Source organism: Mytilus edulis, chromosome 10 (genome assembly GCF_963676685.1).
Source record: "Mytilus edulis chromosome 10, xbMytEdul2.2, whole genome shotgun sequence".
Taxonomy (NCBI): domain Eukaryota; kingdom Metazoa; phylum Mollusca; class Bivalvia; order Mytilida; family Mytilidae; genus Mytilus; species Mytilus edulis.
The window spans coordinates 26,352,902-26,596,775 of NC_092353.1; the positions used below are offsets into that span (position 1 = coordinate 26,352,902).

The following is a 243,874-nucleotide window of genomic DNA, read 5'->3' on the forward strand; positions in this document are numbered from 1 at the left end:
TCATGTTATATAAGTTACCAGTATTACATATTTGTTAGTAGCCCATTCCATTTTTCTCCACCTGTACACTCGGACCAGTTTAAGAATTGAGTTTTTTCTATTCAAATTGCTTGTAAGCTCTGCAGATTGCTTTCAGTTTCAAACGTGAACGTAAAAATCAAACATTGAATTAAGCTAAACAAAACCATCAGAATCACGGGTGTCATTCGGTTTATCGAGAATATCTAACGGCGGTTAAGTATTGAGAGACGATCGTGAAAGTTCTGATAACGGATCGTGAAAGACATTTAATGTACATTCTAGTTCAGAATCTTTGAAAAAAATCGCTTAATTTTCAAAACGCGGAACAAATCCGAATAAAAAATATGTCTGTCAAAATGGTTTAACTTCCTCAACATAACTGTGAAAGAAGATAAAGAAAATATGAAGTACTTTTTGAAAAAACACAAAAGGCGCTATGCGTGTCTATGAAATCAATTACAAATAACACGCTTTTTGTACCTATAATTGTCATATTTCAGAATATCATGATATATTTGAAATTTAATCTTAGGTGTATCTGATAGTACAGTAAAATTAAAGTATGGTCTTCCATTAAAAGCGTTAATTTGTTTATGAAGACCTTGAATTTGTTGAATTTCCATCAAACTTGATCGTGAAAGATCAGGCAACGTATTATTTCGATCGTGAAAGAAAATGCGTGACCAGACTTAATACTAGTAATCAGAAATCAGTATTTCTTTTACCATTTGATAAATCTGCAAGTGGTTGAAGCCTGTAACTATTTTGATAAGGATGAACATTAAAGCTATTATCTTTTTTTCTATTCAACACTTTACCTCGAAAGTTAAAAAAAACAACAACTAATAACGTGTCTAAATAAGTGAGAAAGATTCAGCTCTGTGAATCAGTCTAGTGCACTTCAGGCAGATCGACTCTAGTTAGCCAATAATATGGATATGCAACGTTTAAACCAAAATGTTATCCATCAAACAAAAAATCATAGCAAAAACAGCACATTTCATGTGTAATTTAAGATAGAACGATAACCAACATTTTGTGCAACAGAACTTTTTAAGTTCTTTATAAACAACGCAGATAAGGATTGATTTAACTATAGAGTACATACTATAGAATACCAAAGCGCAAATGCTGTAATGTCTTGATTGCTTTACTTATGATAGTATATTCGTTGAACGTCTATAATATAAGGGTTTTACTAGTAGTGTCAAACGCGCTTAAGATTATCAATGTTTAATAAAAAAAAAGGTCAAGGTTAGATGAACCATGCCATATAGATCTCTACAAATATCCCGTACACCAAATAAATGTGTTCCGATCCTTACAGTGCCTTAGAAACTGATACATGTAAAAGTTATGCTTGGCCAATTAATTCGGAACATAAGGTCAAAAGTATATGAACTCTGACCGACAGCCAGACATAGACATCTTACTATCATTCAATAAATCAAACACAATTGAAGTCATCATGGTCATATATGAAACATGCAGACATACATGTACACCATACACGAAACACGTTGTCGCTATAGCATACAGGTATATATTCAAAAGGCCAACCAACTTAAAATAAACAATGCCGAATGATGCATGATAATGAGTTCAATGTTAGTTGAAACCTTGCAGAAAAGTCGAAATTGTACACCTTACAATCATAACAACAGACAGTTATCATAAAGCTTAACGAATCCTCGATACGGACTTGACCACTAAAATGAATCTTCATCCATGAAATGAGGCAAATTCAGGGTCAGGTGAATCCTGTCTGACGGACATGTAGTTTATAGGATCCAATATACAAAATGTGGGTATCCTATAACTCGTGATAAGTGAGTACTTCACATGACAATAAAAAGCTTCATCCTACAATCATACATCTATTTTACAAACAACATGTTCACAAATGCCCAAATAATAATTGTAATGTATTTGCGCGTCTGGCGCACTAAATTATTATCCTAGTACCTTTGATAACTATTAAAACCACTGGTTCGATGCCATTGCTGGTGGACGTTTTCGTCCCCGATGGTATCACCAGCCCAGTAGTCAACACCGAAATGAATATCAATAATGAGGTCATTTGATACAAATTTCCTGTTTACAAAACTTTGAATTTTTCGAAAAACTAAAGATTACCGTAGTCGTATTTGGTACAACTTTTTGGAATTTTGGATCCTCCATGCTCTTCCACTATTTTACTTGTTTGGCTTAATAAATATTGATATGAGCGTCACTGATGAGTCTTATGTAGACGAAAAGTGCGTCTGGCGTAATAAATTATAATTCTGGTACCTTTGATAACTATTTGTACTTGTACAAATAAAAATTTCCTGTTACCCCGCTTATATCTCGAGAAAGCGATGATATGGATTGTCTTTATGCGTCGCAGTTCATTTTAGCTCCTCTTTGAGATCCATGTTTAAACAAAAGTTTCAAGTTACGGGTGTAACAACTTGCAGTATACAATACACATACATTGGTGGATAATATACAATTTACTTTTTTGGCGACTGCACTACGTTCTACAGTGACATTGGAAGTTGCGTGGCATCAAATCAACATTACAGGTAAGATTTATAAATCCATTATCTGTTTATATGTTACAGTGAATTTATATAATCAGTGATTATGTAGAATCCCTGAAATTTTCAGGGATTATGTAGACTCACTGGCCAGTTTAGGGATTATATATAATCACCAAAATTTTCAGGGATTATGTATAATCACTAGAAAAAAAGTCAGGGATTATACATAATAACTGAAATGAAGAGATAGTTTTAATTTATAAAGAAAATAAATAAAAGTCAAATAATTTATGCTATAAATGATCATAATAAAACAGCATTACACTGTATAAACTGTACACTGTAAAATGTTAAGCACAAAATATCAAAATGATAACCCAATTTTTTAAAAATGTTAGGCACAATATATTAAAATGTTTAACACAATATATTAAAATAAATGCCTCTCATCTGTTATTACCACAATATCCACATTTTAGATAGATATAGGAAGATGTGGTGTGAGTGCCAATGAGACAACTCTCCATACAAATAACAATTTAAAAAGTAAACCATTATAGGTTAAAGTACGTCCTTCAACACGGAGCCTTGGCTCACACCGAACAACAAGCTATGAATATATTTTAGAATATTTTACTTTCATTTTTCACTTTATCACTAGATTAGACTATATCCACTGCATTAATTCAACATTTTATTTCATTTCCAAGATCCCATTGGAGTACGGCCTTCAACACGGAGCCTTGGCTCACACCGAACAACAAGCTATAAAGGGCCCCAAAATTACTAGTGTAAAACCATTCAAACGGGAAAACCAACGATCTAATAAACCATTTTCATTCACATATCGAATCAGATTTTATGACCCGCTTACGAGAAATAAAGTGTTCAGTAAAACATCTGTATAGGTACCCCCCAATAAGGGAATTAGCAACACCGATGTGGTTCGAGCAAGAAACCATGTTTTTTGGCCAGTCGATATCCTTTTTCAGACTTTTGGTGAACAATTATCATTAAGTGTTTTGGTATCCCCTTTCCTTTTTTACCCTGTGGAATCATGCGAAGAGAATATTACACCAAATGCCAGCTTCCTCTAAACTTTTGTTCTAATTGTCAATCCTTAATTTTTCTATACATTTAGATGCGTAAGTTCTCTCTGTTTAAATTTCTTGTTCATTTGAACAACAACAAAACAAAAGAAAAAAAAACAAAAAAAACAGATGTTCCATAATCGTCTTCACCATTTGTTTTCCATGTACCACAAATAACATGCTCTGTGGATTTACAAATAGAACATGAATATCCATTGGACTCTGGCTTTTAATAAACGAACAATACATGTAAAGTTATCGCTTTAAAGTGAATCTTGATAATATTAATTTTGAACGTGTTCAACTTTATCTCTAAACCTTCAGTTGGTTGTATCTTTAAGATCATCCTCTGTGTTAATAAGCAAAATTATTTCATCTACAAGGAATATGAAAGTATGGTTTACTTGTGTCTAATCCATTTTGCTTTAATTCAGCAAATAAAATATGTTTAAACTAAACTATGAAAGTAAAAAATGATGATTAGTCTATATGTATTATTCTTTTTTTTTTTTTATCAAACAAAGGATCCTTAAATTATTCATAATCCCTGAAAAAAATATTAGGAAATTTGTAGAATAATTATTAAAATGTTTTATCAGGGATTATATATTAATTACTAATGATTTTAGTGATTCTACATATTCCCTGAAAAATCAGGGATTCTACATAATCCCTGATTATACAAATTCACTGTAACATATACATGGTTTGAAGTTGATCCTGTTTAAGTTTTAGTGGTATTTCTTCGTATCCAAGTAAATCGACGTCACCAGAATCAGTTGTCAAACCTGGTGCCAATTTCTTCCCATCAAATGTTAGTGCAAAAGAATTGGATGGATTCGTTGAAAAACTTTCTTTGCCATGAAATAAAATTTACCGGGTCCTTTAATATCGGGTAAATTCAGATCTGTGTTAAAAGTCTCAATATGAATATGGCTGGGAACGGCAAAATTGATGAGAGCGTTGTCGGGATCATAAAATCCGTTGCTTGTATGACATGATTGGCCAGTGTTTTTATATTCAGTCATAAACCTTTGAAAACGTCCATGAAATAGAATTTTACCAATGTACCAGAACTGTTTGGTTTCTTTAAACGGATACCGCATTTATATTGTTGTGGGTGTACTCCAAAACCTTAAAATGTCACAAAACAATAAAAAGCAAATATTTAAAAAGTCGAATTTCTTATTTGCTATTAGATTGAACAACATTAAAAGATACTGTAGGAATCCAAACCTTGCTATTTCTTTGATAACAATTGGTAATAACTTAACTATCTCATTAATTTCCACATCATCTTCACAATATTAGTGTGTTGCTTCTGTAACGTTATCTGCATCTTCAACCTCTTTCATTGGCTCAACTTCACTGGGTTGTTTTTTTCGGCGTTTTGTCACCCTTTGTCTTTTCTTATTGCCGTAGTTGTTATTTCTTTTTCTTTTCATTTTCTGAAAATATTAATACTTTGAAATGCTTAAACCTATTGAGGATGTTGACCTATCTAGCCTTTCTCAATACCAATAACAAATATCAATTGTCATATAATTGAATAATTTGAACGTCTTCGTAGCATCAGATCTTTCACGATTCTTTTCACGATCTTCAAAAATGCGGTACGTGATCTTTCACGATCCAAAAAATCAATTTTGTGTAAATAGTTCTTTATTTACCAAGTTTCAGATTATATTTATACAAAATAACTATGAGAACCGTTTAATTAATTCAAATACAATGCCCTTATTCTGATAAAAGTAGTCTATCTAGTCAAATTTGTGAAAACATCGTGTTTGTTTACATTTTTTATGTCATTGAAATGTCGAGAAGCAATCTGCCGTTTGTCGTTTTGTAATAACTATGTACTTTTGAAACTGGATATTCTGACATACTGATCATAAGGTTGAACCATTTTGACAGACAGTTATATTTTGTCGTAAATGTGTCTGTGTAATTATTTAAATTATAATATTTACTGACCTTTCATATGTCTTCTCGATTAAATGTCTTTCACGATCCGTTACCAGAACTTTCACGATCGTCTCGCAATACTTGACCGCCGTAAGATATTCTTTCACGATCATTTCTCTCGACAAACCGAATGACACCCGTGAGAATGGAACTCTCTTGAGTTGGAATTATCTTCTATTGTTTAAAATAATTTTTTTTATATCACCGATAGATGCATACGCCATGCAAAACAATTTCTGATACAAGTTTTCTCGACACCTATGATACAATACATACACATCACATTGTAACTTGAATGTCCGAGTATACATTATTATTCAATCAATTGGTATGTGCAAATTGTGCATGTATACTATATACAGTTTTCACCTCACTACACTATGTTGCTTAAACGAAAAGAATAAATGGATTTCATGCAATCATAACCCCAAAACTTTTATTACAACATTGATACTTGTAATAAGACGGTTTCAACTATGAAGCAGCAACTACTTACCAATGCAGATAGCATGAAGCCAAACTGGTTTCAGCAGTTTTTCTGTTGACTTGTTTTTCTGATCGCAATTATTTGTCATGAGATTGCCCTTCTTTTAAAGAAAGTGGTTGCCCACATTACAGCTTTTCAATTTTTGTGTGTTTGTTACTTTGGTGTAATGAAAGGTTTACTATCAAGTAATGTTTTTGTACAAGTTGTGGTTTCTTGCTTTGGAAGGGTTCACATCGTACAAAAGTGTAAGCATATATAAAGTTACTATTAGTATACTGTTATTTATTTTTGTGGGTATCAATTTTCGTGGATTGAGGGAAACTTCCATTTTCGTGGATATTTGAATTCGTAGATTTGCTTTAGGCAGCGTATATTTCTATGGAACATTTGTAATTCGTTGAACATTTAAATTCATGATTTCCTTGTACCCACAAAATCCACAAAAATGGTATCCAACGAATAATGAATAAACTCATCGTAGTGACGCTCGAATCCGAAAAAGTTAAAAAGGCCAAATAAAGTACGAAGTTGAATAGCATTGAGAACCAAAATCCCTAAAAGTTTTGCCAAATACAGCTAAGGTAATCTATGCCTGAGGTAGAAAAGCCTTAGTATTTCAAAAAATTCAAAAAATTGTAAACAGTAAATTTATAAATATAACCCATATCAATGGCAATTCATGTCAGCACAAAAAGTGAATCCACAGCATGTATGTCTCGTACAACTTCCAAATTTATCTCATGTCAAAATAATTCAATGGTATTGGCTCTGATAGCATTATAATTGTACTTACATTGAACAGTTCTTAAATCTAATATACTTTTAGGTACGAGTAATGATAAGATCCCCTTAACCTTTCAATTCGATTTGATTTAATTTTATCTTAATATGAATTTGAGGTCTTTACTACATGCCTTTTGCTGCAGTTAAGGTACATATGTAACCATCTGATAATGTAAAATGTATTGTATTGTAGCCTAATTGTATATTTGTATGGCATTGTGGTCTTCCTTTACAATTTTACAACCCAATATGATGTCAGTGTATCTTAAAGTTGTTGCTGTATTAAGTTTAATATGATTACTGCTGATATTTACATCCCCTAGATTACCAAATAAATTGTCATCTTATCGTACTAGATCGTACAAGTGGAAAAGATTCTGAGCAAGATGCCTAGACATAGTTTGACACAATGAAGTGGAATTTTCAAAACAATTGATATAACACACATATTTTGAAATATAAACAAACGTTTATGCATCCAATGAAGAGAGATTATTACAGAATGACCAATTTGTTATGGTTCTGTATGAATAAGAAAGGCAGGTTTCTTTTCATGTGATTATCACACTAGTGAAAGGTTTAGCTAGTTTTACAACCAGGATTTATTCATCATTTCCTACATAAGAAAATGCCTGTACCAAGTCAGGAATGTAACTGTTGTTATCCATTCATTTGATGAGTTTGAGCTTTTGATATGCCATTTGATAAGGGACTTTCCTTTTTGATTTTCACCGAGTTAAGGATTTTTGAGATTTACCTTTTTTCATCAGTCGTCTGTCTGGCTGGTTTTTTTTTTGTCAATTGAGTCATTATGTTGACTGATACATATATCTACAGCTTTTCTAGACTTGATTTATACTTTGTTTGTAGGCAGGGCCCTTTTTATCCAAAAAATGCTGAAAGTGACCTTTAGATATTATTTTGTTTGTCTACAGTATTGTCGTAGTTCCTAACCTCACACCTTTGTTGTTCTTAATGAATAAACACAAACTAATCAATTAATCAAAGTCCTTGTAAGCACTAAGGTACAGATTGTCTCAACTTGTCAGAGGGGAGTAAAACGAAATATTGCATTGGTTGTATTTGATTTAACAGCAATTCTAGACAAAGGAAGATAACTTCAAATTTTAAAGATGACCTTTAACAATGACATCATTCCTATTTTTAGAACAGATATTGGATTCCTGCACTTTGCAAAAGTTTTGTAATTTTCTTGACAAGTGTAACATCATTTTGTGCCTTTAATATATGAGTGTATATTACATCAATAAATTTCTGGAAATGTTCATGAATAGATGTATATAATGTTATGATCAATGCACTATATTTTGTGTATCCTAAAGGAAGGGATAAACCTTGGAAGATTAAGATATCAAGTCAGTCACATTAGGTTTTGATTGCACTTCATACAATCTTTACCTAAAAAAACAACAACTCCAGATAATTTCTTTAATTGATATATATCGACACCAGTTGAATATAGTAATTTTACTATTTTGATATTGTTAAAGACACTATATAATATCTCCATTTTGATTTTAATCATACTATATCCTCTGGTTAAAAAATAATCGGCAATATAAATAATCAGTAACCACCTTCAAATAGATGAAAAATCTAGAGCCTCGAAAAATTTAAATGCCATGATGTCCGGATCTGAGAATACCGAACTCCAAGGAAAATTCAAATCATAAAGTCCCTTATCAAATGAAAAAAAATAAATAATTAAACACACTTAGTGAAAGGAAAACAACTGTCAAATTCCTGACTTGGTACACACATTTATAAGATATCTGTGTTGTATCCAACACTTGAGCTCACATTTTGGAAAGTGTGTTTGAAAAAGGCTGAATTATGAAGCAACTCTATCATCTCGTCATTGTGTTATTGTGCTATGGTATTTTTTTGTATTCTTGTTTTTCGTTTTTTAAGGTATGATTTGTCAAATGCCTTTTTTTTCTTTTTCTTTTTTTAGTGATTAAGATTAATAGTAGGCGTGATGTGGTTTTATGAGAATACCAAACAAGTGAGAGGTTTAGCTAGATATGAAATCTAGATATAAAACCAGGTTTATTTCCATACTTTGTAATTTACTTTTTTTCTGTTACAGATGTGTAAAAATTTAAACAAACCGGTTGGATAATTGAAGATCACAAGAAAAAAAAAGGTTAAGACAAGTAAAAGTTAAAAAATGTTCAGACAAGTTAATGACAAAAATTACTGGAGGGCAGGGTATAGAAAAAGTAAATGGCAGATTGAAAGATTTAGATATAATCCGAATTTGATCCACACAACAAAAAAACAACTACCAACTTAGATACAAATATCATATTTAAGAAAGGGACCAACTATATCTTCAAACAAACCACTCTTATATACAAGTTCCCCCCCCCCCCCCCCCCCAATTTTCAGTGTATTTTCCTCTGAGGGTCTCTACTGGCTTAACATAAAATAACCCCACTGCCTTGTGGAGCTCAGGACTTATTAAATACCAAAGGCCACGGAGGAAAACAATACAGAAAATAATGCTGATGCTGTCTTAAGTTAAATATGATTCCTGCTGATATTTACATCCCCTAGATGTCACCTTATCGTACTAGTGATAAAGATTCTGAGCAAGATGCCTAGACATAGTTTGACATAATGAAGTGAAATTAACCAAAAAAAAAATAATGTAAAAACACCCATATTTTGAAATACAAACAAAAAACAAATATTAAACCAATGAAGAGATAATGAAAGTATGACCAAATGATTATGTGTCTTTATGAATAAGAAAGGCAGGTATCTTTTTATAAGGCTTTTCTACTTCAGGAATAAAATACCTTAGCTGCATTTGACAAAGATTTTTGGAATTTTTGGTAGTTCCTCAATGGTCTTTAACTTTGTACTTTATTTGGTCTTTTTAACTTTTTTTTATTCAAGTGTTACTGATGAGTCTTTTCTAGATGAAATGCGCGTCTGGCGCAAATACAAAATTTCTAGTCGGTATCTATAATGAGTTTATTTATTCATCAGTCGCCTGCCTGGCTTTTTTTTGTCCATTTAGTTGTTTGGTTGGCTGAAACATATATCTTCAGTTTGTCTAGATTTGATTTATAATTTGTAGGTAGTCTGGACCCTTTTCTTTCACAAAATACTAGAAGTGACCTTTAGATATTATTTTGTTTCTCTACAGTATTGTCAAACTTCCTTACCCAACACCTTCGTTGTCCCTAATGAAAAACGCAAAATAATCACATTAAAAAACAACAACTCCAGATAATTTCTTAAATATATTTATTTGCTTCTTTGCATTGTATAAATCTATATTTTTATGTATTGTAAAGCTTGACTAATTTTGAAGTATGAATAACATACAACTATGTTGTAAATAATTATACATGTGCTCACAATATGTCAGAGTATCGATACATGTATTAAACAGAGTATCAGTACATGTTTTAAACAAACAGATTTCTGTAGGTCACTGGTATGTGGTTATTGTCAGACCTTGTTTTCCAAAGGTTTCGAAATTCTTATCAATTCTTATCATTTTAACACATCAATTGATCAGAGAAATGCCTTTTCTTTAAAATTAATTAATGCAATCAAATATCCATATCAACAGAATTATAAATTCTTTTTCAAAATCCTAAGCTAGAACTCTGGTCTATTTATAAAAAAGATAATGAATATTGAAAGCAGTTGCTTGAGATTAATTTGAAGAAAAAAAAAATAAAAAGTTGTAACTGTGTACAACCTTGTTGATAAAACAAAACTTAAACATTGAAAAAAGAGATATAATTAACAAAATAATCAAAGTATAATAAGGATAAATAATTAAAATGAAAAAAAGCACAACCATTTCATGAATTTACAAATTATTTTCTTATTCAAGAACATATATAATTATGGACAAATGTTATAATTTCAACTGATGAATGAACAAATAATATAATGACATGAACAACAAATCTTGACTCATAGCACCATTAACAAAATATACAAGTTATATGAACAAATGTAGTCAACTTAAAATGGATATAATAAATAGCTGAACACAGTACTTTTAATTATGTGTTGTTTGGATTTTTCGCAACTGAAACCATATATAGTAACCTATTTTCTCACAACTGAATTTCATGTAGATATCTAATAAGATATCTCATTTTGACGTAAGTATTGTTTCCATGCAGATGACAATAACTCAGTTTAACGCCAGTTCAACACTAGCATAAGTTTCTATACCCGATATTTTTAAACAGGTCTTGCTAAAATTAGCATAAAAATGACCACTTGCAAGAAAATTGGTTCTCACATATAACATTTCAGTTTTGAAAAGACAAGTTAATGAATAAATAAAATGCCAATTAGTTTACCCTCACTGCTGATGTTAAGAGATTAAAATGAAGGTAATTGGGAATGATATGAAGTTGATACATATATAATTACTTAAGGTTTTATTAAGCATTCTATTTCTCCTAGAACTCATCTTATATCATTACAGCAATATTGAGTTATTTGATGAGGGACACTTTTTTTTTACAATTCTTGACAGATTGTATAATTTTCAATAAAAAAAATTAACAATACAAATTAAAATTTTCCTTCCTCACATTAAAACATAACAATTCAGCCACTGACAGATAAGAACTAGTGTTTATTCAGAACACAGTAGTATCAGTCCTCAGGTTAAAATAGTTATGTTTGTAACATGTAAGCTTTTGCAGACACAATCTTGACATAAAGTATTGAACAGACAATAACAATGTAATTGTTTGTGAAGACATTTCATTACCATAAGCAACTGTATGTAGACATTTTAATGACAGTTTCTCATGACATGTTTATGAAATAATAGATTGTAACTGATAATTTGACATTACAGAATTAAGCAGTGTCAATCTTGTGTAATTGTTTGTAACCACAGTCAAAATATGGACTATACTAATATTGTCCAAAGGACTAAAACTTATGATGTGTCAACAAATTATCAACTTCAGTCATAACTGGCTTAAAAAAATGTGGATGAAATAAAACAATGTTGGATCCAATTTGTGTACGTGATTTGTTTTATACATTTTCTGTATACATCTAATTGATGTTTTTATTCTATTGTTTATATTCATGATCAATTTTCAATTCTTCTATTCTAATAACTGAAGCTAAAACCTAAACTGAATACTAAATGCACTTCAAAACTAGGAAAACTAATTTAAGAGTCTTTAACTGAAATTGAGGTAGTGAGTAAATTTTCCGACATGTTGGCAATAAAACATCATGTCATATGGGATAATTTAAAATTCATATTAAGATAAAATAAGGGCTGTCTGTAAAAGATGTTAACCTTATAGATATCTTTTTTTTTATACTTTCAAAACAAACTCTTGTCATATGGCAACGTAAAATAAACAATAACATAAATTTAAATTCTAACAAATAAATTTTACTTCTGCTAATAAAAACGCTTGCATTATTATCTATTTCAAGTTCATAAAATTTCTGCTTTTGAAAGATATTTGTTTATAGCGACACAGTTCAGGAACAGTAACCCTAGATTGACAAAAGTCATCTTAATAGCATCAGTGGGATCATAGAACTGTCCAAGACCTAGATCAGGAAATGGCATAGTCATCAAGATCTGTACTTTGGTTCAGAAGATTGTCTCATTGAGTGGTCAGATGTACTTTTAATGTTTGACATCATCTTCAGCACTGTCGTCTGTCATCACTGTCACCAATGTCTCCAATTCTTTACCTATCTCACCTGCTGACTGGAATAGGCTACCAACATTGTTGCTTTTACCTGCAAAAGTTAAATTTATAATAAAATTTATAATAAAATTGTAAATAAGCATTTCATGGTTAAAAAAAACTTAAAATCTATACATCATGGCCTAAAGGAAAGAACTAAATAAACTACTATGTATCATTTCATAAAATATTCAATTTAAATTCTGACTATTGATCTCTAGATTAAAGGTTAAATTGTTATTGTGTGCTTACACTGCTTAGGTACTCTTTTTGCACAGACCTCCTATTGTTAAAAAATAGTATAGCATTTTACATGTAATGGCTTAGAGAGGTAACAATAACTATAACTTAAAGTTAAAATAAAAAATAAGTATAATTCCCTTGTTAGCCCACATCTTTTGTTTTACTGTTTCTCACTTATTTAATAAATTTTTTTCTATTCTTGACAACCTTTGCTTAATAATATATTAACCATATTTAATTTTTATTTGAGCTCAATCTTATTCCTATAAGTGGCTGTATAATGAGTCATAAAGTCACGTCATATTTTGTTAAAATTGCAATACTATTAAAACAACTTCAGGTAACAAAATTTTAAAGATAACAGACATAACTGATGTGTTTGTGTGATAACACTCACATTGAAAACCATATAATTATTTTACATGTATTTCAGACAACAATGGATGGAATTACTTTAGTGTTATTACAGTCCAACTTCGCTAGTTTTAAAGAGATAGTACACAAAGCAGTTTAATATGCATCTTAATTTGAAATATAACGCATCCCTCCTGAGGGTAAAACCATAAGAATTTATATTACCATACCTTTAGGTGTGTTATAACTGCTGTTTGATACAATTTCACTGAGATCAGATGCATCTTCTCTATAATCTGAAATATTAATAATATTTAATTAAATTTTAGAGTAAGGCACAATCAAATCTGTGTTCACATCTTTTCTATTTTTTAAAAGTTCTTTATATGAATTTGCCTTTCAATACATTTAGCCATGAGCATCTTTTAAGATCTGACTTTAAATATTGTCTGTTTCAAAGAAATTAATAATAAATAATCCTTCTGAAATTCAAGAAAGGACTTGAAAATTGTTAATTTCAGATACATTTAACAAAGATGAAACAAGGGAGACAACACACATACAGAACTTTCAAACAAGGGAGACAATACATATAAAGAAGGCTTTCAAACAAGGGAGATAACACACATGTAATATTTGAAAGTCTTACCTGAACTATGACCATTCATCTGTGGTGTGGATTCTAACTGTGGAGAGAATCTAAAGTTGGTCTGCCCCTGGGTGGAGCTCTGTGATGAGGGTGTGGTTGGCATTGATGACCCCACAGACATACTTTGTTCAACAGCAGGCTGTAACAGATAATATGAATGTCAAGTCACTTTGAAATGTTTGCCTTATGATTCAGGTGCTAGTTTATGAAAATGTAAAACAATAAAGTTCCCATACACATGTCAATGCAAAACAATTTGCAAAAAATAACATGTCATTAAGGTTGAAAATAAAAACAATGTCTTTATAATTGAGGTTAAGCCATTTCAATGAATATTTTATACTGTGTCTTTTTATAATGTAATGTTACAATACTGTCTCAGGTTGAAGTGAAGGTTGGTGCCTGTTAAAACGCATTCATACCACATTTTGTTATGTATATACACTTTACCTTATGTTTTGGTTATTTTAACAAAAAAAGAAACTAGAGGCTCTCAAGAGCCTGTATCGCTCACCTGACTGTACTTTGGTTTTTGAAATCATATAAAAAAAGATAAAATTTGGTTTAATATTGCATGACATTCTGTGGTTTTTTAAAAGAAGACATTTGTATGTATTTCTCCTGGAGCCCTTTGTTAAACTAAATCCCCCGCTGGCAGCCATCTTGGATAGTGGATCGAGTACAAAGTTTCAACCACTTGGTCAGTATATCATAAGGAACATTCATGCTATGTTTGGTTTCATTCCATTTAGTAGTTCTCTAGAAGAAGACTTTTTAATGCATTTCCCTTAGTGTCCTATGTTAAACTAAGTCCCTTGCTGGTGGCCATTTTGGATGATAGATCAGCTACAAAGTAACAACACTTTTTCAGCGTCTCATAAGGAACATTCATGCTATGTTTGGTTTCATTCCATTCCGTGGTTCTCTAAAAGAAGACATTTGTATATATTTCCCATAGGGTCCTATGTTAAACTAAGTCCCTCGCTGGCGGCCATCTTTGATGATTGATCGGCTACAAAGTAACAACACTTGGTCAGCACCTCATAAGGAACATTCATACCATGATGGGTTTCATTCCATTCAGTGGTTCTCTTAAAGAAGACATTTGGATGTATTTCCCATAGGGTCCTATGTTAAACTAAGTCCCTTACTGGCGGCCATCTTGGATGATTGATCGGCTACAAAGTAACAACACTTGGTCAGCACCTCATAAGGAACATTCATACCATGTTTGGTTTCATTCCATTCAGTGGTTCTCTAAAAGAAGTCATTTGTATGCATTTCTAATAGGGTCCTATGTTAAACTAAGATCCCCGCCGGCGGCCATCTTGCATGATTGATCGGCTACAAAGTAACAACACTTGGTCAGCACTTCATAAGGAACATTCATACCATGTTTGGTTTCATTCCATTCAGTGGTTCTCTAAAAGAAGTCATTTGTATGCATTTCTAATAGGGTCCTATGTTAAACTAAGATCCCCGCTGGCGGCCATCTTGCATGATTGATCGGCTACAAAGTAACAACACTTGGTCAGCACCTCGTAAGGAACATTCACGCCATGTTTGATTTTATTCCATTCAGTGGTTCTCTAGAAGAAGTTCAAAATGTAAAAAGTTAACGACAACGGGCCAGGTGAGCTAAAAAAGAAAAAAAAAAGAGAAGAAAAATGACCCCTTTACCTGTTCTAAAAGTTGTCGTAACCGTAACAACTGTGCCTCTAGCTGTTTATTATGGTCCTCCAGAATTTTCATTCTTGATTCTAAACGACTTTTATGCTGCCGTAACAATTTAGCCTCTGCAATCATTTCTGCATCCCTGTTAATTGATGATTCAGTATCATCATTATCACTACTGTACCCAGAATGTCCGTTCACTTGGTTTTCCTTGTCCTGTTTTAATCTATCGTATTCTTTTTGCAGTGACCGATTTTCATCTTCCAGATCTTTAATCATGGCTTCAAGTTCAGATTTCTGATCAGAATCAACAACCATCATAATCTGCATGGGACTTTTTAACTGTAAGAAAAAAAAAGTCATAAAAATAAATAATATATGTATTAATCTAAAAGAATTTCAAAAAGAGGAAAAATATATTGAAATAGATTAGGATTATGTTTCTAAATTCAGGGGGAAAATCTGAATCTTCTGCAATAAGCTGTTTTCCTTTTTACAGGAGAATTTTTCTGCAATCAATAGAATCTAGGAACTAAGCTTACTTCAAAACAGGACTATTTATCAAGTGGTAATATTTCTTGATTAAGGGGAGGTAATACTTACAGCATGACTTGATAAATCACCATTTAAACTTTGACAATACTGTGCTATAAGTTGATGTTCATCTTCTCTGAAATAGAAAATTCATAAACATAAATTAAATAAAAGGGCCATCACAACCTAAATGAAAATTGATTTTTTGCATGATAAAATAGTGATTAATTTTGGTGGTATTTTGAGCCTTCAAGCAATTTAATATTAACTACATCAAAAAGAAATAAATCAAATGCAATAGTTCTAGCCCCTCGTATATGTTTTCAGAGATGTGACAAGTAAAAATAGTTTTAAGAATAATTAATCATTTCCTAGACTTCAGTATACAAGTCTACATTAGACAATCTCTTTTATATAACAATGGTTTTCCTATCCGACTTAAAAAGAAATGAAAATTTTATTGTGTCAAAAGAAAAATATTATTTGCACATTGCGAATATTCACTTCTATTTGGATTGTGTCTGATTTGAAAATATTTACTATTATTTCGTCTGGTTTAATTCATTAGGATTGTATCTGGTTTAAATTTGAAAGCAGCATGCAATATCCATTGAATTCTAATAGGTTATTTCAACAATTAAATTTACAATTTACCCAAACTGAATATCGATTGTACAAGAACTGACACTCTACACAATCATGTCTAGAATGGTAATGTTATAACTAAACAAGTACTAATGTTAACAATTAAGATGCTTATCTCATAAGAAAAATATTACCTTTGGTTACAACGTTTTTAGTACTAATCAATATTTTTTTCTCAAATTAGCATTTGAACCAAATTCAAGATTTAAAGAAACAAGGATAGTCTGCATTCATTTACTTTCTGAGATTGAGGGAAAATTTAACATATCAGTGACATAACCAATCATATAACATTAGCAGAAATAGACATTAAAGGAAGACATAGCATCTTGTCTTGACAGTAAAGAGACGATCTTCAAAGACAAGATCAACAATTACTGCTAAGTGTATATGTTTATTCTTTATCTTGTGTTCATAGGTTGCTGTCTCAACAATGTGTATAATCAATAAGAAAGATCTTTGTTATCCTAGAACATTGTTATTTTTGTTTTTACTAGAAATTTTAGCTTTCATTTATATTGAATTAGTTAAATTGTGGTTGAAACTGCCTCAATATTTATAAATATTTTCAAAACATTGTGTGAGTAAATATAGAGATAAAACTTACGACTCAGGTGTAGTTGATGCTTGCCTTTGTTCTACTTCAGCTAATCTGAAAAATATAGAGTACAGAATGTAAACTACCTATATATGTTACATAATGTATGTAAAACAAACTCCTAATGATGTTATACAGAACTATTGGTAACATATGGTCATTATTATCAATAATTAATAGTTTTTAGCTCTGTAGTGATACGGATACACAGATACAAAATAACTTTTCTGGTTTTATTGTGATTTATAGTTGATATCTAATGGAATTATATTTCGCATTTCTGTATTTACAATTCAATCCTTTTTTTCATTGCACTTTCTACAAGGAAATTCTTCAATCAATCAGACTTCAGTTATTTTACATTTAAAAATAAAATTGTTTTGGTTTTAAATTCATAGGCACTTAAAGGATTATAAATTAAAGGTGATCAAACCTACAAGAATTAGAAACAAACAGAGCAGGGGTTATTTTTCGACTTGCAAATATTTGAAAAAGAGGGAATAAATTCATTCTGATAGAAAAAACCTACAAACATACCTACATTTGTTAATTTCTGTGTCATTTTGGTCTCTTGTGGAGAGTTGTCTCATTGGCAATTATACCACATCTTCTTTTTTTTATATTATAGATACAATTCTTCTTATGCTATACTTACCGACTTGCATAAAGTTCTAAGCGGGAATGCATATCTTGTGATGAAATACTATGTTGGGGTGATGGTGATGGGCTAAAAGAAAATAAAAACTTAATAAAAATATCTTGTACAGAACAGTACATATCACCCATTACTCTGATATAAGATGATGAGTTTCATTACTCCCCTACTAATTTCAAAGTTCAAAGATTAGAAAATGAAGTATCTACCTAGCTTAGATTTAATTGTACAGTAGCATGTTTGCCCGACAATAATATCCTGTTGTATTTGATAAGACTAACCCGACAATGTAATGAATAGGGACAAAACAAAATGTAAATCATTGTGGTTAAATCAATAAATTCTATTAACTCTAAGCTGCATAACAAGCATTGTTTTCTGAAGCGCAGCTGACTGTCATAATAGTTAACAAAGAGACTATTTTAGCCAGACAACAACTAAGGAATGACGTATATCTACTTCAAATTACACAGAGTTTAGTATGGAGTCTTGGATCTTTTTGAATGTAATATTCACGTCCTTGGCATTACATTGATTGTTGTTGGTGTTTTAACGCCACTTTAGGGCTATTTCCTGAGTGGCCAGAGACAATCACAGACTTACGATAGTCAATTAGGATTGGAGTTGAGTACACCTGCACGAGCAAGGTTCCAACTCACAACCTCAGTGTTGAGTGGCTAGTGATAACAGTAGTAGAACTATTTAGAACACTTGGCCTTTGAAGCCCCACCTAAACATGACTACATGTAGTGTACCATAAATATATCTAAACTAGAGGCTCTTGGTCTATGTGCATATTAAACAAAGGAAACAGATGGATTCATGACAAAATTGTGTTTTGGTGATGGTGATGTGTTTGTAGATCATATACATTACTGATCATTCTTGCTATTAACAATTTTCTCTATCTGTAATAAATTTGGGGCTTTAGTTACAGAGGAAAACGTTTTGTAAAAACTTAAAAAATTTTACCAAATTAATGAAAATTGTTAAAAATTTACTATAAAGGGCAATAACCCCTTAAGGGGTCAACTGACCATTTTGGTCATGTTGACTTATTTTTAGATCTTAATTTGCTGAACATTATTGCTGTTTACGGTTTAACTCTATCTATAATAGTATTCAGGAAAATGACCAAAAACAGCAAAATTTCCTTAAAAATTACCTATTGGGGGCAGCAACCCAATAACCTGTTGTCCAATTAATCTTAAAATTTCAGGGCAGATAGATATTTACTTGATAAACAAGTTAACCCCTTGCAAGATTTGCTTTAAATGCTTTGGTTTCAGAGTTATATGCCAAAATCTACATTTTACCCCCATGTTCTATTTTTAGCCATGGCGGCCATCTAGGTTGGTTGGCTGGGTCACCCCATGCATCTTTTAAACTGTATACCCTAATAAGGATTGTGGCTAAGTTTGGTTATATTTGGTCCAGTAGTTTCAGAGGAGAAGATTTTTGTAAAGGTTTACAAAATTTACGAAAAAATTGGTAAAAAATGACTATAAAGGGCAATAACTCCTAAAGGGGTCAACTGACCATTTTGGTTATGTTGACTTATTTGTAGATCTTACTTTGCTGAACATTATTGCTGTTTACAGTTTATCTCTATCTATAATAATTTTCAAGATAATAACCGAAAACGGAAAAAAATCCTTAAAATTACCAAGTAACGGGCAGCAATTCCGATTCATCTGACAATTTGAGGGCAGATAGATCTTGAATTGAAAAACATTTTTACCCCCATGTCAGATTTGCTCTAAATGCTTTGGTTTCAGAGTTATAAGCCAAAATATACATTTTACCCCTAAGAAGGCATGAACTTATATTCTGCTTGTTAAACAAGTGTATTGATGCTAATGAAAATATAACAAATATCAATGGTCTATTATGATAACAGAAATGGACCTCCTAATATAACAAATATCAATGGTCTATTATGATAACAGAAATGAACCTCCTAATATAACAAATATCAATGGTCTATTATGATAACAGAAATGGACCTCCTAATATAACAAATATCAATGGTCTATTATGATAACAGAAATGGACCTCCAAATATAACAAATATCAATGGTCTATTATGATAACAGAAATGGACCTCCAAATATAACAAATATCAATGGTCTATTATGATAACAGAAATGGACCTCCAAATATAACAAATATCAATGGTCTATTATGATAACAGAAATGGACCTCCAAATATAACAAATATCAATGGTCTATTATGATAACAGAAATGGACCTCACCAATGTAGACTTTGTAAAAAGCCCTTTCATAAGAAATATGAGAAAATATTTGTACAAAAAGATACAATTAATGTAATTTGAATATTCAACACAAGCCATGCTAATTCATTTAACTTAAATACATTCAACCTTAAAAAAAGTACTAAATATTAGTTAGCATCAATGTAAGATTTCATGACAGCACAAAACTGCAGAAAAATTGCAGGTAAATAGAAGTTTTTGTCATCAAGTCTTAGATAGATGCTGACTTACAAATATTCAATAGATAATAAAATTAAACTTATCTAAAATGAAGTTTAATAAAATGATTAAATGTAAATTACCAAAATGGTGTACAGTAATAGCAACTTAAAATACAATCCATAGTTTATGTTATATAATCCTGAATATATTAGCCAAGTGAGTCAAGACTACAATTTCCTTAGCTTTTTACACAATACCAAAATTGGTAGCTACCGGTAATGGTCACTAAACCTGCTTTTAAAAGTAAATTTCCTGATACTTTAAATGTCAACTAATGGTACTTGAATATAGTTTGAATATCTTCGTAATATTGACTTAGAAAATGCATATCCATTGATTATATGACAAAGATAGATGAGTTAGTAAATGTAGAAAAAAAGACTGATATTTCAAATGGAATGAATATGTTTTGACTTTTAGACGGTGATCTCATATTGTGGCTGGATGATTCACTTTTGTCTGGCAGCGGAGTGTTAAATGTACAATTACCGATTATACAATTCCAGTTAGAACTTATAAATACAGCATGTTTATTGATGATAACCATATTACCCCCTGTATCGGATTAAGTTATAGATCTAGGAAAGAAATCACTGTAGCTGTCTTAACCCAGTGGACTAAGACAAGCTTATGTGTCAGTGCTTGCTCAAGGACTATCATTATATATACATAAACTAACATGTTTGTCTACTAATGAACTGTCATTATAGCTGCTTAATGGAAAAATCTTTGGAAATTGTGAAATCAAACTTGTTGTTGATCGTAATTGAGAACAGGAATTGTTTTATAAAACTTGTTTGGATTCCCATTTAGAAATATTTTCAAGAAAGATCTGAATTTGGCCCTAAAATTGCCTGATAGTAAAATGTATCAGATCTATTTTTAATAGTCTTCAAATTTTAATAAAACCAACATACCATTCAATTTTTAAATCTAGCCATTTTTTCCAATAAAGAGATTTCATCAACTTACTCTACTATAAAATCTGAAAATCTATTTTGTGTTCTCTTAAACTACTAATTAAGGTGACAAATACCAAATCTTTTGGCTTGAAATAATGAAAGTTGATTGATTCCAAAAACAAAAGTACTATAAAAGCATATTTCAGATTATGCCTCTCAACAATAATGAATTGCTTTAAACAAATTATGACAACAGAAATGAACATATCATATAACAGGGATACAGCAGCCAAGATTCCACCCCTTGTTTTCAGTCATAAAATTACCTGTAATTTTGTGTAACTAATCCCATCTCTTTAATCCAATCCACCTTTAATCAACACTCAATCCAAGAGTAAAACTTGATAGAAGCCAACAGATTAAATTTTGTAAAAGAATGTAGATCAATAATTGACTAGCAACCTTTCTACAACCTGTAGATTATAATTCTTCTGCAGGAACGCAGAGTTTCCACCTCAGAGTACCTAGCCATTGATTTTCTCTCATTAAACTGATGACTTTATCCATGGCTCTCCATTGCTTTACAATGTAGTAACAACAATAATTCTATTGTACAATCTGTTTATGCTTACTGCATAATCAAATAATCAAAAAGTGACAAAACAAGTGCTTGTTATCCAATAGCTTAAGGACAATTTGAGGTCAGTGATCAATATGCCAACAGAAAAAAAGCCAAGTTTTAATAACATTGAGTTTCCTTTAGATAATTATAAGAAAAGGTTAGGAAAGCTAGCTTTAACATAAATTGATCTTTAATATTAGTTCCTTGAAAAAGTAAATGGTATTTTCCAAGTCAATTATATACTTTGTCTTTTTTCTGAAATCTACATAAAGAAATGAAACCAACACATTATAAATTTCATGAGTTGGAAGTGCTCTTTAAGAATTTACCTTCACCAGGATTGCTCGAAGCTGAATATTTAAAAGAGAAGGATAAACCCAGTTTATCAAATAATGTGCTGTCTTAGGAGACTTTGTCCTTCATGCTAATTCAATTGTTTGAAAAATACTTAATTTTCCAACTTATTAATGAAAAAAATCTATCTGAATAAAACTCATATTAGACACCAGGCTAATAATTTGTCAGCTGTACACATGTTTGGTTTACAAGAGATTCATTAATGATGCTCAAATAAATAAATAAAAAGCCAAATATTCACAGATCACTTAGTTTCTCTTTTTCTATCCCTTTCACAACAGGAACTACCGCCAAAACTGAACTGTAAAAAGAACATTGGATTCTAAGTAATATATATAATGTCATAATGACCTTACATCACAATATGAGGACATCATAATTAAGGTCTTTCCTTTTACTAAAGGGAAAGACCTTACTGTATTTCTTCTGATTATTATTCTTCTTGTTCCGCCAAACTTTGACAAAATTTCCCTCCATAACCGTAAGACGTGTCGCTTTCATGTTCACACTTTGTATCGGTGTCATGAATACCTATCCGGAACTCACCCTGTGAGTCGAAATATTTTGTCGGTTCGGAGTAATCCCTCCGAAACCCAAAAACCTTGTTATCGTTCCAACACCGTAACCGTAATAGGTAGAAAAAAAATGAAGGGTGAAATTTGTTCAGGACCAGACCCCGGTTCTTCGTTACATTTGGATCGAAAAGATTCAACAACTCATTGGTAGGGTTATGCCCCTATGAAAATTAACCGGTGTCGGTTGGCCACCAAAACTCAGAAACCGTAAGTCGTAGACACATAGGATCTTCACCAATCATCATCATTTCATGTATCTTTAAAAAATACCTCAAGGTCAAATTTGTATGTTGACCTTGACCTTTGACCTAACACCTTGTTATGGGATAATCTCAGAAACCATTATACTTACAGAAGTTTTGAATAGTGGAAAATGTTTGGGTCAGTATGGCGCAACTTTATTACATTTTGACCAAAAAGATTTGACCTTTTTTTAAGGGGCATAACCTCTGTTTTAGGTTTCTGGAAAGACAAAATCATCTTTTACTATATAACCAAAGGTCCTAGACCCATGGGGTCTTCAGCAATGACATTGGGGAATAATGACCTTGACAAAGGTCAAAAGGTCAAAGGTCAAGGTCATGTCCCATATAGCAAATTATGTGTTTTTGACCTTATTTAAAGGATTTTCAGTGTGTTTTAAAGCTTTTCAATACATTTTACGTCTATAGAAACATGTATTTTATATTATAAAAGGAAAGACCTCTCAATTGTTCAAGAACAATTGACAGTTTAATATTCTTTCTATGAATGTTAATAAAAGAGTTCTATTAATTAGCTAATTTCAAACTGAAATTACTAATGGCCCAAAGTTAAAAAAAGGTGTTTTTAGCATACATAATAAATCATCCTGAACATGCATGAAGTATTTGCAATCTGACGTTAAGCAACAAACAATCAATAATTGTTTTTGTCATCATTATGTAATACATGAAGTTTCCTTTTAAATTCTTAGAGAACAAAAGTTTTGTTTTCAATTTCCATATTATGAAAAACCCAATCAATACAACATTAGCAGAGAATATAAATCATTGTTTGATTTCGTGCAAATCTGTTCAATTATGGAAATGAATTAATACAGCTATCTAATCAATCCTGTCAGAGAATAGCAAAGTCAATATAACTGATGTAGTCGCTGATTATTTTAGTACAGGTAACTATAATTAGGACAAATCTTCTTCAAATCTCGTAATTACTAGGGTTTTCCAGGTAGAAATTACGATTAATGAGAACCTGCACCATTAATCACCAAAAAAAAGCCTGCTATGAATAATAAAAGAACAATGTTTTGATTGCTATCATACTCTTTTAATGAAGTAGTATATCACCTTCAATTGGTAACATATATTGTTTCCCAGACAGGTCAATTTGTAATTTTTTAACATCTTAAGACAATTTTTGACCAATCAGAGGATGATTGATTGATTGATTTTTGGTGTTTTAACACCACTTATAAGCACCGCTTTTGGGATTTTTTGTGGTGGCCATATTTTATTGACGGAGGTAGCAGGAATGCCCAGAGAAAACCTACAGCCTTTAATAGAAAAACTGACAATCCTAGTCTATTAAAAGGATAATTCGCGATTTTTCACTTTTCATCTTATTATGTTCATAATACCATAAAAAACATATTCACCAAGTTTTATTTTGATATGAAATCTAATAAAGAAGAAAATTGGGAATTATTAATTTTATTTCTTGAAGCTTCCTGACTTATGTGACGTAGTTTAAGTCTTTGATGCATGCCGGGAGTGAAAATATCTCATTTAAGTCTTGTTCGTTAACAATCTATTTACGCGATTTAAAGCGCATCGAGGACTTTTGGTGTAGCTATTAACCAACGAAAAATAAGTGATAGCCACGCAACTTTTAAAATTAGATCGTGTGGATATTTTAAAACGAATTTTAATAATAAAATTAATTCATACATAGAACATTTTTATGATTTGTTTTGTACAAATACTTTAAACAAACATATGAAATTGACATGATCAATAGTGTATTAAAAATACATGTTTGTATTCTGACGTTTTTGCTTCATTACAGCAAACATTTTCACTTGCTTGTACGGTGGAAATAAAATGTGTATTGTTTTGTGACACCTAAAGAATGTTGAATGCGGAGGTTAACTCAAGGTAATTAAAAGATTAGCATTATGTAATTCTAATCCTTTGATCCTCATTCAGTGAAATCTAGGCGTCACGGTTCACTGGCATTCAGGTGTGAACAACATAATTGTAAACGGGACTCCGACAAAATTTCAGACACATGAATGTAAAAAAAAAAATTAAAATTAATTAACGGGAATAATAAGATCGCACAATAACTGTATAGCTGTTGTATATTTTTATATTTTGCATAAGATCACTTTTTAATGAATTATGACTTTTGATTACTTTAGTAACGATAAAACACTGAATTATTTTAATTGAAGAATTTATAAATAAAAATAGCCTTCTAAACACGAGTTTATGAACTAAAAATTGAACTATTTCAAATACGGATCGGCAGCCTTAAATATTTCAAACAGATCATTAACAATTGCAATTATATATTTTAGTCCATCCAAAGTGATCTTTAATTACCTATTTAGAAATTAATGTGCTCATCAAAATATTTTAAATCTGACAACACATGAAGACTTCAGATATTTGAAAAGAAAAATGTTTAAAAAAATTGACAGGAAATTAAAGGATCCAATTGGAATGGAATCGACAAATTACGAACAGATATGCTTTTCAAGTGTGAAAAACATCAACAAAATTTATACATAATCGGGAATATGTCCTTCTTAAAATACTCTTCGTCTCACACCGTAACTATATATAATACTTTAGCTATTTGACCAACGATGTATAAAAAAAGACAACGAATTTAATGTCATCCTTCCCTATTTTTTAATGTTATTATAAGTCTGTTTCAACTGGCAAGAATACCACTAAAGCGGACAAGCAGTTTCTTTAAATTGCTGTCATTGAATATCTAGAGAGAAAATAAATCCCGAAATTGATTTGAAACTTTGATACTCTATAGTTTTCCCGGAAAATATTCACATCCCTCGGTATAAGTGTACTTCCAGTGGCGTATATATTACATGCATTTTGGAACAATTGTGACGAAGACGAATTTCGTCCTTTTTTCGAGAACAATCTAATTGAATTATAAATGTCCATAACTTCGATGAGCCAAATAAAGTTATATATCGACCTGTGTTTAAATCTCTTCTTCTTCTCCTTCTTCGTTTGGTATACAATAATCTATCGACATTTGATGATTACTTACTGTTGGCATACGTGGACTTTTCATTTTACAAAACTTTTACCCCAATTTTCGAAAAATATATTATTCTTTCTTATGTTCTATGTATAAATGTATATATTTTAATTTGCGCTATAGTTCCGTAACTTATAATCCAGGCGTATATGAGAATGGTCGACAAGTGCGTACCTTTTTTTAAATCAATATATTTCTGGTATGTTCCAATCTGTCCTTCACCATTGACAACGAGTATATATTACATTTTACCAAATTTACTCTTGGATTTTTTTTTTTCTTTCATCAGATCTGTTGTTTTTTTTGGTATTATTTATATTTTTATAAATAATTTTCTTTTAACCAGAAATGTTATTCATAAACAAGCGTATATGTTTAGTAATGACTATATATTATATCACTTTCAGACACGCAAGATAGAGATGTATATTATACACCTAATAGTTCAAAATGGAAAGTTATAAGTTATCGGCCGTGTACACTTATCAATACACTAAGAAGTGAAACGATGCATGAATTTGCAAACTCGACAGGAAATCGCTTGAATACCTGGACGTGTCACCTCACACCCCCTACAATACCTTTGGGAGTAATACCTTTAGCCATGCGGGTGATCAGTGGAGCGAAGATCCTAATTTATTTGAATAAAGTTTATTACATAAAAGAATTATGAACTAATTAAATTGCCGAAAACAATTCAAGTTTCACGGAAGACTTATTTATGATTTGAAATTTTGACTTTTTCACTAATTCCTATATTATCAGTCTTTAAAATAACAGATCATGGTTATTAAAAAAAAAAGAAAATTTTCCGTATCAAGTTAACTAGTCGGATAAAACAACCGTACGATTGACGAGATATCGACACGCAATTACGACTACATCCGGTTACTGTAGTTCTGGTCCTTAGACATATCGCGACTGCAAATCGGACAAGGTGACAAAATGGCCGACCGGAGAGAATTGATACTCTAAATTTAAAATCGATGGTGATCTCTTATCTAGCAGAATAAAACTTTAATACCTATCAATTTGAGCATTTTTATACAGAATAAACATAATATCAATTTTTGATTTTTTTGCGAAGTTTCCCTTTAAGATTGGAGTTGAGTACACCTACACGAGCAGGGTTCGAACTCACAACCTCAGTGTTGACTCGCTGTGATTACAGTAGTAACTACTTGGCCACTGGGTATAGAGGATTGTTACTGTCAGAAGGATCTTTACAACAGTTGCTGGAAGAAATTAGTACTTTCAAAAAGTAGGACAAATATACCACTGGTTTATTTGTTAGATAAGGTTGACAGGCAAAGTGCTATACCTAATGACTTTTGAATCCTAGGTTGAAGTAGACCTGAGTGCCTCATTTAAACTGCACTACTTCACCTAGAAAAATCATTGCTCTTGTCATATACAACAATGAAATGATTGCGTAATATCTATTCTTGGCATTAATTGTTTGATAGTTGACTCATAGGAATTTTCCCACTTTAAACAAATCTTTAGCGGAAATGGATGCATTGTACACATTTATTAAATAAAAGCTGATTTGGTAAAAAAATAATTCCATTGTGGTAGTAATTATTGGACATAATTGTTGCATCTTAGAGTAAATATTATAAAAAAAATAAGTTGGAATTGAGCAGATATCTAAACATAGGATTATGGCATTTCAAATAGTTTTATAATGCTTTGAATGTGTTACCCAACAAAATACACACAAGATCAAAGAGAAATTGTCAGTGATATCATATTCATATAAAATTTTCACACGATTTCAATAACTAAAAGTAAAATTCGTGCAATTCTATGTGAGCAAGTAGTGCCTATAAAATAAGGTAGAATGTACTTGGGAAATGAAAAATAGATTTTATGTTAAGGATTAAGGAAGTAAATAAGTAATCTGAAATAGTCGTGTGATGCAAACATATATGTCTTGCTGATGATTGGATATCTTCACAACTCTTCCCCCTTTCAATACCTTAAATAATATTAAAGCCTACATTTCTGGCCTATTTAATGTTACATCACAATAAAGCATTCTAAATAAAAAAGAGAAAAGCGTTTTAAAATTTCCCTCTCCTATTAAGGCATGAGATAAAGTTCTTCAAGTCAAAATAAGTTATCACACTTTACTCCTAACTAAAAGCAATAATTCCCACTTTGCCACTATATAATAGAAAATGTGTGTAAAAAACAATTATGAAACAACCAAAATAAATCTTTCCTTTACATTATATTATGTTTGGTTTATCTACTTAGGTGATATTTATGAAGCTAAGTACGGTAAAGATGGGAAAAGCTACATGCCTGGATGCTGTTTATTGTACAAGCTTTTGATTATATTTTTAAATGGATTTATAAAAAATTTGGAAAGTTGAAAAAATTACCATTGCACTGAAGTTGATGTTGTCTCGGATGGTTTTGTACTTCATAAAAGAAAAACAGTTTGATTTATATTGAATCATAAAAAATATTTCTTTCTACATGCAATTGATCATACAAGATTATCATTTTATCAATATAATTCTGAATAAAAATAATGTATGAGTTAGTTCAATAATATCAGATTTAAAAAAATATATGGTAAAAAAAATGACTTATGAAAAAAAACATACTAAACATTACACAAACACAAAATTTCTTAACTGGCAAAACAGGAAACAAAACAAAAAAAAAAACATAGATTGTATATTTCACTGTGTATTTTTCTTACCTTTCTAAGGCATCTCCTTCTAAAACAGTTTGAACAGGAAGGAAACCAAGCCTTGGATGTTTCTTAAAATGTCTTTTTGTTTTAAATTTATTTTTGAGAACTTTTGTAAAATCTCGTACATCTTCTCCTGAGGTTGTCTGCAATGATAAATAAAAAGAAATACAGTTAAAGGTGAAGAGAAAACAAACCAAAATTGTTATAAGCTTTAAAGCCAACAAACATTAATATTCTTTTGTAGCAACTTTGTCTATTTTCTTATTTCATCACACACAGATTATCTCCCTTGCGAATGGTAATTTGTGAATGGCTTTAGGAAGGTTTTTGAATTTATGATTTTGATATATTTTAGTCTATTGACTCTTTACTTATTTTATCCATGGACAAATATTGTAAAACAAAAGCACAACAGGGCTTATTTTGTTAACTTTTCAAATCAAAATAAGTTCAATTTCTATATGCCAGTAATATGTTAATTGTTCCAATAAAAGATAATGTTAGATTTGAATAGTGAATAAAATTGGTTTAAATTATTAAAATAAAGTTAAAATTATTAAAAATATATTTTTGATATCAATAGAACATGGTTTATAAGATACTGTTTATAACTCATGTTCTTTTACTTCAAGGAACATCTCTTTCTTATTGTCTGACACTATTTTAAATTTTTTTGGGGTGATTTTATGAACAGAATAATATACTTACAGCGGTACAGTATTCTTGCATAGGATGAGTGAGTTTATGATTTTTGGATTTCCTTCCGGAGAAAAAACAATTTTGGCAAATATCAAAATTAAAGCACCGTAAACAGCGATATCTGGAAATATAAAAATATAATCGTTAGTCAATATGATTACATGCCTCACTTCTCAAACAAATTTAACATTAGTTAACATTCTTTTGAAGAATATTTAGAATTACCAATATTTAAAAATTTTACAACTAACTTTGCATTTTTGATATAAATTGTTGAATTTAACAAATATTAAATATCAATTACTTACCGAAAGCCAACAATAGGGAATTCTTTACATATATTACATTTAGCCTGGTGTTTGGCAGTTTCTGCGGCTGCTAATCTATGTAATACTGGTACCCAAACTAATGACTGAGGTTCTAATCGTAACCAGTCAAGAAAATGGGAAACCTGGATTTCTGGCCGACCATTTGCCTGAAAATTAAATAACTTCTATTTAACCATACATGTATAAAACCTGATCAAAGTGAATCAAAAGTAATCAGTTCATTTAAGTCCAATTAATTATATTTCTAAACCACTTTTAAGAACATAACATGATTGATATCAGAGCTTATGTAAACAATCTTTGTAATTCGATTAGTTTCTTGTGACTGTCATGTATTTCAGTTTATCCTTTAAAAGATAAATAGGAGCTTTCAACTTCAGTGGTTCACATTAGATGCTGTCTGCCATTTTTGATTTTAATTTTTTGATTTAGCATAAATCCAGCAATAAATATTCTTGTTTGACATTTTTGAATGTCATGGTCTTTTATAGGCTACGATACAGTATGGATTTTGTTCATTGATGAAAACCTTTTGGAGACCTATAGTTGCTTGCATCTCTTGCAGATAGTTTTCTGATTGGCAATCATATTACATCTCCTTATTCTTATATAAATAATGATTTTAAACATCTGATTTTCTCAGAGAAATTATAAGAAAATTCAAAAAAAGATATATTTTTTTATTAGTGGCCACCGTTGGCCAGTGTATTAACTCTTTAAATACTGTAATGACAAGATGATCTAGTCAATTCAAACACAAGTAGTTAAATTTTAAATGATTGATAAATGGCTTACATCTTTTCAGGTCAATTATATCATAAAGGAAATGTATTCTTACCTTTTCAAAGCAACTTCGAACACTGGGTTCAATATTACTGCCACCAAAGGAAGCCACTTCACCCAGCTGCCGAGGTATTTGTAAACAATCGTGTAATAATAAACCTAACTTTCTTTGGTCTGTATAACCATTAGTGTTGGCTATTAATCGAAACAAAACTGAAACCACAAAATACATCATGGTTAAATAAACATATTGAAAGGTATATAATAGTATCGATAAATTCATTATAGGTATATTATGTTTGACTACAAATAGAAGCCATTTCAAATTGGTCCATTTACAGTGGTGGATCCAGAATTTTTCATAAGTGGGGGGACCAATGACTGCTGAAGAGGGGGGCTTCTCCAGTCATGTTTCAGTGATTCTCTATATAATCAACCATTTTTTACCTGGCCTCCGCTAAATCAGCCTCTTATCAAAACTGACAATATGTTTATAATCTGGTTAAGTTCAGGTCAAAGATTGTTTTTGATGTAACCTAAAAACTTAAAGAGACAGACTTTTTAATGAAAAAATAAAAACTGGTGCTACCAGTAACTTTATTATGCGAGACCCTTTTTATAATACAAAATTACATGTTTCAGGGATGTTGTTTATTGTCTTTCACAACTTTTTCTTGGTACAATACATACAACTTTCAACTTTTTAAACCTTTGAATGACCTTCTACATAGAATTTCATGTTTATTTTGCTTTGCTAGACAAATGTGGAAAACGTTCTCATCAAATACAAAATCATATTTCTTTATCACATCTACCATATTTTTAACTCAAAGGGAGTATTCTGTTAGAAAAAGACATTATCTCTTTATACATTTCAGTTTATTTTATATAAACTTAGATCAGCATGTCAGAAATAAAGAGAAGCATTGCTGATTTTGATACTATATGTTTAACATAGACATTAAGTATACTTACATTTATATTTCTCATCTAAATGACCATTACACAATAATATTAATCCTACTTTGAAAGACAAAACTCTTATTTTTCCACTTCTTGCTCTGTAAATAAAAAAAAACATTTTTTTAATACTACTTGATCATATCACTGGCAATACATAGTAAGGGAAATAACTCAATTTGTCATCATCATAAGGCCTAAGACCACGATTAATGAACCTGCTTTTCGTTGTCCAAGAATATAGTTCCCTTAATTATATTGTACTTTTTCTATATTTTTGTTCTTTCCCTTTCTCATACATTTCTTAGTTTTTCTGTGGTGGAAATGAGAGAAGAGAGCTGAAATAAACTTTTGGATGTTTTATTCTAACTGATTTTGATATGGAAAGAGTGATTAGGCCAGGTGCAAAAAGGTGATATTTACAGTTTTTGGAACATCTCTTGACTTGTCAAATGGGGTATGGATGTGTATTGGCCAAATTTGTAAAATACAGCAGAGCATTCTTTCTGAATGTTGGATATATTTTTGGACTAGAACTGTACTTAACACACTGACACACAAAAAATTTGACAAAAAGATTTGGTGCATTTTTTTTAATGAAACAAAACTAAAGAACTAATAGAGAATTAAAACTTGTGGTTTGTGGACATAAAGATAAGTTTTATGATCCTATTTTTGAATATTTTTTAAACAAGTAAAGAGAATTTTTTTTATGAATCTACAGTTGATTTCTAAAATGTTTGATTCATTCATTCATGCAGGGTTTCCGCTGGCGGTCGCCATTTTCGCAATTTGCGAAAAAATAATAATTGTGGCGATTAAAATTCGTCATTGGCGAAAGAATTTGGCGAAAGAAATATATAAAACGATTTATTTTCAGCCATCTTGTTTGTTTACTTCTTTCGGGTTTCTCTGACTTAACCGATCAGACAATACTCGGAATTCACCTTGAACTCGTTAAAATTTTGACAGAAAATCAATAATCAGCTGATTGCATTCATAGCTATCAACATCAAAGGACTAATTAATAAAGGTGTTGATTGTATGATATGACAAAATGAAATGGTTAAATGGCTTCTGTCACATGTCACAAAAGGGATTTATTAACCACTTTGCGACGCACGTGTTTGAAGCAAAATTTTTACGCTTCCTCTCCTTCTTTTAATGATAGTCCAGAAAAGAAAATTGTTGTTATGACGAAAAATGTTCTAAAGCAAGAAAAATCTCTGATTTAAAACTTTATCATTTAACTTTCATATAGATCATTGATTTGAGTGGGTACTTCAAAGTCGTTTCAGTTACACACGCGTTACAAGCATATAGTTTTACTTATTTACGATGGTCTAGAAAAGAAAACTGTCGTTATGAAGAAATCAATTCAAAAGGTTGGCATGACAGTAACTCTTCAATATAATGACTACACCTTACACGAGGGATCAATTCCAAGTGATAAGATGCTTCGATTTGTTGTAAAAACACTTCTTATTTAGGGGGGGGCTGGAAAAAAAGGAAAATTTTAAAAGAAAAATATATTTGTGTTACTTGGCGAAAAAAATAATAAAGTGGCGAAAAATATATTGTTTTGGCGAAAGAGGTTGAATTGACCCAGGGGAAACCCTGTTCATGGTAATCTTATTTCTGGTGAAAGTGAATACCAAATTTCTATTATCAAAACTTCAATTATAAACACAAAGGTTGCAATCTCTAGATATGTTTTGGTTAGTTAATGGTGGTATACTTTCTCATTGATGTAAACAGAAAATCTTTTTTTATTCATAAACCAAAAATACAGGAAAAACTTTTTAACACAAAAATTAAACAAACATGTGACTTTTCTTCTACCTATAAATAATACTGTGGATTCATTATTATTTGTTGGATACCAATTTTCGTAGTTTTCTACGTGCAGATGAACCACCAATTTAAATGTTTAACGAATTACAAATTTTGTAATAGGTTGTATGCAGACTTTGGCAAAACCACGAAATCAAATATCCACGAAAAGATAAGTTTTCTGCCATCCACGAAAATTGGAACCCACGAAAATAGATGAATCCACAGTAAATAAGATCTACACAATAAAGCTGACACGATGACTAGTTCATAAACGACTTACACATCATATATATTGAGTATCCAGTTAAGAACGAGGTCCACACACAGTGGAACATTGACTAGATCTTGATGACTTTGAGCAGCTATTTCATACATTGTAGATAAACAGTTTATAATTTGAATAATATCCATTAAATCATCATTCTGACCACGAAGATGGTGCTGTTCAAATGATTGGGTAGCTATATTCATTTCCATTAAATCCACTAAAAAATAGAATTCTAGTTTACATATTTGCTTCAAGATTGAGACAAAAGTATACAAAGAATAAATACAAAATTCATTCTAACCACTTGTTAAACTATAGACCACCTTAGTGTTAATATACCTAAGATGACATAGTTAACCATTCGTGTATTGTCCAAGCAAAACAAAATATATAAGCAGTCGAAACAAAAGCATTGAAGTTGTCTCACTGGCAATTAAACCACAAACAAGCTATTATTTGAACTTGGAATCATTCTTAATTATGGAATTTGCATAATTTCTTGTGCTTGAAATTTTTTAATAAATTCCATGTTTATTTGGTATTATAATGTTTCGAGCGGATCATAACACTTTCCATACAATGTATTTTGTATAGATAGTGTTGTGCACAGCACAGTGCATTCTATTGAAAATGTACTATCTTTTTTGTAAAAGAAAGTGTTGTGCACAGCACAGAACATTAGTGTACAAAATAAACATGGAATTTATTAAAGATTACAGCAAATTCCATAATGAAAAATAATTCCAAGTTTAAATAATAGCCTGTTCACATTTCCTTATTTTTAAAAGGAAATTCTAAGATGAGGTAAAGTCTGCTTCAAATCTCTTTATTACTTTTTTCATTTGAGTATTTGTTCATTATATAAAATTATGAATAAAATTTTTCATAATTGAAAATTAATGTTCAACAATGCTGGTATTTTATTGAACAAAACATTAAATACTATATAAGCAGTTTACATTTAAACAAAATATCTAATAACATAAAAGCAACTTACATCTAAGTTTTTTCTGTAACATTCTAATCTTCATAGCAGTTCTGTACGCTGAGAATCGGACATTATTTAATTCATCTGTAATAATAAAAAGAAACATTGCAATGAAGGTGAACATTTTATAATGAGGTGTTTACAAATATATTCAGCTTTGTAATCCCTGTCTGAAACATTTTTATATGAGTAATGTAAAACATCGGAAAATCTATTCATTGCTTAATTTTTAAACCCCCACAATGGTCTAGTGGTTGTGTCCTTGCCTCTTGTGTTGGAGGTCTTGGGTTTAATTTGTAATTCAGCTCAACCCAAGACGAAAAATATGTATTTGATTTTTGTTCACTTAGCAAGGGGCGTTTAGGAGTATGAGTAAGGCTTGGTCAGAACAATGTGTCTAGGTGTATAGTGACTCTTGTTGATACAGACTGTGAAATAATGCTGTATAAAACAGGCTCACATTGTCAGTCTTGTACAAAGCAAGAACCATATCCTATCCTTTTTTTTGGGTCATAATTAGAATGTTATATTTGTCACTGGACATTGAAACAATAATCAATTATCATCATTTCAGTTTTGATGTTAGCGTCTACTTAAAAGTGGTCTAACCCTAAAACATTTTGTGTCTTTACCAAGTCAGGCTGATATCTGTTGTTGTATGTCTTTCATTGTAAAGCTGGTTTTTTTTTCTCTCGTGTTTGTGTGTTGGTGGTAGGTGTGGTGTTTTGTACTATTCAGTATTTAAGGTGCCTTTCTATTATCCTTCAACATAGGACATCTTAAAACAATAAGAATGTAAACCAGGAATGTGTCAAAGAGACAACAACCTGGTCAAAGAGCAGATAATAGCCAAATGAGCACACATGAGTCTTAAAATCAGCAGAAAAATCATGCACCTTGGGGAGGGCTTCAGCTTTCATCTAAACAATAATGTATGCTGTATTGGTGGGGTTTCTAGTTACTCAGTCTTCTATGTTGTGTCTTGTGAACTTTTGTTTGTTTCTTGGTATTTTTCTTTTTTAGCCACGACGTTGTCAGTTTGTTATCGAATTATGAGTTTGAATGTCTCCCTGGTTTGTCTGGTATCTTTGCCTCTCTTTTAAAACAGGTAAGAAGAAGTATAACAGTTTGAATCAGTTATCATTTTGAATTTACTGTTGCTTGACAATACAGGCTATGTGAATGATCCTATCAACAGAATTCATATAATTATCATTGAAGATGAGATGTCAACAATGCTTGAAAAAGAAGATTAACTGTCAGGAGTATTAATATCTTGATATTGTTTTAATTCATTCAATTTGACCATATATGTGTTCAGACTTACTTAAGGCCTCCATTAAAGCTGCCATTTCTGGGTGGTCCCAGTGTGTAGTTTCTGATGTATGACTGAAATATATAGTACAATTATTAGTTCCCAAACTTTAAATATATAAGGTACATAAGGCAAAGATTTAACATTCTATAATTGTTTGTATTTACCGGTAGTATAAAGACAGTATTGAACTATTAAAATGACATTTTGGACTTAAAAGTGCAAGTGATATTTCTATTTGACTTTATAACAAATCAGATGACCTCCTTCAAATTAAAGTTCGGTTTTCAAATTTATTTGATATATGCTTACTTTTGAGTGCTTACAATATTATGAATAGTTCTATTACTTACTTAATATAATAAGGCACTTTATTTCCAGAAACAGATCTCTCCCAAGGATGATCCACCGATCCTGAAAATAAATAAAATGTTCTTAAAGTAAAATCAACACAGGAGATATAATATTTATGTGGAAAAAAGTAAAATCATCACCAATTTACCTGTTACCACAGCTGGAAATAACTGTCTTTTAGCATTGGGTGAGAATGACACTTCCTTTTTTCCAACCATGTTTAGAAAATGAACCTATTAAAATGGCTCCTCACTGAATTCCTTAATCTAACTAGGAGAAAACTGATATAACAGGAATACTAGGTCACTGAAAACAGTGTTAAATTGTGTGATAAAATGAAAGTAAAATATAGTATCAGTTTACATGACGATTATTTTGACAGTTCATTTATTTTTATCCAATACAAATTTATCATACCATGTAATTTGTTGGCTTCAGGGATGAAACCTGATGTTCAAGTTACTGTACATGTACTTTAACACTGATCAATATTTTGTTGTCATTTGTAGACATCATAACTTTACATTTAAAAAATGTAACAAAACCTCAAGGCAAAAAGGAGCTTCATAAATATTAAATTTGATTTTATATCTAGCTGATAAAATCAATTGAGACATCTGAGGACATTACTTTAGTGGGAGGTCTATATTAACATATATTTGGAGAGTTAATTCTCTTATCAAGTTAGGATCATGATTTGACGATTTTCCATCTCATTAACTTTTGATTTTATCAAGAAATATAACTGTGACAAATTAGGTGAAGTACATTGTGTTCCTTTACATATACATGTAGTAAAGTGCATGTCAAATTTTCAAACCAACTATGTAATAATAAAATAAATATAGGTTCGAACAATGACATAAACAGTTTAAGATGTGATGGTGATTAAAATTGTGGTTCTTTTGTAGAATCTATGTTTTTCCATTTGAAAAAAAATTTCTGCAGCTATTGGCTAAAGTAATGTGAATTCAGTGAAATAATGCACAGTCAACGCACATAATTTTTTCGGCCAAGTATGAGCAGCATTTTTCTCTTATGTAGTGTGGACACAGTAAAATGTGGTCTCCCATGTTTAAGGTATATCACTATATGCTTTTATGTATTTTAAAAATGAGAAGCATTTGTGTAGAAGAGAATATCTCATGATTATTTTCTTCTTCAAACATTAATTTAGGGGGAGTTAACTAAGTCAGTTTTAAAATCGCTCATTCAGCCCAGAAATTTCCATAATCAATTATCTTGATGTTTATAAATGTTGCCTGTAAATGATACTGTTGTATCATAGTGATAGCAGGCAACAAATGACAGCATCTTTAGAAGGGCCTTACTAGTCATATAAAAGTTATTTAGAACTTCAGCAAATGCACTGTAAACGAACATTCATATTGTTATCAATGCAAAGTATAAGTCTTTAGCTTACTATTAAAGCCCTGTCAGAAAATTTCAAGAAAGATAGCTTAAAAGCATTTCTCCTTTGATCTTGAGAGTGTTGTTGATGTATATCAACTCGTAACTTCTATACATAGGATGGTGACAAAAAAGAATGTAGTTGAAAAGTTGTCCTTTATTTGCCCTGACATTAAATGAACAACAAAACTGATTTAAGAAAGGAAAAAAAATAATGCTGATAGGTTTTAATGACTACAAAAACAACTGTTGACTATTTAATAAAACTGTCATGCCATTAAAGTCTAAGATGCTTAAGCAAGTACGACTTCAGTTATACATGTAAATTCTTTATTCTACCATTAAAACTGAGAAATGCAAAGTGCACAATGTGCTTTAAAAATGAGTCAATGAGTTTTTAGGGTCTCAAATAAATTTAACAAGCAAGTTATATCGAACTTAAAATTATGGCCTTGTTTTTTTTTTATGTCAATATTCATCTTATATCAATATCAATTGACCTTTAATGACCCTTCAGTAGCTCTTATTTGATAATTTTGTCTGTAGATAAGATTAAAGTTGACTTCACCTGTCTGAAGGTATATACAAGTCTGATAATATATCTTTAATTCTCCTTCAAAAAATTTACCTAATTCAAAATGAAATCAAAACAACATCAACAGTTTTGTGTGGCAAATATGAAAGGTGCAGTCAAATTTCTTTCTGTTATTTGTTGTAAGTGCATGTACTATAAAATTCATCAAAATTGACTCTCATGGCAACACATATCTAAATCAAACATGTTTTTTGTTTTAATTAATGCAAATCCTTTTATGTATATTTTTTGACAGTTTTTATGTGACAATTTTCCTCTTCGCTGCATCTAAATTGTTTTCAAAGAAGGTTAATGATATGCAAAATAATAATTCATTGTACTACTTAATATTGCATGCATCATAATTATGACTTCATAACAATGTACAAAAAAAATCTACAAAGTTATGCTTACTTTTGACTAATTCTGCTTCAGATTGTTGACTTTTAGTCTATTACAATATATATTTCAAGAATATTTTCAGCCTGCCAATATTTAAAAAAAAAAAAATTTGACATTTTTATTTAAGATGGAAAAAAAAACAAGGCAAAAAGATAAACAATTTAGATTTAAAAAAGTTAACAAGAAAGACAACAAACCTTCCCTCGATCTCCTTTTCCAAATATCAACATAAGGAATCCTAGCCATTGCTTTCTGTGCACTTAACCTGCATAGTCAGCTGTGAAGCACTTGTAGATATTACCTATGTTTACCTGTATGAGGCTCCATAAAGGTTCCTTGACTTTTTGATAGTTATTTTAAATCAAATTTTAAATGCAGACATATCAATCATTACAACCTTGATCTGAAAGATCACCTGTTGTTTTATGTGCAATAAAATCTTACTCTTCTTTGAGGAAAGACCCACATCAAGTACACAAGTCTGACTTTTCATATGCACAAACATTTTTGTAAAATCTTGAGTAGAGATTTTTCCATTAATTTTTGATTAATTCATTTAATCTACAAAGATTTAGCAAATTATTTCACATTTAATAGGTTTTGATACCAATACACATGAAAGAACATGCCATTATTTTACACCAAGTATTTTTTCATGAATTCATGATCTGTTGTACATGTTTTAAAAAAATATCTCCATTTGAACTATATACTTAAACTCATGTTAGTTTATTACCCTTTATACAAACATAATTCTGCATATCTTTACTATTTACAATATAAATGCATTTAAACTTCCATTTCAAAACTTATCACAGGAATATAAACCATGATATATAATATACTTTTATTCAGGGGAGATTACTTTGTCTTTTGAAGCATATAAAGTCACTTGTAAAGTTTTAGCACACTAAAACATACTCTTACATTCTAGAACAACCTGAAACGCCTACTGGGCATAGAAAACCATTTAGAGATGCAATACACATTTGATATTATTTTCTGACATTAAAAAACATCTGATACATTGCAAATTATGTAATCCTTGTGATGTTATCACCTACCGTAACTTTTTAAACAGGTAAACATCCAATTATATCATGATTTAAATACAATTAAGTTATATTGTTATAACAGTGTAGTTTTTGTTTACTGATTTGCGTTTTAAAAAAACATGAAGCTATACAATACAAATCTTGGAATTAACTAAGATCTAAAATCTTTACCATCTCAATAAATAATATTCTATACCTCCATTTTAATCTCCTTTATGCACCTCAAAGAAGATAAACAACACCAAGATGACCATCAAAACCCATATTATATACATATCTGGACAAAATACTATGTGGTAGCAGTAATAAGAACGTATGATTATTCAGTGATACTAAAGGACATACAAACTGATGAAGACTTGCATATCAATTTATAGTTTATCTTTTCTAATCAATTACAGTATAGAATAAAATACCCCAAAACAAAAAAAAATTTTTTTTTCCAAATGTCAGCTGACGGACAGCTACTAGTATATGGGAGAGATTTCAATATGGTTTACTTTATTTAAAAAAAGTCTTTGTCACAGTTTAACTCTGATCTGAATATGTCTCTTCTAATAAACTGCTAAAGAGTGCTTTACTTACTGGATAAGAAATGTTGAGAATCTGGACCAAACTCTCGGATAGCTTCCTGTAAGTTTTTTAATCTATCCTCCAAGGAGATCTGTAATTCTTTCCACCTGTAAAGATAAAAAATATTAGTCCAATGAGTAAATACTCAAATCAAAATCATATCTTTATAGCAAAGACTAATTGAGCAGAAAAAATATCTGTATCTATAAAATGCAGTCTTATGGATATCTTTTCCTATTTATTTAATAGAAATTTATCTTTTATAAAAAACATGAATATGTTCCCATTTGACACCTTTTCCAGATTGCACAATCGCATTTTCACACAAGGGTCTACTAAATCTTGGTCTTAACCACAACCATAAATTCATGCAAAATAACATTACACCAAATCTTATACCTAATTGGTGAACCATGAGATCTGTGTTGAAACCTTAAATTGGAAATACATTTTAAAAAGTAATAATGAATATTCTTAACAAGTTTCAAGTTGATGAGACCCCAAATTCATTGTAAACTACATTAATCTGAAATTTAAATATGATACTGAATCTACTTGGACAAAAATGGCCCTCCTATAGATGGGGTTTTGATGGGGGTTTATAGAATGATAATAATTGGCAAAAAATAATGAACAATGGCTTGAAAACAAATAAAAATACAGAAATGATACCCCCATTCAGATCCTCTATTATTGTCAGCAACCCCTGATGCTTTGTATCATATTTGGTAAAAAATGTCTTTCAGAGAATTCCAAATTGATATGAGCCTTACAAGACATTTTTTTTCTTCAAAATAAAAACAGAATTTGTACATACCTGGTATTATAATCTTCTAATTTATGAACATTAGTATGTGACAATACAACATTCAAATTCTGGAGTTCATTAGCTTCATCATTTACACTGTCTACAAGGCTGTGGATTGGTGTTATAGCTTGCTGGTATTTCTAAAAATATAGAAAGGGAGATAACTCTAGATGAAAATTATGTTTCAGGTTCTCAAGCTGAATGATAAACTTGCTGATACTTTCAGTGGGATATAGATCCAAAATACTCTTAAGGTTATGAAGGTGTTTACCTTAAATGTGTCATTATTCCTAATGCATCTCAAAGTGAAGAACAATATTCTAATATTTAAACAGATATCTGTGCAATTATATTGGACATGATGCTATATTTAAACTAAAACTGTTGAGGTTATCATATGTTTAAAAACTACTGAATTTTCACAAATATATAATAAAAAATAGCTATTATTCTTCATGAGAAGCTGCATCAAAGAGATTCCTACCAATTCTGCTGCACATGGTGGATGTAAATATAAAATCATACCTTAATTTCATCGATCTCCCCTTGTAGATGGTCAATCAGAATATCTGAAATCGCACACCATGTAGATTTTGTTTGCTCTGCTTCTAATAACTTCTCATTTAATACATCTAAACCTTTTTCTAATGTTGTTACTTTCTGTAATGAAATTAATTTTATGAAGCATATCTTTCATGATCTTAAATATTATTTAATCTGCTGACAAAGCTTTTCCTTTGAAAATGAAGCAAAATTTTCAAATAATCTTATGTAACAGTGTTTTGATGAAGAATCTTGACTTTTGCTGCAATAAATTGTTTTTATAAAACCAAACAATCTGATTTTTCTTTAAAACAGCCAAAGCATAATAAAGAAAAACTCCTGATATATATTCCCATAGAAGATATTGCAAGTGCATAGCAATTAATTCAACTAAGAACACAAAGAGTTATCTACCTTTGACACAGTCTCTATTCGTGATTGCCATTCGTTACAGCCCTGATTGACCTCGGTCCACTTTCGGTTGAGAAGTCGCACCTGCCTTCTTATCTTTTTAATTAAATGCTGAGCTTCCTTATCATGTGAAGATTCGGCTGCCATTTCCTCTGAAAATACAAAATAGGACAATAAGTGTTCTGATGGAACTTATATTACATAACATCAACACTTTAGTGAAGTCAATGATCATATTCCTCAGTTATAGCATCTTCTGAACAATATGAGGGGTTTTGGAAAGAGCGATATCCGTAAATGGAAATAAAACAGAAATCTAATAAAAATATGCAAATTTATAAAAGAAAAACCTGACCTTTTGATATTTTAGAACTAATTTCCTAATGCTTGTAAAGTAAGACTTTAGTTGGGTTGCTTGCTTTGTTTGTATAAAAGTTTGCTTAAGGATTGTAATTAAGATTGACATCTGCAAACAATTTAGATAGGCATAGATGAACCAGTTTATATCATATTCAAATTTGATTGGACATCATCCCAAATACAATTGTACAATATACAAACAGAGCAACCATACCTAGGAAACCAAAGTCTTTCTCTACATGCATTATGAAATAAGCTCTAATCAGATGAAGAATTACTTTAACAATGGAAAGATCTTCAGTGTCTTATTTCAAACAAAGTTGATCTGAACTAAGCCTTGCTGAGGACAACAATAATAAAATATGTACTGCTGTTTTTATAATTACAATACAATCTAAAATAACAGAATTCACACTTGTATGGAAATAAACACTCCTTCAGTCAATGATCTTAACCTTATATCAAAGAAAACAAAACAGTAGGAAAGGCTTCTTTTAGAAAAATATTTTATTTATGATATTTCCTTAGGATGTTCAATTAAAAGGTTTCATCGACTAGGAAACTGTTTTATAGAAATATAACCCATAATGCAGTTTATTATGGTTTCTGTTTTTTCCTAGAATTACTACAAAAATGTCACAACAGTGAATATTATTTCCTGTCACATACATGCATCTATACTGAATAAACACTGAACTATCTTTTCAAGTCAGTTAAAATCAATAAACATTGCAAAGCTGTTCATTGTTATTTAATAAGAATTCTTAAACCTGCTGGTCCTAGGTCATTACCCAAACAAAAAACTTTAAATGCTGAAGCAAAGGCAGCAAGAAAGTCAAAATGATTAAAATGTTCAAGATTTGAGAGTACAAATTCGGAAGCACAACCAAACAGACAATAAGTAATCCCTCAGAATCATAATTTTTCGTAACTCAATTTGTCTTACTCTGATAAATTTCTCTTTTCAAAATCAAAGCTAAAGACAAATATAAGTTTTACTTCTTTCAATTTTAATCCAAACTAATTCAAAATAAACAAATTATTCCAACCATTTCACAACTTAAACAGGATAAATCTGTCTACTCTAAGCCCTGAAGAAATACTACAGTTTAATGGTTGAAGAAATATTACATTTTAATGATAGAATAAAGCATACTGATGACAGAGAGCAATATTTATGATGCAATCATGAGATTAGTGGATTTTTACAACAACTGTTCCTGGATAAGAAAGATGAATGCTTGTCAGTTTTCTTATCAACCATGTGGTTATATATGCATTGTGGAAATGTAAACAAATTTGTCAAAGTTATTGAAATCTTAGTGTTTATTTTGATTGATTGTTGGGTGTATTTACACCACTTTCGGGCTATTTCATGGCGGCCAGTATTGGTGAAGGAAGCTGCAGTGTCCGGAGAATACCACTGACCTTCGATAGGAATACTGACAATCCTAGTCAATTAAGATTGTTTATTTTGATTTTAATTACCTAAAACTGTTATTATTATTGTCTGACTATTAGAACTGGTTCTAACAGCAATTGTAAATGTAAGATTTTTCTCTCTCACTGATTAATTGAATGAACTGTTAACCTGATGGAAATTTTTTTGTACATTAGAACTGGTCAAACTTTGTGTCAATGTTGAGACAGATATCAATGTCTGTATTCTGATTGGATTATTCATTGGTGAAAGACAGATATGAATCAATGTCTGTATTCTGATTGGTTGATTCAAAGGTGAAAGGCAGATATGAATCAATGTCTGTATTCTGATTGGATAATTGAACAGTGAAAGACAGATCGGAATCAAATGTCTGTATTCTGATTGGATGATTCAATGGTGAAAGACAGATATCAATCAATGTCTGTATTCTGATTGGGTGATTGACTGGTGAAAGACAGATATAAATCAAATGTTTTGCACTCTGATTGGATGATTCAATAGTGAAAGACGCATATGAATCAAATATCTGTATTCTGATTGGATAATTCAATGGTGAAAGACAGATATGAATCAAATATATGTACTCTGCTTGGATGATCAACTTACCATGATCATTACTATCATTACTACTGTTACTCAGTCTAGAATCTTCTCCTTCTTCCCTGAGGTAGAAACGACCAGCTTCTAAACTCTGTTCTATAATTGGTCTCTTGGTGTCTAATTGACTTCTCAGTCTCTGTAGTAATAATAATAATTTGAATGAATTGTATTATAATTTACATGAATTATTTCTCCATTTTAATATTTCTGAATTCAATATATTAATCACAAACATGATGAGTTAAGTTTCACTCCTACAAAACAGAACTTTAATGAAAGATGAAGTTCAAGCAATAGAAAAATAATGAGCAGCCAAATTAATGTAAGGATGTTAGTTGAGACAAATTCAGACCACCTAAAAACTAATGTTATATTTGAGATATATCCCTATAATTTTAAAGAAAAAAACAATATATTACTCCTGGTTTTTTGGAAGAGTTTATGTGCTCAATTTCTAGATTCCTGTGTAGTGTTTATCAACTATTTTCTTCTTTTTTTTTTTTTACCTTGACCTTTATCTGTTTTTTTTTTGACATATGGTTTTTAATTGCTTTTTCATAGCTTAATTTTCCTTCTTTTCAAAAGTAAGCCAATACTAAGGTATAATGCCACAGTGTTGATAGGCAGACAAAATGATTTAGCAAAGATTCCAAATAGTAGTCTTATACTGTGGATCCATTTATTTTTGTGGGTACCAATTTTCGTGAATTATGGGAAACTTGCATGTTTGTGGATATTTAATTTCATGGTTTTGACATAGTATGTATACAAGCCTATCGGAATTTTTTTATTCTTTGAATATTTAATTTTGTGGTTCATTTGCACCCACGAAATCCATGAAAATTGGTATCCAACGAATAATACTGAATCCACAGTATTATGGAGTGATTTCAAACCTTATTTTCATCATTTTGTTGCCCTAACGTTGTGGTGTCACCACCAATTGGTCTCTGTTTATGGAGTGATTCCTTACCTTATTTTCATCATTTTGTTGGCCTAACGTTGGGGTGTCACCACCAATTGGTCTCTGTTTATGGAGTGATTCCTTACCTTATTTTCATCATTTTGTTGGCCTAACGTTGTGGTGTCACCACCAATTGGTCTCTGTTTATGGAGTGATTCCTCACCTTATTTACATCATTCTGTTGGCCTAACGTTGGGGTGTCACCACCAATTGGTCTCTGTTTATGGAGTGATTCCTCACCTTATTTACATCATTCTGTTGGCCTAACGTTGGGGTGTCACCACCAATTGGTCTCTGTTTATGGAGTGATTCCTTACCTTATTTTCATCATTTTGTTGGCCTAACGTTGGGGTGTCACCACCAATTGGTCTCTGTTTATGGAGTGATTCCTCACCTTATTTACATCATTTTGTTGGCCTAACGTTGGGGTGTCACCACCAATTGGTCTCTGTTTATGGAGTGATTCCTTACCTTATTTTCATCATTTTGTTGGCCTAACGTTGGGGTGTCACCACCAATTGGTCTCTGTTTATAGAGTGATTCCTTACTTTATTTACATCATTCTGTTGGCCTAACGTTGGGGTGTCACCACCAATTGGTCTCTGTTTATGGAGTGATTCCTTACCTTATTTACATCATTCTGTTGGCCTAACGTTGGGGTGTCACCACCAATTGGTCTCTGTTTATGGAGTGATTCCTTACCTTATTTTCATCATTCTGTTGCCCTAACGTTGGGGTGTCACCACCAATTGGTCTCTGTTTATGGAGTGATTCCTTACCTTATTTTCATCATTCTGTTGGCCTAACGTTGGGGTGTCACCACCAATTGGTCTCTGTTTATGGAGTGATTCCTTACCTTATTTTCATCATTTTGTTGGCCTAACGTTGGGTTGTCACCACCAATTGGTCTCTGTTTGTGGAGTTCTTGTTGCTTTGTCATCAACCAACTGATTAGTTCTTGTAAGGTATTCACTAGATGGAGCCACTGTTCAGCATTGCTTTCTAGACGACCCCTGTTGAGAAAAATATCATCATTTATTCAATATATACAAATGTAATGTAATGATATCCAATATTATAGTCTATGAACATGGAGAGATTGCATACCTCATTTTCAACATTCAAGATAACTTCTTGCAAAAATCTAAAATGCCATAGGTTTTAATACATGTGAAATTGAGGGTGAATTACGAAATTTAATAATCATTTTCTTTTTCTAAAGTAATGTAAATGTGTTGTCATATATATTTGATATATTTTATTAATGAAGAGTTTTTTGTACAGCCTAATCAATCAATGACTGATTTTTTACAGGAACTGAATTCCAAAGAGAACAATTGTATTTATTCAATTCATTGATTGTTGGTTGCTTAACATCCAGTGGCAAATATTTCATGCATGTTCAGGACGATGTTTACATTCAAAGAGACAGATCACGTTGCAAACATAAATGGTCAGGTAAACACCAACTGATTCAGGGGAAAGGTTTTATTTCCTTAGCTAAAAAACCGTCATAATCAAAGAGAGGTAGCTAAAACGTCCACAGAAGAACACAGCAAGTAAATACTAATGACAGAAAAAAACACTAACAGTGTAAAATAAATGGGAAATCTACTTTTATGCACTTCCTTGACAAATATGTCCAAATAAAATGTTGAGGAAATTGTATAATATTGTTTTATAGACAGAAAGGATTATTATATGAACGAGTCCACTTTAACTGACCAAACTTATTTATCAGTTAATGTGGGTACACAGAAAAAAACTAGCAAATACCTTCTAGTGAAAAGAAACTCATACCAAATAACCTTAGGACGAACACTTTATAGTTATATGGATATTTTCTATTAGCATCTCTCAATAAATTGAAGTAAAATTCTTTGTATAAAAGATCTAACAAAAACAGACTATTTTAACAGGAAATAATTTCATCGACAAATCAATTTGCAGGGTTGGGGTAAAACAATAAACCTATATCTTTAAGCAAATAAACAAATTATCAGGCTACATAATTTTTCAGATGATTAAACAGATGAATTTCATCTATATGTTTTTATTCAATAAATCAATTGAAATCCTTATTGTTTTCACAAATATCCTGTGGTCAAAATAATGGAACTTTAGAAATCGGAGATATATTATAATTGACTAGGCTAACAAGATCAAGGTACAGAACATTCAATTAATGACAAATATCCAGTTCGTCTGAATACCCACAATCTATATAAGGCTGCATATCTCCATTATAGATTCTGAACCTGTCTGCCGATAATTGATACAAGGAAATTAAATAAGCTTTGAACATCTAATTGATTTTACTTAATTTTCATGCCAAGAGTATAAGCCTAGACAGCTAAACATATGCATTTAAAACAATATGCAAGTATTTCAGAAAATGTTTGACATATCTACTCAGCAGATACACAGGTAGATTATCAATCAAATATAATCAGCAGATATATCATTTATATAGACAATAACTGTTCAAATTTAGATACAAGGAATAAATTTCAGTTCATTGGTCACCACTGTATAAAATTTTGCAAAATAAATCTCTCAAAATTTGTAAACAAATCATGTCTGGCTTCATGTGAAATTTTTGTACCTGGACTCTATTAACTTAACCTATTCATTCAGCTAACTTTGTGTATCTTCAACAGAAAAAAACTCTCAGACTTTGGAAACATAACCAATTTTTGTAACATTACCAATGTACTCTCTTCTTCTTTTTCTTAGGAGGTAAACTATAACTCCTATTTAAATGTTCAGTACTTCTAGTTCTATATTGACCCACAACAGCAACAAACAATTCTGGTTCAGACAAAGTTCTCTGATGACTATAGACATTGATAAAATCAGGTTCACCATATAATTCACAGGAATCGTTGGAACATTTTAGGTTTCTTTCACAATCAACACAATTTCTTTTTCCTTCTTTACAATTGTTGCATTCCAAAGTTTCAGTCTCCTGTTCTGACTTTTGACCAACAAGAGCAATCACACGCATTTTGAATTCTAAATTACTACACTTGGCGTACAAATGCTACTATAACTTATAAGTAATATAATTGGTCTTTCTGTCAGAATTGACACTTAAATTTGTCCTCCATTTACAAAATTTTTAAAACATCTAAACATAAATCCATTTCCAATCGCACAAGTTGAAAAAGCTTATTAACTGGTTCAATACACCAAATCATCAACCAACAATTTCTTAACTTGGTGTGGGTTCAACGTTCCCAAATTTGGCCAATTTATCTTATCATGTGTCTAGGATTATAATTAACGATGTAGGTGACACCTTGATAATGACCCCCTAATTAATGCATGAACAGGAAGATCGTTTGATCGTCTCTAATCTGTGTACATATTACATGACTTTACTAAACAGATAAAAGCAAATATCAGTTCTTTTTCTTGGTCTAGTATATTTAAAAGAGGATAAAAATAATTGGTTCCCCAAAAACAAATATGTATTTAGTATACACTGTATGTTAGTTCAACACTTAACAGGCTATTAACATTTTGGTGTAAGATTTAAAGAACATACTCTGCATGTTATAAATACCTGGTATATCTCAAAGTAGATTTTGAAAATAGTCTATTTATACATAAAGTGTCCCATTTCATTTATAAATAAGATTGGCCTCAAATGACATAAAACACTGGAAGTTATTTTTCATAACTACATTCAGTGTGACTTGACTATTATTTAGCAAGCTTGAGGTTCTATATAGTCTGTGATTACTGTCCTATCATCTAAAGCCCCCAAATCCATTACTTGTTTTCTTCTGACAATATCATAACAGTAATAGTACGGGAATAGTACCTTATTTCCATAGATTTGGTCATTAGATTGATCCATCGTTGGTTCATTTCCTCCAATCGTCTTTGTAGTCGCTGTGCATCGGCAGCCACCATGGTTCTCGTCAGCTGATTGCCGGCAGTATTCAATGAATCGTATGTTCCTTTATTAGCATCAACTTCTGCTTGTAAATCCTGAAAGTAAAAGAAATATCTACTATAGGGGTGATGTTTAATTACATATAAAATACTGTTTAAATGAATGGTCACCAGTTAGGATCAATGAAAATATATTTCTGGACTCGAAACTACTAAATGCTATAGCATTCAATACCTACATCATAAATTTGAAAAAGTCTGGTTATAACCAAAATTGTCTGATGCAAGCCAAGGTAATATTTTAGTTTGCCTTATGGTCTTCAATGACAAATATGTGAGAAATAAAGGCAATACATTTACCAAATTGAGCTATTTACTAGTTATAAAGGCTTTGCTCATTGTTGAAGGCCGTACGGTGACCTATAGTTGTTAATGTCTGTGTCATTTTGGTCTTTTGTGGATAGTTGTCTCATTGGCAATCATACCACATCTTCTTTTTTATAAGGTATATTCTTTATAAAGATCATCAATTGTTTAGTTGCCTTATGACCTATGAACTTTAAGTTTTGAATTTTTTGGGCAGTCTATTTATTATCACTTCTTCACAAAACTAAAAGTTACTTTGTTAGCTCAAGTGTGCTTATTATTCAATTTACCCAAGATATAGCCTTTTTTTGCTGATGCAGCTATAAGCAATCGCACAAATCAATTAATCAGTTTCAAATATGGAATTTGAACTCATTACACTTTTAGACATGAATTGTTATTAAATATCTGTTAAAACACCTTCAAAGTTGCCTGAATATAAATTCTAGACATGATCCTATAGTTACTGATCAACAGCTTTTAGAACTCTATTGTCAAACCATCATCAAGCTATAAATTAACCATTTACTTTTTTATAACCTTTAGATCAAAAGTTCCAACTTCTACTTTTTTCTGAATATGGAAAGTTACTGAGTTCTATGTTCTTAATAACACACGTTTCACCTTCAAGCAAATGATAAAATTTGTAATTATAATACTTTATCAGTGATAATTATACCTCAAGTGTTAATTACCTGGTCTGCTTCAATCCATAACTAGTTTTATCTACTAATAAATAACTGTCCAATTCAATAAGCACATTTAAAGTCAACTCTTGACAATCATGTATGGACCATTTATATTTATAAAATACATTTTTGCTTTTTTTTTCTAAATAAATATTCCATTAATTTGATGTGAACTTAATTTAAAAACATGAACTGAAAAACCTCAGAACAAATGAGTTCTCCCAAATTCTTACATAAGAAGAATTTCTCATAAACTAGACAAACAAAACACCAATAAGAATTAACTTTTTTTTCTCACAAAGCAAGAATCTAAAAATTAAGCAATCTTTTGATGGCTTTCCCACCAATAAAACCAATGATTTTCCAGTAAAGCATGAATTCAAAAATCCAGAAACCAATGATTTTCCAGTGAAAAATATCTACAACATGGATACAAAACCTATCAACCAATGACAATCCATGATTTCAAAAAGATTTCCCAGTGAACAAGTTCAAAAGAAGATCATACATGGAGTGGCCCCTAATAACCACAAAATTAAAATAAATAAGTTATATCATTGTGATGAGAATTATATTTAGTAGAATAGCACTTATATGGTGAAGTCAATAACAAATGTACTTCAATCTGAATTCTTTGGGGTTGATGAATAAGTGACAAAAAAAATGTAAATTTTTTTTCTTTTTTTGCGAATACAGTAATCCTAAAAAGATCAATCTGGCTTTTTTGCACTACAGAAAAAGCATTGTGTTTTGAAGTGCATGTGCAGTTAACGAGGTAAATTAAGCATTTCACCGTCACCCAACTTACACAAATATTGACAATGGGCTACTTTAATCCATGCAATTAACACAATGATGCATGTTTCAACAGATTCTGTGTGAAATTAACGTCTGTGTATGACATGCATGTCAATTATTTATGAAATATATCCTATTATAGTAAGATATGTCACTGAGAAATATTTAAAAGTCATTTCTGGGACTACACAGCCAAATTAATCATTTATCTAAATATTTAGGTTGCTAGGACAAGATCAGTTTTCTTACAATACAAATTAGTTTTCTCGTTCAGTCTGTAGATACCTTAATAGCTAATTGACTAATTCTGTAATCTGTGTGACCATGCATCATTTACTACCAGATAATTTGATTTTTTACAGTTGTGCATTGAAGGAGTTTCTGTAAAAATTTCCGTTTTCTTGAAAAGTGATGTTAAATTGCACAAATTTGGACAAAAGATGACTTTGATCACTTTTTTCCTAGGTCTTAGGCTTCTAAAGTTGCTGAATAATTCTCAGTTCTGTATTCTTTGGGAAATTTTAGGTGTAGCAAGTTGTTTGAACAAATCAAAAATATTGAGTTCAAAGGCAAACTTGTCATTTTGATGCACAAATTTACAACCTTCAACAGGAGAAGAGTCAAATAATTTCTTCTTTCAAACTCAGTTTGGTTGTAAGCAATTCAAATACATTACATATATCTACTTAATTACCAAGAAAATTACTTTGTTACAAAGCCAGTATAGAAATAACAACAGATAAGTTTTTTCTTTGTTTAAAACACTCATAAAACTTTTTTCTGCACCAGCTTTTATCTTTATTTCTCATTCATTAAAGATTTATCTTCTCATCAAAGGCAACAGATGAGAAGAAATAATCAAATCTATCATAACCTTGATATGACCTACAGCCATTTTTTTGTAGTCACTATAGTATAGATGCACATTAGTGATTTCAGGCCACCCATCACCTTAAAAAACATTCAATCTCAAAAAGGGAATCTAATTTTTAACACTTATTACCTATTTCACACCCTATTACTGATATTAATAGCACAGATACAACATAATCTGTATTCCCAGTTGCCATTTAATACAATTGTTTTTGAAATTTTTGTCGGCAATTTTGCCATCTTGTATACCTGATTTTGATCTGTGTTACTTCATTAAATATGCAATACCGAATAACTGGTAATCAAAAGGTTGTATGTTTGAGCAATAGCAAAGGTTGTTGGCTGTTTAATGAAGTTTTTTTTATATAATAGTTATCATGATAGTATGCTTAAATATATAATGATTCTCAAAGCTTTTAGGGTGACTAATTTTCTAAATTAGCACCTTGTGCTGTTAACATGCATTTATACACAAACAAATACTGATTCATCAATGAAAACAAACATTTTCCAGATTAAAGACAAAAACAAATAGAAGACATAAATCTAGGTGATGTTTGTGTCTTAGAAATGCCATTGCAAGTTGATGAAATGATCAATTAAAACCAGGTCTGTTTTGTAAATGTGAAAGAAGAACAAGGAATACACCTTAATCAATAGAAGACACAAAACATATGGCAGGGGGATTATCTGATGCCAAGAAAACATTTTAAACATTTGCCTTCTTACTCATGAAATATAACATTGTCTTAAGGTTACATTTTCTTATTAATAATAATTTCTGATCATTTTAGTTTTCCAGGCAAACTAGTTTAAACTTTGCTTTCTTTCTATTTCTCATGATGAAACTATTTTTTTTAAAAGTATTGTTATATGTTTTCAAAAAAGGCGCATATTTTTTCCTCGTCTATAATTTTCAACTTCTCCTTAATTTCCATAGAAGAGAATATGCTAAAACTATAAATATAAAAAAAAAGATGTGGTATGCCTGCCAATGAGACAACTCTCCACAATAGACCAAATGACACAGAAATTAACAAGTAAAGGTAACCCTACAGCCCCTTTATCACCTTTATTTTAAACTTTGGACCATGATATGATAATAGTGAATGAAAAGTTATAAATACCAGTTTTATTCTAAACATTCATGGTTTATTCACCTCAGTTTTACACTTTTACCAAGAAGTCATAGAAATGTACAATAATACTGCCTTAAGAAAAGATTTATTTCCACAGAAACAATATTCATTTGGATTTATGGATAAAATCAATAATGGTTTAATCATATATGTTCATTTCTGGGTCCTCAACATAGAGGTCATGTTGGCAGAAAGGTCAATTAATATTCTGAAGGTCATCTGAACATTGATGACCTTTGCACTTTTAGGTCAGGATGTAAACATTTTCATTTTTGAATGAACCAAAGATCAAACCTTTTGCCTGAGAGTATTTAATATTCTTTACTTTTATATGCAAACATTTATTGTTAAGATTAATTGATCTGAAAGGTCTCATGTACTTTTTGTTACATATCAAACCACCCACTTTTTCAAATATCTAAGTTTATGTATTATTTCAAGGTACACAGTGCAAAATTGTGATTTTAAATTATCAACTGCTTTTATTTCATATATATAAATATCAACAACCAACATCTTTTCTGCATATTACATTGATCAATGGCTATGTGGCTTACTAAATACTACAAACTTCAAAGCACAGATCAGCACCCTGAAAGGTCTAACCACAAACCAAACTGGATACCACTAACTACATAGGATCTCCAGGTTAGGGTCTAATCACAAACCACAAAACTGTTTTTGATGGTGGAAGAAAACTCTACATAAATACCAAAAACCACAAGTTGTCACTGGATAGAGCTACTAAAAATGTTATTCTGAACACTATGTAAAGATAACAATCCAGTTTCACAAGATATTCAAAGTGTCTGCTTTATTACAAGAGATTTTAATTATATCTCCCAAAAATAACTGCTCAACCAATAATCTCTTAGCAAAATAAGCCATTTATGCAATTCATGGTAATTTGTAAGCCATATAAATCAAAATACCTGTTACTTGTGTTGTCCAGGTGTGAAAGTAATTTCTGTTTATATTTGTCCCAAGTTTGCAATTGATTAGCAAATAAATGGGAGAAAGAAATGTCACATTAGCCTTGTGACTTAACATCAAAAGGAATATTTTACTCACAACAATATGACAGAAATAAAAATGTCATTTACTCAAGAAACTATAGCAAAATACTAAAACTAATGCTTCTGTAGCTCTAATTATCATGGAAGTACCTGGCATGCTTCAAACAATTTGTTTTTAATGACAGTGATTATGCATATAAGCAAAGTACAGACATTATAATGAAGGCTTATGTGATGTACTTTAAAAAAATGGAATTATATATGTGCCAGATAAGAAACAGGCTATAATTTCTGTGTCTGAGAAAGAGTACAAATTTCAATCATTTGTTCAAAAATCAAATGAACAAAGAATAAGAATAGCAAAGGCAACACATAACTAAACTTAGTTCAAGTGTTACACTGAGCTGGATCTGATTTTTTGTCTCCCCCCCTTTTTTGTTTATATAAGAGATGGAATATGGAAAAACCTTCAATCCCCTTTGAATTTGCAATCCTGATGTATTTTTTATGCATAAATTTTGTATCTGGACAGAGTATAGATAAATAGTGTATTGACAGGGGGAGGGGAGATATTCTCAATATATTTCTTATAAACTGGGTTCTGCTAGTGAGTGTCCCTTTTTCGCCTTTTAAAAATGATGCATCCAATGCCATTCCTGTTTGAAAACATTAACAAAAGATGGAGACCCAGATACAGTAATTCCATCAGGATCGGAAACTATTTTACAATTTAAAACTTCATATTTTCTATTCACATTTATAATTAGTGGACCACATAGAGGCACAATCACTATGTAAAAATAATGAATGAATTACGGATAAACAGGGTAATTTTCTATTATAAGATTATTAATGGATGGATTATGTCTGATAATTAACTGAGTTTATGGTCATCTTACTTCTCTGGGCTAATATAATCTTTACACATTCATATCTTAATAGAACAGTAAATTATCCTATGAGATATGGACTTGCTAACCTAGGTGTTTTGGGAGGAATTGACACAAGGTTAAAATAAAAATAAAATACATATAAATGCAAAGTCTTTCTGAACCAATTCAGGAATATGACAGTTCTTGTCCATTCATTTTTGATGCGTTTTATTATTTGATTTTGCCATGTGATTATGGACTTTCCGAATTGATTTTTCTCTGAGTTCAGTATTTTTGTGATTTTACTTTTTACATAGGTCTACAAATAAAAGAAAAAACAAGAATAGGTCCATAGTACCGGATGCCGCAATCCCACTATCATTTTCCAAGTTCAGTGGGCTGTGAAATTAGGGTCAAAACACTATTTTGGCATTAAAATCAGAAAGATCATATCATGAGGAACATGTGTACTAAGTTTCAAGTTGATAGGATTTCAACGTCATACAAAACTACCTTGACCAAAAAATTTAACCTGAAGCTGGACAGACCGTTGGACGAATGAACAGATGAACAGAGGCAGTGACCAGAAAACATAATGCCTATAAATAGGGGCATAAAACACAGATGTGTGAGAGCCAATAGTTGAATCTTCCAATAGACTATAGAGAAATTTAACCCTGGAGTTGTAAAAGTATAGCTTAATGAATTGAAGGTTAGATGCAATTATGCTGTGTTTAGCTCTTTTGCACTTCAAAACTATAATAACTTTTATAGAATTTTTACATATCAAAATCCCATATTAGAGTTATCTCCTATGCTTTCATGCAAGACAGATGATATAAAGGACAGATAAGCAAAGATATATGAAAGACATGTAACATGTAAAGTCTAAACAAAAATACTTTATCTGAACTGGCATGAACAAACTTGGAAAAGCTACACATACAATTTTGAAATAAAGAACATAGAAAAATAACCAGTGGTCCTTGCTATTTTTTTTTAATATTTACAAACATTTTGTGGCAATAATAAATCTGTCTTATCCGGTTTTTTTCAATGAAACAGAATTGAGGAGATATGAATGAAGAAATTTTATATAATGTTTAACAATGTCACGGGTAAAAAATTCTGAGTAAAAAAAATATGCATACATGTATATAATTCAAATTTTAAAATGGAGCATTTTCTTACCTTTTCAAATCGATTAAGAAGGTTTCGGAGGTTTGAACACACATCCAACATCTGAGGAGAATACTCTACCGAAATCTTCTTGGTACCGGCCAGAATTAAAGATTGGTGTACAATTTATCAATGAAAAATTAAAGCAAAATGAATCTAAAATCTCTTCTTGGCAAAAGATAAATCCCCTTGAAAACATTTCAATTATATACAAAAATAAGTATTTTTCACATTCAAACTTAATTAAAGGTTAATCCAAGTAAAACTATGAATACTTTTTTTTCCTGTTTACTTCGGCATGCCTCATTAGAAAATAAACCTGAAGGTAAATACACAGAATACCTACAAGGTGAATCTAATTAACCTATGTTTTGACAGTTGTAAAAAAAACTAGATCATTTCATTGAGAAAATGTACATTACTACTCTGTAGTAAAATGTGGGTCGTACCATGTCATTGATATAGGGGTGATCAGGTGTACATCCAAATGCTTTGATATCTAAGTAAATTTTAATTTGTTTGGCTTTTTATCAAACAAGATTTGTAATTCCTCCTATTATTTAGAATAGATTCAAAACAATTTACATGCCAATACACATTTTGGACAATGCCAAGATAAATTACACATAAAATCACAAAGCAACTCAATTAAAAATTTCTACTTGAAACAATAGTTAAGTGCTATAAATAAGAGAAACAAAGCATGCACAGATATCATAAACAATCACATGTTATTTTCAGAAAAGTACAAACGAAAAAGGAATGAAATGAAGGTTTTTTATTTAAACAGTGATGTATTTTTTAAAATCTTCTTTTAAATGTAAAGCCAAAACATTTTTTTTATCAAAAAATCAATGACAAGACATGATATGCTTAAAAGCACTGAAGAGTTAATTACTGTAGTCACCTTATTATCTAGTTAAACCAATATCTATCATTGAAAACAAGAAAAAAATACATTGAGTAATTATAATTATTCAATTAAACAAAACTGTTGTGAAATATAAATTTATAAAACCATCAATATCCTTTAAAATCTCAGATACATCATCCATGTATCACTCAAATGACTCATCAAAGAAAAAAACAAGCTCATCAACAAAAAAATTATAACATGCATTTAGACAATTCAAAATAATTTACAGATTGCAATTATTAAATCAGCATTAAACTCAAAAAGGAAAACAAAAGCCACCAAACCAAAACTACTGGACTGTACAACACTACACAAATACCTAATTTCTCTGAAAAAATACTCTTTTCTACATGCTTATAATGAACCTCAAAGAAATGCTACTAATTCTGGACAATTAACTATTGTCATACTTATTTTATTTTCAACATATGTCCAAGGCATAAACATGTCCTAGACTTTTGTTTCTGGTATATGTTTGTCATAATGGAATCTGCTCTTTGATCATATTAATCATTGTTTATTGTGATGACCTTTGTTTGAACTTGCAATTAGGATTCATTATGCTTATCTACTTCAACAAGATGTAAAGTAAATATATACATGTATATGTCCCCCCTCACCACTACCATCATTAAAATTCTAAAGATGTGCTCTCATTTTACAAAATTATGCCAGAAAACTAAAATCGTTGATAATAGGATTCTCAGGCACTTGGTTTTCTTGACTGGCAGTTAGCAGTGGCAGATCCAGAAACTTTTATAAGAGGAGGCCCACTGACTGCCTAAGAGGGGGCCCTCTCCAGTAATGCTTCAGTGATTCCCAATATAATCAACCAAATTTTACCCACAAAAAAGGGGGGGGGGCTGGGCCCCATGGCATCTCCCCCCCATAAATCTGCCACTGGTTTTTTTTATCTTGTTTGAAGAGATTCACATTTTGTGATGGTGGGAATCTTACTATAAGACACGGCCCTCACTCATAACTGAAAGCTGTATAATATCCAATAGGTGCTTGCTTAATGTAAAGTCATGGACAATGTCTTCACAACACTCATTGTTCTAATATGTCAGAGTAATGAAATTATCAATTTATTTCACATGTAAAAGTATCAGGTAAATCAAGATATCTCCAATGCAACCCATGTAATAATTTCAGTTATCTCCTGAAACATAACAGGGGATGAAGATAATTTACAATAAATTAAATGTTTTCACACATGCTGATTTTCCCACTTCAAAATAAACAGAAATCGGGCAGAATCTCCCATCTAAACATTAAATCACTCCTAATTAGAACCCACAGGTTGGCAGTTTATCTATATATGTACCTAGGTAAATCTAATTACAGGTATTATAATAATTTCCTAAGTTGGTTGTGTAACAGCCTATCATTAGAAAACCCATTAGAAGCTGTAACCTCTCAGCCTAACTAACCATTCACATTTCTACCTATTAATAAAGTATCAAGTAGGAATTTCTTTTAATAAAAGGGATAAAATGTGTTACATAAAATAGAATAATTCCAGAATGGCCCTTGACCACTTGACCATTGGTGATAAGAATGGTCAATCCTTTAATGGCTTTTCCTCAATAAAAATCTGTGAGTCTGTAAAAAGTCAATAATTCTCGACTTTCATGCATTACATAATACTTAATGACAAAATCTATTGATAATATCTTTGTCAGATCTCAATCAGTTTGTTTAGGGGAATTAAATCTCAATTTGTAATTGTTTGTTTTGGAGAACTTGGAATGTTTGCTCAACAGAAATATTTCTGAAGACAATCAGATTACAGATGCATCTAAAACTATTGGTATTTCTAACATTTCAAATACCAATACTGACATGTCTAAAAAAATATTAACAGCAGGTGTTTTCTTTAATATCATATTATTCTTTTCTAAAATTCTTTTATACTGTTACAAAAAGAAGCAATATTTATTAACTTATACAATGATAAGCACAACCGGAATGTCTGTTCTTCTTACATATATAAATTAGTACTATTTTTAATTTTAAGAACCAATACTTATGTGAACAATATAAACATACAAATATATGAATCAACAACCTGGAAAAATATGACCATTCTAACTTTGGTCACGTTATTTTGCATACTGCATAGTTTTTTTATATAAGGATAAAGCGAAACTTGGAAAAGAAGTGAAAGTTAAAGGCAGTATTTCATATTTAGAGTTATTAAACACCATCATCAATCCAATTCAGTTATACTTTTCATTCAAAATGAAGGTCTTGAAATTGACAAAATGTATACATAGATTCTAGGGTTAAAGATAGAGGTTTTTCCTTTCATCTACACTTCAATTGCAACAGCCAACAATTGAGAAACAAATCATATTTGTAGCCTTCCATGAATTGTATTCTTTAATTGTGGACTTCTTATTAAGAATAGAACTAAACATTTACCCTAGAATTAGTTTCTGTAGACTCTGTAATGAAAACATGCCAATTATAAGTTTAATCTGTCAAAAAGTAGAAGGGCATCTACAAAGGCAGGGTCTTACAAGAGAATAAATAAAGTGTTTCACCTGCATAAAATCAGTACAATTAAAATTATGGTTTTTTCTCTCTATATCCTACAGAAAGAAGATTACAAACAAAGTGCCAATACATGGTATAAAACAACAAAACTCTTTACATTTAAGCTGCTAAGTTCAAATGTTTGACAGTTTACAAATGGAGAAGAAATTTGTCTTGGCAACCTAATTGTTTTTCTCTTCAACAAATTAGCTTGGCCAAAGCTCAAATCCTTTTCTTTATAACCCCCACACAGTGCTTAACCTCATTAACTAGAATTAAGAAAGTTTTTTGATTTATTAGACTCAACATAGGCAATTCTAGGCTAGAAGTCTTGTCGCCACCATTAGTAAACGAAAGAATATTATGGTTTGCAAGGGAAATAAATACAATAAACAGAATATTTATTTCTCAAAGAAATCACTTTGTTATATGCATGGACATCGACTTAACCAATAATATGCAGTCTTGTGGAATATTCTTGAAAAAACTTTTACAATCACTGTATGTAAAGAGCTGTAAATATCTTAGGATTAAAAGATACACTTAGTAGTGTGAATCATATCTAAAAGAAAATTAAAACATATTTACTAAACAAAAAGTAAAATAACAAAAATGCTGAACTCAGAGGAAATTCAAAACGGAAAGTCCCTAATCAAATAGCAATATCAAAAAATAAAACACATCAAAAGAATGGATAACAACTGTCATATTCCTGACTTGGTACAGACATTTTCTTGGTTTTATAGCGCTCAACCTCTCACTTGTATTGGACAGTCGCATCAAATTCCAATTCCACTGGTGTGTACCTTTCTCACTCTGCTGCTCTTCACCTTGAAAGCTAAAAGTCTTTAAACAAAAGACCAGTATTCCTTACTTTAATTTCAGCAAAATCCTCCACTTTGATATTAACTGACGTCTTTTTCTTTCTCTTAGAATGTCAAATTGTATTTATATTGCTTTTTCTTTGAGAAAAACATAAACGATCTGTCATTATTAGTACCATTTTTCTACTGAATCTTCTAAAATCAATCTGTAGCTGTCAATTTCAGTCAATTATCTTGTTCACCTTCCAATATAAGGTATAACTAAAGACCAGCTATCACAATAATGTAACAAAAACTCAATAAACTGTTTAAACAAAAAGACCAGTCAATAATGACTAGCTTGAAGATTTAGATGTTGTATTTGCAGAGGGAGGTAAGTGTAATATCATTAGAAATAATGTAGCAAGCAATTCTGTAATGGGTTTAAACAATAAAATGTTATTACGGGAAAAATCTCATTAATATGTTTAACATTGCAGTGTTTCAGAGTACCAAAATTGCCTTTGGCTTAATGCAGACTTTTTAGGTATGATAATAGTGAATAAATTGAGATTAGCAATAAACATATGTCCACAAAACAATAACCCAGCAGCAAAAAACAAACCCCAAGAGATGTTTAAAGGTCAAAATATATATATGTCTTTAACAAAGATAGTTGCCATTCTTAAAAGTAATTAACCGATGCATTATTTTTATGAACAATTTGAGATTAGCAATATATATATGTCAACAAGACAGCAAAAGCAAACAAATCCCAAGAGAAGTTTAGAGGTCAACATGAATGTCTTTATTGAAGGACAGATGTCTATTCTTCATACTAATTATCCCATGTATATTTATAGTGAACAAATTGAAATTTGCAATATGCATAACTTTTATGTCAACAAGACAGCAACCTAACAGCAAAAACAAACAAATCCAAAGAGTAGCTTAGAGGTCAACATAAATGTCTTTATCAAGAGACAGACCTCTATTCTTCATACTGTAGTTATTATCCCATGTCTAGAAAAGTAGTTTTTGGTTTTTAGTTAATCTAAAATTACCCACACAGTGTTTATATATGTATTACAACTCAGAGAAACCATAAGTAATACTTTGTCTTATTTTTTGACTTGGTAATATTCTCCAATGGATAAATGTTTGTTTTTTCCACAAATAAAGTAACACAATCCATCACTTCAAAATGTACAGTCAGTTTGTTCCAGACACGTTCCTAGTATTTCCTTCTTTATTACTAACTCAATAATCTGAAGGAAATTGACAATAATTGGAAATATTGATAAACTAAACTGTTTTCTGTAGGGCACAGTGCTAAAGATGGTCAAACTGGTGTAAACGATAATTGTTGTCTTGTCCGAGACACAATTTGGTTGTCTGACATTGTATAAATGATGGCGAGGGATTGATAATTGAAGACCAATCTTCTAATGATATCCCACTGGTCCTGTCCTTCTGTGATATGATTAAATCTCTTTCTATTAATTATTACATTTGATGGATCGGAAATAAATTCTTTACTGAAGTATAAAGCTTTTTCATTTAATAATCATTTTTGTTTCAATGGAAAATAATTTTCTTGCTATTCTAATTATTCTTTCTTTTTTGAGTCAGATTGTTAAATTAATATATAGAATCCTATGCTGTAATCAGATCAATTAAATTTAGACTCTAACAAGGCCAATGCACTTTACACTCTAACCAGACCAATGTACTTTACACTGTTAAAAGATTAATACACTTTACACTGTAATCAGATCACTACACTTTACACTCTAACCAGACCAATACATTTTAACCAGATTAATGTACTTTACACAGTAACCAGACCAATGTACTTTACACTCTAACAAGACCAATGCACTTTGCATTCTAACCAGACCAATACTTGTTTACACTGTAACCAGACCAATACACTTTACACTCTTACCAGACCAATGCATTTTGTATTCTAAACAGACCAATACTTTACACTGTAAACAGACCAATGTACTTTGCACTGTAACCAGACTAATGCATTGTTCACTGTAACCAGATCAATGCACTTTACACTGTAACCAGACCAATCATTTACACTTTAACCAGACCAATGTACTTTACACTGTAACCAGACCAATGTACTTTACACTCAAATCAGACCAAACGTACTTGACACTGTAACCAGACCAATGAACTTTACACTGTAACCAGACCAATAATCTTTACATTGTAATCTGACCAATGTACTTTAAACTGTAACTAGACTAATGTACTTTACACTTTAACCAGACCAATGTACTTTACACTCTAACCAGACAAATGCACTGACCACTTAAACCAGACCAATACTTTACACTGTAACCAGATCAATACATTTTACACTGTAACCAGATCAATGTACTTTACACTATAACCAGACCAATGAACTTTACACTGTAACCATACCAATGTACTTTACACTCTAACCAGATCAATGAACTTTACTCTGTAACCAGACCAATGTACTTTATACTTTAACCAGATCAATGTACTTTACACTCTAGCCAGACCAATGACCTTTACACTGTAACCAGACCAATACACTTTACACTGTAACTGTCAACTACATTCTACTGCAATACCTTTCTAAACTGAAGTTTGTCTAAATTTAACAACTATTTACATACTAAATCATTTAACATAATATTTATAATCTTTATAAATCAATCTATCCTATCTAATCCATGTTTGCTTTTTATTAATATATTAATAAGTTTTCAATATCCCGTTTTGATAGTCTGTTGAAATAAACGTTCTTGTGAATCAATTTCTAATCAATTACAAATCTACTGAGAATTATATTGAATGAATTATCGTAATGAACATGCCATTTATTAAATTTTTCGGTACAGGAAACCATTTGAGATTAACGGAAGTAATCTAGGCCTTGAAATTGAGAATTGCAATTTCAAATGATAGGTTGAATGATTTGGTCCTTAATGGATACATTTTTTTTGCCTTTCAAACATTTTTGATAATTTGCCTGCATCAAAGATCACTGAAATTGCTTCATTTATTGTTATAATGAGGTGACTCCTACTCTAGGCAAAACACATATGAGGTCACTACGATCTTATTATTTCACTAAATTTTGCCATGATAAATATATATATTTTTTGCATCTTTTATATCAAATCATCTATCGATTTAATTGAATTGTAATAAATTACACCAATAACTGAATAAAATAATTTTGAAAGGAATTTGTAATGTTGGGTAATTATTTCCATTCCTTCTTTTATGGAAATACATTTGTAAATGACAAACTAAAGACTTAAAAAGGATTAAAAAAAATTTCAGAAAAGGAAAACCAAATCACAACACAATATCCACCAAAACAAATCATTGTTAAATTTTTTTCTTCAGTAAGACTTGTCTATTTTGATGTATTTGATAGTACAAATTGTCTTTTAAGGCATAACAACATATAATGATTTGCTAAGATTAAGGATTCCTCACAATACACTGATGGTAGTTTGTCCAACCTTAATGATGACAAATTTACATCTCTTATCTGTAATTTGCTTGAGGGATTAAAAGATGTTACTTTTTTATTTCTGGAAAAAAAATCTGTGAGTTGACATAAAGAGGTTCTTCTGAGCTTGTAAGGGATTTTTTGCTCAAGTGTTTGAAAAATTAAAGATCTTTCCTTCAAAGAAATAATTATACTTAGTCAGCATGACAGAAACATAAATGTACAGTTGGGTGCAGACCAAGCATTACATTAAGTAAACGCAAGTTAACGCGGCGTGCACATATTTCGTTAGTTAACTTTATATTTCGCGTTTACTAGTAAACGCCCGTTTACTTCATTTACGTTAACGCGGTCAAAATGGAAATATCTAATGTCTACTCGAGTAAACGCGCGTTTACCCTGTGTCGGTTTAGTCAGTAGTAAACGGGCGTTTACTACAGATTTCTCCACTGTATTTTTCGTGCACTTGAAAGTAAACGTGCGTTTACTTTTCGCGTTAACTAATTGTGTATATTATAACAAAATCGTTGTGTGCATTTGTACATTTATTTATGTTGTTAACATGACTTAATATTTTACGTATATGTGTTTTAAACCTTAACATTATAAAACACTTTTTATTAGAAGTATAAACATTTATTAATTGCAAAAAAAAAAAATCAGTTCCAAAAACTTTCAACAACGGATTTTCTATCTTTTCTGTTCAAAATTTACATGTACAAATATCGACTCACCAACCGGCATATTTGAAAAAAAATATGCCAAAATTAAATATTGCAAAACTATGTGTACATGTAAAACATATAAAATTATGTTGTTAAAGCAATTTGTCAACATTCTTTACAGCAGATTCAACTAGGTTATGATTCAAGAAATAAAATAAATGACATATTGTACAAAACTTTGGTTCTATTATCTTTAAATCTAAAATTTGATTATTGTATCAATTTATATACAGATACAGTAACAGGTAGGCCTGTGTAGTTTATAATAAGTAAAACTCCAAGCAGCTTTGATTTTGAAATAATGTACCATCAAACTGAAATATAAGTCTAATTTTAAAACTAGAAAATATCTTTCAATAGGAACAAATGAATGCACGACGCTCATTCAAGTTTTTTTTTTGTTTTATTGTATTCATTCCGTTCCTTCAAACATATTCAATAAATTAATTAAAGAGGTTTCATTTCATTAAATACAATCGTCAATATGTTGATCGAAAATGGACAAATGGATATTTTGATGTGATATATTAGGTCAGTGTATCCAGGATACGAGGACAATCTGCGTTAACGCGCGTTTACTTTTTTTTACAAAAATAGAAGACACACCTTTTTCGCGTAAACGCGAAAGTAAACGCCCGTTTACTCTTTACAAAATTAGAAGACGCGCGGTTTTTGCGTTAACACGGAGGTAAACTAGAAAGTAAACGCCCGTTTACTATTTATGTCTACTAAAATTTCGGAGTTAACGCAGAGTTAACGCGGCGTTTACATGAAGTGCACGTGAGTAAACACCGCGTTAACTTTTTAGGCCCGTTTACATGTAATGCTTGGTCTGCACCCAACTGTATGTTGACAATCTTGAAACCTATTCCAGAAGATTTACAGAAAATGGACATCAAGAAAAATATGTGACAGCTTTGCTTATCCTCAAACATATCTGCATTGACTATGTTTAACTGAATGGCAAACAATTAAAACTACTATAGAATTATATCATCATTCATGCACATTTTCAGATATGCTACCACTCTAGTACGAAGTTTTGTTTTGGGTCGAAAATGTTATTTTTTTTTTAGAAGTTTCTAATAAGTTTGACATGAAAATCCATCTCTTATTTTTATTTTTTGGGGTCCTGCACTCTGCATCTATAAAGAAAAATTTTATATAATTTTTTTATCATTAACTTGTCCTGTCACCTCAGCTACTCTCAACCTTCCTATAAAAATCTCTTAAACAAACATCTTCATAAATATTTATAACTCATTTATACCAAAGCAATCATTAAAAGATCTGCTTTAAAATCTGACCAGATTTTGCTTCCATCAAAGGTTACAATTCCATTTGTTATATATTTTGATATAATTTCACCATTGCTTTAGCCATGTGACAGGAAATACAGAGTTTTCAATATAAAGGTGCAATTTTCTGACAACAGTTTTACATTATCTTTACTTAATCAATAACAAACCTGAAAATAGACACGGCGCTTTGGTTTATTAATCCTCGGTGACAAAGACCTAGGTGAACTCTTTGGCGACATTGGTCTTCTTGAATTTTTTGGAGACATAAAATACTGGCTCCCGCAAGGATATCTTTCATCCATTTTCCATCAATGAACAAGAACATATCATAAATAATGCCAACAAAGTAATCCTTATATGTCACACAAAGTCTATGTTCCAAGTCACAGATTCCAATATAGGCATACTCTCACAGATTTTTTTATATCTGTCGGATGAAAAAATTAATGACACAAATTTCCTTTTTGTATTTAACCTAAATCGACTTTCAATAAATCCAATAAAAAAGACGACAGCAATATTTTTCAGATCATTTTTAGAAAACTTTCTCTGCAGGCTAGTAGAAACATCGTTTTCCTGTTATAGAAGTGGTATGTCCATCATGTAGAGAAATTAATTATTATCTGTCGTAATTACAACATGAAGAGACCGGAGTAACTATGATATTCGTCTTTGTATTATTTCTGGATTAAGACGTATTCTTTTTTCTAAATAAAGCTATAGGTAATGATCATATCCATTGATTTCTATGGAAACATTCTTGTTCATTTGAAGATATTTAATAAACGAGTTTATTCCGACAGTTTTATACCACTCTCACCAGCGACAATCGAGTAATGACTATATGTAGTGTTCACCAAGAAATTTTCTAGTCATTTTAATCCTAATTTACTCATTTCTCCGTGCAAATTTTTTCTTGGAGTAAATCAATATTTCAATTACAAACAAATCTAAACTTCATTTATCTAATTAAATACATGGACAGTATTTATAGTTCAAAATGACAATCAGTTATCATTACCAACTTAATATTTTTTCAATCAGATTTAGTGAGAAAATATTAATTTTATTGAACTTTGGTTAAAATCAATTACTAAGATTACCATAAAATATGAAGAATAAAAGTTCTTTGATTGAGGCTACTTTAGCATCCAGTGGCAGATATTTCATTATTATACAGAATGACAAATTATTTTATAAACAAATTTAAGTGTTTCATCTATAATTGTAGATCTTATAAATCCTAAACAGAGTAATTTCTGTACATTTTTAAGGAACATTGGTATTCTCCCAAATTGTGTATAAGCAAATATTCAAAAAAATATACATGATTTTAAGGGGTAGGAGGGGTCATCCTGAATTTCTGGAAAAATATCCAGCATCCTGAACAAATAATCATTTATTCCTTTATTAGTCCTGATTAGTGTTAAGATCTGAATTCAAGTAAATATTAAAACCAAATCTACACACCAGGTAAAAAAAATTACAATTATCAGTACCCCTTCCGTTAGTCTAAGTCTCTTCTTAGGCAGGGAAAAAAGGAGAGAAAGCCGCATATTTTTTTCGATTTTCAGATACAATTCAACAAGTCAAAGGTGTAGGCAAAAGTTTAAGAAAATCTGTGACATAGCCCATTTATCATAACTTGAACTTAAGATATAACAGGGTTTTAAATTGATTTGAGAATTCAATATGAACAATATATAATTTGAATTAACAAACTATTTTCAAAATTAATAATTGATAGTCATATCTATTATGAAAATACCAATAAAGTATAGTCATTTATAATTTAATATATATGAATTATTATTTTTACCGGAGATTACCTGTAAAATGAATGCGCGCAAATGTAATCAAAAGCTGCGCGCAAACGTAAAATATTTTAATCCCCAAATGCGTGCAAACGTAGTGCGCCCTTAAGATTGCTGCAATTAGTTGTTTTTTTTAGTTCAAAGTATTTTTTTTTACCCTAATCAAAAATTGTCATATATGCCCTACTGTATACTTTATGTATTAAGGATAGGCAACTATTAAGTGTAAAGATATACTATATCTGTCTCTTGTTTAAATTTAGAAACCAATGCTTATCATTATTAGACAACAACCAATGCTTAAGAATTTTAGACAGAAACCAATTCAATCACAAGGATATCACCTAATATTACAATGAAGGAACTTGCAAGAAAAAATGTGGGCAAATCACCTACAACTAGATCTCTAATGACAATCATGCATGCTTGCAGACCATAAAATCCCCAACTTGTGAGAAAACACTTGATTGCTTTTACAAATTGCATGTATAAATTTCACTTTAACACATTTCATAAATGCAAATATTGATATAAAACTTTGAAGCCTCATAACAAATCTCATTTTTAGAGATTAAATTCAATATCTTTTCCAATATGTATTTATTATGATGTAAAGCTGCCATTAACAGATAAACCTATTACTGTGTCTTTAGAAATAGTCAAAGAAGACAAATTTACACAGTTATCCATTCTAAAGAAATAAGGTTACATTAGACTAATATCCCAGGGAATTCAATTCATTTCGTAATACTGACTTATATAGCTTTAATTTTCATTTATTCTAGGCAATTCCAGCTGAGTGTCGCTGATTATGCAGAGGCAACACAGACATACACACAGACCAGATATTTCATATAAATATTGTGACAAATATGTCTACATACCACCAGATTTAAACGTCTGCATGGTTTAGTGTCAACAAGAAATATGAATAAGTTGAGATGTAAGATATATATATCAAATGAACCAGCAACCCAAATACACAAATAAACAATTGGCATATAAAGGTCAACCAAGAACATAAACAACCAATAACAAAAAAGTACTTGAAAATTTTGAATGAATACATATTTATCTGGCTCTATGTTATGGAAAAGTTTAATTTGTGCTGAAGTTAGGCAAGGATGACTCTTGACAGTTTGAACTTTTCTATTTACATTGTAGGTCCTTTTGATTTTTTGCTATTATCAATCTTTTATATTTTCCACTTCAAACACTTTTGGTCACTAGCATACTTGAAGATTACTGTGGATAAATTATTATTCATGGGAAATCTATGTATGTGGATTTTGTGTTTTGCCCACAGAAACCTATATTTTATTTTACAAGATGCTTGTAAAATAATTTAATTAAAAAAGTGTTTAGATTGATGAATTTAAGCTTTTTCTATAATTACCATATGTATTATTGAAACAGAACTCATTACCATATTTTTTCACAATAAATTTTCAGACAATATGTTGATGATTTAAGCTAAAATACATTCTGTAAACATGTTAGTCAAATTGACTTGTATTAAGAAATTCTATATAGTAAAACAGACGATCAGACTATTGTTTTCATGTCTGACAAGAATATTGTCTAAAACGTGAGGGCAAGCGTTCTGCAACTGTAGCCAATCAGAATGAGGCATTGACTCTTTAAATCTTTTGATCTTTTGAGCAGATATTTTCTCTCAGAAGCAGACACCCAACCACCCTTATATTATTTATACAAATGTCTACCAGTGCAACATAAACAAAATTTATCAATAATTTAAGACAAATACTTCAAAAAATAAATTTCCAAAAATTAGTCATAAGTACTAAATCAGTTAGTAAATCATGAAAGAGTTAAAAAAAAAAAACACCTTCGTAAATAGAAAAAGATCTATAACAGAACAAATACCTCAAACAATTGAACTTCTTCCCAGTAAATCTCTTCTAGTATGTTTAAATCCATACTCCAATCTCGACCGTCTATGTAGGGCAGAATTCATCACAATCGTTCATTTCCTGACATGCAACTAGGTTCTTAGTATTAAAATTTCATCATTAGGACCCGATTTCCAAATGGAATTGCAAATATAAGATTTTTTTCCTGTTTATGTAATATAGGCATTGAGTAAATACGATTCACTGATCTAGGCACAATCATTATCATTTGTCAATTTCAAACTTTAAAATTTACACTATAATTGGGATTCAGCTTTAAGCCAATTTATATCCATTGGTTTTACGAAATTAATAATTCACAATTTCTTATCCTCACATTGATAAATTTCAAACTGAATTTTAAAGAACACATTATAACTAAGAAAATGCTGTCCTCTTCTCAACCTTATATACATTTCTCATCTATGAATATGTCTATATCAAGCCTTAATTACATATCCAGCCATTTTTCATGGTAACTATGATTCCAAGACTATATAACATATTAATTATCACCTTGATGCAAATTATCGCCCTGACCATCAAATGATTTAACAGTATTTTGTACAAGTAGCATTTACAAAGTCCTCAAGTTCTATTCAGACATTAGCAACTCTCTTATGGTTTCAAATTTCTTGGAAAAAGACAGATAGATATTATGAATAAATCTATTATTATATCACATAATTGAGAGCAACAGGATATCGGCCTACAAAACAAAACGAGCAATTACTTTTGTGTCCAAACCACTCCGTATAATGCATAATAATCAGTCCAAGATTACTTTCAAACCGTGTAGAAATATAACGATGATTTCCGTCTCGTCATAAAAGTTATTATGTGACATCTGCTTTGCTATCACATCCCTGCGGTTTCTTCCGAAGACTGTCAAGTATTTCTAAATTACAGAATCAAATCAGAAAATTCAGAAAAACATGACAATTGTATTGTTTTAAGTTATTATTTGATTCAAGATATTAAAATCCATACTTATAAAAATATTGTATAAAGCTGAGTGATTTTTAGTGACTAATTGAACCCATTAGTTACGTTAAATGAATTATTTCTAGCTTGTTAATCAAACAATTTATTGTAAAAGAAATACTTGATGCTTCAGGTAAAAGCTTAATGCAATGCCAAACAATCAAGGTCAAATGTATTTGCTCTAGTAGACCTTTTCTTGGAATATTTTTTGTTTCTGCAAATTTAACATGCTGCATCAGCATAAATCACTATGGCTTTGATCAAGTCATTGATTATCAATAAAATATCACAGTCCATTGTAGAAATCATATACCCACTTAGATGAAGGTTTTACTAGTAAATAGATTTAAAGTTTGTTTTTAAAATTTTCTAATGTTCACTATTCGTTCAAAGTTAATCTTGCAGTCTCCTCACACTTAAAAAGACTTCAATTATGATGATATATATGACAGCAACAGTTATATGCAGTAAAAGGTTCCCTTTCCCTGGAAATTGAACACAATCTTTTATAACCATTTGCCAATCATCTTTACAATTTAAACTGTCTAACGCCCAGTTTTTTATAAGTAAAGTATACTTCTTTTCAAAGGTAAAATGTTTAGAGTGATACAACTTAATTTTTCTCTCTCACAGGATTAGGTTCCACCAAGTATTTCTACCACGAGGAATAGAATGACATTAAGCAACTAATCAAATTTGTCAACCTATTGAATGACATCACCGTTTTCAAAAACATAAAATAGCCATAATTCTCAAATGTTGTTACATCAGTTACTGGGATTTTGTTGAATAGAAGAAAATGTCATATGCATTTGTTGTATAGAAAATTGACTATCTAGCAATCAATATTGATTTTGTGGTTAATAGGTATGCAATGCTGTAATAATTGTCGTGTTTTATGAAATTATTACCACATATGGAAAAAGGGGATGGGACGAGGGTAATAATATAAGATAGAATAAGATTTGCTTTCAATCTTTGCTTTTTATCATGGAGTAAAAGAAATAAAATGTTCTTCAAAGAAACTTACTCGTTCTTAAATAAGATGGAAAAAAAATGTGCAAAATTTACACGTAACAATTTTCAATTTGTTAGTTTTACAGAAATCTTTCAAAGGATCTTCTAAAGCCATAAATCGTGATTAATTCCACCATTTCTGCTTGATTAACAAAAAATAAATCTCATGCAATATTGATAGAAAACCGACACATTAAAATTTGAAGAGAATAATTACTAATTTCTGTAATTAGTAAATTGAAATAGCGGTATAAAAACGTTACAAGTGACTTCCTGATTAGGGAGCAGCTGTTTTTACATGACAAGATTAAAGCTACGTGAATGTCCTAAAACACTTTTTACACTGATATAAAACACATCCTTTTTGATGTCTCGTTAAATTCTTAGTCATTTAGATTCTTATATGTTGTACTTTCAAATTATCTTTGAAATAAAAAAAGACAGGAAAAGAAACACACTTCCTTAGTTTTATTTCGGGTACTTTATAATGCTTCATTTAACTTTGTTTAAACACAAAGAGTTTTCATTTCATTGAAGTCTTTGAGTTTTAGAACCTTAATATATTGAGAAAAAAACCCAGATATGTGGTATTATAAATGGAAATGCATCAAAACATCAAAGTAAATTTAAAGGACATCTAGAGGTAAACGTACAGTCTTCAACAATAGACAAGTGGCTATGCAGTATGTCACAACTCTAAAATCACTCAAAGCCTAGAAACAGTTGGGCATAAATTAAACAATAACTATTAACAACAAATTTCCTTTAGAATGTTGTTAATATGATAAAAATGTATAAAATTTATATAAATATGTATGACTTTCAAGAAGAAAAGATATCAAATGGTGGTCTTTGCACTAATTCTATGATAAGTAGACCAACAGTAAAACATGACTTCAATATAAAAATTTAATATGCATTTTCTTATTTTGCCTGTGGAAAAGGTCATAAAACTTCTAAAGAAATTGATGATGCAAAAGCAGTTAGGCCTAGAATACAATGATCATAAAGTTTACAATACATAGGTTTCATAAATTACCCTTCTTAATGACCATTCATCTTGAATGGCTTGTTATTTGAACATAGTCTATTGTGTTGATTAAAAGGTGAATTGGTATTTCTGTTAGACAACCCTGAAATGACACACAGTTTTACACATTTCAAATGGTTAAAATATCAGATGGTCATAATATACTTCAGGATAGACCATATACTGTAAATTCAGAAATTATTGCGTGCAATTATTATTGCTATTTCTTTGTTTTAGACCAAAATGAGATTTTAATTTTTGAGATATTGAGAGATCCTGTTTAATTCATATAAAAAATTTCAAACTGAGAGTATAAATTATTGCAATTATATAAACCTGTTGCATTTTTAGCAATAATAAAACCCTGACATTTTTTCTTAATACACTACATACTACACACAGCAATGTTCACCACATACCTTAAACTGTATCAGATACTCTTTACAAAGGTCGTCATTCTCCCTGACTTCAGGTTTATTGGTTTCTGAGACCAATCTTGTGAAGCTATTCTCTAGGCCCTTCATCCAGCCTATGTAACCATCTAATGTAGTTTCCACCTGTTGTAGGGAGTTTCTATTGGTCTGTAAGACTTTTATGTTGTATGCCAATCTAGAGAGGAAGAAAAATATCAACTTTCGTTTCAATTATGCTTGTTTTCTATGTGACTGATTGGTTGTGTTTAGCGCTGTTTTCAATATATTTGTCCAATTTCAGCTATCTTGCCTTTGTAGGTACACGTAGTAGAACTCTCTTAAGTGCCCAATAGATAAATAATCTGTATTTGATCAGTAAATGAAAAAACAAATCTGTGATATACTAGTAGATCAGCACATGTTGCATTCTTTGTAAAAGAACAGACTGACTACTGAGCTTATACAGTGGGTATTAGACAACTTATTAACTAGATCTTTATTCCACACAGGTTCCATTTTTTTTTTGTGATCTTTTATGCGTTTCATTGCCTAAGAATAAAATTGAGAATGGAAATGGGGAATGTGCCAAAGAGACAACAACCCGACCATAGAAAAAAACAAAAACAGAAGGTCACCAACAGGTCTTCAATGTAGCGGGAAATTACCGCACCCGGAGGCGTCCTTCAACTGGCCCCTAAACAAATATATACTAGTTCAGTGATAATGAACGCCATACTAATTTCCAAATTGTACACAAGAAACTAAAATTAAAATAATACAAGACTAACAAAGGCCAGAGGCTCCTGACTTGGGACAGGCGCAAAAATGCGGCGGGGTTAAACATGTTTGTGAGATCTCAACCCTCCCCCTATACCTCTAGCCAATGTAGAAAAGTAAACCCATAACAATACGCACATTAAAATTCAGTTCAAGAGAAGTCCGAGTCTGATGTCAGAAGATGTAACCAAAGAAAATAAACAAAATGACAATAATGCATTTAAATGAACAGTAAAATGTTTGTGTAGGGTAATTTTTGTGGTAAAATGTAACTGTGATGATAGTTAAAATAAGACACTATAAAATTTTATTAACTATAGACTATTTATTCCTTATTTTAAATAGCTGCACTAACCCCATGAATGGACCATCTGTTCATAGAAGTCTTTAGCTTCAAATAAACCACACATAACATACTAGCAATGTAATTCAGCTGTTCATATAACTTTTCCCAATTACAGCTTTGGGACTGGTGTTAACCATTATAACTATGTTGACCATCTGATCATAGCTTCCTGTAACTATACAAACTGGTACCTACCTGTGTAATAATGTTGACCATCTATTCATCGCTTTCTCTAGGTGAAGCTTCACATGACTTGTATCTTCTTGGCTGTATTCATCTATAAGTTTACTTGCTAACTTCTTCAAACTGTCTATCATCTTTTGTCTCTCATCAACTTCTGTTTGTAATCGCTGGAAATAGTAAATGGAAAATTATTTTAAAATTAATTTAACCTGGACTAATTAACTTAAATTTTTATAAACTGAACCTAGACTAATTAACTTAAATTTTTACTTCAAAATAGCTCAGAATAACGATTTATACATGACTCACACTGGAAATTACAATTCTCAATACAACTCTTTTATTATCAATATTTGCACTTTTATTTTATAATCAGACAGTTTGGAACTCCACATATTTTATAGACACTTGTCTTTTGTTTAGAACAGTATACATTGGCCTCTAGATCATAATCAAGAGATGCTGTTGGTTTTTGCATTCTTTGTTGCTGCATCATTGACATCACCTTATATATCAATGAATCACACTACAATTTATTACAAAGTACTTTTGACAATAGCACAGAGAATCTGATAGACTTAATTCTAAGTAAAGAAAGACAATAGCTACACACAAAAAGTTCTAAGAAACAAGACAATTAGAAATGAAAATTCATGAGGGCAAGTAAAAAGCCTAAGATAGATGGATTTAACCAACAGGAAACTTCTTTTTGGCATTGAGCAGATATAGCCGCAATTGATTTCAGGCAACATAGTATAGTACTATTCCACAGAAAATCAGGCTATATCTGTTTTGATGGTTAAATATGCACCTAGGATTTGATGGTCATTTCTCACCTTCTGTTTAGCTATCTGTTTATCAATGTCTTCAGCTTTCGGATCAATTTTACCAGAGTCTAGCTCGTCTTCCACCTGTAAAATCCAACGGTCAAACTCTGCATACATTTCATCAAACTGACGGCACTCCAACAACATATCATCTAATTGGTTCTTTCTTTGGTTTACTTTAGCATAAGCCTGTTCCCAGTGCTCTCGTAGTTTCTCAACTGAAAAAAAATATCCATTAAAAATACCCTACTTATTGGACAGACTTGCTATTTAAATATATTTTTATGAGGCTCATAATTGAGAAAAATTGTTCTTTCTAAGTAGAAATAATACCAAAAGCAAATTTAGCTACATAACACTTTTAAGTAAATTTTTATGTTGCTCTGACATTATGCAATAATTTACAATATAGTCACATTGACCTAATGGCTGTCAATTCTGATCAATGTCTTGACACATTTTTGATTCATAGGAAATAATAGTGTTAAGTATGACACAGATCTAAAAGGCCAGTAAAAATATCAGGCCAATCAATTATTAAATACATTTAATGGGTGTTATCTTGAATGATTGATTTTTGTGGTTTAAATCAAGTGGCAAATATTTCATCCATAATAAGGATAAGAAATCAAATAATGAGATCTAAATACTGTAAATTCAGAAATTATTGCTTGCATTTATTATTACTATTTTGTCATTTTAGACTAAAATGTGATAATTTGTGCAATATTGAGAAAAATCCTGTTTAATTCATATAAAATATTTCAAAATGCGAGTTTAAATTATTGCGATTATAACCCTGTTACATATTTCACAATAACAAAAACATTACATTAATTTCTGAATTTACAGTACTTTGAAGACTAGAAGACTTGGCATATCATCTTATAAGCCACTAAAAAATGATGGCATATTGGGTAGAGTATTTTTCTTTCTGCTTGAACCAGACCACCAATAGACTCTTATGCAGAGAACAGAGTCAGACCCTTCTGAAGAGTATTGCACATGTTTTCTAACATGTAGGGAATATAACCCCTACATACATGTCTTAGATCAAATGTTCTCAGATTAAACTGGTTATGTGTGCATATTTAAACATCCCACACAATAAAAAAACCACCTGTCACCCCTATATATGTACTATAAGCTTTACATCTGAAGATATTGCAACGGTAAAGTGCATCAAAACGCTAACTTGAAAAGTATTTTTCCCTTGATTTATATCTAAAATAAGATCTGAAGACAATTGAGAAAACTATTCTTTTCATTTTCAAAGGTGCATAAGATCCTGCCTACCTTTTGAAAACTATATATCCTGCCTACCTTTTGAAAACTATATATACAACATAAGTTCATTGTAAACTTTAAATAGTGCAGTGTAGTGCTTTATTTTGAACAAGAATGTGTCCTAGTACACAGATGCCCTACTCGCATATTTTCTATGTTCAATGGCCTGCAAATTGGGGTCAGAACTCATATTTGGCATTAGAATTAGAAAGATCATATTGTTGAGGATTGCAGGAACATATCATAGGGAACATGTGTACTAAGTTTCAAGTTGATTAAAGATAAACTTCTTAAAAAAAAACTTGACCAAAAACTTTAAATTGAAGACAGAAGAATGAACTGATGCACAGACTGAAAAACATAATGCCCATAAATGGGGCACACAAAAACACCAGTTCCACAATCAAAAAGGTAATATATTAAAGCTTTATAAGGCCCAAGAATTTTTTACGACATATTTCTACAACAGCAAATAGTAAACGAAAATCATAATTGATCAGTGGTCTATTGGTATAATTACCCTTTTCTTTAAGCATCTGTTTATCACTCTCACTTGTACTGTGTTTCTGGAGGTCTTCTGCTGTACTCAGTACATCCTCTAACTGGGTCCGTTTCGTAGCCATGTCTTGTAGAACAGACTGGAAAAAAAATCATGTCAAAAATGCACTCAAATCAATAAAGCACCTGTTACTGTGAAAATGTATAAAACTATTATAACATTTTCCTTTCATTTAATTTGATGTTTCGTTTAAATAAAGCTGTATTCATATGACAAATTTTTACCTACGATTTATGCAATGACTTTTCAATAGAAAAGAATTCAATGCATATTGTAAGATAGGAATTGATGAGGCATGCTTATAACATGAAATGTATTGATACAGTATTTCACAGGTTGGTAATTTAAGAAATTTATAGAAATGATATTTCTCTTATAAATAATTTGAGTGATATCTGACAAAATCATGAAAATAGTCTTCGATATCTCATTTCAGAATAAGTTTAATTAAGTCCTTGTAGAAATTAATTTTGTTTTTGATATTTATGATTGTTCAAGAACATTTTCTGCATGAATGAATTGTTATTATTGAGGGGGTTTAAGAATGTTAGGTCTTTAATTGCTACATTGATATTAACAGTCAGGGTTCCATTACATTGAACAATGACTCAGATAGAAATATCACAAGGATGTTATGATGAAAATGAAAGCTCTACAAGCAAAATTTTATGGTAATAATTCCAGTGCTATCAATCTATAACATAGAGCTAAAAGTGATAAATGTTTTACTTCTCAAACACTATTATATAAAGCTGTTTGATCATTAATAAAACAAATGTTTCTTGACAGAGGATAAATAATTGATTGAATGGGAAAACTCCACTCTCCACAGATCCATTTAACCTCAATGCTACAAGAAATCAGTTACAGAAATTGCAAAGTTGCTTATTTATAAAGTACAATGTCACAACTCCATCTTATATGTAATTCAATCTCGTCCGGTGAGTTGTCTCATTGGCAATTATACCACATCTTCTTATTTGTAAACTATATTTGTTTGGTGTTAAATGCCACTTTCAGGGATATTGGATAACATTTGGGCCAAGCCAGTGCTTCAAATAAAATCTTACAAATAAATTGTTCTTGGTGTACTTAAAATTGCTATAGACTTCAATGTTAGTCGTAAGATCTGTTTGAAATGCAGGCCATTTATAAAAGGATGAATTCTGAGTATCCAGAAAGAACCAATACCAACTTATGAATGTCCAATCATAAATTTGAATATTTTTGTTGAAAGTATATCTAACTATAATCCCAACATTGATTCTACCCCACAATCAATTAATCTGTCTTTATAAACTATGTCCATCAAATGTTATAATGCCATTGTGTTTCAACTGACTCTGTAACCCAGAAAGAACAAGATACCAGGATGTCAACTGACTCTGTAACCCAGAAAGAACAAGATACCAGGATGTCAACTGACTCTGTAACCCAGAAAGAACAAGATACCAGGATGTCAACTGACTCTGTAACCCAGAAAGAACAAGATACCAGGATGTCAACTGACTCTGTAACCCAGAAAGAACAAGATACCAGGATGTCAACTGACTCTGTAACCCAGAAAGAACAAGATACCAGGATGTCAACTGACTCTGTAACCCAGAAAGAACAAGATACCAGGATGTCAACTGACTCTGTAACCCAGAAAGAACAAGATACCAGGATGTCAACTGAAGAAGACACAATAAATTATACAACAATACATTATACAGCTGGTATAACACCAAAATATTTTCAAAAGTTTCTTGACAGATGGAATTTAATAACACTTTATTAATATTTTCATAAACTAAACTTTGATTTTTTTGTGCAATAATTTTCAATATCAAGCTACTCAACTGTAAATGGGTTTTCTAAATCAAGTACTGTTAGAACACAATGACGTCATATACTTACGTCATTGACTTAGCTTAGGCAAAGTGATAGAGGAATTATCTGATGGTCTTTCAACTCAAGACTCTCTCTTGCTTTCAAAACCATAGTGATCTATAATTCTATAAAATCTGACTATGTCATGGACATGGGTTCGATTAGTTTTGATAATGGATTATCTCAAGGTATAATCACTGATTTAAGGTGGATAGCAGCTTTGCATGCATTAGTAATGTCAAAGTTTTACCTGTTTTCCACAAAACTTTAATGACAGATTAACAGAATGATATACAAATATTTCAAGCATATCTTGTGCATGAGAACATGAATGTTAATTATTGATGAGTAAACATGTTTAAATTTAGTAGAATTGTATAACATTGGTAACTGTAGGATTATTCATACACTCAGACTTTTATGACATACAGTCATTTAATACAGGTACATGTATAACATCACTATTTCAAGTTTAGGTAGTAGTTTGACATGAAATGGATGTTACTTTATTTAAAATTAAGACATTCTCAATATGAATGAATTTAAAAAGAAAAGCAATAAGTCCAAGAATTAGTATAGCACCTCCTATAATGTGGAAAGACAAATATCAAGCCACCCTTGAAATTTTAGACGAATAGAGCCGTATAACTAGCCCATTGAGGAACTTTGAATAAATGACAAATTATGATAAGTTTACAAATGCCAGTGGTGGATCCAGTGGGAGGGTTCTGGGGGTTGGTTGGAAGTTGGAACCCCCTTTCTTGAACAATCAATGCATTTGAATCGGGACATATAGTTGGAACCCCCTCCTTTATCCTGGTTTATCCAAAGTATTTCCCAAATACCAGAATTCAACTTCACACTATGCAAATGTAACTTTTCATTCATTGTTCTATTGTGTATTTACATTGCATCTACTACATGTATGTGTTAAGAACTTTTCACAGAGGATAACATTTACATAGCGTTAACTTACAAGAAACAATAAGTTGGTAATACAACTGTAAGTGTAAAAAGTATGGAATATGTAAAAGGATGCTGGGAAAGAAAATGATGAGAGAAAAAAACAACAGTAATACAAGAAGCAAGGAGGAATGTTAGTATAAGCTACAACAATACACCATTGTCAGACTTGCTTGTTTAACAAACTATATTCAGGTCAGTTAAGATTGGTACATTATTGGCAATATTTTGTTGAAAATATAATTCAAATGAAAGAAAATTTATGAATTTCCTATATAACAATAATAACTCCTAAACTAATTTCATAATTTCTTTCAGCTTGTCAGTTTATCTTAACTATATAAGAATTCCCATCAAGCTGGCTATCTTCATTTCAAAATTAATTTGTTGTAACAACTTTTCACTAGATCAAAATTGAACTGACCTACTACAAAAATAAATAAATACAGGAGCTTTTCACAAATTAAAAATTATAAATTAAGACAGACTTTTCAAATTGTCTAAGCATGTAAATCTAATAAATAACTATGGAATAAAAGCATTCAAGGAATTTTAAGATGTAAAATGTAAAAACAAATTGAACCCAACACCAAATTTGACAGCAGTTCTGTTATCATGCAAAAAAGTAACAAGAATTCATTAATTTGAGTTGATTTATCCTAACACCAGAACTTTGTTGGTTTTTCATGCTAAGGGAGATAACTCAAATTCTACAAAGATTTTTTTCAGCAAGTCTGACAATGTAAGAAACACACCTGGAGTTGAATAAGCTGATTGTTAATATCACAGATGAGAGCTTGAGCATCATCGAAATCAAGGGAAGTAATCTCATGCTCAGTGACAGTAAATGGAGTTGTCTCCTCCTGCTAGCAAAGAAAATGCACACGCATGTAACAGCAAAGCAATACTTTGTTATATTTTTTAAATCATTCTGATTAAAACACACTTTTAAAACATTTAGCATTACCATAAATTAAATATAATTTCATGCATTTTGTATTTAATGAAGAAGTGTTAATTAATAAAATGAAAAAAGTGCAATTGAGCATACATAAAGATTAATGTAAATGAAATGATTTCATTATCAAAAACACATAAATTACAAAAAGTATTAAAATTAAAAAAAAATTAAAACGGACACATTCAAATATCTCATTGATGAATAACTATAAATACCTTTTCTTTTTGTATCATTTGTTCAATATCCTTGATATCTCCCACTGTGACCCTCTGAGACTTAAGCATTCTTTCCAACAAAGTTAACCAATCACGAAGCTCTGCTGTGGACTTTTCGAAATCAGGCCACTGAGAAGATTTGGAGCCACCTGATTGATGTGATTCAACTATCACCTTTTGAATTCCCATTTGTAAAGCTTCAGCTTTCACTATGATACAAAATAAAACAAATCTCTTTTATCATCACATCTAAAGGCAAAGTATATTGCTTTATTGTGAGAGCAAAGAGTCTAAAATGTGTTCTTGACATTCAAGTTTTACTAAAAAAATAATGCTTTTTTTAATAATTAAACATGTATGCTGTGTCAAAAGTAAATCATTTAAAATGTAAAAAGAGAATAATTATTTTTCAGATAAAAATCCAACCAAAGAAAAAAGCCCAAATAGTTGAGACAAACACACAGTTAAATGTTGACTTTTTGTTTAGGGGCCAGCTGAAGAATGCCTCTGGTTGCGGCATATTCTCGTTGTTTTGAAGACCCATTGGTGGCCTTCGGCTGTCTTCTGCTCTTTGGTTGGGTTGTTGTCTCTTTGACATATTCCCCATTTCCATTCTCAATTTTATCAAAATATTTGTACCTTGTGTTATAACCTCCATCTTCTCTTCTGAAACTGGTTTCATTTCTGCTGCTAATTTTTGGATTATTTCCCAATCAGAATTTAGATTGTTTATTTGCTGCTGAACTGAATCTGGGATGATTACTTCCTGTTCTGCACATTCTTCCATTATCATTCCATATTCACTGTTGACAGATTCAACATTTGATCTCCTTGCTTCAATAGCCTGTTTAGTTGTCTGAAAGTGAATGAAAAAAATAACTTTGAAACAGAAATCCAAGACAAATGAATAATTTACTTGTAACTGGAGAGCAAGACTCCCAGTGGAATATCATTTTGTCTCCTGTAGGACTCAAATCTGGGAAATCAGCGCCTTATTTGACTGAGTGAAAGAATTACTCCCCTAGCTCATCCACTAACAGCTGGCTAACTATCTACTACTCTAGGGAAGCAATCCCCTCACACAATCAAAGAAAAAGCTCAATAAATAAATATTCTTTTCATTAAAAAAAAAAATCAAGCATACCTTTTTTCTGTCAAATACTCTTAATTTTTTCAATGGGTGTTTTTTTTAAAAATCAAATCAGAGATCTCCATCTTCATAATCAGATGTTCAAAATTTACTATAGATGCAGACCCTATTAATCAAAATATACACCCGCAGATTTTTGTTTATGTTATTCTAAATTTCAGCAGCAGACATCGATAATAGATATAAGAAGATGTGGTAAGAGTGCAAATGAGACAACACTTAATCCAAGTCACAAGTTGAAAAAGTAAATCATCATAGGTCAAAGCACAGTCTTCAACAAAGAGCCTTGGCTCCCACCGAACAACAAGTTTTTTTCAGTCTGCTTTTTTGTGTGTGTATAAATCAAGTTTTCAATATATACCTGAGGATCAACAACAAATGAATCGTTGCCGTCTACTGACGTAGCTGAACCAGGAGTATTCTGTGTCTCTAACACCAGTTTTGTAGAGGATAACCAAGACTGCAGTTCGTCTATCTCTAGTTGGAATGTTCGGAACTTATGTAATCGACTTTCTGTCATGCCTATGTTTGTTCGAATATCCTTTGCTACCTAAAAATTAAAAAAAAACATATTCTTTTAATCATAAATTTGCAAACAAATCATTTATATTCTGAATGAATCATTTTTAACTAAATGAGGCTGGATGAAGACAACCAAGAGCGCATAGAAATAAAATATTGTGGATTCATTATTATTCATTCAATACCAATTTTCATGCATTTTGTGGATACAGTTGAACCATAAAATTAAAACGAATGACAAATTTTCTTAAGACTTGTATGCAGACTTCGCCAAAAAACACGAAATTAAATATCCATGAACATGAAAGTTTTCAAGTAAATTGGTACCCAAGAAAAATAAATGGATCCAGAGTAGAACAGAAATACAAGTCACATACCTTATAAAACCTAGACTGTAAATTCTCCAGATCTTTTTTGATGTTATCCTTATCATCTGGAGAGACATCTTGCTTTAGCATGGTCTGCCCGTTCCGTAAAACAGCGTTTAATGTCTGCTGTCTGGCCTCAACATCATCATCACGGTCCTGTTGAAAGTTGGGTAAAAATAAATGTAAATATGGTAATATAAATACAACTCAACGTTGCTCCTTTCAATTATTTGTATGTATAGCCAGAGAAAGGGATGGTACATGTAAGAATATCAGTATCTGATAGTTTCAAGGTCATTCAATAAAATCAAACATTATCCTTTAATCAAACACATGCAATTTCCATTTACTTATCAATATCAGTTTGGTTGAAAACTAAAAGATTCAATTACTCATAATCAAAGCTATTTTAAGATGGAATTCTGGTTTTGAAAATTGTACTTGGAATAATCTCTTACTAATTTTTTTTCAAAACATGTCTACCTCATCATAAGATGGTAATAAATCTAATCGGTTTAAATTTTCCAGCAAATTTGAAATCATTATTAATCTACATGATAACATCAAGTTAAATATAAATGAAGGCAATGGAGACCATATTCCAATGAGTCAACAACCCAACAACTTAGAACAAAAAAAGACAGCAACAGTGGCATAGCCAGAAATTTTTGTTAAGTGGGGGTCCACGGACTGCCTAAGAGGGGACCTGCTCCGGTCATGTTTCAGTGATTTCCTATATAATCAACCAAATTTTTCACAGAAAATGCCCCCTCCCCCCTAAATCCACTTCTGCAGCAAGATGTCAAAATACTGTCTGAAACAACAGAAATCGTTTTCCAGGTAAGGGAACACCTGGATTTTCTTGTAAGTCTATCCACTAAATCTATCATCTGCTATGCATTCTTAATGTTGATTATTAATGGGGTGTTTATAATTAAGATTACATAACTGTTGTAATAATTGCACTTCTTCGTTAAAAAATACTCCTAATTGCTAATCTGTTGCAGGTTTGATGCCTTTTAACATCCTTCCAAAAAACATTTACACCTTGAAGTTTCAATGAAATACAGAGTATATCAAGATTATAAAGTCAATTTGGACAGCTCTGATGACAAGCTAGACAGGGATGGTGAAATAATTGAGAGTTAAAGATGACAGCTAGAACATGCATCAAAAACTGCACTCATTACATATTAGCAGACCCTTCAAACGAACATTTCTTATGAACATTTTTTTCCAACCAAGACTTTCTCTTTTAGATTAATGAATGACATTCATATATGCCTGATCAAAAGAGCATTCTCATTTTATACATCAAATACACCAATCTTAGACCTTTTGAAAAATGAGTGCATGTTTCTTGAAAGATCAATAAAGTTGAAAATTTCTTGATAAATCAACCTAACATTTTCAGTTCAGCCAATAAAGCTTGATATGTCTCTTAGCAAGATAAAGATGTTATACTTTGTACATAAGAAATCTTACTTTTCTATATCCAACATCTCAAGCAAAAGTTCCGAGATAATACTTTAAGCATTTTCTTTTACCCTAAACTATACAATGCCAGTCCACAATATGGCAGTCAAACAATAGATACAATCTCTCCCATATTTTTTTTGCAATTCTTCCATTGATCATATGTCCTAAATACTGACCTTCAGTTTTTCTAGTAATTCTTCAAGAGCATCCTCCTCTAAAGTAACGAAAGTTGAGAGAATGTTCTCAGTCTCATCTATCCAGAAAAACAACTCATCCATATCCTCTGTAAACTCACTGGTCCGTACACTGCTAATGTCACTGTCCAACCTAAAATAGAAATCATAGATATCATGGATATTGTCATTAAACTCACTGGTCCCTACACTATTAATGTCACTGTCTAACCTAAAATAGAAATCATAGATATCATGGATATTGTCATTAAACTCGCTGGTCCGTACACTACTAATGTCACTGTCTAACCTAAAATAGAAATCATAGATATCATGGATATTGTCATTAAACTCACTGGTCCGTACACTACTAATGTCACTGTCTAAACTAAAATAGAAATCATAGATATCATGGATATTGTCATTAAACTCACTGGTCCGTACACTACTAATGTCACTGTCCAACCTAAAATAGAAATCATAGATATCATGGATATTGTCATTAAACTCGCTGGTCCGTACACTACTAATGTCACTGTCTAACCTAAAATAGAAATCATAGATATCATGGATATTGTCATCAAACTCGCTGGTCCGTACACTACTAATGTCACTGTCCAACCGAAAATAGAAATCATAGATATCATGGATATTGTCATTAAACTCACTGGTCCGTAAACTATTAATGTCACTGTCCAACCTAAAATAGAAATCATAGATATCATGGATATTGTCATTAAACTCGCTGGTCCGTACACTACTAATGTCACTGTCCAACCTAAAATAGAAATCATAGATATCATGGATATTGTCATTAAACTCGCTGGTCCGTACACTATTAATGTCACTGTCCAACCTAAAATAGAAATCATAGATATCATGGATATTGTCAGTAAACTCACTGGTCCGTACACTACTAATGTCACTGTCCAACCTAAAATAGAAATCATAGATATCATGGATATTGTCAGTAAACTCGCTGGTCTGTACATAGCTATATCACTGTCCAACCTAAAATAGAGTGCATTATTGATTAATGTTTTTTTTAACACCGCTTTCATCACGACAGCTATTTCTTGACAGCCTCTTTTTAGGTGGAGACAGCCATAGTGCCAAAGGATTAGAAAATTCACTGGTACTCATATATATAATTTTATTGTAAAGCCAGCAACAGAAAACAATCTGACATATCCTTAGTAACTCACTGGTTCTCACAGTGCTTATGTCACTGTCAAACTTGGAAAACAAAACAAATTATCTTTGTCCTTAATAAACTCAGAGGTCCATACAATATAATAGCAAGATTACATTCAAAATACTCAATTCAATGTTTAATGACCAATAGATGAAGTGACAATGTTAACAGTGAAATGGTCAAGTTACAATTGCAAAAATTGATAGATAATTCAATCTGCATTGTAGCTACACGAACACTGAGTAACATTTGTTTCAAACATATCTGAGTTGTATTTTTTTTCTTTTGGCTAAACAAGATATCTATAAATAGAAATATTATGTAAACAAGATATCTATAATTAGAAACATTATGAAACTGTCTGTAACATTTAAATGACTGTCACTATAGGATATAAAGAACTAAATGGTGGCCCCATTGCCGGCAATGCTATTTTTAGCAATTATCTCCTTAAAAGGCGCTTTTAATAAACTAATTATGGAAAAACTGCTGTTGTCTAATTGAAGCTCGATATCTATTTGCGATTTTACCGCACTCAAATATATATGGTCCCATGGCTTTTCTTGGTGAATTTTGGGGTTTTTCACGATACCTGACGATTTCACAGAAAAATTTCCCTAATTTTGAGCAACATAAAAAAAATATTTCCGGCCCTTCATACTATACATTTAAGGACAAATTTGTGCTTGCATGAAACTTCATTCATAATGCTTTCCAGAAGAAAAATATATAAAAGATATAACAACCAATCACAGAGAGCCATCTATTTTTATCTCTATGTCATGTTCCCTTCATAAAATGGCTGCGCCCATGTTATTTTATTTGGTACATTGTAACCTATACGGTAATAAACAATTTTTGAAATTTGATTTTTTTTGCCGCATTAGTTACTTGAACATTGCTTGACTTTATTCTACTATGCAAAATATCTCATTGAAAACTGTATAATACACAGGAATTAATTTCTGGAGCCTACCCCTGTTTAAAAATTGGTAAAAAGTTACACTGATTTTTATAGACATTACGGTACTGTTTGTTGCAGGTGTAATATTTTGTCTCTTTGTTAGTATTGCCTTTTCGAAGTAATCATGTGCTTCTGATATTGATCAACAGAAATTTTAATTTGAGTGACGCTGTGCCGAAAACCAAATTAAAAATTCGGACCAGTTCAATATGAAATAAATTCACTATTTTGAAACGGACTATAGCTTTATAAATCGGATACATGTGTACACTTTATCTTCTTTTCGTAAAAAACAGCTTCTGGTGGTCTATATTAGCTATACAAGTAGTCTGGTAAATGTTTTGAATGATTCGAAATCGTTAAGCGTATGCATATACCCTTTGATCCGTTTTTACCAAAAAAGGGGGAGGGTTAAATCCGAAGATTTCTTTGTCATGTGATGTGACAAGATCTAACAAGTATCACCAAAAGTTAGGCCTATGTATGGCTATCAAGCCTGTAAGACAACTTTTGGATAAAAACAGAAAAGACACATCAAGGCGATGTAATCCTGTACTTACTCGTATTTTGAATGCAAATAAGAAACAGACTATAGCATGGAAACGGAATTATTCACACATATCACAACACTAGTAAAGTGTTTTTGATGTCTAAATCTTTCTTTAAATACATTTTTTGACATATTTTGAGACCATTATAGGATATAAAGAACTAAATGGTGGCCCCATTGCCGGCAATGCTATTTTTAGCAATTATCTCCTTAAAAGGCGCTTTTAATAAACTAATTATGGAAAAGCTGCTGTTGTCTAATTGAAGCTCGATATCTATTTGCGATTTTACCGCACTCAAATATATATGGTCCCATGGCTTTTCTTGGTGAATTTTGGGGTTTTTCACGATACCTGACGATTTCACAGAAAAATTTCCCTAATTTTGAGCAACATAAAAAAAATATTTCCGGCCCTTCATACTATACATTTAAGGACAAATTTGTGCTTGCATGAAACTTCATTCATAATGCTTTCCAGAAGAAAAATATATAAAAGATATAACAACCAATCACAGAGAGCCATCTATTTTTATCTCTATGTCATGTTCCCTTCATAAAATGGCTGCGCCCATGTTATTTTATTTGGTACATTGTAACCTATACTTCCTTTCCATCCTATTTAAGTTATATTACACAGTATTCTTGTTCAAAGTAAAGTTTCTCAGCAGCTATTCTAAATAGTTGATCGTAAAATTGACCAAATAGATTTCAAATTTTAACGTTATTCAATGGCGTTAAATGTTATCCCAATCAAAAAGTTAAAGCAATTTACCTGTGTTTGGACAATGAAGATTTGAAGACATTCCTTGAAGAAGAATAAAAAGACGTTGATTAATTTACAGAATTATGCAGTAGAGGGCTTAATTATACAATATACATTCTGTAACAAATGTATCACCATCAGAGAGAATCAATAAACAATTTCCTCAAAACATTACAACAGAGACATCTGACGCCTGACCAAACAACAGTAACATACAGTTTTATTTACCAGTACAGCACAAGATGGAATGCAAGAAAAATATTTTCAGCAATCTCCCTCATCTTTTCTTACAATCCAAGAGTCTGAAGTTTCAACCATCATTAATGGAAATCCAAATTGTTAATTGATTAATAATTCTGGGTGCAATTGGTAATTATGAATTCCAATTTGACTAATTCTAAAACAGGTCCTATGCCTCTAATAACATCTCAGACATTCAAAAATTTTACCAGTTATGACCTTGACCTTGAACAATGACCTAAGGTCAAATATAAGTTAGTAGATGTGGTGTGAATGCTATGAAACGACTCTTCAAACGAGACCAAATAACACAGAAGTTAACAACGATAGGTCACCATACAGCCTTCTACAATGAACAAAGTTCTGACATATGATTAATGGGCAACCAGTATATGAAGTTTGACATGGAAACAAGTAGGACTTCAGTTTCAGTTGAACCTGTGGACAAGGCAATCCTTATGTAAGCCCTACTTTTTGTGTCAACAAATATAAGAATGAAATGTTTTACCTACTTTTACCACGACCTTTAGATAACTGTCAACCTAAAGAGCAATAATAAAAGAACTTTTCCTGTGATATAACAGTAGCTTCTTGTGTTTGATCATTTTCTTCTCTCTGGAACCTACCCTTTCCAACTTTTCCCCCTATTCTGAAGTGGTTAAGATAAAATTGTCTTGCTATGGCATACAATATACAAACAAGAAAACTTTGATGATCTTTGGTAATACTGCGTAGACAATTTATATCCTGCAAGTTATTCTCTAGTGTACAGTTATTGGCTTCAGATTTAGCTTTACCTAATTACTCAAAGTGTTCTATATACTATGAGGCAGCTGGTTAATTTAATTTTGCTCATCAAGGTATAACTGTCTCAGTCTTACGGATACAAATTCAAATATGACCATAAATGGATATACAAGTTATTTAATTTAGATGTAAACTTCAAACTAACATTATATACATATAATACTGTGGATTCATTTATTTTCTCGGGTAATTGATTTTGTGGCTTTCCAAAAGTCTGCATTTAATCAAACAGCAAATTTGCAATTAGTTATACATTTAAATTCATGGTTTCCATGTACCCACGAAATCTAAGAAAAAAAGAAAAAAAGCGATATTGAATAATAATGAATCCACAACAGTAGATTTAAAAAATTGTATGCAACAAACCTGTCATGTCTGTCCACGACTGTAGAACAAACCACCTTCCATCTCTCATTTAACACCTCTATTTTCTCCTGAAGAACCGAAGCATCTATGGCTGCAGAATGGCGTACTATTTCCTTCCCTGAAGCATTTAGACTGTTAACCTTTCCTTGGTTTTTCTTTATACCAGTTTCTAACACCTAAATACAGATCAGTACCTAATCTATTTAATTTTGTGTCTAATTAAAACAAAATCTTCTGGTGATGAGGGTCAATGAAGGAGTGAATGGACTGGCTGTACTAAGGTAGTGTATAAAAACATCCGTCCAGAGCAATGATTAAATTTTACATCATTTTAGTTAATTAATGATTTATTAAATTTCGTGACTGAATAATTTTGAAATAAGAATCATTGTTAGTCAAATTATTAGATTTTTTATAATCTAAAAAGGTTAATGTTGGGTCAAGGTGAGATTAACTGGATTAACTAGAAAATAACTTTATAAACAAGACTGTCAAAAAAGGTGCTATAAGCCTAATTCAATCTTTAACATATATGATCCACAATTAATAGTACTACAGGCGAAAGACGCTTAAAAATTATTGAAGGGATATTGTTACAAGCTGTACATATGATAGACCATAAAGTACTTATTTATATTTTTTTGTTTGTTTCCTTTAAAAAACTCTACCCATTTAATGTAGGTATGATCATAATGTCAAATGGATTGCTAAGAACAATTAACTTAGGATTAAAGTGGTTCCTAACCACAAGACATTAAGAATTTTAGACATTATGAAATTACTGCCACCCCCTTTTCATGCACATTTCCAAAACCTTAGTAATCAGTAAAATGAATTAAATGGCAAATGCATTGCATGAAACCAATTTATAAGATAAAGCAATTCATATAACATGGTGTGTATAATTCAATAATAATCCTATTTTCTTTGTGAAATAATTCAATATAGAATCTACTACCATAGCACATCATATCATATTTATATCAATTATTAATAATTTCTGTGGAAAACATGTTGATCTTGAGGATAAAGATATGAATATGGGAGAATGCATATAAATCAAACTTATCATGTACCCCTGAAGGTCTGAATATTACATATAATTTAATAATATTGCATACCTGGTGGCATGATATTACGGTGCCATGATTTATTGTTGTTGCTATTTAGGCTTTTACATGCATAGATTTATAAATGAGTACAAAATAAACTAGACAGCAAACCAACAATACAATGAAATAATTGTCTAGTTCTCTCAAATCATTTGTTAACATTGTAGTCTCATTTTCTCAATTTTTTTAGTCAAAGTGATTTTGATTTTCAATTCTGGATTCTGGATAAGGAGAATGAGTAAAGGCTGGTCAGCATGGAGTAAGAATAATGTGTCCAGGTATAGTGCCATCTCCTCATGTGGCTTGTTACCTTATGTACAAGCTTGTTAAAAATCTGGTGCAGCCTGTTTGACAAGTAAAAAACAGGGTTATATTCCTATTGCATTAACATGTTTTTGTCCTTAAAATGCAATTAATTTGCCGCTTGCCATGTAACAGCTATCAATCATTGTTCTAAATTCTAACCTGACAATATTCTACCTTATAAACTGCATCCGAGTCAGGACTGTCGGTGATGGTTTTAAGTTTGTACTCAGCTTCATCTAACCATGATGACAAGGATTTCAAATCACTATGGAATTGTTGCCACTGTTCTGCAGCTTTTGTCCATCTCCTTCAATGTAAACAGTTCACAATATAAGGAATGTTTCAATTGTAAAACCATCATATCAGAATATTATATACCGACTGATTAAATCCACATTTTTCAGTCTATACATTAGGTAAATAAACAAGTCATTGTGACCAAACCATCTCACCTGAGAACTGAGAGCAAAGACCAAACTCTTGGCAGCAGGTGAACATAAATATTCTTTAAGAAACACCCCCTACCCCCAACCAACCAACCAACATATACCAAATGGTTGTTCTCTATAACACTCACATGAGAAATATGTACTCATGGAAGATGTAGTTTTAAACCGCACCAGCATGAGAAATCAAGAACCATTAGGGAAAATTTCTATATTTTCATGCATTAGGGACAACCTTTTCCAGTCTTAACATTTATGAGAAATACAAAGACATTATAGACCACATCATCTTTTTTTTAAAATTGGTATTTAAAACTTACAAAACAAGAAGGAATTCATTAGGGAACACAATCCTCAACTATCATTTAACACTTGCATAAGAAGCAATGATTACAATTCTCATAGGTAATTTTACTCTAACATGAGAAATGCAAGGCAATAAGAGACCAAATCTCAGGTGCAGTTTTTAAACTTACAGGAGAAATACAAGGCCATTAGTGACCCCACTTCTCACTGTAATATTCAACATTTACATGAGAAATAAAAGACATATAGTAGGATCATATGTTTTCGTGCTATGCATGCTTTTTCAATGGAAATCATAATGCATTCTTAATATAAGGAAAACCCATGAGAGGATGACATTCATTTGTAATTTTACACTTACATGAGAAGCACTGGATCGTTAGGGACAACAATTATACTCAGCTGTAACTTAACACTTACATGAGAAGCACTGGATCGTTAGGGACCACAATTATACTCAGCTGTAACTTAACACTTACATGAGAAGCACTGGATCGTTAGGGACCACAATTATACTCAGCTGTAACTTAACACTAACATGAGAAGCACTGGATCGTTAGGGACCACAATTATACTCAGCTGTAACTTAACACTTACATGAGAAGCACTGGATCGTTAGGGACCACAATTGTACTCAGCTGTAACTTAACACTTACATGAGAAGCACTGGATCGTTAGGGACCACAATTATACTCAGCTGTAACTTAACACTTACATGAGAAGCACTGGATCGTTAGGGACCACAATTATACTCAGCTGTAACTTAACACTTACATGAGAAGCACTGGATCGTTAGGGACCACAATTATACTCAGCTGTAACTTAACACTTACATGAGAAGCACTGGATCGTTAGGGACCACAATTATACTCAGCTGTAACTTAACACTTACATGAGAAGCACTGGCTCGTTAGGGACCACAATTATACTCAGCTGTAACTTAACACTTACATGAGAAGCACTGGATCGTTAGGGAGCACAATTATACTCAGCTGTAACTTAACACTTACATGAGAAGCACTGGATCGTTAGGGACCACAATTATACTCAGCTGTAACTTAACACTTACGTGAGAAGCACTGGATCGTTAGGGACCACAATTATACTCAGCTGTAACTTAACACTTACGTGAGAAGCACTGGATCGTTAGGGACCACAATTATACTCAGCTGTAACTTAACACTTACGTGAGAAGCACTGGATCGTTAGGGACCACAATTATACTCAGCTGTAACTTAACACTTACATGAGAAGCACTGGATCATTAGGGACCACAATTCTTCCATGTAATATCTTAGCCATAATTCTACATTTCTATCATTCTTACAATGATTATTAGGATGTTAATAATATACACCTAATTATTGTAAACAAACATGTAAACAAAAAATCCACTTGTAGTAATTATTTCTGGCAGATCAGGGCGCATGTTACAATGTAGTAATAAAAACTGGCAGATTGGTGCATGTAACAAATTCTTTCTCTGAATCAAAAGTTTATGTGCTGTCCAATATTCATAACGCCAATCAACAATAAGACATGCCACATTTTCATAACACACCGAAATCTTTCAGCACAAATATAAATCTGAAGTTATTAGAAGATCTCAATAGTAACATGATATATCCATCTATTGAATAAATGCATTTGAGTTATAGTTGTAGTAAATATTCATATCTTCTATATAAAAATAAATCCAAATTATGTCAATTCATCCACATTGATCTGTTCCCATGTTATAAATGATCATGTCAGTTTTAGATCAGAATATGATGTTATTTCCATAAAAGGCTATCAATATATGAGGAAATATCTGTCCAAATGTTAACAAACATGTCAATACAAATGTTTATTATCTGTCAATTCCGTAGATCAAGTTTCCACAGCCTCATGCAAAATTAATAAAAAGATATGTGTGAAACAATAAAATACTGTCCGATCTTTATGAAGTTTTGTTATTAAATCTTCAAACAACTTTTAAAAATAAATTTACATCTTGGTGCGGCATTGATAAAAGGTTCTCTCAAATCACATGTTAACTAAATCCATTTTTATGTCCTTTCAGTATTAAATATCAATGGTCCTTTATAAATGTCTTTTTCTGCTTTTTTACCATTTTGCTTAGCTTTCACACATAAAAATGAAAACTTGACCTATTTTCAGGTGAAAAAATCTATAAATCTATATTTAGCATGAACAAGTTCCATTCATCAAACTAGCCTAGAAAGTCCCAAAAGATTTGGAAATTGAATTGTGACAATTTATGTATTATAAAATGTCCAATATTTCAGACTTGCTGAATACTCCCAAAAATCTATAGCACATAAATATTATATAATACACTATAAGAGATTTCTACAAAAATTTTCTAATCCGAAATATTGTGTTCTGTTGATTTTTCTTTTAGAAATCAAACTGTCACTTTTGTATAATTTGTCCAGAATACAAATTTATGTCCTCACTCTGCAGAGCTAACAATACAAAATGTCTTTTCTTCCTATAGTAGAATTTGTTCAATAAAGACAATTTCTGAGGAGAAACAATTCAAATTAATTCCATGTTTTTAACTTTGGAATCTATACGATTCCAATATTGCTTATCAAGCATTCCATTATATCAAAGTTGTCTTGATGTCTAGATGTGTAAATGGATAACTATCAACGTTCCTATATATAATATCTCAATGTATTGTATGTCATTAAAATTAATTGTTTGTATAAGAGATGTTCATATATCCAAAATAAAGTAATATATCTGTTGAATATTTGTAAAATCCTTCATTTAACAGATTAAAAATTATCAATAAACAAATATTTTTATCATTGAACAACTGACACAAACTGATGACCCATTCAAAAACTAATACATGTACAAGGGTATCTAATATCATCTATACAGGTATTTATGAATGAAGGAAATGAAGCGATTGCTAAGTGTCGTCTGTGTCCCGCCCAACTTGTGACCGAGATCATAATTACGATTCACAATATGCAACTTGTTCATTATATAGAAAATCAAGCAAAAATAGTATTGAGGAAAAGATAAGATGACATGAACAATGCCCCAGGGCGATGGAAAAACTGAATGAATAATTTTGGATTAAAGTAGTGATTAGCTTGCCATTTACAACCTCTAAGCTATGTCAAATTCATTAAAAATCAAGATGCATTTAATTATAATCTTTAAATGAAATGAGATTTATGTGCCAATAAATAACCTTTTTTCACTTAAAATTTTTAATTTGTGAATACATTTTCAATATTAAAAAATGTTTACAAGTAATAAAATCCATTCAAGTAATTAGGAAGACTTATTGAATTATGGAGATTAAAACATAAAACTGTTAAAATTATCTTGTGATATATTTGTAACTTCAGAAAAAAAATCTTAAATATTGTAAATTATTTACATTAGTTTCTTATTTCATCCCTACCTCCTATGATTAAAACATTATGATTATGATAATATGGTTTCAGAACATCGTACTCAGTTACCAAGAAAGAAGATAGTGAAAATAGAGAAAGGGACCCAAGTCTTTGAAACAAACCACTGACTTTTTAATCCTTTTTGGCTGAAACTATTGAGCTGCCAATAATTTGGCTGAAATTGCACCTTACTGCAGTGGCTGATCCACTGGGAGGGTTCTGGGAGTTTTAACCATATTTAATGTTGGATGATTAATGCATTTAAATGAGGAAATAGAGTTGGAACCCCCCTTTCTCCTGGGTTGGGAGCCCCCCTTTTTTAAAAATGTTCCAGGGTTCCACCTCTGCTAGTACATTTTTAAACAATTTTTTTTATCAAATATGAAAAAATGTTAACAAAGAAGTATTTTATATAAAAAATATAAACATGTTATACCATGTAATTCTACTGAATAAATCGTATGATAAAGAAGATCTGTTAACTAATTGATCTCTGTGGGTCTCTATCTAAATACTGTATACATATGACAAGGGGTTCAGTGGAGTTATGATGGATATGTTAATTTTAACAACTTTTCAATGGAGCAGAAATATTTATAATCATCTGCCTTTAAAAACAGATAAAAGATGTCTTTTAACATTTTCCACATTAAAAAGGTGAATATTTTAAAATAAAAATGTGTAAATTACTTTTATGATTTCAATGCATGTGTTTTTGCTGACAGTAGGCATAAATTAAGGTTCTTAACCCACATACAGGTATTGTGAATTAAAACTTGACTTGGATTATCATAAAATCAGTGGTACATGTAGTATTATACTGTTACAGAAAAAACAACAATAGAAAAATAAAAATAAAACCTGTGTAATCAATGATAAGCCATTGTGTCTGTTGTGAGTAGAATACACACAAAACAAAATCTTTTTTATGCATGAAAATGTTGTTATTTATAAACAGATACAGAGAAGCTCAGAGGAACCCCTCCCTCCTCATTCCTACCCCTTGCCATTATATTTATCTCCCTCCTCATTCCTACCCCATGCCAATCTATTTACCTCCTTCATCATTCCTACTCTTGCCATTCTATTTACCTCCTTTATCATTCCTACCCCTTGCCATTCTATTTAGTGTAAATTGTTTTTTTCCTGGATTCAAAGTTATCAAACTTAAAGAGACACTAGAACAGTCCACCCTAATTAGATCATACCATTACACTTTTTGAGACTAAGACAGCATTTGTGGATTGAATTCTTCCCAAACTTTTGTTTGTAGCAATGGGATGCAGTTATCAACATTTGTTTACATACCTTAAACTAATGTCGTAGTCATCGTTAACCTGTCGTAGATCAGCGTTAAGTTGTTCTAGACTTATTCGTATTTGTCTCCCCTCATCTACCGTACATTGTGGCAGCACTTCCAATCTCAATTCTTCTATCCTGTCCACTCTGTTGTTTAATTTCTGTAGATCAGACTTGACTCTCTGTAAATATAAGTCTTAGTTAAATTACACAGCCTCTAGTGGTTCAGTACAATGAGAAAATCAATGCATTCCTTATAGCATGTATTCTGCTGCTTGGAAACTAACAGTAGTGATATTACTTTAAAATCATAAAATTGGGAAACATTCAATATAAATAATGTTTTCATTGGGATAATGAGTACTGCAGGACAACTTTGTAACCTTTTGGCAGAAAACAGTAAAGTCTGTAAAATTGTTCAAAAGAAAAAATCTCAATGTTTTAAAATTGGCATGTTTTTGTCCATAGCTTATTTTATGATTAACATGCATAAAATTTGTTGTACCAAATGATATCACCTGGGTAGTGCCATTTTTTAACCATAAGAAATGGTATGATATAAACAAGGTTTTATAGTATTTATAAATAGATAAAACACCTGGTAATTACTGACATGAAATACAATCAATAATATTGTTTCGAACACAACATGCACAAGAACTTGAGATAACCACTGTTTCACAGTTTACTTAAACACCCAGAGGAAAGTATATCCACTGATACCCTTCTGAAATTATAGTGCTATATAGTCTTTTCATATCAAAAGTATTAATTAAATTTCCTTTTGGGGGAGAGGAGGTTTATTCAGTCTACCTCTTCATAATCCACACCAGGGGCAGATCCAGCCATTTAAAAAAAGGGGGGGGGGTCCCAACACAGGATAAAGGGGTGTGTGTTTCAACTATATGTTCCCATTCAAATGCATTGATCGGCCAAAAAAAAAAGGGGGGTTCCAACCCACTCCCCCTCCCCCTGGATCCGCCACTGCACACCTGTTGAATACCATAGTGGTGTATAATTGGGCTCATATTTTTAATATGAAAAGACTATATAGCACTAATTTCAGAAAGGTATCAGTTAATATACTTCTTAAAGGTAACAACTTGATGAAAAATATAATTGAAAATATTTTATACCATTTGTCTTATGTTCATTTCAAATATTAACTCAAAGAAATATCCTTGGTAGAACAACTGAAAGTCAATGATCAAATATCTGACATCTCTTTTTATAAAATAAGGTTTCATCTTTATTATTGACAAGGTTCTGGACATCCAAACAATATCTTGGTACAACAGATCATAATCTTTACAAGCATTCTCTCCATGTATAACAAGATATACTAGTGGACAATAAAGAACACTTATACAACAGTAACATATATTATCATAAATGCCAAAAGTGTCAGCGGCAGACATTACAAGATGTACATTCTTGGATTAGGACCAACAAAAAACTTGACACAGCTTGTTTTCATTTTTTACACAGGCAGCTGTCCTTTCAATATGAAAGTATAATTGATTTAATCAAGATAACGATGATAGCTTAATTTGTTCCCAAAATGTTTCAAAGGAATGCACATCTTTAATTATGTTAATAGACACCATACTGCTAATGAAAGCAACACTTCACTGTAACTCTCTACATAAAATAATAATGATGATTGGGTAATTTTGTTCAGACAGTTTCAGCCAAAAATAATGTAGCATATATATGTTCAATACACATCTGAATTGTAAACATCACAAACTTCTATTCAATTAGATGTTTTTCTTGCTTTAAACTTTCTGTTTGTGATTTTTGCAATTTTTTAAAGTTTCATATTTTGAAGTGTTTCCTTTACACAAACCACAGAAAAAAGGAGGTAAAACCCAGCTCATGCCAGTTGTGTTCTCCACCTAAAATGCAAGTTTTCCTGTGTTATTTGTTTTCTTCCCTATGCATTCTGGCTCCTGTCACTAATAAGCATTGGCCTCCATGTCAAAGTCAAATTAAATCTTTACAAACAACATATCAGTTAAACACCCACAATGCTAGAAATACAAAACAAACCTTTAATATGGCATCTTGTTGAGACAAATCTTGAAATTCCTTTCCATGTAATTCTGGTGATCTCAAAGTATTTTGAATATGTGAAATTTCATCCAATAAATTTTGTAAATCCAACATAAATCTTGATGGTGAAGAAGTTGAATCCTTTCGAGACGGTGATAATGATGTAGGCCGAGACGCCCATACAGGACTGGCCTTGTCGGAAACACTGACATCACGAACAGGAGATCGGTAGGAAATTATTTTATTGTCCACTTCATTCCAACGTCTGCTTATATTATGAAGTTCTGGTTCAGTAATTTCACTAGCACCTTCTAAACAGAGTTGTTCCCCTTTCCTTGTAATAGCACTAAAGTTTGTCTGTCTCTTTCTCAGTTCATCTTCAAAAGCCTGTGAAAAAGAATTATTAGGAAATTAAAATATATTTTCTTCTGTTAATTTCTTTCATTTGATAATTCAAAATTAATTGATAAAGTATTTTCCTGGACTTTGGTAAGAAAATCTAAGGCAGTACCAGCAAAACTCAATTAAGTACATGTATAAGCCACCTGTTTCTGCAAAATTTTGTCTAAAGCTGCTGTTCACTGTGGATTCATTTATTTTTGTGGGAACAATTTGCTCTGGATTGAGGAAAAAGATGTTTTCCTTTGATATTTGAATTCTTGGTTTTGACAAAGTCCAAATACAAGCTGGCAGAACATTTGCCCATTGCTAAACATTACAATTTGTGGTTACATCTCATGGTATACAGGAAAATTGATATCCACACCAATAGTGAATTCATGGTAAAATACTAAAAGGTGTACTGAACAAAACTGCTTTTTGATTCATTCTTGAAATGATCTGAATATCCATCAATTGTTTAACAACCAGTCAATCTAAATAGAAAGATGAGGATCACTTCAGACGTCAGAGGAGAGATGTAAAATAGCATTTTTTTGTTTTTAAAAAACAAGTCATTCATTTGTATACAAATATAAAGACAAAACAAATCTGGATCTGCAAGAATCCAGAGCACTAGGCTGATGTGCTAAGAAAACCCCTTCATTGTACTTGTTATTAAAATTACCAGATAACAAAAAGAAGGTCTGATGTCGGACAGATTCAATAAGTAGTTCCATGAAAATCAAGGGCCCAATTAGGAAGATTGATGGTTGCTAAATGTCCAGTGGCAAATATTTCATGCATGTTCAGAACAATTAACTAAGGTAGAAAAGTTTTTGTCTGCCATGTTATCAAAATGTGCAGAAAGCCTGAATAAAACTGAAATTTGGTAACATGGCAACCATAAAAACTGAAATTTGCCATACCTGACCCTACCACCTGCAGTTCAGATATCAGTGCAATAAAGTTACCAAGAATATCATGTAAATGATCTTATTAACAAAGAATATGAAATAAATAATTAACGATGCAATCAGGCTGAGTCAGAGATATCCGAGATACTTAATAACTGGTATAATAATTTACACTTCCAAGATAGAGCAAAAAATGGCAACGTGGGAAAAAGAAGAGATAGAAGATGGCTTTACCACTTTACAATGTTACTAATGAACCATAGGTTCCTATAAGTCTGTGTACATGCCGAAGAGTTATACTGTTAAAAGATTTGCACTGTGCCCTGAAAATTACTGGTATTTCTGGTCTCATAATGGCATTCATCATGTGCATCAATGACATTAGCATCTGAGAAAATCATTTCAATGTTTGTGCATATGTAAAAATAGACCACAAAAATCTACTTAAAAGATAAGAAGAAGGGCTAGCCAGCTCTTCAGTTATCATGCATTCACCTATCTCTTTGAATATTTTTGCATTTTTGTCATCAAGTGGAATAATTAATATAAAAATAAGAAGAAAAATGAGGTATGATTGCCAATCACTAGAAACCAAATGATCTGGAAGGTTAACTCTCTGGCTATATCAACATAACTTAATCTCAATGGTCTGGAAGGTTAACTCTCTGGCTATATCAACATAACTTAATCTCAATGATCTGGAAGGTTAACTCTCTGGCTACATCAACATAACTTAATCTCAATGATCTGGAAGGTTAACTCTCTGGCTACATCAACATAACTTAATCTCAATGATCTGGAAGGTTAACTCTCTGGCTACATCAACATAACTTAATCTCAATGATCTGGAAGGTTAACTCTCTGGCTACATCAACATAACTTAATCTCAATGATCTGGAAGGTTAACTCTCTGGCTATATCAACATAACTTAATCTCAATGATCTGGAAGGTTAACTCTCTGGCTATATCAACATAACTTAATCTCAATGATCTGGAAGGTTAACTCTCTGGCTATATCAACATAACTTAATCTCAATGATCTGGAAGGTTAACTCTCTGGCTATATCAACATAACTTAATCTCAATGATCTGGAAGGTTAACTCTCTGGCTATATCAACATAACTTAATCTCAATGGTCTGGAAGGTTAACTCTCTGGCTATATCAACATAACTTAATCTCAATGATCTGGAAGGTTAACTCTCTGGCTATATCAACATAACTTAATCTCAGTGATCTGGAAGGTTAACTCTCTGGCTATATCAACATAACTTAATCTCAATGGTCTGGAAGGTTAACTCTCTGGCTATATCAACATAACTTAATCTCAATGGTCTGGAAGGTTAACTCTCTGGCTATATCAACATAACTTAATCTCAATGATCTGGAAGGTTAACTCTCTGGCTACATCAACATAACTTAATCTCAATGATCTGGAAGGTTAACTCTCTGGCTACATCAACATAACTTAATCTCAATGATCTGGAAGGTTAACTCTCTGGCTACATCAACATAACTTAATCTCAATGATCTGGAAGGTTAACTCTCTGGCTACATCAACATAACTTAATCTCAATGATCTGGAAGGTTAACTCTCTGGCTACATCAACATAACTTAATCTCAATGATCTGGAAGGTTAACTCTCTGGCTACATCAACATAACTTAATCTCAATGATCTGGAAGGTTAACTCTCTGGCTACATCAACATAACTTAATCTCAATGATCTGGAAGGTTAACTCTCTGGCTACATCAACATAACTTAATCTCAATGATCTGGAAGTTTAACTCTCTGGCTATATCAACATAACTTAATCTCAATGATCTGGAAGGTTAACTCTCTGGCTATATCAACATAACTTAATCTCAATGGTCTGGAAGGTTAACTCTCTGGCTATATCAACATAACTTAATCTCAATGATCTGGAAGGTTAACTCTCTGGCTATATCAACATAACTTAATCTCAGTGATCTGGAAGGTTAACTCTCTGGCTATATCAACATAACTTAATCTCAATGATCTGGAAGGTTAACTCTCTGGCTATATCAACATAACTTAATCTCAATGATCTGGAAGGTTAACTCTCTGGCTATATCAACATAACTTAATCTCAATAACTAAATGAAAACTGAAACTGAAAACACTGAACATGCCTTTTCTTATATTCAATAAAATAGTTTCAAATGAGAACACTTTCAAATGGGTTTTTAAGGATATTCTACCTGAACTTGTTATAAAAGGGTAAAAAGTTAACTAAAAGCCATTTGCTGTAGTTATGACACCACCCTTTAAAAAAGAAAAGAAAAACTACAGCAATCAGTATTTTCTGTTAGTAAGCTTCTGTTCTGTGGTTGGGTTGTTGTCTCTTTGACACATTCCCCATTTCCATTCTCAATCTAATTTATACAATATGGATATATATGAAGTGATTATGTCTCTCATTACTTACAAAAAACATGTGAAAAATCTATTAACCGATAAATCTTAAGAGAAAACATTTCAATTTCCATTATTCCACACTTAATGCAACATTTCCAATTTTTCTAAATCATTACCTGCAAAGTTACAATATTCAGATCAATTTTCATGCAGACAAAACACTATAATATAAAATTGAGAATGGAAATTGGGAATGTGTCAAAGCGACAACAACCCGACCATAGAGCAGACAATAATGTGAATATTTAAAGATAAACCATATTCATATGATCAAATTAATGCCAATTTGTATTTAAAATATCTTTCATCAATTATGGTTCATATTTTAAGTAAGTTACCTTTAAGACTTTAAATGAATACTCAAGGCAAGAAATAGTGATTAAGACAAAAAATTAAAGGAAAAAAACCTTATACATCAATACTTTTTTGTTTAGAATGAGTGTTTTAATTGATCAGTGGATTGGTTGATTGATTGGTGTTTAATACCATATTAAGTTCTATAGTGTTATTTTGTGGCCGAAGCCTGAGAACCCAGAGAGAACCAGACCTTCCATAGGAAAACAGCACAAATGCCACCTTCACAATTCCAACTCACAACCACAGAGTTGACAGGCTTGTGAATTAGACTAATCCGCCACCAAGGTCCATCTTTTAGTGGGAAATGTATAACTAAGTTCTGTATATAGACTGATCGTTCTAAGGCCCATCTCTCAGTTGGAAATGCACAATGAAGTTCTTCTTTTTTTGTTTATATTTTGTTGTTCTTAATTGACTTTTGTATTTTGTTCCTTCATACTGTATAAAAACAGCAACAGATACATCATATTGATGAACAATTAAATCAGTGCCATATGTATGATACATAGTCAACAGTAATTATCATTAAGATCTGTCGCACATATCTCACGCACATTCACCTATTTCTTGTATTCAAACTTGTATTGACAGCAATGCCCCCCCTTTTATTTACATAGATATCGTCTGTTGGTTAAACAAGAATGGTACTGTCCATTGGACAAAATGCCTTGCTAACACTTATACATTTCCATGTTATGTGAACCAAGGATATGGCCAGATTCCTTATAATCATTGAACAATTATACTTTATAATGAAAATGTATACTATGTTTGAAGTACAATATGAATACCTACATTTTTTAGAAGCCAAGCACCAAGACCAATTCCTACGGTCAATAAGCACATAAGTAGTAATGTCATAAGAATAACTACAGCCGTTAGAAGAGTCACCAAGTCACTCATTGCTTTAATGGCAATTTTTAATTGGAATATTTTCCACAAATATTTTCAAACTGGATTACTATTCCAAATCAAGTAAAATGAATACATCAACTCTTAAACTATCAGATAAAATAAATTATTTGAAAACAATATTGCTTATCCTCTAGCAACTTCTGTAATTCCATTTTTGCACTTTTTCTAGCAGGAATATTAATGTGAAAAACGAATAATAATCACTTGTAATAAAATATAATTTCCAAGTAAAGGATTAATCTCCGTTTGAAATAAATGTGCATGATTTTATTATTAAAACGTGCATTTCATCCATTCATATATTCTTAAATCTATTTCCTCTTGATGATGCACTTTGATATCTTTTGAAGTTATGAGAACATCATTTTTTCCTAAAATCATAACTTTTATATGATGTATATTTTACGATAATTAAAACTGTTTTCAGTTATCACAAAAAACACTTTTTTTATGAAGCAAAGTTCAATATCAAGGTCATAACTGTAATTTCTGGATAATTTTCAAACATTTTAATAACTTTGAAATCTGTATCTTATACTATCTTTGATTCCTAATGAAAAAGCTGAATTCTTACAAAATTGCATAACTGCTTCTTCATTCAATGTTAAAACCCTTCATATTCCAATGATTTTAACCACTTTTTTTTCTAATGAATAGAACACACCTGAGATATCATTCAGATAAAGCACAGAATTCTCGTTCAGTGTAAACGGTTTGGTTCGTTTCTCCTTTCTGTAATATTATTTTGCTGATATTGACAAGAATAAGCAACAATCACCTGCCCTGTTATTCACAAGGTGTCTACGATCTTGTTTTCCAACAGATAAAAAATAAATGTTCTTATTTCTGGATAGAAGATGAGTTTAACAGACTTCTTGCTATTGCTTCTCTCATTTCCCTTTTTTAAATAAAATGTATGTGTTATGCCACATTCAAAGTTGAATAAGATGTAAACAATAAGGTATAAAGTCTTTACTATTATAACAGGTGAGCTGCTGGTTCATCTTCTCTTTAAAATACTATACTGTTTTCTGATGTCCCTTTTTCTTATCCTTCAATACTGAATTTAAGTACCATATCAATTTAATACTGAACACAGAATCAATCACATTCTTTAATGTATATACTATGATTTCAACCAGCAGAACTTGATTTTCTAAATATATATGATAGCTTGTTTAAACTAGTGAAAAATCTTCAATCCAAGTTTATAAAGTCTAAAAACGAAAGAAACTACAGTGGCTATAGATTTTACGAAATAATGCACTAACAAAAACTATTCCATGAAGTGCTACCCACTCCCGAAAATCCACTTAAATAAAATTACTATAGCTACACTGAATAAACGAAAAAAGATCGACCATTACAACAGAAGACATTGAAGATAAAACACGACTGCCAAATTCTGGCAGATGACGAAGTTGTAAGTGATCATCTAGGTAATAATTATATAGTAATGATGACCTCGCGTAATTACACAGGTGGAGGAGATACAATAAAAACAATAAATACTCATTATTATCATATGTTCAAAATTAACAAAATTCTGGATAATTAATTACATTATCTTTTCCATTAAATTTTAATGCTGAAAACAAATAAGATATTTCTTCAGTTTTTTCTACTTTAAATGTCAAATTTCATAACCTCCATGAAATTATTTTTTTTACATACGTAAAATGCTGAAAATATGCTAACTTTAATGGAATATTAACAGCACCTTAAGTAGACCAGTAATACATTTGAAATTTCATATGATATTAGATACAAAATTTATAAAGTCTAATACAAACTTTTATTAGGCAACATGTTTCAACTAGGGTACTACACAAAGGCATCATTATGGAGTATAGGGGGTGGGGTCAAAAGGTGTCATTATGGAGTATAGGGGGTGGGGTCAAAAGGTGTCATTATGGAGTATAGGGGGTGGGGTCAAAAGGCGTCATTATGGAGTATAGGGGGTGGGGTTAAAAGGCGTCATTATGGAGTATAGGGGGTGGGGTCAAAAGGCGTCATTATGGAGTATAGGGGGTGGGGTCAAAAGGCGTCATTATGGAGGAAAGGATTACAATTTCTAAAGAATATTATCAAGTTTAAACTTTCAATCAGTAATGTAAATTTAATGTGCATAAAGTTATTCTTAGTCAGAATAGCACACATAATTTTTTCTTCTAATTGGAACCGCCTAAATAAATGGCAAGCTTAAAACACCTAAAACTGATCTTAGCACACATCTTCAAAAACAGTACTACTTTTTCTTTAAGTTTACAAATGGCAAGAATACTGAGAAAGAAATAAGTAAAAAATGATAGTTGTCTGGTGTTAAAAAAAAAATATCCCATCAATACATTAGGTGTATATAAGCAAAATAACATCTGGTCTATACATCTGCAAGTAAGCTTATCTCAGATAAAATATAAACTAATATCAAGTTCCTAAGAGAGATAGATAAATAATAATATAAAAGATACAGAAATATCTAACAATACACAGGGTGGTGCTATAAAACATGCATGATGCATATAAAAATGTCAAAACTCAGTGTGTTCAGTAACACATCTTCAAGTCAATATGAGTTGAACCTTTACAGACTCTGAGGTATATGCTGTAGTACTATAAATAATCACAAACTGCAGATGGTGGCCATTTTGAATTTTGATATCTATTTGTTTGGAGAAATTGTAAAATGAAGACATATGTGGACAAAATTTGAGCAATGAAAGAAAGATCTTGTTTTGAAATGGATCTAATACCCAGGATAACTTATCATTGAGTGTCTATAACTAGTGTGAAAACACAAATGGCGCAATTAGTAAACAATCAAGACAAAAACTGATAAACTTTTGAAAAAAAATAATGATTTAATCAATTATTTTTTTTATGCCTTGTTCACACATACATTTAATTCGAATTGAATTTGAATGGAATGCGAATCAAATTCGCAAATCGCGTTCACACACTCTTCTTTTTTACTTCGAAATTAATTCGAATTCGCTAATTCGAATTATCTAATTTGCATTAGAAAAACGCTTTTGTTAAAAAAGAAATGAAAGGTTAACATTGTTTGGACAGTAAAGCGAATTTGACTCGCATTGTAATTCGAATTAGAATTGACGTTAGGACATAAAACGTTTCGAATGCGAATTAAACTAATTCAAATTAGTTAATGCAAATCTAATTTCGAATTACGTGTGACCTCAGCATAAGTTTGTTCAATGTTTCTTCAAATGAACTTTAATTTACAATACCAGAATCTCTGACTTTTTGTGATTTGAAGGAAGTTTATTTTATTTTTTAAAACTTGATGCACAACAAATGGCGTTTAGTGATAATGTGAAGTTGCATTGTCATCTTAAGCATACCTCTAATTGTAATTCAAAATACGGAAAAAAGGGAGAACAGGTCTGAAAAACACTCAAATCTTCCAAATTATCTATGTCAAGCTGCTGACCAAATATACGTCAGTCTGTTCAGTAGTTCCCGACGAAAACTATTTTTTGGTTGAATGGACAAAAGGTCAAGGTGAGTTGAACATAGCTCCGTTTTAAGAGAAGGGGGGAGCAGTTTAATCAATGCTAAAACTGGAGCTTTAACCCAAGTAAGTCAACAGAAATTATAGCAATCTGTTTGTATGCAAATAAAAGCATATCTTTAGGTTAGTATTTTCCGACCATCTCAATAGTCTCTCCTGATCATAAACAACTATTTTTATACTTTCAAGGTTGCTATCTGCACCGCTATATCTCTTACTCTATCTTGCAATGCATGACAAAAACAAGTCAGTTCTGCATTAAAATACTTCATATTCTGGTAATAAAATCCAGGGTTAGATTAAAACCACTTTTGACTCAATTTCTAAAAATCTGTAATCAATTAACAAACTGCACGATTCTGCAGCGATTCAACATGTGAAAGTGTACCTCTATTTAATACCTGAACGGTTAACGACATTTGTATACTATTAATTACTTTACCCTTCCATAATGTAGTCTATCATATCACGGAGCAGTGACTTTGAAGTTGTAATTAGTATCTCAGTTTGAAGGAAAGACTACACAAATGGTTTACGGTATTATTATCAATATCATTAGAGTTAATTAATTCATGGACAAAAATCTCTGAATAATGGCTTCTTGTCAGTGATAGTTTGATGTATTTAAAGTATGTTCGCATCATAAAATCTGTTTAGTATTTAAAAACAAGTGTTGCTTTTGTTGTAAACACAAGTTACTGAGTTTAAAGTGCATGAGTAACTGCTAACAATTAATACCACTGCTCTTGCTTTTTAGTGAACAATAATACACATACCAACAAATTTATTTAATAGACAAGAATGTAGATGAGCACACAGTTAGGCTTACCATTATCAAACTTTAAGACGCTATGTTTTTTTTTTTATATTGAGAACATCAAGTATGAAGATTATCATATGGAAAATAATAGGCTAATATAAAACTTGCTTACATTGCTTCAACTCAACATTATCAAGCTCCAGACTATATATAAAATAGTTTCTTTTTAATAGAAGCTAAAAACAGATTAATTAGAATTTTCCTTGTACAATAAGTGTTGTTAAATTCAAAATTATTTGGAAATTTTTATTTCGATAAAAATGATTAATTACTGAGAAAGAAATTTATATTTTTGCTAGAGTTATTATTTTTCTGTTCCTAAGGAATTTATTTATTTAAATGCTATATTCTTTTCGTCATACTGAATTTGTTATAACTTTTTTTTATTGGTTTGTTAGTTGAATTCTACTCACTTTCGTTTACCTGTTAAATTACATACCTCACTCAAAGATTTGCTTTCACACGGTAAACACTTAGTTCTTATTATATATTATTTTTGAAATTTGAGTTGAAGCGTCGATCAACACATTTTGGTAGTTTTGAGAACATTTTTAAAAATTATTCCCTTTCATAGAAGCCAAGTAAAGTTTGACAAATGTTTTTTAACCATTGAACATCTTTCAAATGGAAGGACACAGTTGAACAGTTAGAAGACCTACTTTCCTCATTGCTGACACAAGTCAAAAGTAAGTAGATGTAACAGTTCTGTCATGCATGGTATCTTGTAATTCATTTACCTTGACTTTCTGAGAATCTGCTGACTGAAGTTGGTGATCTATGTTGTCTAACCAAGCAAGGATTTCCTGGAGATCTTCATTAAAATGAACCCATTTAGGTGTGACAACTCTCATTGTATGCTTCTTGTTCTCAGAACTAGTCTTTACACTATTCCACTTGGTCTAGAATAAATTTGAAATGTATTTATTTCTGTCGTGATTTAATTTTCTATTGGGTCAGATTTGTCAAAATATCTGCATTCTATTCGTTTTTAGAGTATTAGCTTTGTAAATCCCTCCCACACACAAAAATAAAAAGAAAGAGAAAACGGGGGAAATATATTAAACATTAATGTTGTCAGACATAATAGTATTGTTTAACTTCTGCTTTAGAGGGATATAAAACATATAAATGAGTAATTATTATTGTGCTATTCAGACAAACCATGACTTAATATTCAAATAAATTGACGACAAATAGAACCCTTCCCCCTTATTAGCATTGAGGTGTATTTAAGACATGGCTATACCTTTGTGCTTCACCTATACCAAAAAAATTTTGCACCAAACACATTCAATTTATAGTATTTCAAAATCTCACCTTTAAATCTTCCACTTGTCTGTAGATACGGATAGCTTTATCATGATCTGACAAGTCAATACTGTGTGAGAGTTGTCTGCCCTTGTCAGATACATCACTCACTGATATCTGTAATTGTCTTTCTTCATCTTCCATATTCTGCAAAATGGTTAGAGTTGATACTGTCTTGATTATTGTACTACACTTTTTATCTTAAAATATTTATACCCTTCAGGTCATGTAATGCTCTTTGATTTACTAATTAAGAACATTAAAATCAACTATCTTTTAAGAATAAATGAAAATTACAAAAAAAACAACTACACAAAAACATGATATAAAGTATAAGTTTTACATTAAATTATTTGGTTCATTATATGTTATAAAAGTCACAAAATAAAAGTACAATACATTAGTCTTTGTCATAGCATTAATATATAAAATTAGGGAAAAAATACAAATATTGGTAAAAATAACCACTTGTAACTTAATAACATTGGTTATTTATCTGTATAAGGGAAACTGAAAATATAAATTATCTCCCCTTGATAAGATGGCAATGTAATTTTCTCACATTTGATAAACATAAGCTGGTAACTCAACATATATCTAATAATTGTAAGTATTTGGAAGATTTGATAGCTGATATAACTAAATCACATACCTGAATCATATGTTCAACATTTCCTGTAGCTTCAGCTTTAGTTAACTCCCCTTTATTGACTAGGCTATGATCAAACACAACAATGTCTTTCAACACTTTATCATAAAGTTCTTGAAATTCTTCATCAGTAATATCACAGTATGGTGTACTAAATGATGGTGAAGTGGTGATTCGTGATGGTGACATGGGTGAAGTCGGTGAGACAGAACTACGAGGTGTTGATGATGCAGACGTTCGTCTGGGTGGTGTGGGTGCTTTCTCCGGAGATTCAGATGAACGATCTGGTGAAAAGCGAGATCTGTCTGGAGTTCTGGATTTACGTTCGGGAGATGAGTTACGAAGTGGTGATGATGACACATGAGCAACAGTTACACGTTTGATTTCTGTTATTTCTGGTATCACAGTCATAGCTTTCTGTTTATCCTGAAATATACAATTTTTTATCATCCAAACACTGTAGATTCTGTATTATCAATTGTATGAAGATAAACATTTTAATGGAATGAAATATCCTGACTAATTTGATTGGTTTCCTTAACAGGGTATATAAGGCCTAAAACGAATATCAGAATGGTAATTAATGTAGAAATTAGGACAATCAAGTATAATATAATTGCTATTTTAGCTTCACATGGGTTTAAGCCCATATTCGCTGTTTGTACTCTATATCCCCTTCACCTGGCAGCTCAGGAGATAATAGATATTAAAACACTGATAGTTAAAATGAGCTCATACCACTTGTGAAGATTCAGAATAACAAATAATGAACAAGATATTAAGGCAAACCATAAAAAGAAGCTTTAAACCCTGTGTAAATTTGGTACATCTTTCAACCTTTATTACTTATTTCTAATAAATTACACAACATCTAAAAGGTGGGAGAGAAAGGATATAGCATATCAATTCTTGACATTAAATCACTAAGCACAAACCCAACACCAAAACCATAACTAACAGCAAAGAAAAAGAACTTTAATGCTTTTGATCATCTCAAAGTTTAAGTAAGGTCCTAACATAATGAAAAACTCATGTTAAGATTTTTCAATACCTATACACTTTTTGCAATGATATTTACTAAAAAATTGTTAGTGCCTTTTTTTTTTATTTGAAAACTTACTATTTAAGTTATAAAAATTGAGACAACATTGCTTTTTTATCTCAGAGATAAGCAAGTCTGTGTAATTTTGTAGGGTACCTCTACCCAATTTTAATTAAAGCATGTTAGTTTTCACCCTCTTAACCACCTCCACTGATGTTACGTTTGTTAGTTCTACCTTGATTTTTTGGGATACCTCTTCCCATCTTTGGTTAAGGTGAGTCAGTTCTGGTTCCACCATTTTATGGTATCTATCACTACGATTCATTATATTTATTGCCGTTTCACGGACTTCATCTACCTGGCTGCCTAATTCATTCATTTCCATCTGCAGTCTCTACAATATTAAATAAAAACACAGATGCAAACTATTAATGATATTCAAACAGTTGAAAACATTTAAAATTAAGAATTTAAAGGCAGAGTTTATGCATCAATAAACCTTACAAATAAAGAACTGCTGAACTGACATCTCATTAATTTTGAGTTGGTAGAAGCCTATAATATGTCACTAAATGTGTTTTTATATGGTTCACAAATACTGTTGTTTGAGTTTACAGTTTCTATAGATGTTTATTAATTAATTGATTAGATTATTGTCAGTAATTAGTACATGTAGCAAATGAGCTATTAATTATGGTATACAATTCCTGGGACTATAACCTAGTCATATGTAACCTGAATAATTAAGTCCCTCCCCATAATCGATCTCTCCTACTTGCGAGGGCCTGAATTCCTTACACGATAAAAACTCTTCACGAATCCTGGATTTTGATTGGTGCCCTGTAGAAGAGGTGACCAATCAGCAATTAGCTGAATTTTATCGAGATAGGTAAATCCAGAGCTAATTCCGAATGGTTGATTTAAGATTTTTCATTGTCTATGCATTCAGCAGTTAATGTAGTAAGCGGGATATAACGACTGAATTATTCGGGTTAAGTCATATGTAATAGTATTGAGGGTTTTACGTCTATATTTTTAATGGGTATAAGTTTGTGTTTCCAGTTTGTAGATGTTTTTCGGAGTGAGTACTAGAGTATTGCTCGTAAAAACTTACGAGTACTCGTCTAGTAAATCTTCACCGAGTTGACACCCCTAGTAAAAATTGATTTCTCATAGCTTGCTTTACTTACCCTAAATTGATCTTTCTGTGCATCTGAGAACTGACTGTGACCTGGTATTTGAGTGGTCAGTATATTCTCAGCTTTAGCTAACCATTCCTTTACATTCATTATGGCGGTTTGGAAAGTAATAAACAGTTTTTCTAAAGCTGCTACTTCTGCCTACAAACAAAATGTTGAAAGTTGTTCTACGCTAAATTTCCATTTTAATTACTTTGTCTAATAAACAAGAAACAAAGATGTAAAAAAAAAAGGTCTTATTTTATTTAAGAATTGAATGCTTCTTTTTGTAACTTCATTAGGGTGTAAAAGTGTTGACTGAAGTACATTTTGTATTCCCAGCTTCATACTAAAAATATGCGCACGGTCAACGCTTTTACAACCCTATGAAGTTACCAAAAGAAGCATTCAATACTTATAATTACATTTTTTTTAGCTATGATCATGAAAACTCGAATTTTATTATTGTTTAATTTAATTCACCTGTGCACTTTATTGTGGGACCACGTGTTAATGAAAAGTTTTATTGAGCAATGCAATTGCTTACAGAATAACACGTGATATGCAGTTAGCCAATCAGAATAAAGTATCATAATGAAACATACATCTAATGTAATTATTACCAAATGAAAACTTTATGAACAATATAAAAGGAGACTTTTATCTCATGTTATTTTTTTTCTTTTCTTAGTTTCACTTTGAATCCACCTTATGTATTTCGAAATTGGTACAGTTAAGTTTAGTCTTAAATTTTTCAATATTAAATGTTTTCAGTAAGGGCTTTACCATTAAAATGTATGTGGAACGAAGTTTAATTATTGTACATGGATTATGGGTCTTTTTTCAGTATGCGTCTATTATCATTACGCAAAATTATCTAAACAATGGTTCTTGGTTGTAGGGATATTTTGAGAGTCCCTTCCTACCCTCCCACATACATTTTAATGTAACAGCCCTAAGATCATGTATCACATACCTGTATCTGCCCCTGTCTGTAAACTAGTCTTTCAGCTAGTACAGCCCATCGTTCAGACAGATTTTCTACAGTTTGTCTAGCTTCAGATAATTCCTCATCTTCTGCTAGTTCCTGTAACTGGAATACGAGATCTCTGGTGTTCGGGAGTTTAGACTGACTCTTTGTCATTTCTTCCTGAACAGACTGAAATAAACAAGCATTCTATGAGTATTGCGTGGCAATACATAGTGCCCTACCAGTTAAAAATTCATTGTATAGGAGCAAATTGCTAAGGTGTAATGGTGTACCTGGTAAACTGATTATTTGAGTGAATTTGACCATAACTCTGCACAAAATCATCAGACTGGAACAACATTCAAACTTGAACTGTAACTTGTCATGATAAAACTATATGCCAATTATCAAATCACTATCTTTAAGAATGATACAAACAGTGCAGAAAACTGATTATTCAAGTGAATTTTCTAAGTCCAAGGACCATAACTCTGCACAAAATCATCAGACATGAACAAAATTTGAACTTGATCTGTAACTTGACATGATAAAACAATACCACAAATATTAAATCCATATCTGCAGACAGACAGACAAAGTGCAAATCTAAAGTCCCCTTTGACTTTGCCGGCAGGGAACTTAAAATCATTTGAGTGTGAATAAATGATCATGGAGTAATTGTGGAATAACTATTTAATTTCAATACTTGCCGACGTCAATCATTGATTTTATTGTCACAAATTGAGTTCTCATGCTACATAGAAGAGAGTTGGAAAATGGATATTATGACTGTAAAATCTAAGACTAACCTTGGTAAGTATAGAAATACATTATAGTTATTCCTATTCTTATGCAGTTGCTTAACTCTGTATCTAAACTGAATTTTGAGAAAAAACTTCGGTTGCACATTCAAAAAGGTAAAGTGATCGATTTTACAACCTCAAAATATAATCAAAATCACTTTTACAGACTAAAAGCATGTTGCACATTATAAAAGGTAAAATGGTGGATTTGACTACCGGTACCTCAAAATATATGATGTCAATAAATCAAACTCACTCTTACAAACAAATAGCATTGAAATACATTCATCTTCCCATGCTTTTTTCTGGGAGATTACAAAAGAAATTAAATTTTCAAAATATACCAAGAAAATTTAACTAAAATAATAATAATCCAAGTATAGATTTAATTAAATCCAATCTAATATGTATCATAATAAAACTTTTTTGAGCAGATGTAATTTAAATCTCTGATAATAGTAAACACACTTTGCACAAGAAACATATGGCCCAATAGACACAACAAACATTAACCTTACTTAACCACCTGTTAACAGTACATTATTTTGCTTGTAAGCAAAAGCAAATACACACATCAATTTTCTTTTAAGAGTGTATTCCTACGACCTACTAAATACTTACAATTATGTAGGACAAGGTAGCTTCAGAATTCTTAGCAATGGGAGTTTTGTCCCTTGTATCTAACTCTTCATTCACTGTGTTTATAAATTTCTGTATAGAATTTACTTCTTTGTGTAACTTTTTAGCAATCTTTAAGGCTTTGTCCAAGGTATTCTTTCCTTTTGTAACCTACATAAAAACAAAATTTACAACAGATTTAATTATCATATTTCTTCTATTATTATGAATATTTTCCTAAAATAATTATGCACTTTTAATTCTCAAAAACTTTATGCCAAGATAAACAGCATATGATTTTTTTTAAATAAAAATTCAAATTCGGAAACACAAAAGTTGTTTAAGTTCTTCATTTTGTACCTGTAAAAAAGTTATGAAATTCAGAAAAATCTACTTATGATGCTTAAAAATAATACCCTGCAAATTTGTGAAATATCCTGCTCTGAGTTCTGAAATACATCAGAAAGGTTCATAAAAAATAAATCCTTTCTATTATGCTTCAATGTACCCACCTGTATCCCTAGTTTATTGTACAGCTGTTTGATAGCATCCAACTGTTTACTAAGTTTGTCGGGAAAGTCAACTTGTTTCTTCTCAACAATCTGTCTGCCTGTCTTTATCACATGTTCTACTTCAGTCTTCAACTCACTCATAGTTTTGTAGAATTTCTAAAAAAAATATATTAATATGTTTTTACAATTCAATATATACAGTAATTGGAAATAAATATATTCTTCTATACAATTGATTAGGAAAAAGTCTTATTGCACCATTTTAAAAACACCAAAAATGCCAAGACTGCAAATATTTTATTTGTTTTGTCACCAATACATTACTTATTTACTATATGGTCCATTCTTTTATGATCAAAATATGTTACCATTTTTTTAACAGTGGATTATATAAGAAAAAATTTTAAACCAATTTTTGCATATGTGCTAAAAATGCATTGCAGAATTCCCAGCGAGTAGGTACAAGTTTATTAAAACTGTGTTCACATTTCTGCTTATCCATAAATATGAAAAAGAAGTTATTTCCTGTATAGAAAAAGTCAAAATAATTGAAAAAAACAATTCATTAACACAATCATTTACACAGCTGTTGAAATTTGAGGACCCAAAATTAAATACATGTGCCCAAAACCCCAAAAGCTATTACTAACCATACAGTGATCATGAGTACTCTGTAATGCCTCCGGGTCATCTGTCCTAATATCCAGTAAATGTAATCTCTCCTCAATATTACTTAATTCTCGTTGGACAAGACCTAATTTAGGATCGAAATCTGTTGGTCTTTGAAACTTGTTGAATTTTAACATCACTTCCTCGAAATTTTTCTGCAAAAATAAATAACAGTTTTTGTGTCTTCTTATTCAGAGCATTTAGATGAATTTAAAAACAAACAATGCTTAAAATTGACATTTAATTGTTAAATTGTACAGTGTGCAATGTGCAGTAAATGAATTTTACAGATAAGACACTTCTCTTTCAATCATTTACTATAGTCAAAGGGAGATAATCCTATATTTACATAAATTGTTCATGCTTTTAAATTTGAATGAACTGCACAAAAATTCTGTTCTGACAATTAATACACTTTTTCTACAGCTGACATGGTCTTATAATTAATATTTTGTTGTATTTTATAGCCACTTAAAGAAATTTAAGAGTACAATATATATTTAGTTTATAGCATAGATATAATGACAATATCAAACTTTCTAATTTCGGTAATTTTATCAATTTTTATATTTTTTTAATTTCCGGAAGGACATTAGGGCTGTCAAAGTTGTATAACAACATATTTCAGAAAAGAATTATGAGTCGTACATTTTAAACAGAACAGCAGCTGTATAAGCCAGCAACAGAAAAAAAAAAAAACAATTTTAAAAAGTATAGACTGCCCTAGAAAAAAAGCTAGTTTAAATACTCATACAGATTGTACTAAATGAATAGAATGAATTGAGAACAAAAACCTACAAAATAATCTGTAACTTATACTTTATAGATAACATACATTGAGAAGACTAATCTGGTTTTCCAATCTTTCGTATCCCTCAACATTTCCTTGTGCCTTGTAATCTTTTGATACTTTCTCCAACTCTTTTAATAAATCTTCTTGTTGTTTTACTTCTTCATTTAAAGACTGAAATAGAAACAGTTTGGATTTAATGACATGATGCTGCTTTTAATTATCATAGCTTTTTTCTTTTATTTGTCTTTTTATATGAATAAAAAAAGATCAAGGGTATATATCAATTAGAAATCAACTCCTCCACCTCAAAACAAAAAAACAACAAAAAAGGTGAAACATCATATAGAATCAATGTATTTAACAGAGTCCCCCGCTGGTGGCCATCTTTGATGATGGATCGGCTACAAAGTAACAACACTTGGTCAGCATCTCCGCTACATTGAATCCCCATTGGTGGCCTTTGGCTGTTGTCTGCTCTATGGTCGGGTTGTTGTTGCTTTGACACATTCCTCATTTCCTTTCTCAATTTTATCTCATAAGGAGCAATCATGCTATGTTTGGTTTCATTCTATTCCGTGGTTCTCTAAAAGAAGACATTTGTATGTATTTCCTATAGGGTCCCATGTTTTACTAAGTCCCCCCTGGCGGCCATCTTGGATGATGGATCGGCTACAAAGTAACAACACTTGGTCACCATCTCATAAGGAACATTCATGCTATGTTTGGTTTCAATCCATTCAGTGGTTCTCTAAAAGAAGACATTTGTATGTATTTCCCATTGGGTCCCATGTTAAACTAAGTCCCCTGCTGGCGGCCATCTTGGATAGTGGATCGGCTACAAAGTAACAACACTTGGTCAGCATCTCATAAGGAGCATTCATGCTATGTTTGGTTTCGTTCCATTCAGTGTTTCTCTAAAAGAGGACATTTGTATGTACTTCCCATAGGGTCCTATGTTAAACTAAGTCCCCCGCTGGCGGCCATCTTGGATAATGGATCGGCTACAAAGTAACAACACTTGGTCAGGACCTCATAAGGAACATTCATGCCATGTTTGGTTTTGTTTCATTCAGTGGTTCTCTAGAAGAAGTTCAAAATGTTAAAAGTTTATGACGATGACAACGGACGACAACGGACGACGACGGACGCAAAGTGATTAAAAAAACTCACTTGGCCATTTGGGCCAGGTGAGCTAAAAAAATGATGCATATGTTTTTTATAACTAAATGGATAGTTTTCATTATAAAACTTGTGTACATATACTTTTTCTTGAAGAAAATTCTTTAATTAGTCCACATTTAGAAGAAGTTTACTTTTTTATAATTGCTTGCTTCCAGGAAGCAATTTGCCTAAGTATTTTGCATAAGCAAGTGACCTTAGCGTGACCCTTCTTGTAAAAATCCGGTGATCACAATACGCATGGATCTGTCATTGGAATCACCTATTATCTGATTGTACATGTTATACACATTCTCATTATCCATGCTTCTTTATTGATTGTTTACTATAAGGTGACAATCGTTAAACTACGGCTTCAAAACACGCAATTAATGAGATGCCATATTTGTTAACTCGTACAGACAGAGACAAAAAGATAAATTGACAATTATATGATATTTTTGCGTAAGAAACGATAAAATCATGCACGGAAGACTAAGTTTTTGATATATACATGAATTAGTGAGTTGGATAAACATTATTTTTCACCAGTCACTCATTTCTGTATTCATATGACATAAGTTGAAATTTGTTAATATAGGTGCCAACTAATTATAGTATAACTAATCGCCGTATTTGAATATCAAAAATAAGACAACGCGTGACCGAACGACGCATGGATTAAACGAGTGCGCAGCACGAGTTTAATCCATAGCGGCGTTCGGTCACAAGTTGTCTTATTTTTGATATTCAAATACGGCGATTAGTTATTCTTTTTATTACATTGGTAAATGGCTTTTTTTGTGTGAAATTAATGTAGAAAATGTAAGGAACTATATCTTTTTCCTACGCATTGACAATTTGTTTTGATCCGACGTTATCGACGTCTTGACAACGCCTATTGTTGTATGACGTCAGAGAGTGAAATAACCACGTTTATTTCACATGTGAAATTATCGGTTTTTATCTAACTGGGAAATCAATGTAATTCATTGCAACCAATGTAATAAGTCCTTATAATTAACCTGACAATTTTCAATTGTTTATATATTTACCTGATATTCCTCAGGAACATCACCAGCAAGTACATCTGCATCTAGCCTCTGTTGTAACATGTCTCTAACATCAGACATCCAACTGGACATCTCTAAAATCTGTTTCTCTATTGATTGGGATTTGTTTATTGACTGTTCTAAGTCCTGAATTCTCTCCCTTGCCTGAAATGTCATATGAAGAAGCTATTCCTTTCATTTAGTTTTTTTTTAATCAGTTCAATTTCATTTGTGCAAAATAATTCTTTTTTATGGTGCTTTTATTCTTAAATTCTCAATGATATGATAGTTTTTTAATTAACACATTTTGTGCAAAACAAAATCTTTTCAATTGCAGAAACTTATTTATCAATTCAAATTATCAAGAAACAAACTTAAAATAATTTGTGTTTGGGCTTAAGAAAGCATTTTCAGTATGACTGAATGATATAGGTTAACAATTAAAATCTTTGCTAACCCTAGAATAATTTTATGTATAAAAGTAATGGCAACTAACCAATAGATAGTTACATTTATCTTTATAACATAATAACATGGAAGGCATTATCAAATTGTTATATATATAATCTTCATGACTTATATATCATGTACTGTATTATAATGCCAGATTAAAACTGACGAGGAAAGGTAACACCCGCCGTCCGCCACGGAAAGCTTTATTTTTTGTGAAGCCCAGGTGGTGGAGCCCGTCAGATACAGTGCTGGTGATTTGGTGTCACGGTATTTCAGTAGCATTAGTTCAAATCCCGGCAAGAGAACAAAAAATTTGCAAAAGCAACTTTACAGATCTAACATTGTTGGGCTGATGTTTAGACAAGTTGTATATATAGAATGTACACAGCCATGTATCACCATCACTGCTAGTGATCCGATGGATAAATCTGTTGTAGAGTTGTCACTGGTTCAGACGTACTTATAATATGATATAATTAAAGAACCTTAGTGAGCACGCTCACATACCCCATGTCCCCACATTGTCATTGGAGAAATTAAATAAGTATAAGAAAAAAAAATTGTATAAGAAAAAATACTGAATAATAATTTCCTGTCAATATACACATCTACATAGTATGTCCTTATTATCTACAAAATTTCATGAAATTCTGTTGTGTGTTTTCAGAGGAGTTGAGATGACAAACTGTTGCAGAAGTACATTGAAGCAAATAAGTTCAAAGGAGCATAACTCCTAGAAAAAAAATTGAATCGCAATTTCCCGTCGATATGCACAACTACATAGTATGTCCTTATTATCTGAAAAGGTTTCATGAAATTCTGTTGTGTGGTTTGAGAGGAGTTGCGATGACAAACTGTTGCACTAGTACATTAAAGTAAATAAGTTCAAAGGGGCGTAACTCCTAGAAAAAAAATTGAATCGCAACTTCCTTTTGATATGCACAACTACATAGTATGTCCTTATTATCTGAAAAGGTTTTGTGAAATTCTGTTGTGTGGTTTGAGAGGAGTTGCGATGACAAGAAACAGGACTGACGGACGGACTGACAGACGGACGGGTCAAAAACATTATACCCTTCGCAACTTCGTTGCGTGGGGTATAATTACATATAGAGGCCCATTTAAAATATACCATTTCAATATGATACAATATGATGACAATAATCATCAAAACTGTTACCTGAAAGTCCAAAGAATTCCACTGATTGGAGTGATCCTCTAGTTCTTTTTTGATGACTTCAGTCATGATTGAGTTAGCCATCAGATCTTGTCCTAACTGACACAGGGCAGTCTTCTTCTCTAATGTATGGTCCCTCAAGCTGGTTTCAATATCCTAAACAACAAAAAATATCAAGCTATTTCATTAGCTTATTTAATCTTTTAGTCAAATGTGTTCCAATATGTTGTACAATTTTCTGTCAAAAACCTGCTTACTGTTGTCCGGCACAACTGAAAAGGCTTTGAAAGGTATATCAAACCAACTTTTAGCCTTTTAATGCACAGACTTTTTTGTCATTCACTTTCAATATACTTAAATTTTTCTTTTGGTTATCCACAAATTATAAATTCCAGGATATGCTTATACAATACTTTTTAACCTTGAAGTGCACAGACGTTTTTATATTCACTTTTGAAATATTTAGAAATTTTCTTTTTGTTATCCATCGTTTAAATTCCAGGACGGAAGCTTAGACTGAAATATCTTCATCCAACTAGGACTATTTATATTATCATTCCATTCAGAATTGTCTCACTGTAGCTGCATGTGGCAGACAACACACAATGAGTTTTATTACACACGACATAGTTACATAATATATATAAAATATTTCATCAAATCAAAGTACATTCTGTCATTTGATTTTAAATTTAGCTTAAAGGTTATGGAAATGAAATTAACCTATGTCAGACCTTGAAAACTGACACAGTGCTAAAAAGTCAAATTCTATGTAAATCATAAGGCCAAAGTAATTGAATTTTCTGTTCCAAATTCAGTGTAAATAGTAAGGTCAAAATGATTGAATTTTCTGGTCCAAATTCAGTGTAAATAGTAAGGCCAAATTGATTAAATTTTCATGTCCTAAAGGACATGGATGCAAACTTGGGAAAAAATGATTTGTTGATATTACTAATACTTACAGAAATCAAATGAGCAAATGCAAAATATTGGGAAAGAAACACATATTATTATCTGGAGACAAAAACTTTTTATAATATGTAGAAAGAACTTAGAATTTGAATCTTGTAAAATTGACTCAACGTGTTAATCTTATAAATATTGTCTCAAAAATTTGGTCAGACAATAAGTGGGTTTTTCCCTTACTTACATCAAGTTCCTCTGAAATGTCTTCAGCATCAGAACTAAATCCCCGGGATTTCTTCACTTTACGTTCAAAAGTACCCAAATGTCTCTTCTCTTCATCCAACATACCTATAAATTAGAATACGACTCAACAGTTTTCAAGTGGTTACAGATGATACCATTTTGTTTTTTGTTATATTGTATTGTAAACCTTTGCATTTCATTTGATGGTACATTTTTTTCTTTGATGTCACCTTTTTCTTTTTAACTCTATATATGCAACTTCTAGAAAATTTATAGAAAATCTATGTATGTAGGCTAAATATACAATTTTAACAAGAAATGCATTCACATCACAGTACATAAAATCAATTGATATTTTATACTATATAAAATCATTCATTAATTCTGTTAAAATATCCTATTTGAAGAGACTCAGTTAACCATCAATATTATGAAAAATAATGAAAAAAATCATTTTGAAGACATGCCAGATGATAATGTGGATTTGTTAAATTTTACATCGATTGACAAAACAATGTATTTTCAGGGATATTTTGTTTTATTTTTTGTGATTGGTTTTGCCATAATCTGCATACAAGACTATACTTTTTTGACTTCAGTAACAATTAAATTCATGATTTACCAACAAAATCTGTTAAAATTGGTATAAGACCATTCAAAATGATTATACTTGTATGCTAACCTTTCCATTTTTTCCACTGAGTTTCAGAGGAAGAGAAGAGTTGTGAGTAATGATCCACCCTATTGTAAACATCCGTCCACAGAGCATTGAGTCTCATCAGAGCTCGAGCTAGTTCCTGTAACGAGCCTGATGGAGCACAGTTTAACATTTCATTGGCTTCTTCATTCACTTTGTTTACTTCATCCTCTTTAGAGGTCACTTCTGTCTTCAAAATCTGAAAAATATATATCATTCTTTTAATTTCCAAAAACAAGAATGTGTGCATAGTACATGGATGCTCCACTCACACTACCATTTACCATGTTCAATGGACTGTGAAATTGGGGTCAAAACTCTAATTTGACATTCAAATTAGAAAAATCATAACATAGGGAACATGTGTACTACGAATATAGTTTATTGAACTTAACCTTCATCAAAGACTACCTTGACCAAAAACTTTAACCTGAGGTTGGACAGACAGATAGCCAAATGGACACACAGACCAAAATACATAATGCCCCTAAGTGGGGCATAAAAACACATAGTGTTAAGTTTTTGTATGCAGAGATTGGCAAAAACCATTAAATCAAATACATTGTATCCACCAAATTGCAGGTTTTCCTCAATCCATGAAAATTGTTACCCATGAAAATGACTGAATCTACAGTTCTTATTTTCGCTCAATACTCATGTCTGAAATTCAGGTAGATATAAATGTATAGCTAGTTCATCACTTTTAATTCAAAATTTCAAACCGAAACTGTTCTTTAGTCTTGAAATAAATATTTTTAAAGTTTTTTTTTTTTTTTATTATTGTAAAGTATTTGTTCTTATCATTTTCCTAATGAATGACAGTATTTGTAGAAAGCAATAATATATTGTGATATATAAACCAAACGATATTAAATTCTACATTATTAAAAGGATATTATGTGAATAAAAAGATATCTCTTGAGTAATGTTTATCATATAAACCAACAGATATCTCATTAGGTATGGATATCATAGATATCACTAGGTCTTAATGCAAATATAAATACTGACCTTGAACTTTTTATTTTTGACATTCAAGTCATTAGGATTTTCCACAGAATAGTCCTTATTAGAAATGTCTTCTTTGATTGGTTCAAGCCACTCGTTTAATTCCTTAATTCTGTTATAAACTGATTCACTAGTTTTTAATGCCATTTTTAAACGTGTATTTTGTTCCTGAGCAAGTTTTACAGTTTGTGCCCACTTTTCGTTCAAACTATTTATTTCTGTCACCAGACGTTCACCGAAATTAGGCTCTGCCTCCACCAGAAGTTGTTTGCATAAGTCGTTGATGTTGTTGACATTCTGTTGTAGAGTTTTAATATCCTCTTGAACACCCTGTAAGAAATAAAGAATTATTTAATGACAGATTATTTATAGATTCTAAGGTCAAACCTATTATGAGAAAAATTAAGTTTAGTGAGTTTTTATCAAAGTGATGCTTAATTAATTAAAAATACTATTTTTAAAACTGTTTTAGTCATGCTTCTAGATTCATAATTAAGTCTTTGAACAGACTAAAGCTTGCATTATTTTTTTCCCATTTTAGTTACAGTACTTATTGTGAATGCCATTTTTGTTGATTCCTGATACAATAATAGTGCTACATGGATTCCTAAATCAGCCTACTTCTTGGTTCATGCTTGGAAAATAAATAATAGAATAGACAAGAGTTTAAAACTTATAATATAAGAATAAGAATAAGAATAAGAATATTTATTATTCCAATGAAGGCCCTTCATGTACGCATAAAACAATTCATTATGATTTGTAACAGAAAAACATTTTTATATATTAAAATGAAACATTAAAAAGTTCAGACAGATGTTATTATCTTCATTCTATAAAAATCACATAATTTAATTCCAGGCAGGATCAAAACTATAAAATCATTACAATTATCATTGGTATTACATACATTAATTAAAATTTCTCCTAACATCTAGACATGTAATAATATAGCTCCCGAAATATTTAAGTACAGACAAATTTTCATTAGAAAATAACCAAACAAATTTTGTCTCATTTGAGAGATATATAAAATTAGGACAGATACAGTTTATCTCCTTGAAAAATATCTCCCTATCATTTTTGTATGCTGGACAACTAGTTATAAAATGTTGTTCATCTTCAACCTGATTTAAAGTACATTTTTTACAAAGCCTTTGGTCTCTATCTATATATAAAGTTTTATACCTGTCTCTTTCTATTTTGAGATCATGTACACTGATTCTGATTTTACATATGGCACTTCTCAATTGAAAATTGTTTAAAGATAGATACATTTTTTTCGAAAATAAATAAGAGGCAAGAGAAATTACAATGCAATGGCACCAAAAAATCATGTTGAGGACAAACAACAGTTTGCAAAACAATACAGAAAAAAATCAGAACTCAAAACATAAACCCCTCCAATAACTGGGTGTGATCTCAGGTGCTCTGGAAGGGTTTATCCAATTGGATAAAAATAAATAAACAAAAAATTAAAGTTGAAAACTGTATGTTGCTGCCCTAGAGTCTTTTTAAGTTTTATCATGTCTCTTTGATGTTTAGGATGTATGCCTATTTATTCAAACATGCTTGTTTGATCAGTTATATGTATACCATACCAAATAAAATCTTACATTTCTTTAAAAACTAATTTCATTTAAATTTGTACTTGAACAGGAAAGCAAACAAAATAAAATTACCTTTTGACCTTGCAGACTACACGGAAAGACAATATTTATATTTTAGTCTCTATTTCCAATGTTAAAAGTCACAAAATATTATGACTCACAAAAATGTCTGACTTAAGCTTTTGAACAATTTAATAATCATATCTTTAGGCAAAAACCATATTCATAATCCGTTTTATTGAAGTTTAAACAAATAACTGGCATATTATTATGATCTGTGGTGACTGTAGGTTAGATGGAATTCATGCAATGTACATGTATGTACAAAATAAGGTCTAAAACATTTAAGGCTAAACAATTCTCAATTTTATTGACACACAAAGATGTTTCAGAGGTGTAAACTTCAAGGAGACAGCAAACAAACAAGAAACAAACCGAGTAAAGATATCTAGAGGTCAACCAACATTAAATTGTTTGCCTTAACATATCAATGTCTTATCATGCATGTCTTCTAATTCCAGGCATGAATAGGTAGCGTGTCTGCATGTAAAGCTTGATATAGTTTTTGTTTGTATATTAAAGTGTTCAACAAAACAATTTGACTTTAAAACTTTTTTTTTATCTGAACTGTTTTGACAACATTTATAGCCATTTCAAACGAAACTATGAAATCTGGGAATTAATTAAGCAATTTAAGTAAAATCAACATTAAACGGGAGAAAACCATTTCCTTAACGGCAAGCTAGTTTCAAATACTAATCTACAGATTTCAGTTAAACGATCAAAGACTATACAAATTGACTTTAATCCGTGAATACTATCAATCTGATGGAAGCTTGACAATAACTTTATTCAACCAATTTTAACAAACATTGAGATGATTCTGATAAGTAATTTGTGCATTTAAATTTTAACTTAAGATCATGATAATCATACAAATTATGTAATCAATTATAGATACTGTGTGTAAGCTGAATTATGGTGGTCTAATACACGACTATAGAAATATCTATAGAAAAGAACCTGTTTAAGTAAGTTTAAAGACCTGGCTAATATACACAAGTAGTAAAAACAATCAACACTACCAAAAGGTAATTCTTTGTGAAAATAAACTTAATAAAATAGATGTCTATTCCATGAATGAATGGGATCTCCTAAATTCTTTTGATTTTAAAACTAGAATAGAACAAATAGTTCTTGAAATCGGGTTTGCATTAGGAAATAATAAGAAATTAAGGATAGGACTTATGCAAATAATCTATCTTAAATTTTTCAATTTTGTCTTCCTCGACTCTATGAGGATCAAGCAACAAACCTGACTGGTGACAAGTTATACTGTTTTATAAGTACACATTTGTTCTCATTTTATAAAATTACTTGACTTTGAAGAATTTCCTTTTTGCATTTATATCACGATTTATGAATGATTGTAAATTTTTTGACTTTGACTAACCTTTTTATTTCTGTCCTTAATTTGACGGAACTCAAAACTAACCTAGCCATCTAAATAAAGGTTTAGTCAATACTACAGTGTCATAAAATTTTCATTAGAAATATTTTCACTTGTCTATAGTGTTTGAACAATGTCTGCTTGTATTGGTTGTTAAATATTGGATTTAAAAATTATCAGTATAATTAACATGGCTTTTTTTTTTTATCTACCTGTATTTTCTATCATGTTTTGCAAAAATTTCATGACCTCCAAAAAACTTTTAATTCAAACAGGATATATGTTTGACAGTTTATCCCCTAACTAAAAATGATATCAGAGAATATTCTCAAAAGTTATATGCACTTGTAACTTCAAAAGACTTTGTACAACTTACTAATACATGTACAAGATTTTACATACATGTACTTAACCTTTCAGGCTTTGACAGCAAAATAATGCTGAAGATTAATCTATGGTTTTAAACAAAGGCATTATCATTTGAGGCAAAAGTTGCAGGGTTTGGTAACCAAACAATACAAATAGTATAAAAAAGAAGATGTGGTATGATTGCCAATGAGACAACTATCCACAAAAGACCAAAATGACACAGACATTAACAACTATAGGTCACCGTACGGCCTTCAAAAATGAGAAAAGCAAATAGTGCCCATTCTTACATTCAGTCAACATTTGAATGGTATTAATTTGGGTGCCAATAAAGTTTATAGAGTTTTAGAATAATACTTCCTTAAAACCTTATAATAGCATTTTTTTTTACATTGAAGTAAACTGGTTCCAGAGGCAGATTTAGAGCTGGCCCCCTTTTCTGACAAAAATTTGGTTGATTATATAGGAAATCACTGAAGCATGATCAGAGCTGGACCCCTCTTTGGCAGTCAGTTGGCCCCTACTTATGAAAATTTCTGGATCCACCACTGGGTACTCTCATTGTTCATCATCAATGACCTTGGTTAGATGGGGAAAGAAAACTAATACAATTTGTTATATATATAGAGGGAGGGAAGGAAAAATGTCATCACTATCAAGCATTCTCTCCTGAATTTATCATTACTCCAGGAGTCACAATAAAGGTTAATTCCTAATTCCTGCAAAATAATAAAGCCCAATCACAACGACCTGAAAAGGGTCCTTCTGTTTATCTTTAAAGAATGCAATTTTTTAGATAATTTGACATATAATCTATACTGTTACAAAGGAATATCATTTGATAAAATTTGTAGTGCAGACCTAGGTTATTAGGAATATATGACGACAGATATTTAATCCTCTTTCAGTTGGAAAATATGAAATTTTTGAACAACTTTGACACTACTGTGTAGAAGATAATTTAAGAGTATCTTCCCTTGATTTGCATCTTTATTGCATCAAATTTATACATAAATCAGATCTTAATTTAAGTTTTATGCAAATATTATTTTACAACATTACTGACACTAAGGCATTCAAGTTCAGATAGAATAGGTTGAAAATGAAACTTTAATAAATATATATGGCAGTAAATAATGTACCAATCCTAATTGTGCCTAAAAATTAAAATGATTTGGAAAATGTACTTACCCTTGAATTAAAAATTATGGTTTTTAAAAAGATGACTTCTTGCATACTTATGTATTAAAACAGGGTGCAGCATATGCACCTGAATATTTTTATGACTGCAGACGATATATCAAAAACTATTGCATTAAATCCTACCTGTCATATTCTTTGGTTAACTACACAGCCTACATGTTGTTTACCTAACTAATAATGCAGATTTTGTAAACAAGCACCTTGCATGACTGTCATACATGTAACCCCATGAGATAACATAACTACTCTTACATTGCTCTCATTCAACTGTGCATTTAATGTTGGTAGGTCCCCATTGGTGGGGTCGTCAGCATGTAGGAACACATCCATTTCTTCGATCCATTGATTTAAACCACTTGTCTGACTCTGTAAATTGTAAAAATATACATTAAATTCATTTTCATGCTGGAATTGTACCTCATCCGACATTTAATCAATGTTTATATCTGAAAATGAAAGTAGGTCAAGAAGCTGTCATCCCTTGTATGGAAAGTGGATTGTCCCACAGGAAGTTTGTTATATTTAGCAGACTATACTTTTTTACTTCATTCATAAAATTTAAATGAAAACAAATGAAGTGTGTCATTTGTGCATTGATTAAACTTAAAGACATTAATCATGTGTATCTATTTTTATGTTTTAGGTGACAAAAGCTATACTTAGTTTTAAACTATCTTATTAAATTTTTATGATTAAATTACTCTTAATGACTATAGTATGCACAATGAACAAAATTAAAAGGCATTTTTATTGTGAACTACATGCAACTTTAATAAAGTTATATTAAAGTTAAGTATGGACACAGAAAAATGTATAACCTATTCTACAACAGGGACTCTGTTGAAAAAAACACAATCAAAACTGGATGACATGAAAAGTCTACAAAGCATGATAAAACGAGATTAAATTTCTACTACTAAAGTTTGTTATTTTTTCAAAACTGTGAAAGCTTTTATGAATCTGTTTGAAACAGTAACGTGTGCACTTTCATGATGAATTTGAATCACAATTGGCTACAGCATAATTTAGTTACAGAATGTATATGTGTTATTCCATTCTAACAAAAAAAATCCCACCTCCATTTTGGATTGATTGATTGATTGTTGTTTTATGCAACTTTCAGCACTCTTGCAGTTTCTACCAACTTTTCATGAAGCAAATGTGCGAGATTTGACCAAAATTAAAACGATCTAAGAGAGAAAACAATAGATCGAAGGAAAATGCCGCCAAAAAGTAATGAACATGTGTGAGTCTCACACTAAATGCCTGAGACTTGGCAGCCCTGCTCTTGGATTTTATATCATGGTGACCAAATTTTATGGGGTGAGACTTGAGAGGAAGCCTGAGTTCTTAAAGTGAACCACCCACCTTAAGCAGGAACACTAGAAATTCCAATCTATACAAGACTGCAACCCACAACCTCAGTGTTGATAGGCTTGATATCATTGAAGATAAACTACCTAAACTTATCAGCCTTCCAGACCCCACTCAAAATAGGATGAAACCTTTATTATCTCTTTACCATACAAAATAGGGATTTTCAAAACCTTTGTCCCTTCATAGCATTGAAATACAGGTTAGAGCATGATTCTGATAAATATGCAGGGAAGAATTTTCATACCAATATCAAAGAAGAAAAAAATTCAAAATCAAAACCTACCGGAAATTTTTATTTACAAATTAATAGAGGAGGAACCAGGGTTTGGGGAAAGGGGGATAATTGTCAATTATGTTTATAATGGCACTAAGGGTAGAGAAATGAAATTAGTTTTCTGATCAAAGGACACATTCTACAACACTCAAGTTTATGTGATTCTGAATTTACTTTTAAGTGGTCTTAAAACCACAAGATTACAACCTGTATGCACTCCCAGTACAGGAGACAATCATGTTATTCAGGTCTTTATAAAACGAACATAGATCCTCATACAAACATTCCTAATCTTGATCTACTTTCTAACTACTTAAACATGTTTAACGCTGTGAACAAACACCCTTAGTTTACATAAAGACACAAAATTTGTCAACATATCTAAAGTTAAATGTATGCTAGTGACAAATTAACTTCAGTTTCAAAGACTTGTAAAATTATTCATAAAAACACTCCAATCTAATTTACATTTACAAAACTACAAAACGTTTATAAATCCACTGTTCAAACAAACACTATATGTGACAAATTTCAAATTAATTTTGTACTTCAGAATTTTAAATCTGCATGTACATGAGATAAAGGGCACCCAAGTCAATCTGAATACTGCTGTTGGACAGGTTTTTAGATATTATTGGATTAAGATTACATTAAATTAAGTCTCATATGATTAAACCTTTCTTTGGCTGCAAACAATCCATAAGCTCTTTTTAACACTATTTAAATGGGTGTTAAAAGTTATACCCATTGAATGTTGAATTGCTTTACAAAGATTTTCTGCACAACATGCATTTATTTATTATCACTATATATTTTGCAATATTGTGAAGTATTTATTTTCATATTAAATGGAAAGGAGATGTGGTATGATTGCCAATGTCAGAGACAACTCTCCACAAGAGACAAAATGACACAGAAATCAATAACTACGGGTCACTGTACGGCCTTCAACAATGAGCAAAGCCAATACTGCATAGTCAGCATAAAAGGCCTGAAAATGACAAACGTAACCCTTACCATGCTGTGGTCCTCATATGGTGGTATACCCAAACCACCGTTATTTGGCTCCAATGGCATTTTATACTGTTAGAACTCAATTTTTACGGACTTGGAAAATTGACTTCGGATGAAACACAATTTTCTGGAGGGGTGGGGTTTCCATCGATATCTTACACAGTAAGTTCAGAGATAGTGCAAACTCACGGGCATATAACTACTAATCGTAGTCATATAACTACTAATCATAGTTTTTGTTGAAATACGCATAGGAAACGACTACTTCCTGTTGCAGGTCCATTTGTAGTCAAAAATCGGAATAAATAGTGAAATTCCATATTTTTGGTCCAAATGACCGTCTTAAGGAAGCTGGCTTGTCATGTTTTGGATTTTTTGTCAGATTTTCGGAATCCTCTGGTTTTATCCATTTGAATGCCTTGAAAAAATTTTCCCCGGTGACCCCTATTTTTCTTTTTGTAAATCTTTTACATGTATAAGGATAAGCCATCTGTAAAAGTCTTATAAAATTTTAATTACTTTTTAACAGTTTTTGAGAACTTCAACCTGTCATTGATAAAGCTATGAAAAGTCAAGAGAGAATATTTTCCCGCCAAAATTTCAATGGCTTATATCTCGAAAACAAGCACGGTGACCTATATATATTTTTTCCTCTTTTGATTCCTTTATTAATTCCCTATTATTATAAACTAGTGTTTTGAAAAGTTAATTACTTTGAAACCGAGAAGCGAACTCCCTTAACACTGCTAAACCAAGATCAGATTCACTCCCACCTAATAACTGTTGGAGTCAATTTGTTAACTGGGGTTCACTCTACATGCAGACTACAACTGGATACATATACCAGCATCCCTGTGTCTTCGGGGTCAAGAAAAAGGATGAAAAACATCAAAATTGACACATTTTGCACCTGATGATCAACTTTTTAGGCAATTATTTTTGTTTTTTAACTTTGCCTTTGAAGTTATTTTTTGGATGTAGGGAAGGAATTGATTTGTGCACCATGCAGATGTGTGCATGACTTTCCATATGCAAGCTCTGTGGATTTACAATTCTTTCAGAGGTCCTCATCTTGAATTAAATTAACAATTTTGACAAGACTCCATACAAGAATAAGAAATACCTATTAAACATAGGGAGTAGCCCATCATCAAAATAAATATTATAATAAGATGCATAGTCTGATAAAAGATAGCATAAAGATAACAAACAAAAACTTTGTAGTCAATATCTAATATTAACACAGGGAAGTACTGAATGCACCTCTAAGTAAATAGTACCAAAGTACTGTAATAAATAGGATGGGTACAAGGAAATTAATGTCAATAAAATATTATCTAATATGTTAATAATCAAATATACAACATGGGTGTGTACCCTTACTGAAGAAAATTGAACAATGTACTACAAATATATTCTGACAGTAAATATGTAAACTGTTCAAAATTTATCTACAAATTTGTTCAGTCTTTACATATGAGTTTTGTTTACGGAACTTAACAAAGTGATAATATATGTCTTTTGTCAACTTATTTAAGAAACTAAACAAACAGAAAATGTAAACATGCTCTACTCTCCTCCTTAACAAAGACAATCAAAACTTTTGCTTCCCATGCCTTTACAGGTACCGTAAATCTGTTTGACAATGTAAACAATTTAAGTAATAATATTAAATCACTGAACATGTGAATCAGTGAACGGTGATATTAATGAACAATGTGAATCATTCAAAACAATGTTAATAAATAAAGTGAATCACTAAAATGAAGAGAAGCAAATTAATGACACAAAGCAAACCAGACAAATAAAGTGAATTGATAATCCCAACATGAATCGGGTGTAAGTAAAGTGATTCAATAAAACAAAGTGATTCAATCATTTTAGAGATGTGAATTGTGTAGATAAAATGAATCAATGATACAAAGTGAATCATGTAAGTAAAATGAATCAAAGCCTTAAAGGCTGTAAAAGCAATTGCTGTCATGTTAATGTTTGGGGACTTTTATTTTTCATCCACATATATATAATAATTAAACCTGACATGAGTGTTGTCTAGTTAGAAGTAAGAAGGTTTTAACTTTATATAAATAAAAGACTTTAGCAGAAAGTCATTTTTAATATGTTTTATATTTCACAAGGAGACAACACGTTTACCAGGCTAAAGTTGGGGTCAAATATACATGTGCTGAAACATATAACTCAAAAAGAAATCATCATGGATTATCCCCTGGTAGTGTTTGTAACTGGGCAATAATTTCCTTTATTGATTTAATTTTAACAATTTTCATTATTAATTTATATTTAACCATTAACACAAATGATTAAGTTAAAACATTTCAACTTTCCAGACGCAAATGTTAAAAAACGTGAAAGAAATAAAATATCTTACAAGACATAAACATGTAAAGAATAAATATATATTTCAGCTTAATAAAAATATTTTCATAATGGTACTTTGTCATCATTTTTAAAACTAAGTTCCAAACATTATTGCTCAGTTGATATACATGTCCTTCTGATGCGGTACGAGCACAGGCACTTGTTTCTATCCAAAATAGTTTTATATGGATAGCCGACCTTCCTATGGATAGAGTGCATGTGGGTACGAGATAACTATAATTCTCATGCAATCCCGAAAAGGGGGGGGGGGTCATCACAGACAAACATGACATTAAATCGTTATCACTGATGTATTGTTTAGGGCCAGTTGAAGGACGCATCCGGGTGCGGGAATTTTTCGCTGCATTAAAGACCTGTTGGTGACCTTCTGCTGTTGTATGTTTTTCTATCGTCGGGTTGTTGTCTCTTTGACACATTCCCCATTTCCATTTTCAATTTTATTATACGAACAAGAACAAACAGCTCTACGTTGCTTTGACATTTATCAATTTTCAGGAAACATTGCGAAAAATGATCTTCAATATTTCGAAAACATGCATGTGAAATAAAATTGCTAACACGGTGGACCGTCGAGTGTCAACAAACGTAGTAGACTTGTTCACTGAAAAGACGAGGATAATGGTTTCATCTGACATTTGTTATGCATTCCCAGTTTTGATCATGATATTTAAAAAGACGTACTTTTTTCAATCTATGTATTAACTAGAAAATTCCAAATTGAAATATCTCTTCATCTGGACCGACTTGGCATCTACTACGTATGGACGGGTCCATTTCATTAGTAAGGTGATCGATAAATATTACGGAGTTTGACAGAAAAGGAAAACGAACTTATTGTTATGTGTTTTCAACAAGGGTTTCGTTCCGCTAAATTATTTGCGCAAACAAAGTTTGTCTATTTTTAGATTACAGGTAATCATTTGACACTACGCATTAACCTGTGTAGTGATTTTGATTTTACGATAAATGTATGAATGAACGATAATTTTATGAATGAACAAGAGCACCTGACCTCTTAAAGAAACACAAATTAAACATAAAAAACCGTATTTAATAGGAGATAATTCAGTTAAATTTTCAATACTAAATCAACAACTGAATGAGTCCATATTTTGTTGAAACATCGTACGAACGGCGGAAAACGGAATCGCAGTTATAAAAATGTACTTTTTTACACTCGGACTTCTATGTTATTTGATAGTCAAACGGTTGACCCTTTAAATACAAAAATACATCTACAAGAATATATTCTGAAACTTCTTAAATCCACTAACGTTTTTTTTAAGTTTCAAGCTATGTATTGCATTAGAAAACATACATAGGTGTTAAAGAATGACACACCAGGAGCCTGTTTAACAAAATACTATGGCTTGATATGGGCGGAGTCTCTGATCTGGGTCACAAAGATGGCCATACGCGATAGCATAAAAGCAATTGCTTTAAAAAATGACAGAAAGTATAAAAGGAAAGACAAGTGAATCTATGAAAAAAAAATGATGTGATTAGTTAAGTGAATCAAGGACAGATGGTGAATCAGATAAGAAAGGTGAACCAATGACACAAAGGGAATCAGATTGGAAAGTGAATCAATGACACACAGTGAATCAGATTAGAAAGGTGAATCAATGACACAAAGAAAGTAAGTCAATGACACAAAGAAAGGTGACACAAAGAAAGGTGAATCGATGACACAAAGAGGATCAGATTAGAAAGGTGAATCAATGACACAAAGAGGATCAGATTAGAAAGGTGAATCGATGACACAAAGAGGATCAGATTAGAAAGGTGAATCAATGACACAAAGAGGATCAGATTAGAAAGGTGAATCAATGACACAAAGAGGATCAGATTAGAAAGGTGAATCGATGACACAAAGAGGATCAGATTAGAAAGGTGAATCGATGACACAAAGAGGATCAGATTAGAAAGGTGAATCAATGACACAAAGAGGATCAGATTAGAAAGGTGAATCAATGACACAAAGAGGATCAGATTAGAAAGGTGAATCAATGACACAAAGAGGATCAGATTAGAAAGTTGAATCGATGACACAAAGAGGATCAGATTAGAAAGGTGAATCGATGACACAAAGAGGATCAGATTAGAAAGGTGAATCGATGACACAAAGAGGATCAGATTAGAAAGGTGAATCAATGACACAAAGAGGATCAGATTAGAAAGGTGAATCAATGACACAAAGAGGATCAGATTAGAAAGGTGAATCAATGACACAAAGAGGATCAGATTAGAAATGTGAATCAATGACCAAGAGGATCAGATTAGAAAGGTGAATCAATGACACAGAGTGAATCAGATTAGAAAAGTGAATGGATGACACAAAGTAAATCATATAAGTGAAATGAATCAAAAGATATGTAAAGTGAATCGATGAAGGCAAACTGAATGGGGCAAGTACAATGAAACAATTAAAACAAGGTCAATCGGTCAAGTCCATTGAATCAAAGACACACAGTAAATCAATAAAGCAAAGATAATAATTAAGCAACAAACCAATAAAACATTGTAAATAAATGTGATTTGAAATTGACAGCATGTTGATTAAAAGCACTGTGCTTTAAATGTACCTGTTATATACATATTCTTTAATTACTATAATATACAATCCCTACCTTATACTTTTTTAGTTGACCAATAGCTTTTTCAATTTTGTCTAGCCTTTCGTCAATGACAACAGACACCTGGCTCCACCTAGTGTTTAGGTCATTGAGGTCAGTCTTGAGTTTCGATGCTCTGTCCTCAGTTGCTGCCTTCCCTATTAAGTTAGTGCCTGTCTTGTTAATGTAGTCCAGGCTTCCATTGTGCTCTTGTAAATCTGATTGCAAATTCTGTACAAATATAAATGTATTTTGAACAATAGTTTTTAAGAAGTAAAGTCTAATGTATATTTTCAAAATAGTCTTGATCTTTCTTTTTAATTTCAAAATAAGTATCAAATTGGGTGCAGAAAATCCTGTTGGCATTAAACTTTTAAAAGTGAAACACCTCCTATGCTTTTGTTTTATTTTTGAGTTGACATAAATAACTCTATCTTGCCAAATGTACAAAATTTACTTATTTTCCATCATTTTTTTTTAGTAAAGCATTTCAGAGTGGGTTAATAGATGAACTGATTGGAAGAACACTATGACTTTTACAAATTTAGTGTTTTAAGTAGGGATCAATTATCAATGTAATTAAGTCAAACTTTATTCTTAGATGTTTTTTGTGAAACTTTTCAATCAAATATAAAATATTTCTCTTTGTCAAAATGCCACATAAAAATGAAGATTCTACTGTAAAAGCTAATTATTCTTTTCTTCAAAAATTAGATGATTTTATTCCAATCTTACATATGTTTTGCCAACCTTGATCTGTTAATTATCATAGATAAAGTCAGTTATCTCCCCTTACACTTTATAAAACTGACAGATTTGATGACTTAATGAAAATATCTACTTAAAATAACAGCTGATTCTGACATATCAACATGTTTAAGTGTCAAAACAAATGCTCACTTAAAACCTTCAACTTTCAAATATCCATTAAATCTTAATTTTTTTGTACATTCTGAAGATTTCAACTCTCAATAAAGATTTTTTCTTAAAAAAAAGAAATAGTTATCTTGGAGCACAAATTCCTCATGGAAAAAGACAGCCAAACAAGATTGTGAAGACAATAAAACTAGAGATATTTTGATAGAATGTGTTTTCTTTCTCTTATTCAAAAAGTCTGTATGAGTTTACCCAACATGCATTATGCATAAAACATGTGCTACTTATTTCATGTATGCACTGGTAATATTTACTCAACCTTTGGTATTCAGAGTATGATGGGGAACCACACAGAAACACAATTTTCTGTGGCAGCCATTTTTTTTGTCAAATCAAATTAAAATGATAAAATTTAAACAAGAATGTGTCCATAGTACACAGATGCCCAATCACACTATCATTTTCTATTTTCAGTGGACCGTAAAATTAGGGTCAAAACTCTATTTTAGCATTAAAATTAGAAAGATCATATCATAATCATATCATAGGGACTATGTTTAGAGTTGATTGGATTTCAACTTCATCAAAAAATACATTGACCAAAAACTTAAACCTGAAACAGAACACAGACAGACTGACGAACAAGCACATAAGGCCCCTAGGTGTGGCATAAAAAGCACCTTTTAATTATATCATACATTATTGACATGGTTAGTTTAATTTGAACAAGTACTCTGAAGTTTCCGAAAAGTTGTCAGTGAGCTAAAAACGTTTGTGACAGACAGACAGACTATGAACACAACTAATGACAACAGTTCTTTTTGCCCTGTGAGCCAGCTAAGCTAGCTCCAAACACATTACCGTTTCTAATTGCATGTGTGTGAAATTGTTAAGTAGATAAAAACTTATCTAATGTCCCTTTTTCTACAAATGTTATTACATAATTTACTGTCTGTATATCAAAGTAAAACTGATGATGTAAATATTGATAGAAGAAGCTACTTCAGTGATTACTTATCTTGGCGTATGGTGATACCACCGGTACATCAATAGAAATCAATCTGTTTCTGTACATTACCAGTGTAACAGTCTGTCAGGGGGACAGTGTAATAACTAACTTAACACTTGACAAATTTCCTAAAAATAGTCTAATTGTTCTTCACCTTTGAATGTCATATAACCAAAGATGTGTTTCCGATTGACACCATAAAGCATGGACCCACCAAAATGATAAACTACTTTGTCAATATACATCGCATACAAAAATGTTTTTTACATAAAAATTTAATAATATGAATATCAGTCCATATGATATCATGCCCTGCTTACACTGTCACATTTCTATGATCAATGAATCCTGATATCTGGGTCAAAACCTAAATCCAACATTCAATTTTTAACCTTGAGCTTTGAAATTAAAGCCATACATTCCTGCCAACAAATATTTTGTCTGGTTTAAATGCTAGTACATTCATGAATGAAGGTTCAAGTAAATAGAACATAAACCTTACACCCAACTATTTTAACCTGAATGATAACCTCAATCTTCACCTGCCACTACATTGTGATCAATGAACCATAGTATTGAGGTCATCTCATCCTTTTGACATAGATTTTATATAGTTTATAGGTTATTCTGTCACAGTAGGAAAAATTTTGAAAAAAGGTTTACAAATATTTAAAACAAAAATGTTAACATTGATAGTTATCTATCTTAATTTTTCAGGATTCTGTATTTACATTGTAAGAATATAACCTGGTTTGAGCCTTGTAATGTTAAACAAGAATAACATCATGTATGGGAAAAGTTTAGTCTATGGACTAACCTCGAGCTAATATGTATCAAAAATTAAAAAATATATACTTAGCAGTTGTGATACATATAAATTTTTGCTATATTTATCAATGTACCAAATATAGTTTAAATCATGTGTATTTGAATTATGATATACTTCCAAATTTCTAAAATAACCCTTGCTGCCTTATAGCTTTTTAGTGCTGATGCAGCATAAAGCAAACACCAATCAATTCTAAAATAAGCATATTTAAATAAAGTTTTAATCAATAATGAAATATTTAAATTTCTATGATATATAATGAAAATTTGAGATTTATTCAATTCTTTCTCATGTTTAACAGGGAAGTGACGGATCCAGGGGAGGGTTCCAGGGGTTGAAACCCCCCTTTTTTTGGATGATCAATGCATTTGAATGGGGACATATAGTTGGAACCCTCCCTTTGTCAGTGGTTGAGAACCCCTCCTTTTTAAAATGGCTGGATCCGCCCCTGCAGAGAGTTCAACTTTATTTTTCAACAATAATAATCTAGTATTTATCATAAACTTAGATACAAGGCATATAAAGGCTGGTATCTAAATCTATAGCTTCTATGAAATTTGCCAAAAAGGTTTGAGCTGACCACCAAAGATAAGAGCTGATCTGACATAAGAAAGCATATTTTATTTGGCAGTATTGAATATAAAAAAGTTTTGAAAAATCATATACCCTTCAAAAATAAAAATAGAAATTCCACTTACCCTATACTGTTGTAATTGTTCTTCCATAGTTTCTATATCACAGACCATATATTTTTCTGTCAAAAGTACAGACTCCATGTCACTTATCCACTTCAACGTGGCTCCGACAGCCTCAACGTAAGATTTGGGAGGTACTTTATCCAAGGCCTCAGACAACAACCTTTGTCTTTTACCTAGAATGAAAATAACAATCAATCCACAGTTACCATGTTTATCATTTTTTAATCAACCTGAGAAATCTTCATATATCATTTTATGATAGATGTATCAAATTTTCCAGATTGTTTGATAATCTAAGATGCTTTTTAATCCATTAAAACAAAAATCACTTGGCAAGATTTTAACACTAGAGGCTCTCAAGAGCCTGTATCGCTCACCTGATTCTACTTGGGTTTTTGAAATCATATAAAAAAATATAAAATTTGGCTAAAAGTGACAACACAACCTCATTTATAAGGAAAGGAACATGTTTAATTTCATTCAAAAGTCCCCCACTGGCGGCCATCTTGGATGACGGATCGGCTACAAAGTAACAACACTTGGTCAGCACCTCATAAGGAACATTCATGCTATGTTTGGTTTTATTCCATTCAGTGGTTCTCTAAAAGAAGTCATTTGTATGCATTTCCCATAGGGTCCTATGTTAAACTAAGTCCCCTGCTGGCGGCCATCTTGGATGATGGATCGGCTACAAAGTAACAACACTTGGTCAGCACCTCATAAGGAACATCCATGCAATGTTTGGTTTTATTCCATTCAGTGGTTCTCTAAAAGAAGTCATTTGTATGCATTTCCCATAGGGTCCTATGTTAAACTAAGTCCCCCGCTGGCGGCAATCTTGGATAATGGATCGGCTACAAAGTAACAACACTTGGTCAGCACCACATTAGGAACATTCATGCCATGTTTGATTTCATTCCATTCAGTGGTTCTCTAAAAGAAGTCATTTGTATGCATTTCCCATAGAGTCCTATGTTAAACTAAGTCCCACGCTGGCGGCCATCTTGGATGATGGATCGGCTACAAAGTAACAACACTTGGTCAGCACCACATAAGGAACATTCATGCCATGTTTGGTTTCATTCCATTTAGTGGTTCACTAGAAGAAGTGATTTGTATGCATTTCCAATAGGGTCCTATGTTAAACTAAGTCCCCTGCTGGCGGCCATCTTGGATAATGGATCAGCTACAAAGTAACAACACTTGGTCAGCACTCCATAAGGAACATTCATGCTATGTTTGGTTTCATTCCATTTAGTGGTTCTCTAGAAGAAGTCATTTGTATGCATTTCCCATAGGGTCATATGTTAAACTAAGTCCCCCGCTGGGGGCCATCTTGGATGATGGATTGGCTACAAAGTAACAACACTTGGTCAGCACCCCATAGGGATAATTCATGCTATGTTTGGTTTCATTCCATTCAGTGGTTCTCTAAAAGAAGTCATTTGTATGCATTTCCCATAGGGTCCTATGTTAAACTAAGTCCCCGGCTGGTGGCCATCTTGGATGATGGATCGGCAACAAAGTAACAACACTTGGTCAGCACCTCATAAGGAACATTCATGCCATGTTTGGTTTCATTCCATTCAGTGGTTCTCTAAAAGAAGTCATTTGTATGCATTTCCCATAGCGTCCTATGTTAAACTAAGTCCCCCGCTGGCGGCCATCTTGGATGATGGATCGGCTACAAAGTAACAACACTTGGTCAGCACCTCATAAGGAACATTCATGCCATGTTTGGTTCCATTCCATTCAGTGGTTCTCTAGAAGAAGTTCAAAATGTAAATTGTTAACGACGACGACGACGGACGACGACGGACGCCGGACGACGACGACGGACGACGGACGCCAAGTGGTGAGAAAAGCTCACTTGGCCCTTCGGGCCAGGTGAGCTAAAAAAGTAATTCCATTGTAATACAAAATCAACTTTCTGTAGGGCTTTCACTTCAGTCTCCGCCAAAAAAATAGAATGTCTTATGGGAATATACTGCATAATTTGATCTTTAGAAAAATTCTAAAACAAACTTAAAATCCAGCAATTTATAGGAATAAAATCACATTTATCATGTTCGAGACTGAAAACATTGTATTATGAAAATAGTGAAAAAATTCGTCAAATTTTACATGACTATGACCTTGACTGTCACACACTGTCCTTCAGTGACACAAGATCTCTCTCGGCACATCTGTTCCCCTCTATTGTCATAAACAACTTTTAGGTGATGATGTAATAATAATACAATAGTGTAAAATGAGAAGATTCTGTGGACGGTAACAAACTGTTTTAAAGCTAAATATTTTGCTTGTATATAAATCATTTATGTGAAGAGTTCATAGGACTAAAAATACTAGAGAATCAAAGATAAAATTGATAGGAAAACAAGTTGATTCACACTGTTCTATCTTTACCACACCATTAAGATCAAAAGTACTGATACCAACTATAGCTGTGGAATGGTTTCAGATCGGCTCTTAATGCAATGCTGAAAACTATCACCTGCCATCCAGATGAGACAGAAAGTTTGAGATTTTTCATCATTTGGAATACAAATGATAGTTCAAGATGAAGGGGAAAGATAATTGTCAGAATGACACTCTATTTCTCCACTAATTTGGTTTTTTTTAAAGTCCTTAATTTTATCAGTCATATCTATAACAGATCATACCATGCAGGTTAATGTGTATTTATAAATCCTATATAAAATATATCATATATGTATACAGATTCATGTACCAATATATAGTCATAAATGATATATGCACCAAATTAGTACACATAGCCCTAGTTGGTATCTATCATCCTTCCTTTTGCTTATATTACCCTGCTATCATCCTTCCTTTTGCTTATATTACCCTGCTATCATCCTTCCTTTTGCTTATATTACCCTGCTATAATCCCTCCTTTTGCTTATATTACCCTGCTATCATCCTTCCTTTAGCTTATATTACCCTGCTATCATTCTTCCTTTAGCTTATATTACCCTGCTATCATTCTTCCTTTAGCTTATATTACCCTGCTATCATCCTTCCTTTAGCTTATATTACCCTGTTACCATCCTTCCTTTAGCCTATATTACCCTGCTATCATCCTTCCTTTAGCTTATATTACCCTGCTATCATCCTTCCTTTAGCTTATATTACCCTACTCTCATCCTTCCTTTAGCTTATGTTACCCTGTTCAGTCATTCAGTAACCCCCCCCCCCCCCCCCCCCCCCATTCCGGTATTGAGGCTAGAGTAGACATCATCATTGACGTCACAATATTTGATGAGAAGTTTTCAGCCATGTCACAATGAGTAAGAAGGCATTATCAAATGTACTTTTGTCAAGTGGAAAACTGTCTAGGAGAGGATGAAAAGACCAGTTATAGAATGATATACAGATTGTAAGGTTTTCAAAGTACATGTATATATATTATATATATATATATATATAGAAAGAAATCAGCCTCTCAACACAATGAATAATTTTTAGTTCATTTACTTTATATTTTTTTTAAATAAATACAAGTTAGTTTGAACAAAAAAAAAAAAAAAAACACAAAAAAAATTGTAAAAAGTAAATTTTGCATACCTGTTGTATTTCAATTTGAATACTGGTCCATACTACAATTTACTTATTGTATTATCAAAACAAAATAGTTTTTTGTGGGTGGATCTAGGAGTGTTATTTTTATTTTAATTTCCAATTATACTTACATAAAGTGATTGATCTCTATTTTTTATTGCTTCAGAAAACCGTTGAGATCCTTATTTAGTTCCTCTTATTGATATATTACTGCACATCTTTTCTCAATTTCAAAAAATCAAACAAGCATGGCTAAAGAATGAAGTTTATATATCAGAAAACCTTTTTGCTATACAAATCAATGGCTTTTAATCACCGAAAAAACATTGAAGAAGATAGGAAAGAAATTAAATTGTTTTATGATCTTATTTTTTACATAATGAATCATTCTTTTTCTGATTTCAAATTGTTTACTAAAACAGAAACTGTCTGCTTATTGGTTAGGCTTCCAGCTATGAAATCTTTCCATTACCCTTGAAAACCAGAAGCAACATGTGGTTAAAAGGAGGATTGCATCTCAGGTGTTTAATATTGAGTAATTTATTAATTAAATCTAACTAAACAATAATTGTTGATGGATTCTAATGCACTAGAATTTGTTTACTATCAAGAAACAGTAATTTTTTTTTAAAAGCTTGTTGCTGCAAGGGTTTAAGTGATCATTTTTGGCAAAATGTGTTTACTGATAGTCACTCAAAATTGTTTTGTAATTTTTTGTGTACCATCCCAGCTTTGAGTGATGTGAGCTTTTTGAAATTGGCCCACTCTGATTCAAATCAAGTAAGATATCTGCGATAATTAAGAGAGGTCAATGGTCCAGTTTTAACAAGAGTGCACATGCTGAAATGTCTTGCCTTCTTTACTAATCATTGATTCCTGAATATAAAGCTTTATTACAACTGTCACAGAAACTTAACATAAACCAAGAAAACTAAACATTGACCAATGAAACATGTTAATGAGGTCAACGTCAAATGAACTATGCCAGGCAGGCATGTACAGCTAACAATTCTTCCATACAACAAATAGTTGACCTATTGCTTATAGTTTAAGAAAAACAGACCAAAACACAAACACTTTTAACATGGAACAATGAACCATGAAAATGAGGTCAAGATTCAATAAAACCTACATGACTGACATAAAGATAATAAAACACTTCCATACACCATATATAGTTGACCTATTGCATATATTATTAGAAAAAAAGACCTAAACTCAAAATGTTAACTTTGACCACTGAACCATGAAAATGAGGTCAAGGTCAGATGACACCTGCCAGTTGGAGATGTACACCTTACAGTCCTTCCATACACTGAATATACTAGACCTATTGCTTATAGTAACTGAGATATGGACTTGACCACCAAAACTTAACATTGTTCACTGATCCATGAAATGAGGTCGAGGTCAAGTGAAAACTGTCTGACGGGCATGAGGACCTTGCAAGGGAACGCACATACCAAATATAGTTATCCTATTACTTATAATAAGAGAGAATATAACATTAAAATTTTTTTTTTTTTCAAGTAGTCACTGAACCATGACAATGAGGTCAAGGACATTGAACATGTGACTGACGGAAACTTTGTAACATGAGGCATCTATATACAAAGAATAAAGCATCCAGGTCTTCCACCTTCTTAAATATAATGCTTTTTAAGAAGTTAAAGACTAAGCTTATGCCGCCCCTGCCGGATCACTATCCTTATGTCGAGCTTTCTGCGACAAAAGTGGCAGGCTCGACAAAAATCATGGAACAAGCAACATTGGCTTTGCCTTCCTCAGGTGCAGCTATTTTTCTACAGTGCGAAAACTTAATCACCATGAACCCTAATCCTTAACTTCATGACAACTCAAATGACCAAAAGACACTGTGCCATGCTCCAACACTTTCACATTTCCATATTCAGTGAAGCATGAAATTTTTGCCAAACCCTATGTTGGCATACATATTAATCAAGTTTAGTTCACTAAAAAACGAACATATGTTCTAACTTTCAAGTTGATAGATTTTTAAAGCAATGACTTTAACCTGTCAGGTTTTTTTGTGTTTGGTGAAGTGTGAAATCTTGGTCAAAACTCTAATTAAGCATTTATATCAAACAGTTCACTTCAAAATGAGCATGTGTACTACTGTGAATTCCTTATTTTTCAGAGGATACCAATTTTTGTGAATTTAGTGGTTACCCAGAAACTACAAAATCAAACATCCGCGAAAGTGCAAGTTTCCTTAATCCATGAAAATTGATACCCACAAAAATAAAGGAGTTTGCAGTAAGTTCCTTACTGATTTGACTACAAACTATCCTTAACTTATTTTTTTAAAGCTCTTTAAACCAAAAGTTTAACCTGCCTTTAACCAAAACTTTAACCTGTCTTTAATCAAAACTTTAACCTGATATGTGATAATTGGGCTAATTGAGGAGCGTATAGACGGATAAATAATACTTTTCTACTATAGTCAGCAAAAAGACGAGGGACTGTAAGTCATCATATGTGAAAAAACTGTCTTCAACATGTGGAAAGTAATGAAAATTCTTGGTTACAAAAAACAATCATTCCTTCCATTGAAGTATATATGGTAAAGACGATCTCTGTCAAGCATTATTATTAATATGGCAGTTTTATTAATGGAGCACAGTGAGGTTACACCTTCTCTCCCAACAAATATGATACCAATTACACAACTTCGTCAAAAAATTATGTAAGACCCCAGTACTTTTATCAAGTAACAAAAATATCACCAACAAAATAACAAGTTCTATTATCAAAACAAAAATATTATAGTAGATATCTGTTAGATAAACATAAAAGAGATCGGTAGCAATTATTCTATAAATGTTCTAAACGCCATCTTCAACAGATGGTAATAATTTTGTAAATGATTTTATTTAATGATTGTAGTTTATATTTATAAAAAATAAAGTAAACAGATATTTCATAAAGAGCAACAACCTTCCTATCAAAGACTTGTAATGAAGTGAGCAATATATGAATTCAAGAGACTCCTATGTATAAAGTGCACATGTACTGATTAGATACATGCTTTATTCCTCAGCTCTGAAAATAAAGACCTTCCTGTTGAAGTTGTTGCAAAATATTGTTCCAAGTCACAAATTCTATTACTGATAGATGATTGTAATCTGATCTACATAAGATTTTCTTGGGTTGCTTTGCAGAAATTGGGTAAAGAAATGCTGTCAAAGTGTTTTTGAAATTACCCAGGTATCAGAGGGCATGGCAATGGATTGTGTTAGCCAGAACATTATATATCAAATATTCCCGCAATTTATGGCTGAGTTCAAATATTTCACAAGGCCAATAAAAATCAGTGGACATAAGTCTTTTATTGAATATAAAATGTAAATCAAACCATTATTTTATATTAACTATTTTTAACAAGAATGCTGTCAGTTATGAACTCAGAAATACATAGATACATTCACATGCAGCTTACAGACAACACATAAGTTTTACATGATATGAAACTATAAGGTCTTTATGACAATCACAAAGGTTAGAGTTCATCCATAATATCTCAAAAATGTCAGTCAGTGACATTAATATTAAAATATCATGCTGCTAGCCTTTTCCCAGATGTGCTGAAAACTCAGCTTCTTTACATTATAAAACAATATGGTACAGATTGCTGACTTTTACATCATTTTGTCTCTGGTTGAGAGTTGTCTCAAAGGCTCTGGGGGTTGGAAGATCAATGCTCTTGAATTGGGGACATATGGTTTTAAAAAAGAATGGAACTGCCCCTGTTGGTATGTTGTAAAAGTTGTTATTATGATAAAATGTTTATCCTTTTTCTTTGAGAGCCTATGAACTGTTAATAAATTTTATATACTATGTCTCACTCCATTGATATATATACATACATAAAGTATATATTGATTACGTTCACAATCTGTACATTAAAACAACAAATACATATATATACACTAAGTTTACATGCTCACATGCAATACAGTGAGTCACAACACGGAGTGAATTTACTCACTTTCACAACAAGCTGTAAAAGCAAAAATCAAACAGGTATTAACTCAGATAACTATGAGTAAAAATGAAATGTTTCACACCAATGATATGGAGCCTATATCTTTCATACGAGATACAGCAGTAATTTCTCTCACTAAAATCATATTTATTCTTGCAAGGAGATTTTTTAATTACAATATAAAAAAGAAGATGTGGTATGATTGCCAATGAGACAACTATCCACAAAAGACCAAAATGACACAGACATTAACAAGTATAGGTCACCGTACGGCCTTCAACAATGAGCAACGCCCATACCGCATAGTCAGCTATAAAAGGCCCTGATAAGACAATGTAAAACAATTCAAACGAGAAAACTTACAATACCTACCGATAATTTTAAATAATTAAACATAAGAAAACATAAACATATGTGAAAGGACTTTTTTTCCCTATGTATGTAAGCAACAAATTTAGTTAGGCCACAATTACAAAAGAGTAAAGAGTTGTCACCCTTCCAGTAGAAATAAAATGTTTAACAAACTAATGTTTTAATTACTCGTTCCCAATAATGGGCTGAACTAAGTAAAATCTTTTCCCTTTAGGTTGAGTTTTCACATTTTTTAACCTAACTATAAAATTCATACATGTATTAGGTTAAATAAAAAGATCTACTATTATTTCAGGTCTTTAAATGGCTTTTTCATTAATATTCTGCAATGTGTCCAGTGGAAAAGTTAAACTAACCTTTCTCATGATTAATTCCTTCTTAAAAATCAACATGTGTCCCTAACTCAACTATATTATCATACAAAGAACTACAACTAGGTCAAACACCATGAAAACACCTTTGTATATAAGATTGAGATTTTTTGGCATTAAAACTATAGATCATCCAATATCAGTAATTGGCAGACATATGTAATGAAAACAGATGAGATATTTGTAGAATTTAGCCCATCTATAAATCAGGTGAACTGGTCACCGACTGGGTGATAATAGGACAATAACGTCATTGGCAAATACATTCATTGCTTGCATTCCAACAGGTTGGCTTATGTCATAGTATTACTGCAAGGGAGACATAAAAGGTACACTAGATGTTCCTTATATAAGAGGTTCCTTTCAAATATCTCTATTAGGAAAATATTGTGATCTAAAAAAAAATTACGATTTAAATATTGTTTTCAAAATTATACATGTTTCTAATACAGATGAATAGGGGTAGTCATCAATTTTCATCAATTTTTATAAGAAGCTATAATTAAAACTATATATAATCTATTCTTGTGTAAAATTCCCAAAGGGATTATGTTTTATAGTATAAAAATCATGTTTCAAGTCTTTCAGCCACTGGCCTTCCTCGTTTTGTATAAACTCTCTCAAATAAACTGTAAAATCACCTTTCACCTTTCACAAAACACTAAAAAAACGCTTGTAGTTGAAAAAGAAAGAACAGTAGCCGAACAGTCTAGTTTTTACCCCACAATAATAACTAATATGTAAAAGTATCTTGAAGACAGAGATATATTTTTGCGAGATTAGAGAATTCAAAGCAAGATTTTTCATTAAGAGAATTACAAGAAGTTCAATGTTTGATTTCTCATGTGAGAATACCTACACTTACAAAGCAAATTATTTCAAAAAAATTCGTAAGGGTTCCACGGAACCCAGTGTCTCGCCTACTTTTGCTGTTAATCGCAGACTTAACAAAAATGAGGAAAAACATCAATAAAAATTTCCCTCTCGATACTGTCTTTTGATTGAAAGAAGTTTCCAAGTTTGGTAAAAAATCCAGGATAGTTTATGAATCTAATAAATGTTTTATAAACTTTAACTGCAGACTGTATGTAATGTTAACTGGAAGAAAAACTAAGTCCATTTATAAGTAAAATACGGAAAAAGTGAATTTTTTTTTTACAAAATTTACTTCTGAATAATATCTTATGATCATAAACAAGCTTCTGTCCAAGTTTGGTACAAATCAAGGATAGTTTATTAAAGTTATTAAAATTTTAAAAACTTTAACCACAGAGTGAATGTAATGTTTCCTCGCAGAAAAACTAAGTCCATTTATAAGTAAAATACGGAAAAAATGGAATTTTATTTTTACAAAATTTACTTCTGGATACTTTCTTATGATCATAAACAAGCTTCTGTCTAAGTTTGGTAGAAATTCAGTATAGTTTAAGAAAGTTATTAAAATTTCAAAAACTTTAACCACAGAGTGAATATTTGTGGACGCCGCCGCCGACGACGGAATGAAGGATCGCTTAGTCTCGCTTTTTCGACTAAAGTCGAAGGCTCGACAATAAAATCAATCATTTAAACAAAAATAGTACATAATCTGAAATAAAAAGATTGACAATCAATGGGCAGAGTTTAGAGGTAATACCTAAAGAAAAAGTAGTTCAGGTTTCAAGCTTTATGTAAGCTAATTTTACAGGATTTAAAAAATATATAAGTCAAGATGACATATGAATGATGAAAAATAATAAAATATGAGGGCTGGGATGTAATCCAAAATTGTGCAAGCTGTGAAATCATGCAAACACACCAAAATCAAGACTTACTTATTTTGTCGAAAGTTGTCTCCCATCTTTCTGTAAAGGTTTTTATTTCTGATCTTATTTTATCAGACGATGGCGATCTTTTGACCAGTTTTGCTGCCTGGCTGTTAATTCTTTCAACTCGATCTTCATTGGATTTCATAGCTTTTAATTTTACCTAAAATACAGAATATATCCAATATAAACTCACATTATCCTTATTATAACATCTTCTTATTTTATATTACATAGCATAACATTCTTTTAACATAATAATTTTGAGTATTTTCAGTTTAATACAAGATGATGAGACTTGGCTCTTAAATGTTAAAGTAACAATAAAGGGAGGTAATTACTCCAAAATTTTAGTGCAACACAGCAAGATCATTGTTTTTATTAACAAATATAAAGTAAATTTTGATGATTTTATTATTTCAGTCTAACTATAATCAGTATCTACATTTCCGAAAATTGAAAAAAAAAAGTTTAGAAAACAACCAAAAATTCTAACTAGTTCAAAATTTTGAGTAGTAATTAAAGTATACAATTAATTGTAAAATTATCAATTTTGAAGGCAATCCATTCACATGGTTAGTAAAATGTGTTTTTTTTATAATAAAATGCCACCACTTATAATTTTTTTATGTACTAATTTTCATGTTAGGTAAAGGAACTAACGTCAAAAACAATTACCATTACAGTAAAATAACTTACTCTGCATTGATCTATCTGTTTGGATATTTCTACAGCTTCCTCTGCCACAGATTCCACTGTATTTGCCCACTTTTCATAACTCTGAATTAATTCTTTCAGGGTATTCAACTCATTATAAAGTTTCTTTGTTTCTATATTTAAATCCACTTTGTTCTGTGTATCAGATAGCAGGTGATGTAAACGTTCCCATCTATTCTCCAGATCTGTGATCACCTTCGTAAAATTTGCATAGGACTCCCCAGCTGAAAAATATATCCAAATGTTTAAACAAGAGTGCACACGCTGAAATGTCTCGCCTTCTTTACTAATCATTGATATTATGTTGATAGCCCTAAGTATAAAGCTTTATTACAACTGTCTCATAAACTTAACATTAACCAAGATAACTAAACAAAGACCAATGAACCATGAAAATGAGGTCAAGGTCAGATGAACCATGCCAGGCAGACATGTACAGCTAACAATGCTTCTATACAATATATATAGTTGACCTATTACTTATAGTTTAAGAAAAATATAACAAAACACAAAAAATTAACACTGTGCAATGAACCGTGAAAATGAGGTCATGGTCAAAAGAAACCTGCGCTACTGACATAAAGATCATAAAATATTTCCATACACCAAATATAGTTGACCTATGGCATATAGTATTAGATAAATAGACCAAAACTCAAAAACTTAACTTTGACCACTGAACCATGAAAATGAGGTCAAGGTCACATGACATCTGCCCGCTAGACATGTACACCTTACAATCATTCCATACAACAAATATAGTAGACCTATTGCATATAGTATGAAAAAAAACAGACCAAAACAAAAAAATTTAACTATAACCACTGAACCATGAAAATGAGGTCAAGGTCACATGACATCTGCCCGCTAGACATGTACACCTTACAATCATTCCATACAACAAATACAGTAGACCTATTGCATACAAGAGTGCACACGCTGAAATGTCTCGCCTTCTATACTAATCATTGATATTATGTTGATAGTCCTAAGTATAAAGCTAAGCTTTAATACAACTGTCACATAAACTTAACATTAACCAAGATAACTAAACAAAGACCAATGATCCTTGAAAATGAAGTCAACGTCAGATGAACCATGCCAGGCAGACATGTACAGCTAACAATGCTTCTATACAACATATATAGTTGACCTATTACTTATAGTTTAAGAAAAATAGACCAAAACACAGAAACTTAACACTGTGCAATGAACCGTGAAAATGAGGTCACAGTCAAATAAAACCTGCGCGACTGACATAAAGATCATAAAATATTTCCATACACCAAATATAGATGACCTATGGCATATAGTATTAGATAAAAAGACCAAAACTCAAAAACTTAACTTTGACCACTGAACCATGAAAATGAGGTCAAGGTCACATGACATCTGCCCGCTAGATAGGTACACCTTACAATCATTCCATACAACAAATATAGTAGACCTATTGCATATAGTATGAGAAAAACAGACCAAAACACAAAAATTTAACTATAACCACTGAACCATGAAAATGAGGTCAAGGTCAGATGACACCTGCCAGTTGGACATGTACACCTTACAGTCCTTCCATACACCGAATATACTAGCCCTATTGTTTGTAGTATCTGAGATATGGACTTGACCACCAAAACTTAACCTTGTTCACTGATCCATGAAATGAGGTCGAGGTCAAGTGAAAACTGTCTGACAGACATGAGGACCTTTCAAGGTACGCACATATCAAATATAGTTATCCTATTACTTATAATAAGAGAGAATTCAACATTACAAAAAATCTGAACTTTTTTTTCAAGTGGTCACTGAACCATGAAAATGAGGTCAAGGACATTGGACATGTGACTGACGGAAACTTTGTAACATGAGGTATCTATATACAAAGTATGAAGCATCCAGGTCTTCCACCTTCTAAAATATAAAGCTTTTAAGAAGTTAGCTAACACCGCCGCCGTAGCCGCCGCCGCCGCCGCCGTAGCCGCCGCCGCCGCCGGATCACTATCCCTATGTCGAGCTTTCTGCAACAAAAGTTGCAGGCTCGACAAAAATTGTATTGCTAAAATAAATACTTACAAGTTAAATATTTTAAATATTGTTCATTACCTAGTTTAAAAATGCTTGTTCCTTTTTTTTTATTGAAATTAAAAATCTATAGTTGATATCAAAATTATACATATCTCACAAGTTTTTCAACTTAGTTCTCTTTTGGAAAATATTATCCCTACAATATTCAACTTTCGAGTTCCATGCATTTCTGTCAAAAACTCTGGTTTTAGTGAACACCATTTGTGCGTTTAGGGCGTTGTCACTTCCATTCCAATGTTGAGCGAGTGGTTGGAAAACTATAATTTTATATTATACTAATTATTCGGCAAATTGAATTCTCAAAATTGACAATCAGCATTGCTGTCATTAGTGAATTGTCATTAAGTACCTACAGAACAACTATTATTTCTAGTTTCTCCTGCACAATGACCATCACTAAGAAGCTTGATGAACGTAAATAGTGCAGGGATACAGGTGACCCCCTCTATCTGGTAAATGACGTCATAAAGGCGCATATAATTGAAGAGTTTTTTCCGGTGTCGAAAGTGGTCTATTGCAATATACAGTTAATATGGAGTTCTTATTGCCAGCATCATTGTCATTAGTAACCACTTACCAACTTTAAGTTCTGATATAACTGTCTTCCCCAACCTCACTGTTTTATTGTAGTCCATTTTGTGTGTTCTTATATCATTCTCTGTATCCTTAAAATAAAATTAAAATATGAATAAGATTTTTAATTCTTAGGAATTTTCAGATCTGCTTTATACACATCTAGACTTAAGATAGCATGTAAATAAATTCACACCAATTCCACTAATTAATTTTTTTTTGGCATAATATTTTTTGGTTGTTCTGTAAGCCTCAAGTTTTGAATTAATAATGAGTGTGTATAGTATATTTGTATCTATAACAATACTTTTAGCTGTCAATAACGAGAGATGTGGGGAAAATGTCAATTAGACAAGTGAGCAGCACAAGTTTACCAGTTATATTTAGCTAGAAGGCCTTGCAACGTTATCACTTCACAGAAATCCTTCCCATTTTATTTTCAGAATGCAATATATGTAATTTTTAATTCTCAAGCTTGAAATAGACTCAATTTTCAAACATGAAATTTGCAGGTAATGAGTAAGAAGAGTATTTAAAGTGGAGGAAAAATGTAAGTTTAAACCATAAATCTGTTGACACACTTCTTATTTCTAGTTATGAACAGAAAGTTTCTCTCTTTACCTGAACAAGAACAAGTTGTTCCTCTTCAGTGAACTGGTCCTGGGGAGATACATCATCAGCAATGAGCATTTGGAGAGAAGATTCTGTCTTATCAAACCATTCTAGTAGTTTTTTAAGTTCATTTTCAAACTCTGTCTTGTTGATACTGTCTATTTTTCTTTTCTTTGCAGAAGAACTTGTTGGTGATCTTAATTTACCTTCATCAGAGAACTCAGTTATCATTTCTTTGGATATCTTACTAAATTCTATCCCTGATTCAGAAATCTGAAAATAAATATCAAACAATGTGAAACTGTAAAGAGTTAAATTTTGTGATGAATAGGACATATGTTTGCTTTTTTCCTATCAATCATACTGTTGTTCCTCAAACTAAATTTTAATAAAAAAGATATGTTAATTAATCTTGATCATAAAAACAGAAAAATGCTATTTTAATAGTATAAACAGTGTAATGAGTTCAATGAACAGATGGCATCTTAACTGCAATGTAGAATATTGCTATATGGTACCAAATTGCTCGAGACAATTGCATCCTTCAGTTTAAAAGTTTATATGCATTCAGCCATTAATGAAAAATTGTTGGTGGTGCAAGCATTTACTTTTAATCTAAATCAAAGGGAGATAACTCTGTACTGACCTTTTTACTTAATTTTTCCATCAGCTGTACAATTGCTTCCCATCTTTCCTGAAAACTCTCTAATTGGGAGGTAATTTTCTGTACTGCTTCGTCATTGTCTACACACTGTACAATATCCTGACCACATTCTGTCAGTTCATCAAATCTTCTTACTTGTTCTACCATATCAGTTTCTATTTGCTGTCAAATAAAAAAACATTTTTTTGTTATTTCTTTATTATGGTAAAGCTTTATCTAGAAGAAATCGTTTCAACGAGATCAGTTAGAATTTGCATTCTGTAAATCAACCATTTTCAAACATGTCTGGCAATTTGAAAGGATAATGATCTTTAAATCTAGATGTCTCTACCTAGAACACAACATGCCAATAGGAACTTTATAAGTTTGGTGACATATAATAAATAAGTCAGTAAAAAGTTAAAGAATGAACAGGAACTGCTATCAATTCGCCTTTTCAGAATCTAATGGACTTTGGTAATCCCATTGTTCGTACACCAAAATGAAAATAAAGTTGCGTCATTGGTTGAATTTCAATTTCCGTTTTGGTATTATTCAGACCCATTAGATTCTGAAACAGTGAAATTCTGGTATACCTGATATTGACGTAGATAAAAGAGGATGGAGAAAATAAACCAGAACAACATTCCAATAACGCGGAAAAACTAAAAGACATCTTCAGTAACAAGATAGCAGGATTGGTTTTGATTTGTAAAATTGTGTTCCTGATAATTGTTAAAGGTTTCATCTAGTGAATATGCTGCTATTTTATTCAGAACAGCAGTAAAGATACGTCCTGTGATTTGTATAGATATTAATACTAAATAAATGATTTAAGTGATTCTTTCAATTAAGTTTCATGCCATGCTCTATGCTCATTTTAGCATGGGTACGCAGAATAGTTGTCATAATCTTTATACCAAGCATGAGCCTTTTACCTTCAAATCTTTAACTTGTGTTATCATCATATCTGAATCAGATAAATCATACTGCTGAAACTTCTGTAAGATAGCCTCTTTCTGAGATAACCAATCAGAGAACTTTGTTTGTTCATCAGAGAAATGTTGTAGTTTGAGCAGAACATCCTGCAGGAGGAGCCACTGTTGTTCTGTCCATGTACAAATTGATGCCCATCTCTTGCCTAAATGTTGAAGTTGTGTTTCCATTGCTTCACAAGCTAAAAAATGCAAGAAAAAAATTGAAAATCATAGTACATGTATTAAGTTTCAAAGACACACTTTATCCAATGGCAAACATTGTAATCCAGGAAACTAAGGGAATACAAAGTATTTCTCTGCTTACTTTCAGTTATAAATTCAAACATGTCAACTTTTCAATATCTCCATAATTCATCTATTCAAAATGTTATAAGTGGTTTGTAAAAATTCTAATTAACTATGGTCTTAAATGAGTAAATATGATCTGAAATATCGTTTTAACTCCTTTAAATGCATCTTTTGAATTTTAGTACATGTATTCAGTTTATCAAGAGGATTATTTCAAAAGTCAGGCCAGCATCTAACATTAGGTAATCCTAATAAGTTGGCAGATATGGATTATGTTTCACCAAAATTTCTCCACAGTCGAGTTGTTCTATCTAATTTATACTAACATAAACTAAAGGAAAGCCACTGACATGCTAAATTAAATGTAGTATAGTAAAACGTCAAACTGGTTTTTTTTTTAAATTTGAATCCACCTATATTATAGGATTACTTATAGATTGATAAATGCCCCATGCAAGCACTTAATAGCTGTGCAATGTAGAATAAAATTGAGAAAGGAAATGGTGAATATGTCAAAGCGACAACCACCCGACCATAGAGCAAACAACAGCCGAAGGCAACCAATGGGTCTTCAATGTAGCGAGAATTCCCGCACCCGTAGGTGTCCTTCAGCTGGCCCCTAAAATATGCATAATAGTACAGTGATAATGGACGTCATACTAAACTCCGAATTATACACAAGAAACTAAAATTTATAAACAAGAAATTTATAAACGTCATACTAAACTCCGAATTATAAACAAGAAACTAAAAGTATACTAAGAAGTATACTTTTGTTCTGATCTGTAATAAATTGATTGATTGATTGATGAACATAAATTGGCTTATGTTAGCACATATTGGCTGTGCCATGTCAAAGGTATATAGGAGCCAGTAATTCAGTGGTTTATATATTGCTGTGTATCATTTTTGTTTTTCGTTTGCTTTGTACGTAAATCTAGCCATTAGATTTCTCTTTTGAATTCTTTTACATTTCATTTACATTTTTCCTTTCTATGCCTTATATAACTTTCTACACTGTTTGGGCTCATTGTTAAAGGCCATACAATGACATATAGTTTCTAACGTTCTGTGTCATTTTGGACTTTGTTGGAGACTCTCATTGGTAATCATACCACATCTTCTTTTTATATATACTAATTGTTTTGGATCTTCAATACAATTACTGACCTGATTCTGTATTATTGTCATCTACAATGACCACCATGTCATGTAAACTGTCAACTTTCTGCTGCTGCACATCTAATTCTTCTTGTAAATTCTGAAAAACAAGGGAGATAATTTGTGGTTAACATTAAATTCATGAGATGATTAATAAATTTAAATTTAAAATAGTTTATGTTAGTCAAATTCAAATTTTGTTATTAATTCTTAAAGCTTTTGGTGTGAAAATTACACAGTTTACTATATTTAATTGATATTAATGGGTCAGCTATAACACTTATTGTACTGAATGTTCTTATAAAATCTAAACTGACAAAATAAAAATATGACTGTTTATACAATTTCTTATTCAATTCATAGTTGGGAACTTCACAGTTTTCCTATGCTGTTATTAAAACTTAACTATACTTGAGTGGGTCTTTTTCTTTTTTTGAGATAAACAATCTATGGTTTTCCTTGTGTCTTGTGTAACATGTAGCAATATTTTATTGACTTCTCTTTAATTTTCATTTTGTGTTGTCAAACTCAAATCCTAGTACAATGCTTTTGGTTTTCCAGCAGTATTGTCTCAATTTAAAATGCGAGTTTAAATTACAACCCTGTCACATTTTTCACAATAATAAAAACATCGCAATAATTTCTGAATTTACATTGCGATTTTTTACAGGATTTGTTTATTTGTCTATCTGAACCCATCTGACCTTGTGACTAATTTTATGGTCGTCAGTATTTGATCACCTCTTTAGCTTTTCTTGCTGTTAGTCTTCCAACTACTTACCTTATGTTTTTCGATTTGTTGTTTAATTTCTGGCAGATCAGATCCCATAGGACCTTGAGTTTGAATTTGGTCCTCCATATTGGTCATCCATTCTGCAAGTTCATCAAGCTGCTTTTGTTGTAAGGTCATAAGAAGTTTCTGTAAACTAAAAAAATATAAGACGAAGGTAGTACAAAATGTATTACAGGGTTATTGGTCATCTTACTTTACTTAGTACTCTGAGTACAAAATTTGTGCTAGAAACACCAAATCTACAGTTTTGATTGGTTGATTTATGAGTCTCATTATAATAATCATACACAAAATTATTATGACGGCAAAGCTAGGTTCGTTTACAAATAAAACTAGAGGTAAGGTGGGATAACTTACTGTGGATTCATTTATTTTCGTGGATACAAATTTTCATGGTTTGAGGAAAACGTGCATGTTAGTGGATATTTAATTTCATGGTTTTGGCAAAGTCTGCATACATTCCTTTAAAAAAATTTGCAATTCGTTGAACATTTAAATTTGTGGTTCCCATATACCCACGAAATCCACGAAAATTGATATCCAACGAATATTAATGAATCCACAGTACTATGAAAAAAAGTTGCCAAATTAACGAAAACATCAAAGTTTATTCAAATTATTTATAGTATACCACAGTTTTATATTTAAGGTAAGAAAAAAGGGACTAAACCGAAATTCAACAACAATTAATCCATTAACTATTAGCATTAAAAATATATAGATGTCACTAAAAGATGACAATAGATGATATCCTCTAAAGGTATTTTTATGTATGATTTATCTGTAAAAATTGAACTTCAATGTCAAACTGTTTGAGTTCAGCTTTAATTGGTGTTAAATGAGGATAATGTTAATAAAGGCATAGCAAAAAATCTCAACAATATATGAAAGCGGATTTAACTGTAATAATAACAGGATTAACTGGTTATATGAACCATAAATCTACAAAGATTATCTCTTAATCTTCCGTAATTCTTTTCTTCAATGATTACAAAAACATCTCATTCATCATATTTGCACCTTGGCACTTGAATGGCAAATTTAATAATAGCAAAAAATAAACTATATCTGATTGATTAGCGATACTGTATTACACCTGTTTAATTGAGTTATAAATCTATTTATAGGGTCAATAGCTGTCTACCAGGTCTGTAATTTGTTTCCCATTATTAAAAGGTTTATAATAGAAATCAATTTTTGGCATAATAACATATTAGTTTACGCAATACAAAGTCACGTTTTTTTATGAGAAATGTCAACTACTAATCTATCATTTAACTTTTCAAAGTTGTAATTAAGTTTTCATTTATAGCATCTAAGATATCTAATAAGGCATCCATCCTTTATAAGGAGCTAATATTACTAGATATATTGCATTTCTCTATGTTGAAATCATGTCTTAAAATTAGACCAATGTAGGAAGTGGAAATCAGATAAACCACACACAAAGTAAGGGCCCTGATGGCTCATTTGTCTAGGCAGTTGGTCTATTTATATGCCAAATCATTCTTGTAGTGAGGGGTCTAAAACTTTCTCATCATTCTGCAATATGGAAGGGACCATTTGTCCTCAAACAGGGGCAGATCCAGGATTTTAGGTTATGGTGGCGCAAACTTAATTTTCGCTGAGTTGAGCAAGGCGAAAAAAAATTTCAGGTAAAATTTTCAAAATATTTTCTACAAAATTGTAGATTGGGTGCAATGTAGATATCTCACTGGAGACAACCCATGCTTTGCAAACTTTAGAGGCACATGCCAACCACGCCTGGCCTGAATCAGCCCCTCTCAAACCAACCAAATTTTAGACTTATTCTTGAAGACATAACAGCCATCTTACCTGGGGTTGTTTCGTATAGAGGGAATTTTCCATAAATATTTCCATCCTACTATTCCTTCACCAACAAAATGGAGTTTTATATTATTTAGATTTATATTGTGTGATTCCAGGGATTTAAAAAATATGTCTAAAACTTTTTTCAGTGAAGAATTTGTAGCCATATTTTAGAAACAACTTTGACATTGAAGAAAAAGGAATTATTCATTGCATGTAAATATTTATGTTCATGTGTATGACCTCTTATCATTAGTATTACGTGACAACTTTCAGTATTCAAACTTGGATCTATTTTTAGAATATGTGTAATAACAGCATACATTAAAGGCAAATTCAAATTAATTCATTTCAATCTTAACATGGAAACGAGAATAAAGTTTTTTTGCAAGAATAGCACAACAATTATTCCTTAACTTTTTGTTATTGTTCATGTAACAGTACTTTTGTCACATAGCATATTGTACAAAACATTTATAAAGGATGACATTTTCTCAACAACTAGTACATTAAAGATTATAGAGAATAGAGGGAGAGCAATCCTGGATCCAGGGGGAAGGAGCCCCCCTTTTTTTGGCCAATCAATGCATTTGAACAGGGACATATTGTTGGAAACCCCCCCCCCCCCCCCCTTTTTTTTTTAAATTGGTTGGACACGCCCCTGCAGAGGTATACTTAACTTGAGAATTTTGTAATGAAATTTTTCTCAACAAACTTGTAAAGTAGTATATTAAGGATTTACTTTATACATTTTGCTTTATGTATTTTATGTGTCTGAGTGTTTCATCTTATCTTATCTCATAGTATAGTCCAATTTGGAACATGGCACTACCTGCTTTGTCTCTCAATAGTTTTTTGTCTTAAGTCTTCCCATCTATTCCTCAGTAGTCCCATCTGTATTTGGATTTCCTTTTCTTCATCCTCTGTGACCTTCTTTTCACTGATGAGGTCATTGCCTTCCTTGACAACATGGACAATGCTTTCTTGATGCTGGGTTAGTTCTAACATAAACTCCTGCAAAAAATATGCAAATATAACAAAATCTATTATCACAAGGTTTGTGCTTACATGTGTAACCCAATGGGTGCCACATGTGGAGCATGATCTGCTTACCCTTTTCATGAATCTGAGATCCCTCCCAGCTTTTGGTGCAGTTTGTGTTGCCAAATATATTTAGTTTTGTATGTTGTGTATTGTGCATTGTTGTTTGTGTTTTGTATGTTGTGTATTGTGTACTGTTGTTTGTGTTTTGTATGTTGTGTATTGTGTACTGTTGTTTGTGTGTTCTATGTTGTGTATTGCAAACTGTTGTTTGTGTTTTGTATGTTGTGTATTGTGTACTGTTGTTTGTGTTTTGTATGTTGTGTATTGTGTACTGTTGTTTGTGTGTTCTATGTTGTGTATTGCAAACTGTTGTTTGTGTTTTGTATGTTGTGTATTGTGTACTGTTGTTTGTGTTTTCTATGTTGTGTATTGTGTACTGTTGTTTGTGTTTTGTATGTTGTGTATTGTGTACTGTTGTTTGTGTTTTGTATGTTGTGTATTGCAAACTGTTGTTTGTGTTTTGTATGTTGTGTATTGTGTACTGTTGTTTGTGTTTTGTATGTTGTGTATTGTGTACTGTTGTTTGTGTTTTGTATGTTGTGTATTGTGTACTGTTGTTTGTGTTTTGTATGTTGTGTATTGTGTACTGTTGTTTGTGTTTTGTATGTTGTGTATTGTGTACTGTTGTTTGTGTGTTCTATGTTGTGTATTGTGTACTGTTGTTTGTGTTTTGTATGTTGTGTATTGTGTACTGTTGTTTGTGTTTTGTATGTTGTGTATTGTGTACTGTTGTTTGTGTGTTCTATGTTGTGTATTGTGTACTGTTGTTTGTGTTTTGTATGTTGTGTATTGTGTACTGTTGTTTGTGTTTTGTATGTTGTGTATTGTGTACTGTTGTTTGTGTGTTCTATGTTGTGTATTGCAAACTGTTGTTTGTGTTTTGTATGTTGTGTATTGTGTACTGTTGTTTGTGTTTTGTATGTTGTGTATTGTGTACTGTTGTTTGTGTTTTGTATGTTGTGTATTGTGTACTGTTGTTTGTGTGTTCTATGTTGTGTATTGTGTACTGTTGTTTGTGTGTTCTATGTTGTGTATTGCAAACTGTTGTTTGTTTTGTATATTGTGTACTGTTGTTTGTGTTTTCTATGTTGTGTATTGTGTACTGTTGTTTGTGTTTTCTATATTGTGTATTGTGTACTGTTGTTTGTGTATTGCATACTGTTGTTTGTGTTTTCTATGTTGTGTATTGCGTACTGTTGTTTGTGTTTTCTATGTTGTGTATTGTGTACTGTTGTGCATGTTTTCTATGTTGTGTATTGTGTACTGTTGTTTGTGTTTGCTATGTTGTGTATTGTGTACTGTTGTTTGTGTTTGCTATGTTGTGTATTGTGTACTGTTGTTTGTGTTTTCTATGTTGTGTATTGCGTACTGTTGTTTGTGTTTTCTATGTTGTGTATTGTGTACTGTTGTTTGTGTTTTCTATGTTGCATATGTTGTGCATTGTGTACTGTTGTTTGTGTTTTCTATGTTGTGTATTGTGTACTGTTGTTTGTGTTTTCTATGTTGTGTATTGCGTACTGTTGTTTATGTTTTCTATGTTGTGTATTGTGTACTGTTGTTTGTGTTTTCTATGTTGCGTATGTTGTGCATTGTGTACTGTTGTTTGTGTTTTCTATGTTGTGTATTGCGTACTGTTGTTTGTGTTTTGTATGTTGTGTATTATGTACTGTTGTTTGTGTTTTGTATGTTGTGTATTGTGTACTGTTGTTTGTGTGTTCTATGTTGTGTATTGCAAACTGTTGTTTGTTTTGTATATTGTGTACTGTTGTTTGTGTTTTCTATGTTGTGTATTGTGTACTGTTGTTTGTGTTTTCTATATTGTGTATTGTGTACTGTTGTTTGTGTATTGCATACTGTTGTTTGTGTTTTCTATGTTGTGTATTGCGTACTGTTGTTTGTGTTTTCTATGTTGTGTATTGTGTACTGTTGTGCATGTTTTCTATGTTGTGTATTGTTGTTTGTGTTTGCTATGTTGTGTATTGTGTACTGTTGTTTGTGTTTGCTATGTTGTGTATTGTGTACTGTTGTTTGTGTTTTCTATGTTGTGTATTGCGTACTGTTGTTTGTGTTTTCTATGTTGTGTATTGTGTACTGTTGTTTGTGTTTTCTATGTTGCATATGTTGTGCATTGTGTACTGTTGTTTGTGTTTTCTATGTTGTGTATTGTGTACTGTTGTTTGTGTTTTCTATGTTGTGTATTGCGTACTGTTGTTTATGTTTTCTATGTTGTGTATTGTGTACTGTTGTTTGTGTTTTCTATGTTGCGTATGTTGTGCATTGTGTACTGTTGTTTGTGTTTTCTATGTTGTGTATTGCGTACTGTTGTTTGTGTTTTGTATGTTGTGTATTATGTACTGTTGTTTGTGTTTTGTATGTTGTGTAATGTGTACTGTTGTTTGTGTTTTCTGTGTTGTGTATTGCGTACTGTTGTTTGTGTTTTCTATGTTGTGTATTGTGTACTGTTGTTTGTGTTTTGTATGTTGTGTATTATGTACTATTGTTTGTGTTTTGTATGTTGTGTAATGTGTACTGTTGTTTGTATTTTCTATGTTGTGTATTGTGTACTGTTGTTTGTGTTTTCTATGTTGTGTATTGCAGGTGAAGAACTTGAATATATGAAATGTAAACCTTTTGTTTGTAAAAGTTTTTGATATGTAAAACAAATAAGTAAAGAAAATTGAAACAATATGAGCACAACAGCATTTAGGCATGCTGTCCCCTCACATTTCAATTGTAAACTAGAAGCTGCATTTAATAAATGTATACCACTAAATGTATAAATGACAAAGTCCATGTTTTGTTATGATCCTTATAATATTGAATTGGAATAAAAATGTTTAAAGATTCTTCAAAGTTTCACATGTATGAGTGCCATAATATGGCTACAACAAACTCAATATGAGACAAGTGATACTCATTGCTTTGGCACAGGTGAAAAATTATATAGACAAATGCAGTGACCTACTAACTGGGTTTATAACAAGTATATTCATCCTATTATATAACCAGGATTAATATCTTTTCGCTTTAATTTTTTCACTTCGCACCCTTTGACATAAATAAATATGATATACGACAATGTCTTTAGTTTTTGTATTTGGTATCCTCTAAATAGAACATTTATCATTCTAAAATTGAAGTTTAAGTATCTCCTATTTAACCAAATTCTATTGAAATTTAAAGATCTAGAATTGCTCAAAGAAAGATATATGTAAATGATATCATTACTGACAAAAAAAAATAAAAAAAAAGAGAAAAGAAAAAAAAATTGTGTTACCAGTTTACTGTCAAAATTTATAAAAGTTCATAAATAATGATTGTGATGCAGTTGTATTTTTACTGAGAAAATAATAAGTTTAAATTAAGTTGCATGTCTACAATATTACATATAACATATCAATACATCCACTTTTTGAGTAAAATATACATTTCAGGTCTAACTGTGAATTTTAGATTAAGGACAGCAATGCAAGCCCTGTTCCTTTACATTTTTGTTTGGTTTTTTTTTTTGCCGTGCATGTACTCATTTTTGTGTGATGGATGGATACCTCATATCCTTTATTGTTCAATTGCTTGCTCATACATATATTTAACAATCATTTTATTTTAATATCAGTCATCAATATAGGTGGAGATTATAGGGTGATATTGCTAATCCTTCAACTACCACTGTGGTTTTTGATTTGCTTTTGCAACCATTGAAAGAAAGATACCCTTGAACTTTTTTTATCATATTTATCAATTATAGACAGACAGACAGATAAACACTTGTATAAGCATACCTCATGCTGATTAAACTGTTCCTTGACCTTTGATACATTGTGTCCCAGTGCTTCCTGTTTTTCCATGGATTCTTCAGAAAATAACAACCAAGTCAGGACATTTTCAAGGTCATCCTGGTAAGTTGAAAGGTCAACTGAGTTTGTACTTGAACTCATCGTGCTGGTGTTTGAGGAACTACTCATTGACATAGCAGTCTGGAATAAAGAAAAAAAGTAATTTAAAAAAATTGCATTCATTAAAATAAAAAAAAGGGGTGGCAGATATCAAAATTGACATTAAAAATTCATAAGTATATGAAAAACTGGGTCACAAAGCCATGACAAAATGTTTAGATCTCAAAATAAATAGATTGGAAAAAGGCAAAAACAAAGCCAACAAAAAACAGTCAATTAGTGGCAACAACCTAGGGCTTTCTAAAAGGTCCTAGTTTGAGTCCATTGTGAATATGTTTTTCTGTATTAAGACATGTAATTATTGATTTTTTTTATTCATATTGTTTAAATCAGACCAATACTTTATTGGGAAGATCCACTTTTAATCCAGTCCCTAAAAGTTGCTGAATGTATGTTTTTCACAAATTTTTCCAATGCAATTTTTCAGTCAGGCTTTAAATTCAGTATTTTTACAAAAATCAGATACAATTTTTAAATGCAAATGAAATAGGTAAAGTAAGTTTTTCTTTTTCTTTGAAATGGGTGTAATGGACAAACAATCCTTATACTTTTAGTACATTTAAACTTAATATAATTTATAGCAGGAACTATATGTAGTAATATTTAATTTTATTTTTAATATAATTTCATTATCTGAACTCTAATCCCTTGACTAACAAATTTATCAGGTACGTGTACATGGTATTTGGGGTTTAGGTGATAAAACAAAAAACTGCTGGACAGGTGTAAGGTGTCATTGACCAACTTGTTACCTCTTGAAAGGGAAACAAACTTGAGGCCCACCTGACTCTGTGCTGCTTGTTGAAATCAAGTCAAGGAAATGTATGCATACACTTAAAGACTTGATTAAATATTTTTATTAGTGTTTCTTTTTTGACAAATGTAGAATTGGGTTGGAAAGCAGTGCTATATATTGTGGATTCATTATTATTTGTGGGATACCAATTTTCATGTATTTTGAAGGTATATGGAAACCACAAATTTAAATGTTCAACTATTAAAGTACAAAGTTTTACTGATTCATATACAGACTCTGGAAAAACCACAAAATCAAAAATCCTGGGAAATACAAATTTCCTTAATCCACAAAAATAAATGAATCAAATGCATTTTGATTTAATAAAACTTTTTGGTTAATTTATTTTATGTGAAACGTCATTACTATGGGAAAATATCCTAAAAATGTAAAAATTACTGATCTAACAATATCAAATGGCTGCAAAGTAATATGTTGGTTAATACTGTTGTTGGCCTTCATTTCTTATACATCAGAAAATAAATGAAGTGTGCTTTATTATTACAGCTTTCATTAAGTAAAAAACAAAAGTCTAATTTGTTTAGAATATTACCAAGTCATGGAAAATAAATAAAATTGTCTTAAAGGCAATTATGTCTGAGAATATATTTGTTTCTTATAGAAAAAAAGCTTGATATTTTTGGCATTCAGACAAGGATAAAGTAGAATTTCTGTTGTAAAACACATGTAGAATATAATTTTCAGAAGACAAGGATAAAAGAAATGAGGCTTTGTAATCAATGAAGTGTAATGAAAATAACAGCTGATGAAATGAATGTTGTACATATCTAAGGAGTGTTAGGGATATTAACTTTCTATTTGAAACTCAACATTTTAATTTTAGAATACATGTTATTTTAGAATCTTCTCATCAATTCTCTTGTAAGTACCAATGTTCTAAATTCTACATGAGAAATCTGTTTAAAAGTGCAAAATTCTATTTGGCTTGTGAGTGGACCATTTTTAAACGTGCATAATTCAATTTTGTTTGCATGCAGACCCTTTTAAAAGTGCATTATTATATTCAGCTTGTATGATGACCCTTTTTAAAGTACTCAATTCTATTTAGCTTGCAAGATGACCCTTTTTAAAGTGCTCAATTATATTTGGCTTGTAAGAGGACCCTTTAAATCCATCAATTTGAGCATAATATTGTTATGTATGAAAAAGACAGATATTGAAAATCAATAACAGCATCATTCCCAAATCTGGAGCCTAATATTCTGACAGTGGTTGTTTCTGGTTGCTGTCTGCTTTATTTGATATTTATATATTGTTTCAGCTGAAATGAGGCTGATGGTTTTCTCTTTTGTATTGATTCACAATTTGTCATGCCAGGGCATCTATAACTTTTACTCATTGTTGACTGAACAGTGACCTGCGGTTGTTTGAAACCTTGTCCTTTGGTCTCTTGTAGATAGTTGCCTCAATGGCAATTATACCGTATCTACTTATTTTCATATATTGGTCCCGGTTGTATAATAAAATTGAGAATGGAAATGGGGAATTTATTATGCATGTATTCTCTATTATATACATGCTCATTATAATTGGCTATTTGTCTGTACAAATCAGTTCTGATGAAAACCAGAACATTGCTTTAATTCCTTCAATAAAATTACATTGATAAAACCCCAGACACCAATAATATTTTTATGTAATTAATAAATAATCTTCTGATATCTACAGTCTTTAAACTTCCAATGATTCTTAGCTTACATAATTTATTTCTGGAAAAGCAATTATATTCTCAATAAAAGTGTTTGCAGTTTACTAAGATTATTAGATTTTAGATTTAATAAGCACTACATCTTCTGATAATGAAATTAACACTTATAAACAGGAAGTTTAATGCACTCAAATGCACATTTTACGTAACATCAACATGCATTTTATTATCCTAGAAAATGATGACACTTGAGATGTATATGTTTGCACTTCTTCAAGGAAATAAAATTAACAACTGTTTTACCTGTTTTAAGGTGTAAATTTATGCACACCTTGCATATAAAATGCAGATTCACATTCCTGCCTTAATGCAAAATTAATTACTTTTACCTATATGAAGTTAAAAGGTAAAACAGACGATCAAAAGTCAGTGCCAGAAATCAAGCTTTGAAGTAAAGAGATGAAACTTCATTCATATTCTTTGCTCTAAAGTTTTCTACTTTTCACAAAAAATTATGTTCAATTATGAAAGAGTTCAAAGAAGTAAACCAGTCATAAACAAAAAACATCCTATGAAATATCTTACACTTTTGGGGAAATTTCATATACAAGTAATTAGAAACTTAAGTTAAAAATGTGCAAAACTAAATGAATCTTAAAGAAGAGAGCTAATGTCTTATTTGAATGCTAATTTTCAAATAAATTCTAAGTTTTTTCTTGTAAACTTTATTTGCCATCTTTATCAAAGATTTCTCCATCATTATGCTTGCCAAGTTTGATTCAGGCCTCACACTTGTTGAAAATATTTCTTGCATGATTCCATGCATGGCTATCGTTTTGACACATAATCTCTGATTTTCCTGCCTCATTATGATCCCAAATAAGAAGTTGCAAAAGTATCCAAGTAATTATCAATCAAATTTCATGACAATTATAAAAGTTTCGAAGGTTTTTTTTGGGTAAATAGTTAAAGAATAACCGCCATTCAAAGCAAAGAAATGGTTGTGAACACTGATTATTAGGGAAATAAGACTTTTAACATGATTTTGGAAGGGGATAAATAATGGGGTGCATAGTATAATAACTTGAAATATAATTATCGTGTTGACCTATATTTCAGCTATATTTACAACTAATATACCTTGATTGCAATGAGAGGGTATTGAAGTAGGGTTTGTTTTAATAGTATTCATCGTGTCCTTTATATAAGGCAGCAACCATTTGATTTTCTGGGGGGGGCTATGGTTTTTTTTGGAAAAAAAAGTTTGTTTCCAGTTTTTGGAGAAAAAAATAATTTGTTTTTGATTCTGAGAAAAAAAAATTGTTTGTTTCACCCTCAGCTGCCACTATATGTAATGCTAAAATTGAAAGAAAAAAATTGCTTTCGACTTGTCGTGAAAAAAATAGATTGTTTTTCGCCGCAGGCGAAAAAAAAATTTGTCCAGAAAAAAAAACCATAGCCCCCCCCAGAAAATCAAATGGTTGCTGCCTAACTGAAAATGAGTGGCCATTTAAGACAAAAGGTCAGGTCAAAAAGATCAAATAACTGATTTTTTTTCTGAATTATGCTAAAATGGCAAACCCATGTCACATGTTCAATCAGGCTAGGAATACAAGTCAAAACTATAATTGACTTGTCTAGTCTAGGCAATACAAATGTTTTTGAACCCCTGGTGCATACTATACATGGTCAAATACGGTAATGCTTGACTGCTGTATAGACTTGTCTAAATAAGAAGATGAAAAAGCAGAAAGTCAATGTGAGAATACTATATAATAACAGGTAATAAACTTTTACTTTGACCTCAGAACAAAGAATAAAGAGTCAAAATATATCACTTATAGTTTTATTCAAATGAAGTTTACAATATAAATTTAAAGATAAGTAGGCAGTGTTTGTAGAGGTCACACTGACTCTGAAGAACTTTATACCAAATATTTACCCAATGTTACAAGAGTTTGTCAAACTTTCGTGACATTATAAAGATCAGACTAGGGAAATCTCTTTGTTTTTGTTTCTACAGAATAAAACAAAGACAAGGGACTAAGTGACTTTTCTATTGCATTAAACTAACCATGATGTTGTTATATGTGTATGCTGTTTAGGTTTACCAAACATAGGTTTTAAATGATTACTGATGTAGCTGAGAATGGGGTAAAATAATGACTTGCATTTTAAGTATTATGAGACATGTAACAATTTCAGGGCAAGGGCACTAAGTATCATTATGGGTCTATTGTGAATAAGTTTCTAAAAATAAAATAAGCCAGTCTGTTGTCTTGGTTTTCATATGATATGAGGGAATGGAAAAGAGGAGATATTGGATATGATTTCAAGACACAATATCCTTGCACACAAACTTCAGAAAACCGACATCGAAGCACAACTCTTATAACAATATTTTCTTGTATCTAAAATTCCATATGGGCCTTTTTTACATGGAACAAACCCTAACATCTCACTGCAAGTTCATGTGTTAATAACTGAAATGATCTTTCCATATTCTTGTCCAGTTGTTTAGTAAATATTGCAAGAAGTCTCTAAGTACATGATTTTTTTAACAGACTTCGATGGCAACCTTGAAATGCCATCAAAATTATCCAATTTACCATCAATTTAATATTTTGAAAACATATCTATTGTTTTATAATAACCTCAGAAAAGAAATATCAAAACTGAAATAAAATTATATTATAAGTGTGTATAAAGTTTGCAAAAAAGAAAGGAATAATATTTTTATTGTTAAATACAGCTTGAAGCACATTTAAAAAATTAGATGTGGAATTATTGCCAATGATACAACTCTCCACCTCTGATCTAATGACATATAGAAGCTGAACAACTACAGGTTATTGTAGTCTTCAACAATGACCAAAACCCATACCACACAGTTAATGCTATAAAAGGCCCCGAAAATGGCAAAGGAATAAAGTTAGTCAAGTAAGCCAAAAGGAATATAATGTCTTTTGTACATAAGGTTTTAATTTTCACACTGAACTTGAGAGATCTTGGCATAAAGAGACAAACTGACAATATCTGTAACATTTTCAATCTCTCTCTCAGCTGGTTATCCATCAAGAGTGTTATTTCATCTGGTAAAAAGAGAATCAATTTATAAGCATGTTATATTAATGATCAAAACCCATTACATCTTATTCACCTCTATTTTAAAATTTTCTAAACTTACACAATATGTAATTGATCTTTACATTTTCAATTAATTTTATTGGTTTTATACAGTGTTGTACATGTAATAATGTATTTGTGGAATCCAGTAGACCCATCCAAACCAAGTGCAAACTGCTGAGATATGAATGTGGTAAAAGACTTTCTAAAGTGCATTACAAAAAACATGAAAGTTGAAATTAGTTTAATCTCATTATATACTTTTTACCTGCTATCTTTACAAACAATCAAACTGACATCTAAGTAAATACTAGGGCATTATCCTTTAAATTATGTGGGTTTAATTACATAATCATACTTCAATTACTTTTTGGAATATTAAGTCTGTTATATTCTTTTTAATTTATGGGTATTTTGGTTCAAACAATTTGTCAACTAACTAAAATTTAGCTACCAGACACTTGCAAATTCTTCTAACTTTTACTAAAAATAGTTGCAAAATTACTCTACTATGCACATGAGTTAAACTAAAAGCTGCTAGACACTTTCAAATTCTTCCTACTTTTACTGAAAAAGTTGCAAAAAAAATTCTTCAATGCTCATGTAATTCATTTACAAATAACCTTAATTTTCTTGGTTTATATAATAAAGTTCATATTTCAATTGATAGACTTAAAGATGGATGTAGAGTTGTCTCATTGGCACTCAAACCACATCTTCCTATACCTATTAAAGGTTTATCTCCACCAGTGTTAACTATTTTATGTTTTGTTTTGTCTTTAGCAGAGGTACAGTACAACAGAAGTGCTCACTACATGTGTTTACAGCTTTAATGGTTGGTGAACAAATTATGTGTTACTTAACTGCTTGGTAAATAAGAGATAATATCCAACAACCTTTCATTCTGCACATTTTTCTGTTTTACAAGATTTCATATCTTGTAGCCATTATAAAGAATTGACCTGTATCTTAATTATGGTCAATAGAACTTTGGTAAAAACATTATTACTTTTTCATTTGAAAACCATCATTGCCTATAACTTGACAGAGATGGCAAAGTTTCAGAAAATTGGCAACTTGTTCAGGAGCAAGACAATTATATGAGAAATAACTTTATCAAGATCATCCAGTGGTAGATCCAGAACTTTTCCTAAGGGGGGGCCCACTGACTGACCTAGGTGGGGGGGGCGCTCCAGTCATGCTTCAATGATTCCCTATACAATCAACCAAATTTTTCCCAAGAAAGGGGGGCCCAGGCCCCACAGGGCCCCCTGGATCTGCCTATGTCATGTCTTCTTGTTAAGCTTTTAGAAAATTGTTCTTGTTAAGCTTTTAGAAAATTGTTCTTGTTAAGCTTTTAGAAAATTGTTCTATAAAATCTTCAATAAAGTATTAACCTCATTTCTCATCCAAAAAATGTAAGTGTCCTAGTATTGACTCCTCACAAACAAATGAATATATGATATGTATGACGAGTTAATGTAAGATCAAAGACATCTAACATGGAATAATGTTAAAAGATTTACCTTTAATCACAACTACAAGGAGAGTGCTGAGGAGCATATCATAAATATTCTGCCTCTGACAAAAAGGGTGTAAGACTACCATGATACAGGAACTAAATGGCTTGACTATTGAAAAGGTAAAGAACGTTGATTATATGTTGATATTATACATTGTAACATGTATAATATCAACATATAATTTGTACCAAATCACTAAAAAGACCATCATAATACAAGAACTAAATTTCTTGACTTGCAAAACATTGGCATACTGTACTGGCAAACAAACAATACTTATAAACAGATTGCAGTATAGCATGTATAATCTGATCATATAAACAGAATTGATAATATTGTAATGTGTTCAAAATCAGTAAAAAGACCACCAAGATACCAGAACTAAATTTATACTTTGGAAACATAAGAATAGGCGAACAGCACTTATGAACTGATTGCAGCACAATATGTGTAACTTCAACATATAAGAAGAACTGGTCGCTTCAGAATCTTAAGACTACGGGTAATTTTATTATTGGTACCCAAAATTGAAAAAAAGGTCATGTCATTGTTATGAATTCCCATCGTTGAGACTGTGTTTACCTAATCACACCGTTTTGGGGTACTGTATTTTTGGAAAATATTACCCAGAATACATTAAATTCTGAAACAGCGAATTGATAGTAAGGTATGACTATCAGAAATAACAGGTCAAAGATTTACTCTATTTAGAACCTCAACTGTTTTATAACTGGTCAAATAAATTTAAAGTCAGCTACAGAAGATCTTATCAAAATTTTGTCTGATATTGAAAAATAATTCCTCAGATGATAATTTTTGGTCCCAATGCTCTTAAGATTCTAGAGAATGGAGTTCAATCTCAGCTGCTTTTTGCAATTAATGCTTTGTTTGACAGTGTTATGTAACTTTTAATAAGATCAAAATAGAATTGAAAACTTGAGAGAAAAATGAGACACTGATTTTTGAAATTTTGGCAACAGAACATTTTTAGAATTCAATTTCCAGCTGACGTGAAAAAATTCAGTTTTACCAATAGGTTTTCTATATTAATAGCTTGTTTGTAAATGAATTAAAGCATGCACAGGGAGAGTGTGAAGTATTTACAAACTAGTTTTTCCTGCCAAATGTTTTTGTTCCCGTCCCAAATCAAAAACTTTAAAAATTAAGTTGTCAGAATCATTTTTGTCATTCAGGAATTTTAAGTTTTGATGTCACTGTATTTATGGATTTGGATATATAAAGCAAGTAAAATCCTCACACATGAAATGTTGCTTTTCCATAATTTTCTGTATTTTGATTTTTTTTATTTAAATGTCATTTTTGGTTGCTTTGTGTTGCTTGTTTGTTGTCTCACTGACACTTGCAAACATCTATCTTTTTTCGAGCCACTCTAAGAAAGAGTTCAACCCAGACTTGCCAGAACCTGACAAGACTTAGTAATCACAAGTCTCATAGATGTGTTAGAGATTTGATGCTAATTCTGAACCCTCCCCAGTCTGTTTATTACAAGATAGATGTATTAGATTGTGTTTGTTTATAGTTATTATAAAGTCATATTGCAGGGTTAATCAGATTAATGAACAGTAAATATGCCACCATAATAATATAAAGGTTTCAGATCTGAAGTTCATTTATCTTCTGAAGAGTGCAATTAGTAACAACATTATTGCTTAGTGACAGTTTAGATTGTGTCTAGGTTAACTTTTGCACATGGCTTTAATTTCTGGAAAAAAATATTTCAGCAAAAAGCAGTTGTAGAAGAAATCACAATTAAAAAATCAGAAGTCAGTGTTTGTTTTTATTCACTCTGTTGTTTCATTGTTTTCCTCTTATAGTTGATGTGTTTCCCTCATTTTTAATCTGTAATCAGGATATGTTTTTGTATCAATTGATTTATGACTTTCGAACAGTGTATACTTATTAAATGTTGCCTTAATTTAACCTACTTAACCTATTAAGAATGAAACTGACATCTAACAAAAATATCAACATAAAAGACAATGACTTTAAATAATATTTGGCTGAAACTAAATTAAATCATAACACGTTCAATTTAAATATTCATTATGCAACAAATATTAAACCTTCAAGTAATATAACAAAGCCTTGGTCACTACAAATCAGATCTTAAATACAATCTCTGTTTATCTGGCATTAGTCCACAGGATTAACAAGGTTGTAACAATATTTATACTAATTTGTGCTAATATTTACTATTAAACCTTAATAAACAAAAACATGAGTACATTATTCCCAATTTCTTTTCAGATTCAAGGAATTTCTTCCAAACAGAGAACACTCTAAACTGTGTAATAATTGTCATTTTATAAAGTAACTTCAAATTGTTTCAGCAAAAGAAGAATCTGAACTAAAGATATTTGTATAATAGAGAGCAAACAACATGATCCAACTGCCTATTCAAGAAGGTCACGCTCACGAAAAAAAACCTTAACAAGATGAAAACTGATGTAGAAGATCTTAAACTCTTTGATAATTTCTATGCCCTTCACTGGTAATGTGATGCAGTTTTTTAAACTTTTTTATTGTACATGTATCAAATTTAATAGTATAATTTGATGATTGATCTCAATGCTCTTCAACTTCGTACTTTATTTGGCTTTATTTTTTTTTTAACTTTTTTGGATTCGAGCATCACTGATGAGTCTTTTGTAGACGAAACGCGCGTCTGGCGTAAATATAAAATTTAGTCCTGGTATCTATGATGAGTTTATTGATGATTGACAGTATATATCTTCATGTAAGTTGATAGAATTATCTAGGCATAAAAGGTTATAAATTAACGATCTATAAATGTGAAAAGTTGTTTTGATCATGTATTTATAAAATGGAGGTCCTGAATATCATTGTTAAACAATCAAAAATGAAAATCTTTAATATATATATTGGACTGACTTAGTAGATGTGGTTTCATTTTCAGATAATTATTTAGAAAAATTCAAATCCTCAGTAGTGTGAAAATTACATAAACTAAAAGAATCCATGTCCTAAATGCTTAGCTTATCTTTTTCAATAAAAGAATTGGTTGCACTCCATTTGAAAGACTTCTACTCAGCTATTTAGCTATCTTTCAATCCAAATTTTAAAAGAATTACACCATATGAAAATGTATAAACCTATTAAACTAGCAATGGGTAATTTTCCCAACAGGATAGAGTGAATATTTGATTTCAATAAATGTTGCATTTATATGCAACCTTACACTCAAGCATTGTCAAGCTAGGTCTAAATTAGGGTAATATATCAACCTATCTTGTCATTTAATATGACATTAAACAACTGAAATATTTACTGATGGTTTTAAAGCTTTGATGTGCAGCATTGTATGGTTGGCTTTGAAAGAAAGAAAGAAAAGAAGAGATTTTGAAGAAAACAAATCTTTGGTATCCTATCCTAAATTGGAAACCTAATCCTGGACAGTAGCTTATTCTGAAAGCAAATGTTGGGACAGTGTCACATTCTAAAGCTCTGCTCATTTCAAGGGCAAATTCAGCCATTCATAAAAGAGGGTGTTCCAACCCTATGTCCTCATTAAAAAAAAAACATTAATCATGAAAAATTGGGGAGGGTTCCAACCCCAGGAACCCCCCTCTTGGATCGGCCACTGCATTTGTCACCCTGAACAACAAGTCTTGTTATGGGGTGTGGCAAATTTCTTTAACAGACTAAACCTCAGAATGGTCAGTTTTACTGTTTTCAATGGCCATCAAATTAGTCTATCCTTTATTCCAATAAAACACTTTTCGGTTATCTTATTGTATCTTACTAGTTCTGATCCTATAACTTGTATTGCCTTAGTTTAGTGGTAAATATTCCTATCAATAAAATCTATATGATATCACAGATAGAAGGTCAATAATTAGGATGTAAGGTTTAAGACTTTTTCATTATTCTGTATAGTAAAATTTAATCACATGCAAATGCTTCTGCATAAATTTTCTAACTGAGGCCCATTACGTTTTTTTTGTGTCCTAGATAATTTTGGGCTACCGGTACTTGACCTAATCACTTCTGTTGAATGTCTATATAAATTTTCAGTGATGACAAGCACCTAAGAATAGAAAGTCTTTTGGTAAAATTTTTATTGAAGTATTGAATCGGCAGTTAAACATAGTGTTGAACAAATATAAGAAATATAAAGTTTAAACATCCAGCTGTGAGGTAACAATCAACAGTTTTAGAACATCCAGCTACCTAACTTAAAATATTTCTTCTAAATATGGCAAAAACAGATTCCGATTAATGTTTTATAATAAATAAATTTTGAAAAGATAAAAATGAATATTTCATTTATCACAATTTTGACAGAATTACTTGCACATTGTTCATCTTTAGACATGAAAGCTTAAATATGACATTCGAAGAATTTTGATGGAATTTTTTTTTATTAGTGCTGCATTATCATAACTTTCTATTTTCATATTTTTTCACTTTTCTCTCTGCATTTATTTAAAACATTTGGTTGCTTGGTAGCAGCAGTACATTAAATGAAGCTAAATATCTCCAGATAACATTGGTAAACTTAATTATCTCTAGACCTACCTGTAATTGTATATAAATATTCAACTCCCTATTTCTCCCGAAAAATGTAGAAAATATCGGTAAATCCTTCAAGTCTAAGGATTTAGGTTAATTAATATCACCTCACACATTTGTTTTACACATTGTTATTTACAACAGCAATACACACAAGTAGGAAATCCAAATTCATCTTGCCCCAATCTAAATGAGGCATAGCAACATGAAGAACTTAGCAAAGTTATTGTTAACTCCAAAAATATTCAATATTGATATCTTATATATGTATTTATAAATAATGGCTATCCACCATTCCTGAGAAACGAAGGTACGATTAAGTGCCCAGCTGATAGACACATGAATGGTCGATGTTTACATATCAGAAGTTATACAGGTGAGACAGGTAACAGTGTGACGATTATTACCGAAAATTAGGCGACACAATTATTCAATCATAGGTAGATTATTACATTGTGTTGACATAACATATTAGTGTCTTTTTTTCACACAATACTTATTATAGTAAAATTATTCATTCAAGCATTTCCGTCTTTTCTTTACTATCTAAATGAGGACATATAACAATTATCTCGTTACATATATCTGATAAAAAATTATTGCTATATTTATTTATTCATTTAATATTTTTTTTGCTATATTTTTTTGGCTAAAAAAAAATATTTATTTTAATTGCATTTTTTTAAAAACTTTTTGTTTTCCAGATTTTCGGTGTATAAAATGTGTAAAAATGTCGGAATCATGGGTTTTAATCTTTGGTATTGTTTACATTAACAGTTTGATCACTGATAACGCACCCATACTATAGGTCTGATCTAGTAACGTACTACAGGTGATCCCTGGACTACCCTTTCTCCCACGCCTAACACCAAGGTATGATCAGGAACAATGGGCCTATTTATGTAAACATTGTTTCTTTTCTTCATATCCATTCAAGGCCCTACACTTGAATATAGATAAGATATAACTTATAAAAGAGCAACAAGGACCAAGTCAAAGAATGTTATTGTTAAAATATAATCAAGCTATACCATGTAGTGATAGACCCACTGGAAATAAAGCTAATTTTGTAAAACTGATAATTCAGGATACAAAAATAGCCACTTCAATAAATTGTATTATGTAATTGATCCTTAAAAAACTTCCTTCAAACTAATAGCCTATCCTTATATGTCCACTGATTATAACGTTTAAATCATTTATCTTTTTTAGAATTCATTTCAATTTATGCTTGTAAATATATCTAATTAAAAAGTATTGATTTTTTTTTACCAGCAAATTACGATAGCCTTTCCAAATATAACATTAAATTTTTTTAAACTCGTTAAATTTTTCCATTTTTGTTCCATATAAATGTTTTGCGTAAGGTTATAAATAGAAGTTGCTTCACCCACTGACATTTATATAATGGAGATAATACAATTGGAAGTCAACCAAAGCATGTGCAGCACACTAACATATATGGCAGATGCAATGCCATACAAGAACTTTGTGCACTTTTCTCATTATTGAAGGCAATACAATTATCTATAGTTGCTTATATCCACATGTTTTGAATTGTCAAATTAGCAGCTTTACACATCTCCTTATTTTCATATCCTCATGGCATGATAGATTGTTGGTTAGTTTAAACATAGTTGATTGGGAAACAAGTTATAGCAACTTACATTAATCCCTCTCCACTTTGCGGGTGCTGTCTTGTAGCGGCATTAGCCAACTCTTTTTCAAAATCTACAAGGGTGACTATTACGTGCGAGAGATACGGCTCTCTCTTAACATGGGTCAGCCATTTATCATTTGTTGCTTGCATTATGTAATTTTGCAAAATTTCATGCATATTCAGGACTGGAGCAAAATGACAATAAATCTACTAGGTAAGTTCTTCAAATTGTTTGACTGGGAAAAAGTGCTGACAATTGTTTCCTAAGCACAAGACAACAATGACCAGTAATACTTCATGTAAAAGAAACACCAATGGGTGCAGTGGCGGATCCAGAATTTTTCATAAGTGGGGGCTTACTGACTGACCTAAGAGGGGGCCCGCTCCAGTCACGCTTCAGTGATTCCCTATATAAGCAACCAATTTTTTTCCCAAAAAGGGGGGCCCGGGCCCCCTGGGCCCCCCTAAATCCGCCTCTGAGGTGCAATACATTGATTGATTTTAGTTGCTTAATGTCCAGTGGCAAATATTTCATGAAGGATTATTGGGTGTATCTGATTTACACAATGACATTGTTAATGCAAACTGCTTTTAAAAATCTGTGAAAGATGTTTCAGTGATTTAACTATGTTTTATGGAAGAGCATGACAACAAAGCATGAGACAACATCACTATAATTAACAAGCAAATCTCATACAGTAAATTTATAATATAACAAATGATATGTCAGGGCATATAATATAAGCAATGATCACAGATTCAAAGAACAGTTCTGCTTTTTTCTTCATCTTCAAACCATGTAAGTATTTGAGGAGTAAATATGAACTAAATACTTAAATTGTTGATTAAATGGTGTTAACCACACTTTCAATACTTTTGAGCTATTTGTGGAAGACAATTTTTATTGGTGGAGGAACCAGACCTTCGTTAGGGAAACTGAAAATCCTAGTCAATTAAGATTGGAGTCAGGTGCACCTTCCCCATGCTGGATTCCAATTCAGTGGCGGATCCAAAAATTTTCATAAGTGGGGGCCCACTGACTGACCTAAGAGGGGGCCCGCTCCAGTCACGCTTCAGTGATTCCCTATATAAGCAACCAATTTTTTTCCCAAAAAGGGGGGCCCGGGCCCCCTGGGCCCCCCTAAATCCGCCTCTGAGGTGCAATACATTGATTGATTTTAGTTGCTTAATGTCCAGTGGCAAATATTTCATGAAGGATTATTGGGTGTATCTGATTTACACAATGACATTGTTAATGCAAACTGCTTTTAAAAATCTGTGAAAGATGTTTCAGTGATTTAACTATGTTTTATGGAAGAGCATGACAACAAAGCATGAGACAACATCACTATAATTAACAAGCAAATCTCATACAGTAAATTTATAATATAACAAATGATATGTCAGGGCATATAATATAAGCAATGATCACAGATTCAAAGAACAGTTCTGCTTTTTTCTTCATCTTCAAACCATGTAAGTATTTGAGGAGTAAATATGAACTAAATACTTAAATTGTTGATTAAATGGTGTTAACCACACTTTCAATACTTTTGAGCTATTTGTGGAAGACAATTTTTATTGGTGGAGGAACCAGACCTTCGTTAGGGAAACTGAAAATCCTAGTCAATTAAGATTGGAGTCAGGTGCACCTTCCCCATGCTGGATTCCAATTCAGTGGCGGATCCAAAAATTTTCATAAGTGGGGGCCCACTGACTGACCTAAGAGGGGGCCCGCTCCAGTCACGCTTCAATGATTCCCTATATAAGCAACCAATTTTTTTCAAAATCTGCCTCTGCAATTGACACAACCACAGTGTTGACTGACTAGGGCATATAGTAGTTTGACTTCTACGACCACTCGGCCACCAAGGCCCTTCTCAATATTCAAAAGTAAAATAAACCTAACCTAAGCCAGTTTTGTTCTATAGATAAGCTGTAAACACAGCTACATCCTTTTGTTGGTTATTGCCAAAAATCATAAACATCACAAATATATTTGTTTTCTTTCTCTTATGTATCTAAGTTTCAATATCGACATGTTGGCAACCAAACATAATATTTTCATTAATAACAATAATAATAAATGTCTCCTACATAAAGATATCATGTATATTTAAATAATCATGTATGTCTTTATTGCACATTTATAACCTATTTGTTTTTGCATATGATACATCACAATAATAAAATAAATACATTTTTCATTGTTTTCATTTCGGTGAATTGTTATCGGATTTTATTTTGGTTTGTCTATAATTAAAACTCAATTTGTTAAAATGTTTTTGTAATAGAATATAAATAATGTTTATTTTGAATGAGCTTATTTTAAGATATTTGGATGTCTACATGAGAACTGATAGGATGGTTCATTGTTTTATTATCTCTTTTAGTGCAATGAAACTCAAACTGCAAATATTAGTTTTTTTGCCCACCTTGCCTTCCCTGGCTCCTTATAAATCAACAATTGACATAAATAGAACTGACCAGCCATTAAATACTAAAAGAATAACCCCTCCCATTGAAGATTAAGTGAGCCCAATATTAAGTTTGAGGTGGCTCAAACCATTGAAATACTTAACCTTAATATCAGTGTGACGACCTTGACATAAAATCATGACACAACTTTGGTAAAGTAGGTCAACTGTAGTGTTGTAACACTTGATGACGTAATGCAGAATGACAGAATGACAGAATAAAGAACAAGGGTAAAACTATACAGCACCGACAACTCTGTTGCAGAATGACAGAATAAAGGACAAGGGTAAAACTATACAGCACCGACAACTCTGTTGCAGAATGACAGAATAAAGGACAAGGGTAAAACTATACAGCACCGACAACTCTGTTGCGCCACCATAATAAAATGTGTTGATGTCTAGATTATCAATGAAATACAGGCTCAATTTAAGTCTAGCAATGAAAGGGCATTGTATAAGTTGTGGTTGGTTTCATTGTCATATAATCTAAGGTTTCCATTTTGTGCCCAACACTAGCTTTTTACTCCTTTCATGCAGTGAACTAGTCCATGATATAAACATATTCTACTTGATATGCAAAGTTTTGTGTCACTATGTCCACTATAGTAAGATTTGTATCCCTTCTATCTACAGATTGAAGTGCTTCCTATTCTACCCTGTGAAAACTGTTTGTGCAACAATACTTCAAACTTTTCTAGTTCTTCTATCCTGATATCAAAACATAGGAATGGCAAATTAATAAAATACATTACACATTTACCTCTGATTTCTTGACATGTTCAGCAAAATGGAATTTTTCAGTTGGTGTTGGTATTAAGGCAGATTGTGGTGTAGGTGGAGGTAACTCTATGTCACATGTTTCTGATATGTTTGAATGTGGCAAAACTTGGAAGAAACACATCAAGTACATCATAACTGACTTTTTATCTGGGTTATCTACATTCACATCTGAAAAAATTACAATAATTAAAAACACAATTCTTATTTTTTTTGGTACTTTTATTTATGACAAAAAAAAAGTCTTCATGGAGTTCATCTCCTTTTTCTTAACACATGCAATTTGTAATTTGCTACACTGTTACTGCAGAATTTTACCATATCAATTTCTAATAATACTATTACTAAAAAATATCATTTGAATAATTAGAACTTCAGTCAGAGAAAATATGGCATTGCACATAGAAACCAAGTCCTCATTGAAGAGGGTCATATGGGGGTACCATCATGACGAATAACGGTAAAAATTCTTGCCAAATGAGGTTAACGGTGATTTTTGGTGTTTGAGGATGAAATGTACACTTTCTTCTAGACGATAACAACATATACTGATTTTGACAAATCACATTATTTTTTTTCCAAAAATGACGGTACCGGTAATGATAATTATTTGAGACCTCTGACGAATCAAGATAAGTGTATATTTAGACGATTCATGGTAAAATTTTAACCAATTTGATGCTAACGGTAGCCAAAAATGACGGTTTGACACCTGATGTTAAAGGGCATTACTACCCTCATTGAACAATATATAGTAATGCCATTAATCAGAATGAATTAATCATTTAGAATGTCTAAATTTGTACATTTTTGGAAAGAAATAATTTCTATGAATAGTATTGAATAAAGGTAGAGAACACTCAAATATTAAACCCATCAGCTGAAAATTGGAATCATTTTTAAGGGCAATAACTCTCAAGCAAACTTTACACTTACAGGTCAAATGCAATTTGTAAGTTTTACATTTTTATGTACATATAATTTGTATACATACAATATATGTTTTATCTTATAGTGTAAGATTTTTGAGCTTCACAATAATAACCAACCTTTTATGAAAACATTTCATGAACCTATTATTATTGCCCTATCATGTATTACTGAGTAGCATGCTTTATCCTGAAACATTCAGCTTGACCACTGGACTGTTGTACTAAGGTCAAGGTCATATAACAGGTCCATTTACTTTGGTACGGGCACTTATAAACTTATATGGTAGGTTTAAACAGGTTTTATAGCAGGCCAAACCTCTAAATGTACAACAATCAATCAAAATTTCCAAAATTGTAACAAAGTGGCAACACAAAAGTGTGTATCATTTTTTTTTATATAATTTTCAAAAGGAGAGGAGATTCACCTTTTTAATAGATAAGTATAGTGTTATTTCATTAGTTCAATACAATGACTTTAAAACAAACATTTTAAGACTATTAATCTATATCTTACAATTCTAAAACATGAAAAACCCATCATGAGAGCATCATAACTGTCATTGATCTAAACCCCAAAACTGTTGATTCTATTTTCCTAAAAGGATTGTGATGTCAAATCTTTACTTTTACAAACAATTCAATATATTGATAACTATATAAACCCACCAGGGGCATTTCAAACAAATATTAATCTATTATCATATTGTTATAAATTAGGTCAAAATTACTTTTCTGTCAATTAACCTTTAAATATATCGGCATTTTACCTCTAAATTCAGGTTAATGTCTTATACTCATGACATAATTAACATAGTTATTTCAAACAAATAATTATGATTGTCATTTTGTAATTAATATGTTATAAAAACTGTGTTTTCTGCCATTAACCTATAAAACAGACCCAGAAAATCAACATCTATTCTTGAAGATGAATCTGTCAATCAACAGATATTGTATGTAACCATGGTGAAATGGAAGGAGAATTACTCTTACTTTGTATAATGGCTATAATGGCTTTATCAAACAAACTTATTTAACAGATTTTTGAAGTGCTTCTTCACTGTTTTGAGTTTAAGGTTAATTTAAAGTATGTATTATGTTGAGACTTTAGCCCAACTTCTTAATAAACCCATGTACTTTCTTTAACCAGATCATGTTTTGAGGAAAAAATTTAAAGTTATTTTGTCTATAAATCTTCTCTATGTTATTTTATTATGTTTGATCCTTGCATATTTTACATGATACATTATTATAATTTCATTTTCATCGTTTTTTGATGAAGTTTGAAGAGAAGTTAGAACAACGGTTAAAAATTTCTTCCAGTAGAATCCCCATGAGGACTGCTTGCTTTATCTGCCTAGTTCTTTCTTGTTTTTGGTGCTCTTTATTACTGTCTTATAGTAATTTTTCAAACTTTTTGGAATAAGCCTAATTATCTTCCTCTGGAATCATGGATATATACACAAAAATTGATCTTGCTTTTTGCCAAAGATAAAAGCTGATGACTTTCCAAAGAATTTACATAGATTCAGTGTAATTAATTGCATGTATTTATTGTAACATTTCTTAGAAATGCAGTTATAATTTCCAGCATCAAATACATGTCTGATAGCAATAAAATAACTTTTATTTGTTGGAAGCCTTTTCTTTTATTCCTGGCGAGTGGGCAACTCCTTCTACATTGAGATAACTTTTTAATGAAAACCTGTCTCATCAAAATAAATAATGGAATTCCTTTACCTGTGTAATTACTATTTCATGTGTGATTTCCATTAAAAACATAAAAAAACGAGGTGTATTTCAATTCCAGAAATTTATTCTAGATATTTTACATGTATTTTATGCTGATTGGAAAATACAAATGATAGTTATTTATAGATGTCTGAAGGTCAAATAAAGGAACGAATTCATGACACATCTTTGAATGCTAAGTTATCTGGATTTGAACATGAATACCTTCAAATGAAAGACAAAAAAAGGATATAAAACTGCTTTTATTCAAATAACACTTTCATAAATATTATTAGTAGAACATTTTGGTTAAACTAATTTTTATCAATCATTGTAAATGAAGTTTTATTTCTAAGTTTAAGTATTCCAATAGGCTTTAATTTTGAAAAAAAATATATATAAGGAATTGACTTCATATGAAATTTTTCCTTTCTGATTCAATTCATTCAAGATAAAATATTTTTTTTAACAGATTTATATATCTATATATATATATATCTTTTTAAAACTGAAACGCTCAGTTGTTTTGCAAATTTTGTCCTTTTATATATTCTAGTTAAAATTAACATTAAATTTCACTGACTTTTTTCATTCAGGATTTCATAGGCATTCAGTTTTATTTCTTTTTAAGAAATCCAAAATAATAAACATAATTTTATAGTGGTTCAAAGAAATTAGGCTGAAAGGTACTAGTAAAGATGTCATAGAATCATATTATTTGCTGACCAGCATCACTTGGTCCCCACTCAGTGAGATATAACACAATATATTCCCATACTTAGTTTTGATGACTGAAATATATGGTACGAATATGTTTCGTAAAACTGTATAAATATGTTTTTGTTTTTGCAGGAATATGAAACTATTTGCAAGAAAGGATAGAGCAATATGATTATTACCTTCAGCATCCAACAGTCTATCAATTTCCAGTGATTTCTCAGCCACATTGAAAGCATGGTTAAGTCTTGTCTCGTTGTCCATATTCAACACATCCTCATAAATAAATAAGTCTGGTCTGAAAAAAGTCATTATATCATTAAATTGAATACTTTACAGATTCGTTCAACTAAAGAGATATAAGAACGGTATGAGTGCCAATGACAACTCTCCGTCCAAAGTAAACCGTTTTAGTTCAAAGTACGGTCTTCAACATGGACCCTTGGCTCACACCAAGCAGCAAGCTATGAAGGGCCCCAAAAAATGACTAAAGGTCTGTGTTTCAAATATTCCAAAAATCTACTGGGTCAAAATATAAAACAAGAAATACATCATTTAAATTTTTACTTTTCAAATTCTATTTTGTACTCTCAAGTTTAATATTTTTGGTTTTCCAAAGTTCTGTATGACTACTATATTGTAGTATTTCAGATGACAAGCTTTTCAGAAAAAGCATGTTTTAGCCACATAACATGTCATACTTTGATTATTTAGTCAATATCTGTAAATATTTGTTCAATTACTTCACAGTTTAAAATTATCTAACTAGCACTTGCATATCCTAAAATACCATTATTAAATTTTTGATAAACATGAGTGCAAAAGCTGAAATGTCTAGCCAGCTTTATTGATTATGACTGAATTTTATGCAGAAGATCTAAGTTTTACTACAGGTATTCACAACTTAATTTTGAGGTAGATCAAGGGTCTTGTACAATCTTGGATTATAAAATAGCAGAAACATTCTAGACTTTCAATTGAAAGTAAAAATTTTGAGACCAGAATGCAATTTACCTTTAAATGCCTAAAATCATGTTGTTTATCTTGTTATTACAACTGTTTTTCTTTTTAAATACACACTATTTTTGTTGGATTGCACTTATTTTAGTTTGCCGATATTAGGGAGAGAAGTCAAATAATTTAATTTTATAACAAACATCTACCTATTTTGTTTGAGAGCAAGAAAATAAGTCCAGTGATCCAAATTTCATTGTATTTCTACAAGGAACAGGCTATTTTTTGAACTTGGAATTATTTTTAACTATGGAATTTGCTTGATTTCTTGTTATTGAAATTTATAATAAATTCCATGTTTATTCTGTACTGAAATGTTCTGTGCTGCGCACAACACTTTCTATTACAAAGAAAATAGTATATTTCAATAGAATGTACTGTGCCGCGTACAACACTATCTAACCAAAATACATTGTATGGAAAGTGTTATTAACCGCTCAAAAGATCATAATACCAAATCATTGCAAATAAACATGGAATTCATTAAAAAATTTAAACACAAGAAATTATGCAAAATCCATAATTAAAAATAATTCCAAGTTCAAATAATAGCCTGTTAAGGACACTATAAGACCTTTCTTTGCTTATTTTATTTTAAAATTATATCATCTAGGTTTTTTTTCTATTCACACAAAAACATTTTTTAATATAATTTAACATAAACCTGTAACTTGAAATATAGCTCTATTACCCATACTTTTAACTTATATTTATGATAATATAAAAATATTATGACATAAACTTCAATTATTTAGTGTTAAAAAATTCTTTTGTTTTAAAATTTGACCAACAATGAACATCAACCTACACAATGCAAATATACACATAAATGTATAGTGGAACTCTTAATACCATGTATTTTTACCTAAAGTGATGCAAGAGGGCATTAAATCCAAGTCCATCTCTCCAACTATTTGTAAAGTTTCTAATATCTACATCATGATACCTGAAATTTAAAAAAAAAAAAAAAAATGAACACTTGTATTCTAGGGGAGATAACTCAATTATTTTTTCTTGAATTAAAAATCTTAAAATTCTTATGTTAAAAAGTGCAGTATGTCTAATATCTACAGCCTTGATATCTGAGATTGAAAAAAAATATGGAACATATTCTAGGGGAGATAACTCAATTATTTTTTCTTGAACCAAAATATAATGGGATTCTTGAGTTAAAAAAATTTCAGTATATTGTAAACCAACTTATTTTCGCAAGGAGAAAAACAAAGCAAATATAAATCATTGTGAATAAGTAAATCTTTAGTAATCTACATCAAATAAATAAGAAATCGTGAATATTAAAAGCCGCCAAATGGACTAGAATTGGTATAACGCGAAATAAAGTATCTGTGAAAGATAAGTTGTTCTACAGTATCACACATGCTTCAATAACTGTATCTAATGCTACAGGAAACCAGGTGCTCCGCAGGGCGCAGCTTTATACGACCGCAGAGGTCGAACCCTGAACAGTTGGGGCAAGTATGGACAAAACATTCAAGCATGATACAGCTCTGAATTTGGATTGTGATCAAATTTTTGACATTACATGGTTTTTTTTTACACAAAACAAATGCCAAGATTTTACAAATCAATTAAAGATTTCTTCTTCAAACTTTTTAAATCTAAAATTAAATAGTTGACACAGCATAGGTTTCTGACACAGAATGAATGTGGTCTAATGAACTTGAAAGGTTTTTTTTGCCTTTGAGCAAATCACTATGCTGTTGAATATTAATCCTCTCAAAAAAATGTTTGAAGAAATTTTCTTTTTATTTATGAAATCTGAAATGAGAAAAATTTAACCCCCCCCCCCTTTTTTTTCACATCCCCGTTTCCCTTTTTCAAAACTGATATTAATTCAAATTTCTAATGGAGTTTGCAACAATAACTACTCATTTAAATACATCATAAAATATTAAGATGTAAAAAAACTGCTTGTTATCACTGAATGGTAAAGATTATTTAAATTTATCAGTTGGTAGTAAAAAGTGTATATACATTGTATATTGTATATAACAAAGATTTAAGTTGATTCTGGACAAAGAAAGATAACTCCAATTAAAAAAAATTCTTGCTATTGCACAAATAGGATATTTCTTGCTTACTATTCTGGACAAAGAAAGATAACTCTAATTAAAAAAAAATTTGCTATTTCACAATATTGTGCAATTAGATATTTCTTGCCATTGCACAATACTGTGCAATTGAAAAGACTTGCTATTGCACAATACTTAATATAATAATTTTAGATCCTGATTTGGACCAACTTGAAAACTGGGCCCATAATCAAAAATCTAAGTACATGTTTAGATTCAGCATATCAAAGAGGCCCAAGAATTCAATTTTTGTTAAAATCAAACTTAGTTTAATTTTGGACCCTTTGGACTTTAATGTAGAATTTGAAATTTGAAAACAGGACCAAAAATGAAGAATCTACATACACAGTTAGATTTGGCATATCAAAGAACCCCAAGGATTCAATTTTTGATGAAATCAAACAAAGTTTAATTTTGGACCCTTTGGACCTTAATGTAGACCAATTTGAAAACTGGACCAAAAAAACTTCAATAATCAAGAATCTAAGTACATTTTTAGATTCAACATATCAAAGAACCCAACCGATTCATTTTTTGTCAAAATCAAACTAAGTTTAATTTTGGACCCTTTGGACCTTAATGTAGACCAATTTGAAAACGGGACCAAAAGTTGAGAATCTACATATACAGTTAGATTCGGCATATCAAAGAACCCCAATTATTCAATTTTGATGAAATCAAACAAAGTTTAATTTTGGACCCTTTGGGCCCCTTTTTCCTAAACTGTTGGGACCAAAACTCCCAAAATCAATACCAACCTTCCTTTTATGGTCATAAGCCTTGTGTTTAAATTTCATAGATTTGTATTTACTTATACTAACATTATAGTGCGAAAACCAAGAAAAATGCTTATTTGGGTCCCTTTTTGGCCCCTAATTCCTAATCTGTTGGGTCCTAAACTCCCAAAATAAATACCAACCTTCCTTTTGTGGTCATAAACATTGTGTTTAAATTTCATAGATTTCCATTTACTTAACCTAAGGTTATTGTGCAAAAACCAAGAAAAATGCTTATTTGGGCCCTTTATTGGCCCCTTATTCCTAAACTATTGAAACCAAAACTCCCAAAATCAATCCCAATCTTTCTTTTGTGGTCATAAACCTTGTGTCAAAATTTCATAGATTTCTATTAACTTAAACTAAAGTTATGGTGCGAAAACCAAGAAAATGCTTATTTGGGCCCTTTTTGGCCCCTTATTCCTAAAATGTTGGGACCAAAACTCCCAAAATCAATACCAACCTTCCTTTTATGGTCATAAACCTTGTGTTAAAATTTCATAGATTTCTATTCACTTTTACTAAAGTTAGAGTGCGAAAACTAAAAGTATTCGGACGCCGGACGACGACGACGACGACGACGACGACGACGACGACGCAGACGCCAACGTGATAGCAATATACGACGAAAATTTTTTCAAAATTTGCGGTCGTATAAAAATAGGAACAAAATAAGAACAAGTTATAAAAAAGCTGATTTCTCTTATTCATAAACAACGCACCTCTCTGTAGTCTGTCGACACCAGTTTAACAAGGTTCTCTCTAGATTTGTTTGTCGTAAGTCCTCCATTAAATCTTTCATTACATCCTTCACCTTAAAATATAAAGTTTGTTAGTTTAAGATTCTAGAAAAAACAAAAATAAATGAATAAAAAGATTGATTGATATTTTGTTTTGTTTAACACTACTATTAGTACTTTTGGCAAATTCACGGCTACAACCTTTTATTGATCTTTGTAACATAACAATATTGCCTAGGTGAGTATAAAGAGATATTAAAAGGTTCATAACTTGCTGTTTGGTGTGAACCAATGCTCCATGTTGGAGAAGAGACCTTACTTTGAGCTATAAGGGTTTTTCTTTTACAAATTGTGACTAGGATGGAGAGTTGTCTCATTGGCACTCATACTACATTTCTTATTTTATAAAATACTAATGCAATAGTGAAGGCACCTTCAAAAGAACATTTTAAGGTCACTATATTGCATTATTTAAAGAATTCTCTTTACTGCATGATGTTGGAAATCCATATTCGGTTATAATCTGGGTATATTGTATTCCTCTCCTTTTCCAAACATCCAACTATACTAACCTGCCAATGTAAGATGATACTCCATACCAAACCAAGAGTCAATTTCTGGTTCCCATCTACTATATCATTACTACTGATGTTTACTAACTTAATCTAAAATGAAACAAAAATGAAAATACTGGATAATTTATGTATGCTCAAATTTTCATTCAATACATTGTACTGCAAAAGGTTAATTCATTATTTACTGTTGGGAATAAACTTTTTGAGACTGCTGTCAAAAAAATATTGTCAAATATGATAGCCTTTCATTTGCACCAATATTGACAATAGCATAAAGCAAAGTACAGTATGTATAAAAAAGATGTGGTATGATTGCCAATGAGACAACTATCCACAAAAGATATGTGTTTGTATGTACTATATCTTCTTTCTCTATGACTCAACTATCTTCACCCAACACAAATACATATTATTATACACTTATAAACTGATCAGGGGATGAATTGTAAGGTATAATTCAATTATTGTATTAAAAAATAACACCTGATAACTGCTTCATAAATAGGTTATATATTTATAAGGTGTTAAATAGAACATAAAAATATGCATATCTAAATTTAACAAAGAAGACAAATAAATGTTTCTTATTTGGGGGACCCACAGAATAATAAGAATAAGAATAAGAATAAGAATATTTTATTATTCCAATCAAGGGCCCTTGATGGGCAGCATAACATGTATACATAGAACATTACATCATGATTTGTAACAGAAAAACATTGACTTTGGTTTAACAATCCATCAATAAATGTAGTCCTGAGACGGTCAACAAGATAATTTTTCACACAATTGATCTTTCAAGATGCCTGACTCCAGTAACAATATTCTATTGGCACCACTTAAAACTTTATTTGTATATTGCAAATATAAACCTCTCATTAAAAAGTTATTAAAATCTGTCAAGACATGTTGGCTTTATATGTTGGCTTTATAGTACAAATGTACTTACAAGTTTGATGGATGGACAATTACTAAAAATTCAATGTTCCCTTGTTTAATGTTTTATTTGTCTTTTCTTTCAATTTTTTCTTAAAAAAGAAGTTATAAAATCAAAATTATAATAGTTTACCATCAGTCATAATTAGTGCATATGGGAGATCTAATTTAAGACATTTTTTTTTATTTGATACTAATGACATAGTATCATAAGTGTTGCTTGAGTCAATTAGCTTAAATTTACAAATCTGCCACCGAATACTAGGTGTAAACTTTACATTCAAAGAACTTGTTAAATTACTATATGCTGGTATGCATATAAATATATACATATATATCACTGAAATTTGGTCAACAAACTAGGTCGCTTCATTTGCATGTTTACAAGGGTAAACCAGGACACCTAAGAAGTTTGACACACAAACATCAGTGACAAATTTCAATCTAACGTCTCCTATGATAAGTACTTGCAGGACATTTACCTTTCCGTGTGGTTACAATAAGCATTGTCAAAAATTCATGTCATTTACTTAAACAAAATCGGTTAAATATAAAATGACCTGTTTGCTATTTAAGATTCAATTATCTTAGTGTTTTATCTACACTGATAATATTACATGTTGATGAAGTCTATACCCAATATCTCCATTTATGCATATGTTTATAACAAGAGACAATATGACTGAACATATATTTGTTATGTTGTGTACCAACAATACATCAGGCTTAAAAATAAATATAAAAAAAAAAACAATGCATTTTTTTTTGGTTGCAAAACTTTGCTACAAAATGTACAAAATTCACATTATTTGTCTGTTGTTTAAAGGAGAAGGTTCACGAAGGGTTAAAATGGCCCTGATTTTTTTTTATGTTTTTTAAATTTGGGCAAAAAATTACAAATGTCACATAGAAATACTTGTGATAATACAACTAAGACAAAAATATTTTTTTCTGGCACTTTCCTTTACTATTTATGGAGCAATGACCCCTTAAATGAGCATAATTTGTATTAAAAGGTCAATTTTTGTACTTTTTGTCCATAATTTTAATTGTTTTTGGCATAATTAACCTTGGCCTCCATCTACGATCCAAAAAGTTTTTATATTGATGAAATCTATATCAAAATTGGAATCTTTTGGTTACAACTCATTCTGGATCGTAGGTGGCGGCCAAGGTGTTTCAAAAGCTTTTAGGTCTAAAAAATGCACAAAATCATCATATTTTGACAAAATGTCCAAAGTGGGCTTACTTTGGCGAATATCTTGTAGTCTTATGAAAAGAACTGATATATTTAGCATTTATACTTTTGAAATAGACCCATTTACGAAACAAATTGAGACCTTTTTGATGTTTTATGATAAAGTTGATATTGTAGGCCATTTTGTGCCATTTGTGAACTTATCCTTTGAAATAATAAGTGCTAGCATTACATGTTAAGGTGAATAAAAAGCCAAATGCTGTAAAATGTATTAACATAATTTTTTCATGTTAAAAAAAAAAAATCAATATAGATTTGAAATATCCAAGAAGATTGTAAATACTAATAAAATTTCAATAAAAAAATGTTAAGATTCAAGTGAAGACCTTGTGCAGGTGAACTGCAAGAATTTGGGCCTACTCTTTATAATCCAAAGACTAAATTCTCAATCATTTTTCCCACATTAAAAAGCAGATGTCCACTTTCAAACCTAGGCCTTAAAAATACGGGAAAGATCATCTGTCGGTAAAACTATCAAAAGTGAATTGTGTCAGACAAAATTGCACTATCATCCAAAAAGATTAAAATTAAAACTTAAACATTTCTTAAAAGGAGATAGTATCAAATAAAGAGTACAGTTTTATAACATAATATTTTATCTTAAGTCCAAAAATATCTAAAAGGCACATTTAATTATTTACTCTCGATTTATCTGTATCTGTATTGTAAATCAATAAATCTAAAACAAATGATAGAAGTAAGAACCCCTACCGAGAGAGATAATGAATTTTCAATTTTATAACAAATACAATTCTCATTGTTGATATATCTGTTCTTGTGTAGACATAAAATAATACAAAATTTCCCATAAAATTCATCCCAAAGTACTTCTCTTCAATTAGTGTTCTATTTATCAAACTGACAAGATTCAAGCTTGAATTTTTAAAAGTTGTGCTTCAGCTTAAAAAAATAGTTAAAGTTTTGCTAGATCTTTTAAATGTAAAGGTTAATTTAACCTTTGTCATATTCATAAGTTTCTTTAAAAAAGTGCTTGTATTTTTGTGGTGGGTGTTGTCTTTTGCACTGTCCAATAATTTAAGAGATATCTGTTATTCTTTTTCATGTACTATTTTGTAAACATCAATTGTCCTTGTTATATGAAGAAAAATATTTTGTGGAATAATAAATAACCCGAAAAAAATAGAAATCAACAGAAATTTATCTGGATTTAAGGATTCCAACATATATTTCACCTTATGAAATCCTGTTTATAGCTCAAAAATTAAAACAGCAAATCATAAATTTCATGTGTCCAAAGCGCTTTCGTTTTTCTGGACTGTTACACAAATGGCATTAGACCCATCCATGCATTGTGGATACCATGATTTAAATGTTGTTTGCCAGATGCTTGTTTCGTCAATAAAAAACTCATAAGCAATGTTTAAATCAAAAAAGTTAAACAGGCCAAATAAGGTATAAAGTTGAAGAGCATCGAGGACCAAAAATTAACCTTTTATGAGGATACTTAACCAAATCTCCAGACAGAAGCCTGGTGCATTCCAGTCAATCAATTACCATTAGTTATAGCAGCTTTTTAATTAGTGATTAATTCCCTGGGTGATTGATTTCTCATTATCCTGTACTTATATCTTATTCTAGATCTGTATAAAATATCCAGGTCCTTCAGATGTTTGTATAGCACTGATTTGTCTCTAATTAGTTTCTAATACATAATGATCAATTTAGCAACCTTTCAGTATCTTATGGAGACAAATGCAAATTGAGATCTTCCATATTGTGGAAAACTTTTAGCAAGCAACATACTCATACATTTATGATTTACAATATTGAAAATTGAAAAAGGAAGGAGTTTTTTTAGATTTACTCATAATATGCATGTATGGCCATAAAAAGATCAGATTTATACTTAATATCAGGGGCGGATCCAGGATTTCAGATTAGGGGGGGGGGGCGCAAAGTTTTATATTCGCCGAGCGGATCGAGGCGAAATTTTTTTTGAGGTAAAATTATTGAAATATTCTTCTAAAGTGGTGCAATGTAGGCATTTCGAACTATTGTGAGGTTAAATTAACGAGAAATTCAAGTTTCAAGCAGAAACCGCCTAAATCCACCCTGACAATTATATATATATAGTGACTGCCGGATGGACGGACAGAGGTGAAACAATATGTTCCTGTTCTGCGAAGAACCTTCGAGTTATGATGGCAAGGTCTCCCATGCGAACATTTTATTTTGATTCTGTGTTCCTATGCAAACCAACCTACTATATAGCAATATCAGGTAATACATATGTCAATAAATCCTTGAAAGACATGGTGCCGGTAGTTGTGACAAAAAGAAATACAGAAACATCACAAAAATGAATAACCCTTGATTCCAGATCGTCAATGTGTCTAAGCCAATTGTACATGGTTTCAATAATGTGAAATGAAACCGGTTCACTTAAGAATTACTTTACCACTCCAAAACACCAGACCCGACAAATTTGGTTAAGACGATGGAAAAGTGAAGAGTTGACAGATAGACGGGCGGACCTACGGAAGCAAAGTGAGACGAGACAGATCACAATAGCTCACCTGACCAATACTAGTATTAGATTTTGCAAACGAAAATGTCTACTTTCTATGTGATTTTTAATTGTCCTTTCATTATATATATCTGTTTTCACTTTTATCTGATTTTCGGAGGTAGTGCAAGACTTTATATATACTGTGTTCGCCACAAATCCCATGCATGTAATACGGTATATAATTCGGCAAAATTTTCAGGTTATAAGTAAGAAATGTATAAAGACACAGAGTTATAAGTAAGAAATGTATAAAGACACAGAGTTATAAATTATAAACTAACCTTTCGCTTGAAACAGTATTTCTATCTTTCATTAAGGACATTAAGAAAGAATCTCACCTGAACTGTTTTCTTGGCCGTGCCATGATGAATTGTGAAAGTGAGTAAGGGTAAAGGATGTTTTGGAACTTCGATTATCAAAGAAATTGATTATAAAAACCGGAAATACAATGTAATATAACAATTGTTTGTACTAAATTTAACTGCTAAAAACCTATTTTAATTTTCTTCAACATGTTCAAACGCAGCTCCGCGTTTGACACCTTCCTTTGAAGTATAAGATAAAGATAAAGATATTTTATTTCCTAATCATAGGGCTCATAACAAGCATGTAATCACATAAAGTAAAAATAAAAAGCCTTTCTCTCCCACTCGCATACACTCACACATACAACTATCGTTCTGATTAAGGATGATTGATTTAACAGTACAACATGTAAATGAAAAATAAAGTACAGATAAAAATACAGATACAAATGTATTTTTATTTTTTTATGAGGAGAGTCAGTTGCCTACATTGTATATATGGAACGAAGGATAACTCTTACTGAAGTATATAAAATAAACCGCATGGTCAGTAATCACGTTGATTCTGTTAATCTGACCGTTTTATATACTTTTAATGTTAAAAAAGATGGAATGATACTCAAAAAAGTTGAAGACAACCCATGCTTTGCAAATTTTAGGGGGGCGCACGCCCGCCACGCCCCCGCCTAAATCCGCCCCTGAATATGCATGTATGATCATTAACTAGTAATATCAACAAAAAAACAGCTGCCATAAATTCTGATATAGCTGTCAATTGTTGTGATAAAAACCATTACGAAATCATCAGGATTACTTTTAAGTCAAAAATTTACCACTACAACTGAAAAATAATGGATCAATTACAGTAGTTCTATAACCACTGACATAAAGTTACAATGACAATTGGATAGAAATTACAGCTCTTTTATCCTATTTAATATGCCATAGAAAGGAAATGCACAATTTCATATAATTTTGTAACCTGGTGAATCATCTTTAATTGTCTCGGATACATCAACAGGATGTCCTTCTGTGTTGTAAATGACCTTATTTGCTACTAATGAAGCTGGTTTTTCTTTCTAAAATGAGTTTCGGCAAATATGTTTTTCCCCAATTTATCTTTTTTCCCAATTTATTTTTAGTTAACTGACTTTTTTAATTTAAAACTGAAATATAGCATTCACATAAAATTTCCTTGCAATTTAAATTTCAGAATCTGGAAAAACCATCATGTTTACTATTTGCAAAGCTGAAACACTAGTGGTCAATTCATTTTGCTGGAACAAATTTTTCATTTCATAATCATTAAAACAGATTTGTTATTTTACATCTAATCCTAATCCTCACTTAAATCATTAATTTTATCAAATAAACTGATATGTTTTTCAATGATAAATAGTAAACTAGTAATTCAGAGATCTGTCAATACCTTACTATGCAATCCTATTAAAATTAGTATCCCACCAACAACCCATAGGAACTCTAATCATTTACTATTAAACAGTCAAATAGTTTGCATTTCAGGTGTTTTAAATAGAGTGCTCTCTTAGATTTATTGGATACATGAAATCATCTCTTAAAAGATTTAAGAAGTCCATTTCTGATTTCAGCAGGTAATGGTGTGATGAATTCCAATAACATCAATTCAATATTATTGGAAGTCTTGAAAACACAAGAAAATTGTCATGTGAGTGAGCACTTCTTCCCATCTCATCATGTAGAAGTGAATACATATGAATTACAACTATAAGCAATGATATAAGAAAAAGGCAACAAAATATTAACTTACATTGGCTAGACGTATAGGAGAGGGTTGAGATCTTACAAAATATGTTTAACCCAGCAGCTGCATTTTTGGGTCTTCCCCAAGTCACAATCCTATGGCCTTTTCAAGTCTTGTATGTTTTTTTAATTTTAGTTTATTTATATGTTTTGGAGTTTAGTATGAAGTCCATTATCACTGAACTGGTACACATTTTTTGAGGGGCCAGCTGAAGCCCGCCTGCAGGATTTTCTTGCTATATTGAAGACACATTGGTGACCTTCAGATGTTTTCTGCCCTTTAGTTAGGTTGTTGCCTCTTTGACACATTACCCTGTTTCCATTCTCAATTTTATAAGATACATTTACTACTTACATTATAATTGTTACTGAGAACAGCAATGGACTGGTTTACATTGTTTATATGATGAACTCTTAATCTTCCCTTCTCTCTTTTCTGAAAATATAAATATTGCAACAATTTTCTTCTTGCTATAGATAACTAAGAAACTTCTATCTTTTTCAATTCTATAATAATGCTATAATATTCATAGTTGTGAAGATGATAACACATATATAGGATTAACAGAGTGACCAAAAACATTGGAAGTTTTAACACTACATCAACCATCAACACCAGAGACTGAGAGGCCTAAAAACAATTAATTATCTCCCTTTATCCATTTCATTCAAACAAAGACAACAAGGAACAGCACTTGTTATCAGAGTTGATACAGATAGAATTGGTTGGTATACACCTGTTCATATGCAGACAAACTCACCCTTAGCTTATCTAGATCATATGTTGTACAAGTATAACACAATAAAAAGCCTCCTAACAACAAGATAACCATTAGAAAAAAGTTTTTTTTAGGCTTAATTAGTATAACATTTCAAAGATAAATTAACTATCTATTTGATACTCAAACTGAATGGTAAAATGGTATGTATCAAAATTATGACTACAATAATTGGGCCAAATTTCTTAGAAAAATTTGTAAGGGTTCCGCGGAACCCAGTGTCTCGCCTATTTTTGCTGTAAATTGCAGGCTCAACAATAATGAGGAAAAAAATCAATAAAAATATTCCTCTTGTTACTATTTTATGATTGTAAGAAAATCTAAGTCCATTTAAAAGTAAATTACAGAAAAAACGGAGTAATCTTTTTACAAACTTTACTTCTGGATACAATCTAATATGATCATAAATAAGCTTCTGTCCAAGTTTGGTACAAACCCAGTATAGTTTAATTAAGAAAGTTATTAAAATTTTAAAAACTTTAACCACAGAGTGAATGTAATGGTTCCCCGCAGAAAAACTAAGTCCATTTAAAAGTAAAATATGGAAAAAATGGATTTATTTATTTACAAACTTTACTTCTGGATACAATCTTATGATCATAAATAAGCTTCGTCCAAGTTTGGTACAAACCCAGGATAGTTTAAGAAAGTTATTAAAATTTTAAAAACTTTAACCACAGAGTGAATGTAATGATTCCCCGCAGAAAAACTAAGTCCATTTAAAAGTAAAATATGGAAAAAATGGATTTATTTATTTACAAAATTTACTTCTGGATACTATCTTATGATCATAAACAACCTTCTGTCCAAGTTTGGTACAAACCCAGGATAGTTTAAGAAAGTTATTAAAATTCTAAAAACTTTAACCACAGAGTGAATGTAATGGTTCCCCGCAGAAAAAAACTAAGTCCATTTGTAAGTAAAATACGGAAAAAATGGAATTTTATTTTTACAAAATTTACTTCTGGATATTATCTTATGATCATAAACAAGCTTCTGTCCAAGTTTGGTACAAACCCAGGATAGTTTGAGAAAGTTATTAAAATTCAAAAAACTTTAACCACAGAGTGAATGTTTTGTTTCCCCGCAGAAAAAACTAAGTCCAATTATAGTAAAATATGGAAAAAATGGAATTTTATTTTTACAAAATTTACTTCTGGATATTATCTTATGATCATAAACAAGCTTCTGTCAAACTTTGGTAGAAATCCAGTATAGTTTAAGAAAGTTATTAAAATTTCAAAAACTTTAACCACAGAGTGAATATTTGTTGACGCCGCCGACGACGCCGACGACGACGGAATGTAGGATCGCTTAGTCTCGCTTTTTCGACTAAAGTCGAAGGCTCGACAAAAAAGCAACCCTTTGCAGGTTTATAAAGCAATCATCTACTCATTATGATTTAATTTTGATTATTGGTATTTTACACCACTGTCAGTACTATTGATTTTTTGAGGTAGTCAGTTTTAATCAGTGACAAAAAGCCTATGTGCCAGGAGAGAACTACAGATCTTCAGAAGTAAAACTGACAATCCTAGTCAATATAGATTGGAGTTGAGCACATCTGATATATGCAGGATTCATGCTCACAACCTCAGTGTTGACAGGCTAGTGTGACTACTAGCAACACTCATTAGGGCTATCTATATTAAACAAAAGTCCTCAAAGTACTGTGTATTTCTTGTAAAGATAAAATCTATAATTACTAAATGAGGAAATCAGTTTTGTTGTTGTCTCTTCTGAAACTACCAGATAGCTAATCAATATGACTGTGTCCTGAAGCTTAATGCAGCGTAAAGGAGTCAGGGGCCTGTAATTCAGTGGTTTCTGTTGGTTTATATCTGTCATTTTTGTTTTTAGAAAGTTGTGCTGTCATAAATTAGGCTTTCTTAGTTTTTCACATCCTTTTATAGCTAATTGTACTAGATGGGTTTCCTAGCTGTTGAAAGCTGTACCTTTAGTTGCTTATAACTTCATCATTTAAACTCTGGTTAATAGCTATCTCATCAGCAATCATACCACATCTCCTTATTTTCATTTACTTTCATTTATAAGTTTGGACAATCTGAAAAAGCTTTTGAAAGCAAATGGTTTCCACATGTCCTTCCAACCATCTTATCTAATTAATGCCAACTATTGCCATCCCTCCATGTAAATATGTGTTTAGTAGGACTATAATGACCAACAACATAGAGAAACAACAATGCATCACAACAATCTAATCAAATATTATTATTCCAAAAACCACCCAAGAATTTCAAATAGAAATGCATGAAATGTTCTGATTGTAAATGACATTAGAATTTGTATTTTTTTTTTTTATAACTACCAAAAATGAAAACAGTTCACTTACGGTAATTATTTCAACATTGGTTATTACTGACTGAACTTAGTTAGTTGAAATTCTGAATTTTGAAAATAACAATGATAATCCAATTTACAAGTGAGAGGTTTAGCTAGCAAAAACCCATGTTTAATCCAACATTTCAAAAGAAAATGCCTGTACCAAGTCAGGAATATGACAGTTGTTGTTCAATCATTGATAGGTGTGTGATTTTGATTTTGCCTTTTGATCAAGGACTTTCCATGATGTATTTTCCTCAAAGTTCAGAATTTTTGTAATTTCATTTTTTTTTTTAATGCCTGCAAATCTTCTTAATATTGTATATATTTATATTTAGTATAAGAAAGAACATGCTCTATAACCTTATACAGAGAGATTATAGGGGTAGAAATAGACAGATGGACAGAGAGACAGATCAACAAAGTGAATCCTACATACCTCCCACACTTCATGTGAAGGAGCTTAAAGATATATTTCAAAGTACGTAATTTATATTTAGTGTTGAAATTTGAATGCCTGGATTCAAATAAATTTGCTAAAAAATCCACAAATGTTAATTCTATTTAAGTATGTGATAAACATAAAATATCCCAAAACAAACAGAAATTGTCTGAATTCTATATTTTATGTTGCAATATTAATTTGCATATGATAAATCACATTTATCTTCCACTTCACACCTCCATAGATTATAATCAAAGGAAAGGAAAGGATATGGTATCATCTGTACTGGGATTTGAACTTTGGATTGAAAATGTAAAACTTAAGTACACTCAAAACTCGACAACAAAACTGATGCTGCTTTCCATTGATTGGTGCAGAAAAGTTGAGACAATACAGATTAGTATTCACCAATCCCAACAACTTTGAAAAAGTGTGTAGTTATTTGATTCAAGCACACTAGAACATATAAAGCTTAAATGGGGTTTTTACACTATTGTTACAGGTAAGGGTGAAGGTTGGTACCTATTAAAACTTTTAAACCTGCTGCATTTGTTTGCACCTGTCAGAGACCTGATGTTCAGTGGTTGTGGTTTGTTGAAATGGTTCATAAATGTTTCTCTTTCTCGTTTATATAAAGGTTAGACCATTGGTTTTCCCATTTGAATGGCTTTCAGATGTCATTTTTGGGGCCCTAAATAGCTTGCTGTTTGGTGTGAGCTAAGACCTATAAATGGTTTACTTTTACAAATTATGACTTGGATGGAGAGTTGTCTCATTGGGACTTATACCACGTCTTCTTATATCTATTTGTCAAAAGAGCATTAGCCATTTTCTTTATACAATGTATTGTAACAGACAACATGTATGAACTAACCAATGACAATCCACTGAGGACCTCCAGTAACGACAGTAGGTGGGTGCCATCTTTAAGATCTGTGAACAAGTTGTTTAAGGTTGGTCTGCTGGCCTGCAAAAAGAAAAATGCATTTACCTTTAACTTGATGCTAAAAAAAAATCTTTTTCTCTTATATCTACATGTATAACATAAATATAATTTTTTTAAATCAATTTGTCTATGATATGGTCAATTGAACTTGGAATTGTATAAATAGATGAAATGTGCTGTCTCCAAGAAATAGCATATGGCAAAATATGGGGTACTTTGCTAATTTGCATAGCAGCCATTTTGTCTTATCATGACGGCAGCCATTACAATAGGATTATATATGCCCCTTAAATAAAAATGTCAATATGCCAATTTTTTTTTTACTATAAATGTCAATGGATAATGCAATGAATTTTAATAACTCAGAAACCATTCATTCATGAACCTCAGAAAAAACAAATGGGGATAATTGAAACCAATTCTTTAGTGTAAACTGTGTAATAACTAAAATAATATTATGAAAAACTTTTTCTATACATGCATAATAGTGACCTTGTTTATTCTTCGTAAAAAACATTTATGATAAATCTCTTTGTATTTAGACTCACTTAGACCACACAAAGTAAGTGTTACATTACATCATTATTTTGACTGCCACATTAGTACTCATGTAATATGTCATGTTTCACCGATTTCCACTTACAGCGAAAATTTTCAAAAGGATGACTTATATTTCTTAAATGTACCTTTGACAACTGTGAATTGATCCATTTGGTAAATGTCTTCTTCTGGACATCTTCCCGTTCATCTGAAACACACAAGAGATTCTAAATGAATTATACGATGATTTGAAAGTGATAATAAGATAAGGGAAATGGATTGGGGAAGTAGCGAGACCAATATTATGTCTAAAATCCCACGTTTTGACTCCACGCTGCAACACATCGCTGCAAAACATATCGACGCTGTCCCTGTAGGACTTTTCAAGATTTATCAGTATTGAACTCCCATCTGTAACTTTTGACAAGGATGGCAGCTAGAAATTCTGAGATGACTAAGATAATTTGTTGTCTGTTAAATTATTAATATCAATATAATTTCTGGATTCATTTTTTTTGTATTTTACAATATTAACTTGTCCAAAAAAAAGAGATAGTTCAGGATCTTTTTTTCTTGTCATATCTATTTTCAGTTAACATGGTCAGAATAAAACTGGCATAGAGGTTTCTTTGAAAGTTACATAATATTTTTCAAGTAATTAAAAAAAAGATCATATATACATCTTTTAAATTGAACCCTTTAGACACAATCTTTATATAAAGGTTGTTGCAGTCTTTCCTTGTTTTCTGTTTAAATACGGACTGTGCAAGACTCTCATGGGTAGTCAAGGTCGTAGAAACGAAACTCTCCCTCATTTTCTGTTAGTGTTTCCCAAAATCAAACTTTCCCATTAAAGTCATGATTCTTTCATAAAGGTAATGTACCTTAACTTTTACTTATAGCATGATTTAAAAATATTCACATTTAACAAAAAGCAAAGTAATCATTTTAAATTATAGAATTGTAACTTTCATTGCTTTAATTCTTTCATAAATTATGACTTAAAAACCCTCTTTTAGAATGTATGATTTATAGGAATTAATATCACATTAAAGTTTAAAAGTATTTATGGTTTTTCTCATGATATATTTACAATTCCCTTGTCCAACAGTTCAAGGTTATTTTTTATAGTTTTCTCTTTTGGGTATACTTATAATTTCTGTTGGCTATCAATTAGCTCAGCAGTAACAATTCTATGGACAGAATATGATTGGTGATTCATGAGTCAAACTAAATGAATTCCTTTTGAGCCTGAATTTATGTCAATAGATGTGCTAATGAGACAACTCTCCATTCAAGTCACAATTTGTAAAAGTAAACCAATATAGGTCAAAGAACAGTCTTCAACAAGGAGCCTTGGCTCACACCAAACAGCAAGCTATAAAGGGCCCAAAAAGTGACTAGTACAAAACCATAAAAACCAAAAACATGTATGTTTTCACATGTTGAAGAGCTGCATTCTCACAAACAACAAGATTAGTCATCAATACTTTTAAAAGCAGATAGATTAAATAATGATTTGCAGTCATTTGTTTTACATTAATCCAAAAATACTTTTATAATTCCCTTTTTCCATGGCATTTTTCACATTTATCTATCTAATATACCTTCATTTTCCAGTGGCAGTCCAATTTTCCCAAATCTACATCCCAGAACGCCCCCCTAACAGGTCCTGCCTATAGTATTTATTGCTGATTTGCTCATTCTGAACATTTATGAAATATTTGCCACTGGATAAAATGCAACCAACAATCAATCAATTAATCAACCCTGTTGCTTCAACAAGTAGCTAGACACATCTATATATGTATGTAATGCTTCTTTTGCATAATTTCCAAATTGTAAGTAATTCATGAGGAAAATGCAATGTAAATTACAGAAATGTTTCTATGAACAAACTTGAGGCTATAATATATTTTCTTGATGTTTGTTTATACTTTTTTTGGCAAAGGACCTTTGACACTCTCCCCAGGAAGGAGACCTAATTTAAAACAGATAATTCATCCTGTGAAAATAAATAAATACAGCTTTATGGATGAGCAATCATTTTCAATATAAGACACTATTTTTTTATAAATCAGATGAAAAAAATATGTGAACTGCCTAAGGGTTATACCAACTCAACCTGTACACTATTAACATACAGACAGTTCAGGCTAGCCTTTGATGACTTTTTAAGTGATAAAATTTCAGGTTTCAATAATGTTGCTTGAATAATGTGTTACTTAGTTTCTTCAAGGTGCAGAAATTCACATATAGGTAGACGTTTTTTTAATCAAACTGCATAATTTTACATTTTTAACAATGTTTAATAAGAAAATAAACATATTAAATTGCAAGATCTTAATGCTTAATTGTACATAAAAGTTTGCTTGAATAATGGTGTCACAAAAATGAATAAAAGTGTCATGAAAAATATGTTCTGTGACAACTTTAAGATTAAAATAATGCAATTTAAACCTTAGATTTCTTCTCCAGTGAGATGTATGTAGAATTTCAACATAGCTGACTACTTACAACTCAAGTACTAGATGTGAGTTGCAGACATAATTATAAAAGTATTATTATATTGTCAATTTATAAATACAATGCACAACTAAGCATCACAATACTATATGTAGCACCATGCTGTTAGGCAAAATTCTTTATTGCTGTTACTCACTATGCAACAACTGTTTTAGTTAAAAGGCCTTTTAGAGATTTGACCTTTGGAAAAGACATAAGTTTATTGTAGAGGACCAAATGGCTACCTCTAGATGTCATTGGTTTTTTTACGGTTGTTGTGATGCTGCCTCTTTCATACATTCAACATATCTCATTTTTTTAAGTGTTCACTTTTTACACATTGTAACTTGGATGGAGAGTTGTCTCATTGGGAGTGCACACATATCACTTCTTCTTATTTCTATATTGTTAGATGTCTAGTCAGGCTTCTTTGTGTTATTGGATTGCCATGTCTTTTACCTTACAAGATGTCATTGGGATTGTTTTAGACGTTGTTGGGCTGCTGTCTCATTGACCAACCTGATGTATCTTTTTTGTGAGTTGCTGGTTTCTGGTCTCATTGACCTAAGTAAAAGTTGTTCTGGTTTTGGTGTTGTAGTTGGGTTGTTCCATAAAAAATGCACGCATTGCTATAATAAGCAAGCACCCATTTGCATTTTAAAGTATTGGAAGTAAGTGTTTCTAAATCACAGATCTTGAAGAGCTATCTGAAACATTTGAACATCTGTAACTTAATTTGGACAATTATTGGCATATTCCCTCTGCTCATACATTTTTCTACTCTAGATTCATAATTATTTGTGACTTATAAACTTTTATAGATTTCATAGGTATACAAATACCATAAAATTAATGTTCAACAAAGTATAAATTTCTAAAAGTCAGCATGTAGACTTTAGTAAAACCATAAAATCAATAATTACAACAATAACCAATTTGGCCTCAATCCCAAAAAATTGGTTCCCCCAAAAAATAAATGAATTCACTATGTTCTGAACTGTCCTGACATCAAGTCTTTAATTTGTGACTGACGCACATTTGTATCAATGATTTTCTATTACTTGTCAAAGAGTCTTTAATGCCTTAATCTGAATAAACACAGTGTTTGTATATAATAGTTCTACAAGTTTTGTAAGTTCTATAAATATTGATTTACTTTGATAAATATAAAGTTAATATGACTAGTTATATGAACAGATCAATACCAGTAACTACTGGTACTTAATAAGGTATGCTGATAAGTGTTTATGGAGGTAGACTATTTGACAAACTATTACTCAATTAATATCGTAAAATTAATTTCCTTTGAAACATTTCCAGCAGACAAATCCTATGAATCCTAAATAAATTCAATTTATCAAATTTTGTGCTTGATTAATAGGCAAAATGGGAATCATTTGTTTCAGACGGACAGACTGCAAAAATTTACGGAAGCATAATAAAGGTTTCCTGTGATGGCTTGTGACCTCTGACATATCTTTTAAGCATAAATATTTGCTTTTGCTATTGTTTGCAAATTAAAAAAAAAAGAACTATGCAAATGTTTAAAAAGTTCAGTCCACCTTATACCGATGAAAGCATAAGGTATGTATTTTGCTCTAGTAACACACTTTCTTACATAATAAGTTGAAGTTACATATCCTGAGCTTTGTCAGTAACAAGTTTCCAAGCATACCGTTATTTTACGAAAGTTATTCATTGATATAATATTGTATAAAAGTAAACTGCGTCCATTTAATTATTTCTGTAAAAGCTTTTCATAGATGGAACAGCTTTTCATAGATGGAACAATTGACAATTAACCATTTTTTTTTTTAAATCCAAAGGTTGAAATCTGACAAAATATCCATATACTGATAAACAAACCAAATAACAACACACAAATCAATTTACTGGAAGGTCGATATTCTTTTAAATTTTTAATTTGAACAAATTGAAGTCCTCAAAAACCACTTAGTAGTAAGTACTTTGGTGTTATCTAGATATCAAAAAGCTACTAGCTAGTTTAATAAATTCTGTAACCTTATTTAGACATCAAACAGCTTCCAACTTCATTATACCGCATTCTTAATTCAGTTAAAAGTTTTATTTGTGGATGGCATATATTAAGTCTTAGTGTCAATCAAGGCTTGGAAATAAGATTTTTTTCTACAAGCAACATTTTTACACAAATAAAGCAACCTTTAAGTAAAAACCATTAAAATGTAAGATTTTCCATTGGCCAAAAAATAGACCATAGATACATTGTAGTTGATAATTGAGTAAGGTTCCAAACGCAATAGGCACATAGAAACCCAATAAACTAATCCTTATGATTAGATAGTTTTACCCAAGGCAAACTTTTTTTTTTGCAGTTAACATTAGTAATGTACAAAAAGATGTTACATAGTAGTATACAGAATGGAAATAGGGAATGTGTCTTAGAGAACTGACCAAAAAGAAGATAAAGCTCAAGGCCACCAACAGGTCTTCAGAACCGAGTCTAGTAATACAGAATGTACTACATGTATTAAAAGTTCAAATTTTTTTGGAATGTATTGATTATTGCGAAAATTGAGACATGATAGGTTGAAAATTGAGACATTTTTGAAGCGATGTATCATTATTTGTTTGCAGCATATTCAGAAATTGCAATGATTAATCGAGCATTTATCAAGCATTAATCGAGCATCTGTGCCCATCGATCAACAATTGCAAAATTTAATGCATCCAAAACTTCTGAATTTAATTAGGACTTGTTATCATCTTAATGTATATTTTGATAAGAAGTTGTATCAAAGGAGTGTCCAAGAAAGCTAGCAGGCCAAAAAAAAAAAAGTCCATGTCAGTTTATTTCATCCTTGAAGAAAGAATGTATTACTCAGAATTATCACAAAACAAAATGTTTAGAAAGACCTGAAAGGAAAGGAAGTAGTCAAAAGGTATTCACTTTACATTGTTACATCATTCATAAAATTCTACTATTATATTCTCCTCCTTTGTAACTTTGTTTCCAAACTGAGTAAAATCCAATAGATTAAAGACCAAAGTAAACTGTTAGTCTGATAATAATAAGGGGCATGTAGTCTTGATTATCGGTAACGTTTAACGACAGCGGTATAATTCTGGTTAATCCATGTGCAAGTAATGTGTTAGCGATAGTATTGTTTGGATGGATCTAACCGAGTAATTACAAACCGACCTGTTCACAACAGGTGAGAAGAGGACCTTGATTTACCGATACAAATGGGGCTCACTAAGGGAAATTGAAATGGTAAAACTACAATTTCTATCTTTATAAGCAAAATGTGTTCAACTGGTAACATTTTTTGTTTATAAAAAGGATTTTTGTAAGCACTAGATTCATATTTGTAATTAAAATGTAAATCAAGAGATTTCCTAATCTAAAATCCCATGCAATTCCTTCAGATAAGGAACTTGATACCTGATAAAGTCACCTTTGATGTTAATATGCTAATTTAGAAATTGATTATCAAATAATGGTGAAATTTTAGACCTGATAACTAACTTTGAAACAAATTCTCAATGAAGTGGTTAATTTTAATAGAAATAAACAACATCCACACAATCTATATGTTAAGTAAATGGCATGAGCTGAGTTGGCAACTTCAACAATGAAAACACAATACAATCTGTTGACTATAGCCTAAAACCTGGACTGAAACCTTTTGATGTATTATTCCCAGTTAAAATGCAAAGACTGTAAAGAATATTTCAACAACAATAAGTAAGCTATTAGGGGAGGTTGGTTCCTAATAATATACACTGACATTACAGAATAGTAAAAGTTAGCAGGATAACTCAACTTTAGGTTTGTAGGAAAGTGCTTTCCCAGGAGGTTGATTTCTAATAATGTTTCCCTTATAATTCCATAAAATATTTCTCACTGTGGACCTTAAGAGTAATGCAAGCAATAGAAGTGGGAATTTACAACAGAAATAATAATAAAAAAAACAATTCATAAATTCATGTCATGCATGTGTAGCAAGATTGTGTTGCATTCACTTAGTTTTTTTCTGTGAATACTATCACAAAAGACTTTATTTTCATGGCAAAATACCATTTTTAGAGAGGAAATGTGTCCAATTCTCATAAGCTAAAATCTTACAACCCATAGAATAACAAGAACACCATCCACTACTATTTCTGATCAATTACTATAATTTCAGATTTAGTCAATAACTGTTTCTATTATTATTACAGTACTGATGTGTAATAATCAGGATTCAGGAGACAGAAATGTCAGCTTTAATTTGTTAAGTTCCTGAGTGTTTATCATTCAACATATGGTGTCCGCATTTTCTAATAAGATAATTTCCTATTCTTACTTAAATCTGTTAGACACAGTAGCAGATGTTATGACATTGAATATCCAATTTAAGTCATTTTTTGATAAATTTACAATAATATATATATGTGTCAGCCAATAAAATTGTCTGTAGTACAAGCCAGGTGTATAGAGTTACAAAAGATTTAGTCACTTTTTACAGTCATAAAAAAATGTTTTGATAATTAAAAGGAAATATTGCATAAATCCAATTTCAGTAATCTGCATTTATGATACTATACATATAAGGATGAAAAAATATTTAAATATATATCACATGCATAAAAATAAACTAATAAAAAAAGAAGCTTGAATATAGGTCTCACAAAATAAATATTACAAAGTCCTGTAATAAATGTTTAACTCGAACAAACCACCCATTAGTCAAAAGAAGGGCATACTGATACATACAAACTGAAATAATTTACTATCCTAATAGGGTATATTTGTTGAAATTGTAATTTTTGTTCTAACTCTGTCAAGGAATGATATGGACCAAACTGGTGAGAAACATAACGTGGCAATTAAAAAATTGTAATTTCAACATGTATATATCTCAACATTTTGGTTCTCATCCAACCTAAGCGGGGTTAGTACACATATTTCAATTTACATGTATGGGGTTCTATCTGATTATCATCAAGTCATTCAAGATTTTGGTTTAATGAATTTTGCTTGAAATTTAATATTATAGCAATTAAAAACTAAAATGGTAAAAAAAATATCTTTTTAAATAAAGCTTTCACACCCAATTCAGCTTGCAATACCTGTTTGTGTTCTTTCTTTTATTCATATTCCATTTTTATTAAAAAAAAAAAGTAGAACCTTACCTTTAAATTTAAGATATTTAGAAGTTATATCATTCCTTGCCATCTTTATTTGCTCATGTTACAATAATCCACAATATAAAATCCATATAATATGACACAGAAAATAGCATTAATAAACATCCAACAGTATTAATAGTGCAACAATCACTTCTAGAAATGTTATTATAGGCTTCCTTCTGGTCAAAACACGGATCGATTATATGTGACTTTATAATAAACTGGCAAAAATGAACAATGCTACAAATAGCTCTTGCGTACCATGGGTGTCACTGAGCAATTTGAACCCACTCAACATGTTTCAAAGGGTCTTGTCTTTAATATCACATGAGTTCTCTGTTTACATTTCCTTTGCATTAAATTAAACGTTTAAATTCATAAACTCTATTGACATTTGCTTAAGTAAATTTACGTAGCAGTGAACTTTCAATTGGTTCCCGTCACCGAATAACCGCTGACGTTCAAACAATTTAAAAATTTACAACATCCCATAAAATTTGCCAATGTTATCCAATGTTACAATGTATCGTTTACTACATCCAAGATTTTGATGAAGTATGGTAGAGGCTATTGATTCACACACATGACATGTGTCCTAGTCTTGCTTTGTTGTTGAATACAAGCCATTCATACTCCCGCTATCTTTTGTTTGGGGACAATCTCAAAATGAAAAAAGAGACCAAAATATTGACAATCTGACTTTATGCTCCCTTCAACTTAATTAATAACCATTAGATTTTTATTGATTTTAGACTCTGTATAAGTGTTATCTCTAAATATTTAGAATTAAACATGAAAAGGCTGATAAAATAATTTTCTAACAATAAGATACCCAGTGTAAATAATGAGATCAACTCTGGTGGGATTTTAATACCCAGTTATATAATATTTGTGGCTTTTGAACAAATATACTATCAATCAAAAATTAACTTGTTCCCTAATGTGGATTTTTCACCTGGAAAAATGTTGACACAAAAGACTCTAATTTGAAAAATGCATGTTTAAAGTAATTGTGTTAAGAAAATGAAAGCCTGTTAAAAGTACTTTTGTACAATTGAGATTTTTATCAGAAATTTAGATGTAAAATTTTAACAAAAGATTTCAGTTATATTGGTGTCAATTTAAAGCAATTAAAACCTAATCTCTTTGATTCAATGCATCATTATGATATTGCAGTTTTCTACCAAAAAAAAAAATGGGAATATGTCAAAAAGAAAATTTAGGTGTGAAAAGAGGCACTTTTAATTTGGATATTTTTTTTCTCACAAAATCTACATACCAATTTTTTGCCTTACTTTACAGGCATCTTCAATATTTATTGACTGATGAATTGATGGAATGATAGATGGCTTCTTAAAATTCCTTTTCCGACCCATATCATAATAAACAAATCTTTGTTAAAATTATTAGAATCTGTCTTTAATTCTCAAAAAAATATTTCTTTCAATGGAAACTAAAAAAGTATTCTTATAATTGACACATATTCAGAGTTCGTTCTACATTTATATATCATAATTTCACATTCAGGACAACATTCTGTCATTTTCACATCTAAGATAACAAATCAGGGTATCTTTATAAAATCTCCTTTATCTAAAAATCTGAGACAAGTATGGTATATGACAAATATGACATGACACTATCTCAGATTATAACTTAAGAGAAATGATATAACCTAGTTTGGAAAGGTCAAACAAACCAGTTTACATATTGGCCATCATACCTATAACCAGTTTTATATGGACACATACACAAACACTCAACTGTTTACGAGTTTAGATAGGAGACTTGTTTTACACCAGACAACAACATTCATATATACATGAATTTTAGCTAGCCAGTATTCTCATAAATGTATATGATTTAAGTGAACAGAACCAATAGTTTGTCTTGTTAGAGATGTTTAATTTGATCAAGGGCGCCTATTGCTTTTACTTTGTTGATACACTTTACTTATTGTTGAAATGTGCATCTTGAGCAGCAAAATTGGTGCCGTTAATGTTTATATTAAAGTTACACAAAATATTCTTTAAGGTTTTCCCCCAAATTTTTTATTTATTACTAGTAATTCCAGGATTTCTATTTATCTTCAGATTTCCATCTCCTGAACAACTTTTATAACAGTATATATCATTGCTGTTGTTGCATTGACTGAGAAATTTTCTTGATACATGTACATTGATAAACATTTATAATCATTAAAAGTAAGATCTGATACAAGATATATGATCAGGACAGGCATAATACAGAATATTTCTGATGGAGCAGACTTTGGATCATGATGCACTAGCTTAAAGAGTCAAACTTCAACCTTAATTACAACTTTAATATTCCTATTCCTTTTTTAGTATTTGAACTCCGGAACCTAGTTTAGTATGGCCTCCATTATAATAATCACTGAACTAGTACACATTTTTGTATAGGGGCCTGTAGCATACTCCTGGGTGAGGGATTTTCTCACTGTGTTGAAGACCCGTTAGTGGCCTTTTTGCTCTTTGTTCGAGTTGTTGTCTCTTTGACACATTCCCCATTTCCATTCTCGATTTTATTATAGAAAGTAGGATATAGAGACCTTATGTTCATAAATTATCGTGACAAACAGACATGTGAAGGGAATAAACTATCTTCTCTAGAAAATGAATATTTTTGTGCATGAATATTTATGCTCTGGTTTATGTGTTTTGTGCTATCTCTGGCAACAAAATATTTCAATGTGTTCCTGTGGACTTAAAAACTATTCTGACAATTTCATCACCATTAATATTTACAATGCTATTTTTTAGTTTTGTACATTTCCCAGAGCAACTGTAACAGTTTCCATGAAACAACACTAAAACAGACAACAAAATTGAAAACACAATGTAAATTCCAACTTAAGCATAATCTGATGCAAAATTAAAAGATTGTTGTTAATTATTCTAAAGGAATTATAAAAAAACTGATCGTTTAAATAAAACCTTTTACGGATGTTATCTTTAATACCAGAAGAATCAATATTAAGAGTTCAAAGAGAGGCTAATTGGGTTCTGTTGACAAATCTTTACATGCTCCCAAGAGTAAATGGCGACAAATTCAATTATTAACTGTATGATTTCTGAAAAAATGTCCAAAACAAACATGCCAAAAAAACACAATGAAGACAAATTTGTAGCAAATAGAAAAGGTCTCAATACGTTTTTCTTTGTAAATTTGTATAAGGTTCCACAAAAGTATTTGGACACAACAAATTAAGACTAATATAGCCAACACAAGGACAAAAAAGAAAGCAATTTCTTTTATAACTCATTTCCTATGGCTGTATTTTCTCTAAGTTTCAAATTCTATGTAAGAAGGGTCCTAGAGTAGTTCTTTAATATTTTCTATCCACTTTAGTTTATATTCTCAAGTCCCACTGTTATTTTTTTTACATTTTGAGAATCACTCAATTAAAAAGTCAATCTAACTAATATAGCTTAAATAAATACAAATAAAATTAAAATTATTTTCAAATTAAAGTCTGCTTTTTCGACTGGAAATTTCGAAATAATAAATCCATAAAATTTCAAAATAAAATGTCAACAAAACATAATGATGTGTAATGAGGTCATATAAATCAAATCAATTTTGTCGTAAACTTACAGATTTCACATGGTTTTTAACAAAAGAATGAAAATTAAGTCAAATTCTATAATAAAGTACATTTGATTGGGTTAAATTTTCATCGCTATAACATTTAAAATTTTTAAACCTAATCCATTCCAGTATACGAAAAACAAACAAATCGTGGCATGTATCACATCAAAAGGCTTATTCAGCTGCTTACAAATGAATAACCTGCATACCTATATACATTTGATTGAAGAAGTGCAATAACATTATTAACCAAACAAAAATTAGATACAAGGATGTAAAAATATTTTATGTCAGTGGCTGATCCAGTCACATTGAAAAAGGAGTTAAAGCGTTCACATACATAAAATAAGTCAAAAAGAAGGGGGAAGGGGGTTGGGTGCTGTTCCAGCCCCAAAACCTCCCCGGATCTGCAGACAGCAGACTTATGCAAAGGAGTAGGTTCAGTAAGACCCCTTTTTGGCCCCAAAATATAGCAGTTTTACAAAATTGTGAAAATGTAATCTTTTAGCTGTTTATTGGAAAGAAGAATGCTTCTGCTACACAAATATGGGCTGTTTTTGACAATACAATGCACATATATCAACATCATTAAGTCATGCTCACAATTTTAGATTTTTTTGTTAAATTTTAGACGGTTTCTGTCATAAAAAAAAAGTGGCCGCATTCGTGTTCATTCATAGTATTGAAATGTAAGTTGTATTTGATGATAATACATAACACATATAAAGGTGGAGGATGAACACAGATGCAGCCACTTTCATTTTTGACAAAAACCATCTGAAAAGTGACGATTTTTTGCATATTTGATAGATTTTTCATATATTAGCTTGAATCGGAGCGTTTGTAATGACTTTATCAGTTAAAATCATTGACATAAACTAATTGAATCAATTGAAATAGACCCTAAAGTGTTTAAAAAGTGTCCAAAATATTTCGTTAGACGAACCAGAAATTTGAGGCCAAAATTGGCCCTTACCTGACCTTCTCCTTTGGGCCTTTTTTTACTACATGTATCGGGATGTTAGATTAGGGTTAATTCTAGGTAGGTGTTTTAGGGTTCAGGCTAAGTAGGGTTAATGTCAGGTTAATGGTTAGAGAAATAAGGAATAGCTCTATATGGGTTGGGTCCCCTTACTTAATAAAGGCCAAAAGTTGGTGACAGATTCCATGAGGTTGTGATTTGTAACATACAACTGTTAACTACAGAAGAAGGTACAGATCTGCCAAAAATTATAAAGCAGTTTAACACCCTCCCCCGGATTCCTCCCCCCCCCTTTCCTTGAATTAGCCATGGGGAACACAGATAAAATGTAAATGTGATAATTTTATATTCAAACATGTCACAGATAACCAAAGCTTGCCCCTTACATTATATAGATAAAAATGTGACTCCCGATTTCAGTTAACTGACAGTTCTAAATTTTTCTTTAAAAATTTATTGAAATTCATTTAAAAACAAGAAAACTTTAGGTATACATCTTGAATAACAATACCAGTACTCCAGTAGCCCAGTATTTTAACACCTATTCATGTGTTTTATGGTAAATTTAATCTGACAGTTTACACCTAATCCAGGTTTAATTAACCACATAATTCCACCAATGCTACTGTTCCTCATACGATTAGAATACTACCTACAGTAAAACCTGTAGTTTAGAAAGATAATTGACCCATCGTTTATAATGATCCCTGGCATCTACTGGAAATGCCAAGAAACTTGTTCAATGACAAAGTGGGGAGAAATGGGCGTTTCAATTTTAGTTTTCATCCAATTTTCCTGTAAGTATCCAAGTGGTCTGATTAAATCTGTTTACGATATAATAATTTGTAAATTGTGTCATGCATGACATTTATCTTCCTAAATCATAAAATACAAGACAGGGACTTTTCCTTACATGAAATTACCCTATTGTGCTATTAATTGGACAAGGTACTGTCATTAAGTTGGAAATTTTGAATTTGCTTAACATAATTGGTAAACAAAGATTGGCATGAATCTAATCTAAAATTTAGAATGCAGAGTTCTCTCCCTTTCTTCCTTTTATTTAGATTTTATATGCAAAACAAACAGCCTGATTCTTGTTTTAGTGAAAATAATCCTACTTTCAGACATAATAAGGCGACAGGTGTTTAGACAGACACATTTATCATAATAATGTGAAAAATGACCTCAAGATTAAGTCCACAGTCAGTGCTTTGTACTTTTATTTGGTCAGCAAACAACCAACCGTTTTGATCCTATACTGTACACATTAAATACAATAGGTGAACACTTTCAGTCTACATTGAACGATCACTTAATTAAACCATTTGTCAAACAGCATGTTAAGATAGATGTTAAGCTAGGAAAATCAATATCTCAAAAAAAATCAACTTAGAAAATTTTCAGAGAGTCGTATCATCGTATGTAAACTTTTTTTTGCATCTTTGATCATTAAACTATACAAATAATATAAATGGGACAAATTAACAATCAAACTGTTGGAAAAAAGTCTTTATTTCATGTAAATTCAAAGTCAGTTGCCATCTTACAATGTACCCAATATTTCTATTAAATATGTATGTAAGGGGAGATTTTTTTTAACATATTTTATTGTTGTACATGTATCTCAATATTGTTTTTCAGATCTGGCATAACTGTGTGAGATTAACATATGTAGGCTAAGTAAATATGTTTAGAATTTTCTATTAAATATGTATGTAAGGGGAGATTTTTTTTAACATATTTTATTGTTGTACATGTATCTCAATATTGTTTTTCAGATCTGGCATAAGGATAACATATGTAGGCTAAGTAAATATGTTTAGAATTTTGATTTCATGTACTTCCAATGCACAATTCATGATGGTGGGTTTCTCTAACTGATTGGTGTTTTAAGACCTCAGTGGTGGAGATGAGGCAAGCAATAAGTACAAGACCCTTCAGAACTTGCAGAAGCATGAAACACATGGAATGATTGGTAATGATTAGGAAGTTCAAGGATTTGAAGTTTAGCTTTTTTAAGAGTCGACTCTCTTTGGGTTTTTCCTCAGTTTTACCTTTATTTTCTAACATTCTTTGTTTGACCGTGTCCTCCTCTTCCTCTTCCACCTCCACCTCCATTTCAACATCTTCACTGTATTTAGCAGCCATTTATCATGAAGTTATTCCACAGAATTAATCCACATTATTTAAATCCATTTAATTATATATCTAAAAAAGAAAAATTCATTCATAAAAATTTGTAAATCTAAAAAGCAGCCAAGGGGGGATAACTCAGATTTTTTTTAAGATTAAAAAATATCAAAATTAATAGATTGTAAAATATTTGACAAATTTGTTACTACCTTTGTATATTAGTTTGTATTTCCTGTACCAAAAATAATATCCCACCATGGAGAAATTTTCGAAATGAAGTAATTCATAACATTTGTTTCCCTTTCGTGATGGCAGATAGCTTAATTTCATTCATCATTAAAATTTGAAGCTTTTGTTTTTTGTGAAGCCATATATCTTTTATTGAAGATCTGAAACTGACCTTTATATGCCTTTCTAGTTTTATTTTGTTTTATGGTTAAGGAACATTGATGTATACTCCACTATATGACTCTTGTTTGTATTTATACCAATCTGGTATATAGTCAACTCTAGTTCTGCTTATTTGATAATATGTCAAAGTTCATTCCAGCTATTTGTAAGCATTATCTTTATCATTACTCATACAAAGTGTAATATTTTCAATGACAATAATGATACACCCAACATTAAAACTGAGAGTTGTAATATTATACAAATCTTCATAAAAAAGTAAATAAATATGGAAGATACTATTACAGCTGATTCCATTGAGTGTGTAGCGAAAGGTAATATCTTTGGTTAGCTTGCTTGTAAGCTGAACCGTGAAGTCATTATAAAGTCAGGTATACTACCCTCCTTTGGAAGTATCATAGTCCAACAGACAGATCGATGGGTTTTCTGTTGGACTAGTCTATTCTTAAAGTAGGGTAGTTTACCTGACCTAACAATGACTTCATGGTTCAGCTAACAAGCAAGCTATCCGAAGATATTACCTTTGGCTACACACTCAATGGAATCTGCTGTAAACTCCTGTCAGTTTCGGCTAACTGGATTTCAAATAAATATGTTCATAATCTTTACCATGTAATACATATGCATCAAATTGTAAAAAAAAATATGTTAAAATTTCATAAAGTAAAAAAGAAAAAAATCCAAAAAATTACAATGCCCAAAATAGTGAATAGAACATACCTACAACCCAAAGGAAAGCTACAATCCAATGTTTCATTCATAAGGATCTCTTACTCCACATGTTTTCTAAACTAAGGTCATTTATTTATCCACCTGGACAATATTTACAGTGAAACCTCTTAGTACTGATTTTTTTACACTTACATTTATACTTGCGTTAGAAAGAAACAAACCAGTTCTTGGATCAAATTGCATATAGAAGGCACATCTGTATAAACTTAAATATGTCTAAACTTAACCACCAATCTGACCACATATTTTGATTTATTTCATAGATTCACATAATATGATTTCACTGTAAATTAATTATCATGACTTGACAATACTATGTAATCCACAATAAAAAGTACATGCTATAATGAAATAACTATACAATAATTATCAATTATTAATTACCAACAATCATTGTAACTATAAATTCTTTATGGATAACTAATTTGTCAAATATAATCAAGTTTAAGATTCAATTAGATAGGAAATCTTTTTGTCTGTATCTTATCTCTGTCATGTGGAGATGTGGACTAGATGTATAACAAGTACTAGGGGTCAAGGATTTATAACTAATATTCATCCTTGCTAGGGTGCTTATAATTGATGTATTTGCAAAGCACTATCATTGTGTCTAACGCAAATCAAATGAAATAATTTACGAATTATGTTCAATTCAATATTTGACCCTAAAACAAGCATTTTTATATTTTTTGTATAATCTAATTTAATATGCTAATCATTGTTACGATTTTTTACTTAACAGTTCTCTGTAAGAAAAAAAACCCTAACCTTTCTATGCATTGGACCACAATCTAAATAAATAATGACCTTAAAGGGACATCCATTGTTTAACTGCTGTTCTCAAAGATACTACTGACCCAGCTCTGCTGTAAGTGGATGGCTGCTTACTAGACTGTTTTTAATTCATCAATCAAGTAGCCTTGTATTTTTGATAACATCTTAACTACCCAGTACAGCGTCTCACTTTAAAAAAAAAGGCCTGTTACCTATCGCCTTTTGGATTTGATTTTACAGTATTTACAACTTCAATATAAATTACAAACATTTTTTTGGTCTCTTCATTTAATAAGACATGATCATAGAACAACATGTGATCTATTGTTATCCGATTGCTCCAGGTGACAAAACAAGACAGGTATATTATCAATTAGCGTAAATAAATAATGACATATAGTCTGTTGTATCATCCCTACAGGTAGTAATGATGTCATAAGATTAATGAAGAATCACTGATACATCGTACCTACACCCACCAAAACACTCATGTATCTATTCTCTTTACAACAAGCTTAGAGAATCACTGCTACATCGTACCTACACCCACCAAAACACTCATGTATCTATTCTCTTTACAACAAGCTTAGAGAATCACTGCTACATCGTACCTACACCCACCAAAACACTCATGTATCTATTCTCTTTACAACAAGCTTAGAGAATCACTGCTACATCTTACCTACACCCACCAAAACACTCATGTATCTATTCTCTTTACAACAAGCTTAGAGAATCACTGCTACATCGTACCTACACCCATCAAAACACTCATGTATCTATTCTCTTTACAACAAGCTTAGAGAATCACTGCTACATCGTACCTACACCCACCAAAACACTCATGTATCTATTCTCTTTACAACAAGCTTAGAGAATCACTGCTACATTGTACCTACACCCACCAAAACACTCATGTATCTCTTCTCTTTACAACAAGCTTAGAGAATCACTGCTACATCGTACCTACACCCACCAAAACACTCATGTATCTATTCTCTTTACAACAAGCTTAGAGAATCACTGCTACATCGTACCTACACCCACCAAAACACTCATGTATCTATTCTCTTTACAACAAGCTTAGAGAATCACTGCTACATCGTACCTACACCCACCAAAACACTCATGTATCTATTCTCTTTACAACAAGCTTAGAGAATCACTGCTACATTGTACCTACACCCACCAAAACACTCATGTATCTATTCTCTTTACAACAAGCTTAGAGAATCACTGCTACATTGTACCTACACCCACCAAAACACTCATGTATCTATTCTCTTTACAACAAGCTTAGAGAATCACTGCTACATCGTACCTACACCCACCAAAACACTCGTGTATCTATTCTCTTTACAACAAGCTTAGAGAATCACTGCTACATCGTACCTACACCCACCAAAACACTCGTGTATCTCTTCTCTTTACAACAAGCTTAGAGAATCACTGCTACATCGTACCTACACCCACCAAAACACTCATGTATCTATTCTCTTTACAACAAGCTTAGAGAATCACTGCTACATCGTACCTACACCCAACCAAAACACTCATGTATCTATTCTCTTTACAACAAGCTTAGAGAATCACTGCTACATCGTACCTACACCCACCAAAACACTCATGTATCTATTCTCTTTACAACAAGCTTAGAGAATCACTGCTACATCGTACCTACACCCACCAAAACACTCATGTATCTATTCTCTTTACAACAAGCTTAGAGAATCACTGCTACATCTTACCTACACCCACCAAAACACTCATGTATCTATTCTCTTTACAACAAGCTTAGAGAATCACTGTTACATTGTACCTACACCCACCAAAACACTCATGTATCTATTCTCTTTACAACAAGCTTAGAGAATCACTGCTACATCGTACCTACACCCACCAAAACACTCATGTATCTATTCTCTTTACAACAAGCTTAGAGAATCACTGCTACATTGTACCTACACCCACCAAAACACTCATGTATCTCTTCTCTTTACAACAAGCTTAGAGAATCACTGTTACATCGTACCTACACCCATCAAAACAGTCGTGTATCTATTCTCTTTACAACAAGCTTAGAGAATCACTGCTACATCGTACCTACACCCACCAAAACACTCATGTATCTATTCTCTTTACAACAAGCTTAGAGAATCACTGCTACATCGTACCTACACCCACCAAAACACTCATGTATCTATTCTCTTTACAACAAGCTTAGAGAATCACTGTTACATCTTACCTACACCCACCAAAACACTCATGTATCTATTCTCTTTACAACAAGCTTAGAGAATCACTGCTACATCTTACCTACACCCAACCAAAACACTCATGTATCTCTTCTCTTTACAACAAGCTTAGAGAATCACTGTTACATCGTACCTACACCCATCAAAACAGTCGTGTATCTATTCTCTTTACAACAAGCTTAGAGAATCACTGCTACATCTTACCTACACCCAACCAAAACACTCATGTATCTCTTCTCTTTACAACAAGCTTAGAGAATCACTGCTACATCGTACCTACACCCACCAAAACACTCATGTATCTATTCTCTTTACAACAAGCTTAGAGAATCACTGCTACATCGTACCTACACCCACCAAAACACTCATGTACATCGTACCTACACCCACCAAAACACTCGTGTACATCGTACCTACACCCACCAAAACACTCATGTATCTCTTCTCTTTACAACAAACTTAGAGAATCACTGCTACATCGTACCTACACCCACCAAAACACTCATGTATCTCTTCTCTTTACAACAAGCTTAGAGAATCACTGTTACATCGTACCTACACCCAACCAAAACACTCATGTATCTCCTCTCTTTACAACAAGCTTAGAGAATCACTGCTACATCGTACCTACACCCACCAAAACACTCATGTATCTATTCTCTTTACAACAAGCTTAGAGAATCACTGCTACATCGTACCTACACCCAACCAAAACACTCATGTATCTATTCTCTTTACAACAAGCTTAGAGAATCACTGCTACATCGTACCTACACCCACCAAAACACTCATGTATCTATTCTCTTTACAACAAGCTTAGAGAATCACTGCTACATCGTACCTACACCCAACCAAAACACTCATGTATCTATTCTCTTTACAACAAGCTTAGAGAATCACTGCTACATCGTACCTACACCCACCAAAACACTCATGTATCTATTCTCTTTACAACAAGCTTAGAGAATCACTGCTACATCGTACCTACACCCAACCAAAACACTCATGTATCTATTCTCTTTACAACAAGCTTAGAGAATCACTGTTACATCGTACCTACACCCACCAAAACACTCATGTATCTCCTCTCTTTACAACAAGCTTAGAGAATCACTGCTACATCGTACCTACACCCACCAAAACACTCATGTATCTCTTCTCTTTACAACAAGCTTAGAGAATCACTGCTACATCGTACCTACACCCACCAAAACACTCATGTATCTATTCTCTTTACAACAAGCTTAGAGAATCACTGCTACATCGTACCTACACCCACCAAAACACTCATGTATCTATTCTCTTTACAACAAGCTTAGAGAATCACTGCTACATCTTACCTACACCCACCAAAACACTCATGTATCTATTCTCTTTACAACAAGCTTAGAGAATCACTGCTACATCGTACCTACACCCATCAAAACACTCATGTATCTATTCTCTTTACAACAAGCTTAGAGAATCACTGTTACATCTTACCTACACCCACCAAAACACTCATGTATCTATTCTCTTTACAACAAGCTTAGAGAATCACTGCTACATCGTACCTACACCCACCAAAACACTCATGTATCTATTCTCTTTACAACAAGCTTAGAGAATCACTGCTACATCTTACCTACACCCACCAAAACACTCATGTATCTATTCTCTTTACAACAAGCTTAGAGAATCACTGCTACATCGTACCTACACCCATCAAAACACTCATGTATCTATTCTCTTTACAACAAGCTTAGAGAATCACTGCTACATCGTACCTACACCCACCAAAACACTCATGTATCTATTCTCTTTACAACAAGCTTAGAGAATCACTGCTACATCTTACCTACACCCACCAAAACACTCATGTATCTATTCTCTTTACAACAAGCTTAGAGAATCACTGCTACATCGTACCTACACCCATCAAAACACTCATGTATCTATTCTCTTTACAACAAGCTTAGAGAATCACTGTTACATCTTACCTACACCCACCAAAACACTCATGTATCTATTCTCTTTACAACAAGCTTAGAGAATCACTGCTACATCGTACCTACACCCACCAAAACACTCATGTATCTATTCTCTTTACAACAAGCTTAGAGAATCACTGCTACATCGTACCTACACCCAACCAAAACACTCATGTATCTATTCTCTTTACAACAAGCTTAGAGAATCACTGCTACATCGTACCTACACCCACCAAAACACTCATGTATCTATTCTCTTTACAACAAGCTTAGAGAATCACTGTTACATCGTACCTACACCCACCAAAACACTCATGTATCTATTCTCTTTACAACAAGCTTAGAGAATCACTGCTACATCGTACCTACACCCACCAAAACACTCATGTACATCGTACCTACACCCACCAAAACACTCGTGTACATCGTACCTACACCCACCAAAACACTCATGTATCTCTTCTCTTTACAACAAGCTTAGAGAATCACTGCTACATCGTACCTACACCCAACCAAAACACTCATGTATCTCCTCTCTTTACAAGAAACTTCGTATACTTTATTTTTGTATTTGTACAAAGATATTTAAAGACATGTACCATCTGCAGAAGTGATGTCAACTTTAATTTGGATCCTAGATTTTGAATTGTTTGACCGGTTTTACTGTTAATGTCCTCCTTATCTTTTACTCCCTTAAATAACATGTTATGTTGCTTTTTACTACAACACCTACTTACATGGAAGGTTGAAGGTTGGGGGGAAAAATGAAGGAACCCAAATGATGTACTTAAGTTTTTCCAAATTGTAATGAAAAATACAAGAACCATGCATGCAATAATCTTACTTGTGTTCCATGAACCAATGAAAACGGAAGTAAGCAGCAAACCAATATACCTTTCACAAAATACTCAGAAGATCAGAATGCAAACACAGTCTTAATTATTATTCAACCTTATACATAATGATACATATACTTCTGTATCAAAACCATTATGATTATTACTTGGATGTACTTCAAAAGTTTAAATATACATGTACTATTCTGAACCATATTTATCCTATGGTTATTGAAACCAATTGGCTGTTAATCTTCTGTTCTATTTTCCATTGACAACTTTTGACCTACAAATTAGATTATGGAACCTAAAACCTTCATGTCAACAAATACATCTTTAATGGCTCTTATAAAATAAATCAAGTTTCACAAATCTCTGTTATATAAGCTTCTTTATGGATAAATGTGCTACATTGCACAATTTTTCCCTTGAGATTAAATTTCACAGACATCTAGAACAAATCTTATAGAAAACAGAAAACTTTACCACTACTAAAGTAAACAATGAATGGAGGATTGAGGAAATTCAATGAATGTCTACTTAATTCACAAATAATCCTTAGTGCACTGCTTGTGGTGTGCACAATATTACATAATCTAATTCATTCTAAGTAACGTAAATAAAACATCAAGATGCATCAAATAATCTTTACAAATTTCACTGCACATTGGTGGACATAATTTTTTTTCAATACAAGTCATTCTGAAAAATCTTAGAAGTTATACTTGACTTATGTTGCCAAGTCATAACTGAATCAAGTAGAGTTTAATTAGAATTTTACAGACTTGGCCCCATGTCCATTAATTGACTTATTCAGGACAGCTTTTTACCAAAATTTAAGAATTATGATTAAGTTGTATCTTCTGAAAATTTGAGCCCACTCCTATACCTCCTCCTTAAAAATAACCAACAAATAAAAACAACCAAAAGAATATTTTACTTGAACTGAAATTCAATTGGATTTTTGCTGATGCTTCATAGACAAAGATTCCATCGGTAACTTAAATTGAGATGAAAAATGGACATGCAAGTTTGGATAGCTATAGCCAAAAGCATAGGGAGTCAAACTTTTAACCTGAGATTTATGCTTTATTAAAACATCATCAAAGGTCAATTGTCTATCAATATCTTGTATTTGAACCACATTAAAGGTTAATGGTTTGATAAATTACCTTGTTAACGTACACATTTTTTAACCATAAGATAGTTTTTTGCATAAAATTTCAACTTTCCCCGATAAAACAAATATTCATTATTATGATTAATCACAATACAAAGTAACCTTCAATATAATACAAGAGAACTTTAAATCGAGCAAAACAATACACTTATAATTTTGTTTTCCTTGTTTTCTTGACTGAATGGGTTTTAAAAATATTAAGATCAATTTTTTGAGTGAAAAATGTATAGTCCATCTAACTCAACCTCAGAGACTACCACCAGCCCCTTTTTTCAAATTTATTTTTTTTATATTTTACACTGCATTACAATTATATCAGAAACAGATACACCTAAATTAATAAAATTTTAAAAAAAAAGATGCGATATGATTGCCAATGAGACAACTAACAATTTAAGGCTAAAGGACGAAAATGTGAAGTATTACAGGTTATGCTCAGAGTGTACCATCCTCAACAATGAGCAAACCCCATTGTATGGCAATCATAAAATGCTCAATAATGACAAAATGTGAAACAATTAGACATAAAAAATAACAGCCTGACTTACATAATATCATAGGGGACAGAAACCCAATTAATAGTAAACAACAACTGTTTTAAACTTCCTTTTGTGTCTTCGAATGTACAGCAACTGATAATTTTGTAATATTTGTTTTCAAAATTAATTATCAGTACCACTTACACTTTGAAAACCTCCTTAGTAGACCTTTAAAGATGTAAATATGATCCTAAGCTTGTGTTTAGAGACCACAATATAGCAGAATGACCTACCAGTCTGCTAAGCATACCTCACCATAAATTACTATACACACAGCTTACAATGGATGTAATACAATCATGTAAATCATCAGTGAAATTGACATTTGTAAACTAATGACCAGCCTTATTGCTTTCAAACATGCACAAGAAATATACATCATCGGTTTAACAGATCTGACCAAAGGGGTGTACACCTTTATACTGACAGTTCATTGTATGACCAAAAGTATGGTCATTAGTGTCAAAGAAACCAAATACCCAATAAAATATTTTTTTAGAGAAAATTACTTTCAAAAGAAACGAAAATTTGTGTTATTATAAGTTGTACTTGCAACAGACACATGCAGATAAGTGTGGGCTTTTTTAAACACATTTTAGATAAATTGGTGCAATTAATAAATGAATTTTAAAAACCTAGAATAACCAATATAAAAAAGTTTAGGTTAGTGTATTGTGAGCCTTCAACAATAAAACCAGGAGCTATTCCCATATCATTATACATTATATGAGTAGGCTATGTATCCATAAAATATTTGAAAACATAAATCAACTTTTTTTCTAGATAGAGTACTGGTATTTTAAATACCATCAATTTCAGAAAGATAGTACATGTTTTGGTTCAGCTATATATCTTCATTTTTTTTTACAAATTATCTCCGTACAAAATTCTATTAATGCAAGCATGAAAGCCCCATTTTTACACAGGTTAAGCATGAAGTTGTAGTGACATTACAAAGATAAATATGCCAGACATCTTCTTTATTACAACTTATGCAAAGCATTAGTCAAAAGTAATGAATCCCCAGTCATTTATTCATTTTTTTCTCACCAGAATGTACGTATCAACCTAAAAATATCTAGTGCAGAAAAACAATAGATGTGTTTACATGTCTAAGGTGTGATAAGTGACTATGCACTGGCATGGCACTCTGTACAGTACCAGCTGTGCCACTTATTGGTTTAAAAAAATAAAAACTTAAAAACTAATCATTCTTATTCTTGTGTTATATGAAAAAAATCAAGAAAACTACAGAGGTATAAAGCCAAGCTGTAAATCCAAATAATATTTACAGTAAACAGATATATTTTTGATATCATGCCTTTTCTAAGATTAATAAAAAATCTAAGATTAATGTAATATTACCAACAAACAGAAGATTTTTAATATAAAATATAAGAATTACTTACAAGCTCTTGTATGATGTTATATGAAATTCTTTATACCTCTTTATGCATAAATATCATTGAATATCTGCACTTCAATTGATAAAAACACCTTTATCAGGTTGCATATTCAGTATTTAACAAATTCACGTAAATGACACGACAAAATTATCACTATTATACAGAGATGAATTCTCCTGAGCAGGCACTATACCTAAACAACGTATCTTATTGACAAACCTCAAAATGATGACATAACACACATTATTAAAACTTTTCACCCTGGCAAACACTTCACAAAAAATATTTGCTTTGAGCACAATAATTGAGCCATACTCAGGATACCGGATCTTTTTAAAACGATATTAACTTTACCCTATTTATTTACCTAAAGAAAATTATTACCCAGTTACGAAGACATGAACAAACAATTTGAAAGTATGATTATAAACTACGATCAAAATTTACGATAAACGATCATACCCACATTCCAACGATGGACAATTTTTTCATCCTAAAATCCCTGATAAACTATCGTAAAGAGAACTCCAAGTGGATTTTCCTTGCAATTTTAAGTATGAAGATCAACGTAGATGTCAAATTATGAAATGGATCATATTTAATGAGTTTTACTTGTTCATGTGTTACCCTGGTACAACGTTAAACATACCCAAAATGAAAAGGAGATATGACAACAGATTCTCAATGTTAACAAAATGCTACAGCGATGTGATCTAACCTTTACTCAAATACACAGCAACATAAAATTTTATTACATTTTGATTGTCAAATAATTCAAATGAGGTTTAATAGCACAGTAGTATTTACCAGCTGCAAACGGAAACACCTTATTTTTTAACCTGTACATTATGTACAAAAGCTATCATAAAAAATTATGAAATGACCTATTGTTGTGTATTTACATTTACTTGTAGTGATATGCACAAATTTCTATAAAAAGGCATTCTTGCAAAACATTTTGTAATTCTTTCTAGAATCAGTGCTCTATAGAACTAATTAAATTAAGAGCACTAAAGAACAGAATTTTTTCATGTTGCTTCTTAAGTCATATGAACCACATTTACTAATTAATCAGAAAGATCAAAATAAAAATAATGAGATGCAAAATGTATATTTTCATGTATTTTCCACTCATAGTTATGATAGCAATCTTGACTGACCAGTTTCAAGTGAATTTAAAAAAAAAATTGTCAACAGTTGCAGAAAAGTTGATTGTGGCAGGGGTAATAAAGATCATGTATGATTTTATAGTTTGGTAGCAAGAATTTATTAATCTAATCTTCTATAAAATGAATGCTAATCTTATAATGTCTTTCACCCTTGCAGTTTGACTGCTCAATAACAGCACAGGAAAATCATAGTCTGATTATTTCAATAATATTACACATTTTGTTAATGAATAAAGTCCTATGATAATGGAACCTTCTAATCTCTCTATTTAGCAGATAAAAATAAGTTGTGGTAAGTTTTCAACAGAAAATGCACATCTTGTAATCTTACCTATCTAACGAGAAATCCCAAAATAAAACAATGTGTTCCCTGCAAATCTTACCTCAAAGACAACAAAAATTCTTCAAAATTCAAAGATATTTCAAAGATGTCTTTCAGTAAAGAAATAGATCCAACCCATTCATTCCCTTTCTTTATTGTACCTAAATCACATTAAACATACACATGCAAAAATTTAAACATTACCGGGTACATCCATCACAAAATATTTGTTAATGCATATTTCCTTCAAAAGTCTGTATCCTTTTATTTATCTCAAATTACTTAAAATGTTTCATTCATAAGAAGAATCTCCGACTTAAAAGTTCTACATAATCTTCAATATCAACAATATATATTTTGATCTGGAGAGGAATGCAGGGAAAATGTAGAATAAATTTTAATCACCCCATTACTTCACTTACCTTTAAGAGATTCTATCTTAACAACCTCAGATGACTGATAATATATAGATATCTCAATGGTATAATCCCCAGTCCACAAATTATCCCATTAAATTCAAATGAACATCAAGAGTCGTTGATTTCATTAATTACATAAGTTTTCGACAGGTGCTTGTTTCATTCATAAAATGTGGTTTACCTGTAGTAAGTAAATGTAACAGTATTATAGACTCACAAGTTAAAGAAGCTATTATTTACAAATAGCCTGTAGTATATAAATCTACAGTAAAATCTAAATTATCAGTGACTAGTCGTTAACATTTATCATATAGTAAACAACAGAAATATATATATCTGATTAATACAATATTAAAACTAATACTTCATTTTAATACATTACTCATATTTACTTGTTAAAATGAAATTAGATCATGAATTGATATATTGTTCTCCTAACCGATATATGAATGCATGATCATGCCAATACATCTTCTGCAATTAGTACTAAGATTATATAAGACATTGCTTTTACAATGTATTGCTCTGCTTTGCACTTGCACTGAAGGCTAATATACCTGTATCCTTTGCATAACAAATCATCAGTTTAAAGTTAATTGTCGATAAACCTAATTTCCTCGCTATGTAGAGAATATTACTTAATTTTAGACATTTTTTGTAACACGTTTCTGCCATAGTTACCATGATCCTGCCAATTCTGTTCCATCTGCTACTTTTACTGCTAATGAAAACAAACTGCAAAATATATATGTGCATAATTAAATAGGATGCATGTATTCTGGTGTTAACCACAATCTTTATTTATCAAGAGCTAATTAATATATTGTAAGTGTTAAAATAATATTGCTATATTGAAACAGGTTCTGGTGACTAGCTTCCATAAATAAATCTATAAATTTTAATATTTCCCTTTAGTAGATTGCTTGATTATTGCAGTAGAATAGAGCTTTGGATTTCTAGCTCAAAATCTTTTAAGGTTTTTATAGTTTGAGAAATATCAAGTCTTTTAGATGTTTAAATGATCCCATATCTTACTTCATCATAACTTTTCATTTTATGCCTAATTCCTATTTATTTATTTTTGTACCTCAAGTTAAGTAAGAGTTATCTCCCTTTTAATAAAGGTTCTGATAACAAGTCACTAGGTCACTATAAAGAGCTGCTATAGAAGTACATGTATTTTTTCACCATATACATAAGTTTACTTCAATAGTTAGTGAAAGCTTAAAAATAAATATCACAAAATTTATATAGAAGAAACTCTTTAAAACCAGGTTCAATCCACCATTTTCTACATTAGAAAATGCCTGTACCAAGTCAGGAATATGACAGTTGTTATCCATTCGTTTGATGTGTTTGAGCTTTTGATTTTGCCATTTGATTATGACTTATATCTAGAAATTGACTATGCGGGTCGGTTGAAAACAAAACTTTACGACAAAAGAGATGATTTCAGCTTCCAAATTGTGTGAATTTTCATTTTTAAATCAAGAGTTCCAAGTGGTGAAGTTGAAATCATCACTTTGTAAATTTTACGGACGCCATCACGAGTTGGTTGATCGTTATGGAATATCCGTTTCACAGATGATATCGGATGTGTTCCTTATGTCGTAACTACAATCCCGTTCCCTTTTCACGAATGTGACCTACCGAATAAGACTATTTATCCCTATTTGTGACATTTTTACCTATTGTTTTTGTTGTTTTGTTCACACCTCGTTGTCAATATAATGGAATTTGATGCGACTGTCATAGAAGTGAGAGGTTTAGCTAGCTTTAAAACCAGGTTCAATCCACCATTTTCTACATTAGAAAATGCCTGTACCAAGTCAGGAATATGACAGTTGTTATCTATTCGTTTGATGTGTTTGGACTTTTGATTCAATTTGCCTTTTGATTCTGGATTTTCCTTTTTGAATTTTCCTCGGAGTTCAGTATTTTTGTGTTTTTACTTTTTTCTAAATACTGTGAAAGCAATAGAATACCTAACAAAGTAACATAAATCAATACAACAGAAGAATTTACCAAAGTGGCATAAAAGCACCAAAGAAAAAAAATTAAATGCTAAAAACAGAAGGACCTTTATCCAAGTAAAGTGAAAGCTAAAAACAGAAGGACCTTACCACAGTAAAGTGAAAGCTGAAAACAGAAGGACCTTTACCCAACTAAAGTGAAAGCTAAAACTGGAAGATCTACCATAGTATAGTAAAAGCTAGAAACCTCAGGACCTTCTAAAGTAAAGTGAAAGCTGAAAGCCAGAGGACCTACCAAAGTAAAGTAAATGCTGAAAATATGAGAACCTACACCCAAGTACAGCTAAAAAATAAAAGAATACATATCACAATACAGTGAAATCTTCAAACAGATGAAGACTCACGCATACAGTGAAAGCTGTAAACAGAACACGGTCTTGTAAGGACTATAAATAAAAGAGGGATTAACAAAATTCAATGAAAGCTGAACATGATAAAATCTACCAAAGCTGTAAACAGAACATGTTGTATCTAATAGAAGAAATTCTACAGCTACTATCAAAGTATCACGAAAGCTGGAAAACAGTAAAATCCATATCAAAGCTGTAAACTCTATATATAATATTCAATAGAAGAAGACCTACCCTAAAAGTGTAAAGAAAGCTGTAAACATTAAATATTCAATTTTATATTTACTTTTAAATGTACCAAGGACATTTAAATCAAAGATCATACTGTAGGAAAAATCTTTCAACCATGAATTATAATAATTAATGCATGAGTATATCTATTAAAATCTCTTTCAAGTTGTAAAAACTTAAAAGGAATATTTTTAAGGTCGTCACCTCTTCGTGTAATATTATACAGGTTTTTTTGGAGGGTTGTTTTTTTAACATGCTTAATGCATTAATCTTTTGTTATTTTATTGTGTATATCTTTAATATCAATAATTTCAAAAATATCAACATTAAAATACTCATTGAAACTTTAGTTATTATTTTTTCACAATATCAACCATATACATAGGCAATATTGATCGCCTTCTAAGGCAAAAACAAGAATGTGTCCATAGTACACTGATGCCCTACTCGCACTATCATTTTCTGTTTTCAGTGGACTGTAAAATTGGATTCAAAACTCTAATTTGAAATTAAATTAGAAAGATCATATTAAAAGGAACATATGTACTAAGTTTCAAGTTGATTGGACTTTAACCTCATCAAAAACTACCTTGACTAAAAACTTTAACCATAACTTTAACCTGAAGCAGGACAGATGGATGGACAAATGTATGGACAAATGAATGGACGAACGGTACGACAGACAAAAGAATAGACATATGGACGAATGGGCACACAAACAGACCAACTGACAGAAAAACATAATGCCCATAAATTGGGCATAAAAATAATATAAACATACTAATACATGTACATGTATACAGTGATTCTTTTTTTTAACTTCAAAGAAAATAAAATGGTCTACGGCAAACGTAGGATAAGTGACTCTTGATTAGCTAGTTTCACTTTTTTTTTCAGGGTTTGGGACTTTTGCAACCAAAAAAAAGTTTAAATTTATACAAGGCAACAAGTTTTGTCAATGCTCATAGTTGATAATTACAAAGTCTTTCTATACTTTCATTAATCAATAGCTAAATGAACATTTTTATCAAATTTATCAGACAAGTTTAATCCAATTAATAATGGAAGACATTTGTGACTAGGAAAAGATAAGCTATTTAAGGACAAATTATGGATAAAAAAATCTGGATGGAACAGACATAATAACCATTGTGACCCTCTGTCTTAACAACGCTAAACAAAGTAGGAAGGCGTTTATTTATTGTACCATATTAAAAAAATATATAGACATACTTTTTTAGAATTTATGACTATCCCTATTACTTCTATAAATGTCAACTCCTGTAAAACTCCAAAAGAACTTACATACCTTTGTAATTACAATACAATGTAACCTTAAAGATATTGATATATAAAACCGGATATCAACAATGTTAAATGTCATATGCGTTGAGACAATTATCAATATTTTTGAGAGCATACTTTTCAATGAAGCTACTCTTAATCCTTATCAGCCATCTACCCAGCCGACCATACGACACTATCAAGTATCATCATATTCAAATTTAATTGGGCTGAAAAATATACATTGTTCACAAAATTTGATAAAGAGACATCTAAAGTGTTATCCGTGTAGATTATCAATGTGAAATATGATACTAAGACAAATATTTTAGTTATTCAGTAAAGTCAGGGTCATATTACGATAAACTTACAATGTATTGATGCCTTAAATGTTTACTGTTCATCAAATTACAAGAAGATAGTTTAGTTTCAGCTTCAGTGAATTTTGTTTAAAGTAAAATTATCAACTTTTATGGTCATTGAATAAAAACGCATATCTCTAGTGTCATAAATTTCACGGTACAATGTCTGATGAAGGTCATCTTTGAAATAAATCTAAATCTAAACATGTAGGGTTTACCCAATACTTTTCAGATTCACAATTCATTCCTACTTTATTGGATTTAAGGGGATTCAACATTTGATTTTGATTGTGGACACTGACTAATTTGCAGTTTTTTTTCTCAATTAAATCAAAGCTGCAAAATAATTGGCAGTCTTAAAAAGGTTATGGATGGGGAACCTTCACAAACCTGTGTTAACACTCCATATTTCTTCATGAACCTGTCTCAAGTCAGTAGCCTCTTATTCAATGGTTGTCATTCAGGTTGCTGTCTGCTTGATTTTCTTTTATTGTTTTTCAGTAATTCAGAATAAGTTTTCTTATTTGAATTGTTTCATATTCTTTCATGTTCAAGGTTCTTATAGTTATACAGCATAGGTAATGCTCAATTTGCAGGCTTTAAAGCCTATAGCTGCTTACATCCATGCCATTTATGGTCGAAATTTGTGTCATTGGCAATCATACCTCACTTATTTATTTTTACATTCTATAATGCCTTTCAGTACTTTACCTTAACAACGAGGGATGGAAAACAGCATCAGAAGCCAAGTGGTTGCTAAAGTTAACATTGCCTTTTAGACAAGTGAGCTAAAAAAGAAATTTGAAAAAAGTTACAGGTAACAAAACCCAAATTACTCGTATAACCTTGATCCAGGTGAGAGTGATCTTTTCTCTTTTACTACAGTACATTAATGTCGACAATAAAGACAACAACACTCATGTTTTTACCACATAGTATCTGTTTATTGGGTCTACATGTTTCGCCTAGTAGATAGGCATCATCAGGTCTATCGATTAGGCGAAACATGTAGACCCAATAAACAGATACTATGTGGTAAAAACATGAGTGTTGTTGTCTTTATTGTCGACATATTCATTTTTTTCAAGATGACTGGGAATACCTAGCGGTATCCACTCGTTTTTACCCTACCGCATGATCACCACTTCAGGTGTTTGTTCACTTATATTTTTACAGTACATTAATATCAGAACAGAATAGCTAATCTCTAATATGAACAGTTTATATGTTTTACACTGGAGATTTTATAGTGATCTTCTAATGTTAGAACAGTTTATTTATTTCAAACTTGGTAAGAAAACCAGAAAAAAAAAATAACTATGTTCTTCTATAAGAAATAGAAGGAAATATCTAATAATAATGTGGAAGGAAATTATAAATCTTAAAGCTTCAAAGAGAATGTTTCTGAATCTATTTAATGCTTTACTGTTGTGTAAACAAAATTCCCTATATAGGTCACTTTTAAAATAAAATCTTTCCTGTTTATGCAATAACAATCACCATGCATTCACTGTCAGAATGTGTAAATAGCATTAGCTATGCTGCAATATAGTATTCAAGAACTATTAATCCAATTAATTCACTACATCTATTATAATACATGCATTTTCAATAATTCATACACACATACCTTATGCTAATTAGTTGCAGGATTTCAAATTCCATTCTGCAGCAGATCTTGCCATTCAAAAAACCACTGGCATCGTTTTTCTAATGTACAGATTTAGATGAGTCATCTCTTTAACAACTGACAGTAAAAGATCATTTTAGATGCTCTTCACTAAAACTCATTCCAGCTTTCACTATACACATGTGCAAAACTGTAAAACAAATCTGTATTCATTTTATTTTGCTATTTTCACAAGTTTAATGGCTTTTCTGATTTATAAAGTGATTTAAATCTCTACAAAAAATCTACTCCTCCTCATGGCAGTATGATGTTATGCAAGTTCTTATATATATGATTAATAACTTCATATCTTGTGAATTTTATTAGAAAATTTGTTGCTTTTCATATTTTTTTTTATACAACATGAATCATATGTTAAAAAAAACTTCTTTTATTTTGTTTCATTGAATAACCATGGCTTTGATTGATTTATTAAAATTTGGTTGATTACATGTCCAGTGGCAAATATTTCATGCATATTCATCAAGATAAGAACACGTGTAAATTAGTTAATGACAGGAAACTTGTACTGAGCCATATCCACATCATTTGAACTCTGCAAATATTACATCAGTAGAAATCATACCACATCTTATCAACATATATATACAATGCCACAAGATAATTGGTAAAAGTCAATTAACCAGGAAGAAAACACTGTAAAAATTGGAAGGTTTCAAAAACTCAACCGAGAGAAGAGGTAGATATCATTTATGGTGCCACTAAAATCTTGTATATGATCTGTTGGTTTGGGTAAGAAACTTTTACTATAATCATAATCCGACATTGATCAATCTTATTAAAGAAAAGAATAAAAACAAAAAAGCAACAGAAGATACCACAACAAAATTCAATATGTTGAAGAGAAACTAACCATGACATGGCAAAAAAATAGAAAAAGACGAACAAGTCCACAAAACACTACTGTGGTACATTCAAACTAGAGCAACATGAAACACACAAAAAAACAAACAGGGATTGCAAGACAATTTAAAAAGTATATGTTAAGAAAGATTGAAATAGTGAATAGAATTGCTTTTAACTAATTTATTAGGTTTGAACATTGGTAAAATAGGCCAGGATATGATGGCATGAAGACAATGTAATGGTTTTAATGTCCAGCAGCAAGTTAATTAAGGCATATTATACTGGACGAGAACACATTTAACCAATGTGACTTTTTATCCTGCACTGTTCTAGACCAACCTGCTGAGGCAGATCTTTAAAGTGCTTGTTTACAAGATAACAGTCAGCAGGTAGACTTATCACCCTATGCAGACATATTATTCTGACTCTGAGCTGACCAGTCTTTGTTCTTATACTGTATGTTTAGTTTATATATAGAAGCAGCAAATACCACTTTAAGGTCTTTGGTTTTATATTTGGTAATTACTTCAATGACATTAAGGAGCAATAGCAAGTGAAATGAAGAGCACTTAACTTTACTAAAAGTCTAATACACACAGTCTCTTATTGTAGTCATGGAGCAGATCCAGGATTTTGAAAAAAGGGGTTGGTACCAACTAGCACTAAAATTTTGGGATTTGGTCGTCTGAAAAGTATGTGAATTTACTATATATGCAGCATCATAAAAGGGTGGTGGCTATACAAAGAGAAATTGTAAAATGCAACTATTTTGACCTTGTAATCCCAAAAGTACCAACTAAGAGGGTTGTCAAGTATGTTGTTTGCAACTTTACTTCAATAAATAAATGTATCTATTGGCAGGATATCAATCAATTATCCTAAAGCTGTCATGCATATGTCAATACAATGTATAAAATTCAATATCTCATCAGGAGGAATAAGTTATCAAACTAACAAAAAATACCTAAACACAGTGGCGGATCCAGGGGGGGTTCCAGGGGTTGGAACCTCCCCTTTTTTTTGGCCGATCAATGCATTTGAATGGGGACATATAGTTGGAACCCCCCCTTTGTCCTGGGTTGGGAACCCCCCCTTTTCAAAATGGCTGGATCCGCCACTGAAACATATATTATTAGGGATCTAAATTGACAACATAAGACTCATCTTAAAATATCTATATATTTACCATTCCCATTTCCTAGCTGAAGGTTTGCAGCTTACTTCCAACACTTAGGCTTTCTCTACTAATAGCTGGAGTGTAAATGCTGAAATATCACTGGTGTTTTTAAAGATCCATGACCATTAGGTCAAGGTCATATAAATTCTGTCAAACAGATACAGGAAGATGTGACATGAATACCTTACAATTATTTCATATACCAAATATAACTAAACTATTATAATGCTTATAGTAATTGAAGAGCAGACTAAAACACAAAAAATTGAAAATGAGCTAAAGTTCACATGATACCTGCCAGACAGACATGTACGCCTCATAAGTATACCATAAACCAAACATAGCTGATCTATTGCTATTAATATTGGACCATTGAGCCAAATAAATGAGGAAAAGGTTATGTGATATCTGGCAGAGAGACACGTTCCTCTTGCTATCATTCAAAACATAACATATAGTTGACCTATTGAATAAAGTACTTTAACAAAAATGCGTCCTAAGTACATGGATGCCCCACTCGCACTATCATTTTTCATGTTCAATGGACTGTGAAATTTGGTAAAAAATATAATTTGGCCTTAAAATTAGAAAGATTATACCATATAGGGAACATGTGTACTAAGTTTCAAGTTGATTGGATTTCAACTTCATCAAAGACTATCTTGACCAAAAACTTTAACACAAGAGTGGGCATGCTGAAATGTCTCGCCTTCTATACTAATCATTGATATTATGTTGATGGTCCTAAGTATAAAGCTAAGATTTATTACAACTATCACATAAACAGAACATTAACCAAGATAACTAAACAAAGACCAATGAACCTTGAAAATGAGGTCAAGGTCAGATGAACCATGCCAGGCAGACATGTACAGCTAACAATGCTTCTATACAACATATATAGTTGACCTTTTACTTATAGTTTAAGAAAAATAGACCAAAACACAAAAACTTAACACTGTGCAATGAACCGTGAAAATGAGGTCATGGTAAAAAAAAACCTGCACGACTGACATAAAGATCATAAATTATTTCCATACACCAAATATAGTTGACCTATGGCATATAGAATTAGATAAAAGGACCAAAACTCAAAAACTTAACTTTGACCACTGAACCATGAAAATGAGGTCAAGGTCACATGACATCTGCCCGCTAGACATGTACACCTTACAATCATTCCATACAACAAATATTGTAGACCTATTGCATATAGTATGAGAAAAACAGACCAAAACACAAAAATTTAACTATAACCACTGAACCATGAAAATGAGGTCAAGGTCAGATGACACCTGCCAGTTGGACTTGTACACCTTACAGTCCGTCCATACACCGAATATACTAGCCCTATTGCTTATAGTATCTAAAATATGGACTTGACCACCAAAACTTAACCTTGTTCACTGATCCATGAAATTAGGTTGAGGTCAAGTGAAAACTGTCTGACAGACATGAGGACCTTGCAAGGTACGCACTTATCCAATATAGTTATCCTATTACTTATAATAAGAGAGAATTCAACATTACAAAAAATCTTAACTTTTTTTTCAAGTGGATACTGAACCATGAAAATGAGGTCAAGGACATTGGACATGTGACTGACGGAAACTTCGTAACATGAGGCATCTATATACAAAGTATGAAGCATCCAGGTCTTCCACCTTCTAAAATATAAAGCTTTTAAGAAGTTAGCTAACGCCGCCGCTGCCGGATCACTATCCCTATGTCGAGCTTTCTGCAACAAAAGTTGCAGGCTCGACAATAACATGAAGTGGGGCGAACGGAGGAACGCAAGGACGGACGGATGAACGAACGGAGGCGAAGACCAGAAAACATAATGCCCCTCTACTATCGTAGGTGGGGCATAAAAAACAAACCAAAACAAAATAACTTTACATTGACCAATGAACCATGAATATGAGGGCAAGGTCAGCTTAACCCTGACAGATCGACATGAAGATGTTGCAAGGAACCCATATACCAAATATAGTTATCATATTACTTATAAGTGAGATCCACCTTCCTCAACCAATACAAACTGGCCATCACGAAATATCCTTAATGTGGGGCTTAAAAGTGGCATTAAAACAATAACAATATTATTAATCAATCATAAATGAGAAATTCACATTACAAAAAAACTGTATTTTTTTCAAGCAGTTATTTCAAAATAAACATTTAGAGGATCCTATGATCTGGTATTACTCAACTGGTAAAAATATGATTCTAGTATTTGGATATTTGGTTTGCTTGTACTCTTATCTGTTATAGACCTTATTTACTTCCATTAATGTAGATCGTGTATGTAAAATAGACCAATACACTAAGTGACATTAATAAGTCAAAAACATTGTTTTTGTCATTTAATATCAACTTATTTGTAGATATCAATTTGATAAACTTTTTGCCATTTAATCATGTTAATGTTTCTCTCTGAGGGCATTTATCATATTTTCTGCAAAAAATTAAAAAAAATATTGGCAAAAATTGTCTTTCAAGGGCAATAACTCATATAAGAGCTTACAAAAAATTGTCAATTTCAGTCATGTTAACTTCTTTGTAGGTCTAACTTTGGTTTACATATTTGACATTTATGAGTACCTAACATAAGTTCTGCAAAATCTAACATTTTTGGTTCAAGGGCAATAACTCCCATAAAAGATCAGTTGAAGATTGGTCATGAAAGCCAATTTATTAGCTTTTACTTTGTTGAATAGTAGTGCCACTATAAGTTTTTCTCTATCATACTCTTTGCAAAAAACTTTGAAAATTTAAATTAATTAAAAATGTGTTTCATGAACAATATAACTCCTATAAGAAATCAATAAACAGTTTTGGTCATCTGACTTATTTGTATATGTCTTAAAACATAAAATATGCTATATTTATTCATTGCAATATCAATATATCAATATCAAAATTTCCCCTTATATTCTGCAGTATTGACACTTTTTTCTTGCAATTAATTCATAATTCAAAAATTTGATAATTTTAAGGTTTTTTTCACTCCTTTAAATCTTGAGACATGACCAGTTGTGGTCTCAGACCTAATAGGATAGAAAAAGTTGACCAATCTTAATAAAACTTGGTATGACTAAAGCTTTATAAATTATAACACTGCTTACAATGTATCATAACAATAGGAGATATATTATAGACAGTATGTTAAATTCTATACTCAACTTTGCGTGTTAAATTTTGACGTTAAAATTGAAAAATTTCAACTATCAACACTTGGGGCATTAAAAATTAAAATATTGCAAAAATATACTTTTTAAGTGCTTAAATATATCAATTATCATGTACTAAATGCAATAGAGTACTCATTTGATTTGTCAGACTTAGCATAATTATTCAAAAGTAAAATTTATATGAGCCTGCACCTAAAAATTGAGGTTTTTCAATGAAGGGGGGCATTACATGAAGATGTAATATTTTCCAGCAATTTAAAATTTGTGAAGCTTTTTGGTTATAAATAATCCTTACATATGTATTGAATGTACTTTAAATGGAAAGAAAAGTTACAAATAACATATCATATTAGTATAAATGGTCTTAGGCCAAGTAAGACTACAAATAATTTAGGGTCAATTTAGGCCGTGCCACATATTGACATTAAAAAATGCATATTGAGGCTATATGAAGAAATAAAAAATTGTGTCTTTTTTATCATTTCTATACTCATGTGACATGATACAACAAATCTGAGCACAAAAAGACTCTTGCATTTAACTTTTCTTGCAGACAGTATGGTCTGATACAAAGTTTTTTGCCTTTTTAGTGAAAAACTTGTATGCAATTTTCACGGTGGGTATGGTTGTCCTGCGAGAGAATGTTCTGTGCTGGTGATTCGGTCCTGACGGGTGCTGGTGATCATTGAAAAAATGTAAACAAAGACGAAAATGATGATTTTTGACGTTTTCTCTCATAAAAAATGGAAGGAAACAGTTGAGATTTTTCAATTTTGTTTTTTATGGGTTTATAAGCAAACCATTAAAAAATTGACCCTCTAAACTGTTTCAGTAAGCGTAGCACAAAAGGGCACATTTTCAGAAAATCTGGAACTGGAAAAATAAAACAAAAATGCTCATGAAATCCGCTTTGTATACTCAAATCCAAAAGACAAAATTATTTTGTGAAAAACCCGTGCAATTTAAGAAAATTTTGCACTTTCTCAGTTTATTTATGTCCTGATACTGTGCTGGTGGGTCCTTATACGGTGCTGGTGATTTTGTGTAAAAGGTTTGTCATATTTGAAACAAATGTTACAAAATCAATAAAATTTGGCTGATAATTGTATTCAATCGGATCTGTGACTCCTTTTTTCACTTTAGTGCATCCATTTGGCTGTTTTATAAGCGTTTTCAAATAATAGTAACTCATATTACATAAATGAGCAACATCTTCCGTCCAATATCAGATGAAAATATATCTAATTAGAATAGTTTTATTCAAGATATTAAATGCCCTTCAATTGATGATTCTTTACATAATATGTTAATTTAAACGGTTTTAAAAGGTGCTTAAAGTAAAGCGACATTTATAAGAGGGGGTCTTATATTGACATTAAGGTTTGACTGGTTTATTCAGTTAAATATGCGTTCCACACACCGCTCGCAACTCCATCAAACCAACCCCTCCTCCTTTCCTCATTCATTGGTCAGTGGTGTAACAACACAAAAATTTATCACATAAAACAATAACATTAAGGGACAAATTATTGAACAACGCATACTCGCAGCTACTGTGAATTTCAAAGCTATTTCAAAGCCGCATTTTCAACTAACACCGGTAGATAAACCAAGTTATCTTAGATAAAAATCTCACTCGTACCGATCAAAAAGTTCATGTTTTAATGTTTGATAAAGCAGAACTTTGAAAGTGTGCAGTGAATCTTGTGCTCACAACAGTTATTTCATAACTATGTATAAATCAGACATCTTAATTGAGAAGATACCGAGAAGTATTTCACAGTTAATGATCATGAAGGGGTAGAGATTGCATGGAAGTTAAACTAGGATAAGAAAAAAAATATAGTATGTTCTGGCGAAAGACTTGGCGGACAGTTATCTCATTGGCAATCGTAAGCACATCTTTTTTTTTATATTTAAATAAAATGTTTATGGAGTTTGATTTACTTTTAAGATTCAACCCTGGTGAGCCATGTTAATTGTCGGTATGCTGTTGCACCCATCGCACGTAAATTTTCATATTTCCATCCTTTTTTCTGATAAATATTTCCACGTGACAGGATTTTTTGTCCCAGTAACCGGTGTTACCCATGTATATATTAAGTTAAAAAAATAAACAATACTATACTTATGTGTGTGTCAATTTGTTTAGGTAAAACAAAACTACAAAAACTTCGAAAACAAGAGAGATTTTTTTTTAAATGTCATGACTATCTGTCGATTTCTAGAGCTATGCTTAGTATTAACTTCAGATGACAGCTAGGGACTTCACATACTGGTGACCATGCTATCTTTCATAATTATATTCATATACATATATAAACTGAGACTACTATAACACAGTATCGGATATCAATTCATCGGATAATGTGAGTCTCCTTATAGTTAGCTACGTTATTTTAACCTAGTTTCGTATTAAACCGTAGCATACGACATATATCACTACCTTATAACTCAGACAACTATAACACTGAGACTACTATAACACACTGTGTTTTTGAAATTAAAAGCACATTTAACAAAACCGATTTCTGTAGGTGCAAACAAGTATAAATTCAACTGAGAAAAAAAAACTTACACGAAAAGATGAAATATTGATTTTGATTTGCATATCTGATCCTTCTTCCCCATCCAGCAAAAGCTCTTTTTTTTGGGGGGGGGGGGGGGGGAGTAAAAATGGGCAATCATTTTATCGCATTCTACTTCCAAGGCGTGTTTGAACTGATTGTTTTGTCCTGAAAACACATAAATAAAAAATGTTTAATATATCTGGCTTTAGTTTCGATTTATAAAAAATATATACAAAGGTTACATGTTAATGTTATAATACTAAGAATTCACTGTATCAAAAAATGAAACAAATGCATGAAGTGAAATACCTCAGTAACGAGTCATTACTACAGAGAAGGTGTGTTTGGAACACAAAACTTAAAAGCCTCGCGATATTACCAATATTTATTTCTAGACTGGTATTTTTTTCCGTTCACTCGTTTTTCACTCAATTTTAATTAAAATTATAAAAAATCTTTGACAACAGACTTTCTTTTGGGATTATAAAATGCAAAACTTAAAAAATCTTATTTTTGTTAGTGTTATCTAGGTTATATCGTCTTCATTTTCTGACAAATTCAGACGTCCCTCTTACTCTGCCCCCCCCCCCCCCCAAAAAAAAACCATTAAAAAACATTAAAAAAAAAACGCAATACTATAATAGACTAGTCATCCTTTAGTCAGCACTAACTTGTTTACAAAGAAATCTGATTGTAGCTGCTGAAGACACACGATTCTAACGTACAGAAACAAGGCTGAGTTTCATTTGGTTGAATAAAAAGAAAAGTATCTACAGTATCATACAAATTTGTCAGAGAAACAATATTCAGGATGTTTAAATTACACTGAATTCATTATCCAAACTCATCTAAGAAGTGTTCAGGCTCACCTGAGTCTGATTGTTTGCATTGCTCAACTTTGTTTATTTTTGATTCGTACAAAACATGTTAAATCCCCAAGAATTTTAGCGCCCGGTCCAAGTCAGGCGACTCTTGGATTTGTAAGTCTTGTATGTCTGTTTTGTTTATAATTTCATTACATTAAAATGTTGATAACCGATAACATCTGTTTAAATCATTTTAAATAAGAAAAACAGAAAACAGTCAATTCAAAAATTATGGGTTCTTTTTTCATAATTGCAGTAAACAGATTCACAATAATGTCAATTTTAAGAACACAGATAACAACTAATTAGTCAATTACAGTTAAGCATCAACGATCTTGAATAATTGCCACTTTTGACTAAAATATAAAGGCACAGAACCAGGACATTGGAGCACAGAACCAGGACCGTTTTTCTTATCACCAGCACAGCGTCAGGACAATTTCATTTAACGAACTTGCACGACTTTTGCAATAAAATATTGTTGTAATATACTTTGCATGGTACTTATGACGTATCAGAGAAAAATTAAGCGACAAAACAGTCGTTTTATTATCGTTCTGATACAATGTAAATAAACCCACCAGCACAGAATCAGGACCCACCAGCACCCGTCAGGACCGAATCACCAGCACAGAACGTTCTCTCGCAGGACAACCATACCCACCGTGATTTTAGTCTCAACAGGCTTATATTTGAACCACTTACTATTCTACAGATGAAAATAAAGATATTATGTGAAATGAAACAGGTACAATAGACATTGTAAAGTGCTTTTTATACAAATTTAGTGAGGTTTATTTGATGGACTTCAACTTTTAAGTACCAAGCTCTCCACTTTTGACTTCTTCCAAACAGGCGTTAGACAAGGGTCATTTATACAACACATTTTGCACATATTGTCTGAGATAACCTTCTTTTCTGTAGATTCAGAGTTCATAAATAAGTAATAGAACTCCTTTAGTTTCATGCTATTTGACAAATTATCACCATCAAATAATTTAGGGAAGTTGCTAAGGTACAGATTCTATATTTACAGATTTCACCTCTTAGGTCTGAGACCACAATTAATTTGTAGTGCATTTCTTTTAGAACATAAATGAAAATTAAAAAAATCCCACCTGCGCTTTCTCAATGAAATTTTTACAGTGTGTTGTACTACTTTTGGGACAAATTATATCAAAATTATAGAAAACTTCATCAGCTCTAACTCAAAATATGGACAATTTTATGTTTAGGGCACCTTGAAATCTTTTGAAAGCTCCCAAAATACTAATTTTTAACCTTTTTCAGCTGGACCAAATCACTATACTTTCCTTTAAAATTCTGGACCCAAATTTTTTTACAGTGTAATTTCACCCCCCCCCCCCCTACTTCCAATTTGAGGCATAAAACATGGAGAAATAAATTTGGAAGGGGTATAAAAATATTGGCAAGTAACCCACTGTCAACACTATAGGGACTATATTCGTGAACAACGAAAATCAAGGGACGACAATTGTGGTCTCGGACCATGATAAAATCAAATAAGCAACATATCGGGTGCAGTCATGTTAATTTTTAAGTGTTTCTTCTAAAAGTTGTTCTTGGTTTCCACATCTGCCAAAGCAATCCTTGCACAAGTCATTATGAAAAATTTGCACCTCAGACAACACCAGTCTGTGTCCACACTTTTCTTTAAAATTTAATAAATGTTTCTTGATATATATTTGATCAATCCTTTTCAGAATAGGAAACTAAGGGACGACATCAAAAG

At 31.4% G+C, this 243,874-nt stretch overlaps 1 protein-coding gene across 3 annotated transcripts; it reads right to left on the reverse strand.

Annotated features, from left to right (window-relative positions):
* Positions 1–10,136: 10,136 nt before the first annotated feature.
* Positions 10,137–233,507, reverse strand: LOC139492092 (dystrophin-like). Of its 3 annotated transcripts, XM_071280234.1 has the most exons (79): positions 233,409–233,507; positions 232,490–232,566; positions 228,200–228,253; positions 227,522–227,699; positions 215,427–215,580; positions 201,263–201,324; positions 200,505–200,597; positions 196,419–196,499; positions 189,250–189,342; positions 188,660–188,751; positions 185,934–186,014; positions 184,237–184,352; positions 180,658–180,845; positions 163,916–164,110; positions 159,862–160,043; positions 157,188–157,332; positions 156,416–156,506; positions 154,898–155,136; positions 153,963–154,142; positions 153,326–153,589; positions 152,709–152,796; positions 150,029–150,270; positions 149,339–149,492; positions 139,212–139,384; positions 135,815–136,030; positions 128,372–128,485; positions 123,491–123,817; positions 122,465–122,678; positions 121,784–121,887; positions 120,637–120,789; positions 119,007–119,168; positions 116,836–116,964; positions 115,982–116,155; positions 115,332–115,487; positions 114,823–114,990; positions 113,405–113,587; positions 112,441–112,590; positions 111,486–111,644; positions 110,212–110,634; positions 109,569–109,706; positions 108,989–109,150; positions 98,890–99,279; positions 96,847–97,019; positions 91,536–91,668; positions 89,944–90,119; positions 85,062–85,212; positions 83,416–83,562; positions 82,878–83,066; positions 82,006–82,222; positions 81,367–81,575; positions 80,946–81,056; positions 77,317–77,434; positions 75,519–75,727; positions 74,695–74,849; positions 73,383–73,572; positions 49,403–49,572; positions 46,430–46,586; positions 44,616–44,745; positions 42,209–42,357; positions 41,777–41,911; positions 41,261–41,391; positions 40,456–40,550; positions 36,429–36,489; positions 36,088–36,149; positions 34,770–34,844; positions 33,785–33,989; positions 31,684–31,769; positions 30,764–30,921; positions 29,905–30,071; positions 29,606–29,717; positions 28,904–29,040; positions 28,578–28,616; positions 17,960–18,031; positions 17,314–17,358; positions 16,131–16,197; positions 15,534–15,869; positions 13,854–13,992; positions 13,435–13,500; positions 10,137–12,659 (listed from the first exon to the last, which is right to left on the reverse strand). In XM_071280234.1, exons 5-79 carry the CDS (start codon positions 215,518–215,520, stop codon positions 12,544–12,546), a joined length of 11,463 nt encoding a protein of 3,820 aa, XP_071136335.1. In that variant the 5' UTR covers positions 215,521–215,580; positions 227,522–227,699; positions 228,200–228,253; positions 232,490–232,566; positions 233,409–233,507; the 3' UTR covers positions 10,137–12,543. The 3 variants fall into 3 exon arrangements, with proteins under 3 accessions (XP_071136335.1, XP_071136336.1, XP_071136337.1); XM_071280235.1 differs by lacking the exons at positions 215,427–215,580; positions 227,522–227,699; positions 228,200–228,253; positions 232,490–232,566; positions 233,409–233,507 and adding an exon at positions 208,779–209,426; XM_071280236.1 differs by lacking the exons at positions 180,658–180,845; positions 184,237–184,352; positions 185,934–186,014; ... (8 more) ...; positions 232,490–232,566; positions 233,409–233,507 and adding an exon at positions 175,764–176,248.
* Positions 233,508–243,874: the final 10,367 nt, after the last annotated feature.

Excerpts from the sequence above, each read along its gene's own strand:
- LOC139492092 (XM_071280234.1), bottom strand. The coding sequence starts at position 215,520 with ATGGCTGCTAAATACAGTGAAGATGTTGAAATGGAGGTGGAGGTGGAA. Across the intron at positions 113,588-114,822 it reads CTACCTTGTCCTACATAATT|TCTGTTCAGGAAGAAATGAC; the intron begins GTAAGTATTTAG and ends TGTTTATTTCAG. Across the intron at positions 17,359-17,959 it reads TTAGAACTTTATGCAAGTCG|ATTAGCTGAAGTAGAACAAA; the intron begins GTAAGTATAGCA and ends TATATTTTTCAG.